A 202,018-nucleotide genomic window follows, 5' to 3' on the forward strand; every position below is an offset into this window, starting at 1 on the left:
TGATACCTTTTTAATATAATTTTATTAAAGAAAAGATGGCAACGCGGTATAAGCCTATGGACTTAAAACAAAATTTAAAATACGGCTACGTTTATATAACATGCTATTAATGAAATCTTGAAACAGATAAAGATCTCTGTCCTGCTGCATTTGCAAAAACGCTGTTTTAACATCTAGTTGATGTATTTTTTAAATTCCTACTGTTAGCTCACACTCTCACTATATCTTGTTCAAATTTTCAATTGTTAATAAAATACTTTTTATTCATCCACTCAAATTCAGATACATATTTTAAACTTGTAGTGGATGACATTTGATGTTAATACAATTTTTTCAGATATTAAAATTTTTTGAAGTTTTAATTGAATTTTTTTTTGTATTTTAGATTATTATTATTATTATTATTATTATTATTATTATTTTAATGTTTCTTTGTTGACCTAAGTGGAATTAATTTATTTAATAGTATTTGTTTCACTGTTATACCCAGATCATGATAAGAAAACTTGAATTGTGTTTTACTCCTACAGAAGACGTTTCATCACAATCATTTCTGCATTTTTGAGCAAGTTTTTGCAACAATCTTGCTTTTGAATTTTATCTTTTTACCAGTTTCATCGTATTTTGTTTTAAATACCCATTTGATTCTTGCTAGATATTTTTTCTGGCGGTAAATCTGTAATTTAATAAATATCGTTCACTTTTGGGGAATTTACTTTTTCATCATCGCCTTGATCCAAGCTTCTTCTTTAGACCAGTTTAAAACGTCTTCAAATTTTTATTGATCTCTATTTCGAAATCATGTAGACGCTTTGTTTCCTTCTTTGGAGGAAGTCTTATTTGGTGGGACAACTTTAGTCGTTCTACATTTTCTTCTTTACATTTAATAAATTCTTCAGAGGCTTTTGAATCTGCTATCAGATCATCACCCAGATGTGTTTCTTCATTTCCTCCTTCACCATCTTGTGAGGTATCGGAATGAATTAATTCTGAATCATTAGTACTATTTAATACATGTTTATCATATGTGTGAGCGTTTTCTGATAATTTAACTCTTTTTATCATTATTATTTTCCTCATATCTATATAAATCCTATATCTTTTGTTTCGTAAATCATATCCTAAGATTATTTCGTCTTCTGGTTCATTATTAAATTCCTGCTATTTTTGTTTGGTTACAAAAATATATGATTTAAGACAAATTGCTGATAATGACTTAATTTTCATGCAGTTCCATAATTTATCATTTCCCCCTCGCAACCCTTTTTTTTATTTGTTTTGAAGATAAGCTGCAATAGCTGATGCTCGGGAAAATTTCGGTAAATCTGGGTTTTTTAGCACAGACTTTGTCATTCAAATTAAAGACCGATTCTTTTATTTCTGCTGCGTCATTTGGAGTTCGAGGATAAGGAACTGAAATCTGATGACAAATGCCCGGTTTCTTTAAGTACTTTCCATTATCATAGTATTCTTTACCATTATCAGATCTTAGAACTTTTATTTTCTTTCAAATTTATTTGTTGTAGATATCAAATGCTCTTTAAATTTACCCAAAAATTAATCTCTGGAACAATAAAATAAATTTGAATATAACGCGAATAGTCGTAAATGAAGTTTACGAAATATTTTTCCTTATATGCAATTAACTTCCGCCCACCAATGGTTTAGTGAGATTGCTGAATACTGGTAGTTCCGTCTACTGTTTTGAGTTCGATGTCAGGTGAGCGTGTTGGAGATAAAAATGTTTTATTTCGAAACGTGTCGCTACTGCTCGCTTTCAAATCGTAGAGTTTGTTAACCAAAAATGTCTAAGTTTTACAAAATCTATATATGTATAAAGAAGAATCTCTGTTTGTACGTTTGTTTGTCCCTTCACGTTATTGATTCCTGATCAATTATGATCAATATTTTGTCACATTTAATAAATTAAAATTAAATAGGTGAAATATTGGATGGAACTTGAGCTCTTACGACCATTTGATTAGAAAGACGAAATCCATAAAAAAACTGCTGGCTATTGTTGCGGATATAATGAGAGAGAATTAGCTTATTTTTCTGTCGAAATTTTTTATGTGGGTTCCATATCGCATCAGACTGAAAAGTGTATGACTATGAATCGTATTTTTTGCATCGTTATTCGAAAAGGATTACAGCGGTATCGTTCTCTCTGTTGTTAGATACATTACTTTCAATCTAACTAAACTGGCAACGGGTACTTCTACTAGTTTGTAGTATAGTTGTAGGGTTTTCCTTATTTTGCATAACAAATTTATTTTAAGTTTGATACCTGTTCTAAACTTCCCAACTTCCCCTCACATTTTCTCGCCAGGATGTAAATTTAAAGTTCTGTGAAGTGCTATTTAAACGTGTGAATATCTCAGTTTATTCAGAGCGTGTTTCGCTAGGCAAGCGCACGTTTCGTTGTTATTTCGCGGTCAGGCTATTAAGCCTCTTGGCCTTATCAAATTAGTATCACGCCGGTTAGATTCCTATGAGTCCACCTCTTAGGCGTAAACTTAAGTGCATTCTTGTATTATTTATTTTAGGTTGACGTAACGTATTATATTCTACGTTTTAGTTTCCACTGCAAGTGGTCGGTGTCTTTGTAACGCACGAAGCCCGCGACTTTCTGTTAATTAATTTGAATTAATAAAGGAATATTTTCCCCCCTTCTTCTGTGCTGGGATTTAATTAACGCCTGTGGGAGAATTCGCCAGGTTCATTGTAGGATCTAATTTAGTTTATTTAGTAGATCTAATTTAGTTTTCTATGTGAAATAACAGAGACAGATCTTACATATTAATAAATATTGGAATTCTACTCAAAAATCCAAGGCAATTTTGAAACTTCGTGTGCAAAAATGACCCTTCACACGGTCTCTTTACAAAAATATTATCTCAGTCGACGATGAGAATGTGCCAGACCATTTACAGATATTCGGTACGATTGAGCTAATGCAAAATTTCAGCGAATTCAGACACTCAGAATACAAATACTTGCCTGCGCAGTTCTCAAAATGCCACAAATTTATAGCATGTATGATTTCTATAACAGCTAGTACGTACCAGTGTGAACAACTTTTCTCAATTATGAAAACGAACAAATCTCCAACGAGATCCAGGTTAACAGACATTAATCTGATTTCTGATCTAAAAACCTCTACTGCAAACTACACATCTAGACGTTCGAAAGTTGGTTGCGGGTAAAGGATGTGACTTTTCGGGAAAGCAATAATACCTACCCATTTACTACAAAGTTTCTTTATGTTCTTTCTATTAAAAAAAATAAAATTACATTATTAGCAAAATATTATACATTTACTCACTTTTGAAATAAATACATATTAAATATGAAAATAGCTGTTTTTTACACTCGCACTATTGCACACTGATGATTACTTGGCTTACTTGAAGTGCTGAGTTTGATATGTTAACTCAAGGAATTTTTCTTCAAAATTAGGATGAAATTGCACAAAGCGTTCTGTCACTTCTAAAGTGCCCAAGGCATATGCCAATGACAGACGCAATCCTGAACTTTTCACCATAGTAATATTCACGACTTGTTTTGATTTTACTATCAGACAAGTCAAAACAAAATGAAAGAAGTACTAGGAAAGAAATCTTCTAACCGACTTTTTTAGAGCAGTGGGAATTGAATCACTTTGCTGAAGTTCTGTTGTAAATATTCTTCTTGAATGCCATTAATAATTCAGTTTCTTCATTTCTAATGTTATTTGTTGTTCATTATTTATAGTGTTCCTTTTATTCAAATATTGGTTTAATATCTGTGATTAAGAAAATTTATTGTTCTGATTTAAAACTGAAAAATATAGGAAAATCGTGTTTTTCACTTAATTATTGGTGATTCCTCTTTCCTGTGTTTTTGTACTGCTTTTGGATTAGCTGGGATTTTGTCTTAACCGCGTATGCCATCTTTAGTATTCCTCAGCTTAATCGGGAATTTCTTTCTTTGCTCAAAGCAAAATGTTAAGATAAAAAATAGTTATACATAATGTACAAAAATCTCAGAAGCATTTCATACAAAAGAGATATAAAAAGTTCTTTTATAGCAACCGAAAATGATCCCCATTTAAATCTTAAACCAGGAACATTTTTGGGCAGACCGAGTACGAGCTTTTGAAAGATATTCCTATTAAAGATTTTTTTAAAGTATTCGAGCTAATGAAATGAGCTTCGATGGATGGAATCGTTATCACTTGTTCCATTTATGCACTTGTTGACAGCAGCATAGATAACGTGGACGTTACGGGATTTTCTCTTTCAAAACTCAATTCATTGAGATTACATTGTCTCAATACCTTCTCTCATCATAACACTGTGGTACTGTAACAATGCATAGCAGTGCTTTCTAACATCAAATTGCCGTTTGAACAGGAGGGCTGTTCTGGTACGAATCCCTAATTAGACCAAGGCTAAGTATGGAATTCTGCCCTAAGTGATTAGTATAAAAAATGTTAAAACTCCTTCAGTTAATAAGCAAAAATTACGTTACAGTGCCATTTAAATCTTAGAAATCTTCTAACGATCCTACGGTACCAGTATCTTTTATTTGTTACATTACTTCTTCCTCTTAAGTTACTTAAAATGCATAAAGAGTATTAATATATCTAATTATGTTCTAAATTTATTTACATTATTCAAAAGGTTTATGATTACGTATCATTGCTACGTAGTAGATAGAACCAGGAAGGTCTGGCGTTTCTTTAATGGAACGATAAAGATAGGAAAATGTGCTTTCTGAAGCCCAAGAATCGTCTAATTTTGAAGAACTACAGAACTCTGGAAGATAGCTTCGGTATCATTCAAAATAATCTTTGCGAAATCCTTCAAAGATACAAAGATATATATATATATATATATATATATGATTGAGCAAATTCTGTATCGTTTATTCTGGAACTGAGAATCGTGGAGAATATTATTGTCGGAGTTGAGAACAGTAAGAACGCAAAGACATTTGCTCAGGTTAAGGTAAAACTTGATTCTAAAAAGTACTTAACTCACTCATTAAAAAAGTAATTTCTTTCACTGAACTATAAACATCAGCAGCATTCAGTTTTCCATTGACGGAGCACTGAGCCATTCTAGGTTAGCTTTCTGGCCGTGATAGCAATAGACGGCGTTATATGTTTGTTTCTGTTACTATTGGCAAAATCGACAAGTGGAATTGGGGGTTTCAAGCTTCGAGAAGTGCCAAATGGAATAAAATATTAATTTGAATGAGCTGTTCTCCAGATGCTGGCTTAATTTCTAAAATTAACTAAGAAAGACTAAGAAATTCGAAGCCTTACGAAAAGCCGCCAGGAAAGAAGAAAATAAATAAAATAACTAATAAATAACAAAATGATTAATAATTAAATAATTAAAATCTTATGGAGTAAGTGATAAATTAAAACTTCGTAAATTATTAAACAAACAGATAAATAATAAAATAAAATACTAGATCTCGACTTACTTGTTTGGCTCCGGCTGGAATTACAGTTTCGCTCAAAAACTAACAAATAGCGTACGCGTGCTCTAGCTGAATTTAAGCCTTGCATATACGAATAAGGGATTATAGAAACAAAGACCATTCTTTCCCAGCTACTAATGAAAAAGTAAAATATTCACTATTGGGAATAGACAGAATGTTACAAGAGTATGTCTATAATTATAAGGAAATTTTAATGGAGATGTGTAGGTGAAAACAAAGACAGAAGAGTTCGATATTTTCTGACCACTACCCCTACCGGTATAATTCTAGCCATGAAGCAGCATGTGACAAAGGAAACATGTTTCATCCGAATCAGAAGATTGATCTCAAATGAGAGCAAACGTAAGAAGGTTCTGCACAAGTGCCAATTGTGATATTATTGAAAGAACGTTTTTTTAGATCAAAAGAACGTTCTGCTGAAATTATAGTTCAGTTACTTAGAGCTGCAGTCATCTTATATAGGGTTCCAGGGCACTCCGACTAGAATTACGATACATCTCAGAAACTGAGAAGTACGGGAGCCGGACTCCGATGGACTTCCAGCCAAGGCCAACTTGATATCTAGTCTCTAATGTCAGCTCTAAACTATTATTAATGATACATTCTACTAGGCAAATTACTTAAAAGAAAGAAAAGTTTCTTCTGTATTATTTTTTGTTCGAGGGGCATGAAAATACCTTCATCCTATACTGACTGTTGAACTAGTAATCACGTAGCAAATCATTCATGAATCTTAAATGCGCTGATTTATATATTTTAGTTTTCTTTGCTAAATTCATAAAATTCGTATTCTCAAAGATAATGTATAGTAACAATTACTTTGATTTTATTATTTGTAATATATATAATTAATATTTTTTTCAGTATCCTTATAAAATATTGAGATCGTGGATTTTCCATAGTTCACGTGACATGCAATAAAATTTCTAGGAATGGTTATTTTTCTCACTAAAATGCGATTATCAGCTGATGATTAGCTTCGCTAATCTTCATGTTTGTCCCATTGACCTACTGTGTATACGCTGACAAAAGGTGCTGCAGCACTTATCTGCTGCTTCTTGGCATTGGCAGTGATCCCAAGGTCGGCAAAGGAGAAAGTGTGGAAACATTTAACGTTAATCTCTATCGCGTGAGGAGAATCAGGCGTTTTAAATTCCTGTTTTTGTGATCATATTTTTCGAAAATGTCTCGATTTTCATGTGTGGAAGCTGCACCGCCAGTAGAAATTTTCGCTTTAAATAAAGCCTATAAAGAAGATAGTTTTCCAGACAAAGTTGATTTAGGAATCGGAGGTAATGTTTTTTAAAGCAATATTAGAAGTATCGAAGTAATGCACATTAATTTCTGTTTACAAATATTCTGTAGTTTAAGGTATATTCTATATTCTATTATTCAGTAAGGAGCATAAATATATATAACTGAAGCTTTCATCAAGCATGCATTTTATTTTCAAGATTTTAGTATATGTAAGATTATGTATTTAGTAAATGTAAGATTTTAATAAATTTCAACTTTTTGTAAAACTCGTAAATATTGTTTTCCAAGTTAATCGAAATAATTAAGTAATTTTCATTTTTTCTTCATTTCCAGTAATTAAAAATTATACACTAGCGGATTGTTTTGAAGAGAATTAAGTTTGATTACTAAGATGGTGAAGCAATATGTAAGATATGTATGTAGTTTGAGATGTTAGCAATTTTATTTCTAGATAAAAACATTAAAATAATATATAGTAATGTTAACATTTAATAGATGTAATAATATTTTTAACCTTTCCTTTCAAATTAGAAAGGTCATTGTAACTTTTTTTTATGTATTTATCAGTTAGGCAACTACTAATGCAGAGCAGGCAAAAAGTGATTAAAATCAGGCTGTTAATGATATGTACTATAGCACATGTTGCTTATATAATACCCTGTTAATTTAATTGTAAGAAAAGTAGCAAATTTTGGGGAGAAAGAATTGAATAAGCTACAGGCATAAAATTTACATTATAATCTGCCAATGGATACTGACCTTTTTTTGGCAGAAGAGCTTTTTACCCCTTAAGCATAACTTAATTTTCCTGCATACCATTGCAAAAGGATCTATTTAAGAAATTTAACAGTAATAATTAACTTTCTAATTAAAATATGTTATTAAAATTTTTAAGTAAATAGTTGCGTGGATTTTTAACAGTGCACGTAATTCAGCCTGTTATTTTTCACTCTTCTCCTCCTTTTCAGGTAAGGAATTCCTTTCAGAGGTAATTATCTGTCATGATTTTATCCGTTCTATTCAGGTTTGGGATAAAATTTGTCATTAATTCCTTGCCCCAACTTAAATCATTCAGTTGTTACAAATGTCATCTCATTTTCATCATACTAATTTTATCATGCCAGAAATCATTGCTATTTCTCTGATTTTATAATTTTTACATTAGTCTTTTTCACATGATGTGCAGTTTTAATAATCTTGGAATCATGGGGGGTATAGAAATACAGTTCTAACTTAATTTCAGAGATTAAAAAAATTCATACATGTAAAAAGTCAATTACAATTTCCTATTGCTGAAAGTAAGCAGTACACCTTGAGCAGTTTATAACATCTTTAGCTTTGTATTATGTACCTTCTGCTAATGATTTCTGTAGTAGCATGTATCACCACAACTTTCCTCACTTATGAAAAGGAAGTCCGTAGCAGACGTTAATCTGACTATTGTTCAGAAAATAGCTAGTGCAAGCAGGTCTTCAGATATCAGAAAGCTGGTTTCAGAAAAAAGATGCTAGGTATTGTGAAAATAACATCAGATACCCATCCATCTGCTACCGGAATTTCCTTATTTTATTTTTTTTTTTTTAAACTGCCATATTAGGTAAGATTTTATGTACTTTGTCATTTTTCATTTTCTAAATACATCATTCAGCATAGAAATGGCTTATTTTTTCATATGGTTTACACTAGTGTGCATTGAAGGCTATTTGTCCTATTTTGAAGTGCTGAATTTGACATGCCAGCTTTAGAATGTTTATTTCTTTTACTTTTTTACCCAGGTGGGTTTATCCTATTTGATCTCGATTGTTATGGGATTTATTTCATTTTATTTCCTCTGGGTTTTAATTTTAAACTGGTTTTTTCCTTTTTTATTTTTAGCTTTTCATGACGTTTCTATTTTTATTGGAACTCCCTCCAAACAGTCAAGCATTTTAAGATTTCTGTCTTCTTTTTCTGTAAGTATCTGTACTGCACTGTTCTTCATTTAATAAAGAAGATCCTGATGTATCCAAAATGTTGAGACATTCTGTGACTAATATTGAATATATTGGAGTATAAATTAGTTTTGTTGTTGGGCATCTGTCTATATTCTTTTTTCAGCTTCAATAATTTGGATTTTGTTTTCTGTATTTCATTATATATATACAGTCAAAAGTCGTTAATCGGGACTTCGGCGATTCCGGATTATAGATCATCAGTTTAAATCTGGTAAAATGGCATGCAGAAATTCTAAAATTAAAAATATGAAACTAATTTACGAAATAAAGAACAATTATGATCTAAAGGGTATCAAAATTTACAAAAAAAAGCTTAATATTTATTTGTTTACTTTATTAAACATTTCTTTCAATGTAAGTTGTTTAAGTTGCTTCGTTTTTTATGTGATAATACATTCTCTTTAATTCTATAAACAGACATAATTACTTGTTCAGTTACAAAGTTCCGCTGTTCAAGTCCTATAATTGCTGTGTCGAGAATACCGACTAAGGTTGATCTTTACATTATGGTAATTTGGCGATTTTTTGGCGAAAATTTGGCAACCAACTCTCCTACAGCAACCCTCTATTTTTTTTTCCCCGCCGCCATTTTGTCTTCACGAAGTAAAGACATGTTTCTTTTCTTTTTATCTACTGAACACTTCTTCCAACAATCTACTAGCCGAATTACACTTATTCTAGAAATTTTATCAAACAAAACTGCTTAATCATGACAAATATTCACTGCAAAATTGGGAAAAAGTGCACAATACCATACTCCTTACGCGTTTTTCAAAATAACACATACTCAGAAACCATGTACACGCCGACTTTTTTTTACTTTAAAAAACATCCCAGAATTGCACAAAAATGGCATTGCACACACTCTTCACTATATCCATGTACACTGCTTTTTTCTCTTAAATTAGAAAAATTTCACGAAAATACATGACAGTTTTCTCAATCTTTAAACCCGGTAAAAAGAACATATATGAAATTACCTGATCGCGAAAAAGTATTTACCCTTTCCAAATATGAACATTTCCACATATAAAATAAATAAAATATCCAAAAACTTTTACCTCTAAATCATCTATTACATTATACACGTCACCAACGAATTCATACCGCAAGCATTACAAATACTTAGTATCAAATATTTAAATTATTTCCATGCACGTTTACTTCAACTTAATCGTATACCAAATTCCTACAAACATAAAATTCACAAAATAACTATAATTTAATTAAAATATCACTAAACCATGTACACGTCGACTTATTTTTACTTAAAAAAACATCCCAGAATTGCACAAAAATGGCATTGCGCACACTCTTCACTATATCCATGTACACTGCTTTTTTCTCATAAATTAGAAAAATTTCACGAAAATACATGACAATTTTCTCAATCTTTAAACCTGGTAAAAAGAACATATATGAAATTACCTGATCGCGAAAAAGTATTTACCTTTCCAAATATGAACATTCCCACATATAAAATAAATAAAATATCCAAAAACTTTTACCTCTAAATCATCTATTATATTATAAACGTCACCAACGAATTCATACCGCAACCATTACAAATACTTAGTGTCAGATATTTAAATTATTTCCATGCACATTTACTTCAACTAAAACGTATACCCAATTCCTACAAACATAAAATTCACAAAATAACTATCATTTCATTAAAATATATTTAAAGTCAAAAACACTACTTAAAATATAAATGAGCACATACATTAAATTAATAAAAATTACCTTACAATCCTAATTACTTTAAACTAAATCATTGCTAATAACAATTTTTCTAATAATACCAAATTCCTTTCCACCTTACATTTAGAACAATGCATAAAAATAATATCCTCAAATAATTAAAAATACTAACTTACCTAATCTTCTTCAGAATCTTGATTACGTGTCCGATAAACTTTTCTTCTTTCTGTTTCAGGATCTTTAAAATCATACTTATATTTCACAGCAAGGTACCAGGTAAAATGAATAACTTAATAAAACATCTTTATTTCTATCTCGCACAACCTTAAACAAACATTTATTACTATCCTTTTCAATACCACTAAATACCCATTTCGAATTCACTTTAGTTATGGCCATGGGATCCAAAAATTAACCAACACTGTTTCACACAACACAGAATAAAGCCAAATACAAAATTTCCAGATTTTTTCCCGATTTCCCCCCTTTTCCGATTAAAGAACCGTAATTCTTCCATTAATATCACATGACATATCCCATGATCTCTCATTTCCCTCACACAAAATAATGTGTAATCGGAACTGAGTACTGCTCACATTATTACCAAAGTCCCAGGTAGTAAGTAACCTTTATCGCCTCCAAAATGTTGCCAAACTACCAGTTACCATATTGTAAAGATCAACCCCGACTAATTTGTCAATCGAAATTTTTTTGTTTTCAATAACCTGTCACTTTCTTCCCTATCGGAAGCGAATTATAATGATGAGGCATTTGATTTAAATCATATCAAAGACGGAGTCAATCGAGATGAAATAATACATTGAGTAAGCAATTATAAGCCAAATAAAATAAAAACATCTGCCCTTAAGATAAGGATAGTGCTGACAGATCAACTTCCAATTCATTGCACACCCCCACGCCACGGTGTTAAAGATAAACAAAGTTTAGATAAACAAACGTTAAAGTTTAGATAAACAAACGTTAAAGTTTAGATAAACAAAGGATATGCCTTTATCCATTTTTTGCAGCAATTCCACTTTTTGTTTAATGGACTCCGAAAGATACTTTCGCTTTGTATATCCTTTACATATTAGTAAATATATATCGGAAATTCTATTTGACATAATCAAAAGTTCAAGCTTACTTTTATAAAATTGCTCTAACAGTCTGCAAAAATTAATAAGCCGGATCCAATTCGAAGATTAAGGAACAACGCAATCTGCAACATTAACTGAAATAGATAATTAGATAATTTTAGCTTAGCTTATCCCGTCCATTATACATTAAACGTGCATTTGTAAACGTATTTTGCGCACATGCACATGCAAATTCGCAGCGGTAAAGGTCTTACGCGCATGCGTCAATGCGACGCATGCGCAGAAAGTTTGTAGCTTTGAGGTCCGGATTATGGGTGTCCGAATTAACGACTTTTGACTGTATATATAATTACGTTTCTGAACTTTCTTAATATTTGTTTTTATTTTTAATGATAAAGTAATTTTTTTTTTTTTTTTTAAATTTGAAATTAGCTTATAGAACAGATGAAGGCAGACCATGGGTCCTACCTGTTGTACGCAAGACCGAAAAAACTTTAGCTGATGATGATGCATTAAATCATGAATATCTTGGTCAACTAGGACTGGAAGAATTCAGTAAAGCGGCATCTAGGATGCTGCTGGGAGATGACAGCCCTGCTATTAAGGAAAATAGGGTAATTATTGCTTTGTTTTTAAATATGAATTGAAAGAGACATTTAATTTTTTATATATATAATTACTACTTTTCGAGTACATTGTTAATCTATCAGCAGTTGAATAAGTGAGGTCATGCAGTTTTGGTTACTGTGAGTTACAATTTGATTTCATGGCATATTCATGTTTTTTGCTTGTATGATGGATATAAATTAAAGGCATTTAGGAAATCCTTCAGGAAGACAGTTCACTTCTGGCAATGTTATTAGATATTTGGATTTTTAGTGCAGAATTGATTTGTACTATGTAGCATGTTTTTAAAGTAAGGGCCATTATAAACTAATTAGTGTTGCGTGGGCAGCAATGTGTGCTTGCGTTGTGTCGCAACATTCCTTGGAAACAACTGTGCTCATTTGCAGCTGTGTAGATAACCGGTCTGTTCTGTGTCTTTTCAGATGTTCAAGATTATTGACATTCAAGGTATGGTCAGTACTATGTTTTTTTTTTATTGGCAAGAAACCTGTCTACTGTAGACGTTCACTGGCAGATTAGTGCAGTTTATGGAGTTGCTGCCATAAGTGAAGGCAAAGTGTGTAAGTGGATCAGAGACATCAAAGCTGGCCCCAACAACATCCATGATGAGTCCTGTTCTGGTCACCTATAGACAGTATGGTGGCTTCAGTTGAAACGAAAATTCTTCAGAACAGATGCTTCACCATAAGCACTCTTTCAAACGAATTTCCTAAAGTGTCTAGTCTAGGATGTGAGAACGGCCATGACCTCTTGGTTGTCGGAGCAGGCAGCAAGTTTCTATGAAGAGGATATTCAAAATCTAGTTATGATAAACGTTTAACCCTCTTACTGCATACTTTTTTACTTCCTTGTACGAAGTAAAAAGGAAGTATTGTAATTGCGAAAATTTTCAGGCAGCATATTTCAACTAAAATATCCATTTTGACCGCTATCGAATGCAATTTAACAATGTTTCTGCGTGATATCTTACGTAAGGGCAGAATAAAATACTCTTTTCCTTCAAAAAAATTATAAAATTGCTTTTAAATTAATTCTGAAGAGAATTTTTCGTGGCGTCTGTACGAACGTGCATACATACGTATCTTGCATAACTAAAAAATGAGTAGCCTCTGAACGTTGAAATTTTGTATATAGGACTGCTATAACATGTAGATGTGCACCTTGTATTTTGGTTGCAATCGGCCGCACCAAACGTATATAAATATATTTATATATATATCCACTCTGTTACCCGGCTCAGTGATCTCAGTTTCATTATTCTTATATGTTTGTAAATTGTACATTTTTTGCTTTAAAAATGATTGTATTATTTTATTTTTATCTGCCAGTTAAGGTTTTTATGCCTTTAGTAAATCTGTATGCAATATTTTTAGAAATATCAACAATTTTAAAGTTGTCTAAGTGCCGCTAAGCCTTTTTTTTATGGCGGCCATTGATGTTTACATTTGAAACAGGAGACTAGTGGATTTGTTGCCAATCTAGAGAAACTTAACTTCGCAACAACAAAGATAACGCATTCATTTATTATTGCCAATTAAATCATGCTTAATTCTTTCTGGAATTTTTTCGAGGAAATAAGTGTTTAAGATTTACTTCATAATTTTTAATATAGATATTTTGAGTTTTTATGTATTTTTGCCTTCTCGCGAAGTGAGAATTGAATTAATTAAATGAGAAATACTCAATCGTCTGTGAAAAACTTTCTTTTTTGTTTTGTTTGCTTAATTTCTATTATACATCATTCTAGCTTTATTATAGTATTTGAATAGAACATGTGGCAACGATTAGATAATGCTATTCTTTAAATGATATAAATTTTGTGCATTATGAGTTATAATTTGAACGAAATATATAAGTTAACTGTTATATAATTATTAATACTGTTAAGTGAATCTAGCGCCAGAGTGTCGCTATGGTAAACAAATACTAGAGTGAATTTTAAAGAATGCATTCATTCTATTGTGATTTATGCACTGTCGGCAAAGAAGATTTAATTCAATCCAATAAATTTAAATGAAATGCAAGAAAAAATGCGTACAATTTAATATTCCGTACAAGGAAGTCATGTGGTGTACACATCAGATTTTTTTAAATCAAAATAGGTTCAAAAATTGCATATTTTTATTACATATTTCAAATCTACATATATTTTAGAGTTAAACTATACAAAAATTTTTTGTAGAGAAAGGTTGTCAGAATACTGAAATTGAAGAATAATGATATAAAAGGAAAATTTTGAAAATTAATATTGCCTAAATTATGATTTATTTTATAAAATACAAAGGTAAAATATATATACTGATGAAAATATGCAACATACTGACAAAACATTATTTAGAAATGAAGTTACATTATGTATTCTTGTATAGTTGACAGAAAGTGGACAACTAATACCATCTGTTAGCCCACATCTAAATAAACAATTAGGCATCACAGAAAAGCCGAAAGGAAACCTTGAACGAGGAAAGAGCGAGTTGCACAGTTAAATAGACGGCAGAAATTCATACCCGCAGAAATCGCGGGTTGCGCAAATTTTGCTACTTCTACATTGCCCATGGAAATCGCGGGAAGCGCAGCAAGAGCCTTAAATAAACTTGTCAACTATGTTGAAAAATAGAGAAATGTATGTGGAATCTAAAAATAAATTTGGTTTTTGAAAATTTGCTTTGGTTTGGTTCTTATTTTCAAATGACCCTTACTTAAAAAACATCCCTCCTGTAAGTTTCTCTGCTCTGATTGTTTGAATTTCATACAAGAATGAGAGAGAAAATTAAAAGTGAGAAGTATTCTTGTAAAATATAAATAAAAAGGGCCTAAACCATATTAGAATACAAATTAGGCCTATAACAAGATGCAGCCAAGGGCTTAAATGTGTATTAAAATACATCCTATGCCTAAATAAAAATATACAAAATGTAATTTTTATTGCCTGCAGCTTAGATGGCTGTAGTTTTAAAAAAATACTTTTCCAAGTTGTAACATGTTTAAAATGTATGCTGCTTACTGCTTTGGTTCTATATAATTTCACTTATCATGTTTGTAAAAATTCCCCTCTTTTTTTTATACACTATGTATGTAAACTAATCATCTTAACTATTGTTTTAATTTATGTATTAAATTTTTAGGTATGTTCATCAAGTTATTATTTTGCATTTAAAAAATTATAATGTCTTATTTCAGGTATTAGGGGTACAGACTTTGAGTGGTACTGGTGCCTTAAGAGTTGGAGCTGATTTCTTAGCTAGATGTGCCCAGTTTAAGCATTTCTATATGTCATCTCCTACTTGGCGTAAGTTTCATCATTCTCAGTTACCTATATATGCATTGTATCCTGCCTGCAGTAGATTTGTGTTCAGATATTTATGTGTCAAATTTAATAGCATGTTTTAGTACTTTAAGAAAATTGGTGCTTTCTGATTATCACATCCCACTGAAAAGTTGCAAACTCATTGGCATCTTTGGATTGGAATATTTGTTGGGTATCTTTATAACTGTTTCAAATGATGTATTTGGTACCACCTATTTTTTTACTTTCTTCTTTTCCTATGTTTTACATTCTTTTTCTTCATGCAGACTTCTCAGTTCTTTTTTTTTTCACGATTATTCTCTACTTGTACACACCAACCTGTTTTCACTAAAAAAAGTCAAAAATTTGCAGACTCATTGTGATGCACAATCTTGGCAGTAACATCCTAAAATGAGAAGAAAAAGTGCCTTTAAGTCCTAGGCATGATGAAAGCTAAGTCCAAGATTTTGCTAGAGATGATGAAAATTGTAGTATGTGATAGTTCCTATGCCAAAATGCTGAAATTCCCATAGGAATGGTCATAATCTGTAATCACATTGGTAAAAATGTCTGCAGAAGTGGAGAGCACTTTTTGGCAATGTAGTGCATATCCTAATCAATATTTTTTTGGGGGGTGGAGGAGCTGCAGATAATCAGAAAGTATAAAAAATTTCGGTACTCTTCGGTTTCGAGGGCCGTAAAAAATCGCCAAACTATTGTTGATGCCAATGCTACCAAAAATAATTTCGGCAACCCTAATAATTACCGCAAGAAAGGAAGTATAATAATAAATAACTATTTAAGATTGATGTTTTAATTTAGATGAAAGGTTAATTTCATATAATACTTTTTTATTATTATAATTTATATGAAAAAGGCTAAACATGACTAAATGGAAGCATAAGAGTAAATAACTATTTCAGATCATTATTATAATTTTTTATAAAAATTGCTAAACGTAACTGAATGGATGCCTGCAGCGCTATTTTGCTACCGACTTATCGCTAAAGCATAATTTCATCTCGTTGGTTGTTCAAACGTAATTTTCTATAATGAATGATTCCTTTTCTTTGAAAATATTCTCGGTAAAGTGCAGAATCGCTCAGTTATTTGTTTGCCGCTTTTTACAAGAGTAAAAACAATGGGAATTTTGTCAATTTTCTTTTACTTTTCAAGTGAAAATAGGTCGATGTGTACATAGATAAAGTGAAGGGTGTGCATAGTGCCATTTTGTGCAATTCTGGGAATTTTTTTTTAAGTGAAAATAGGTCGATGTGCACATGGATACTGAGTATGTGCAATTCTTGAAAACGCGTCAAGCAGTGGGTGATTCTGCACTTTACCCAAAATTCTATTGCCGACTTTTCATCACTGGCAATTCCAAAATTGTTAAATCCATAGGATATCAAAAAAGGATTTAAAATCAAAAAAGGATTTAAAAATTAAACTAGTATTTCAATGGCGTCTTAAGAAATATAGAACTATATAAACTTACGCAATCTGAAATCGGCGCGTACGCTAAATTTAGCATGCTGTTAAGTGGGTGCATTTGCTAGATTTGGAGCTTTTGCGCATACATTTTCACTCCAATTATTTTACGGCCCTCGAAACTGAATAGTATTAAAATTTCATATTTAATTATTAATTGTTCTAGAATTTATTTGGTTCATTTCTGTTATTGTAGTTGAATTAAAAAATGTATGTATGTGTGCATACATGCATGCATGTAAACCTGTGTACACATAACACATCTGAACATATATATGCACATGCACATCTGAACACATACATATGCTTACACACATGCATATACTTACATACATGTCTACTTATACATACATTCTGAATCCGGTCCTGATAACAAAAAGTATCGTTTATTTAGTAAATAAAATTGCTTTAACTTCATGCTTGTTAACAGTGACTATAATTTCTAATTAACTTTTAAAACATGTAAACTATTCTTAGTTTTGAATGTTGTTGTAACCTTAGCATTGCTATGATAGATACCAGTGGCAGAATTGCTGAATTTTCTATTTAAATTTCGTATATAAAGTTTAATAGTAATCATTAATTTGCTGTCTCTTTGAGAAAACACATTGTTAATTTAACGTTTCCAATTGCAGCCTATTTCTCCTTTACCTGTTAGTATTTAATCATGAAAAATATGTGAAAAAATCTAAATACTATGATTTAGAATGTATTTAAAATATTTTTTAATGTTTGAAATATTATCCTGATAAATGGAAAAGTATGACAACAAACAGCAAAATAAGTAATGAATACAATAAGATTTATGAATCTTGTTTAAATGCAGAAGTCAAAAAAAAAAAAAAAAAAAAAAAAAAAAAAAAAACTACATCAGTGAGGGATAAGTGTGCCAGACTCATCCAGTTTTACGGTTTGTTATTATTGCTATTAAGTGCCATCTTAATGCATGGGTCCGAATTAAAACCCATTTAATTATTTTCTATCTTTCAAACTTAAAAATTCTTCTTATTATACCTGCCTTCATCTGATGAACATGTAACATGTAGTATATTAACTCACTTTGGTTCTCTGTAACAAATATCTAGCTTAAAACACTTAATTTTCCCCCCTTAATTCCTGTGTTCACATTAATCTATTTTAACTTAAAAAAAAAAAAAAAAAAAAAAAAAAAAACCACAGAGAATTGCAGAATGGATGGAATCGTAAAGTAATTTGGTGCTGTCTTCCATGTACACAACCTGTTTTAACTTGGATAAACATAAAAAAATTTCACTTATTCGGGAAAAAGCTATTATAATAGTTATCTAAAAACAGATGATAAAGAAACGTACATAATGAAGCACTAAAAAATACACAAGAAACATCAATAATGAAATATTGAAAATTACACAAAGCAGCACTAAATTAAATTAATAACATAAGAAACATCTATAAACACTTACACGTTTTTTCCTACATTCTCTAACTGCTAAGCAAAAGGCCATATTTCTAGAGAGAGGGGGGAAGCAACACTTGCTATCTTTTGCATTAGCAGGCAAACTCAACAGTAGCATTATTATTCATTACAAGAAAAAAAAAAAAAAAAAAAAAAAAAAAGCACGTACTAGCCATGACAATCAGAAACCAGAAAGGTGTGCCTTGAATTTCATAACTGCAGCCATGTGCATCAGTTGTTGGCATGATGCATACACCATCCTGATAATAAGGCACACCATTCAGATAAATACGGTTTTGTAAAGTTCTGTGTTGCCTTCATTGGTGATATAGCACTTTGCATGGTATTCTCAGCAGGATTAGGAAGCTAATCAGAAAAAACAAAATTTTAAGTGGCAGATGCATGTTACACACATACTTATTATTACCTGCTTATATACTGTGGATGACTGTATTAAAAATAAGCAATCTAAAATGTTCATGGTTATGTGATTTGTGTGTGGGGGTGTATTTTAAATATTTCTGTTTTCTAAAAATGTTATTTACTTCCCAATTTTAAATTTAAACATTTAAATAACTTGGAAGTTTTAAGATGGTAGATTTTTAATATGACACAAAAATGCTGCAGATTCTAAAACCTTTTTGTCTTTCCTGTAGTTCGGTACTTCTGCTTGTGCAGAAGCTTGTCCAAAGTCTCTTTCTGGTTGTTCATGTCATACACTTCTTTTGCTGGCTAAAATCCTCAATACATCACTATTTGGAGTGGGGAAGGCAGTATGAGACTTTTTCTTCAAAAGAGATTCTAGGATACTATCTAAAATCATGCATGGTTTTACAATAAACTGGTTTCTGTTTAGTAGTAGGAAGCAAAGTCATTACTGTAGACAACTGTAAATTTTTACCACTATGTTGATAAATGCAAAAATATCCTTAATGAGGTCCTGAACTGGAATCTGCTAAATTCCTCTTTGGGCATTTCAGGAGGGTAGCAGAGATATTATACTATTAAATCTGGCATTCAACTCTCTTTTATTTATCATACTAAATATCAGAAGGAGATTTTCTAAAAATTGTACTGTTTCTCGCGACGTTAAACCAGAGATCTGTAAAATCATGTAATTCTTTTAATGCATTCCTCCCTTTTAGCACTGAAACAACTTCGTCACTTTGAGCGCTGAAACAACTTCCTCACTTTTAGCACTGAAATAACAGCACTTGTAAATAAAAACAACAATGGCGTTCATGCTATCATAATTAAGTTATTTTTCCAAGTTTTTGCCATTATATCAAATGAAATTTTTTTTTAGTTAGAAGACTTTGATATATAAATTGCGTGTCTTTTATTATTATTATTATTATTATCATCATCAGAATCTTTTTGAGTGTATTTTTAACTCATTCACAGCCAATCATCGTTTGGTTTTTAATCACGCTGGTTTCCAAAATTTTCACGCTTATCGCTATTGGAATGCTTCTAAGAGGAGCCTTGATTTTGATGGAATGTTAGAAGATTTAGAGGCAAGTACTGAAATTTTATGCTGGAGTATATTATTAAACATAAGACTATTTTTCATTATTTCATAGTGTTTTCTAATTTGCTTCAAGTTTTGTGCTGCTCAGAAGTTTTACATTTCATCTGATTTTATTTTTGCTGCTTTTATGATATTATTTATGGAAATTAGCATGATAGCATTTTCAAAGATGGCAAGATTGGAAAAATGTTGATCTTCTAATTGATAAGTAATCCAAGAAATCTTGCAAAAAATATGAACTTTCAAATCACAGGTTTTAGTTTTCTTAAAATATATCTACTGCTAACATATATTCCTTGTAAAATGCTTGATTTTTATATCAATAAAATTTACGTTTTTAATTTTAATCAATCAGGGATTATCATTAAAACACATTTTCTGTGTGATACCAAATCCTGCATACAACTTTTAAAAGCATCTAATAAAAGTAGTTTAATATATATATTCAAGAATGCTATGTGATGTTGCGGAACTACTTTTATATACGCCCTTGCTTGGTGACGAACTCCATGCTGCCATATTACTATCTAAATTTTTTGTCTACATTTCGAACTTTAAGCCTAAAATGTCTCCAAAAATGCAGTTTTCGCACATGCAAAAACCACGTTTTGAACACACAATTTAAGCTAAAAGTCCGAAACAAAAACAAGAAATTTAGATAACAAAAATGTAATGTATCTGACCAAAAATATTTGACAAGAATCCATGTACACAGCAATATGTTTTAACTTAAACAAAAATCGCAGAATTGCGCAATCTATGCGACGAAGGAATCTACGAATTACGCACACATTGCTTAAATAAATTAATATAACAAAAATAAATTTCAAACAATACCATGTACACAGTGTTCTGTGTAAACTTTTAAAAAAAATCTACGAATTGCACAATCTAAGCATTGCGCACTAATCAACAAAATAAACTGAAATAAATTACAAACAATTCAAAATACCAACAATAACGACAGAAATTCGTACTAAAAAAAATGAACATTCTACAAAATAAAAACAATAAAATAAAATGCACTTATCCGTAATGAATGCTTCTTCAAACAGCAGAAATGTTAAGAGCATACAAAATCCAGCATACATTCGTGGATAAAATTTCGCCAGTCACACAACATCTGTGAACAAAAGTGCCACGATTTTGCAACATCACACATCTTTCTGCAATTAAAAATTAAAAAGGTAACGATATAAACTTCCTCCAAAGTTAACTTACTGCACGAAAACCATGATCCAAATCTTAAACTCCGCTGACAGCCACATACTTTACCAGCAACAATTTGCCTGCAAACCCACGCAAGTCTGTCAAAAACGCCATTCTTCGTACGACTTCTCATATCAGCTCTGCATTTCGGACACGCCAAACTCTGCTTCAGAATTCCCGACTCCCACAGAAATTCCAAAAATACACTTCGATCTGCATAAACACACCTGTGAACAAAAGACTCGTTAACAACTCCAACATTGTACCTTTGAATATTAAATTTATTTTACACACAATCTAAATTACACAACTGAAATTTTCCCACCAGGTCTTTCATTGCAATATTCCCTTTCAAAATGCGCACAACACAAACCAGCGAGCAAATAAAACAACTGCAGTGAAAAAGTAAGTTTCAGCATCAAAAGGGTTGTCATACAAACTACATCATCCCCAAAACCATCGCAGAAAACACAATTGCACCAAAAACCAGCACGGAACACATATCGCCACATTTAGGGACCTGAGGTCGCTTATAAGAGTAAAACCGATATTGCTGGATTTAGATCTGTGTGCAATGTTTGGAAACCCTCAAATTCATGGCTATCATCATAAAGCGTAGCTAGAGTCCATTATGTACTATTGGCATTGTATCATGAGATTGGCGACCAGAGACATATGGCGGTCCAGTGATATTTTTGCCCCTATCCTGCTGCAAAACTCTGTTGATAAGCATCTCCCTAAATTCTAAAATCTTTCCCATCCCCAAATTTTGCATTGCAGTGTCTTCCCTAAATTCTAAATTGCCATCCTTCAATTTTATTGCTTGGCGCTTCTCTTATGTTCTAAAAATTATGTTGTCAGGCACAGCCGTACCAGCTCTGTATGGAATCGTTCTGGGCTTATCTCAATAATAGATGAATTATTTTGAATTCAGACAGCACTAAGTGTAATCTTTTGGCTGATGAGTTTCATTTACGAAATCTATTTTTTGCACGTGGAAAAATATTTTTGTTAAATTTCTTGTTGTCAACATACTCAGCACTTCACAATGCAAAATCGTTATGTTTTATGTTACCGTATTTCAAAATGCCCTACAATTTAAGCCTTTCTTGTCTGGTAACTTTCGATTGAAATTTTATGAATGATAATAAATGCTATGAAGCACACATTTTGAAAATTTATTTCAGCTAAGGCATCTTATATTTAAGCAGATTTTTAAAATATTGATGTAAATTTAATATTTAAAGCTACTGTAGATGCTAATTTAGAAGTCAAACAAGAAAAATCAGCATTATATTTTCAAATTTTCACAGGACTAGTTTCGATGGTTTTACTGAACCATCATCCTCAGCTGCAAAATCGCAAATAAACAAGATAAGATATAATGATTAATAACATAAGATAAGAAAGCTTGGACTGGAGATAAGCTACTGGCGTCATCTGTTGATGAAAGCAGAACTAAAACATAATTTCTTTAAAGGATGGATTGGGATTAGGGTCGTTAACTAGAACAGAAAGATTTTTTTGAATGTGAAATGCCTCTAGAAAATCCAATTCACCAATGAAAGATGTTTTTTGAATAACTTTATCTGCAGAAAAATTAAAAGTGTGATTTTCTGACCAACAATGTTGGGCAACAGAATACTTCTGTGTTTCCTTTTTTCTAACATATGCCTCATGTTCCTTAATGCGAAATTTTAAGGCTTTCTTAGTTTGACCAATGTAAATTAAACCACATTAGCAAGAAATCCTATAAATACCTCAGGAATTCATATCCGGAATAGGGCCCTTGCGTATGGAACTTGGAATTTTATTAATGATAGAATAAACAAACTGAAAGTTAAATTTCTGTAAAATACGTGCAATTTTATAGCTCATTGGTAGAAAGAAGGAAATGACAAACAGAATTCTTATAATCTCCTGAAGCAAGAGTGTGCCTTTTGGTGTGTTGAGATGAGAATTTTTTAACTGCTTGATTAATAATAGGTATGGTTCTGCTACATAGACGATACTTTTACCCGGGATGAAGATGATAAAGGTGATTTGAATAAAGATAATTCTTTGATAATTCAGATTTTAATAAATTTAGATTTTAATAAATTGATTTTAATAAATAGATTTTAATAAATTGATTTTAATAAATTTGATAATTCTTTCAACAATGAATTGATCCTGCTATTCAGTTCACTTTTGAACTTGAGATGTGCAATTCTCTTCCGTTTCTCAACATTGTAGTAACACATAACACATCCAACTTCAGTACTGTGGTTTACCGTAAACCTTCATCGGTTTGCCTTCCACCACACTTCAAATCCAGTCATCCGACTAAACAAAGTTTGCTTCATTTTATTCTTATGTTTTCCATGCTCTTTAAGCTTGCTTCTCCAAACTATCCCTTGATGAAGAACTAAATTGTTTAAAAGCAATAGCTATTGGTAGGGGCTTTTCACCCAACATTATTAATCAAACATTTAAAAAATTCTCATCTCAACATACCAAAAGGCACACTCTTGTTTTAGGAGATTATAAAAACACTGTTGTCATTCCCTTCTTTCCACCAATTAGCTATAAAATTGCACATATTTTGCAGAAATTTAACTTTCGTTTCGTTTATTCTCCCATTGATAAAATTCTGAGTTCCATACTAAAGGACCCCATTACGGATATGAATTCCTGGGGTATTTACAGGATTCCTTGCCAGTGTGGTTTAATTTACATTCGCCAAACTAAAAGAGCCTTAAAATTTCGCGTTAAAGAACATGAGGCACATGTTAGAAAAAGGGAAACACAGAAGTCTTCTGTTGCCATCCATTGTTGGTCCGAAAATCACACTTTCAATTTTTCTGCTGCCAAAGTTATTCAAGAAACATCCTCCATTGGTGAACTGAATTTTCTAGAGGCATTTCACATTCAAAAAAATCTTTCTGTTCTAGTTAACGACCCTAATTCCAATCCATCTTTCCCTCCAGCCTTTAAAGAAATTATGTTTTAGTTCTGGTTTCAACAGTAGATGGCGCCAGTAGCTTATCTCCTATCCAGACTTTCTTATCTTATTTTATCTAATCATTATATCTTATCTTGTTCATTTACGCTTTTGCAGCTGAGAATGATGGTTTGGTAAAACCGTCAAAACTAGTCCTGGGAAAATTTGAAAATGTAACGCTGATTTTTGTTGTTTGACTTCTAAATTAATATTTTTCGCCTTGTTATTGTATCTTAATTACTGTAGATGCATTAAATAAATATGAATGAAATTTGAGTATTTATTTCCGAAGACACTTATCAAATATTTTTGAATATTTTTGAAATAGAATGCTCCAGAAGATTCTGCTATTATACTTCATGCTTGTGCTCACAATCCTACTGGTGTTGATCCTACACAGGAGCAGTGGAAACAAATTGCTGATTTAATGGAGGTAATCCTATGATTTTGGTAGACTTTTTACTTTCTGTTCCATAAATTGTGATCATTATTAAATTCACATAGCCATAATTCATATTTTAACAATTCAAAATCCAGTTTTAGATTTTTCATACACTCATATGCTCACCAATGGCCAAGCAGTAAAAGCCGCGAAACAAATTTCATTTGTTTGAATTTTCAGTTTTCTGTTGTTACTTATGCTCACTTGTCTGAACAGTTACATCAGCCCAAGCCCATGAAAATTGTTGTGGCATAGAGTGCAAGATATGCTTGTCGTTGGCCATACAGGTGACAGTGCAATTTAGTTCAGTTCCACCCCCAATTTTGATGGAGCGCTCTCCGATGGGACAGCCCGAGTGTCTCTCACCGAACCACACAAGAGGACTTTTGGCTCGCCATATATTTAGAGTGTCGCCATGGCACACCGGCACTATGCATTTACAAACATCGACATACCTTTTCCAGGATTCAAACTCGGGGCCTTTGGCACAGCAGTCAGCGATGCTAACCGCTGTACCAGTTGAGCAGCTTCAGTTTTCTTAAAAGGGCTACAGGAAAAGTTTTATCTGTGAATTTCAGATTTAGTACAGTCAAAAGTTGTTAATCCGGACTCGTCGGGACTTCGGCGATTCTGGATTATAGATCATCAGTTTAAATCTGGTAAGATGGCATGCAGAAATTACAAAATTAAAAATATGAAACCGTAATTTATAAAATAAAGAACAATTATGATCTAAAGGGTATCAAAATTTACAAAAAGAAAAAGCTTAATATTTATTTGTTTACTTTATTAAACATTTCTTTCAATGTAAGTTGCTTCGTTTCATGTGATAATACTTTCTCTTTAATTCTATTAAACAGACATAATTTCTTGTTCAGTTACAAAGTTCCGCTGTTCAAGTCCTATAATTGCTGTGTTGAGAATACCGACTAATTTGTCAATCGAAATGTTTTCGTTTTCAATAACCTGTGGGTCACTTTCTTCACTATCGGAAGCGAATTCAAATGATGAGGAACTTGATTTAAATCATATCAAAGACGGAGTACATCGAGATGAAATACTACACTTAGTAAGGAATTATAAGCCAAATAAAATAAAAACATCTGCCCTGAAGATAAGGATAGTGCTGACAGATCAACTTCCAATCCGCAGCGTGAAATTGATAAACAGATTTCGGATTTCAAAACATACTTTCGCTTTGTAGATACAAATTACATATTAGTAAATATATATCGGAAATTCTATTTGACATAATTGAAAGTTCAAGCTTACTTTTATGAAATTGCTCTAACAGTCCTCAAAAAATAATAAGCCGGATCCAATTCGAAGATTAAGGAACAACGCAATCTGCAACATTAACTGAATTAAATAATTTTTGTTTAGATTATACCGTCCATTACACATTAAACGCGCATGCACAAAAACATATTCGCAGCCGTAAAGGTCTTACGCGCACTCGTAAATGCCTGTGCGCATGCGTGAACGCGATGCATTCGCAGAAAGTTTGTAGCTTTTAGGTCCGGATTATGGGTGTCCAAATTAACGACTTTTGACTGTATTCAAAATTCTTAATTTTCCCCTGAAATCTCGTTTTTGTTTAGCAGGTATGGGTTAGTATGTGTTCTAGCCTGTGTGAATACAATTTATCAGTCTGCAAATAAATTTACATATTTTTCATTTAAATTGCAAGATGTTGCATTTCTGTTGACTGACATTACCATCTTGGCTTCCAACTTTGAGCTGTCTGCTTTTATACAGATCATTCTATCACAGCCTGCACTCCATTTGTTGCATAATACATTTGCTTCTCAAAAGATATGTTTATCGAAAAAACAAAGCATCACATATCTTCCTCACAACTGTCATCTTTTTTTTTATTTGTTTGAGTTAATACGAGTTTCCATAGCATATTTTCACAAATGCTACTCAGCCTTAAATTAGTTCATTATCTCTGTTTCTCACTATATATTCATAAAATACTTTTTTTTACCGTGATACCTTTGTGTGTTCTATGCATGAATTCTCTGATACCTTGTATATTTAGGCATGTGTCATAAAGATAAAGTTTTCTGCTCACCTTTTTGCTCAGTTAATTCTTTTTCTTGATTGTATTTAATCCAGCTTTGTAAACATTTTAGGGAACTGTGTTGAAAATTTCCTAAATTATTCTATTGGCAAGTGTTCTGGGTAGGATAACCTCATAGTTTTTTTCCTTCTAGAGGTTATGGAAGTATAAATGCTGTCAATATTTTGTTTTTGCTAATGTTTTATATAGTTTCATGAATAAATGCATTGCACATTAAAAAGGTGGATTTATTAGCATACAGAATTTAATATGTAAGCAGATTCTACTTTTAAGTAGGTAAATTCATTTTTATGATAACTAAATTGATATATTGAAGTTCTTTGATCAGAAACTGTATTGAAAGCATTACCAGAAGCATGCATATATGACTGCTCATTAGATGTGTATGTGTGAACCTTCTGCCAAACTATTTTGTCCATGTAAATCAAATTTTTATCATCAGTAAATAAAAATTTAAAGCTTTCTAGGGGGCTAATGTATTTTTCTAGCATATATATATTGTAAATGTGGTATGTAAAGTATAATTCATATGTTTTAAAAGTTGTTCATTTGGAAAGTGTTATCTTAAACTTTTATCTTAGCAGTTGACAGCATAACAGTTCCGTATCAACAATGTCCAGTCTTTTTTTCAAGTGTAGTGATAAATATTCCAGTGTCTTATCAAGAATTTCTTCTAGCAACTTTGTTTCTCATGGCACTTTTCTATTCATATGATTAATTTCTCAAATAAAATGTTGTTTTGCTTCCTTTATCTAATAATGATATGCAGATTTTTAAACTAATTTCCATTAAGTGTATTAGAATTTTTAATAAAGGTATCAAATTTGTCATTTATAGAATTGCATAGATTTTTAGTTATTTAAATATAAATTTTGGAAGTACCATAAGAGGTTTTTTCTTTATATTATTTAAGAACAGCAAAAAAGTATGCTAGAAAAATATACATTACTTTGATGCTGATTGTCCTTTGCATTTAATTGCTTTTTATAAGACATTATTATGCCTTGCATTTAATAATAACAAATCTCTGTAATCATGCTGTGGCCTGCATGAATCCTATAGGTGCCATTTGGGTATCGCTGTTATGAGGAATTTTTTCTAGATATGTAATTCTTTTAGATTGCATTTATTTAAGAATTTGATGTATTTGAGGTACTGTTCTGTTATCATGATCTGGTTCAGAAATGTAAGTATATATGCATGTACAGTCAAAAGTCGTTAATCCGGACTCGTCGGGACTTCGGCGATTCCGGATTATAGATCATCAGTTTAAATCTCGTAAGATGGCATGCAGAAATTCTAAAATTAAAAATATGAAACCGTAATTTATGAAATAAAGAACAATTATGATCTAAAGGGTATCAAAATTTACAAAAAACGAAAAAAAGCTTAATATTTATTTGTTTACTTTATTAAACATTTCTTTCAATGTAAGTTGTTTAAGTTGCTTCGTTTTATGTGATAATACTTTCTCTTTAATTCTATAAACAGACATAATTTCTCGTTCAGTTACAAAGTTCCGCTGTTCAAGTCCCGTTAATTGCTGTGCCGAGAATACCGACTAACTTGTCAATCGAAATTTTTTCGTTTTCACTAACCTCTCTGTCACCTTCTTCATGTCTTTATCCATTTTTTGCAGCAATTCCACTTTTTGTTTGATGGACATCGAAACATACTTTCGTTTTGTACGATCCTTTGGGAGCTCCAGAATCGGAAATTCTATTTGACATAATCGAAAGTTCAAGTTTACTGTTATAGTATTGCTCTTACAGTCTGCAAAAAATAATAAGCCGGATCCAATTCGAAGATTAAGGAACAATGCAATCATCAACATTAACTGAAATAGATAATTAGATAATTTTAGCTTATACCGGCCGTTATACATAAAACGCGCACGCGAAAACGTATTCTGCACTTGCGCACACGCATATGCGCAGTCGTAAAAGGTCTTACACGCACACGTAAACGCCTATGCGCATGTGTCGATGCGGCGCATGCGCAGAAAGTTTTTAGCTTTGAGGTCCGGATTATGGGTGTCCGAGTTAACGACTTTTGACTGTATTACGTTCATGTATTGCTTGTATATATGTCAGTACTAATGTATGTACATGTGTTTATACATATACACACATATATGCACATGCATAACAAACACATGCTCATACATTCATACATTTCTGAATCTGGTCCCGATAACAGAACAGTACCATATTTGAATACAAAAATAGTAGTAAAAGAGCTATGAGAAATGTAATAAAAAATTTTATTTTCAGAGAAAGAAATTGTTTCCATTCTTTGATTGTGCTTATCAAGGTTTTGCATCTGGTGATCTGGTAAAAGACAGCTGGGCTGTTCGTTATTTTGTAAGCCGAGGATTTGAACTTCTTTGTGCTCAGTCATTTGCCAAAAATTTTGGCTTATATAGTAAGTTATATAGATATGCATGCATTCTATGATCCTTTGGACGAACTGGGAATGGAATCAGAATTTTAATATGTCAAATTTCTCTTTACATTAAGAATATAGTTTGTTAAATTAGTTATATTTTGATATTTTTGCTTTATTCAGTTATACAATTTTTAAAGGGAGGAGAGAAAATATTTATTGTAATACTTTGGAGAAATTATTTTGATAAATTTTCAGTTTATCTTGAAGCATGCATCTTAAATTATTTAAAGTAATTCAGTTTCGAGAAAATTTCTCATACCATTAATTATGCAAATATAGGTTTGGATTATTTATTGAATTCTTTTATTTCATAGTCTATTCAGCTCATTCAGTCTATACTGTTTTACATCTCTCATGCAGCATTCCATCTTTTCAGAATGAAGATTAAATTTTAAATTTAGTGTAAAAATTACTGTACAACTGTTCTTGAAAATATTTTTGCTGTAAAGATTTTCTTAAACAGAAGAAAATATGAAATTATCTAGTGTTTTGGAATCTAAGTTTGTTTAGGTGTCTTAGAAAGATTTTAAGACTCAACTTTTTATTTTTTGCCATTTAGGAGCCTCGTTGCAACTGTATAAGGAACTGTAGTTTAACTCATTGGGGGGGGAATTCAGAACCTAATGTTTTCACTTTAAAATGTCCGAGCCTAAGTAATGTTTTAAAGTATAATTGATATTATATATCCTGTTCACCCTCCTGCAGAGTGATAGCAATATATCGTATTTATCTCATCTCTTCATTCACATTTTCATCAAATATTCTAGTTTTATTTTGGAAAGAGTTGCAAAATTCACAGAGCAAATCTTGAAAATTTAGTAATATTTACAAAGTCTTTTTGTAGCCAAGGATTTCTTTTTTTCACGTTTTCAAATTTGTTTACATAAATAATAAAATCATTTAAAAATTTATATATTTTTTAATTGATATATTTATTAACCAGTCTAAGCAGTTTCTTAACCAATCTAACCAGATTTGAACTAGTCAGTTTATGAAATCAAGATTTTCATTTAAGTGATGGTTGTTTTTGAAGTGTTATACTTTGTATGGGCTGTTTTTCATATTTGTTCCGGTGTTTGTTGCTTTGTAAAGAGAACAAAGCAATAGATATTTTGTTCATATGATACATTGTTGCTTTCAGCTATGTTCTTTATCCTCAAAATTAACTAGCAATATCTAATAATTTTTTTCTTTTTAGTGCTTTTTTGTGCCAAACCACCAATATAATTTTGACTATAGCAGTAATTTGTGAATTTGGTCCTTTAAAATGGCTAACCACTTGCATGGCCAGCTACCCAAACTAGTTATTATAAAAAAGAAAGAAAATGTGTAATCAATTTTGATGAGTCCAGCTAGGGTATTTTCCTCAATCCCATTCATATCATAGTAGAGATAAAGAATTGCATCTATTGTTTTTATATTGTTTAATTTGTTGATCAATAAAACAGATTAAATTTAGTATAATGTAAGAAAAATAACTTACGCTTTGCTGAGTGACAGCACACTAGGTCATGGAAGATAAAAATATATTATGCAATGAAAACATTTCTGCTAAATTACTGAGCTTGTTGATTAAATGTGAAAGATTTTTCACTTTGGCAAGTGGCAACACAAATCTTTAAATCATTGAGTTTGATGATAAAAAATTCAGAAAATTCACATAAAATATGAAATAAATAAAAACGAAATTCAAAACTTGGGCACTGAGGTGCGCATGTTTGGATGGAAAAATATTAAAATAAGTAGTAAAAAATCCTGAAAAAGATGGAAATTATAAAATAGTGAGGAAAAAGTTTGAATTAATGGATTTATTTCACTTTTGAGGAGAAATGTAATAGTTGTGGAATCTTGAAAAACATCTAAAATTTACAAAAGTGATCACAGAAATTCAAAACTACCGCAAAAGTATTATCCTGTTCTTTTTATTTAAAATTGCTCTTGTAAAAGCTGTGTTTTAGGGCTTTTATTCAGGTAATAAGGCAAAAAAATGAGCATTAGAAATAAGAAATTATTGCAGATTTTAGTTTGTTTAAAATAAGTCAACTATTTCATTGGTAAGTGGTTAAAATGATGCCTTAGAGATGCTTGTTACAGGTGAACTGCTGCTGCATCTAATATTAATGCAGAATAAACAGAATAGAAAATATAAATCTGATTAATTTTTGATACAGTAATGTTAACCACTCATGCTACGACTAAACTTCATGGCTGCGGTGCCGTGCACTACAATATAACAAGCGGTAAAGTGTCTCATTTACGCCGCTCTGCGTCTGCGAGTGTAATCCGGAGCAGTAACTCGAAAAATAAACAATTTCGTTGTTAGGCAACGTGTTCACCACGTTATTTTCATTTTTGCGATAAATGCCTATTGACGTGGTGTTCACGTCGCTCACGGTTTGAGACAAAAGCATCGTGACGTGCGTGGCACATCTTTTTAGCGCAAGTAGTTAAAAAATTCATGAAATATGAGTTTCTTTGAAATAGCATGAGCTGATTAAATGAGATTTCGAGTATTTTAAAATTTAGACTTAATATAAGTAAATGGTCAAAATTGTTTTAGATTTGAGTATGTATAATTCAGATGTAAGGGCATAAATTTTATCTTGCTTAAATTTTAGAATATATATTTTTATGTAAGCTTTAGATATTGGATTATTTACAAGGAAAGTGCAACACATAATGCCATCAGTATTAAAATATAATTATTCAAGCAGTGTTATGTCTTAAAATATTTATTGGTCATCTGCAGTATAACAGCAATTGCTATCACCATGCATTCAATAAAAGAAGTCTTTGCTTATGTATAGTTTTACTGAAATGTGTATTAATGGATAATAACATAGTTCTGAAGATATTGTAAATAGGATTAAATACCCTGTGTATACTTTTTTTTTTTTTTTTTTTGTATAAATGTGTAGTTATATTGGGAGCTACCATATATACGTCTGAAGAGATTAATAATTCTTAATTTTTTAACAGTGTATATGTTAAAGTAGTCTTATATATTTTTTTTTGCAATTAAGTTTTTAAAGCAAAAGATGGATAATTTGAATCATTATGATGAATATTCATAAAAAATTTGTGGTTATTTATTTACAGATGAAAGAATTGGAAATTTGACAATTGTTTTTAAAGATCCTGCTGCAATAGTTAACTCTCGTGCACAAATTACTCTTCTAGTAAGAGGCAATTACTCAAATCCTCCTTGTCATGGTGCTCGTATTGTATCGACTGTGCTGAATAACCCAGCTCTTTTTGCAGAATGGTAAATATGTAGGTTATTTAAGTACATTAACACAACTAAAATAATAGTTGTAGTCTTTTAAATACAGGTATTCCCTGCTTTACAAAATACAGTCAAAAGTCTTTAATCCAGATGTCCATAATCCGGACCTCAAAGCTACAAACTTTCTGAGCATGCATAAACGCATAATGCGTTTACGCATTAACGTTGCGGTGCGCAATGAACTGGAAGTTGATCTGTCAGCACTGTCCTCATCTTCAGGACAGATGTTTTTATTTTATTTGGCTTATAATTCCTTACTAAATGTAGTACAGTCAAAAGTCTTTAATCCGGACTCGTCGGGACTTCGGCGATTCCGGATTATCAATTTTTCTGGATTATAGATCATCAGTTTAAATCTGGTAAGATGGCATGCAGAAATTATAAAATTAAAAATATTAAACCATAATTTATAAAATAATGAGCAATTATGATCTAAAGGGTATCAAAATTTACAAAAAAGAAGCTTAATATTTATTTGTTTACTTTATTAAACGTTTCTTTCAACGCGGGCATGCGTAAAGCATACATTACGCATAGCCGAAATTAGAAAATTGCAACCAGAAAACTATTTGATTTGTATTCGTGATATTTATAATGACGAGGAATTTGATTTAAATCATATCAAAGAAGGAGTACATCGAGATGAAATACAACATTGTAATGAATTTCTGTTTTGTTTAATTTCCAAATGAATTGGAAAAAATGATGTAACAAATGTTTTATGCATTTATAACAGTTTAATGCATTTATAATTTTTCCATTATAAGTAAATTATACTCAAAATGAAATTAAATGAACCTTTTAAAAATTGTTACCAACCATGGTTCTAGATGAGTTTGGTTCTTATATAGAGGTGGTTATCTTATAGAAGTAATGTTTGATGCTGATATTTATTTAAGATTTCAGAAATATTGGCCATTTCTTTAATTGGTGGCTAAAGAACATACAATGCATTTTTAAGAATGATGAGTGATGTAAAATAAGTTTTAAAATCTACATATAAACATTATAGGCAAGATCACATAAAGGAAATGTCTGGAAGAATCATTAAAATGCGAGCAGCCTTGAAGCAAAAACTGGATGAACTGGGTACACCAGGAAATTGGGACCATATTACAAATCAAATTGGAATGTTTTCATATACTGGCCTTAATCGTAAGTGTGCTCTTTTGGATTTCATATTTATCTCCTCAGTTCATATACTTTGAATGAATTATAAATGTTTCTTAAAATTCTTTTAATTTTTTTGGAGGTTCTGAACAAAAATAATTCTATAATTATATTATGATTACAAATAAATTATAATTTTAATGTGTCATAATTATTTAACCAGTGGTTAAGCAGTAAGGAAGTTTTGATTGATATTTTAGGCTTACTAGATCTGTTTTTTGAGATATTTTCCTTATATTCTAACAAATGCAAATTTCCACATTTCTTAAATTTCTCTACAATATGTATTAATGGATAATAACATAGTTCTGAAGATATTGTAAATAGGATTAAATACCCTGTGTATACATTTTTTTTTTTTTTTTTTTTTTTTTTTTATAAATGTGTAGTTATATTGGGAGCTACCATATATACGTCTGAAGAGATTAATAATTCTTAATTTTTTAACAGTGTATATATTAAAGTAGTCTTATATATATTTTTTTGCAATTAAGTTTTTAAAGCAAAAGTTAAATGTTAAAATGTTAAAAAATGTAATTGATAAATACATCTAAAATTCTTCAAAAGTGAAATTCAAATTACAAAAGTAAATTTTAATACACCAGATGCCAGTTACTGTGATCTTAATTGTCCATGAGTATTTTGATAATATTAGGAGATGAGAAAAATATTCTTCAAACTAACAGTGAACTTTATGTAATTAGAAACATATAAGCATGTACTTTCAAAGTATTTTAATCAGGGGAAAAAATCAGTTATTAATTATCTGGAATCATTACACAAAAGTTCATTAAAATAAACTGTTTGTATTCATAATGTTCTCTGGAAATCAGTTTCAGAAGGCAACAGGCAGATTATTTTCTTCTGTCATTTATACTGCTACTTGAATTATTCGACTTGCTTTATTTCATCATTTATTAAAAGACTATCATGTTTAAAAATAGTTCTTTATTATCTTTTCTGAGACAAGATTCCAAGACTAAATGTTTCCTGAAATCAAAACAAAGATTGTCAGTGACTTGATTCTTTACTCGGTGGCATTTGAGAATTTCTGTACTGTATTTTGACCTTGTCCAGTGATTTTATCTTTTATTTGATTTATCTATTATTTCAATTTTAAAAATTCTTTTGATAATATTTTGATTACATTAATTGAATTGTTGATCACAATAAATGATGTATTTTCCATGTTTTCATATACAGACAGGCGGGACTTTGACAGTTCAGTGACAATATCCGAAAAGTACTATTAACTGCAAATCATATTAAACAGCATCTACTGTATTATTCTTTAACAATATGTGCTGTAATAATTTTCTTGCATTAGAAATGGGGTGATTTTATTATTTTTTCACTCATTTAGAAAAATATTTTTAATTTTCATGTTATTTATTTCATTTCTGAAGTATTTCAAATGAATCAAGAAAATACAAAGCATTTATGTGAAACTTTTGAAAGCAAGTAGCATTTTTTGTTTATGGAAACAGTATGTAGAAAAATTCTATTTACCATTTCATTCACTGCGATTCACTCTTTATCAGATATGTTTATTTAAATATGTCAGAAAATTAACTCTTTACATAAATACAAAATTTATTTAAAAAAAAAAAGGAATCATGCAAATAGGTAATTTGAAAAGTATGTACATTATCCTGTATATAGGCGATCAAAAACTGCATTTCTATTAAAACTTCTTTCAATTTTTTGATATATATGCAAAAGCGCAAATTATTCCAGCAATTTGCGCTTTTGCAGCCGAGGATGATGGTTCGGTAAAACCATTAAAATGAGTCCTGTGAAAATTTGAAAATAAAGTGCTGATTTTTGTTGTTTGACTTCTGAATTAGTACAGTGTAAAATATTTCATATTTTTCCATTTGTGATACATGAATAGTTTTTCTTTTTATTATAGCTCAACAAGTACAATTCTTGGTTGGAGAGAAACACATTTATCTTCCGAAAGATGGAAGAATCAGTATTTGTGGACTGAATTCGCATAATGTGGAATATGTTGCTAAGGCTTTTCACAAAGCAGTTACGAAATTTCCTGACAATTGAGCTTCATAATATCATACTAGACACACTTTGTATAGTTGATACTTGTAGATGAAACTGTTGCATTTTTAGATAATATATTTTATTGTGTTATTGAATAAAATTATGGAATTTTTTATATCTGTGTTTCATTTTTGTTTGATAAACCGCGTGTTTTCATAATTATGTGTTTTTGAAATACATACCAAGTTCACATAAGTCTTTCTTATTCTTCACAAGCACAACAATGTCTTACAGGCCTTGGCTGCCTTAACCATGCACACTTTCCAGCCTCTTCTGTCTGCAGCGACTCCTCTCCAATTTTTAAATTTCAAAGTTTTTAAGACTTTTTCAGTGCCATCTAACCATCTAGTTGTGGTCTTTCATTAGCTCGGGATTCCTCAGTTTTTTTTTTTTTTTTTTTTTTATGTCAAGATTTTAGTGGGATTATCTTCCAGACTTTTCCAAACATGGCTCAGTCATCTTAATCTATTACTACAGATGACTTATGTTATTTGTAGTTGCCTATAAAGCCTGTACAGCTCAAAGTTATATCTTGCTCTCAGACGTCCCCTTTCCTGTACTGGACCAAAAAATGCTATGAGGATTTTTCTCTTAAACATGTCCAGTGAGCATTGTATGTCTTTATTTTAAGCCATGTTTCACTTGCATAAAATGAAACTAGTAGTATTAGTGTGTTATAAATTTGTAGTTTTGTTTTGGGACTTATAAGATTAGATCCTAATTGTCTTCTTAGCCCAAAGAAGCATTTATAAGCCATTTTAATTCTATTATCAGCTTCAGCTCTTATTTTTGTCATTAATTATAGTGCCAAGGTATTTAGATTCCTCAACCTTACAAAAGTCCTTACCTGATTCCTTTTACTTTTATTTTTGATTTATTATTCCTTATATTTTATCCTTTTCTTTTCTTTTTGAGACTGTTCATTGTAAACATATGCTTCCAATTACAAAAATGTTCTAATTGATGCATATGTTCTTGTTTTGGATTTGCAAATTAAAAAATGTCAGTTTTTTAAAAGAAGTTTCTTGATTTTTTTTTATACATTCTCTCGGTCCATATAGTTATAGTTAGGAACATTTTGTATTTATTTAAAGAAATAAAATGCAAAAAGTCATCTACAACAAAAATTGAGAAATATTTCATTTTAAACTTGAGAATGATATATTCAGGGCTTATACTCAAATTGAAGAGCCCAGAAGTTTACAGTTGTAAGTAACAAAAAATAAAATATCAGTTTTGAGAAGGTTTTTGTGGTTGAAAGATCAAGTGACAACGATTTCTGTGCAGATTGTTGTGAAAAATATTGATTAATTTGATTGCAGTATTCAAAAAGGTGATCTTATCCAGAGAATTCTATAGAATTCGTACTCTAGAAAACACTGGCAGGTTTCAGAATTGGCATATAGCTAACTTGTAACATTATATCCATAAAATAAAAATATTTCTGGTGTAAAAATTTTGATATGCATATCAGATCTTTTGACCGTGATGTTCAAACTGCAGCAGAATGCATGTGCTTTCTGCTTATTTTTAAGACTCAAAGTTGTGTGGTTATACGTATATATAGAAATTGCGAATTTGCTCGATTTAAGGCATTTAATAATTTTCATTTTTCTTTTAAAACACGTATCTTGATCTTCAAGAATTATTACAGGCTTAATGTGGAAGCATAATTGCAATGTATGAAACTTAGAAACAGTATGACCAAATATGTCCACACTGGGAAACTAGCATTGGAATTTTCTGGATACAAAGTATGGGCATAATTATGAATGTAAATGGTATGTATTTCATAATTCTCATACTCTGGTCTGCTTTCTTTCATCTCTACTCAATTATCAATTTGAGACTAAATTTTTGTAATTGTGAAAGGAAGAGAAGGAAATCAAGATTTTAATGTCACTGTTGTATCATCATTATTAGGTTTAATATATTTTACAATATACAAGTGTGGAAAATCTATTAAATTTTCACTCGCTGTGAGAGTGAATAAAGTTAATCATACTTTGTAACTTTTAATGCATTTTACAATATATGTCTAGGGATAATTTTCTAAAATTTCATTTAGTAAAGTGAATAAAGTTAGCCATGCATCGCAATACTTTAACTAGGTGTGTTTATTAGTATGAAAAGTAATATAGAATGTATGATAGATACTTGGGGAAAAACTGATTCCCTAATCAGAAGTAACTTTACCTTTCTAACTTCAGAAATCATCTTTCTCCTTTCCACACTGTGTAAGTGAATAAAATGTAGGAAGAATGTGGGTAAGTGTGAAAGAAAAAAGATCTTATTTCATTAATTTATCCACTGTTCTGTGAATTTAAAAAATATTTCAGTGATTTCTGTGCATGTTAAACTGAATCATTAATTTGGGCCCAGTTTTTTTCATGTGTGTATTTATGCACATATAAATGTGTATATGTATTAATTCAGAAGTCAAACAACAAAAATCAGCGTTATATTTACAAACGCTGATTTTTGTTGTTTGACTTCTGAATTAGTATTTATTCGTCGTGTTATTGTGTCTTAATGTATATGTATGTTTTATTTGGTTTACAAAATTAAAGATTTTTGGAGTTTTATAACATAAACTTCTACATCTCTGAGTAATACATGAAATATTAAAGATTTGATTAACTTCCAAGTATATCTTGAAATTTTATAAAATAAATTAGTATATCTGTTTGTAAATATAGATTATATTAACTTCCAAGTGTGATATTCAACAAAAATTTGTACAATAATTTAATTGCTTTCACCTGTGCAAAGTAAGAAAGTTAAAAAATCTAAGAGGAATTAGAAAACATTGATAATATTCTTATCACTCTAAAAGGTGTTCAAAGCAAAGAGAAATTAATGGTTTCCATATCAATGTAAGATATGCTAAAGTACTAAAAGAAAACTGGTACAAATGAGTGCTTATGCAGAACACATAATAATTTATTAGTCCACTAGTACATATGTAAAATGACAGACATTTATAGAAAGCAGTTGTTCTGCTTTAAAGATAATAAGTATTTATGAATTAAACAATTTTAATATAGTCTGATACTATATAAAGATCCTGAAGAAGAAAGGTCATAGTATTTTCGAAGTAGAGATGAAATTTGGATTTCCGTATATAATCATTTTGAGAGTACTGTGGTTGCAAGAATTCTGACAAAATTTTGAATTTGGTAAGATAGTGGCTGTAAAAAGACTCAACATGATCAGCATCAGTATGCAAGAATTATATTTCTCTTTCTAAATTTACAACACTATAACAAAGTATATCAGAATTCAGTGCTTAGGATCTCAGTAAACGTCAGCATATGGAATATTCCTCTCATTGTATGGGCTGTAGCAGCAGAAGTTTGATTAGAGCACTTTTGCATCACAGCTTGCTCTGGCTTGATGGTTCAAATGCTCGGTGATGCTTGGGACTATATATACTATAATGGTAGTCTGGTCTGCTTAGTACTTGTTTCGAGAAGGTAGAAGCACCTGTATATGGAGCCAATTAGTATTATAATCGATGGTTTAGACTCTTCTAACTAATTGTAACATCAATGTGCCAGGTTGATCATTTCACAGGAAGTATAGTTTTCAGTGCTTACAGAATACTGCATATTTGTAGAGTCCAGTTTTTTGCAGTTCTGCCTTATCATCAAGGTTTTAAAAAGTCTTACAGAGCATCTTTCAGTCAGAAACTCATGAAGTATATATCAGTTTTTAGGCATTTCAGTTTATGGTATTTGGCTAATGATTATTTAATGAGCCGGGGGGGGGCATTTGTTACTTGAAAATATCTTAATTTATTAAAAATAAGGTGAAAATGAATGGAATGATTTGAATAGTTTTTTCTGTCTTTTATTTGTTTTCATAGTCAAAACTTTTACTTTTGAAACACTAATACAATATCATGAATTATGCTACAAATTGCTACTATAGTTAATTTGATTGAATTAGATATTTAATATTAATATTTGATTTTTAAAACCGCTCTTGATGTGGATATCTTTGCTGCTGCTACATCATTATCAAACAAACTGTAATTGCTCAAGTATTTATTAAAATGATATTAAGTAATATTTACTGAATAAATATTTAGAAAAGACTCAAGGTAAATTAAAATTAAGGTAAAATTAAATTTTTAAATCTCGTATTAGTATACTTTTGTGCTAATTTTCTTTTTTCATCAATTGGTCTTTTGATGCAGTACATTTGCATATATGAAAATCCATTTCATTTCTGCTGTATATATATATATATTTGGGGGGGGGGTAATGGAGCATGTTAGCTATGACTTTTTTTCAATTGCATTTTAAATTTTGCAAACTTGCTGCTGCTATCTAGTTTGTATCATATTTGCCCTCATTTTGTAAAGTGAAATGATATCCGACATTAAATATCATTCCGTGTAGTACATTTTCTTTATTTTAATTTGATATTTAAATATGCAGTCATGTTAAAAAATAAATTCATCTTAAGAAATGCGTAAAATTTTGGTAAAAAATAAATTACACTTTCATATTTCCAATTTTGTATATTAGCATTTTGTAACGAATGTTAATTTACTAATTCAGAAGTCAAACAACAAAAATCAGCGTTATATTTACAAAATTTTCACAGGACTAGTTTCGATGGTTTTACCGAACCATCATCTTCAGCTGTTAATTTGTTTATGTGAGAAAAGAAACAAACTATGATTTCAATGTTAATATAAATAAATAAATAGTAAATCTCTTTCATAATCTGTGTGGTCAGCATGTCTTTTAATAAAGTATTTTTACCTTCAAGTAATGGTTAGTTTGGTTAGTTGAATATGCCAAATCATACAACGACCATCTGCGTAAGGTGAGGGGATTCCTCCAAGAAGGACTTCTTAAGGAAAACTGGCTCATGTTCACATTGCATATTCTCTGTAAATAATTATCTGTAATAAACAAGAATTTCAACAATTCAACCCTAAATATTTAGCATTTTTATTGATTAAAGAAACTGAAATTTTGTTCATGTAAGGTGAACGGATATACATTATAAACTAATACCTATATTTAGAACTTTTTAATGGAACAGTTAAATATGAAAATATATTTAGTAAAGTAACACTGAAATGCAAAATATAATGTATTAATGAGAAATATCCGTAATATGTAAATGCAATAGCTAGTCAACTAATAATATAGTTAAGAATGTTTATAGAAGGATTACAGTATTGAAATCACAAAGTGAGTACCTTTTGTAATTGATAAAAGTATATCTGAGAAACATTAATTCATCACAATGTTCAACAGTAAATTCTATAAACTGAAAAATATATAATAATTATCAGTGTCTATACAGAACTTTGTATAATACTGTTTTGCGTTTCATTAATTATAGTTATTCAAATTCGAATGTTTACCAGCTTCTTAAAGCATAAATGAAAATTGTACCATCTTTTTAAGATCATAATTTTAAATGGTTTTAATCTTGATTCTTTTTTGGGGGGGGAGGCTGATTAAGTTCAAATTACAGATGTTGTGAAGAGAATGGATACTTCAAATGCAATTATTTATACACTTAGTAAGCAAGCATAAAACTATATTTTATTTTGAATTAATGAAAAGGAATAAAACTCTACAAGCTCATGCTGGAACTTAATTTCGGAATGAAATTATTAATCAGAGATATTAACTATTCTACAAATGAAGAAATGTAAAAGTGAATCATGGACTAAGCATTTAAAATGTTAACTTTTATAAACTAAAAATTATTAAATTAAGTTATTCATGATTTGCTAGTCCTTAATAAAAAAAGTCCACAATTAATGGAATATGAAGAAGAACAAAAAATATATGGCCCTATATTTATCCCCAAATTTTTCTTTTATTCAGGAGAGAACACCAGCGTAATTGTTATAACTCTAGATTAGCAGTTTATTTAATTCTGTTTTGTGAAGAATTATGAGTTTTCCAATCATGAATTTAACTCTTAAACATTGTGGTCGTATCTTGAGAATTGTTCAGTTTTTAATAACTTTGAATTTCAGTGAAACTATAATTTGAAATAAATAGGGATGTATGTAAGCAATATAAAAAACTAATTTTAATTGTTTGGTTATTTGATTTTGCATTTATATTTTTGATGTTTTCAGATGCGGGTTTTGTAATCTCCTGATTGGGAGGAAGTGAGTAGGACATATATTATTATTTTAATGTACTCGTTGTGTATAACTAAAAACTATATTAAGAATAAAAATGCGAAATTCAGTAAGTAATTGCAAAATTAAACACTTCTGAATAGCTTCTTTTGCAGGTTTCTAAATTTCATACTCCAAAGACGTCAACGAAAAGTATTTCGCATACCCAATAATTTAAAGAATCACTGATATGGAAGGAAGTTATAATATAATGTAATTTTTGTGGCCAAATTACAAACAAAAACGATTTTCATGTTCTATATTTAAAATCCCTGGTTATGACTTACCTAAACTTACTAAACATTAAATATTGAGAAAATTTTTAAATCAAATGTGTTCTGATTAATAACATGAAAAATCTTTACATAAACTCTTTTTTTTTTTTTTTTTTTTTTCCTTATTGGAACGAAATGTGAGGTTTTGCAGCTATGCAATTAGTCATGTGCTTCAAAAAAGTTTTATTATTTCACCTTTACAAAGTATTTATTAGCCCATAGAGTTATTAATTAATAGCCCAGAAGGGCTATTAATTTCTTTTTGACATTTGGCATTGGTTCACTATTAATGTCCGTTCCCTTTTCAAATTGTTGCCACCAAATATTAGAGCCCTGTGTATAAAGAAATTAAATAATTAAGAATCCGCATAAATGTATGTATGTTTCTCGCATTAGGATTAAAAAAAAAGCTACCTAGAGCCATCAAATTTTGAATAACGTACGTTTCAACCCGAATATAGGCATTTGGAAGCCCGAATTCGGAATTTGTTTTATAAGCTGTTTCATATTTTGTAAAACGTTTAACGAATTTTTGATTAACAAACTCGGATTTCAAAGCGAGCAATGGCAAGACTGTACGGGAAAAAAAATATTTTTTTATCTCCAACGCGCGAGACTGTGTATCCGAAATTCTAAAGATATGGTCATTTTAAAATTATTTTGCGATATTGTTGTTGAACTGAATTTTACGGTTTAAATGCGAAGAACATGATATTTAATAAATAAAGGTAACACACAAAATGTTTAAAAGAAACCGCACCTTTGGAGCGTAATGTAAAATCTTAAATTTCAGATTTTAGTTTGTTTTTTAATCTCATTATATATATAGATTTTTTAAATTTCCTATTAACAATATTTCCTGTCGTAGCTTTAGATATGGAAAAGCCATGACTTTCGCAGCGTTTTTTAATAACTAGATGCGAATAAATTTCTTCGGAAAGAGCATAAATGTCCGAAGACAAGTTGTAAAGTAGCAGACGATAATTTATACTTTCAAAAATTAACCTTCAGTTAAAACGAATTTCCAAGCAGACGATTTGTTTTGGAATTTTTACTTGCTAATTTGAGCAGTTAATTCAGTTGCCGTTTGAATGTTCTTATGTGGTAGTTATCAATCGAGTAGTTTTTATCTGTGTGTTTTTGCCATTTTTCTGCATATATTTCGTTAGATAAACAGTCGCTGTGGATTTATCTGTCATGCTGAGAGAGTTGAGTGAATGTGCACGTACATTTATTACTTTACTGGAAGTACAAGGGAAACGTTGCGTCATTGAATGGTGTATGAAAGTTGTTTTGATTGCTACTTTTTTTTGTTTGATTATTATGTATTATATTTGTATTCTGTATTATATTTAAATAAATAAAATAATGAAAAATCTGCATAAATGTATGAATATTTTCCGCATTGTGATAAAGCAACGGTACCTAGATCCATCCAATTTTGAATAACGTAATCCTCCTGCGAATATGGGCATCTGGAAGCCCAAATTTGAAATTTTGAGTTTGTTTTATTATTAATTTCATATTTTGTAACACTTTTTAATATTTTGTAACGAATTTTTAATTAACAAACTCAAGGATTTCACAGCGAGCAATGGCAATACGGTACGGAAAATAATAATAATAATAATAATAATAAAATTTTTTTATCTCCAACGCGCGAGACTGTGTATCGGAAATTCTAAAGGATATGCTCATTATAAAATTGTTTTGGGATGCTGCTGTTGAATTAAATTTTATGAACACGATATTTAATGAATAAAGAGGAACACAAAACGTTAAAAAAACGCCCCTCTGGGAGTAATGTAAAATCTGAAAGAACTATATTTTATGGTGAAGTATTTAACCCGTTCTATTGGAAATTTAGACCAAAGGCATTAACATTTTTTAGAATTACGCTAATTAACTTTGCCGATATGGCGATAGTAGAACTGTCTGGTTGGCCTGTAGCACTTGTGGCAGAATTTTAGGTTTAATTTACAGTAGTTCCATAAAAACATTACCAGTGCAGTAAAACATGGTAAATTTTTAAGACGTTTTATATACTACTATATAATATTTTCGATACAGATGAAGTCTAAGCATAGCAATGTGAGTACCAGGATCCTCTTATTGCGGTCTATGAGTGTGCATCACATTTTCTAACGATGTGACGCGAATCGCGTTACACGCGCTAGAAACTGATCTTCACCTACTTTTCCGTAGAGTATTTGTTTACGCGCGACGGCGCACGTGGTCGTCATGTCATGAAACATGCTCCGTTGGATTTAAACCTGAGGAAGGCCATTTAAAAGCGGAATGTGGGAAAAACTGGTTCTACTGTACTCGTTTCCGTCTTCTTCACAACGAAATAGTTAATTTAGCGTAGTCGCTTCGAAACAAAGGAGATTTTTTAAAAGACATTTTAAATCGTCCTTGAAATTTGCATGCTGTGATGAAACATGGCGACGCCATGGATGTGATCACCTTACTTATGAGTCTATTAAAGTGTATGGAGTTGAAATTTATTCTTGCAAATTCTAGTTTTCGTTGCTATTGTAACAGGAACTTTTGAATACAGTTGATTGCCTTGCGCAGTTAGCTATTAATTACATTTTTTTCCGATTTCAAATTCATGAAACTGAAATGCATAAATAATAACTCATAAGAACGAATATTTGTGCTACCGCTTGAGAAAATGAGAATTCGCAACTTTTCAACATGTTAATTTCTTAAGTTTTAATTTTAACTGAGCCGAAACAATCTAAATTCACATGCCAGAATTTTTTATGCCTTTGCAAAGAGAATTTCTCCTTTTCAATCAATTTTTGACTTCCTGAAATATCATTAATGTATTAGATGCTAGGGTAGAAAAATTTAAGGTTTAATGTAAGGTTAACGTTCCATATACTAGAGTATAATATTTTGAATACAGATGAATACTAACATAATGATATCAGAAATGCTTTCTACACAGTAAGACTAAATATTTTGTTGTTACCATATGAAAAGGTACAAATGTACTTTATGATAACCTAGCTCTGTTACTTCGCGTTATTAAGAAACAGTTATTTGTAAAAAATAGTCTGCTCCTTATTTATATTGTAAGATTATATTTAACTCACTCATGGTACTTACTTCACTGTGAGTGAAATTTTGTCATCGATTGTTAACCTACTTCTGATAAGCTATCCAGTTCGAATTTTGTCCACACACTGTTTCTCGATGACAGTGTAATGAAGTGATTTTTTGAAAATTCTATTTCAGACTTTTTCATTTAATGTTTAAATTCTCTTTCGCATATATCTCTGTTTAACGAACAAACTAAGCATATCACAATTTTACTATTTCTCCCATCGAATAGAATGAAACTTATATGAAAATTGCTGAATTTTTGGCATATTTTTAAAAATCGCTTGATTTTACAGACTATTTTATTCAATTATTTTTCTTTATTTCGTAAATTTCTTATAATTTATTGTTTGTGTTTTAATAATGACTAAAAATTTTATCATTGCTTACATGTAATTGAGACTTAAAAACAGGAAATAAAATACAGTTAAGAAAATGGTTTGGATAAAGTACGAATTTATTTAAAATGGATTGTAATGAATTTTAGTCTCAGACATTTTTTTTTTAGAAATTTTTCATTGTGACTGGAATTTTGTCATCGAATTTTAACCCGCTTCCTTGTAAGCTATAGAGCTCAAATTTTATGCACACACAGTTAAGAAAAAGATTCGTATAAAATGATGATTTATTTAAAATGGATATGATAATGAATACGCTAAAAGGGGGAGAATAGTTTATCATATAGAGTTTAATGGGAATTCAGGATCTCGAACGTCCTTAAAGAACTACATAGCAGTCCACAAGGTGCCATTTCGGAATAATGAAGACTGCATAGAGTTCAAGAGTAATGCAAGAGTAATGCAAAAGTGGTGTCAAATCATGCTATGCATGTGTCCTTTGGGAAGGACCGAATAAACGCAGCCGAGGAAAGCTGCAACGTTACAGTGTAGGAGCACCTTTTTGAACGTCTTTGATATCGTGGACCTCTGCCACGAGCTGCTGATGGCAACAGATATATCCTGTTGCCTTTGATTACTTCACAAATTGGAAAGTTCTTTTATTCTTTTCTTTTCTTTTTTTTCTTTTTTTTTTTTTTTTTCCTCCAACGGGTAGGCAAAAAGTTACAAAGAACTAAAATCTTATAAACAATAGAACTAAGAACAAAAAGATCCAAATCATTGCCTAAGAGCGTTCTTGCCTCCAAGTATCTCGGCTTTTCTGTAAAAGCACGAAGAGCCTCACATCGAAGCAAATGGTCCCTATCCATTTCTTCTCCAGAATCACAAAGTGATCAAATAGAATCGCTTGAAATGCCTATGCGTTGTAGGTGGGTGGCAAAGCAATCATGTCCTATAGATATACGGAAAGCCGCAACGGCATTGCGTCTTGGACTATCGAGAACAAGAGAAGGACTTAACATTATCCAACTTTTTAAAGCTGTATGATTCAGAAGATCTCGTAAGGTATTAAACCTAAAGAAATTTTTTAAAAACAGTTTAATCCCCCGGTAAGAAACGGCTGCATTAGGATGCTGTAGTAAGCGGACACCTTTTTGTAAGGAAGTCCGCTTGTTCATTGGCCCAAGGGCCACAATGGTCAGCCACCCACTGGAGAACGATTTGTTTCCACTTTAAAGAAAGAGTTCTCAGGAATTCTTGACATAAAATTTCAGGTATTAAAGGGTGTTCAACAGAGCTAATTGACTGAATGGCTGCCTGAGAATCAGAAAAAAATCACTGCCTTTTCAAACTTGTAATGGATAGCTAATAATTACATTAACGCTATACATATGGCTAGTACTTCACCATCAGAGTAGGTACCAATGTATCCTGCGGAAAACACACTAACGCCGACTTTAAAATGACTGTCAAACTGAGAACCGTCAGTAAAATGTGCAATCACTGAGTAGGTATATATCTAGCCGCAATGGTGAGTGAAAGCGAGATATTTCAAAACACTTGGTGCAACATTTCTCTTTCTATGAATCGTTTTTACTAGATCTAGTCTTACTTCACCATTAATCTTTTGGTTGTCAAGAGTGGTTGTATATTACCTGGAATCTCAAGATCTTTCTTATTGTCCAGGAATTTTTGAATAAATCCGTATTGGGTTTTTAATTCCCTAGGCTTGACTTACGTAGTCCCTCTAGTAGGGATCCTCTCCCCGCAGAAGCTTTTCATAGAAAACCAAGGCCCTCGTTTTCATAATATCCTGGAAGAGTTTACTTCCTGTTAACAATAACATCGCAGCGATAGATGTGGACTTCACAGCTCCTGTAATCAAGCGAAGAGCTTGGTTTTGCATCATTTCAAGTTTACTAACCACCGATTGTGGGGCTATGATGACAACTTCACAACAACACGCCAGGATATAACTATTAAATGTAATGCTATGAGTGGACCGACCGTGCCCCTAGATATGTCCTACTAAATCCTTAAGAATAGAAGTCTATTTGAAACACGTTCGCTAAGCTGCTTAACATGAAGCTTCAAACTTAATTTATTATTAAAAGGTCACTCCCAGATAAGTAAAGCTGTCCGGCAAATTGGAAGTTAGGAGTGTGGATTTTTTTTTACATTAGTTTGTAGTCATTAAATTTCCCAGATAAGTACTGTTGTCCGACAAATTGGAAATTAGAGTGTAGAATTATTATTATTATTTTTTTTTTTTTTTTTTTTTTTTTTTGCATTAGTTTGTAGTCATTAAATTTCTTCAGAGAAAGAAATATAAAAAATCAGCAATGATTTCGCCAGGAGTCGAACTTCAGTCCTCCCTATGTTAGCAGCACGTGCTCTCAATTATTTCACGAAGGCACGCGTTAAGGAAGGACAAAACTCCCATTTCGTTATCCCCCACTTAAAGGGTTACTGGGATGTGTATTATTTAATAGGTCGTACAAGGAAATCTTGTGGAGTCCACATCAGATATTTTTTTAATTGAAACCATTCATAGAAAATTAAATGTTAAGAAGGGTGTCAATATTGTGTAAGTGCATTTTATGTGAAGTACATTGTACATAAAATGCACTTACATAATATTGACACCCTTCTTAACATTTAATAGTACAAGTAAGTACATTTTATGTGAAAAAAATGTATAATTATTATTATATTCAGTTACATGTATGTTATTATTCAAATTGCAACTGAAATAAAAAAAAATATTATTTAATTTCTTTAGACATTTAACTTTGAGGTCAACCGAAATTTTAAAAACTCCTTTAAATTTAATTTTTATTTGTGGATCTCCTTATGAATTGCATGAAACTGAATGGTTCTGTGAAACAATAGTTGGAAGACCTCTGGATTAGACCTTTCATCATGAGATTTTGACAACCCACAAACTTTATTATTGTGATTACTACTGCTATGTGTACATAAATGTACATTCTTAGTATTCAACGAAAACTTGCCATTAACTACTTAATTAATTAAATTTAATTTTTAAAATTAATTTTATTATTTTTATGAGATACATTGGTTTTAGAAGTTTTAGTTGTTCATCGCAGTAAAGCCCGCTTCTACCACCCCTTCGTCCTAGTTAGTTGTACGTAAGGCAATACAGCTGAAAGAATTAAAAATGTCACATGGTAACACATTTCAATGTCCCTGAACTTATAGGGCTAGCTGAGGCCTTGTAGCTGACATCCTAACACTTAATCATGTTCTGACATTTATCATTTAGAAAACACAAGCAGACTTTGGGGTTGAGATTATCTGATATGAGTAAGTTGAAAAACAAGTTTACTCCAGATCTGATATTTTTTTTACAAGAAATTATTTTATTTTATACTATTTATATTAAGTGGATAGAAATTTGAAATAATTCCAGGTTAAGAATATTAAAGTACATATTTTATCGAACTCTGAATTTGTTATGACTAGTGCTTACTGTGAAATACTTTTACGCCAAGTAATCATGAAATGTTGGTTGATAAGAAATTACGTAAAGTTAATCTGAATAACATTTCAAATTTTCTAAAAAATTGGAAAATTTCCAAACAGTCTTCTAAATTTTCAAGTTGTTTAACAAAATGCCCCAAAAAGATCAGAAGACGTTGTAGACAGTCTGCAATTTTATGTAGTGGATGTGATATTAATAACTGATACAAGCAAAACATGCCATTTCAAGCAATAATGTATTATGAGAAAGCAACATGTACACGACACTGGTTTTAATAAAACATTCCAAACACAGTAGGATACAACAAAAAGTACTTGCTGGTTCGCTAATAAATAAAAAATGTCAATTATACGAATAATTATACATTGTTGCTGGTGTTTATTATTATAATAAATTTGTTGTTGAGTGTAAAATTAGGACTTTTTTTTAAGACGTTTGTCCAGAAGGGCTATTAGTCTCGAAACGGCATTTTGCGTCGAATCACTATAAACGGCTGTATCGCTTTACACATTGTTGCCACCAAATATTATCGCCCTGTGTTATATTTAAAGAAATTAAATAATGAAGAATCTGCATGAATGTATGTACGTTTCTCGTATTGTGAAAAAACGGCGATACCTAGAGCCATTAAATTTTGAACAATATAGTCCTCCACCCGAATGTGAGCACCTGGAAGCCCTAATCTTAAATTTCGATTTTTTTTTTTTTTTTAAATTTTTTTATTATCTCTCATATTTTTGAAACTTTAACGAATTTTTGATTAAGAAACTCACGATTTCAAAGTGAGGAGTAGCAACACATTGTGCGGAATAAAATATGTTTATCTCCAGCGAGTACGACTGTCTATCAGAAATTCTGAAGGTATGCTATTTTTAAATATTTTTAACCCAAAGAAGCTTTAGCCCAAATGCTCCTGAAACGTGCATAGACACATTAGGCATTTCTGATGCAGGAGACTTGAAAAATGAGCAATGCCCTGCCGGGAATCGAACCATGGGCCTCTCGGATGCACCTCGAGCGTGCAGATCACTGCACCACGAAGGCACGCTAAGAAGGCGGGAGAAATAACTTATACGTGTATATATGTGTAAATGAAATAAACGCGCCTCTGGGCGTAATATAAAATCTTAAAGCTTTCAGAATTTTTTTTTTTTTTTTTTTTTTTCGAAATTAAAATAAATATAGAAAAAGCTTTTAAATCTTAATCCTGAGCTCCCTTTTGTGAAGGTGGCTCATGGATTAAATCTGACTGCTCAATTTATTTATTTAGCTGCGCAATTATAATTCTTATATCATGCCATTCATCTTATGTTTCAAATTATTAAAAGAGCAATATTTCTTTCACATTCTTGAAATAGCATACTGCTTACGCATATTTGAATGTTTGACGTATACTATAATATAATCAATTTTCACACATAACCACATAACTTCCTTGTTCGGCTTATTAAATTATTCACACTTTTTGCTGCACTTCATTTAAACTTATTTTCCTCGAATTATTCTAATTTAATTAACCGATTCTTCAAGGCAAAAGGAAATTCATATAAAAAATTACAAATTTTGAAATTAAATATCCTGCTCAATTTTTGTCATACGCCAGCCAAACTTCTAATTTTATTTTTTCATAATGAGTACAAAACTTTTCCAAATATAAATATAGAAACCGGTGGATCGACTTCTTTTTAAATTTTATATTCCAAAACATGAATAATTTTGTCATTTAAAACACTTCTGTAACTAGAAGTATATGACCATGACCAAAGATTGCGAAAATAAAGGCCGGAGTGCTTTTAAGCCGGTAAGGGGATTTGATATATATATTTAATTTTAGAATTTAATTATTATCTCCTGGGAACTATATTTCAATACTGTAACTTAAATAAAGTAAACTAAATTAATATGCAGCTAAATTAATTTAGATGTGTGAGGAAAAATATCAAATTAGGCTGAAGACTAGACACCATTAATCATATTATAATTAAAGTTTATCTGAACTAAGTATGATACAATATAATATCATACAAACGAAAAAAATGTTGAAAAATCTTTATACTATGGAAACAAAATGAAAAAAATCGAATTATTGTTCACGAGGGAAAGGAGAACTGACTTGCAAGGGGAAATAGTTTTCCTTCAGCAATGCAGAATAATCCGGGGATTATCGCGTTTCGTCACAATCGATCCTTGAACACAAAGGAATAAACTACTTATGCTATACACTATATAAACGAATATATATACACGCGATTGCAGCGGAAAAGAGAGTTGCACAACTAGAAATTATAGCAATCTCATACACAAAATTCTAACGTTCTACATACGTACAGACGTCTCGAAAAACTTCCTTTTGAATTCCTTTCAAATCCGTTTTGAAAAACAGAGTTCTTTCTTTTATCCATACGTACAAACGTCATGCAAAAAAAAAAAAAAAAAAAAAAAAAAAAAGCTTTCAAATGGATTCGGGAACGGTCAATAATTCCATTGAACTTTGATACCGGAATACCGGAAATTTTTCGCAATAACAATACTTCATACAAGGAAGTACGAACTGAATCTGTTTTAGGAAAGTTGTAGAGACATTAGGTATTTTTAAAAGCAGGGAAGATGAAAAATAAAATGAGCAATGCCTTCTCCGGGAATCGAACCATGGACCTCTGGAATGCGCGCTGAGAGTGCAGATCACTACACTACGAAGGCATGCTAAAAAGGCGGGAGAAATAAATACCTTATAAAGTTTGCCCCAAAATATTTTAAAACTTTACTGAATATAATTACTTTCAGAAAAAGAGCTATATAAAATATGTAGAACACACTAAATACTTTTTTCCCCCTAAATTTAATGGAAAATTTCAAGGTTTTGAAATATTCCGGTTTAGGATGGAGCTTTCTAATAACTCTTTCAAATACAACATGGAATGTCATACGAGACCTTCAAAAGGATCCAGTATAGAATGAAATAAAATAGATCTGATTGGTCAAAATTATTTCAAAAATCTGTGCTCAGCTCTGAGAAAATAGATTCTTCAAATATCCTGCATATTTTATAAGAAAATCTTTTCTGCCACGAAAACTATCAAATCGTAATCCAGAGACAAACTGAATGACACAACGTAGTCATTCGACCCATGAAATGATATGTGAAATTACTTCTAAAATTTTTATTATTATGAATTATAAACTTAAATAAATTCATCGGAATGCTGGATAAAGCTACGTGTTCGTAAGAGACTTAGGATAGACTGAAACTGTAATAATTTATTTTAAATTAAAATAAAATGTTGCAATCTTTAACTAACGGAAAGCTTAAAACTTTTTCATACTGTTTTTCATTTCATGCACGCTAATTGGAGAATATAGGATTATTCAGCTGGATATACGTTGACCAACACGGAACAGATTAAAGTCAAGAGCAGTCGGCAGTCGTTTACCCTTAGTCTTCTGTCATCGAAAAAGCTTCAGATTTATTTACAAAATAGAGAGCATTTTTGAAAAAATTGATGAAAATCCTTTTCAGTTACAATAAAATTCATAAACTATCCAGAAGTGACTTTAGGAAGGAATCGACCTACTATTTTGAGGGCACAAAGAGACATATATATATATATATATATAATATTAATCAAATATATATATATATATGTAAGATATAACAAAATACGATAGCTGCTTTAAAAAAATAATTGGCGACTTCAAAATTAACATTTTAAATTTGATGCCCTTCCCCTAAATTCATCTGTTCTCCCAAATTCGATATTTTTCTACTTTATATAACGCTACTGAAAAGGGCAACCAAAACTAATATTAACCAATCATAGCTTGTCTCTTGAATCTCGCCTACTCTGGTATAAATACCTCTGGCAGCTAATTACGTCATTCTTTTCCTAGCTTCCGCAATTGCTAGAATATCCCGCTGCTCTGCTTCTCCGTCTGAAATGCCTGCGTGATAATTTTAAGAACCAATGTGCATAGCACTCTATCATATTTCATTAGGATTGAATCATAGAAATGTCTCAGATTTCATTATGATTGGATAAATATCTACTGAGATGATTTTATATGCGTGGAAATAAAGACTGGAAATTCATCAAGTTCATGTTTTGTTATCTTCATCTGTACATCGTCAACCTTACCCACGAGGACGGCAAGCTGATTCTTTTTCTATGCTTCCGGATTTATTACATATAGATATATGAGCTATTAGAGCGAAGAACTCTTTTGTACACTGCATAGCCGGTTAATAACATTATGCTTGAAGAATTCTTCTTTAGCATGTGTTATCCATAATATTTTAATAATGTGAATCTAACCAAGAAAACCAAGAAAAAAATTGGCTTTAGAAATACAGTATAATTTTATTGCGTAAACATTTTATTTATTTTTGAAAAAAATAATTTGAAAGTAAAGTAACTAACACTTAATTTAAAGCCTTAAATATTAGTTTGATTGAATTTTTAATAGAATAACTGTTAAAAATACAATCCAACCCACTTACATTGAAATCTACATTAAACATTACGCATCTACATTAAACAATTGAATACTATGTCGAAATAAAATACCTGCACTAAAAGTAGCAGTTTAAAAGCATTTTCTTTACATTTCAGAATTACATTTCAGAATGGTGTTGGATATATAACGTAAATCTGCAAATGTTTTTTGAAAATTTGAAGAGCTGAGATGTATTTTCAGACATTAAATTCTTCCTCTATTATTTATTACCTTTTCTCACGTTGTATAGAGATTGTGTATCTCTCACTTCTCTATGTAAAGGAAAAAGAAAATTTCCACTCGTCCCTGGGTGAGAGGAAAAACATATACATAAACAGAAGCATCCTGAACCACGCCTTAAGAAATGTAACATTAAGATCAGGGAACGTAATTGGAGTTGTAACTCCTATTCTTAGATTGAAACCTCGGGCATATGCTAGCTTGACCTTTGATCACGAGATCGGAGATCAACGTAATATTGAATGAGGACTAAGTTTTTCTGAATTTCTGCAATTTGCCTTGGGCTAAAAATGGCAATAAAACAAAGACAGAACCCTCTGTGCTTTGAAACTTATAAATGCACAAAATGAGAAGCAAAAACAAAAATATATATGATGGAAAATATGTAAAATTCCATTCTGTACATCTGGTTCCATTTTAAGGAACGAAGAAGCCTCAGCAAGTTCACTGCACTCCCGCTCAGATAGATTTTGCACTTTTAGGCGCATCTGAAATTCAACCCAACGACACACCGTTCATCGAAGTCACACCGCGTAAGAAAAATTGTCCGTCAACATCAGCATCAAAGAATATCACCACTGCTGTAATTCCGACTGAACAATCCCCTCACGTGCTGCTCATAAGCGCTAAAGACTCTAGCCGCATCCCTGAGAATATTAAATTCAAATTAGTTACAGAACTCCGCCCCTTACAACTAAGGGTCACAATAGTTCAAATTCGGCCAACGGGCTCAAAGGAATTGCTGATCAGCTGCAGAGAGAGCGCACATATCTCTAGACTTCGCAAGGCAATTGCAGAATGCCCACAATTAATTGACTGCCTCATATTACGAGAATCCAAACCACAAGGAGAATCTATCATTGTCTTTGGCATTCTACCAGAAGCGACTGAGGTAAATATAGTCCAAGCGCTTAAAGACCTCTTGCCACCGTCACCAACAAGTAAAATCTCTCCCAAGAGGTCATTACCTGGCCGGGAGGGGCAACATAAACTGGATCTTAGACATAGAATATGGTATCAAGGAACAGCTGCTAGCAAAGGGCAAGGTTTTCATAGATTTCGTGTCTTGTCCTTTTCGCTCTTACGTTTGAGTAGCACGTTGTTATAATTGCCAACAATTTGGCCATATTAGTAAAAGTTGCCGAGCCGCACCTTCTTGCTCCAAGTGTGAAAAAGGTCACTTAGTGCATGGCTGTCAGTCAGAAGAAGTGAACTGTATCAACTGCCATATTTCTAATTCCACAAAAGGCACAGAGTTCTCAAAAGATCACTTAGCAAGTTCTTCAACGTGTCCAATATACAGAGCAGTTCTCGACAGCAAGTCAAAAGCCTTGAACAAACAATAGGCCCCACATCTCCGCTTCTAAAACTGGCTAACAATCTAAATTTTATGCAGGTCAACTTACAACGCTGAAAAGCAGCCACGTTAAATGCATTTCAGGCAATGACACAACTCCAAGCAGATGTAGGCCTTCTACAAGAACCTTATACTTTAAATGGATATATACGAGGAATCCCAACACTCTTCAAACTATTCCTGTCCGCAAATTGCCTAGCAGCTATATAATTTATAAAGGCCCACTAACTCCAGTCCATAAGAAAACTACAGATCACACAGTCACTTTTCTACTCGGAATCAGTTGCAACCTCACTTGAAATAACTTCTGTCTACTTCCCGCCCAGAGCTGATTTGGCAACATCACTAGCAGAATTAAAAACTGGGCTAACAACTTAACCCACACATACAATAATAGGAGGAAACTTTAATGAAACCAGAACACAATGGGGAGCACACTTGGAAACTCCACTAGCAAGAATATTGCAAGAATTTGTAATGTCTTATAACCTGACTATTCTCAATGACCCAGCGTCAAAGCCAACATTCTGGACCACACGGGAACAAGGCTGGCCCGATCTAACAATTGCATCAGCTAATACAGCAGCATTAATACAGAACTGGGAAGTCAGCGACCTGCCTTCTGTCAGTGATCACCGCATTATTACATTTCACCTGGGAACCTCGCATACCTACTTCATAAAATGTCGCTACAAAACCTGCTATGGTGGACACGAAGCATTCAGAATTCAACTCCAACCGCACATAGCAACACTTGAAGTAAACTTAGATAATTGTCAAAGCTCAGAGCAACTTGATTATCATTACAATCAACTTGTGCAACACTTAATAAAAGCTTGCGATAATACCTTTCGCAAAAAGGCCATATTTGCAACCATTTGCCTTTCTTGGTGGACTCCTACATTAAATGCAGACCGTAGCAAAATCCGGGCTTTGCGCAGAAGAGCACAAACAACAATAGAGCAGCCACTTAGAAGCCAACGCATGCCGGAATTTCGCAGGGGCAGGGCGCAATACAAGCGCAACATTACGGCTGCAAAACTCTCTTCTTGGATGCACTACTGTTCTACAGCCCCAAAAACTTATGGTGTAGTGCAGAAAAAAGCCTGCGACAAAATATTTCGACTAACAATGCTGACAGCATCACTCCTACCTTCTGCTAAGTCAGCTTCAGACGTGGCGAGACGAATTATGGACTGCATATTTCACACAGATAACAACGAAGACAGTTCGGCAGCACAAAGGCATGCAAGACAGCTGTTCAACAAACGCAGGTGGCGAACAAAGCAATTAAAAGAGCCACTTCCCACAATATATGAACTTAACCACGTAATAAAATACCTAGCTCATAAGAAAGTCCCTGGCCCAGATTTGTTAGATAATATGATTATCAAAATCATCTACCAGCACTTTCCTTCCCTACTACACTCCCTCTTCAATGCATGTTGGAGGCAACGTCATTTTTCACAAGGGATGAAAGTGGCAGAAGTAACCCTTTTCTGCATAAAAGTGAAGGATCTGGCTATACCAAGATCATACCGGCCCATCTGTTTATTACCAGCCCTTGGAAAAATACTAGAACGTACCATCCTTATGAGGCTCAACCACCACCTTGCAACTACTCATGCTCATCCTAACCAGTATGGGTTTCGAGCCGGAATGTCAACTGAAAATGCATTGGATGATCTAATGACAAGGCTGTCAAATAATAAGAGCGCAGACATGCACTCCCTCATCATTTCCATTGACATCCAGGGAGCATTCGACACCATCTGGTGGCCAGACATTATCAGCAGCTTGTCCTCTCTTTCCTGCCCTGGTGTGATAATAGATCTCATTAGAAGTTACCTGGACAACAGAGAAGTCCAGATCACAATGAATAATGACATCATCACCAAAAATTACTCCTGGCTGTCCTCAGGGTTCGTGCTTAGGTCCCACCCTGTGGAATTTAGTAGCAAACACTGCATTCCAGCGTTTCAGCAACCTTCACCAAGTCAAGATTCTGGTATATGCTGATGATTTCCTCATTATTGTAGCGGGCCGCAGCGACATCCAACAAAGATCGCAGGATTGTCTAGATATCTTTGCTCAATGGGCCAAGGAGCATAAACTTGAAATAAGTATAGAAAAAACACAAGCCATGATAATAGGACATCATTATCCCCTTAGGAGAAGAACCTATCTAAAACTACAGGGACATTCATTAAAAACACCCTCAGAAATGATATACTTAGGTCTCTCCTTTGATAATAAACTTTCATGGACTCTTCATCTTAAAATTCTCAGGCATCGTATTGGCAATCTCACTAACAGTATGAAACGCACTGCAGGTATGAAATGGGGCATACCGGCAAATCTCCTGAAATCTTGGTACAAAACCATTTCAAAACGCATTATTTTGTACGGAGCCTCCATCTGGGGCCAGAACCTCACTTCTACCATGAGGAAAACTTTGCTTTCCATACAAAGAAGTCAACTTCTGCTCATCTGTCGGTCCTATCGGACTTCTCCAACATTTGCTCTAAGGTCATTGCGGGTCTTCCCCCTCTTGATCTTGTAGACGAGAGGGAAGCCGCAGTGATAAAAGCTAGAAGGCTTAGTAAAAACTGTGGGGACAGAGCATAATCCACACAGACTATGAAAAATACAAATCTCGTTATCTTTGTCACTCAGCACAATTTTACCTAATGGACACCTTCTATAGAAACTCAGATTCTCCGGTGCAAAATGATCATGCATTATACACTGATGGATCTAAGACAGAGAGTGGCACAGGATATGGATTCTGCGAATTGGACAAAGGCAGCATCATCTTCTCCTAGAAACGAAGGCTGAATAAAAGTAATTCAGTGTTTAAGGCAGAACTCATAGCCTTACACGCAGCAATCAGCCACAGTCGTAGGAGTGGTCTTAATCAAGTTCATATTTATACTCCGCCTCAAGCCTCCAAGCACTTTCAAGCATGCACAGCAGGAGTCCTCTGGTTAACAAAATACAGAGAACTCTCCTTAGTATCCCAATACCTTTTCGTCCTGTACTCTGTGTGGTGGAATAATATTCAAAATAACAATGTTGCTCTATCGAAACTACATGCTATCACTACCTACTGCGCTGCAAAAGCGCAGTAACCTGGAACAGCTCTCATCGCAGTCATTCCTCAAATAGCTAAATTACTGTTTCAGTTCCTGTAATATAAGTATTTAATTTTGTATACATTTTTTATTTATCTTTATATATATATATATATATAGTTATTTAACTCTTTTGTTATAAAAATCTTTGTTCCATTGAACCAACTTCTTGACATATACAAATATCTGTACTCATCCGGTGTAATACATTGTTACATACAGTTATCTAACTTTCGTACTATAAGTGTTCATTCCAATATAGTAAATATGCCAATCTAACACATGAAATACCAATAACAACGTCGCATAATGTCATTTATATATTTCTGTAGTGTAAAAATCTCTTCCACATTGATTGTCATCACTTAAATGTAGTACATTTGACTTATTTATACACCAAATGTAGTACACATTTAATGCACTGCCAAATGCATACATGTGTATACATACAATATAATTTCACTTACATATAGTATTGATTTATGTTATAAGAGTGTTCATATGTAATACGGTGCTATTCAAAATATCTTGCAGCAAAAGAAAATAATATGTATTGAACAACAGGCCTTGTATGCCAATGTAACTGATTTCCGCAGAGATGACGTTCAATTCCATCCGGCACGAACTAGAACGGATGTCTTCTTCGCGGTGTATAGTATGCAATTGTAAGAATAGTGCAGAAAAAGAGCCACATTAATAAGTTCCGTGCATCCTTCCTCTCGAAACATTCCTATTCCATCTCCATATTACAGCAAAAAGCAAAGCGTTTTGCTTTAGTATTCCATATAAAAGTTCAAGCTTACATTTATCTCTTCTCTTGAAGCAACGGATGCTTTGCAGTATTCTGACCAAATACAAAAATAATTTTAATTTCCTTAATAAAACTTCAGAAACTGAGCATAGAATTCTGAAATAAAGCAAACTTAAAATTACAGATAATTTTTACAGGGATACAAGAGTTAAATGTAAACAGTTTTATTTAATTAACAAGTATGTATTAATTTTCTTAATTTAAGGATATTTTACATTCCGAAGTCATAGAATTTAAAAATCGGAATATAAAATATGTATCCGTAAGTTATATCCCTTTGTATTTGAGAAGGTTTTTATGTTATATTTGATAACAGATAAAATATGTACGTTTGCATGTTGTTATTAGTGTACCACATACCGAAATATTCCAACAATGTAAATCGAACATTTTGTGTCGAACCTCAAATTCAATACTAATGGGTTTGATTGTATATGTGCACTTTGTTTCTTAAAATATGGTGTAATTTTTTGTCAACAGATGTCGCTACCAATGAATGGCTTCAAACATTCACCTTCTGCCTGATCTCATTCAGATCTGTTAACTCATTAAGAATTAAAAAAAGTATTGTACTGACTCATTGCGATTGCATAAAACAGTATCGTTTGAAGCGTACTTGTATAACTGTTTCAAATAATTTCCATTGAAGCTGCGTAGTCTGAAATATTTCTATATACTATTTATTCGCTTGGAGATTCTGAAGTCTTTATTTACTTTTTCCCTCTATTTACATCGATAGAGGAGCAACTCAAAAGGGAGGATTTTGTAATTAATATAATTTTTCAGTTGTTAATATTGACGTATTTTCTCCTATTTGCTGCTAATGCAGACTACAGTCTGGCATTTGCAAGTCTTCTGTTGACACAGCAACACAGTTTTTGCTGAATAAATTTATAATAATTTTCAAATTTGTTTTCTCCAGTATTTTCTTGTTATTTTTGTGGCATCACGAAATAGCACAATTTCTTATTTCTTACCAAATATAACGTTTAAATTTATTATCTACTTGATAAAAGTGTTAAAACACACCACCTCTTCTGAATTTTAATTTTTAGATAGTTATACGATCTTAGTTGCTGAAAAGTAATTTATGCATTGTAATTCAAGTAAAAATGTTAGGTTGTAGGAAATTTTCTTTTTCAGGAAATTTTCATCTTTATTTTCCTCTCCCTACAGCTATTCGCAGTAGTGCAGTTTTGCCTTATTTAATTTCAGATTTTATTAGTCCAAAGGGGCATTTTGTCCAGAAGGACTATTAATTTCGTTTTGGCAATTTGCTTTGATTCACTACAAGCTTTGTTTCACTTTTCAAATTGTTGCCACCAAATAGTATCGCCCTGCATTATATTTAAAGAAATTAAATAATGAAGAATCTGCATAAATGTATGTACGTTTCTCGCATTGCGATAAAACAACGATACCTAGAACAGTCAAATTTTAAATAAACGTAATCCTCCTGCGAATATGGACATCTGGAAACCCAAATTTGAAATTCGTAATTTGTTTTATTATCGATTTCGTAAAACTTTAACGAATTTTTGATTAACAAACTCGAGGATTTCAAAGCGAGCAATGGCAACGTTGCACAGAAAAAGCATTTTTATATCCAGCGCACGAGACTGTGTATCGGAAATTCTAAAGATATACTCATTTAAAAATTAATTTGAGATATTGCTCTTGAACTGAATTTTATGGCTTAAGTGCGAAGAACATGATATTTAATAAATAAAGGTAACACACAAAATGTTAAAAAAACGTAACTGGATGTAATTTATAATCAGAAACCTTTCAGATTTTTTTTTCTTTTTTATATATTAATTTTATTTTATTTCGAATCGTGGAAACACATAAAGCACAATGTCTGTCTGATGTCATAATTATCATTTAAGGTCGTGAACTATGTTATGGAAAAATGCATTTTAAGCTTTAACAGCTTAGAACTGCGTATTAATTCTTTTCTAGATTATGTTTCATTTCTTACTGTGGCAGATTGTTTATTCTGCTTCCACATATATTCTCTAAAAAACAACTAGTTTCTAAATTACGAAGTGCAATTTAGTTGCTTGTGTTCTTGTTGGAGAATTTCAAACAAACAATCAAGCTTAGCAATTCGTTTGAGGTGGCTGAGAAAATTGAGTAGACGGAGTGGTACAAAGTACACTTATTGCATGAATTCGAAGGTACTTTATATAAGACAATGCTTACAGAAACAAATTTACCTTGAGAGGTTGTAGGGTTTATATTTATTTTAACTAACATTTATTTTAAGTTTAAACTATCTTTCCTGTCAAGCCTTACTTTCCCCTGGAACTGCCAATGCCAGAGTATGTAAATTTTAGTAGAACGGGCAAGGATTCAAATTATCAGCGGAAGTATTCTGAGTTAAATAGAAAGGAAACGAGTTCGAAGGTGTGCTTTCTTGCTTCACGAACGCGGAGGTAGTTAGTTAGAAATTGAAGAACCACGCGTTTCGGCCTCTGTGCTTGCCTCGGCAAACTGTTAATCTTTCAACGTAATATTCAGAGTTTGCTGAATTATCAGCGGTACTTTAGAACGCTGTGAGGTCAGTTACGTTTAGAGAGCCTCGTAGTTAGTCTCTTGTTATTATCTCTTTTTAGTTTCTTATTTTTATTTTACCGCCGGGTCGGCGTAGTTTGTGAGCGTCAAGAGCACGCATTTGTAACTTCTAAAGTTGAATAAAAAGAGACTTAAACCCTTCTCAAGACTCCGTCTAATTTCCAGTTTAAGACTCCGTCTAATTTCCAGTTTTCTGCAGTCACCACTTTGTTGCGTGCAGGTTGGAAGCGCGCAACTTTACAAGGTGATAGTAGATTCCGCGGGAAAAAGAATTCAGGATACTCTAAAGGATTTATATTTTACTTGCCAATCAAGAGCTCAGCATGGTGTAAAATTGTCAAATACAGTGGTTGATAGCACTTGAGAGAAATGATACACTTTCAAATGTAACTTGTATTTTAATCTAATCTTTCGCAAGATGTTGAAATTTTCTAAAATATTTCGGTCACAGATGCTCGTAGAGATAACAGTATTTAATCTTCGGTGCCATTTTCTGTCCAATAACGCTGACGGTGTATCGCTAAAAATAAAAAAAAAGTAGAGGAAGAAGGGCAATTCGAAGAGCCTGGGATAAACGAAAACGAGTGGTGAGAGAATAAGAAGATTGCAGTCTCCTAGCACTATCAAAATGTGTTGAAAGTTTTATTTATTCTTATCTCGGCATCTTTGTTCTAGATGCTTAAGAAGCGTGATATCTGGAGTCAGAATTTAGATGACAGGCTGTTCTTTTTGGGCAGTTTTTTATGAAAGCCAAGAATATATGTAAATGTGTTGCAGGACACAGGACGTGATAACGGTATACTATTGAATAATTTCTGAATTGTTAATCTTTCAACGTAATATTCAGAGTTTGCTGAATTATCAGCAGTACTTTAGAACGCGGTGAGGTCAGTTACGTTTAGAGAGCCTCGTAGTTAGTCTCTTGTTATTATCTCTTTTTAGTTTCTTATTTTTATTTTACCGCCGGGTCGGCGTAGTTTGTGAGCGTCAAGAGCACGCATTTGTAACTTCTAAAGTTGAATAAAAAGGGACTTAAACCCTTTTCAAGACTTTGTCTAATTTCCAGTTTTCTGCAGTCACCACTTTGTTGCGTGCAGGTTGGAAGCGCGCAACTTTACATTGGCGCCCGAACACTTGTCGAACTGAAATGGCCGAAAATCGGATGGAAGCCGCGGGACAACAACAAGAAATGGCAAGCCAATTGGAAGGATTTGGATACCTGGTCCAGACGTTGAGAGCGTCAATCAAGCCAAACGTCAATTTCGACGGAAAAAATTCGGTGGCGATATTTCTAGAAAGCCTCGACAATCACTTTCAGCTCTACCCTGTGCTTCAGGCCGCGCTATGGTGGAAGAATATAGGCAAATTTTTATTAGGGGAATTTGGAGGCCAGACATATACATTTGAAAATTTCAAAAAATCGTTATTAAAGGCCTTCCCCATAGTGAAAGATCGAGCAAGGCTAGAAGCCGAACTATATTGCTTCTATCAACGGGATATAGAAGAGTTAACGGACTTTATTCTGCGAAAAATTAAACTGACGAATATGCTGTATGGGAAGAAACCCGACGCGGAGATTATTGAAATAATCTTACCAAGATTGTTACCTGCTGTTCAAGATTGCTTTGAAATTAGAAACCCAAGCACATTGCAGGAGCTCTTCGAATTGGCGGTTAAGTTTCAAAATCGCAGAATAGCGGAAAAAGCTAGAGGGGCATCGTATTCTCAAAGTACCCGAAGGCAATCTTCAAATGAGCAGACCAGAAATGCAAACCGCTCTTATGGGGGAAAGAGCTATCAAACTAACTCATCGAACCTCGAAGGTCAAGGCCCATAAAGGAAATTTAAAAACAAACGTCCGCGTACCCAGAAGGCAGAAGTTGAAAGGAAAGCTTTAAACGAGTAGAGGGGCCTGTGAAAGCAAGGGTCCAGACCCCGGAAGTTTTAAAAAAACCCTCAAAAAGACACTTAAATACGGTCATCGTAAAGAACTCACATCTACCAATTATACAAGTCCTGGTTGGCGATGTACCAGTAGAAGCCCTCATCGATACAGGAGCAGAAGGTAATTTTATGAGCGATACATTCTTCAAAAAGAATTTTTATAGGTTACGATTATTTAAAAACAAAAACACAGAAATTATAGCGGCGCAAGGAAAAACCTGTCACTGCATCGGGAAATTATCATTAAACATACAGGTAAAAGAGGAAAGCCTCAAAGTATTAATTTTTGTAGTAAAACATTTGCAAAATCCTCTTATTTTATATATGGAGTTTTTAAGGGCCGCGAGGGCCAAATTGAATTTTCAGGACAGTTCTATTGTGCTGGAGATGGACCAGAGGGTGGAGGAACCAGTGGAACAACCGCAAGTTGACGTTAGCCATTTGAATGACCATGAAAGTCAAGCCATCCAGCAAGTGGTGAGTACGTTTTCAAACTTGTTTTCAGAAAGGCCTGGTAGCTGTCAAATAGTTACGCATGAGATACAGTTAACTGCCGAAAAACCTTGTAGGACTAAACCGTATCGTTATGATAAACAAAAAGACCTAATCATCGAAGAACATATTCAGGAAATGTTAAAGAACAAAATAATAACGACCATAAATAGTGAGTACGCGAGTCCAGTCGTACTATGTAGGAAAAAGAACGAGTTTCCTCCTTCGGATAAAAGGGCTTGGAGGTTTGCTATCGATTACAGAAAACTGAATAGTATTACTAAATTCCCAGTTTACCCTTTGCCGGTTATAGAGGAAATTATTAGAAAGATTAAATCTACTAGATACGTGTCTACTTTGGACTTAACGTCTGGCTACTATCAAATAGCTATGAGACCCGAAGACATACATAAAACCGCGTTTATAACAAAATCGGGCACTTATGCATTTTTACGCATGCCCTTTGGGTTGTGTGGGGCCCCCATCAACATTCCAGAGAGCTATGGACATTGTTCTAAAGCCTGTCCTAGAAAAATCAACTTTAATCTATCTAGATGATATAATTATAACGAGTAGTACGTTGGAACAACATATTAAAGATCTAGAAGAAGTTTTTAAATTATTAAAAGAGGCCGGTTTACAATTAACGCCTCAAAATGCAAGTTCGCAACTAAAGAACTTAAATATCTGGGTTATAAAATTTCGCAAAAGGGTATAGAAACTCAAGATTCAAAAATAAAAGCAATCAAGAATTTCCCACCTCCCAACACCGCCAAGAACTTTTCTTCTTTCCTTGGGTTATGTTCTTATTATCGATCATTCATAAAAGATTTCGCTAATATTGTTGAACCCCTGTTAGTAATTAAAAGAAAGAAAAGTAAATTCACGTGGACAGCGGAAGCAAATACCGCATTTGAAAGATTAAAAGAAGCGCTCATCAATGCCCCTGTTTTGAAATTTCCGGAGGGGGACGAAAACCTGGAAATTGCAGCAGACGCTTCGGACTATGCGGTGAGTGCGGTTCTTATGCAAAATAGCCATCCTCTGGCATTTTTTAGTAAAACGTTGAATCAAACACAAAGGAATTATACAGCTACAGAGAGAGAAACATTAGCCGTATTAATGGCTGTACACAAATTTCGAGTTTATTTCGGCAAAGCGCCAGTAACAGTCTTTTCGGTTCATACGGCTGTTGGTAGACTTTACTCGGGAAAAAACCTAACGCCCAGGTTAATAAGATGGGCTTTAAAACTCCAAGAATATAATCTAATAATAAAATATAAACCGGGTAAGGAAAACAATGTAGCTGACGCACTTTCTCGTATAAAACTGGACGATGAAGGTAATGAACTTAAATGCGCTGTGTTGAATCAAAAATTTTAGATTCTAGAGATACAATTATCGCTGAACTGAAAGCTTATCCTGAATTTGGAAGTATCTATGCATATTTGAAAGAACCCGAAAGCTTTGAACATACAGATATCGATGCGATAAGAAATAGAGCAGAAAACTGTGAAATAATAGATAATTTATTATTTTATACGAAAACAACAAACGAAAATCTCGAGTACAAACCAGTCATCCTAGCCTCGCTTCGATTAAGCATTTTGAAGGAATTACACGAAGCAAAAACAGCGGGCCATTTAGGGGTCAGAAAGACTTTAAAAAGGGTACGCGAGGCGGTATATTTCCCGCAATTATACAAAATAGTAACTGCGTATGTCAGGTCCTGCAATCAATGTCAGTTAATAAATGATATTAATTACAGCCCGGTCGGGTACTTAAATAGCATTCGCGCTACATTTCCGAATGAAATTTTAGGCATAGATCTTCTTGGTCCTTTTCCCCAGAGTGAGTTAAATAAAAATCGTTTTCTTTTAGTAATTGTAGATCATTTTTCAAAATGGACAGAAATTGTTCCACTTAAACGCGCGTCAGCCAAAACAGTCGCAGATGCATTCTTACACAGATACATTTTAAAATACGGTGCACCGATAAAAGTCATTAGCGATAACGGTAAACTATTCATTAGTCAAATATTTGAAAACATATGCACTGGACTTGGCATACGCCATATCAAAATGGTTCCGTATAGACCACAGGCATACATAGCAGAAAGAGTTAATAAAAACATTGTAAAAATAATTCGCAGTTACGTTAGCACACATCACAAGCGATGGGATGGCTACATAAATGAGCTAGCTTATGCTTTAAGAACGGCAAATCACGATACTACGGTAAAAACCCCAGCAGAATTATTTTTAGGCCGAAAGTTAATTACGCCTTTAGATAAATTATTCTTTGTGCAACAAAGAAAGCAAGAATTTAAACAGAAAGATGTGCAAAAACTTATTGACCAGGCGATTAAAAGCTCGGACACGGCAAGAAATAGGCAAAAAATACATTATGATAGAAAACGCCGTGAAGCAGATTTTAAAGTTGGGGATAAAGTATTGAAGCGGAAATTTTCTTTATCAAGTGCCCCAGACAATTTTACTGCAAAGTTAGCTCCAAAATTTGAAGGCCCCTATGTAATTCAGGAAATCAAAGGAGTCGTATTGTACCTGAAGAAAGAGAGAGGGGAAATCTGTAAAGCAAGTCCCGACCAGGTGAAAAAATACTATAATCAAAATGATTTTGAAATCCTTAAAAGTTTCTTGCAGGACTCAAGCGTAAAAGAAGTAGAAGATCCAGAAATAACGTCACCCGTTCCACCACCCAAGAAGCAGAGAACTGAAGAGAGACCTAGCCCTTCTACAACCCAGGCGACGGTATCGAAAAGAAAAAACGAAAACTTTCAGACTCCATTTAAGAAAAACAAGAATGCAAAGCCACCGCGTAAAGAAACCTTGGTAAAGAGGAAACACCACCTACAACGTATCGCAGTAGAAATTATACATCAAGGAGAACGCTCCCAGGGCCAGAGAGTCAGGTGCAAACAAGGCCGCCGTTCCCGAAAATAAAAAGACAGCATGAGGAACGAAAAGACCACCACCAACAGAAGAAATTCAAGAATGACTCCAGACCGGAGGACGCCAAGACCAGCCGTTCAGGGGAAAAACGAAAAAGACAGCAACCCGACGACTACTACTCCAAGAGGCCAGCATGCAGAGGACGAAAAAGAAAAATTAAAGTGGACGACACTCGGAGGTCATTAAGGAGAAGACTGACGTCCATGAAACCTATAACGTGGGAACAGTTCTGCCAGAAAAGAATGGCGGAGTTCCAATCATCGAAAACTCAAAGATAAGTTAAAATCTTCTATAAATTTTTTTCTTTTGTTCCAAAATGTTATGCGTAAATACGAAGTTCTATGTTTTGACGAAAGTCAATGTGTTTCGGTTGAGACTTAGTTTTGTTTTACCTTATTTAGCTAAGGCAAAAGTATTATTTTCTTTCAGTATAAAATCTAAGAACAAGCAGTTTCTGTTGGTCGAAAGACTAATTCTGTTATGTTAAAGCCAAAATTTGGCGAAGATAAAAATAACTTCGTATTCTTGTATTAATAAGAACTTTAGTTTCAGCGCCGCCAGCTTGGCGAAGAATGAGTAAAGTAAAAATTTATTTTTCTCTTATTCATTTTATGGTAAATTGTAAAAATCATGTGTATTAGAATTTTGTAAATATACGTAAATACTTGAAAGTTATGTAAAAGCAGAATTTAGTCTAGAAGCATAAAATTTTAGATGCTAAAAGTAAATGCTCAAAAACAATGAATTCAAATTTAAGTATTAAACTGTAGATAAAATCATGCTTTAAAGCGAAAGCCTGCATGTCTAAAGATGAATGAGGGGGAAGTTAGAATGAATGTGTTTTGTAGGGTTCTCCACCTACACTTGAATTTTAAGAATGTTAAAGTAGCTCATCGAGTTGTAGAATGTCGAGTAAGGTGTGTCTATTTGGTCGTTGAATTCTAACAAATCATTATGGTTAGGGGACGTGTTGTAATACTAAAACACGAATATTCCCGTTTGACACCACACATGGTGGAGAGCCAGGGTAAAGTTAAATTAATGTTTGAATACTTGAATGAATGTGAATTAAGCAGTAACTAAGGAAAATAAATCGTTTAAAAACAAAAATTTATTCAGTGTCAAGAAAGTGTAAATTATAATGTATTTAGAAAGATACTGATACTTATTCCTTCCAGATGCTGGAAGGAAAAGAACAAGATTGATTGCTGAAGTCCAGGAAAAGTTGCTGTAAGAAGAGAGATTTAATTAAGTATACTCAGAAACTTTATTATCCTTTTGTGAGATAAGATTTTTTTTTATGTAAACGAGGCTCTTAAAAGTTAGTTCAGAATTGTAGAAACCTTTCAACAGGTCGTTTGTAGGACCTGCTTCCCAGTTTTCCAAATTCTGGCAGCGGCAAATGTAAGGTTCATATTTATTTTAACTAACATTTATTTTAAGTTTAAACTATATTTCCTGTTAAGCCTTACTTTCCCCTGGAACTGCCAATGCCAGACTATGTAAATTTTAGTAGAACGCGCAAGGATTCAAATTATCAGAGGAAGTATTCTGAGTTAAATAGAAAGGAAACGAGTTCTAAGGTGTGCTTTCTTGCTTCACGAGCGCGGAGGTAGTTAGTTAGAAATTGAAGAACCACGCGTTTCGGCCTGTGTGCTTGCCTCGGCAAACTGTTAATCTTTCAACGTAATATTCAGAGTTTGCTGAATTATCAGCGGTACTTTAGAACGCTGTGAGGTCTGTTACGTTTAGAGAGCCTCGTAGTTAGTCTCTTGTTATTATCTCTTTTTAGTTTCTTATTTTTATTTTACCGCCGGGTCGGCGTAGTTTGTGAGCGTCAAGAGCACGCATTTGTAACTTCTAAAGTTGAATAAAAAGGGACTTAAACCCTTCTCAAGACTCCGTCTAATTTCCAGTTTAAGACTCCGTCTAATTTCCAGTTTTCTGCAGTCACCACTTTGTTGCGTGCAGGTTGGAAGCGCGCAACTTTACAAGGTGATAGTAGATTCCGCGGGAAAAAGAATTCAGGATACTCTAAAGGATTTATATTTTACTTGCCAATCAAGAGCTCAGCATGGTGTAAAATTGTCAAATACAGTGGTTGATAGCACTTGAGAGAAATGATACACTTTCAAATGTAACTTGTATTTTAATCTAATCTTTCGCAAGATGTTGAAATTTTCTAAAATATTTCGGTCACAGATGCTCGTAGAGATAACAGTATTTAATCTTCGGTGCCATTTTCTGTCCAATAACGCTGACGGTGTATCGCTAAAAATAAAAAAAAAGTAGAGGAAGAAGGGCAATTCGAAGAGCCTGGGATAAACGAAAACGAGTGGTGAGAGAATAAGAAGATTGCAGTCTCCTAGCACTATCAAAATGTGTTGAAAGTTTTATTTATTCTTATCTCGGCATCTTTGTTCTAGATGCTTAAGAAGCGTGATATCTGGAGTCAGAATTTAGATGACAGGCTGTTCTTTCTGGGCAGTTTTTTATGAAAGCCAAGAATATATGTAAATGTGTTGCAGGACACAGGACGTGATAACGGTATACTATTGAATAATTTCTGACTCCTTTGAGTTTCTAAAATGTTATTCAGATCCCTGGGAAGATCTTACTCACTTTTCAAACCTCATATTCTTTTAAACACACTTTTTTTAACTGTCACAAAAATGTAATTATCTTGTGCTTCATTCATAGAATTTAGTTCGTCTGTGCATCTATCTTTCAAAAGCTCTTGGTTTTGAAGATTTGTCTTTATTTTATAAATATTAAATCTCTTTATTTACAGTCATCAACGTAATTTAGGAATTGAAAAGAATGAAAAAGTACATGTTTCAGTGACATAAATTCCTTCTAACGGTTCCAATAATTAAAAAAAATCTTAACTAAAAAATGATTTGAAAGTTTTAATTTTTTTGTGTAAGGATCTTCTTTTGAAAACCCGGTTTACATTTTTTTTTCAAATTCGATAAAGGAAACTTAGAAAGCAATTTGAAAATGGTACATAAAATAATATTTTGTGATTCCTAGAGTGTTTACAATATTGTTACTTACGGACGGGTTCGTAATGGATTGAATTTCATATATAACCGAGGACAGCTTGATGAAATATATTTTCAAACAAATAGATAAATATATAAAAGCCCTTCACACTTCTGGAGCTGTTTACACAAAGGTACTCGTACAGCTCTTCTCAATATAACAAAATACAATCAGCAGTACCAGCAGCCTCTGGAAAATACAAGTTAGTCAAATAGGCATTCATGATACTGGTGAATTTGGATAGTACATTATGTAGCATGTATCTTAAAGCAACATTTGTGATTTCATTCATGGCCCTGTGCTTTTCATATTTTAAGTTTTTGAACAATATTTTGTACTTCATTTGATGTTGCAAGATGCAGCATCCTCCTTGCCGTAGGGGCATTTAGCCAGTACTTGGTATAGTAACACAATTCATATATAAAATTTAAATTCCCAGGCTGGGCATCGAGGGTAAACTGTTTTTCTATAGCATTTTCTCCCTCCTTTTTTTCATGCCTTCGTGGTGTAACGGTAGTACACTCGGCGTGTATTCGAGAGGTCCAGGTTCGCGTCCCGGCGAAGGTATTGCTCATTTTTTCATGTCTGCTGCTTCAAAAATAACCTAATGTCTCAACAGTGGCCCCCGAACTAAAAGGTGGTGAATAATGATTCTTCTCCACCAGGATTTGGCGATTGGGTTCCCTAATCCCCAGTCGCCCTTTAAAAGAGGGAGTATATAAGATATATTCAACCTCCTTTCTGCATGCCTTCGTGGTGTAACGGTAGCACACACGGCGCGTATTCGAGAGGTCGAGGTTCGAGTACCAGCGAGGTCATTGCTCATGTTTCATGTCTCCCGTTTCAAAAATAAACTAATGTCTGTACAGTGGTGCCAGAACTAAAAGGAGGTAGATGATGATTCTTCACCACCAGGATTTGGCGATTGGGTCCGCTAATCCTCAGTCTCCCTTTTCTTCCTCCTTTCTGCATGCCTTCGTGGTGTAACGATAGCACACTCCGCGCATATTCAAGAGGTCTAAATTCGAGTCCCGGCGAAGGCATTCCTAATTTTTTACGTCTCCCGTATAAAATAAAAAACTAATAACCCTACAAGGTGATCAGCAAATACCTTGGCTTCGACTTCGACAGAAAGTGAATAGTATCTTCGGTAAAAAGGACTTGTTGCATGCACATGTTCTTTTACTTTTATTTATATAAGCCCAAAAGGAGCCGTAATTTGAGCCCAAAGAGAGAATTTTATCTTTCAGTCGCTCTATCTTAAATTGGTTAATATTCTTTTTGGTTAGTCTATTCAGCTGATTAATTTCCTTCTTTAGCAGCGGACACTAAGTCAGATGCCATCTCTTGATGTCAGGCTGGACGATCAAAAACGATTATAGCGCTGACTATCTAAGAAAATAGCCATAAACTTGAAAACTAATATATTAGATTTCGGAAAGCCTTTGAAATAATTAAAATATTTAAGTTTTGAAGGTTAACTCTTTCAGAATTCTAATATGTAGTCATTAAACTCTATATTTGAACTCTAAAATTTTTTTGGCTCCTGAAAAAAGAGGAACTTGTGTCATATTACCTTCGAAAGCAATACAGTTTTAGATGAAATCTGCGCCAATCTAAGGTTGCACTTTCACCTTCTTTAAAAGCAAATCGTATTTATTATTGTTGCGAATAAACCTATCCAAATTTACTGTAGTATGTTAAAATGGCCGATTCTAATGTTGTTTCGCATAGCGCTTTATTTTTTAACAGAAATGTCTGAACATTAATTGGTCTGTTCTTGTATTCTATACTTGGTCTAACGTAAATAATTAAAAAGGTAAGAATGTGCTTAAATTGCCGTGCTGTGAGAACAGCAGAGACTCTTTCGAGAAAAACAGAACCGATTTCTAGTCGTAACATAAATATTAACGAGCGGCGAATGAAATATCATTCTCTCTCATAACATAAAGTGCATTGTTTCTGTTAGGATTAAGTAATAAGTACTTGTCGAGTATGGCTTACTTTGGGAGCATAAACTACTTCCAGACTCCTAATAGACGTAAAAAGAATTATTGCTGTGTCTGAAATTAAAGTCAGATTCAAATTTAAAACGTAGACTAGCAGCCAAAGTCTGCACAATGAAGTTTAAATCTAAGCTGGCCAGTATTTCTAACCGGAATATCTAATTTAAATGTCGGCAGAAATAACATAAAGCCGAATAATTACAAACTTATAAAAGCTGGCAAGAACTACGTAACGTGGCCACGAGGGGCGGAAACACACTCTATCTTACAATCCCAACCCCTCAGTTTAAATACTGTCTACCTTAATTTACATTCTGGTGAGGAAAAGGGAAAGGAGAAGTTGTAGTAAAGACTGAAATTACAAGTAACTGATTAATTTAAATTGTAATTCTTGCATGCTTATTAAATAATTCGGTTTCAGACCATTCTGTTTCAATTTAGATAACTAAAAAAAAGTTTTCATAATAACAGACATCTCTATAGAAATATGATGATATTCTATTTCAAATAATGAGTACCTTTCAATCACACTAACAAGCGGGAAAGTATTTTGATATAGTGGTTCAACAAAAGCAGAAATTTTAGCTTGAGGATGCTATTTTAATACTGAAAGTTTGTATAGACATTAGTATTTTTTTGGAAGCAGGCAGGATGAAAAATTAGCAACGTCTTCGCCGAGAATTGAACCGAGGATCTCTGGAATACTCGCCAAGCGTGCAGACCACTACACCACGAACGCATGCCGAGAAGGCGGGAGAAGTACCTTATATACTCTTCTTTTTAAAGGGCGACTAGGGTTTTTAGAGGACCCAATCACCAAATCCTGGGTATGGAGAATCATCATCCACCACCCTTTTAGTTCGGGCTCCAGTGTAGAGACATAAGGATTTTTTTGGAAGCAAGAGAGACTGAAAAATGAGCAAATGCCTTCGTCAGGATTCGAAGCGCGTACCTCTGGAATTTGAAAAAAGAAAGGCTTTTAAATGTTTCAAATGCGGCTTGGAAAATCACCAGCCATGGTAAACAACATATACCAATGTAAATGCGCAGAGAAATTGTTGCCTTCGTTCATCACCGGCGCACGAGTAAATGGTCATCCTACTAAAGTGCTGCGGAACACCGGAGCGAGCCTCGATTTGGTGAGTCGAAACTATATCACTCCGGAAATGTTTACGGGAGAAACTGTATGGGTGAGAAGTCCTTTGGATATGGAAGCGAAATGTCTACCATTAGCATGTAGAGCTTGAGATGAATGAAATTGGGCTCATTTAGACTCAAGCCGCAATCTTTGGAGAGGATTTAGACAGAGGTATGTATATTCTGGGAAATCAAACCGCAGGAAGATTGCAATCACTAGTTCCAAATTCCATAAACGCTGTAGAAACGCGGACTATGGCCCGAAAGAAAAGTCAAAACCCACAGAAGTGGCGGATCGGGTTTCGAGAAAAGCGACTTTTCGGGAAGACGGGGTCAGCGAGTCCATTACTCCAATCCTTGGCCCTACCATGGGAACGGGTAATTTGCTACCGCAAGCAGAGAGCAGCGGGGGAGAAATTGCTCTAATAAAGACTGACCGAAGGACATTTAGTGATTCCCAGAAAAGGTGTGAAACGTCAAAAGCGATTTACGACTCTATTAGCTCAAGAAATGGAAATCAATCATCAAAACATACCTACCGTATTGAGAACAATCTTGTTTCGAGTTCAAAGAGATCGTTATGCAAATGAGAAAAAAATGCTGGTAGTGCCGATAGAATTTCGGAAGAAAATCCAAGCATTATGCCACGAAGGAGCTTCGGCTCATTTGGGGGTTACAAAATCGAAGGATAGGCTTTTATGGTATTATTTTTGGCCTGGTTGTTATAAGGAAATTGAAGATTACGTTCGTTCCTGTGACAAATGTCAACGAGCCGGGAGACCAAATGAAAGGATGAAAGCCCCTCTGAAACTAGTACCCGTCATTCAAGAATTTTTTTCTAAATTAAACATTGATGCAGTAAGCCCTCTGCCGGTCAGTTCAATGGGAAAAAGTAACCTAATAACAGCCATATGCTTGTCGTCTAAACACCCTGACGCTATTCGACTGAGTGATGTGAGTTCAGTTTCTATGACGGATGCCCTGATTACTATTTTTAGTCGTATGGGTTTTCCGAAAGAAATCCAATGTGATCTCGGGAAGTCTTTCGTAAGTGCACTTACTACGGAATTTTTCGATAGGTTTGGGATTAAGGTTAGTCACAGTTCGGTTAGCCACCCCCAACCGAATCCGATCGAACGTTTTCATATTACAATCAAACGGCTCTTACGAGCTCTATGTCTGGAGGCTGAACAGATTGAGAAAAACACCTTCCGTCGGCGTTGTTTGCCTTAAGAACTTGTAACCCATGAAAGCACCGGGTTTTCACCTGCCGAATTAGTGCATGGTAGGAATTTAAGAACACCCGAAAACTTATTATTTGAGCATTGGACGGAGAAGCAGAATGAAGAAAATCAAATAACTGAATGTTTTCGAATTGATCAATAAATTAAAACGGTGTCAGGAGATCGCAGTGAAATAATGGAAGAACTGCAAATTAAACGTAAGCTATGGTATGACAAAAACGCCCTGAAGCGTGAATTAAAAAAAGGGGATTTAGTGTTGGTTTTCGATACATCGAAACCGAATAAGCTGGCAGTCCAGTGGTTGGGGTCGGGAGCTATCGAAAACAAAATATCGGATCCAATTACATTGTAAAAATGTTTGGGAAGAAGTCTCATATTTATTATGTAAATATGTTAGAACCCTATTATAAAAGACCTGAGGAAACCAATGCCTTATCATCTGAAAGTAAGAATGAAGGTGTGGATCAAGAGGTAGATTTTTCCGTATCTAGATCCAAATTCTAACATTTACGATTTCGAAGACATCATCCAATCTAGCAGCTTAGAAGATAGGTTGGAACCTCGCCAACTCGATCGCTGTTACGAGATTTACTAAAGAGATTTTCTAAGAATTTCTCCAAAGAGCCGGGATTAACGGAATTAGTAGTTCATGACATTGAATTAACAAGCGACATACCAGTTACATCTAGACTCTATAAGCATCTCTAAGGCAAACGGAAATTTTGAAAACGGAGATTCAAAGGATGCTAGATTTGCACATAATCGAGGCGGGGGAATCGGACTACACTTCGCCTATGATTCTAGGGAAGGCGCCCGGGAAAGATCCGAGACCGTGTATAGATTACCGGCGCCTAAATTAAGCAACACGCGCTAAGTTCTTCCCCCTGTCAAATATAGAGGAAAGAGTGGAGCTTGTTTCGTCTGCCAGGTAATATAACAATTCTAGATTTGGCAAAGGGATACTGGCAAATTCCTCCAAGTCCAAGAGCACAAAGATTGGCCGCTTTTTGTCACAACATTTGGGACATATAGACCACTGCGTATACCATTTGGGTTGAAAATCGCTCCCTACTTTTTCAGTAAGTTGATGGCTGAATTATTAAAAGGGTGTGAAGGCTTTGCTGTCCCGTATTTGGACGATGTTGCTATTTTTTCCAATACTTGGGAAGATCATATAAAGCATTTAAATTGCGTTTTGGGAAAAATAACTGCGGCAAATTTGACCATTAAGCCATCAAAATGTCGTTTTGCTCAAAACCTTGTAACGTATGTGGGGCACATCGTAGGATAGGGAATCAGACGACCGGCTGAGGCAAAGGTTAAAGCAGTAGCTGATTATCCCACTCCGAAAACAAAAACTCAAATAAGGACATTTTTAGGTTTGGCGGGTTATTACAGCAGGTATATTCCCATGTTTTCGGTTATAGCTTCTCCACTTACGAATGCCTTAAAGGGGAAAGCAAAGAAGGGGGAAATTCTTTGGACAAAGGAATGCGAAGACGCATTTATTCAGTTAAGGGAAAAATTAACGAAGGAACCTGTGCTGCACGCACCAGATTTTAATAGAGAGTTTATGGTGCAAACCGATGCTTCCGATTTAGTGATGGGAGTAGTATTAACACAAATGGATGAGAACAACGCCGAACATCCCATCTTGTACTTAAGTAAGAAGTTTTCAGTGACGGAAGCTCAGTACAACTGAAAAAGAATGTGCCTGCATAGTTTTTGCTGTAAAAAAACTGCATTATTATTTGGACGGTCCAAAATTTACTGTAATTACTGACCACAACCCTTTAGTTTGGTTAAAAACTAATGTAGGCTCTAATCCCAGGCTAATGCGATGGGCTTTAGCCCTGCAGCCGTATAATTTCCAAGTTATTCATCGAGCTGGGAACAGCCATAAAAATGCTGACAGTCTAAGCAGATCTGCAACTTAAATATATCAGCTTTAACTTGTACTTATCTCTGTATTCTTTTGTGAATTTTATGTATTTTAATTGCGTCACTGGCCTTGATGTAATATCATGGTACTTTATGTGATTTTTTCTTATGTATGTGTGTAACTAATTCTCTATCTCAATCAAATATACTTAAACATTTTGTTGAGCAAAATGTTTCTTCGAAGGGAAAAGGAGCTGTAACGTTCCACTTCTCTGAAGAACACTTGGTCATCCACCCTAAAAGAAGGGACAGAGAACCCTCTTCTCGCCTTGGCCGGAAGAGGGGAGTGGATTTTCCCCTTGGTCGCAGGTGGGAGTAAAAAGAGATTGAACATGGAGGTAGGAAAGGGAGGAGGGGCCATTCCGCGCTGGAAGTGAAGCACTGCTTTGAAGCTTGGGTCACCAGACGGGGTGTTTTTTTGTTTACATTCAGAAGCTCGCTTGACAAAATTCTGATAGTATTTCGACACACGACAGTTCCATAGAAATCGAAAAAGGGACACTCTCGCATGAAAGAAACATTCATAGTGTGATGGATAATAGCAATTTGTATAGTTTACTGACATTTACGCAAAAATCACATCTTGGTTATTTTTCGATAACTAACAACAGCGATTTTGATTATGAATTTGTTTTATAAAATTCTAAGCTGTTGCACTACAAAAATATAGATTTTAAGAAAATTGCTAAAAGAGATCTGCCAAAATTTATTTTCTAGAAGATTTGAAAAGTTTGAAACTTGATGGCTAAATGTAAATATAAAATTATGTATGTTAAAATATTTGTAATTAGGCACATAGGTCAGATTAAGTTTTTATTAAATAGAGTAACGCATGCAAGGGCTTTCTGCCTAAAGAGAGAGATGCCATCGTGGGGGAATTTTGAAGAAAAACTGACCTTTGAGTGGGTATTAAAAATAATACTTATAATTTTCATTCAAATTATATTCATATATATTTTTTATGTAAAACTTTCGGGTGTATGCTAAATTAGTGTAAATTACTTTACACGAAAAATATAGTGAATGCACAGAAATTAAAGATTTGCACATGCCGGAAATGATAAGTAGGAAATATGTATGGGTATTTATGCATGTACTTGCAAAAGCATGTATCTGCTTTGACAAAATACTTAAATATTCATTAAATTATTTATAAATGTATTTGAAATGAAGAATTTATTCACTTATAAACAACTGTGATAGTACTGTGAAGAAATCTAATGATTAAATGTATCTAATTTATAATGATTATAAATGTTATCTAAATATATAATAACCTTAATATTGAATTGTAAACATAAATTGAAATCCTGTTGACAAATACGTTATAAAAGTATTTAAGTAAGAATTGTTCGTATTGGAAAGCAATCTGTTAAAAGGTATTGTAAAGCAAATGCTATGAGATGCGCACTTAAGAACGTAATAAAGAGTTTTGGAATATGTATTGTTGAAATGAAGGGTAAAAAAAAATCTGATAAGTATAATTAAAAGAATTATTCCCTTTACATTTTATAATAACTCAGTTACAAATTTTAAATAATACTTAAAAAAAAAACTTATTTTATTCCCTTTTAGGAATGTTCAGGAAAAGTCAAGTACTATTTTCCTAATAATTCTCTAATTTAAAATGAACCGAATAGAGCATTAATTATAAATTGACTTACATTTTTCGATTTAAAAGAAGCCAAAAAATCGTGTCATATTTAAGAAAGTATTTTAGGAAGAAGCTCTATAAATAGAAAAGAAATAATGCATAATTTTAATATTAATAATACAATAAACTTTGATCTTAATTTTTATACCTTAACCGAATAAAATCGAATTACCTTAATTTTTTTTTCTAATGTAATTAACGAAAACTTGTGAAAATATTTCATTCAAATTAAACCATTCTGAGGAAACTGTCCTGTGAAAAGTATAGCATCTAATTCCGTTCAGAATGAAATGTTGTTTAAAAATAATAAATGTTGTTTTCACATACTTAGGACTCTGAAGTGTTGTAGAAAAAGAAAATATATACATTTATATGTATATTTGCGACGTAATTACAAAATATTTACACCCGAACGCGTCAAATCCCATAGAACTCAATGGTAAATGACCCAATGTTTTGGTCACCACGTAGGGATCGCCGGTGCTTCAGAGCAGGGTACGGAAAAACTTGTTTAGGGCGACTCCTTCTTACTTCCTACCTCCATGAGATTGAATGTGGGAGAGAAAAGAGCAGACGCTGGCTTTGCGCGCTCTATGTAATCTGTACATAGTTGTATATATATAAGTAAATATTTAGCCTAGAACAGATCTTGTTTATTTGGCGGAGATACGACTATGGTACAGTATGAATCGAATGCATAAAGACTGTCATTCCTTTTTCTTAATATGCTAGACAGATAATTTCTTGAATACAAATTTGATTATTAATCTTCTTTTAGTATAACTTTACATTTCGTTTCTTAAATTTATCTAATTTACTATTTGGCAACAATACGAAAAATCGTTTTCAGTTTTCATTAGCGAAATTCAGTTGATACACAGTCTGCATACGAATTATCCAGTTTAAGTAATAAGACAATCCGATGAAATGTTTCTTAAAAATAATTTACTGAAAAATTTCTTAACGGTTTTCATAGCACGAGTATTATATTTTAGGTTTGACTGTATATAAGGTGACCAGACGTCCCGCTCCCGATTTTTAACAATTGGTCCCGCGACTTTTTAAAAAAGTCCCGATTTTTAGGAAGAATGCACGACAAGCTACGGAACATAGTAAAGGAAGAACTTAATTGGAATGTGCAAAAATCATTCGATCATATTACTCAAGTTTTCCCATATAGTAATATTTCTGAAAATGATCTTTTTAATTAGGCATCATTATTAAAAATATATTGATAAGGAAAAGGTTAGATATCTTGGACATCAGCGAAAATCACAATAGAGAAAAAATAGAAATATTTCATCATTTTGAAACAAACCATATTCCATACAATAATGCACTCTAAACTGTGGAATACCTCAGGAACTAATAATGTGACAGCGCTTTTTTTCTACGGTAACTAAAGTGCGGACGTCAGAAAAATCACAATTAAGTGTTAAGACTTTGAAAGCCATTTCATGTGTGAAATATAATTTAATAAATTCTTGTGAAAAATGTCATGACCTTTCTAACAACAATAGCAATCTACGAAACAAAATTCACTCAAACGAGAAATATGCCAAAGAATAAAGTAATACTATACATAATTTCTTTTAATCTATTTGTAAATTGTACTTTTGTTGAAATTTAAAAAATATATTACAATACTATTTTTCGTTCTATGAAAATTTGTGTTGCTCTGTATAGAGCAAATGTTTAATCACCATCTCCCCCGGTCAATGGTGTCCCGCTTTACCAATGTTAAAATCTAGTCACCTTACTGTATAGCATTTAGTAATAAATTGCTGTATTTCCATTTTTTAAGAATCAAGACTCTTTAGCTGATTTTGATAATAAAACATCATTTCTTTTGGTCAGGCAGCCGTAGTGGAATATATTCCACGTGCTGCTGCAAGAAATGATATCCTAAATTAGGAAGAGTTGACAACAAGGTCACTATGACGTACAGTAACGATCTGCTTGCTTCCTTTCAGCCACCTACGCAGCTACCCCAATGTATTTCCTCCAGCGTTAATATTCAAAAGTTGAGTGCAAAATTCGCTGCCTCGGTTTTAAACCATTCTTCGCACAATTTATTTTACTTCTCGCCTTTAGTTAACATTAATTTATGCAGTTCAGCATGCCTTTCGCATTGAAATTCAAGAAAGCTCGTTTTAACTTCCAATATCCTCAAGTTTCTGAATGAGTCAAATTCCGCTCTTGCTTGCGTCATTTTTATTTACATAAAATCAGCTGTCTCCAGGCGTAGATACAGTTACGATACGTCCGGGGTTGAAAAATGTTCAGATTTTCAAATGAGACTGATTGTTCGTCTAGTTCAGTGATCTACAAACTTTGTCGACTCACTGAACACTTGGAACTATAAGATATAAAATCATATTTACATAAAAGCATTTTATTTACATAAAATCAGCGCTCTCTCCAAGAATAGATACAGTTGCCATACGTCCGGGGTTGAAAAATGTCTGGATTTTTAAATGAGACTGATTGTTCGTCTAGTTCAGTGATCTTCAAACTTTGTCGACTGACGGAACACTTGATACTATAAGGTTTCTTCCGGGAACCCCATCCGACCGTTAGAAAAATATGACTTAATATTTAATGTAGATCAGTGATTCTCAACCTTATTAAAGCTGCCGCCCCCCTAAGACGCGAAAACGTTTTCAACGCCCCTTAGGTAAAAATCCTATAATTTAGGGTATAGGGAAGGAGGGTTCCTGAATTATTAAAGGCAAAAATTTTAAGTAATTTTTTTTCAGTAGTCACACACCAAATTTGTTTCACACACCAAATTTGTTTGTTTAACTTGATAGTTTTGCCCTCGAAGGTTTTTGGTTAAACATTCTTTTGGTTAAAACCAAAATGACTAAAACAAAAACAAAAAAAAAAATAAATAAATAAATAAATAAATAAATAAAAATAAAAATCTTAAACGCTCTTTTTATGTCTAAAAAAATGTTTTATTCTTAATTAAATAGTTAAAAAAAGAACAGCTGTAGAGTACCTCACTTTGGAATTCTAAGTTAATGTTGGAAGTGAGGAATCTAAGAACTGATAAGCGAATAATCGCTTGCGTTCGGTGACAAGAAACAACAAGATAGAAGGGTAACTAACCCTTTATTATTCTAATAAGATTTAACAAACTCCGCCTGGGAGTGTACAAGCAAAGCCCGCACTTGGACTTGAACTAAAAAGACTAAGAATTAGACTAAAACTAAGATTAACTAAAGAAGTATAGCCGAAACTATCAAGGTTCAATTTGAGTTGGCCCCTTAACTTATTTTACTACGAAGCTTAGCAAGGGCCAGAGTACGGCCGAGCGTAATAACAGCTTTGAGAGAGAGAGCGGCCAAAAAGGCAGACGCGCGCAAATCAGAAACTCTGATTCTCTCTGACTCAGTAAGCAATTTCGTGGTTTAAATACCGCTACTCCTCATTAAATATTTAGCAACTTCCAAAAGTACGTTCTGGCCGGAAGTAGTAAGTTGAAGTTAAGAATTTGACAGGAAAGGAACTTAAATATTAACTGTTAATAAAATGAACATAATCCTTACACAGCAAACGAGTAATATCAATGAAAAAAATCAAGTATGAATAGTGGGATGTTTGTGCTTGGAGCCAGTTTCTGAACATTCGGTTCAATATCTCAGAAATATTGTAGTGTAGAGTGTTCTTCAAGGTAATCCTACCTAAAATATAAATTCGCCTCACCATTCTTAGGAGCAGTCGCCTAAGTTCGTTTTATTCTTCGTACAAAATAGTGTAAACCGGATAATCCATTTAATAAATTTTTGGGAGTTTTAAAATTAAATTCGAATGCCAAACAAAAACGCCCTCCACCACCCAAAACAAGTTCACCGCCCCTCAGCATCTTCTTACTGGCCCCCTGGGGGCAGCACCGCACCCTTTGAGAACCAATGGTGTAGATAAATATATTATAGGTACTTTATGTAAAGAAAATCAAAGGAAAATGGCATTTTTATTAAAAAAATTAACATATATTTAATGTAATTTATCCATTTAACAGCATTAAATTGTGCCTATTATTATAATTGTTACATTTAGTGACAGGAGTGTGCTTGCACCTTTTTACACCAACTGTCGAAGTCTTGTTCTATTGATGTTATCTGCAGTCGCATTTCATATTCTGCCTTTAAAATTCGTTTTTGTTGCCACACACGTAAGAAAGGTTTTTCACTTAAATACATTTTCTGACTTGTTTAAATGTTTATTTCTCCGTGACAAAATTCTACATATCTTGCATGACTTTACATCCAAAAATTTAGGAGCTGCTCTTGTTTAAAGTTGGAGTTTAACGTGAAATCTGTTATTATGTCGATAAGTTGTTCCTTTCCTTCATTGGCAAGTCCTCTGATTTATCGTAGTACTCGAACAGAATTTTTATCCAGTCACACTTAGTTTTCTCATTTGTGAAATATTCTATTATATAGTTTTCTTCAGTTGAAAAAGGCGTTCTGCTGTGTAATTTTAACACTGACGTCTATATTCAACTTAGTTTTCATTAGAAAACTATTTAGTTTTGCAATGTGTTGCATCTCTTCGACATATGATGACCACATGGTAAGTTTTAGAACTAATCTGAAACTAAATGTACTTTTATATTTTTTTAGTTAACAAACACTAATCAACTAGTGAGTGCTTTTTAGTTTTCGTTTCGCGCTTTTATTTTGACTAATGAAAGGAACTCTGGAGGTTTGACTTGTGCAACACTGTTTGAAAAACGCTGGTCTAGATTGTGCGGTTCCAGCCTTTTATCTAACAACTAAATGTGTAAGAACTTCGTGAACAGGTAAGCGAATAATCGCTTTAGTTCAGAAACAGAAACGTAAAACTCAAGAAGGGTTAATTACCGTTTATTTCTCAACATAGGAACTTAACAGATGGCTCCTTCTCAGAGCGTACAGCAAAGCCTCCACTTGGGTTTAAACTCAGAGTAATAAGAAGCAAAACTTAACTAATGCTTAGCTAAAAAGATATAGCCGAAGGTATCAAGATTTCTAAGTAGTTGGCCCCTAAGTAAAAAATAAACTGCTGTCAAGGGTCTGAAATACGGCCGAGAGTAGTAATAGCTTAGAGAGAGTGTAGCCAAAGGGCAAACGCGCGCTAGTCAGAAACTCTGGCTCTCTAACTGCTCTTACTCAATTGCATTAAACGGGATTCTAAAAACACATTTTGGTAGGAAATTATAAGCTGAAATTAGGAGGGACAGGAAAGTAGCTTTAACTAAAGATAACTGTTAAAAACTTAGGATAAACCTTACAAGGTGATCAGTTTTGCTGCTAAATGCATCAGTACTACTAAGGTTACATCAGCTCTACTACTTAGCTAAGGATGAGTACTACTAAGGTTACATCAGCTCTGCTACTTAGATAAGGATGAGTCCTACTAAGGTTACATCAGCTCTGCTACTTAGATAAGGATGAGTCCTACTAAGGTTACATCAGCTCTACTACTTAGCTAAAGATGTTTTCAACTATAAACAATATTTAGACTTCAGAAAAAAGTCGATTAGAAATCTCAACACTAAAAGAATATTTAATCTTAAAAGAGAATTCAAAATATTCATGCAGTGATATTCTTTCGTGGTGTAACGGTAGTACACTCGACGCGCATTCGAGAGGTCCAGGTTCGAGTCCCGGCGAGGGCATTGCTCATTTTTTCATATCTCCTGCTTCAAAATAACCTAATGATTCTACAAAGCAATCAAAAATATCCAACAGAGGAATAAAATCAAGAATATCAGCCATCCACATCTTCTGAACAGAAATGCTACATAAAGAATGCAATCTATTTTTCAGTTTTTTTTTTCCAAATATTTTGTTCAGTAATGCATGATTACCTATCATTTCTTTATAGCAACTTTCATCTGTCATACAAGCTTGTATAGCGTACATGTAATAGGCTTTTTCATCATTGAACTTAATTTTTCATAAAGTGTCCCGGACAGAGGTATGTGCAGAACATTTTTGGGGAAGCACTGGAGATAAATAATTACATCAATAAATTTTTATTTAATTTTTTAATAGGGAGCTCAGTTGGCGGTTATAGAATATAGCATCGCATCGATAAAGCACTTATTTAATGAGTATAAATTTACGTGCATCAACACAAATACACTTTATTTCTCGATTTCAGAGAGTTCTCCCCTGGCTGCAAATGGGAGTAAGAAGAGAAAAGAGCGGAAGCGGATTTACGCTCTCTACTGTAGTGAAAATGTATTTTAAAGTTTTTCTCAAATGTAACCTGTACATAGTTGTATATATAAGTAAATATTTAACCTAGAACAGGTCTTCTTTATTTGACGAGGTGTCGACTATGTTACACCGTTAAAAAAGAGCGCTTTCGCAAAAACGTTCCAGAGTTTGGTCCCTCGTTCAACCCCGAGAAAAATATAAGAAATTAAATTGAAAATTGCTTGCTGTAAATAATTGGCAAACTTCCAGCTTGATTTGTTCGTCAACGTAGCCTCTTAACAAGACGTCCAAGACAGTGAAAAAACAAAGACAGAAAACTGTGATGAGTTCAACTGTTATCTATTTGTTACCTCCATAAACAAGTCCATTGCTTCCTTTCCCTTTATACTAGAGATGAAGTAAGCACACTTCTGGAATGATTGATGTGATCACATGAAAGAAATGGGATGATAGAATAATTAAAAGCTCTAACTAGTTAATTGAGCTTCATGTTATAATTTGAAATAAAACTTTACTTCATTATTCAAATTCACGAACTTATTAATCTGCATTAACTGATCATGGTGCGAAAATTTAAAATGCAATAAATTCAATACTCTAAACACAAGAAGAAAGCACTGAAATTAAGAGTATTATCTTTCACGAAAGCTCTCGTGGTATCACAAGTATAACAACGACAACAAAAAAAGTCATTATCGTTAAGACTTTCGAAAGTATCACGTAACGTCTGGAGAATATCATTCCATCCGGAAGAAGACAGAACTACTTAAATGAGAGATTTTTTATGAACGAAGGAGTTAAATTATATGAAATAAGAGTAGCAGAACATCTGCGGAACATAATTTCGAGATAAAAACAGAACTAATTTGATGAGGGATTCTTTATAAAGAAACTGGGCTGAGCCAAACGTTAAGATTGTTTTCGGCACATCATGGAGGCGGAGGAATATTTCTAGGTGGCATCATTTTGATAAGTGCATAAGCAATCAAACCCCTTAAACGGTAATTTAACACATCGCTTAGCGTATGTTATGGATGGCTTTTACGATGTACGCTTACCCGTAATGCTTAAGTAAGGTTTGCTTTCATCATACGTTAACGTTCTATGTTGTTCTGTGGGATCTACTCTTCTTCGTTATGATGCAATGCAACTAGATCTACTTAAGTGTTATTCTTTGCAATTTCCCACAAAGCCTTGAACACAACAGAGGAAGGACAATACAGGGTGTTTTATAAAGTCCCGGACCCATTTCGATGTTTAATAACTCATAAAATAATGAAGATATAAACAAACTTATGGCATTTATTGATGGAATAATTTATATATTTTCCTTTTCAGATTTGATTATCTTTACTTTTGTAAATATCGTCTGCGCGTGTGGTTAATTTCAGATAATTTCATTTTCCAGTCTAAATATCTGTACTTTTCTAAATATCGTCTGCTAATTAATTGCATTTTCTCTCTTTTAATGTGCCATAATGTGCGCATATGGGGATGTGAAAACCCCCATGAATACCGTGAGGCCAAAGGGGTTCCCCAAAGGTTAACGTGTGGTGTGGACTAATGCACAACCGAGTCATTGGGCCTTTCTTTTTTACAGAAAAGACGGTCTCATAAAGTCTTATACTTAGATATGTTGGAAAACTTCGTATTTCCATAACTAGAAGAGCTTCAGCCACATGTCTTTTTGCAACAAGATGGTACACCACCTTCATTGGGGTACCATCGTTCGTAGTTCTTTGAATGACCATTTTACAGGAAGATGGATTGGGCGAGGAGGTCCAATTCCTTGGCCACTCAGATCACCTGATATAACGCCGCTGGACGTTTTCCTTTGGGGATTTGTAAAGGACAACGTTTACAGGAGGAGAGTGTCGAACATTGATGACCTAAAAGCCAGAATTACAACCGCAATAGCCTCTGTGGATGCCGACATGCTTGCCAGTATCTGGCGTGAAATTGAATATCGACTTGATATTCTCCGTGCGACGAAGGGGGCACACGTAGTTCATTGACAAGGCCATGAAAGTTTTTGAGTCTATCTAACCATTTATGTTATTAATTGAGTTATTAAACATCAAAATGGGTCCGGGGCTTTATAAACACCATGTATTTTACAGACACCACGGATTTACGTGCTTACAATCACCGACCATTTGCGGTAAGAAACTTAAAGGATAATGTAGCACTAAAAGGTCAAGAATAGTTCAAGACTACACACTTCAGTTTAATCCAACAGTCTGACTCAGAACCTACACCGGCAGGATAATAATTCGGCGGCAAGAATGCGAAGCTGATATTCAAAGGTAACAGCGGGTAGAAAGAACAAGTGCGCTCATAGTAGTGAGAACACGCTCTGACTAATTTTTCGCTGCATCGGTTTAAATACACTCGTTCACCCTAACTAATTTACATACTGGCGAAAAAAAGCGAGGCGAATTCTACAAGACAGAAAAGGCTAACAAATTAAAATAACTATTACTAAAAATAAATTAAACCCTACAGCTCTAACTAAATAAAACGCTTTGCGTTTTAATTCCTGTAAGTCCTCCTTTTTTTTAAAAAAATCATCAGTTATAAATTAAAGCTGTGATTAAACCATAAATTAATCCTCCAAATTTTGTTAGCTCAAGGGTTCTTAACCAGGAGGGAATTTCATAGTTTTAGAAGGATGCGGTCAGCCTTTTACATAGTTGTTAATTATTTATTTTTAATTTACGAATATAAAAATCTACTTTTATTCAAATTTGAGTATTTATCACCATTTCCTATACTTTTTGTTATTTAATTTATAAATTAAGCTAAAAAAATATTCTAAGTAAATGAATATATATTTTTCAAATTTTGGAATGAAGGGCAAGAAAGATCTACCAATGATGAAAGGGTGTGTGTGGTCAAAATAGGTTGAGAACCACTGTCTTAAACGTATTCAAGTAACTCCCATTACGTTTTTTTCCCTTTTAGTATCTCGAAGATTTATGAGGTGAGGTCATAGCTATGTCATTTCCCCAACGCGTATTTGACATTTCATATTTATTGCTTTCAAATACCAAGATTATAGGAAATTTTCGGATGTTAAGTGCCTTCACAACTTTACCCCGCATGCCAGTCTTTTATTGCGAAATTAATATCAATAAACCCGTTTGCTTAATTGGAGCGCTTTTCTTCACCCATGCACGCTTTAACATCGTTTGTATAAAGACTATTAACTACGAGTTTCCTGATCTCTAATGCTAATTGTAAACGAATTCCTAATTTCCAACAAGTATAAAAATTCTGCGTTGTAAAGCCTTTAGTTAAAGGTAAACTTTAAATGTCTTTTCGCTTTTGCTAACGCAATTTTTGTGAATTCTCATTGTCTCGATTTCAATGCTATTAAAGCGATCTGAGATCCATTAATGTTTGATTATCATTCGTCCTGTTTCTTTAATCGGGTGTTAATCGAAATACCATGTAGTAATTTACTTGATGCTTGAAACTTAAAGTGGATTAAAACTGAAACTTCGGTACTCAACGAATACATCTATAAACTCAGACATAAAACTACGCAATGCTATGCAAAAATGTCCACTTCTGGCTTAACTGACAGAAAAATTATAGGGTCATTGATAAAGTCATTAATAAAGACTCTCATTCGTATGTTTAGGAACATATCACTCAAAGCACCAAATGCATATCGAAATGTTTTAAATGAAGAAATGGAAATATATTTATTCCCCTAGCTTTCGCCTCTCTTTGAGCAATTTCGATGTTTACTCCATCTGTCACATGGCTGATCTAAGATCTTAATTTTGTTTCGTATAAAGTCCTCTGAATTAGGCAGTTAAAATATGCAGTGACTGTTGCGATATTTTCCTGTAGGTACTGATGGTGGGACATCCCTGTTTTGTGATGTGTGTTGAACAACTATAAAACAGCACTGAGTTCAAAAGCATTTGGCAAACTTATTTTTTTTGGTTGCTTTACTAGAAAGGATTAAGCGTTGTTTATATCATATGCAACGATTAATGGAAGAAGCATATAAGCAACGATTTTAATGGAAGAAGAGCCCCGAGATGTTTTTCTCAGAAACTGACAGAAGAGAAGAGAGATATAAGAAAACACTAGAAAGAGGATTAACATATGGTTAAGATGTTTTAAAAAAAACAATAATGCTTCAACGTTGGAATTGTAAACACGCAGTTATAAATAGCGTCCTTAACAAGAAATGGCGCCTCATCCCTTTAGCTACATACCTGTCTACATACCTGATCGCGAGTCTTTTTTATTGCACAAAAATGCTTTCGGCGTACTTCGCAAAAGGAAACCCGTCAGTTGTAAGGCCGCTTTAATTCTAGAATTTGGGAAGTGTAATAGCAGACTTGTCTACCTTGTTCTCAATTAAATCACTAGGAAATTTCTGACTGCAATTTTCGCCTCACCTTCATTAAAAAATTATGTTGTTTTCCGCATTCCAAACATTTCAGCACACATCGTAAGGAATTCATTATTTTGGTACATTTTTGATGATTTTATGTATGATAAATTTTAAAAGATTTATTACTAATATCGTCCGCCGCTAAATCACATTAAAAAAAGATGTCCAAAAGAGCTTAGACGCTTTTTTTTTAAATTATGAGTGACTATAAGTATAGCAGAATTAGCATGTATTCTTGCATATAAATGTTTTCAATGCTTTTCTCACTATGATTGTTAAACTACAATTATACTACATAAACTCGGCACAACAGCCCTAGGGGGCCACGGCCTGCAGTGCTCTTTTTTTCGCTTTCTTGACCTTTGGGCCCCGGAGTGCATCAGCATATGCCTTGGACAAGTGGTCAGTTTGTTGCAGGATCCCCGGTGTTTAGTCCCCAAGAGAACTTGGTACTCATTTATCGACCCATTTAAGGGATGAAAGGCTGAGTCAACCTTGCTCAGCCCGGGGATCGAACCCCAGAACTGTGGTGCAGCTGCGCGACCGCGCTAGCCACTTCGCCACCGAGCGATTACAATTATTCTACAGCACCTTCTAAAGTTCAGTTAAAATTTATTCCTCGGATAAGGGGGCCACTTGGGCAACCCTTTCTGTGGTTTATTTTGGTGTGCACACCGAGCTTCACGATTAGTTTAATTTTATCTATTACTTTGATTTTCAGCTAATCATAAAATTTTGCTGATTTTTGACCGCCATATAGGAAACCACCGTAAAGAATGCTAGAAGATTTAAAACAAAGATACTTCTTTTGAATACCTCAAATAAAAAGAAAAAAGAATACTTTATTAATTTGAACGAGCAAATTAATATGTTGATGATATAAATTAACTATGAATGAGTGATATGACCAGTAAGTTTAGTCAGACATAATTCCGTGTCTGATTATAAATTAAATTTTCAACACTGTATTCTTTGTAGGAGAATTAAATTGAATTGAGACAATAATTAAGCTTTCAGAAGATCAAATTTATAAACATACGCCTTGCTTCGCATTAGAAAAAGCGGAAGAGTTTCGAAGAGTGAACTTCCTGTTTCGCATCGGTGTAACTTTCTAGAGACCTTTTCTTTTATTATTTCTTTGCAAAATGTTTTGCGTCTTCATACATCTGTTGTGAGTGTGCATTACCTCACTATTTCTAGTGTAAGTCTAAAGCAATAAATGTTTTCCTATTGATTTGCAGAACATCTCCGATTTTGAAAACATATTTAAAAAATTAGTTTTTAGGGGGAGGGGAAATGCTTATTTTTAGAAATTCCAGTCTTGTTGAAGAGTTTTATTCTAAAGACTTTTTATCCCGTGCTAGAGTTTCATCTAGTCGTGTTCAATAATTTAATAAATATTACTACTACATCTATTAGGAAATGCAAATGTACAGTGGAATCTCGAGATATGAGCATCTCTATATACGAGAAATTCGAGATACGAGAAAAGCATGAAGGAAAAATCCGTCTCTAAATACGAGCATTGACTGGAAGCAACGAATCAGGCTGCTGGTACGCGTTGCGCGTTTCCCGATCCGGCGCGACTCGGGGAATCCCATCGTCAGATCACTTAGTGATCTTTGATCTACGTGTTTGTGCGCTTGTGAGTAAATTGTTTTTTACTTTTAACCTGAAAATACTTATTTCACGATGCATACCAAGAAGATTATTGCCTCAGATAGTGCTGTAAGGAAAAAGGACGCCATGGCCGTTGAAATTAAGAAAGAAATCATAGATAAATATAAGCGTGTTGTAAGAGTGACGGAATTTGCGAAGACTGACAAACTGTTTATAGCATTAAATCATTAACTGAACAAATGCATTTTAATGACAGTGACAGTATAGGATTTGAAGTATTAAATTAACCCAACAATAAATTTATTTAAATAAAACTAAATTAAATAAAACGTTTAATAATCAGGGACATTTTATACATAATATAGTATTAAGAAAGAAGTAATAGGTATAGTATTGAGAAAGAAAGTTACACGCATATTTTTATGAGAAGACAATGTCATATGTTTGATGGATGTCATAAGTGGATGTCATATGTTTTGAAAAAGATAAGTTCCTCTTTTATTGTTTCTGTTTTTCTTTAAAATATATCCGGGATTATTTAGTTTTGAAATTTACTAATTATTATTTAATCATTCATTGCATATTAAAATGAATTTAAAATTATTAATTAATTTTTTGTCGCAGTAATTATTTTAATGTAAAATCCTACAATTTTAAATTCACACTTTATAGAAAACTAATAAACTAGATTAATAAATAAACAGCTTTCCAATTTACTGTTTTAGTTCATGGTCTGTTTTAAATATTGCAAAAGTAAAACTGTGTTTTATATATATTGTATTTTATCTGCGTATAACTAAAAACTTCCATGTATCAAAATGATATGCGTTTAAAACGGCATTTCACTTTTGATCTTAATGTGCCTGTATTCACAGAAGAAATAAGGTACCAAAATTATAAATACTGGGAAAATATATGTAGGTTTTACGTAAAATACACCTATAAAAGCAATAAAAAAGTAACTGAAGATTTACGTAAATTTTTACCCCCCCCTAAAAAAATGCAAAATAGTTTGTGCATGGTAAATACTACAGGACACGTACCTAAATTTTGACCGAAATTAAACGTATGAGCGAAGGAAAAAATAGGGAGATTTACTCAATATATATATATATATATACTCATGGGCGAAGTAAAACTTTTGGAAAATTGAGGTATGTCTATTTTTACAAATAATATATATAAATTCTTAAAATGCACGAAAATTATCCGTAAAAACCTAGGAATAAAGTGCGACTAGTCTATATACTACTTGAATTTACTTAAAATTTTACATACACAGAAACGTAAAAATGTACAGGAATATGTAATGTGTTTTCCGAACAATTTCCGGATATTTTTATGTTCAGATTTTACTTATTTTATACGAAGGGCTAGTACATTTCGCTAGCCCGTTGGCTAGTACTTTTCGCGGCTAAGTCCCGGCTAGATCATTTGCGTGTAATTTACGAATCTATACTTCTTGTAGTATCCTTTTGAACAGTTGCCCTGATTTGCACGTGTTTATTGGAGAAATTAGGGTATGTTGACAGATACGGAAATCTGTTTGAGACTTGCTGAGAAGCTCTTGACTCTTCTGTGAAACATTTTAAAGTTACACTAGGTGATAATTTTATTCTACTGATTGATACTATTCATCCATACAGCACCTTAGTGTGTATTATTAAACGCAGGAATCAACTGGATGACATAACCTATATATTGTTTGGATTCAAATCCAGTTGAACGTCCAGTGCAACGAACTAGAACGCTTGCTTGCAACATCTGCAGCTCCTACCTAAATTTTATAGGAGTTCAACCTGAATAGGTTTTGCTGTTACAGATGCTCCTTTATAATTCAATCAAAAGCATGAAAATCTTTGCAGAGTTTGTATTTCGGTTAGGGCTATCCATGTACGTTATTAAAAGCATTCACAAAGTGGGCCAAAAAATAATTAGATATAAAATCCTTGTTTCCTCAGTTTATATTTGCAGTTGCGTGCTTTTACATTTAAAAATAGTTACTTTTCAATAAGATATTTACACTTTAACCAATTAACTATGATTGACAAGTGTACTCGTAATGGAGAAGCGGCGCGATTTTGCGTATTGACGAGTATATTCGTCATGCGTATAAAGCAGTGTAAGCAACGCGCGTATAAAGGAACGCAATAGAAACAGAGTAAAGGAAAATAATAACAAAGAAACCGGACCTAGTGATTGATTATAATAAAAGAATGGGTGGAGTGGATATGAGCGATGGAATTATCATAGCGTACTCCACAGCAAGAAAACGACTCAAAAAGTACTACAGAAATATATTTCTGCATTTATTAGACATTATGTGTCTGAATGCATTTATATTATATATAAAAAATAACGGAACATTATCGCGTATCAACTTTTTGCTCAAATTTATTGAAGACACTTTTGCGACGTATCCAATCGAAAGAAATAAATCGACACAAATTCGGCCATTTAGACCCAATATAAGCCAATTAGGCGTGAATCATGTTCCGGACTATAAAGCCGGAACATCGGGAAAAAAAAAAAAAAAAAAAAAAAAAAAAAACCTACGCGAAGGTGTTTGCATTGCTACACACGTAAGATCAGGAAGGAATCGCGTTACCGGTGTTCGATTTGCAAAGTCCCATTGTGTATATAGTACCGTGTTTCGCTGAATATCATTCCACAGCAGGAATTTAAATTCTTACTTTTATATGTATAATATTTAATTTAATTTATTGCTTTTTTAGTTTAGTTTAATATGTATGTAATATATGTTTATGTTAACCAAATAAGTAAATATTAGTAATAAAATTTTCAATTTTATAAAATAAACCCATTTTTTTCGTCCAATATCTTCAGCGCAACTTACTCTGTGATGAACGAATATACTAGTCATGGCTCGATTCTGGCGATACAAAACGGTGCGCGCTCTTAAACGAAGGCGCCACAGTTAACTGGTTAAAGAACATAACATTAACCATACCAAAATAATAGTGTTATAAAATATTTTTTCTCTTCAAAGGAAACAGTACCTATTTTTGTATTTTTCCTTTAGTTTTTCTCTCCTGTATTTTACTAGCAATAGAGAAAGAAAAAAAATTATACCTCATTCAGCGTAACTGGATTATTGCATGGAATATCGAAAAATAAGGCTTGTATGAAACATATGTTTACTTTTTTATTGCTCTCCTTGAATTTTGTTTTGTTATGAAAAATCATTTTGTTTGTTCCACTGAATTAAAATCCTGTATTATTCTTCCTCAAGTATGTGAATTAAAATGTTAAATTTAGAATAACAGCTATGACGTCAGCATACTACAAATCAATGTTGCAGCAGAAAAGAATTACTAATCTCAGCAAAGAGGAAACTACTAATGTTTCGAATTGAAATTTCTACGACCTCTTGTCCTGAACAGAAGAAAAACTTCATTTATCATCACGCATTTCCTCCTTATGCCGAGAATCGATGGCGAAGCAATTATTTCTTGTCATTTTCAACGTATGCGAAATGCTGTTATGCGAAGGTTTATAAATTTTCTGCAGCACTGCTCATCTGCTGTATAGATACTAAAGAAAGTTACGGCTGTTACTGACTGAAATTTTAAATGCTATAATAACATTTTAAAATATTTTAATTTCTATGTTTAAGCTTAGAATAGTAAATAGATACGTATGTTTATTTTACATATTATTCTAAGTTTTCAGGACATAAAAACTTCTTTGAATATTGAAAATTAAATTGGGAGTAAATTGCTGTTCGATAATTTCGTCGTGTTATTTTAGTTATTTTCATTTTTATATCGGGAATATTGGCAATACTAATTTCAGTACCGTCATATGAATTTTTTTTGAAGAAATGGAAGACATAAGATATCATACTTTATAGCTAAATATTCCTTTTAATAATGTGCTTTTTCTGAAAAGAATATTTAACGATAACGTCATATATCAAGACTATTTTATGAGGACAAAGTAGTTTTCATGCGAATGATCTGCATGTGTCCAACTAGTTGTTTATCAATAACAATAACCTCATACATATTTATAAAAGTCATTAGTTATGTATATTATAAATGAAAAAATATTTTGAACTATAGTAATTAGGTATACTATTAAAAATAAGCAAAGAGTAATTATTCAAAAAAAATTTATTGATTTTAATTCGTTCAATTCGCTAAGATGTTACACACTGATTAAATATGAAAGATATATTAAGGAATTAAAATTTATATTGAGTACTAAGAGGTAGCTATTTGTGAAGCGGCTACAAAGATAAAGATCGTACGATTCGGCAATGGCAACACTTGCCAAGTAGTATGGATGATAAATGCACTGTAGTGTAATTAATGCACTGTAATGATAAATGATGATAAATTCACTGTACTGTAGTGTAATAATTTTAATCTTCGATTGTAAATCTCAGCCTAAGATGTTTTTAACGCAAATTAAAATTACGTAAATACTTCGCTTCTCTGGTTAAATAAAAAATATCTATTAAAACTAACTCATAAAATTAAGAATCTTTAATATTAAACAAACTTGAAACATATTTAAAAAATAATTTTAATTTTAAAGATTCTGACTTTATTTCTGCTCTTTTTTTAATATAAAATTATTAAAACAATGTATTATCGTTCGAATAAAGTGAAAAAAAGATATATATGTAGAATATATATGTAGAAAACTATATGCTGTTGCAAAATTTCATCATATCTATTAGATCAAAATCGTAAAAACTACCTTGTATTTGGCGTAAGTATATTGAAACACTCAATCGATTTCGAGGGCAGCTAAAAGTCCCTCCTCATCAGGAGAAAGAAATACCTAGAAAGAAGAAAAATAAAGGGGAAGGAGTCTCAGAAACACGTGGTCCTTATCAGCACTGCACGTGGTTATAACCGGATTTTTAATCAAAGTTACACTGGCCGCCTCCTTTTACTGAGCCAGGCTATCTGATCAAACATGTAACACAAAGGAACTTCGAATGAAGTTCAGGTTTTGAGCGTGAAGGTGCAATTGCCCATCGCTCCCTATTTTTAAACTTCGCTAATTTTCTTGTCCTTTGTGTTACATGTTTGATCAGGTAGCCTGGCTCAGTAAAAGTAGGCGGCCAGTGTAACTCTGATTAAAAATCCGGTTATAACCACGTGCAGTGCTGATAAAGACCACGTGTTTCTGAGACTCCTTCCCCTTTATTTTTCTTCTTTCTAGGTATTTCTTTCGAAATCGATTGAGTGTTTCAATATACTTACGCTTAAATACAAGGTTGTTTTTACGATTTTGATTGTCACATTAGCGTGTTTCTCTTCTAGTCTATATATATTAGATCTTAGTTTGCAGGCAGATGATAATGTACAGAAAACGCAGAGCAGAAATATTACAGTCGTTCTATAATAAAATGTTAGATAGCGTGTTAATGATATAAAGTAATACTTGATTCAAATTATTATTGAGAAGTTTCTCTAAAAGAGATTTTAAGTGTTTGTGATGGTGAGCAACGCACTTTTATAATATCAAAGACAAATGAAATTGAAATCTTAAGTATCAATAATTAGAACCAATTCTATTTGGAACGAGCAGGACTTGAATGCAAATTGAAATTTTATAGTGTTGAAAAATATGACCCTGGTCATCTAGAAACACATGATGGCAAAACAATTATCAGCTGGGGTAAATAGCAATTAAAAAAAATAAAAACTCTAAAGGTTTCAGACTTCTAAAGTCCAAAGGGACGATTTTTAACATTTTAACATTTTTAACCTTTATTTATTAAATATCATGTTCCTGGCACTTAAACCATAAAATTCAGTTCAATAGCAATACCGCAAAGTAATTTTAAAATGAGCATATCTTTAGAATTTCCGATACAGAGTCTCGCCCGCTTGCCGTTGCTCGCTTCGAAATAGTTTAGTTTGTTAATTAAAAATTCGTTGAAGTGTTACAAAATATGAAATCGATAATAAAACAAATTTCAAATTCAAATTACGGCATCCACATGCCGATATTCTATGGAAGATTACGTTATTCAAATTTTGATGGCTCTAGGTGCCGTTATCACAATACGAGAAGCATACACACATTCATGCAGATTCTTATTTTTTTAATTTCTTTAAATATAATACAGGGTGATAATATTTGGTGACAACAATCTGAGAAGTGAAACAACGCTTATCGTGATTCGGCGCAAAATGCCAAACCGAAATCAATAGTCCTTCTGGGCAAATTGCCCCTTTGGACTAACACTAGAAGAAATAATTATATTTGGTAAAGCAGCGGCTAGCTTTCAAATTTCGAAATGCTGCTAAATGTTGCCAAAAATTCACCTTCATCGACCAAAACTTAGTACCTTAGAATCTCTTATGACGACTATCTTTCATAAACGGCCACCTCTGAAAGTGAATCTCGGAGCACAAAATAAGTGCTACTAATAAAGCATTATCTATCTATGGTGACTTCGTACATGGAGGGTAAAAATTTGTTTCGAAATGCTTGGATTTATTTTAGAAGTATTTATTAATTTTTCTAGATTATCGATAGAGATTCAACAGCTAATTTTAAACGATATCTTTCTTTTTTTAATACGAAGAATCAGTAGTAGGTTTCCAAACAGATTGGTATTAAAAGGCTGGAAGACATTTCTTTTTAAGTAACTGTTTCAGTTTGTCAGATTAAAGAAATGTATCTCACCCGACGATTGTGGTAGTTCACAGAATGATGACAAAATTTTTTATGAAACGGATGAGCGAAAAAACAGAATAGTAAGAATGAACATATGACTATAGGAGTTGCTATTGAAATGTAGAAATGTGGATAAGAGTTACTGGTTATATTTCAGTTCTAAATAAACTGCATTTTTGAAAGTTGGAGCATAAAAGATAGTAAGGCGCGACGTTATTGCTCATGATATATATATAAGACCTTCTGGAAACAGAAATTGTAAAGATTTAAAATATTGTTTCATAAATATTATAAAGTTTCATAAATATACGGAAATCGAAATTGAAGTAAAATTTACTCGTACTTTTCTTCCCTTGCAATTCTGAATTTTTCTGAAACGCTTAATTAGAAATTTGAATACAATGAAGACTCTTGTAACAAGAAGGAGACATGGCCACTTAAATAGGAAAATACAATTATGTAGAGTAAATACAATTATGTAGAGTATGTTTTGTAATTACAAAATAGGAAGATTAAAATGGAAAGACTTTTTTTTTCTCCCATTAATAGCAATTCCTTCGAGCTTTTTCAGTAGCATTAACCTTTATTAAAAAGTAAAATCTTTCCTGTTACTTATCTTTCAGTTGTTATGTTGCTGTTCCATTTGATGCAACTTAGATATATTTACTTAATTACATAAAAGTATTCGCCGTAGATTCAAAATCTTGATTAGGCTACAAGATCATAACTAAGAAGCACATTTCTACAGTTAAAGTCATTAGGTTATCTTTTGAAGCAGAAAAGACGTGAAAAATGTGCAATATCCTCGCCGGGACTCGAACCTGGACCTCTCGAATACGTGCCGAGTGTGCTACCGTTACGCCACCAAGGCATGCAGAAAGGAGGGAGAATATCTTATACACTCCCCCTTTTAAAGGGCGCCTGGTGTTTAGGACACCCAATCGCCAAATCTTGGTGGTGAAGAATCATCATTCACCACCTTTACTTTTAGTTCGGGCGCCAGTGTTGAATGTTTTAGAATTTTTTCGATGTGAGGAAACTGAAGAAATCTGCAGTGCCCTCTGCGGGACTTGAACCTGGGACCTCTCGAATACGCGCCGAGTGTACTACCGTTACATCACGAAGGAGTGCAGAAAGGAGGGAGAAACTACCTTTAAGTTCTATGAATTTCATTGACCACACTGAAATGCATGACCATTTCATTAACTGCATAATAAGTATTCCTCTTGGAATACATTTATTAAAATGCAGTAGAACTCTGAAAATTTAGAAATGCTGAATGAGAAGGTAAGGTATTCTTTGGAGGTAAAATGGAGTCAGAAGAGAATATTTTTTCGTAACGTCTTTACATACGTATGTATCTCGCATAACTCAAAAACTAGCAACCTCTCAGAATGTTGAAATTTTGTATATGGGGCTGCTATAACATGTAGTTGTGCACCTCTCTTTTTGGTTGCAATCGGCCACTCTGTACCCGGCTCGGTGAGCTCATTTTGTTTATTCTTATATGTTGGTAAATTGTTCATTTTTTGCCTTAAAAGTGGTTGAATTATGCTGTTCTTACGTTCCGGTTAAGGTTTTTATATCTTTAGTTAATCTACGTTCAATAGCTTTAGAATTATATACAATTTAAAAGTTGTTAAAGTGCTACTAAGCCTAACGAAGCGACCATTTGTTTGCATTTGAAACTCTTAGTAGACTAGTGAATTAATTCAGTTTCTGCACCAACTTCAGTGTCTTTATGCAGAGTGGAACCAAAAGTAAACTTTTTCAAAATTTTTTTTTACTCGAAATTTTTTCCTTCCTCCTTCAGCTTGTCGAAGTTTGACGGCAATGAAGAATCAACGAATTTCTGAAAAACTAGGGAATGTTTATTATAACATGGAGTATCTTTTATTAGAATACCGTTTCATAAATAAAGCTTGCATCTAAGCGGCCAAATGAAATTAATGCATTACAAATTATGAGTAAAATAAACGAAAGAGATCATAATTTTAGAGCTATTTTCAAATGACAATTTACAAGGATAAATACTAATGATTTGATAGTAAGCGGGTATATATATATATGGTTTCGTAGTTTTTCGGTAATTGAGTGGACATAATTATAAATGTGACTTTTCACACAACCAATTTCGTAAACAGGATTACTTTTGAATACTACATGTTATGCCTTCCAACTCTGTTCTTCTTTCACGGCTGAAACTGCTGTTTCGCAATTCTTGATTATTCTGACTAAAAATTCCAAATCCAAGCAGAACTAATCTAGCCTCACATGTTAGTCATTTTCACTACTCAGTTCTATATAATATTTTAGAAGTAATTTGTTTCTATAATAAACTCAATGTTTATTGGATTGAAATAATTATCATAAAAAATTTAATGTGGACACTATGTAACTTCCTTGCACCATTTGTTTGCACAGGTATTAAGTTATAGACATTTTTTGCTGCACTTGATTTAAACTTGCTTCCTCCAATTTCATTAGAGATAACAAGCAATTCAGCCGAGCGGTACGAAGACAATTTTTTTGGCGCAGAAAACTGGAAGTTAACTTTTGGTCCTACTGAGTATAAAGACACTGAAGTTGGTGCACCAACTGACTGAATTCACTATTCTACTAAGAGAAACAAATGGCGGCCTAGTGCCACTTTTAAATTGTTGAGTATTCTACAACTGTTCCATGCAGATTAACTAAAGGCATGAAAGCCTTAACCCTAACATAAGAACAACATAATTCAATCACTTTTAAAGTAAAAAATGCACAATTTACCAACGTATAATAAATAAGCAGAGTCAGGCAACAGAGTGGGAATATATATATATATGTAATGATTCCAAATGTGTAGATGAAAACAGTGGAACTTTTACAGCTTACGATATTGCGTAGACGACCGAGATGATCGTAGTGGCAGAAGGCGGCAGAGTGGAAAGCATGATAACGCAATTTAGCACAACGTATCTTGAAAAATCACAATCTTTATTTTTTTTTACGCATATCAAATCATCCTTTTTTAGACAATATGTTTCCTAATTATATTTCAATACAGTAAGTTGCATTTTGAAGTACGACGTCGTTTTAAGCAAGTAAGCGGCAGCAGCATACATAAAAAGCATCTTGCCGGCAGGACATCTTATGCGGAAAAGGGAAGAGTATCATAGAACTTCAGAGGAAGAAGGGTGGGAGTCGGAAAAGTTTCAGTCGGAAGAGTTTTGGTTTACAATTAATTTGATTGGACAAGAGGTATCTGAATTAAAACGTTACGTAAGGGAGAAAATCTGGATTCTGTGAGAAGAGATGAATTTAGGGGCAGATCCTCAAATTTACAATGTTAATTTTGAGGTCGCCAATTATTTTTTTGAAACAGCTATCAAATTTTGTTATATCTTACATATACATTTATATAAAATTCGTGCAGTCGATTGCTACAAGCAAGGGAGGTGCACGTTATAGCAGTCCCATATACAAAATTTCAAAGCTCTACGGCTAATGATTTTTGAGTTATGCGAGGTATGTCTGTACGTACGGACCTACTACACACGTCACGAAAAAAAATTCTCTTTTGAATTCCTTAGAAGTCCGTTTTGGAAAAATCAGTCCTTTGTTCTGTCCGTAACTACAAACGTCATGCAAAAAAAGTGGTCTAAATGGATTCGGGAAATGAATATTTTTGTCGAAATATGATACCCGAAATTTTTCTTGATTGGAATACTTCCAATCAAGAATTCGTACGAGGAAGTTAAAAAAAAAAAAGTCTGAAGTGGACACCACATGACTTACTTGTGCAGCCTATTAAGTTATACACATCTTTTGCTGCATTTCCTCGAATTTCATTAGAAATATATTTCTAATTCAATTAATTCAGTTCTTTGCAGCAAGGCAAACATGCACAAAAACTCAAAACATCTTCATTAAAAATTGTAAAATACAGAAAAACATAAAACATCAAATACAGTCAAAAACAATTAAAAAAATATTTTTTACAATTAATATTAGCGTTTTTACCCTAAAACAAGCAATTCGGCCAGCGAGCAAGCAGACAGATTTTTCCGTGCTCAAATTTAAAAGTTTACTTTTGGTTCCACTCGGCATAAAGACATTGGTGCAGAAACTAACTTAATTCACTATTCTACTAAGAGTTTCAAATGCAAACAAATGGTCGCTTCGTTAAGCTTAATAGCACTTTAACAACTTTATAAATTGTATGTAATTCTATAAATATTGCATGCAGATTAACTAAAGGTATAAAAACCTTAACCGGAACATAAGAACAACATAATTCAGTCACTTTTAGAGCAAAAAAGGCACAATACATATAAGAATAAACAAATTGAGTTCAACAAGCCGGGTAACAGAGTGGTCTATTGCAACCAAAAAGAGAGGTGCACAACTACATGTTATAGCAATCCCATATACAAAATTTCAACATTCTGAGGCTGCTAGTTTTTGAGTTATGCGATATATACATACGTACGTACAGACGTTACGAAAACATATTCTCCTCTGAATCCATTTCACCATCAGTTTTGAATAAAAGAGTCCTTTGTTCTGTCCGTACGTGCAGATGTCACACAAAAACGTCGTTCAAATGGATTCGATAGTGGTCAAAATGGATATTTTCGTTGACATTATAATACACGAAGTTTTTCGTGGTTATTATACTCCTTTACTTCGTACAAGAAAGAAAGAAAAAAGAATACGCCAGAGAAATACTTGAAACACGTGCCATCAAGTTAGTAATTCGGTCGAGCTATAAGCAATATCCCTAGTGGCAGATCCATATAATCCCGGTATAATTCCCTAACGGATGGAGGAAGATTTAAATGATGATTAGATGAACAAGCGGAAAAAATTCTGACAGTGATGATGATAACTTAGCCAGGAACAATCATTCAAAGAAGACTGACTAATCATGATATTCACCGGGATGTTTTTCCCCCTCTTAAATGGATCTGAAAATAGATTTGCACCAATCAGCTTGCATGGCGAACATGTAATTCAATGATACATGAAAATGATATTACGGATAGAAAATTCATTGTATTCTACTATTGATTAAGCATGCCACAGTCTTTTGTTGCTGTTTAAAGTAGGTAAAATACTCGTACTATTCATTAGCTTGCGCAACATATTTAAGAGCACAATGTGTGCCTTGTTTTCTCATCTTTTTGGTTTATAACCAAGACGAATTTCTAGGCAAAATTCGCTTTTCAGACCTATTTTCTCATGTATTGAAAATTTTAAAACAAACTTTTGAACATTTTTTTAAATTTTATGGTTTGTTTGGTTTAGTTGATTATGGCAAAACACACTAGGGCTGCTTTCCTAAGGGAAGGGATGCCTTCATGAAGGTCTTTTAAAAGAAAATGGCTCGTATAACACATTACAGATGGGAAAAATCACGAAAGTACCCATGCAACCAGCCCATTTGCCTAGTATCGAACCCATGTCGAACTACCAGCGATCAGCGATTTTTCGTTCAGCCGCTGGTGGGCCTCTAATTTTTGTGCGTGTAATCTATCTATCTCTATATATATAAAGAAGAAAGTCTGTGTGTTTGTTCTCTAATAACTCAGTCATAGCTATCGTCACCAGACGTTCTACAATTCTTTTTTGGGTCCTGGAAAAGGTCGACCTCCACTTGTTTCCAAAAAGTAGCTAGAATCAGGGATATTAATTAAAAACTCAGAAAAACGATCATTTTGCACTCATTTTTCCCGATTGGCAACAGTCTCGCAAGCTGGAGATGAAAATCTGCTTTTTCGAAAGTTGTTGCCACTGCTCGCTTTCAAATCCTAGAGTTTGTTAACAAAAAATTTCTAATTTTTACGATGAAATAAAAATAGCATTGGTAAACATTAAATACATTATTCCCGATTCCAAAAATTCATGGGAAGCCATTTCGGCTATTCCCGTCTTCGTACGACTTTAATCAGCCGAAATATTAGTTAAAAACTGTGAAAGCGCTAATTTTCACACTCATTTTTTCGAGTGGCAACAGTGTCGCGCGTTGGAGATTAAAATGCTTTATTTCGAAAAGTGCTGCTACTGCTCGCTTTCAAATCGTAGAGTTTGTTAATAAAAAATTTGTAAATTTTACAAAATCTATACATATAAAGAAGAGTGTCTGTTTGTGTGTTTGTTTGCTTGTTTGCGTTATTGATTTCTCATCAATTATGACCAATTTGTTGCCACATTTAATCGACTAAAATTGAATATAAGTGAAATATTGGATGGAACTTGAACTTATACGACCATTTGATTAGAAAGACGAAAATCATTAGAAACTGCATGCCATTGTTGCTGATATAATGAGACAGAATTAGCTTATTTTTCTATCGAAATTTCTTACGTGGGTTCCATATCGCATCCGAGTGAAAAAGATGTGACTATGCATCGTATTTTTTGCATCGTGATTAGAGAAGGATTACAGCGATATCGTTCTCTGTTGTTAGATTCATTTACTCTTAATGTAGCTTAACTGGCATCGGGTACTTCCGCTAGTATATATATAAAATTATATAAAATATTATATAAACATTCAATGAAATTGCAAATAATAAGCAGGTTATTCTTCATATTTTGAGTTCATGTTCGAACGATTTGCGGTTTTCTACAATGCTTAAGTTTCAGACTGCTAGATAAACAATGAACGCTTGTATACAGGATGGTCGAAAAATATCTGAAAAAAAATGTAAAGCAGGTAGAAAGAACCGAAATAAAAGGATTTTGGAGACCAAGTACACACGTGTGACACATTAAATTTAGACCAATCTTCCAGTGTTCTGTCTCTGCTTTGATAGATGTAACCGTACTTGATTACAGTACAAGAGCATGTATTTTTATTCGTGAGGATTCTTGAGGATTCACTTCATGAGGATTTGGTTGTTATAGCGGAATCCTTTATTTCAGAAAGAAAGTAAATGTAATTATGAACATACAAATACAATGTACAGTGCATTTTATTAGTACATTATTTGATTCGTAATGGATTATTACACATATTTTATAAGTTGAACATTTAACAAATATGGGGACACTATTATTATACTAATCTGATTTTTTCTACATTAAAGTGACGAGTTTAATTTTTTTAATGAAATACTTATATTGCTGAAATTTTTAAAGATGTGCACTGCCGAACAATTGCGAAGGATGAAAAATACTATCGCGCATTGCAACTGCCAAATGAAAGGAAGAAGACGTGGAAAGTTAGAATAAATATGGAATTCAGTAAAAATGCAAAGGTGTACATATGCTAAGTTTCATTTCCTCGCCTTTTCATCTCGTGAATATGCTGATAAACGATTTAAAGGATTTTGACGCGAGCGGAAAGTTGTGCCAAGTGAGAATTTTATAGGAAAAATTTAACCGACGATCTTGAAAGTTTCGGTGTATTTTTCCTGACATCAATTAAAGGATTTTATGCGTGATCGTACCTTTGAAACGGTTGAAATTATAAACGTCCGTTTATAATGGTATAGCGAGCAAGCAACTGGACTGGAAAGCATTGAGCTTGCGTACTGCTCTCAGATGAGAGTAGGTTGAACCTCTCGTTATCGTCGAGAAAATATCCAGGAAAGAGACCGATATTCGAGATGCCATGTCATGGTATGCGTCGGCATCATGACGAATAGTCCACTCGCCTATATGTGGTTGCAGCTGGAACTATGACCAAACAATGATAAATTTAAGTTCTTCTGCCTCATTTTTGCCTTTTCCGTGATGCTTCCGGTGATAAATTTCTTTTCATGGACGACCACGCATCATTTCATCGAACATTCGCTGTTAAGGATCTTGTAGACACAAGAATATTCAAAGCCTAGGATGACCAGCATAAGTCACATTGGAAAAGAAAAGTTCGGGATGCTCTTAGGAGGCGACTTTCTGGTTAAAAATACCCTCCAACGAACAATATTACGGCGCACTGACAGAGGAGCAAGATCAACAGCTGCTGTATATCACAGCAAAGTACGACACGACATGTGGGAAATCGCAAAGTACTCCATGGTGGACATATTCCGTACTGATACATTTCTCAAAGGTGCCTGTTGTCGGCCATATTCCTTTTCCATTTCTTCGTATACCGTATCAAAAGAACACTTTTTTACTTTTGGGTATTTTAAAATCTTCTGTACTCTTCCGAAAAATAAATGCCCTTTATTCTAACGTCCGAACAATGTGGCAACAATATTTTATCTTGCTTAAACTCCACCTCTGCTTAATGTTAAGTTGCACTGCAATTTGAGATCCGCCCTTAGAACTATCCAGCAGTGTACGTCTGCATTCAGAAAATTTTATTTTACTGGCTTCAAATTCAGCATAAAATATTTTTTTAGTTTATCAAAATAAGGACAAAATGCACGTTTATGTTAAAATACATAGACAAGCCCCAAGCAGCCAACTTGCGTATACTTGTGCATTTTCCTGGTAGAACATTTCATCAGGAGATATGGAATGGGATGAACTACGTCATTTGCCACTCTTATGTTATCTAATCACTATATCTTATCTCGTTCATTTACGCTCTGGAAGCTGGGGATGATGGTTCATAAGACCATCGAAACTAGCCCTGTGAAAATTTGAAAATATAACGCTAATTTTTGTTGTTTGACTTCTAAATTAATACGTCATTTGTTACCTGGTAAACAGTGGTTCAGTCCGAGAGAGGAGGTACATCAATTCTCCGTGTCGCATTCCTCGAAATTCTCTCCTGCAAGCTTAGATCAAGTTGCCTACTAATGTCGACGAGACTCACAACAGATTCTCTTGTTTTCAAAGCATATTACTTTCAAAGATCTTATATACGAGACGTCTCATCAGACTTTAAATATTTTTCTTTTCATAACATTTTGTAAGGTATTTCTCCCATCGTCTTAGCATGCTTTCGTGGTGTAGTAGTCTGCACGCTGGGCGCGTATTGCAGAGGTCTGCGGTTCGATTCTCGACAAAGGCGTTGTTCATTTTTTACATCTACTGCTTCCAAAAGAATGTATATAAAGTCTCTATAGTGGCGCTGGAACTAAAAGGGTGGTGGCGATGATTCTCCACATTCAGGATTTGGCGATTTCCCTAAAACACCAGTCGCCCTTTAAAGGGGGAGTATATAAGGTATTTCTCCCACCTTCTTAGCGTGCCTTCGTGGTGCAGTGGTCTGCACGCTGGGCGCGTATTCCAGATGTCCTCGGTTCGATTCCCGGCGAACGCGTTGCTCATTTTTCAATCTCTCTTGCTTCCAAAACAATCCTAATGTCTCTACAACCTTATGTAATTTAAACTACGTTTTCATATTTTGCATGGAAACAGACACTAAAGCTTTGGTTTAATGCCATGCGTTATCCTTTAAACCAAACAACTACTCCGAATGAATTATATTTTTTATCTCCACAAAGTACTATAAAAACAAGTTTCAGTGTGGTGTTTATACAAGTAGACGTAATTGCTCTTCAATTTTATATAATTATTTATTTACGTACGAAATTCTTGATACCGAGGGTACGAAGGCGAAAGTTTGATGCTAAAATGATGAAAATGGACGTTGATGACGAGTGTATGAAGATCATTTTGGATTATAAAGGGCAAAGATAATCTTAAAGACACAAGTAAAAAGGAAGATGAACCTTTGATAACAAGTGCAGAAAGCTGAAAAACGAATTTAGATGTAATGGTATTCTTGAATTTAATGTAAAAGAGCGCACTAGTATTTCTTTATTACATAGCTGTTATTAAGCATGAAATAATAAATATATTTCTTCCAGTATTTCCACATATAAATTCGATGGAACTCTGAATTCTAACGAATGAGTTCTAGAAGCATATTTTAGCGTATTGTAATCATTTACAACTGTTATCATTTTGCTGCATTTTAACTTTTATACTCTATCATAGTGTATATGTCACAGTAGTAGATACTCAGTCTTTTTCTTAATGGCAAATTATATCGATACTCTCATTATACATGTAATCGTATTTTAAAATTGCTACTTTTCAGTTTTGTGTTATTTCCCGAATTTGAAATTAGGTTAGTGCAGTGCTCTTCTTTGTAGACTCACAGAATCCTTAAAGGGCCGTTCCCACTGGGGTTTTATCAGAGCTAACAAAGACAACTAACGCAGCCCATACATCTCCAAAACCATTTTTTCCCCATACGGCAGCAAGTTGAAAAATCTGAACCGCAGGCACAGCGGAGATGGTTGACACATGGAACTGAACGTAAGAAGGGTGTAAAAGATCCTTTTATTAAACTCAGAAATTTTACAGAAGTTACTTCTTGTGTTTACAAAATCATCCAGCATTTATGGCGTAACGTAATGACTTCCAATTAAAGCTAAGTTAAGTCGCAAGTAGCTAGAGGCTACACAGAATGAATAACGTCCAAGTGGGCTCAGACCTAATACCGGCGTGACAAACCTTGACGGCAAGAATAACACAATGCGACAAACAGATTGCAATCGAAGAAATTTAATTAGTAACGTGGCCTTCAGCAGGCGGAACACACTTTGATTCAACAGTCTAAAATCTTCCATTAAGCACTGTCTCTTTCTTTTTCATTTGAATAAACTCGAACTAAAATTTGCATTCTGGCAGTAAAAAGTGGAAAGCGACATTGACAGTAAAAGTATTGAACATAAAATAACTAGTTAAAAAAGTAATTAAATCCTTACAATGTTATAGGTACTTTATGTAAAGAAAATTAAAGAAAAATATAGTATATTTGGTAATCTTTTGTCGAGACCGGATTAAAAAAAGTATGTATATATGTATGCAAGCGTTGTGTGTGTGTGCATCCACATACATAGGCTGAGGAGAAAAAATGGGTCAGTTCTATATCTCCTCTGTTGGGTCGATTGACGAAATTTAACTTGCGTTTTCTATGTTTAGAAAGCGCTACTTAGGATATATATTAGATTTATATAATGTATTATTCTAGCATAAGTATTTTGACACAAAATCGGACTTTTTCTGAAATAACATACCAATGTTTTTCCATATTTCGATTCTATGATACAAATTATGCCTAGATATTAAATTTTCTAATTTTTGGTGAAAAATATTTGGAGAAATTTAAAAATTTATCTTGGCGCATTTTTGTCCGGTTTGCACCACTAATAATTCAGTTGGTGAATTTCTTAATTTATGGCAACATATTTTTCTTTCTCTGTTTTCTTTGTGCGCGAGTGGAAAAAAGGTATATTTTTCATACTTTCAAATAATTTTTACAAAGTGCGTAAAGCACGTTCGGCTTTATTATCGTATGTAACAAATACGCAAAATTTCAAAACGCGCCAATATATAAATTCGTGTATATCTCTGGACATTTTGAATAAAATAATCTAATTTTTTTCAGGTGTGCCTAGAAATACATCTACTTTCAGAGGATAGTAAAACATTTATAGGTTATCCTATAAACGCTTTTCGAAAAATTTATAAAAAATATTTAAAAATACAAATTTTAAAAACAAGTCACAAAAAATGGGCGAATTTTATTTGGAATGAATCTAAGTTTCGAAATGCGAAAGAAAGAATCAAATAAGTTTAATTAAAAAAGAGGTATTAATAAATATATACCAAATTCAATTAACACTGAACAGCTAAAATTTTGGCAGCTAATTTTTTAAAAACTACTCATGCGATTTTTACAAAACTTGGCAGGTTGGCATAATTTAAGCCGTAGAATCGAAATATGAAACAAAATTGGCATGTCATTTCAGAAAATGTCCGATTTTGTATCAAAATCCCTATATTAGAATAATGCTATATATAAATCTAATTTATATCCTAAGTCGCGCTTTCGAAACATGTAAAACGCAAATTGAATTTCGTCAATCGGCGCAGTAGAACGTCAGATATAGAACTGTCCTCTTTTTTTTTTTTCGCAGTGTACATTTATCGTTGTAAAAAACTGCTTCTTAATATTGTTACGTGAATTTTGAATAGCTATTCTGTGTTAAGATTTCGTTAGAGGTATTTTTCATTAATAATAAGGTACGTGTTTAGCATTCCCTTTTTCTACTCTTCATGAAAGAGATAAAACTTTTCTTTTTGGTAGAAATTCAGATTATAATTTTCAGTCTTCGTTTTCTGTAATATTTCTTGAGAAGAAGAAAACATCAAATAAAACTAATCACCCTGACAATTTCATTGTTAAAAGACAGCTCCTGGAAAATTAGTGATAATCGTCAGTGGTCTAAGAAACTTAACATCCGACTTAAAACTAATTTTTACATTATTATCCTTATTAATATAGCAATTGTATTAAATCACTAAGGGTCTCTTAGGTAATTAAATTATGTTCACCATAATATTAAAAAATGCGCTGCAAAACCTTTTTATCTATACTGGTTTTATCCTAATATGCCATACTGTGGGTAATACGAAAGCTATGATAAGAATTTTGGGGAACACCGGTGAGTTGTACTGAGCTTATTTACTTCACCAATAGGATTTGGCGACTGGGTCTTCTAATCCCCAGTCGCCCTTTAAAAGGAGGAGTAATAAGGTATTTTCTCCCTCTTTTCTGCGTGCCTTCCTGGTGTAATTGGAAGCATACTCGAAGTTTATTCGAGAGGTCCAAGGTTCGAGTCACGGCGAAGGCACTGCATATATTTCAAGTCTTCAGCATTACAAAATCTAATAATTCAACACACTTATATTTAAGATACTTATTTTTAAGATTTTTTTGTCCAGTCTTTTTTTATCTTATCTAATCACTGTATCTTATTAAGATCATTTGCACTTTTGCAGCTGAGGAAGATGGTTCGATAAAACCATCGAAACTAGTCCCGTGAAAATTTGAAAATATAACGCTGATTTTTTTTATTTGATTTCTAAATTAATATACTTATTTTTGCAAACAATTTTGTGATGATAAATTTTTAGTTAAGAATATTCTTATAAGAAGTACTCTTAACTAAAACTTATTTTATATTTAAATAGTATAAAATATGGTCTCTTAGATGACTATATTTTCGTTAATGTTATAAACTACTTTATAAAATTTAGTCTTTTAGAAAGAATGGATTCTATTTATGCTGCTGGAATAATTATTACTGATTTAAATTTCGGTCGAAGTTAATCAATGTTTCTTGCAACATATTCCTTTTAGCTTTTTCTTGCCATCAAATTTACCTTCTAAAACATAAATGATATATATATAAGTCGTAAAAACATCGAATGCCTTTAACACTAATAATAAACCACATAACTTCTAAAGCTTGTGCGCGTGTGTTAACAAAAGTTTAAGGCAGTTATTCGCGACTCACAATACAGTACTTTAAAAAGCTTATCTATTTTTATTCCTGAGATATCTTTTGGTAGTCTACGTCTTTAACCCTCATGTAAGTATATTTTTTTTACCTAATGGAAACATTTTTTTCACTAAACACGGACAACTCACTAAATATTTAATGAGTTGCATGCACCCTCTTAATCCTTCTCGACTCGCTAGTTTAAAACGACATAATGAGGAGGATTTTTTTTAGCTAGAACTTTTCTAGAGGAAAAATAATTTTAATATTTCACCGTAAGAAACTTCAGCGTATTTTCCGTTTCGTTTTATTAATTGACAGATGCAGTACCGCAATCTGAATGTGTTTGTTACTTATATATATAAGATACAGAAAAGGAGTTTCAATGTCTTCGAAGTATTTACAATCACGGTAAAAGTGTTTAGATACAAAAGGCTTTATGAATTCCAGCGCATTCAGTGCTTTTTGCATAAAACATTTTTATACAAAACGTATAGCGAATTAGGGCGAGAGCTTTCATATGCTTAAGTGAATTTTATCAGAAAACTAAAAATACTTCCCTAATTTTGATCTTATGATGGCCTTTTCTTGTCTCATTTAGCATTATGAGGCCCGCTCTCGGCTGAGCCGTAAAATCGCTAAACACTAGTAGTTCGGTCCGGGATTCAAAGCCCGAGGAACGGGCTGGCTGCATGTGCGTTTTCGTGGTTTTTCCCATGTGTAACGTATATACGAGCCAGTTTTCCTTAGAATGTCCTGCACGAAGCCCTTCCTCCTCTTAAACAGATAGCTCTCGAGTGGTTTGCCATAAACAAATAAACCAAACCATTTAGCATTGTGCAATTAAGCGCCAATTTATGAAAAAGGGGTTTTGTGCAAAAACCTATTCAATACTACCAAACAACATCTAAGATTGTATTCAATTGTGAATACAATGACTCTTCTCTAAGATGTTCATCCACAATCAATCCACAGAATATCTCGTGCTGAGATCACCGGCTTAGAGAGGTGATATACATTAATTTTACTTATTTATATTCTCGAAATTACTGGTCAGTTTCAGAGATAATCACCATAGAGAGGTGGTCAAAGCGAAAGGGTTCACCATACCTCTACAGTTCCTATAATTGTATGATCTTTAAATGTTACTTATATCTGCGTGCTCGAAACAATATCGTATATTTTTTATGTTCATATATTTCTATATGATAAGAACTCCTCTTTCACATCTAAAAAAAACTATACCAGTATTTGTGCTTTAATAAACTTTTAAAATATATATAAACCTAATAGGGAATGAACGGACAAGACACCAATGGAAACTGGCAGTTCGACTCGGCTTGAAATCCCGGCGAACGGTCTGGCTTGCATGTGCTTTTTCATAGTTTTTCCTACATGTAACGTGGATACGAGCCAGGTCTTGTTAGGAAACCCTCCACGAAATGCATCTCTTCTGTTAGGCAGATAACCCTCGTGTGCTTTGTCTTAATCAAATAAACCAAACCAAATCTAAAAAATAACAAATGAGCCCAAATGAGGAATGAACAAAAAGCCCAAATGAGGAATGAACGGAAAAGACCGTTAAAAACCTGGTAGTTCGGCCTGGTTTCAAATCCTGACAGATTTTGTTTTTTGCATGGGTGTTTTCGTGGCTTTTTGCCTGTGTAACGTGAATATCAGCCATTTTTGCTCAGAAAGCTTTCCACGAAGGCATCTCTTTTGTTTAGCAGATTGCCCTCTTGTGCTTTGTCTTAATGAATTAAGCTAATCTAATCAAGAGGGCACAAAAAATTATATTATTTGACGGATATTTATTTCCACATAAAAGTTAAATCTTTTTGATTGCTGCCAATTTATTTTAAGATTAAAATATTTATGCTGTTGCTGAGAGAACCAGACCTTTTGGGATCGGACCCCATTCGGATAATCGAAAATTCGAATAATTGGATTTTTTCCGAAGAAAGTGTCTACGTACACTTTAATTAATTTTACTGCATGTACTGTATCTTGAAAATGGCAACACTTTTACGTGCTGACTTTTACGTATATACAAGTGCTGAAAGTGATTGCTTGCTGAACATCTCGGTCAAAGTAAGCTGTTTGACTGTCTTCATCCGTTTTGGGGCAGCCAAGTCGTGCATCCGCTTGACAGTGAAAAGTTGCATGTGGTCATCCTCGGGCTGACGCTCCGTCCACTTCAGCGCAGTTTCAAAGCCGGCAAACGCTTCACTAGTTGATGGTCCCGTGTCTGCTTCAACTTCGACATTAAGGTCATCTTCTTCCTTGACACTTTCTTATCTCACACTTTCAATAAGTTCATCATCATTTAGAATTTGAGACCCAGTCTGATGAATCACACACCGTGCATTCTGCTGTATCCTCAGCACTAACTTCTGAACAACCAGAAATTTTCAAAAGAATGGTTCGTAATTCCTCAAGTGTCATGTCATCCTAATCTTCTCCTGTCTCTCCCCTTTCCTTTTTTTTTTTTTTTTTTTTTTTTTTTAGCTTCTTTTTTCTTTTTTTCACTTTTCCTTCTCCTCTTCAGTTTATTCTGAAAAATTCTGGAATTCTAAAAGCAACTCGGAGAGTCGGAGTTCAGATAATTGGAGTTGTGCTCTACGTATTGTCAGAAAGTTAGCATTTCTCGCACTTTTGCATATCGTTATCACTTAATCATATTTTATCCGCTTTTTAATTTCTTATTTCCTATCTCTACATATAATAAAAGAAAGAGTCTGTGTGTCTTTTGTTCGTGCTGCGCGTAAGCTAATAGACCAATGGCTACGAAATTTGGTATATAGATGCATCTAGGCAACAGCCAGTGCACCTCGAAGCGATTTTTTCAAAATTCGAATAAAATGTTATTTATTTTATCTTTTCGATTTTATCGCATCATTTCGAATAGTTTCATTCTTTTAGAAATGTGATTTTGGCAGCAGTTTTTCATTCAATTGTATACTGGACTGCTGACTATTGAAAATCAGCACTGTTGCCACTTGGAAAAATGAGGGCTATAATTTTGTGCAGTTTTTAAATTGAATGTTTCTCTTGGATACTGGACGTTTGTTGAGAGAAGACAACGAGAAGTTGAATAATTTATTTATTAGGATAATTAATATTTGTATTAAGGGATAGTGCTTATTTCATTGTAATTTTGTTATAAGTAATACATTTTTTATTTAAATTTTTTTTTTTTTAAGTTGTTCTGCAGAGTAAAATTCTGCGGAGTTTTTAAATGTAACGTTTGGTGTTCCCTTCAGGCATGTTTCCGGTATATTTAAAAGCCAGACGAAGGCTAGCAGCTGCTAGTTATTAATAAAATGATAATCAAATCTTTAGTTATCTTCTTTTTTTTGCACTTAATAAAGCTTTTTTTAGTGTACATAATGTTGTTATCGTGTAATAATTCAATCAATATGTGATATAATTAAATAAAATTTCGTTAATAATATCAGTCTGAATTATACCGCATTTCGGAGGAATACATCTGTTACTGTTACTAAAATTTATATTACTATGATAGTTAAAACAAATAATTAAATAAGGTTTTATTAACATTCCAAACGCACAAAGATATTAATGTATTTCTATATATATTAATACATACTCTGCACATATGGATTATTAATAAATATATAATAAATATTTGTATAGGAATTAATATATTACTCCGTATAATACTAGATGGAAGGACCTGTGTAGTCTAACAAGATTAAACAAAAAATGCAGCTCGAAGTTGTTTAAAATTATAAAACGATGATCAGATAAAATACAGTTGCATGAAAGGATGTTGTGATGTACGCAGAATTCTAGTTGTTGTTGTGACTAATCTTCCTTGCTTGATATCAGAACAAGGCCATGAAATTCATTGCGGCAAGGAGTACAAAATTACTCCTGTCGTTGGAAAGAGCCTTGAGCACCGTATAGGTGAAAGTAACATTTTTTCCAGTTCCACCGCAGTTTTGGAGGAGAGCATCCCAAGGGATGGGCCGGAAGGTCTTCCGACTGTCTTCCCCTACCACTAAACCTCACTAGAAGGTTCTCATCTAGCCATACATGTACAGTGCACCCGGGCCTGTACAGTGACACCATACAGTGACACTACAATTTTGCTCAGTTCCGTTCAGAATTTTGCAGTTCTGCTTTACTTTAAAGAACATAAAATAATACAATTTTAATTAAATTATGTTTGTTGTAATACTACATATTTATTATTAATGGCTGAAACTCGTAATAAACATTCTTTTGTTTTTTATCATTTTGATTCCATACAATCAAATGCCAAATATTCAAAAATAGCGTATAAGAAATAATAGATTTATCTGTGTTAATATTCCAAACACAAATTTATTGTTGTAATATCTACTGCTGATAAAAAATCTCTCATGTTTTTTGCATTATTACGCTTGCTAAACTGAATACGCCTTAGACTTCTGATAGCTTTGATTATTTATCAAACAGAATTTTATATTTACGTACCCTGGCATCATTGGCAGATACAAAATGCAATTAAGAACAATTCTGAGCCCTTCAGCAACAAAGCTGTTGCCACAGAGGATGTGCGAAAGAGCAGAAAAAGTGCAAAAATTCACTTTTATTTCAGCGGACATGTTGGCGACGTCTCTCAATCGATTCTGAGGTGAGATGAAGTTCTTTTACCAGTTTTCTTCCCTACGTTTCGATTTTCAAATAAATTCTTCAAAATATTATTTTGATTCCTGAATAACGTTGTTTTAAAAAATATTTTACGTTTTTATGAAGAATTCTGCCAAAACTTTCAGCATCTAAATCTAAGCATGTAATGAGGACATTGTAAATGTAGCATTTAAAGTTTAAAAAATTTTTTCAAATGTAAGTATAGAGTATGTGTACATAAAAGTAAAGAACTACACTGTAAAAAAAAACCTCGAAGTTTTCAGACAAAAGTCTTGTATAGTTACAGAAATGCGAACAATTACGAAGGAAATACCTGTAACGAACACAGAACCAAACGAAACTGTAAACTCTACAGGAATTTTTCAAGAAGTTTTGCTTAGATTTTGTCCGTAGCGTGTGATCACGTGGCTTAAAACGGCTGAGAGAGAAGAACCAATCAGGAAGAAGGTGGAAAAACAGCGTCTTAGCGGGAGAGTTCAACGATAGTCGCCATGTTAGCCATTATTTTTGCAATGGTCGAGGTAAGTTCGAAATAGTGTTTGACGTGTATTTTACTAATTTTATGTAATGTATTTGTTATGTTCTTTACACTATCTATAATTAAATTCTTTTAATGTTTAGCTTATAATTCTAATGCTCCTAAATAAACCTGTGTTGAATTATTGTTAGAGTTCAAATCACAGAGCTTGTGTTCCATTTAGTAAAATAACAACTTTTATTCGTTACATCTGCAGGTGTCTGCAGTTAAACTGCTCATATTTATAAACAGAAACAAATTTGTTAATATGTTAGTTTAAAAACAAATAAGCTTAATATTAATGTTCTATCTATAGTCTAATAATTTCTCATGTTAAATATTTATGTATCTTTTAAAACATATCGCGTTAGAATATTCATATTTTTCATTTTGTTGACAGATGTAACATTATTATTCTGTACATGTTATCATTAATCCCAGCGTGAACTGCTTTAGAATATTTTTCAGAGCATTATTACACTATGTATGTTATTATTAATCTCAACAAAAAAGAAAAAATAAATGTAATATATTTAAAAAATTCGACAAAATAACTTAACATACATTAAAAATGGAATATTATTTCACTAATACATGCGATAAGTTCGCCTTAAAAGATCATATAGTCGGATAGCAATTACATATTTGTATTCAATGTATATTATTTTTTGTGTTAAAGATAGTTTTAATCCAGGACAGTCTTTACCAACTTATAAAGCATCTATTAAGTTACATTATAACCAACATTTACAAAAGGCAATAATCGAAATGCCATGACTTTGACATATTTTTAACTATGATGTAACATACTAGGAACATTAAAGAAAAAAAATTCTATTTTTTCCTTTATGCTTGTTGAAAAGTAAAATATTAATAAAATGGTACAACATTCATTCTAGTACTTACAATGTAAATTTACATATAAATTTACTATAAATTTTGGTGCAAAGTTCATTATAAAATGCATTTGCTAATATTTAATAGTTATAGCATTCAATATCAAATCATGGAAATTTAAGTAATGATACGTCAGTTGCATATATTAATTTCAATACTCAGCTCAATGCCAAATTTCTTCTATATCTGAGATAACATGTATTTTTTTAGAATAATTCTTTTGTGCCATCTTTTCATTTAAAAATCTCTTTGAGATATATTTTAATGTAAATTATTTTCAAAATTATCCTCATTAGAATGAATGTTGTTCTCTTTATTATGTTTGAAACTGCCGTTACGCTAAAAAATATATTCAGAAAACTATTTATTGATGAATGTTTAAAATAAGTTCTACTGCTCCTTTTTGACAAAGAGTATCCATTTGAATTGCAGTTGGTTTTAATTAATCGTTGGTTGTATTTTTAAGAACTACTTGATAAAATTCAACAAATTAGTTCAATCTATGAGTTCATCTGAAAAACCTAAAATTTTTATTCCAATTCTGTCATGTGTATATATTTCAAGAATGAAAAAGAATTACAAATTCACTATCCAACAATACTGAGTAATATAAGTTGTTGATATAGCCAAACTTAAAATGACCCATTTTAAAACCAGATTAAATAAATCATCGCGTATTTTCGGTCATCGAATTTCTTTGGCGTTAAAAGTGTCATAGATTTAGTAAATCCAAGGGTCAAGGTAAGCTCAGATATTTTTTTTCATAGTTCATATTTGCTAAGTTATAAATTTTGCTGATGCAAAAGTTATGTAACTTATGCAAACATATGCTTAGAGTATTTGAACTAGTGTTGAAAAATCACTGGAATTTAAAATGTAATTGACAGTATGCCTTAAAGCTTGTTTTGGTAAAAGCATATTTATGGGTGCCCCTTGGCAAAAATTGGCGATTTTTGGCAGTACATGGATACCGAGTTTGTGCAATTCTTTGACCATGTTATTTTGGCTTGTGTAGCGACGATTTGTGTGCCAAAAACCGCCGCTACACGAAGACAAGAGATTGCACATACTCGGTATTCATGTACACATCGACCTATTTTTACTTAAAAAAAATCTGTGAATTTTACAAACTTGGCATCGCGCACTCCCTTGACTTTATCCATGTACACATCTACCTATTTTCACTTAAGAAAACATCAGAGAATTGAACAAACTTGCGCTCCCTTGATAATACAGGGAGCACCCTTCAATATACTCTAACTGTTGTTTTTCATAAATTAAAACATTTTAGGCATTTAAGATATCTTCCTGTAAGTTACAACTAAATGAATGACTCTTAAGCATAAAAATATCAAATTTTTGTGCTTAAGTGTAGAAGGCGTTATACACTTTTTAAATAACAGTGTCAGAAAAATATACTTTTTAAAATATGTAAACCATTGTTTGAAGTACAGAAAAACCTTCCTTAGCAACTATACCTCTTTAAGTGACTATGTCAAGTATTCTGGTGATACAAACATTGATATTAATTATCACTGAGAATCATGCTTTGTGAAGTAACCACCTCCATTAAATATAAAAATTGTACAAAATTATGGAAGGTTATAGAGAGGTTTTACTGTATACTTAAAGTATATCATATCACTGATAGATATTGATGATGTAAAAGATATTATCTAATCATAAATATTTCAAGCATTAAATAGCTTAGTGTAAGTCAATAAGTTTTCAGATTCTGACTTTGTACCCTGTCTTTCACTATGTAATATTTTTCTAGCAACTGTGTTAAGTACCAGTAAGTAAGTTTCTGTCTTAAATACCACTTAATGTAATCAGGTATCATCTGTTCTGTCTGTAAAACTTAATCGTAATAAGCGAACAAATGAATATCTGTAAAACTAAAGATGACACTCTATGTAAAAAATACAAGTATTAAAATGCCTATGAGAGGAACATTTAAAATATTAAATCCACGATCAATTTTTGCGACATCTAAGATAGAAAATACCCAAACTGACTAGTTAATTCAGAGGATGAATGCATGTAACATCATTGTTCATGTGTTTGTTAACTGTGTAAGTTTTGAAGTTCATGCATTAATTGTTGATAACTATGTTATTGGCCTTATATATATACTTGCATTTCAAAATTTTGTATATTTTGCCAGTGAGCTAAGTATTAAATGCTGTTACGTATAAGTTCATATTATGTGGAAAAGTAGTTTTCGATCTAACACTTTCTGAGAATTTTTTAATGTTGATCATCAAGCTTAAAGCATACGGCTGAAATTACCAGTATTAACCATAATTTAATTATTCTCCTATTTCAGCGTTTCTCAAACTTTTTTCGAATAGAGATTATGTGAATTATCATAATTTGTGAATCACCTTGCTGCTGTTCCCTTCGAAAGCAATTTTTTAGCATATATTACTACTAGTACACTTATATTTTTAATATATAATTAAAATCCGTTATATTTTATAATTAAGTCCATTGAAGAAAAGTTATATTTCTAATATTTCAAGATTATTAATGAGAAGGATGATTTGTAATTCTTGCATGGCTCTTCTATATTTGGATATATGATGGTAAGACCACAGTCTTAGTGGATATATGATAGTATATTTGGATATATGGTGGTAAGTACCACAGTTATAGTGCTTTAAATCCATCTTTTACTGCTAAGACTGAGTGGGAAGTCTGTAAGTAGGGTAACCAATAATAAATTTCATAAAATGTCTATCTTACGAGAAAAGGTGATAGATGATTGTCATATGTAACTTTTTAAACTCTGAGATTTTTCAACTAAATTTTTTTGTCTCCTTTGGAAACTTCGGAGGACCACGAGGGCAAGCTGTATGATCCACAGATTGAGAAGTGCTACCTTAATACATTTCAATTTCTAGAGAAATTAATCTTAAAAAAAATCTGATCATTATTAAAACTACTTTACAAATTTATTTTATATTACAAATAAATATAGTAAATATCTAATAAACCTCAAATTATTTTCTGCAAAATGAATTATTTAAATTTGTACTGCTTTTGCTTCAAAAATGAATGATACATGCAATTTATGATTTCATGAAAGGACCAAAAGGAATCCTGTTTGCAATTTAATTATTTAATTTTAAAAAAGATTTAAATCATTTGGAATATGTGCAAGTGCATGCAATTATTATGAAGAGATTCTGAATTAAAATGTCACATAACAAATTTAGAATATGTTATGTAGTTCTAACGAATGTGATTTTTTCTTTATTTAGGAGCCATGCTTTGAATCCTAAGAAGAAGAGGACTGCACCTTCACAATATGATTAATTAAAAATAACAATAATATAAATTTTACCTATTTTTTTATTTTATTTTCCTTTTCGATAGTTTTCAAATAAAATAAACCTATTTTTGTTTCTATATTCTGTGTATTGGAATAAAGAGTTCCTCCCCCCAGTGTTCACTGATATGTATGTAAAAGAATTGTGTGCAAAATTAAATCAATTTTTGTTTGTCACATTCATTTTTCACAGTATGTACAATTTTCAAGATCTACAATAGAAGATTCATTGTAGCATAAGTCATTTTTTTTCTGTGTATTTTAAATATAAGATCTGTTTTTGTATATATCAACATTTTCCATACCTTTTTCTTATTTAATTTATAAAAACATTAAAGTATAATAAAATCAAAATAAGTGTATATCTATTTTTCAAGTTGGGTAAGGAGGAGAGGCATGATCTAGCAAAGGTAAAATGGTTGAGAACCACTAATATATGGTATTAAAAGTATTTTCATTTCTGCATTAAATTGCTGGAACCAAATAGATCTTTTATATTATCTTTAATAGTTTTTGTCAACTAAATCTAATCTTGCAAGATGTAGTTATGCATAACGAAATTCATTATTATGAATTATATTGACTGTTAATTATAGATCTTCACGCTAGCTGTATATGTTAGGAGTGAAATGCATTGCAATATCCAATATTTTCAAAATATGATATTTTTTTAAATAAAATATATGATTATGGAATATTACATTAAAATGAAATGGTTCCTTATGTTATCAGGTTCAATGTTCCTTCTAACCTTCTTCGGAAACATACAATGACCTGACTAGGAACAGAGAGCTTACTAAAGCTATGTTCACTAATTGTAGTAAGTAGACAGGATACAGACGAAGGCTATACAAAACCCTTTATTTTTCTTTATATACAATGACTTCCGTACTTCGGAATACAATGACCCTCCACTCGGGGTCTAACGTAAAAGATATCAAAATAAAACTAAACTCTAATTTAACTTTAGAACAATATACGTGGAAGATTGGCCTTATAATAACAGGAAGCGTATGTAGCACAGAGATTGTGAACACTACAATACGTTTAATTTATCAAGAGGATTAAAACCTCTGGCCTGGAAGGCAAATAGCAACTGCGTAACTTCTAAGGTAAGCGGCCTGCTTCGAACTCACTGCTTCCTCTCTCTTTCGCTTGGCAAAAAGGCCACACTTAAATACTTGGCGTTCGCCAGACAAACTTTGCATAAAATCCTTCACGCTTATAATTCTGGCCGGAAGTAGAAAATAAGAAGTGATAGTAAAGATTTAAAATAAAATAAACGTTAGTAAAACTTAAGATCCTTACATACTTCCCGCCAGAGTTAATTAGTTTGAAACTGAGGTCTAAAACGACCTTGTTGAAAACTTTTAGCTCTAAAATCTAACGCGAGGCCAACCTTTTACAAAAAAATGCTTCGCTAGAAACTAGAAAATTTAAAAGAAAGAAATTTGTTACAATAGCAGCTCCCAGGATCTACAACAATCTTTTTTTTTTCATCTGTACTGCATCTAACCAGGAGCTTTATTCAATTCTGGTTCCTTCCAGAGATCTGTAAGGAAAACTAGTTTAATGAAATGTTACACAATGACATTGCAAATAACATATAGAATATACTTCTCTTAACATTCTTATTTCATTCATGACTATTTTAATTATCTCTCCCCGTGCTCTCTGACATGTGTTGTAAAAGAACACCAAACACGAATGTGTTTCTGCCTACGTGTGCCACACTTCCTCCTACAATCAAAACACTAACGTGTTAAAATTCAACATAACGAGACCTCTTAACACACCCTACTTTCAACTCTAAACCCTGAGGTACTATTCTAAAAGTGGCTAACTCTAAAGTGTAGCGTCAGAGAGCCTAACTACATCATTCAACCTTTACCACATATTCGCCATGATTTAATCTTTACAGTCACACGAATAACAAATTTTTAACATTACTTTCACTTTTACCATATCACGTATTTTTTAACATTTAAAATAACAGTTCACATGTATATAAGAACATATCAACATGCCGTTAATTTTACACATTTGAAAACATACATTAGTAGTACATTTTTAACTTCTATTCTTTTCAAAGCAAGTGCCAATTCTTTCTACATTGAAATAATACTACATTTCAAAAAGTCTTTCAGACTAAAACTTCTTTCTTGCTAGAATGTTTTAAATAAAATTTATACAATAACTTTTTACAATATTTAAGTCTTTACACAACGCTATTATACATCAACTTTAGTTTTACGCACGAGTAATTTAAAAACATAATACGAAAATCGGTCACAACTCATTTCTCGCCCTTTTGGCGATAAAGGTAGACCTCGCATGAGGTAAAACTTCTTGAAATCTGCCACTTGCAGTAAGAATGAAAGATTAACTTAAGTTTGCAAAGTAACATAAAATTTTACTTATCTTTGTAATATTCAGACATCCTTTTCTGGGCCCAGTCTTTAAAGGTATAGCAGATAGTAGCTTGGTTGATCCTCCTTCTTGTACGGGCTCGCCCTTCAGTGCTTTCCTCTGGAAGCTTCCGTTTTTCACCAGTACGGCCACCCTTGAACACCTTCCTTTTGTCCTCTGCTTGTGGTCTTGGCCGTTTGAAGGCAGCTGGTCTTGGTGGAACCGGGAAACTTCTGTCGTGATCCTGCTTGGACCTCGTTGTTGGCCGTTCAAATTTTTCTTGTACTTTTTCCTCCGCCGCTGATGGCCCTTCCGCAGTTCGGCGACTTTTGCTGCGGAGAGTTCTGTCGGATGAGTCGATCTTCCGTTTTAAAGCCGGGTTATAGTTGCCGTCATTTCTCCTGGTCCTCTTCACATACGTCGTCCTTCTCCCTTCTTCATTCTGGGGGTGTTCGTGAACTCTGTTTTCTGGACGGTGGAACGGCTTCTTTTTCTTTTTACCTTCAATTTTTCCGCGGGGCAATTTTTTTTTCACTTGCTTCTGTCTCTCATTGGCTTGCCCTTGTACTTGTCGTTTTCCCACCTCTGGAACTTGTACCTGCGGTGTCTGCCGTGCCGGATCCTGCAAAAGATCTGAAAAGATTTGCATTTTATTACGATCGAAGTAGGGCTTAATTTGATCAATATTTGCGGAACAAGTTTCACCATTTCTGGCCTTTAACACTACAACAGCGTGAGTTATTTTTTCTATAACATATGGTCCTTCAAATCGTGGAAAAAATTTGGCAGTTTTATCTTCTGGTGCTGAAGAAAGTGAATGCTTAATTTTTAGTACTTCATCCCCTACTTTATAAGTTACTCCCCGTCGTTTCAAGTCATAATACAATTTTTGTTTTCTCTGTGCTACTTCAGTATTCTTCTTTGCCTCCTTAATTAGTTTTTCTATATCACCCATTTTAAATTCTGGGGCTCTTTGTTGCACATAAAATAATTTATCTAACGGTGTTATAATCTTTCTGCCTAGAAATAACTCAGCAGGAGTTTTGCCCGTTGTATCATGTTTTGCGGTCCTAAGGGCGAAAGCAAATTCATTGACATAGTTATCCCAGCTTTTATGAAAATTTTTAACATAACTACGGATAATTTTCACTATATTTCTGTTGACCCGTTCCGCTATATTTGATTGCGGCCGATACGGGACCATTTTTAAATGACGTATGCCCAGTTTTTGGCACATGTCTTCAAATATATTACTTACAAATTGAGGACCATTATCCGATATAACTTTTAGGGGCGCCCCGTATTTTAAAATATATTTATTTAAAATAGAATCGGTAACTAATTTCGCGGAGGCTCGTTTTAAGGGAACAATTTCGGTCCATTTACTAAAATGATCAACCATAACAAGGAGATAGCGACTTTTGTTTAACTGACTTTTTGGGAAAGGGCCCAATAAATCGATGCTGATTATTTCATTTGGAAATTCGGATTTAATACTATTTAGAAACCCGGCCGGGCGGAAATTAATATAATTAACGGCTTGACATGTTGGGCAGGACTGGACATACGCCCTTGTTAACTTTTGCAGTTCAGGAAAGTAGACTGCCTCGCGTACGCGTTGGATAGTTTTTCGAATACCAGCATGAGAAGCTAAAGGGCTGTCATGGAGCTCTTGCAGGATATTTAATCTAAGACTAGCTGGGATAACAGGTCGAAATTCGTTGTTGGAATTCGTAGTTTTTGTATAAAATAATAGACCATCTATTAGTTCGTAATGGGCCGCCCTATTTCTTATCGCCACAATATCTTGGTGGCTAAAATTTTCAGGATCCTTCAAATACTCATAAATACTTCCAAACTCAGGATCCTTACCCAGTTCGGTTATTACAGTTTCTCGGGAATTTATTGTACACGCTGTCAGCATTGCAACTTTTACGGTATTACCCTGTTCGTCTAATTTAATTCGTGATAGGGCATCTGCTACGATATTTTCCTTTCCGGGGGTATGCTTGATTACCAGATTATATTCTTGCAGCTTGAGTGCCCATCTTATTAACCTTGGGGATAAATTTTTCCCTGAGTACAATCTAGTTACCGCCGCATGATCAGAATATACTGTTATCGGCGCCTTTCCAAAATAGACTCGGAACTTTTGCACTGCTAACAGAACTGCAAGTGCCTCTCTCTCGGTCGCGGAATAGTTTCTTTGTGTTTGATTTAAAGTTCGGCTAAAAAATGCCACGGGCTGCTGATTTTGCGAAAGTACCGCTCCTACCGCATAATCCGAAGCATCTGCTGAAATTTCTAAATTTTCATCCTTTTCAGGAAATTTCAACACAGGGGCTTGCGTTAATGCTTGTTTTAATTTTTCGAAAGCACTATTGGCTTCGGCCGTCCACGAGAATCTTGCCTTTTTCCTTTTTAATTTTAACAATGGCTCAGCGATAGCCGCAAAATCTTTTATAAAGGACCTATAATATGAACAAAGTCCTAGAAAAGAAGAGAGCTTCTTTGCCGTGTTTGGAGTCGGATACTTTTGTACAGCGATTATTTTTGATTCATCTGTCTCGATCCCTTTTTGCGATATTTTGTAACCTAAATATTTTAATTCAGGGGCTGCAAATTTGCACTTTTCGACATTAACTTTTAGACCGGCCTCATTTAATAAAGAAAACACCTGTCTTAAATCCTGTATATGTTGGTCGAGATTATCACTAGTAATAATGATATCGTCTAAATAGATAAATGTGGACTTTCCAAGAACAGGTCTTAACACAATGTCCATGCATCGCTGAAATGTTGCTGGGGCGCCTGAAAGGCCAAACGGCATACGCAAAAATGCATAAGTGCCAGACTTGGTTATAAAAGCAGTCTTAGGCACGTCCTCAGGCCTGACCCCTATTTGAAAATAACCATTCGTTAAGTCTAAAGTCGTCATAAATTTGGTTGATTTTATGTTCCTTAAAATTTCTTCTATGATCGGTAACGGATATACCGGATATTTCGTTATGGAATTTAATTTACGGTAATCAATAGCGAATCTCCACCTTTTTGGATGCTCCAAAGGATAATCATTATTTTTCTTACGTAAAACCACCGGGCTAGCATAACTACTTGAGATAGGCGTTACGATCTTTTTACGTAGCATATCGGTAATATGCCATTCTATAATTTTTTCCTTATTCTTATCATACCGGTATGGTTTTTGACGAACCGGCAATGCATCTCCGGTGTCAATACTATGGTTAGTAACCTGAGTAAATCCTGGAATATCACTAAATAAGGAAGCAAATTCACTTACCACTTGTCGGATTCTATCTTGCTCGTCATTAGGCAGGTGGTCAAGATTTAACCTTGGCGGTTCAACCTTTTCTACACGCACTGGTTTCATTGTCAGCCTAAGGGACGCTTCATTAAAATCCAGTGTAGCTTGTGCGTCTGAAAGAAAGTCTATTCCTAGGATTAAATGTGCTTGCAAATTCTTTACTATAAAAAACATCACCTTTACTTGTTCGTCCTTGATACGGATATATAAAGGTACTTTACCTACGCACTTACATTCTTTTTCTTGCGCCGCTAATACTGTCGTATTATCCGCATTATATATGCGGTATTTGCGAAAATACTTTCTAAAAAAGACTTTTGCCACACAGGAACACTGCGCGCCGGTATCCAGGAGTGCGGTGGCCGGGATATTATTTACCAAGACTTCAATCTTCGGAAGAGTTAAATTTTTCACCATTACTGTATTTAACTTGTAGGAAGAGGGGTTTTCGTGGCCTTCGGATTTCCGCACCCTCTCGTCAGCAGAAATCCGTTTTAGTTTAAATTATTTTTCCTTTCCGTGCTTTCCTTCTTTCTCCACTGGCCTTGAGACTTTTTTCCTGGGTTGCTATTGAACTGTCGACGTTCGCCGGCTGTTTTTGAATGCTCGGGTTTCCTTGCCCAGTGATTCGCTTTTTCTCCGTAGCCGTATGCTTGAGTTTGCTGTAGTCTTGGCGTATCAAATTGGTTTCGCTGTTGATATTGGCGTCTTTTTTCGACATCCGCCGTTCTTCTACTTTCAAACTGGATTGCTAGCTCAAATAACTTTTCCAGTGTAGTCGGATTTCTTAATTCAATAAAGTCTTGCACTTGGGGTAGTAACCTCGGCAAAATCACTTGAATTATTTCAGGATCCGGACGGTTTCCATACAAGAGCTTGAAAACGTGAATTTTTCTTAAAATAAAGCTCGAGAGGTTTTCCATTCTTTGTTGATATATACTGAAAAGTTCTGTTTCTAATTTCGCACGATCCCTTACAACAGGGAAGGCTTTTAGTAGGGCAGTCTTGAAATTTTCGTAAGTATAGGTGGGACTTCCTGCTTGACCCAAGAGACTTCTGCCGATACATTTGAACCAGTTAAGCGCTTGGCCCCTCAAAGCGCTGGTAGCTAAGGTAACTTTTTGAAACTCGTGCACGGGGTAGAGCATGAAGTGGTCATCCAATTTTTCCAAAAAACTGGTTACCGGTGAGTTTCCATTAAATGTTGCTTCTGGTTTCATCGAAGCGCGCATGGTCTGGACGATGTACCCAAATCCTTCCAGGGCGGCAGCTGGCATTTCTGGATTCTGAGCCGTTTCTGCAGGCAGCACAGGTTCTTCTTGAAACTCGGCCATGGTTATTCTTCTACGTTGGGCGCCACTATCAGGTTCAATGTTCCTTCTAACCTTCTTCGGAAACATACAATGACCTGACTAGGAACAGAGAGCTTACTAAAGCTATGTTCACTAATTGTAGTAAGTAGACAGGATACAGACGAAGGGTATACAAAACCCTTTATTTTTCTTTATATACAATGACTTCCGTACTTCGGAATACAATGACCCTCCACTCGGGGTCTAACGTAAAAGATATCAAAATAAAACTAAACTCTAATTTAACTTTAGAACAATATACGTGGAAGATTGGCCTTATAATAACAGGAAGCGTATGTAGCACAGAGACTGTGAACACTACAATACGTTTAATTTATCAAGAGGATTAAAACCTCTGGCCTGGAAGGCAAATAGCAACTGCGTAACTTCTAAGGTAAGCGGCCTGCTTCGAACTCACTGCTTCCTCTCTCTTTCGCTTGGCAAAAAGGCCACACTTAAATACTTGGCGTTCGCCAGACAAACTTTGCATAAAATCCTTCACGCTTATAATTCTGGCCGGAAGTAGAAAATAAGAAGTGATAGTAAAGATTTAAAATAAAATAAACGTTAGTAAAACTTAAGATCCTTACAATGTAACCTGTATGTTACACTAAAAGGCTTCATTGAATACTTGTAAAGTAATGAGCAAATACTAAGTTAATATCTTGTGTGAATGAATGTTATCTTACAGAATTTTTTATTCCATAAAAGTCTATCTAAAAATATAATTTTGTTGAATGAAGATTTAAACATTTTTCCCGAAGATTTAAAAAGTCGTTTGAAATAATGATAACAAAAACATTAATCTGAAGCATTTAACAAATGAATAGAAAATTTTGAGAACAATTAAATCATCCACAGGAATTTTGAAATAATCATCGTGTTTTTGACATCAGTTAAAGAAAGAAAATCTGAGTCATTTTGATTATAGTGATAAATTAGTCCCATTAATAGTAGGATAGAAAATTAAAATTTTAAGGAGCCATTATGCATTATCAATTTTTCATTAAAAAATTTTTAGTTTATTACTACTATCATATCAATTATTAATGCTGAATTCTTTATCTTCGGTTTTTACATTCTTAAGTCTACTTTTCTTAATTTTCTAGGCATAGCAGAGAAAAATATAATTATAGGATCAAGGCATTTCCAAATACGTTATATTTTCTTCCTTAAATTTTTAAGATCATTCTATATTCATCATGTATTATAGACACAGTATCAGGGGATTCTGTTCAATTTTTCAGTTAGAATTTGGGACGAAGTTGTGAAGTCATACCTACATTAAATGCTTGAATTGATTATTTGAAATATGACAAAGCAAGAGAGGGCCATCTGTCCAAGGAAAGGAATATTTTAAGGAAAACTTCATGTTACACAAACATTTACACAGGCAGCCCATTCTCTAGGATTTAAATCTAGAGCCAAATGCTAGTGTTCAGCTTACTGTCTGGCTGCCTGTAGGCAATAAATGTTTTAGTAGAAGGAATACTTGAAAAATTAAATTTAGAACTAACTAATTCTTCAATTTTGTATTCAATGAGAAGAATGTCATTTATTAATAAAGTTTTAAATCTGGGAAAATCCCTGTACAACTGTCCGATTAATTAATCTATTATTTCAATTAATGGTTAGTAGCAGAAGAGATTAAAAAGCATTTATGCCTAAAAGAATTATATGTTGTAATTTAAATGAATAATGCAATTAAGCATGAAAATAATTTTGGATAGCTTGTGATAACTGAATTTAAGTTCATTGTTGAGTTACATCAATAATTTTTTTTAGAATTTGAAAAAATATTTAGAATTGTTTATTGAAACAATTTCATTAAAATATTTTTTACTGTAATCATATCCAATTGCAGTCTCTTTAGATTATACTGTTGGGTATAAGGAGAATGATTTGGTTTAGTTTATTTAAGTATGGCAAAGCACACTAAGACTATCTGCCTAAGCGGAGAAATGCCTTTGTGGAGGACTTTCGAAGGGAAACTGACTTATATACATGTTACACATGGAGAAAATCATGAAAATACCCATACAACCAGCCCATTCGCGGGATTTGAACCTCGGACCGAACTACCAGTGTTCAACGGAGGAATTCTAGAACATTACTAATTTATTGCCAAAAAACCATTAAGTCTAATACACAAGTTTTTTTTTCCAGCTAATTCATGATGCATATGTAACTTTGAGATGTCTCAAAATTCAATAAAGGAAAGTAATGCAGATGTAATAAAAACATAAAATTTGGGCGTCTTTTTAACATTGGGAATATTTTGAAAGAAAATGTTGTATATCTTTTAGAAAATCTAAGGTATTTTTCCTTAAAAAAACTTAATAATATTTAAAGTTACATAACTTCCCTTTCCCCACAAATAAATAAATGCAGCATAGTTTGTTACAAGCAGTAGCTGTAGACATTTCACATAAAACATATGTTCTACATGTGTAATTATTTATAGTAATATTACAATTAAAATATTTAATATTTGAGAATACATCATTTTTGTATTTTGTATAAGACAAATATGTTCTATATGCATAATTATTTGGAAGAACTTTTAAGTAAATTATCTGCAACTTTTACATATATGTCCTTTAAAATTTCACATGAAAATACATGTTCTTACATAATCACTTGCAATAACCTTACAAGCAGAACACTAGTAATCTACAAATATTCCCTTTAGTAATTCACATTCAAAAATTACGATCTACTTACACTATTATTTCCTGTAATCTTTACAGATGTTTACATTGGTAAATTACATATGAAAAACATGTTATACTTACACGATAATTTCCTGTAACATTACAGATCTTTGATCTGTAACCTTTACAGACATATGCTTCGGTAATCAACATGCAAAAACTTTGTTATGCCTACGGAATAACTTCCTGTAACATTACATGTCAAACATCTGTAACCATTACAGGTATAATCTCTGTAAAGTTACTAAGAATATTCCTGTTTTGATTACTCAAATAATCCATGGCATCCCAGTTTCCATGACTTTTCTAAGTAACTTTACAGATTTTTTTTTACAGTGTATGAACTATAACCAGAACAAAAAGTTTTTCAGTTTCAGTCGTATGTTCAGTAAAAGGAAAATTGAAAAGTAATACTATTTATTTATGCAGGTCTGTATTTTTTCTTTAAAAAGGAAAAGCAGAAATCTATATAAATAGTATTTCTTTGTGTATATGGCATATAATAATCTGTGAGTATGGATAATAACATGATATAAAAGAACAATAAGAATAGAGATAAAGAGAAGCAACAGCAATGTAAAAGAACCAAAGAAAAGCAATAGCAGTATAAAAGCAGCATTTCATTTAGTACAATTTCTATAAATATCACAAAATGGAATTGCATGAACATAAAATTGTTTCAGAAATGTTATTTAGAAAGACTGTAAGATCTGGTTTTTTTTTGCTATCAAAAAATGGTCACTAGATCCACTTGAATGTTCAAGCTTGCCAGTTCTCGCACAGGCGTAATGATGAGCACAACGGGGAAAGGGTGTAAAAGACCCTTTTATTTATCACAAAATAGTTAACTGAAGACCCAGACTTAAGTACTTACAACCAAAACACCGTCCACTTGCGGTAAGAACTTAAACGATAAATTAAAAAGGTTATAAGGTATTTCTCCCACCTTCTTAGCGTGTCTTCGTGGTGTAGTGTTGCATGCCGAGCCGATATTAAAGAGGTCCGTGGTTCGATTCCCGGCGAAGGCGTTGCTCATTTTTCATCTCTCCGGCTTTTCCAATTAAACTAATGTCTCTACAGTGGCGCCCGAACTAAAAGGGTAGTGGATGATGATTTCTCCCCACCCAGGATTTGGCGATTGGTTCCCCTATAAACCCCAGTCGCCCTTTAAAAGGGGGAGTATATAAGGTATTTCTCCCACTTTCTTAGCGTGCCTTTCTGGTGTAGTGGTTCTGCACGCTCGGCTGGTATTCCAGAGGTTCGTGGTTCGATTCTCGACGAAGGCGTTTGCTCATTTTTCATCTCGACGGCTTTTTCAATTAACCTAATGTCTCTACAAGGTAAAGATGTAGTGCTAAACTACACAATATAATTTTAATCTAATAGGCTGACCGGCAAACCTTCACCGGCACTGTAATACTAACTAGATGCCTTGAATGCGCACCCGCTACCAAGATCAACAGCTGGAGAACAAAATAGAAAGCGTGTACTTTCACTAGCGAAATCACGCTCTGCCTAACCATTTTTTTTCCACCAGTTTAAATACTCTCGTTCACCTACATAATTTGCATCCTGGCGAGGAAATTCGAGGGAAAATAAAAGATTCATTTCATGGTAAATCAGAATTAAAGTTCCAACTCAGAATCTGTATGATTCACCTAATATCCTGCAGGAAGATCAAAGATAGTACGATATTATTAATTGAAGAAACAATGCTTCTGAATAGTTGTGTTGAACAAAGACCCATTTCTAAACTTTATTACATAACTGAAAAGAAATGTTTCACCGAGTTCAAGGAAAACATATGAAAGTATTTTAAGAGAGTAATAATTACAGAACTACAAAGGTGGTTAGATCTAGAATACAAAGAATAATGACTTCGTATAAAAATTTTGCTCAAAGAATCAGTTTAAAACTGGGGTTATACATAACACTTTTCTTACTGTCATATGAGCTTCTGAGATTAAGGAGCCCTAGTGGCCGAGGGATAAGATTTCTGAACTTTCAAATCCTGGCGAATGATCTTGGTAGCATAGAGATTTTCACGCTTTCTCATATTTGCAGCGTAACCATGGTTGAGGCTAGGATTTAATTTTAGAATAAGAGAGGGAAGCTGCGACTTTTACCTAAACCAATATTTCTAGAACTGTATAAACTGAAACTTCATTTGCAGAAGGGGATGGAGCCCCTTCAACTTCCCCCTAAATACGGCCATAAACGTGACTACTAGCAAATTTCCTTCAAAGTCTTCCACGATGACATCTCTCCCCATAAGCAGATAGCCCTCGAGCTTTGCCTTTATACACTGAATCAGTGTTTTTCAGTCTGCATTCCATGGTATCCCAAGGTTCCGTGAGCCAAAGTCCGCCGTTCAAACTCGAAAAGGAAATTATAAAGCACTTACGTTAGTTAATTAGTGTTTTTTAAACATAAAGATACATCATGTTTACTTTTCAATTGAAGAAAACTTTAAGAGAATGTTTCATAGCAGAGAAAAACTAAGTATAACTGGATCAAAAATATCCGTTTCGAGTATTAGAATAAATCAGGAGGTTTGCCAATAAAGGAAAGGGAAAAACTTATTGACATATCAAACAGATTTGACATTAAAATCTAAATTTAAGAAACAGCATCTGCTAAATCTTTGGATGCTGACTCATGAGAATATCCGGTAAATATTTTAATGCCATTCGGAACAATGTATTTAAGTGAAAAAGTTTTTCCAATGAATGTGGCAACAAAAAAAAATTAAATGCAGAATATGAAATATGACTGCAGATAACATCGATACAGCTAGACTTCCACAGTTTGTATAAAAATGTTCAAAACACACCTTAGTCACTAAATACAATGTAAAGGTAGAGTACAAGTAAATTCTATTAATCAGGAAATTATATTAATTTTATGTTAAAAAGTTATAATAAAAAATACCGCACTCTTCTGTTATCGAAATAAGATTCAGAAATGTATGTATGTATATGTTATGGTGAAACACCTAAATCTGAAGAATGTCGACTTTCACCGGTGAATGTCAACATTCACATAGTCGCTTGGTGTATGTTCGAAATATTTTCCAAATACTCTTATTTATAATAATATTTTCCAAATACTCTTATTTCTGACTTACACCGGTAAATGTCGACACTGAGCATATATTATACTTTCTTCTCCGTAATTCAGTCGCGAAAAAACACACTTGAGACTTGAAATGAGATCTTAAGAACATAAGAACTTAAAACACACAGTACATTCAACTCGAATCTAAAAATACAAAGCTTCGAAATAGTATCTCATCTAACTTAAGACTGATTATAATAAAATTATACATATATATATATATATATATATATATATATATACTATATATACAAATTTATACTAATATTTTTTCCTTTCTAATAGCATAAAATGTATCAAAATTTGAACTAGAAAATTTTATCTCTCTTCCTCTACCATCAGCCTATCGAAAGGACTTTCGGCTTGACATTATTTTAAGCACCCCCATGCCGCATAGATGCTTTTGCAGGATTTGAATCTGGGCTCAAAGCTATGGCAGCCGGCTTTACAACTGATGACGCCAACTACTATGGCAGAGCTCGCAACGTCATCGCAGCAAACAGTAGTAGCTCCTCGCCACCGGAAAATTCCACATCTGAAGAGAACACGGCAAAAGGCTAAAAACTAACGAAGAAGTTTGTTAGTCTGTAAGTACTACGTATGTATGTATCTCGCATAACTCAAGAAAGAATAGCCGTAGAAGGTTGAAATTTTGTATATGAGACTGCTATAACATGTATTTATGCACCTTCCATTTTCGTTCCAATCGGCTGCAATCGTATATAAACATATATATATTCTGTGTTACCTAATTCGGTGAGCTTAGTTTTTTATTCCTATATATTGGTAAATTGTGCATTTTTTTGTTTTAAAAGTGATTGAATTATGTAGTTTTTATGTTCCAGTTAATCTGCATGCAGTTGTAGAATTACCAACAATTTAATAATTTAAGTGGCGAATTTAGCCTAACGAACCGCCGTTTGTTTCATTTGAAACTCAGCAGAATAGTGAATTAAGTCAGCTTCTGCACCTTCAATGTCTTTTTACCTAGTGGGATCAAAAGTAAACTTTCAGTTTTGTGTACCGAAAAATCTGCCTTCTTTGCCTGCTGGCCAAATTGCTTATTTTTGCGTAGAAAATTTTAATTTGTATTGTATAAGTTGTTTTCCTGTTTTAACTGTATTTGGTGTTTTATGTTTTTCTGTATTTTACAATTTTTGATGAAGATGTTTTGAGTATGCATATATTTTGGCTTTGCCGTAAAGTGAGAATTGGATTTCTTGGATGAGAAATATATATCTAATGAAATTCGAGGAAATAAGTTTAAATGAAATGCTACAAAAAGTGGGTATAATTTAAGAGCCCACACAAGGAAGTCATGTAGTGTCCACATCAGATTTTTGTAAAATATTGAATAGGAATAGTTCTCTCCGGAAAGGGCTAAAAGACTTCGTCGCACAGCTTGTTTATATATGATATTTTGAAAGCAAAATAAATTTTAAATTAGCAGACGATATTTCTCATTTCAAATCATAAGCTGTTGCCTGAAATGTTTATTCCAAAGATTTTTCATTCATTTATGAAATGAAAATGAAAAATATTTAAGCAAACGTGATACTTCTTCGAAAACATGATTCTATAAAAAAGAAATTCTTATGATTCTACTAAAACAATTCTCATGTAGAAATAGAACATATGGATCATTCTTACAAGATTCTTACAAGAAATCATTAACTGAACACATGCCAAAACGGATGAAATGTGTAATTTTACCTATAGGATATCCAACCAAATATCGAACATCCCTTATTTTGATGTTTTTTTAATATAATGTGTTTATTGAAAGTGTCCGAATACTTATATGAGCTTATTTCCACAACTTCTTGTATTATTGCTATTTATTTATTTATTTACTTTTACCAAAAATGTTTTGACTATGTTTTTCGAAACATGCAACTTTTAAAATAGATGATAAGTAGCATATGTGAAAGAAAAACAAAGTCGTTTGGATAATATTTAGTAATTGATATTTGCAAATAAAAGTAAAAAAACACAAGTGTCCAAGAATAAATGTGAGCCACTATATATTCTTCTTTGCATTATTTGATATTTGTATCATTATTCTTTTTGACAGAAGAATTGTTTTATGTCGTATTAAGTGACGAAGTCACGCAGTTCTCACTAACATCTTACGCCTCTGTTATGAAGTTATGGGGTCACTTTAGAAACAGCAAGAAAATGTTTCCTATTACAATTTAAATGGCTGCTTTATTTCGTGTTGCAGCAATAGTTACGAACCTCTTGGTTGCTATTGGTTTATTTTATCATCAACACATTTAATTAAATCATATTATAAATGCCGATATGCAAATTGTATTAATTACATTCGCATTTTAAGTTAAATAGATTGAAATCTTCAGAATGATTTGAAAAAAAAGGTTAGCACATAAATATTGTAGTGGCGCCAAAAAAGCGATAAACGCGAAGAAAAGGAACACACTAGAATTTCCTTCTATATCTCTCTCTGACATACGCATGCGTTGATTGTGCTCCTCGTTCACATCATTTTATGCCACAGCGCCATCTGGGCGACAAATCATCTACTTGATCTTTAATCTGAGTTATTAAAACATTTTATCTGAAAAGAAATCATCCAAGGACGACTGAACTTTCGCGGACGCCTGACATAGATGTTCTGAAGTCACCGCGATACGATTGTTGCCAAATGCCAGATTCAAAAATGGTTTTTTTCCCCTGCGAGATAGGGAACGATAAATGGATGGCAGAAACACTTCTTTATTAAAAATTATGGCAACCAAAAGAAATTCCGTCAAAGCCAAAAGTTTGAAATGATGGAATTTCTTTACTTCTTACTTTCTTTCAGTTTTCATTGCTTATTATAATTTTTTGGATATTAATATTCAATATTTAACTAGTAGTTCTATGCTTTTAAAATGGTTAATTCCACTGTAATTATTATTGCATTTAAAATATTTGATTCTAGTGTAATTGTTTATTAAGTAGTATTCTAGTGTAATTGTTTAAGATCATTATGGCATTATAGTAGTTATATATTTTTATTTTATGATAATTTGGATATATAAGCAAAATTTCCATGAATGAAATATAAAATCCAAATTGAATGACATTTTCTGCATGAAGACGCCACCCAAAGCACAAGATTTTTAAAACTGTGAAGTAACTGAATCAGAATTTTAGGAAATACTAAGGAATTATAGAATCGAAATCTTTTAGTACGCTCTCATTGCTCATAGTAAATTTCTATGAAGAATTAGGCTACTTTTTGACAACATTCGAAATTTTCAAATGTTCTGCAAGGAGTAGGGCCTTCGGCTCAGGTACTCTTGGTGTACCGAAGCACCGTTCTACTGGAGGAGGAGGATACGTTACAGTATATTGATGCTGCAATACCAAGTGAAATACATCGGTATCTTATCAACTAACGATGCCACAAAACTGCTAATTTTTAAAATTAAATATTACGGCTAAAATTATTTGCCAAATGAAATTTACCATATAAACGTCCTTAGCATTATTAAGGAAATTAAAAAAAAAAAAAAAAAAAGAAACTTTTTTTAGTCGGGGAAGGAAGAGTCAGTCTCTAAATAATTTCTTGATATGTGAATTTATTATTTTTCCAAAATTATTCTGTTTAAATGTATTGTTATCCATATTTATTGCCCTCTAGTTATAGGAATATATTAAAATAATTTTTGGGGTAATATGTTATTAGCCCAAAAGGGCGTATCGCTTAAAATGTCCGAATCATGTTTCAAACTGCTGCCACGAAATATTGTCGCCATGTATTACTTTTAAAGCAATTAAATAATGAAGTAACTGCATTAACTTATAAATGTTTCTCGTATTGTGAAAAAACGGCACTGTCTAGGGCCATCAAATTTTTACAAACATAGTCCTCCTCCCGAACATGTGCATCTGAAAGCCCTAATCTTGAATTTCGAATTTTATATTTCATATTTTGTAAAACTTTAATGACGTTTTTATCAAACTCAACGATTTTAAAGCGAGCAGTGGCAACACTGTACGGATTTAAACGTCCTTATCTCCAGTGCGAAAGACTGTATATCAGTGCGAAAGACTGTATATCGGAGATTCTAAAAATATGTTGTTTTTAAATACTTTATAATTTCATTGTTGAATTAAACTTATGTTGCGTAAGTGTGAAAAGCATGATATTTAATTAATAAACTTAACACACAAAGCGTTAATAATAAACACACACACACACACACACACCAAAAAAAAAAAAAAAAAAAAAAAAAAAAAACTGAAAGCTTTTAGATTTTACATACGCCCAAAGGGCCGATTTTTTCATTTACACACTCACGTTTTGAGGGCATTTGAGCAAACGCGTCTTTCGGCTAAAAATATTTAAAAAACCACATATTCATTATTATTTCGTAGATGTGTGACTGAATATTTTTAAGTAAAGAGATTAGACGTTTTATTGACCGTCTACTCTTCCCCGGTCTACGTAAGCTAATAAGGACTAGGATATTTTCCATTATACTTTATATGTAGCATTTCATGACTTTTCATATGATGTCCTTCAGACTCAAATTCAAATAAATTATGCTTGCTGATATTCGGTGAACATACACGTGCTAGTACTTGAGTCAAAACGCACGTGCTGGTGTTCGGTCAACATGTTACATTCAAGTTCATGAATGTTCTTCTGTGGGATGTTACACCATGTTTAATGGTCATCATCCAAGACATCATCGTGCATTTTCTTCCATTTTGTTCATGGTTGTGATATTCTCCGAAACTACAGTACCCTTATATATTTATGCTGCAGTAAGTATTTCACAATTAAGATAAAGCTAGCACTTTTAAACGAGTTTTTCTTATTATGATCTATTGTAGATGTAGCATTCATGCCGAAAGTATAAATATGCAAAATAAATTCGCCACAAATAACTTTTAATTAGGTAGACGTTGATTAAACTTAATGAATCTGAATTAAACCTAATGGATATAAATTGGTATCTAATGAGTTATAGGTAACTGTAATAAATTAGTATTAGTTTTTAAATACTTTATGCTTATATATATGCAATTGAATGTGAATTATGTTCAATGATTTTTGCATAAGAAACTGATAACGTATGAGACAAAAACAGTCAGTCAGTCTGCATGTTTTCCCTCCCTGACGAATTAGATAGTCACCAATTGTAACTTTCCATTAATGTATATTTTTTGACAAGAATATTTATTGGCATACTCTAGATAAAAACTGGCTTAGGAAGGGGTATGAATAAACGCATGCTTTCCTGTTTTGTTTAAATTTATAGTTTAAATGTTTTCTTAGATTTTATAAAAGCAAAAATAGCGTTAAAATTACAATTATTTAATTACAAAAAGTATACAGCAAATATATACTATCCACTTCATTTAATTCTTATAAACATATTCTCCTTAAGATGGACGTTTGTGAGCGAATCCCAGTTAGGTTATACTAAACGAAGAGTTAACCAACAAACTCAGGAAACAATTTTCTTTTTACGCAATAAAATAAAGAGACATTTTTTTCAATGATTTATAATACGGAAGCTTCTTAATCGAATTTTGTTCCAACATTCATAAGAAGTTAGTAAGAGGATACTTAGCTGTGGCAACACGAATGATTTCATTATCCTTGAAAAAGTTGCTGCAGTTATTTAATTAAGTAACTTGTTAAGGAGGCTATGTTTTCTCAATGTCGATTTATTTTTCTTTTCGCGTATATCAAATTGACATAATAAACATTTAATGGCGAACATAAGATGAAATCTGACGGAAGCTGAATGGAATAGTTGTTGACGTTCTTATAAAATAAGACAGCTAAAGGAAGCATCAACTGGTCACATGAAAATTTTTCTTATTTTCATAGCGATGGGACTGACGTTTTGTGTTTGAAATCACACTGATTGATTATCCGGCGATGAAGGTCTGTATTTTGTTATGGCTCAGTAAAATATCATCAGCTATACATTAATATTTTTAATTTACCATAAATTAAGGAGTATTACTGTTTAAATAATTCTAAATTCAAGAGGTGAAAATCAATAGAATATATGTAAAAATTTATAAAATAATTTTATTACTTCAGGTAAATTTATAGAATCCAATCATGTTACTATATTTCGATAAAGTGGCAAGAAAATTTAACATTTATTCTTCTAAACAATCTATTAATTTTGTTACTTCAATTAAAATATATCTATATATATATATATAACTTTCGAATCAATAACCATAGAGCTCAAATCAAAAAATTCAACGCACAAAAAACTAGCATTAAAATAAATACACCATCACAACTTAATACAGCAGAATTAGAACACTTTAAACACCATGACTTCAACTCTATTCAACTTCAGATACTAGATATAATACCCAAACACAAAACACGAATTTTTCAGGAATCTCTCTATATACTAAAACAACGTTCACTTTATCCATATGGACTTAACACTTATATACATAGTCATACTAGAGGCTTAGAAATGACTTAGAAATAGACTTAGAGATACTTCTAAGAAGTCTATTTTCAGCCAATTTAAGCTCTACAGCATCAAAACGCAGAGAGGAAAAAGAGGAAGCAAAATAAAAAATAATGCGAGATTTTTATCGACTTTGGATAGACTTGCATTGAAAAAACAATTAAAATGTTTTTTTGACTCAGACTGCTTTCCCAAAAAATTCTCAACTGGTTACACTCCTGTACTAATAAATTCCTTATCAAACTAAAAAAATTCATTCAAGAAAGCTACGACGACATACAAATCATTAAAGACATGATTCTTGATTTTAGTCTTTTCAGACTCTCTAATAGTCTCACTCAACGCAAAATTTATTTTAAAGTCAATTTTTTGCATCCGCAGTTTGACAATATTCATTTCTCAAGAATCATCAGAGATTGTAAAGATTACTTCCCCGCAGTTGACAGAATACCAATGATTGCATTTAAATATCAAAGGACCTTAAGCAACTTGCTTACTAACCACCATGAAATAGATGAAACTGCAGAATGACATTGTAAGACACCAATTTACAGCAATTACGTAGATTCTCATCACCAGCACATAATTACTGGCAACCTGAATATCATACAAAACCATCAACTAAAAACACTAATGAGTTATGGTACAAAATTTAGACCAGTCAGAAACATGACTACAAATTACTGTTACAAGACTTTCGAAAACAATATCAACGAATTTAAAAATAGTTAAATTAATAGTTAAAGCAAGATATTAATTATATTATTAATTATATTAATTATATAACAATTAATAGTTAAAGCAAGATTAAATAGTTAAAGCAAGCTATCAACTGAATTTACCCATAGATACCTTCTTAAAATGGAAAGCTAAAATTCTTCAACGCATATCCACCGAAATCAGTCACCTCAAATTTAAAAGTACACTGAATTGGTCGCAACTTACATCAGATATTAACAAATTAAGACAGCTTTTTACTATTACAAAAATAGATAAAGCAACTAATAACTTTAGCATTATATGAAAACAATTCTACGCTGAAATTATTCATAAAGAACTTCTCAACGCAACTACTTATCAATTAGCCAACCTTACAGAAACATCTATAATAAACAGGATTAAAACTTTTCATAAGAAACTCAATATTACTTTCAATGCAAACTACAACAGATTTACTAATCTTTATGCGATTCCCAAATTCCATAAAACACCATTAAAATTTAGATTTATAGCTAATGGAACTAATAATTACAAGAAAAATGTAGACTATTATTTTTCAATTCAACTTAATAAAATCTGTAAATTTATTTTCAATGATTGTAACACTAATCATAACTATTGCTGGATCATTCATAATAACACTCCTGTCATTAATACCATTCATACCATTAACATCCAAAACATTAACTGCTATGATTTTGAAAACTTACCTCACTTCCTCTAGAAGAAATCTATACCAGTCTACTTGATCTACCAAAACTTTTCCCTAATATACTCAATATCATGATTCTTAACAAATGGAAAACCTACCTAAAATGCACACTTTTTCATAACTACATCAAGTTTCAAAATCAACTTTTTAAACAAGTCAGAGGATTGCCAATGGGCTTACATTCCAGCACCTCGATCTGTAATATCTTTTTATTTGTCAAAGAATTTAACTTCCAAAAAAATCTACAACCACAAGACTTAAATTACTACAAACACACCTACAGATATATTGATGACCTTATTACAATTAATAATTTTGGTAAAATTGAACACTCCGAGATTTATCCGAATTGTCTTACACTTAATAAAACTAATAATTCATAAAATAGCATAGACTTTCTAGATCTTCAAATCATTAACTACAAAAAAATTTTACTTTTTGACAAAACAAGAAACTTCAATTTCAATACTAACAAATTAATAAATTGGAACTCCAACATATCCAAAAAAGTAATTAACAATACTATAATTAATCAAATACAACGAATTAAAACTATATGCACAGATACAATAGATTTACAACGCGAAATCTTGATCCTTATCAAAATTCTCAAAAATAATCTAATTCCCTTTCAATTTATCAACCATTGCCTTAAAAGAGCAGGCGTTAAATACTCACTCTAAATCATTTAACTGATAGGGATATGATAATTTATTCCTAAACCTGAGAAGGCGGTATAAGTTGGATGACTGTCAGTTGGAGGATTTGTATATAGTGTAATTACTCAATTGTATATATTGTAAAAAGCTAATTGTCTTCAGACATATACTGTTACTATACTGTTACTAAAAAAATGGGCCTATTTCATGCCTTTAGACTGTCTATTAGCTCTTGGACAGTGAAAATGACTTTTTCCTTTCTTAAATTCTTAATCATTGCGACACGACAGTGATTAGCCAGAAATTAATTAATTTCCATTCACTAGTATTTTCAAAAAAATCTTAACAGACGGTCTCTCTCAGATAAGAACTCCACAAAATACATCCCTCAAGAATTCCAAGTCCCACCCACTACCATAAATTACTTCACCCAAGTCTTACCGACTGATATTATTCAGTCCCTACTGCCGCTAAGAATTTTCGGACACTCTACACTTCTGAGTCAGACACGAAGAGAACACTTTGCCAACTCCCCCACTGGAAAGAATGTAAGTTACTTAATACCTTTTCTGGCCTTTATATCTTCATGTACATTCACTAATCTTATTTATATTATTTTCTATATTATTTTTATATTTTTTTTTAATATTTTCTCTGATTTATTTTTACAAAGTTTGCATTATTTATCTTTTTTATAATCTTCTATGTTTATTTCAACTTTACTTTGAATTTGATTTCATAATGACAATTTCCAATGTTTAATTTCTACAAATAATATAGTACTCAAATGCATAAACATGAAAGTGTCGGGGACGGTTACTCGAGTTTTATAGGATTTCTCTACAGTAATTGATTTTTACTCCAAATTGAATTGACTAAAATGCTTCATAAGAATAAGTTCTTTGAGTATCAGCATTGGTTCATAATTCCTACTATTCGCGGAACTATTTGGCCTGACTAGAATTGCCGGTTTGGCTTTAACTTATAACTCGAGTAAAGACGAAACAATATCGTATTTACGTATTTTTATCAACTATTGTTCATTGAACGGGAGTTGGTTTGATCCCCTTGAAAAGTCAACTAATTTCCGATCAATGGCAATGATTACATGTTTTAATTTTTCCTTTTACAATTGAAATCTTATTCTTCGTGATGATTTAACTCCAGTCCCCGTTAAAACATTATTAACATTTTGCTTTCAAATTACTTCAAAACATCTTTCAAAATATAACTTACCAGTATGGATGCACACTTTTAAAATAATTCTACTTTAATTAAACTTAGGAGATAATATAATCAATTAATCAATACTGTTTAGGAAATAAATTATATATATATATATATATATATATATATATATAATCAATACTGTTTAGGAAATAAATTATTATTAACTAACTTTGCAGCAATTGCGCAAGTAGTAATAAATTGTTTTCGCACTAAATGGATTTAAGATCATACAAATTATATATATATATATATATATATATTATATATTCTGTATTCAGTGACCTACAAAATGGAAGCTGAAGCTTAGGACTTTGCACATAATGTATTCTGGTACTCATTTCATCTACCGTTGAGTGTTACAGGAACAGCTTAATAAAGTTTAGTTCTTAAATGGGTGAGGATCAGCTTGCTGCAAAAGTAGTCAGTCAGCAGATTATCATAAAAAAAGAACTTCATAAAAAAGGCTTTTTAGCATATTATATAGAAGAAAACATTTGTTAACATTTAAATTAATAATGAAGTTCAAAATAATAGTACAAATATAATCATGCTGTGATTGCCAATTTATTCATATCATCTCTATAATTAAATGATGAAAAATATGTAAGTAACGGGTGGCCATAATTAAACTGACAGTGCTCACAGTGTTCTGTAGCGCGATCTATTTGCGAGAATAACGCCACATTTTGTAGGAAGATTAAACAAGACGGGGGACGAAGGATTCCGCGAAAAAAAAAATAGTTCCAAAAGTCACCACTAGGGGAATATTTGGCGCTGCGTAATAGAAAATAGAGTGTTAACAAATACAAGATATTAGGAGATAGTATTTTATACTTATTTATTTCCTAACATAAACATGAAGTATAGAACAAGCAAAGGAACATTTATAAATACAAAAAACGTAAGTGATGCCATTCACAAAAAGGGTAATGTTATTTTTAATAGTTCACTGGCTTTGCCGCAACATCTTCCCCACCCTGGTCAACCTCTAGGGGAATGACCAGCTGCACAGGTCGGGTAATAGTATGTCCATTGGTGCGCAGAACACAAGTACGGACTCTTTTGTCGCGGCCAAGGATTAGCTCCTCAACACGAGCCTTCTTCCAGGTGTGGCGAGGTCTAACATCTTCTTGTAGTAGGACAATGTCCCCTTTCCGTATTTTATTTGTTTCAGATGGATTCCGCACTTGATGAAATGTACGCAAGTCCATCAAATATTCCTTTTGCCATCTTTTCCAAAAGGAGTCCATCAAATGTTGACGATTTTTCCACATATGATTTAAATTTGTTTCAGGATTTGTGGGGCTGGAAGGAATAGTGGTTAATTTCTTTCCTATGAGGAAGTGCGAGGGTGTTAAAGCTTCCTCAGAGTCATCTTTTATTCCATATTCGTGGACAATCGGTCTACTGTTAAGAGCGGCTTCAGTATCACATAATACAGTGATCAAACCAGCGTCATCCAAAAGAGCCTTACCTAATGTTTTCCGAAGGCATCGCTTAATTGAGCCAATCATTCTTTCCCACCATCCTCCCCAGCAAGCCGCTCGGGGGGCGATGAATTTCCATTTGATGTTGTGGTGGGCATAAAACTGTTGTGCCTTGGCAGAGGATATAGTATCCCACAATAACTTCAGCTCTTTGTCCGCAGCTCAGAAAGTTGTGGCATTATCAGTGTACACTGTATGAGGAAGTGAACGTCTAGAGACAAAACGTTGTAATGCAAGTAGGAAGACGTCAGTACGCAGATCGGAAACTAATTCTAAGTGGATAGTTCGAGTTGTAGCACATGTGAAGATGACAATGTAGGCTTTTGTAACGGAGTTATTATTTTTTACGTAGAGTGGTCCAGCAAAATCAATTCCGGTAGTTTCGAAAGGAGATGACTTTTGAATTCGCTCAGCTGGTAGTGGAGCTTCTATCTGTTCACTTCTCTTTTGTTTCAGTACTTTACATGGAAGGCAAGTGTTTATCACTTTTTTAATGGCTTGTCTTGCTCTTAATATCCAATATTCTGAACGAAGCTGAGAAAGTACAATCCGAACACCGAGATGATGCATTCGTAAATGTGTTTGGCGTATCAGTAGGCTTGTAAAAGGATGAGAACCTTCCAATAATATGGGATGTTTTTCAGCATGAGATAAATCAGAAAATTGTAGTCGACCACCAAGAAGTATAATATTCTTCTTGAAGAAAGGGTTAAATTGTTTTATCCTTGATTTCTTAGGGAGTGATTTTCCTGTCGACAGAGCTTCATATTCTGAAGGAAAGGATTCTTTCTGAACGGTCTGTATCCAATAAATAAGAGCTTGATTCAGTTCTGTGGCATGTAACTCACCCACTAACTTTTTTTGTTTCCTACAGTTGTGAATAAAGCGAAGAATCCAAGATGTTACACGTAACAATCGAACGTAAGAACTGTAGTTTCCAGCCTTTATGATTGGTTGAGTAGATACGATGTGAAGGGTCTGAACTTTTTCTTTCTTTGCCTCGAAGTTATGACTGTAATCTTGAGAAATAGTATCAGAATGAGGCCAATATTCTAGAGATTTGACTAACCATGGAGGGCCGTTCCACCAAATTTCCAGGTTTTTTAGTGTTGATGGTGAAACACCTCGAGAAAGTTTGTCAGCTGGATTGTCTTTGCCAGGGCAGTGTCTCCATTGTGAAGGATTGGTATAGAGTTCAAATGAGGTTCAATGTGGCTGCCGTTGTTGTGAACCACATACTGCATTCTGTGCACAGTATGCACAACAGCAGAAAGTAACATGTCTGCAGGAATCTCCCGTACAGTCCATGATATGTTATCCTTCAACGTAGCCAGGTCCTGGACCACTCCTTGATAGACATTGGACTTAAGGTAACCCCATAACCAGAAGTCACATGGGGTAAGATCAGGCGACCGAGGTGGCCATGCAGTTGGAAAGTAGCGGCTAATGACTCTCTCTGTTGTGAATTTCTGTCGTAGCATCTGTTGCACCCGTACTGCAACGTGTGGAGGGCTCCATCTTGCATGAAAATGATTTTCCCCAGACATTGTCTTTGCTGAAGTGCCGGAATGACAAAGCTGTTCAACATGTGGCGATATTTCTCTCCGGTAACAGAACAGGTTTCCGGTACCGTTGGGGTAATGTTCTCATAGAAGAATGGACCTACGATAAATTCCGCTGTGAACCCACACCAAACAGTTACCTTTGGTGAATGTAAGGGAATTGTTGTGACTGCATGTGGTGATTTGTCATCCCAAATTCGGCAGTTCTGGGTATTCACAGTTCCATTCAGATAAAAGTGGGCCTCGTCTCCCCATAAGATTTTCCACCGCCAAGCATCATCCACCTCCATTCTGGCAAGAAAGGTGAGAGCAAAAGTCAGTCGCTTATCATGGTTGGGGTACAGTAATTCCTGTACACGGCTGATCTTGTAGGGATAGAAGTTGATAATCTTTCGTAAGATTTTCCATACCGTACTGTAAGGCATATCCATATTCCATAAGGCATATGCATAATAAAAGGTAATTTTATTTCGTATTAATTTGCATTTTTTAACACTCTATTTTCTATTACACAGCGCCAAATATTCCCCTAGTGGTGACTTTTGGAACTAATTTTTTTTTCGCGAAATCCTTCGTCCCCCGTCTTGTTTAATCTTCCTACAAAATGTCGCGTCATTCTCGCAAATAGATCGCGCTACAGAACACTGCGAGCACAGTCAGTTTAATTATGGCCACCCGGTACATATAATGACTGCATTGTAGAAACATGGCGGCACCCAGAGCCACCAAATTTAGTCCTTCACCCAAATATGTGCACTTCGAAGCCCGAATTTTCAAATTTCGAATTTTTTTCATTACTTCCTTTAAGTACTGTAATCGCGAAGAATTTCGAGTATCATGTTTCAACGGATTTGTATTTTTAAACATTAAAACAATCACTAACTACAGAATTCATGATCTAGAAGAAAATTTTGCTCCTAAATTTATTTACATTTGCCTTGTAGACGTTTCGAGCATTGCTATTCTAATCAGAGACAAATAAATAAATAGAAATTTGTTTCAAGTATTAAATTTTATTCAATTAACTTATCTTTTTTTAAAAAAATTTAATATCTATAAACTATAATTTGCAAGAATGTACTGCAATGATAAACTAAGTGCGTCAAAAATTTACGTATAAAGTCTAATTTAAAGGCCTGGGATCCTTAGGAAAGTGTCAACCACGAATTTTATAAACAGAAAGGGCAGAAACTGGAAGCTGAAAGTATACAGAATATTGGCAATATCATCAATAATATCTTGTTATTCAGAGAAGTTGGAGCATGAGGAAAAACATAAATGACAACAAAATATTAGAGAAAAGAATACTGGAAGTCTAAAATAACATGCTGAATTTAACAGTTTGTCCCCCCTTTAGCACTTGGTATTCGCATAGGGGTTGGTAGTAACCGATACATATGGTGTTCTCTAGCGCAGGGCTTCTTAAACTATGGGTCGCGATCCCCAAGGGGGTCGCGGGACCTGCAGCAGGGGTTCGCCAAAAATTTTAGCAGTTTTGATATTTCTTTAACTTATTATAATGATTTTACAATTACCAAATATTTTTACACAGTGTATCTGACAATAGATAAAGGTAAGACAATGCAGGCAAAGAAAAAAATGAAAATGTTTCGACTCATTCTTTTTATAATATAAACGTTCATTTTCCTTGCTTTGCACGTGAGGCTGTCATTTCGTCCGTTACTTATTTAAAATTTTCACATTTTTCTATGTCTTAAAATTAGAAATTAAGTTAATCTCCTGTTAATGACCTAAACTTATCCTGTTAATGACCTAAAACTGAAGTAGCATATTACAGTAGAAGTGAAAAAAATTGACAGTTTCACTTACGCTTGTCTGGGATTTGTGCAATACTTACGGGGTCTCACAAAATTTTTGTAAACATTATGAGGTCCTGGGGGGGGGCGCGAAAAAATCTCAGTGATAAAAAGGGGTCGAGACTAATCAGAATTGAATTTTTTAACAAAGAAGTGAAATAATCAAAGTATTGTTTTGAAAAATTCACAGTTTGATTAGTGAAAGTCCGAAGTTATGTTTTCACTCTAGAAAATTATCTATAGAAGAAAGCTAGAAATGAATGTATTAGCTCAGAATTATAAATATCGTTTTTACCAAAAAAATTATTATGAATTTAACGTAAAATTAACTTGCAACGTATTAGAAAGAAACTATGATTAGATGAAAACTGAATAATTAGTCTTTATCCGTTAACATATTTCAGGTAAAAAATAAATTAGTTTGCTCCTGTTATTGACGTATTTCAAACTGTTCTTGCATGCTACATATTATTAGCTCAGCTATTATTTGGGAAAAATCTTTAATATGCTTTGATATTCGTCATAACGAATTTACAGTAAGACATTTCAATTTAAAGAAATTTAAAGACATTTTGAATTTATACTAAAACTCCAATGATGCAAATTAATTAGAACATGTTTGTTCAGATAATCGAGAAATCCGGATAACTGTATTTTTTATCCCAAAGGGTCGTTAGCCCAGAGGAGCTATTATTCTCGAAAAACATTTCGCGTTGAATCGCTATAAATGGCTGTATATCATTTTTTCAAATTGTTACCACCAAATATTATCGCCCTGTGTTATATTTAAAGAAATAACGTATAATCTGCATGAATGTATGTACGTTTCTCGCATTGTGAAAAGAAAGCATTACCTAGAGGCATATAATTTTGAATAACGTAATCCTCCATCCGAACGTGGACGCCTGGAAGCCAGAATTGTGAATTTCGAATTTGTTTTATTATATATTTCATATTTTTTTTAACTTTAACGAATTTTTGATTAAGAAACTCAACGAGTTCAAAGAGAGGAGAGGCAACACACTATGAGGAACAAAATATTTTTATCTTCAGCGCGCGAGACTGTTTATCGGAAATTCTAAAGATATGCTGTTTTTAAATATTTTAGCTGAATTGCCGAATATGTATTAGCTGTAAGGCAAATGACTGAATCTTATATTTTTGTTTGTCAATTTTATTTCAAAAGAGAATATTAGAATTAAAAAAAAATATTTCCGTAAAACAAAACATAAACCACACTTTTTCAACAGAATTTATGAATTGCTTATATTTGCCTAAACGCACAACTATACAGATCAGAAGCTGGAAAACATTTAATTAAAAATACTATTAATTTTGAATAAAACGCTGAGAAATTAATTAATTGAGAAAGAAATAAAATTAATATAAAAATAAAATGGTGAACGCTCAAACAGAACGCCCAAATCATAACAATAGAATCAAAAACCTGTAAAACAAAACTGAGACTAGAGTAAATCAATACAAAAATTAAATAATTTTGTAGAGACATTAGGTACTCAAAATTAATAGTATTTTTGGAAGCAGGCAAGATGAAAAATGAGCAACGGTTTCGCCTGGAATCGAACTGCGGACTTCTGGAATACGCGCCCAGCGTGCAGACCGCCACACCACAAAGCCACGCTAAGAAGGCGAGAGAAATACCTTATAAACAAACTAAATGATTTCAAAGCGAGCAATGGCAACACTGTTCGGAGAAAAGGAATATTTTTTACCTCCAGCGCGCGAGAATGTATCGGAAATCCTAAACCTATGCTCATTTAAAAATTATTTTGCCATATTGTTGTTGAACTGAATTTTATGGTTTGAGTATGTAGAACGTGATATTTAGTAAATAAAGGTAACACACAAACCGTTAAAAAACGCCCCTGTGGACGTAATTTAAAATCTGATAAAAAAATATATTTAGTTTTTTATTTTTGTAATGATTTGCTTTTGTTTCCGTTTTGTTTTCCAGTTTTTTGAGTCCATTGTTTTGATTTATGCTTTACCATTAGAGAGTTCACCATTATTTCTATTTATTTTATTTCTTTCTTATACAATATTTCCCCACGTATTTTCCTCCGTGTGTTTTATTAATTTTGTTGCTTTTATTGAATGGATTTACCAAATTATATCTAACAAGTTAAAATTTTACACTTTCTGTTTACATATTTTTGCTTATATTTAACTTTTATCCTGCTTTTAAACCTATTCTTGTTGCATTTCTAATTCCCTTTTTTTTTTTTTTTTTTTTTTTTTCTCAAATAGACTTATACATGCTCCTTTATTGTAAGATCTACTGACTTTGAATCAAATGTTATAATTCAAGAATTATAGCTTTTCTTGATATAAAGTCAACTTAAACCAATGCATGTGCATTTCACACAAAATTTAGTTGAAATACATATAAAAAATTTTCTATTTCTTATTATTTTACGCTACAGACATTTACGCGAAAATATTCAGAACACTCTTTTATTCAGCAGAGGGGTTGATTTACATTACTAACTCAGATTCTGTTAACTCTTTGAAACACTTCACAAAAATATATTGAATTTTCTTGCTTTAAACCATTAAATATACTATATAAAACTTGACTGTCATCATGTGAAAACATCACACAGATTCTTAGCATGATCCACCATCTACTGCACAGCCTGATAACAACTACTTTATTCGAACTAAACACATCTTTGACTTTCTTAGCAACGTACATGGAGGTCAAATAACTTTTAATTATAGAGAAGAATATCCACACTAATGTATTATTCAAATTCGAATTATAACCAGATTTGTGAGAGAGAACTCAAAACGAAGTTTAAAATACACATAGAATTAATGTTCAGCCATGAAAATGAAACCTTTTCGCCTTTTTTTAGTTGGAATATGAAAGTTTCTCATATTGGTAAATTTTTTTCAACCAGAATCATCATTATTTTTTATTAGTCTCAAAGCTTCTGAACGTATTCATTCTAACTTAAGCTAAAAGATATGCATTTTAAACTGAAATTATTTTATCACTGAACGCTTACAACTTTTTGGGAACTTTTGACATTTAATTGATCATACTTAGCAAATAAAATCCTGCATAAGCATCACAAATAACAAGAAATATTGACATGAATTCTAAATAATGATACAACATAAAGTAACTCACACGTTTTAACGCATTCATTCTAACTTAAAAGACGCATTTCAAATTGACATTATTTTATTTAGCACTGAACACTTACAGCTCTTTGAAAACATTTGATTTTTCATTTGTCATGGATATTATACCTCACAAATAAAATTATGTATAAACATTATACAAAACAAAGTAATATTGAGATGAACTCCATATAATGCTCCAACATAATGGGCAACTTAAATTTAACACAATTTAGTATGACTTTGTAGAGACATTAGGTTATTTCGAAGCAGGAGATATGAAAAACGAGCAATGCCTCGCCGGGACTCGAACCATGGACCTCTCGAATACGCGTCGAGCGTGCTGATCACTACACCACACCACACAGGCATGCTAAGAAGGCAGGGGAAATACCTTATATACTCCCTCTTTCAAAGGTGACTGGGGTTTTAGGGAACCCAATCGCCACATCCTGGTGGTGGAGAAACATCTACCACCACCACCCCTTTTTTTTTTTAGTTCGGGCGCCACTGTAGACACATTAGTTTATTTCGAAAGCAGGAGATATGAAAAATTAGCAATGCCCTCACCGGGACTCGAACCACCGCCCTCTTGAATACGTGTCGAGCTTGCTGACCACTACACCACGAAGGCATGCTAAGAAGGCGGGAGATAAACCTTATAACTTAATCTAAGAAAGATAATATTTTTAAAGAAGCGTTATTTTAATTAAGCAATTGAGTTATACAATTCTTCGAACATCTATACCATTTAATTTCTTATGACTATCATACATAATAAATAAGAGAGATACAATCCATAAAGTATTAAACACATTTCCTCTTTTACCCGTCTGTATTCTTAAGACAAAAGGATGAAAAAGATATACAGCTTGAATGCTTGCTACCATTCGGTATTAGTGATTCTTATTTCCTACACATTGATCAAAATGCACATGTAAATCAACAAAATAAAATTCAAATATAACAAAATAAATTCAACCAAGAATAGTTCATAAACTCGCGGAAAGGTACGAAAGCTATAAACATAATTGATAATAATGGAAAAACATGTAACGGACTAAGAGAAGACTCATTGGTAAAGGAATTTCTAAGCACACTTGCTAGATTCTTTTTACACACGTGGCTACATCATTCATTTCAGTTTAAAATAATTTTTGCACAGCTAAAGATTTTACCCGTATAAATTTGTAATACAGATTAATAGAAGAGGCTCCAAACGTATAAGAGAACTTTACAATATCCATGGAAGCACTTCTTCCGAAACTTTACAAAATATTACTTTTATAAAATACAAAAGTGATTTAACTTGAAGATTACTTGCATTGGATTAAAAACTACAGCAGTAATTTTAAAACGGAGAAAATTTCCGAAATTATTTTTACGAAATTTTAGGGAATTTTCTGTGATTTCGTGTATTTCAAATAAATTCAGACTTTTTTCCTTCTTCCTATTATACTAGTTATAAGACTCTTCATGGTTTAATAATTTCAATATTGACTTTAATATAATTTATATGAAAGCAGCACTGCAAAGTAATTCTGTTCTAAAATCTGAAAAATAAATTTTTTTCTGATGAATGATCAGGTTGGAAATTTCAAATTATAATTTTAATTGTCACATTCTGTGGAAAATTTTAGGTTCTAACAAAAACTGTCTTTTTTTTAAGGTTAATTAAAAGATTTGTATTTTTAACTTATTCCGAAACTTAAAAAATTATTTTACTACATGCAGATTTATATCAATTCTCTAGAAGAAAGGCTACAGAACATAATTTAAATTTATTCAAAAAGGAACAACTGCAATCAGTAATGTCGCATTTATAGCATATTATTGTTCATGCATAGTGGCATCAAAATTTAATTTATTAACGCAGTCTAATAATTTCCGTTAATGGAGAATCTGCTTTAACGGACAGTACCCGTTGACGCTTCCTGAAACGTCTAATCTAGATCAATGGATGATCTAATCTAGATCAATGGATCAATGGATTTCAGATGGGGATCAATGGATACCCATCTGAAAAATTACTGAAAAAAACGGACGAATGCCTTGATTCCGTGAGTGTCGGTTACAGAAAAGTTCGACTCTATAACAAAATTCTTCCACTAGCTTAATTATGCATTCTTCTATTTTTCACAGTCCTCATCAATATGGATGTCCCTATTAAAATAATTTTTCAAATCATTTCTTAAAGAAAAGGAGCAAAAATGGTTTTTGTTTCCGAAGACGAGGGATCTGTGTCTGATTGCCTTCGAAACACATAAATTTTTATTCAACATCTTCGACAAACTAAGGTTATTTTTGTAGCCTAATATTAAAAACTTTCTTAGCAGATAAATCTAAATAAACTGAGAAAAATCTGAAAATAGATATGAAAAATTCTAACTTTCTTATAATTATCATAGCATTTCGAAACGTTATTAAATATTGCAGCTCAGTTTTTCTAAATACTGGTAAAAATATTGTTTTTACGCAAGATCTTAATTAAGAGTAACAATATTGTTACGGACTTTGTATTTAGCAGGTTATTTTTTTTAGTAGAATTGTAATTAATATTATTTTATTTCCACGTGCAATTCAGCGCGTGTCGAATTTTAAGAGAAAGCTATGTAAAAATACAAGAGCACGTGCATTTAACATTTAATAAAAGTTTATCTCCATAATTGATATTTAATTTGAATAAATGCAATTGACTACAATGCTAACTGTAACCGTAATTCTGCGCTTTTTGCTTTCCAGAAATTGCTAGAACTCTCTCGTGCGGCTGATTTAAAAAGCTATAAAAGCCAGAGAGAGAGAACATTTCAGGTCAGTTGTTTTAGATAACTGTTGTTTGTTGATTGTAGCGAATTCGCGATGAGATGGGATTAGCTTTCTCTGCGCTTTGGATTGCGTTCTATACAATGTTTAGCAGTTTAAAATATAGCTATTGATTATATTGCGATACTGTACGAATATCTTTGTGAGGCATTTATCCAGCATTTTGTTACATTTCTTGCGATAAGAATAAATTTTATTAACTTTTTTATCGGACTTTTGCATTCAGTCTATTACGAACCCGTATGCACGCAACAATATTTAATTAATGATGGCAGGAAATCGTTCGAAAAGTGTTGTTTAAAATTTCAAAGTACCAATTTTATTTCAAAACACCGTTTCAAAGCATAACCTGTTCCAGGGCCTAAACAAAGTGTTCTCTATCATTATAAAAAGTGTTAAAGCTAGTACACCAAAGAAACAATTGCCAAATAAATTTCTTTTCTAATCTTTCTACTACGAAACAACAAACTGTAATCCACAAATTATATGGTTAGAAAATCGTAAATCTAATTCGATTCGATTTCGCTGAGGATAAAAAATACAATTATCCTCGCCCGGGCTTCGATTGTGCACTGTCGACAAATCTTGTTGACAAATTTATTTTGGCGCGTGCTATTGCTCAGTTCTATTTCACCTCACCACAGCCACACCCGTCCGTCGAATTGCCAATTCCGCATTGTTTGCGACTCGTTGCTGCCAAGTGGAAAGCGCTCGGAAAGAAAGGCAGCGTCCTTGGGAACTCGGTGCGTGCGCACTCGTTCGAGGCGACACTGTGCCAGCAGGCCATAACTCTGCCGGTCCAACGAAGTCCTGAATTGACTCTCATGGCCGAGCTTCCTCCTCTGCATCGTTAGTAATGCTGGTCGCAGCGTTTTCTGCCGCTAACCATCGCAACGAGTTCAGTTCATTTCTGCGCGCTTCAAACGTGAAAGGAATATCAATGGGATGCTTAAGGTTGTGCGACTAGAACAGAAAATAAACTGAAAACCGAAAGCTTTGTTCCCTTTCTTCTGGTTTCATTCGCAAATGCTGCTGAACGAGTTCTGAATCAGTTGATCTTCTTTATTTTATTTATTTATTTATTTTTTTTTTTTTTTCAGAGAAGTTATTGTTGACCAGGCGAAACGATGGTTTGGCAAGAAAGCATTTACACTCCTGGAATTCATCTAAACAGCTATGGAAACTACAAAGAAATCCAAAACAAAATAAGAAAACTCTTGCCAAAAACTGAAAGCATCTTTTTTCCAGCTCTCTTTGAATAAGCATTTGTCTTTTGTCATGGGAAATCCAAAGTTTTCTCAGTTTGTACGGTTATTAGTAGCCCAAGGGCGTTAGCCCAAATGGGCTATTAGTCTGGAAACGGGATTTGCGTCCTGCACCAGAAACGGGGAATCACTTTTGAAATTGCAGCCACCAAATACTATCGCCCTGTATTAACTTTAAAGAAATTAAGTAATGGAGAATCTGCATACATACCGAAGAGCCAATCTGCTATGATTACCCTCCAGTCCAACGTGCGAGACTGTCTATTGGGAATTTTAAAGATATGCTGTTTTTAAATATTTTGTGATTTTCCTGTTGAACTGAATTTTATGTATTCTAAATGCGAAGAACATGATACTTAATAAAATTAACACACAAAATGTTAATACTAAAAGGGAAAAAAAAAGTTTTGAAAACCATCTTACTAAGAAAACTGAACATTGAAATTGTAGAATCCAATAGTTGAACTTCTGTCTGAAACTGGAGTAGCAGGAAATTAACTGCACAAGAGAAGGGTTAAAGTCCCCTTTATTAAATCTTTGAAACTTTACAATGCGTCAATTCGACGCTAACAAACTTCGCCTTTGCTTAAGCGGTAACTGAAAATCAATTAACGCAACTAAAAATTTGAAGATATTAACAGAACTAGACTACAGGGCTCAGAGAGATCCCAAACTCCCTTCGAAGCTAGTGTCCGCAAATAAATGCAATTAAGCCACTTGAACCAGCAATAAGCAAACGTTAGGCTAGAGCCCAACTCTCCCTTTCTCCTACCGAAACTCGGCTTTTAAATACTTTCTACAATGTAGAAATTTGCATTCCTTCACGCGCGCTAGAACATTTAACTATTTTGGCACTGACAATTAGGAGAATGAAGGCTTATAGGAAAGTTTGAACCTAAACTTGAAATTGTTAGTTAAAATAAATATCAATTCCTACAGAATGATGAACTGAGAAAAGACTGAAACAAATAGAAAAGTGTGTTATAACACTTACTTAACACCGTATTGTGAATTCTAAATATATGCTGCTAAGTTGCTTAAAAATTTTTTATCATTTCGCTATTGAACTATATATGACGTAAGCGCGAAGAAAGCGGTTTTTAATATACAGCTAGCAGAAGTGAGCGGAGCAGCTGACTGGTAGACTGCAAACTCAGCCAGAGTGTAAAAAACCTTAAAAAATCCTTTTGGGCGATCGTTCAAATCTGAACTCTTTCAGATTTATTAAAAAATAATTATTTAAATTTACCAGGTTAATAAGGATTTCAATCTTTACTATAGCTTCGCCTTTCCGTTTCCTCATCAGATTGCAAATCGGTTAGATAGTATTTAATCTGAGGTTTTGGGATTGTAAGACAGCGTGTTTCTGCCTTTCGTCAGCACGTTCCGTTAGTTCCAGCCAGCTCCGATAAGTCTGTAATTATTCTGCTTTCTGTTATATGGCTATTGACTTTGATTTTTGACGTGCCTGTAGAATTGCTGAGCCAGCTTCGAGTAACATTTAAATTGGAATTTGACTGTGACTTTAGGCTACGTTCAGACGGCGAAGTAAATGTTACAGAGGCATAGTCACAAGGAATAAAATGCGGAAATTCCGTTCACACCTGCGAGACAGGGTCTAAGCTGCACTCACTTACAGAAGCTAAATTTGCTCATGCGTGTATGTGTTTACAGCTTTCTCGCTCTGTTTTCCCATTCAAGTTTCGCGCGTTCGCTCTGATTGGTCGACACTTATCATAAGTCGGCATAAAGTTGAAAACTTCGAACTTTATGCCAAGAGTCCTAAACCAGATCTTGTGACGTAGCACAGACTGGATGCCTGGTGACGCAGGTACTCCTAAACCACTTATGCCCTTTAGAGCGTCGTCTGAACGCAGCTTTAGTTACATCGCCACGAGTTGCAGTTGACTTTGTTAGCACAAGAGCGTACATTTATGTTCAAAGTTCATGTTTAAATAAAAAGGTTTATTTTAAACTTTTCCAAATTTCTGAAGTTACTTTCAGACACAGCGATAACTCACATCTGTTAGGATTTTGGACTATTTAACTTTTAACAAGTCAAGCAAAACCCTACAAGTTCATCTAATGTGGAATAAACCAGGCTGGCAAGAAACACCATATTCTTTACCAGTTCAATATCTTTAAAGACTAGTTATGATTTTTTATTAATAGACGAGGAATTAATTTGAATTTTAAACATATGGTGGCTCAACGAATTTATTAAGTTTATCCTAAATAATTCTGAACTCTGGCATTTCAAGAATATAGAAAGGAAACGTTCTGAAGAATGTCGTACCGCTATTCATTTCTTGTTTTTCACGGGATCTCTTCATTTTTTGTCTGCTATAGTTGTTCAGAAGACGTCTTCAGCTTAAATGAAATTTCTTGAAGCTTGATATTCATCAGTTTTTAATTAATGATTCTAACTCTAATCCTCACTAATGAAGAGAGTTTAGAATTATTACATGAAATAGTCCGTATTATCTTTTAGATTTTAAAGGTTCTTTTCCAAGAAGCTTATTTAGTTTCGTATATTTTCATGAATTTCAGAATAGCGCTAAATAACAGAAATTACAACGCTGGTACAGATGATTTATCACAGTCTGGCAACACCGAAACTGATATGCGTAGAAAAATTATTTTCAGAAACTAGGTTCATTTAACGTTTTTAGCGCTGCAAAGCAAATATTAATTGCAATTCACTTCGAGTCTTAACAGGACAGATCAGGTCAACTGCACTCTTGGCATGAATAAAATGAAAGAAGCAGTTTTAGCTCTGACTTTCGTCACACTTGGATTAGAAACAGCTTTATAACTATTTTAGTCTTTCTCTAAAGGTTTTATTTCACATTCAAAATTACAAATTTCCATTGAAGCACATCTAGCACTCAAAAATTCTAAGAAACTATCAAACGTAGGAAAGTCATTATTAATTACCTTCTGAGACCATAAGTAGCGAGTCTCAGGATCAAACTTTTACTAGTAACATAAATATTAACTACGGATCTCTTCTTGAAGCATTTGTAGTCAGCGAATCCAGACCGCGAATTACCCTGTCAGAAACATCTGCCAACCGCCTTGCCTAAATGGTTAGCATGAAGAATGGATGGTTGATCTAAGAACGTCTTCAGTAACGATATGACGATTTGCTTACATCATATCGCTTACAGAATTCAGTCCAAACGTCCTCACAGGTATCATCTGAATGAGAAATGTATTTAATTGATTTCGCTGAATCTTCAAGCAACAAACCTCTAAGGTAACGGCATTCCTGAATTTTATATAGTGATTTATTGTTTTGCACTGTTGCTAGAAATGCATCCTTAAAGGAAGGCCAGTCTTGGTTAATTTCCTTGAAACAGATTAATATTTAACCACGGAAGCTTTACATCAGTTTTTTTTGGTTAAAACAAAAACTTTCTGCTAATTTATCTAACGCGTTTGGGTAAAGTACTTTAACTGCAAAATATTTTTCTTCAAACTCCTCTATCTTCGAACTATCTTCATCTAACAAACAGTCATATTTTTCAAACTCAGTTAAAGCACTATCAGTTCTTTGAATCCTAGGTCACTTTTAGACAGGTTTTCATTATATGCAATCTAGTTAATAATACCGCAGCACAGCTACGAAACCTTTTAAAACTTGCTTCATCCATTTTATACAGAAAGTAAAATGCAATAAATAATCAAAAATCACGAAAAAATGTTCTAATTTATCTGTAATTCTGTTTCACATCGCTGCTTCGAGCGCCTTCTGGTCGTATGCGTGAACCTAGAAACAGTAGAATAATCCAGGGAACAAGACTCTGAACAAACAGAGCAGTTGTTAATTTAACAATAAAGTAACGTAACAAAAGAAACAAAAGGGATGGTGGACTGGAGGTCTGTGCGACCTACAGTAAAGCCTGAACTGGGCTTTCCGGATCAGCAGCACAACAGCCTGCCTACTTGTAGTAACACCAAGCAGGGCAGCCTAGAATTAGCTGCAACAAGAAATCCAAACACTGCTTCCAAGCGTCACTCCACTCTCAGAAGCAACCCGCGCCACCAATATTACTGGTTCATAAACTGAACAAAAAAACGGTGATAAGTCTTTCGGATTTTAAGTGAAAACGTATCTAGAGCAGTAAAATCTTCTTTCACAAATTACCCACACACACATAGATTTAATTCTTCGCTGGAGCACGACATGAATAGGAAATAAAACGCTTTTCATACTGAAAAATGTATCATAGACTAACTAGAAATGTTAGGAAGGGGGGAAAGGTTAGTAAACTCTTCAAATGACACAATGCCTTTTATGGATAAATCCCGCTGGACCATCCACGTGCTGCGTTTTGTGGCCTTGTACAGAGTTTCCGTGTTGGGGAAATTATGTTTACCTTGCAGTGAAGGTCAGTAAACTGCACGTGGTCTTTGAAATAGTCACGTGATGCAATGAAAGTTGCCTAGGCGAGTATTCCCGCGTCTTGCGGTGCGGTCGATGATAGTTTCGAATTGTTTGCTTTCCGACAACTTCGCTTTCTGATGACAAAGGAACAGAAATATCGGCGAATCTAAGCAATTTCGATTACGTAATATTGGTGCCAAAACTTCGTGGGGCTCATTCACGCGGAAAGATCTAGAGCATTTTTCCCATGCAGAAAGCTCCTACGTTGAATTAAAATTTGAACGTGCTCTTTTTACACACGTTTTTCTTTAGCAGTTCCAACTTCTTTACATCTGAATGCATATACTGTATGTACAGTCTTCGTAAAGTCATACAATAAAACTCTCTTCCAAATTGGATTAAAAATTTTAAGTGTCCTTAAGTGGTTAGTCTGCTTTCCGAATAAAAATTTACACATTTAGCGTAAGAAGCCGTTGTAAAAGTGACAGCCAAAACAAATAATTGGAAACTTTCTGAAAGCATGGTCTTAAGAAACTGACATCTTTGCATTTTAAAAATTCGAATAATTAACTAGCTGTACTCGGTGAGAACTCCGAAGACTTAGAAGCTAGACATACTAAATCCGTATGTTGATGGGGAATCCGTTTGACTTCTAGAGGAAATGTCTGCTCTGCTGAAATGATATTTGGTTTTTGTAATAACATGAATGGCCTCTCGGTGGCCGGGTGAAATCTTTATAAGACCGGAGGGAGCATCAGCTCTCAGTTTTCTTGTGGGTTGGTAGTTCAGCGTGAGTCGGAGTGCTGAGATATCTCCGAGTTAGCTTCCCTCTTTAGATACGATTTGCACTGGGTTGTGTTTAACGTTCACAGTAGTTTAAATTGTAACTCTTGATTGTACTCTTTGCTACTGGGAACACCTGTAAAAGTACTTCTCTGAGAAGTTCCATAATTCTGAAGTGTTCTTTTGATGAAATAAATGTTATCAACCTATCAACGAACCTGTGTGCATTCAGCCAGTTACGAACCCATTCGCACGTAAAAATATGTTACAAAAAAAGCAAAAGTACTCACTTCCTATGTACTTGGCTACGTCAGCGTCGGATGATTGCTACACATACGTAACACAAATCATGCAGTCACAGAACTGATCCTTCTTCTCCTGATCCCTGGTATTTTTGACCCCACATAAGCTCCTTAGAGTAGGAATACAAATTGCCATCCGACGTTTCTGAAGACCCTGTTCGCGAAAACTCGCGCCGAATGTGGTTCCACATGTCCCCAGCGGTGTTCGTATGAGCGGCGCCTTTGTCGCGACAAACCTACTCATAGCCATCCGACTGATCCTCAGCTTGACCAGACGCATATTTTTCGTACAGACTTGACATTCACAGCGAGAACAAATTTCTTCCATACACCAATCGGTTATGGCTTTCTTACAATTTCCTTAGCTTTCGAAATCCTGAAAAGAACGAGTATTTATTTGAATTGTACTTATTTGTATTTATTTGAACGAGTATTTATTTGTATTTATTTGAACGAGTATTCAAATACTATATTATAACTCATAATGCGCAAAATTTATATCATTTAAAGAATAGAATTATCTAATCGTTGCCACATGTTCTATTCAAATACTATAATAAAGCTAGAATGAATAAAAGAAATTAAGCAAACAAAACAAAAAAGAAGCAGTTTTTCACAGACAATTGAGTATTTCTCATTTAATTAATTCAGTTGTCACTTCGCGAGAAGGCAAAAATACGTAAAAACTCAAAATATCTATAAAAATTACGAAGTAAATCTCAAACACTTATTTCCTCGAAAAAATTCCAGAAAGAATTAAGCATGATTTAATTGGCAATAATAAATAAATGCGCTATCTTTGTTGGTTGGTTGGTTGGTAACGGAGGACGGGGACGCCTGATGTCTAACAGAGGTAAACAGGCATGTGTCCCGCGCCCTCCACTAACCAGGAACAACTCCCTGGGGCCTCAAGAGGCCGCCTCGGGAGCTTTTTAGGATGTTAACAAGATCATTTACGTGGCCATACAAGGGCAGATTGCATTCGTTTTACCGTTTTGACATTTGTTGTTGCAATTTGCTATGGTAATTTTGCACATTCACAATAAAATTCTAATAAAAATTCAAATTAAATATACAGATACAAAAATACAGTTACAAAATAATAGGATCAAAATACAGGCTCATAGGGAAAAAAAATAAATAAATAAAAAAATAAAAATAATAATAATAAAATAAAATAAAAATAAAAATAAAATAAATAAAAATAAAAATAAAATAAATAAAAATAAAAATAAAAATAAAAAAAATTAAGTATTATGCATATACAGAAGAGGAAATGTTAAATACATTTGATTGTACATTATTTGAAAGGTGTCTGTAATAGGGACTTATGTAAATTTTAGGAGTAGACTTATGTGTCTGAGAATGTGGAACTGCATGCTGACTTAGTTAGTGTATCATGCCTTGAGAGTTTTGGTTAATGAGGAGAGCACAAATCTTGGCCCATTCTCTTGAGCTTGTTAACAACTTTGCAAATTGTATTTACTGCCGGTTTGTGCTTTATAAGGAAGCGGTGATAAGCTTCACTATTGTTGATAGGAAGAGGGAGGTGATTTCCTGTTGTCAGATGGCATTCAAAAACATAGTGGTCTGGGGAGCCTTCCGCTCCGCAGGCGCATATGTCCGTGGTTGTTATGCCATGTCTATTGAAGTAGGTCGGGAATGGGCCGTGTCCCGTAATATAAGCCGTAAGAGGACCTATTGCAATGTTGCGTTCAGTGCTGACTTTCGGGAGGTAGCTTTATGTACGTCTTCCAGTTGTGCAGTGCGTCCAGTCTTCCTGCCAAAGATTTAGGCCTTGACCCCGTAATAGCCCTTTGAGGTAGGAAGGAGGGGCTGGGGTTGTGATTTTTTCAGCTTCTGGATCAGTGGCTGCTTGCTTGGCCAGGCTATCAGCTGCTTCATTCCCCTCATTTTCTGCATGTGCCTTGATCCATGTTAAGGAGAGATGTTTCTGCGGGTTGCGCTGTAAAAGTTGTTGTAATTTGATGATAAAGGGCGAAGTGTGGTTGTGATTATCTAGTGCTAGAAGCTTTGACATACTGTCAGTGAAAATTTTCTCCCGTTCTATATTATTATTGAAAATGTAATCTACCGCGGTTATAATTGCTTGCACCTCCGCCTGGAACACACTGTTGTTTAAGTCAAGGCGTCCTTTCCATACATGGATGATTCTTCCTTTGTCATAGTGTGCAAAGGCGCTGCCTACTCCATCTTCCTGCTTAGAGCCGTCGGTGTATATTTGCGTATCCCTTGAAACTCGCGTCATTGACAGTGGCTGTATCCGTGAGATGTTAATTCTTATTCCTGTGCCTTTACGTGCAGGATGAGTGTGAAGAGTGTTACCTGGGCTTTGAAATTGCAGAGGGCTGTATGTTATGTTGCCAAATGTTGCATCTTTGCGGAGGTATATGAGGGTGGTGTACACTGCCTCTTGTTCTGCCCGTATGTGGAATGGAATGAGCCCTGCAAGGACTGTCGCTGAGCTGGTGGCTGTGGTGCGGTACGCTTTACAGAGATTCAGGGCGAATGGTCGTTGAAGAGATGTAAGATGTTTGATCTTTCGCCCTCCCATCGGTTGGGCCCATACGGCAGCAGCATACAAGACTATTTTTTCAGCTACCGCATGGTAGAGGATCTTCTGAATATGATGATTTTGACCCCAGTTTTTACCTTGGAAGGTGCGGGCCTTTCTGGCTATAGCTGATGTTTTGTTTTTTAGTTCTTGGATGTGAGGGATCCAGGTTAGTTTTTTTATCCCAGATTACACCTAGGTATTTTAGCGTTTGGACAATCTTTATGTTGGCTCCTTGTAGTTTGATGCAGGGGTGGCGCGTTGGATTCGTGCCTGCTTTGGGTATTATTATTGCTGATGACTTTGCGGTAGAGATTGTAAGCTTTAAGTTGCTGCAGATATTGGCGAGGAGGGAGCAGACTTCGGTGCCGTTTTTCTCGAGCTCCGCACGAGTGCGACCTTTGACAAGAAGAGCTGCATCGTCTGCGTAGGCGATGACACTTGTATGTCGTGGCCAGTTTTCATCCAGTACAGAGTTGAATGTTAAATTCCAGAGAATCGGTCCAGCACAAGAGCCTTGGGGACATCCTCTTTCTTGCACTTTGAAGGTAGTGTCGTTGTTGATGGCTATGAGAAGACTACGATTCTCTAGATAACTACTAAAAACGCTGAAGAGGTTGGATGGACACTGTGCATCTCGGAGGGCCTGTCTTATCGCTGGCCACCAGAGTGTGTCAAACGCACTCTGGAGGTCAATGGATATGAAAGCTGTATGGAAACCTGTGGTGCTATTGCGTTGAATTGTTTCAAGAATTTTGCAGAGGGCATGCGTAGTGGACAGACCAGTGCGAAAGCCATACTGCCTAGGGCTGAGATGATTGTTGCTATGGAGATGATATTTTAGTCTGTTAACAATTAATTTCTCGTAAATTTTGCCTAGGGTTGGCAAAAGGCATATCGGGCGAAAAGAGCGCGGGTCTTGCGGGCTTTTATTCTTTTTCAGGAATAGGACAACTTGTCCTTTCTTGAATGCCTGCGGGAATATTTGGTTGTCAAACAGTTGGTTAAAGAATTTGTAGAAGAAGGAGGGACGTGCTTTGTAGGCAACTTTGATGATGCTATAGTCCAAGCCGTCTGGACCGGGGGCCTTTTCAGGGGTAGGTGTTGGAAACTTTGCTTGACTTCCTTGTCACTAAATGGTATATCATGTGGAGTCGGTGGGATGGTGGTATTCATGCGAACAATTTTCTGTGCTGGCGTATCTTCCTCCGCGTTGTCTGTGGGGAAGACTTCGTTGAGGATTGTGGTGGCTGTACTTTGTACTGGATTGTCGTTGCTTGTATTTGGTGGTTCCATGAAGATTTGAGCTGGCTGATATATTTTACTTGAGGCTAGCTTGTGGAGGATTCCATACGGATTGCTGTTTTCGGTGCAAAATTTCCTCCAACTGGTAATTTTGGCCGCTAGTATGTTGTTTTTGTAAAGAGCTCGCTCCTTGCGGAATGTCGCCAATAGTTGGATTTTTCTGTCTTCATTGGTGGTGGAACGTATGCGGCGTCTGATAGCTCTGCATTTTTGCCGTTGTTGTCTGAGCTCTTTCGTCCACCACTTAACTCCTTGTATTTTCTTCGCTGCTCATGTGGGGTGTAGTTCACTACAGGCTGCTTTAAGGTTTTCAAGTAGTCGGTCTGTGAAAATCTCCATGCCTTCTGGGCTGTTGTGAAGCGCAAGGTTGTTTTCCTCATTACTTAAGATGCGTGTGAAGGAGCGACTGAGGGGCGGATCTTGTTGCCTGGAAGCCTGTACCTACGTAGGACTGTGATTTTCGTGTCACAGTTTATGAGAAAGTGAAGGTATTTGTGATCGGAGCAGCTCTCATCATCGACCACAGTCCAGTCTTGCACTAGGTTTGCGATGCTGCTTGAACAGAGGGTGAGATCTGGCCAGCCCACATGATAGGTATTATCAAATGTAGGTGGGGAATCGGATGTATTTAATAGATGAATGTTATTGGCTGCCAGAAAGTCCTCAAGCTCCTGTACCTTCGTCGTAGTATCTGCATATCCCCATATGGTGTTATGCGCATTAAAATCACCACTAAGAAGCAGAGGGGTTGAAGCGCATCGTTGTATGGTGTCAAGAATGTATGAGGTGGTGCCAGTGATACTGTCCGTTGGGGAAGAGTAAATTGAAGCTATTATGTACTGTGCGTTATTGAATGCTAGTAAGATGGCAACGAAGTCTCGTTCTTGCTTGATGACTATTGGAGACCAGGATGGGTTGCTGCATGCTATTGCGGCTCTGGGGGATTTTTCGTTAGTTTCTGCTTTACGCTGATAGACTTTCCACGATATGGGAAGGCTTGCTATTTGACCCTCTCTACAATAAGGTTCCTGTATCAGGAGTAGATCTGCATCGTAGGATGTTGCATGAGTGACTGCTTGAGATGTCGCTGCCTGCGCTCTTTGTAGATTAATCTGGACGCATTTTATGGGGCTAAATGTTACTTGGTTGTTGTGGTCTGTAGGCATAGATTGATGGATGTCTGCAGTGCTATTACTCATAGGTTGTGCTGCGTTTGATTCTTTCAACGTACCTGCTGTAAGTGGGACAGGAGATGTCATAGGCGGGATGGGCGCAGGATATTTTGTTATTACTTCTGTAGTTGTAGTCTGCACAGTTGATTCAGGTGGCCATCCCGGATTTGCAGTTCTTGACGTTGTGGCTTCCGGAGCAGTACGCACAGTAGACTTTGTTCTTGCAGTCTTGCTGCGTGTGCCCGAATTCCTGGCACTGGAAGCATCGTCTGGTGTTGAAGAATTCAGCAATTCGGTGCACTCTCCAGCCAAGAAACAATCTGGGGTATTGCATGATGCGGTGGAAGGCTGATGGCTGACGTTCCAGCACCCATTTGACGCCATTTGCTTTATCTTTTAGCCGGTATAAGACTTTTGTAGTGCTGCTGGTAAGATTGTGTTCAGAGCTTAGTGCCCGTTCAATGTCCTCCTTGGTGACGTCTAGTTTTACGTCGTGGATTGCGACTCTAGGTAGTTTGACTGCTGGCAGTTTTGTTTTGGCAAATTGTTTGCCTTGCGTGCTTTCTAGTGTCTTTGTGAGGTGGGTGAGATCCTCTTTGGTTGCGCAGTCAACAGCAATCCCCTCCTTCTGGATATTTCTAACTGAGTGTATTTTTACACCTAGTGATGGGAGAGGGGGCGCTATCTTTGTTGTTGCGAAGCTAAGTTTCTCTAGTCAACAAAGTTTCTCTAGGCAACAAATCCACTAGTCTCCTGTTTCAAATGTAAACATCAATGGCCGCCATAAAAAAAGGCTTAGCGGCACTTAGATAACTTTAAAATTGTTGATAAGTCTAAAAATATTGCACACAGATTTACTAAAGGCATAAAAACCTTAACCGGAAGATAAAAACAACATAATACAATCATTTTTAAAGCAAAAAATGTACAATTTACAAACATATAAGACTAAAGAAACTGAGATCAATGAGCCGGGTAACAGAGTGGATATATATATAAATATATTTATATAAGTTTGGTGCGGCCGATTGCAACCCAAATACGAGGTGCACATCTACATGTTATAGCAGTCCGATATACAAAATTTCAACGTTCTGAGGCTACTCGTTTTTGAGTTATGCGATATACGTACGCTTTACGCCACGAAAGATTTATACGCCACGAAAAATTCTCTTTAGAATTAATTTTAAAGCAGTTTTATAATTTTTTTGAAGGAAAAGAGTATTTTATTCTGTCCTTACGTACAGATATCACACAAAAACATCGTTAAATTGCATTCGATAGCGGTCAAAATGGATATTTTCTTTGAAATATGCTGCCTGAAACTTTTCGCGATTACAATACTTTCTTTTTACTTCGTACAAGGAAGTAAAAAGAGATGTCATAGCATTGGGGAAATATAGCGTCGGTATTTAGGTCCAAATCGAAGGATAGCTCTTTTTTTTTACAGTAGAACGAAAACTCAATAAGACGTTTTTGTGCTTTCAACTATTCAAAAGTTATTTAGTTGTGAAATCTTTTGAAATACTGTGAATTTTAAACTGAAAGTTAATATTAAACTCACGCTGCATTAATATTTTGCTTACCGGATGAAGCATGGTTTAAGGCCCACAGTCGGATGAGATGGGGATGAAGATAGGATTTAATTCTACTGCTCCGAAGAAAAATTCGATTTCATTCTATGCTTAAACTATCCGAAAGAAGCTAATTCCTTCATTTAAATACTACTTTTAAAATTATTTTCTACGTCTTTGAGGGCACATTTAAAAGTACGAAACGTCGTAAATTTAGACATCTATAAACTTATTCATTTATTTGATTTAAAAATTACGCGGTGAGCTTCTTCAGTTAAGAATTAATAAACAGTCGTTATGCAGTTCTGAAACATCTACAATATATCTCTCTACAACTCGATAATACACCAAGAATAATGAAAAATGATGAAAATAATCAAAAATAATTAAAAAATAATGAAAATATTTTCAGTAGATCTCCCTATTCCAGAAATTCACTACGCACGAAAGGAAATAGCAGTCAGTTTTGAACAAATGAAGCAATTAAATTAAATTTCATTTAGCTCGCCTAATTTCGCAGGTCTGAGTGAAACGTTTTAGAACAGTAGTTCTCAGACTTTCTTGATATCGTCATCCCCATGCATGTAGTTGCAATTCATCGCGACCTACATACTGTTGCTTTGAAAAAATAATGTGGGAGAAAAAAAAAAAAAAAAAAAAAAAAAAACCACTATCTTAGAAGTAAGTAACATAATACAAGTTTCTCCCATGTTACGAAAATAGAGCTTCCCTGTGAAATCCTTCGCTAAACAAAACTGCTTTCAGAAAAAGAGAAATTATTATTATTTTACATGCGAAGAAGTTTTGAACAATCTTAGAAATTCAAAGAGAAACATTCTAAATTATATTAAATAACTTAAGAAATTTAAAATAACACTAAAAGCAAGAATAATATGATAAATATATACCTACAATAAAATGATATACATTCATTCTAAATGTCCGTTTAGTAAAGAAACGACAGCACGTACTTAAGAGTTTTCCACTGTTATTACTTGCATTAGAGTTGGTGGCTTCAAAATACTTCAGTCTAGGTTCTGGCTATTGTCAAAAACTTGAAATTCTCAGTGAGCCAGACTGTTGCTACCAAAGAAAAAACAATTTGGTCATAAGTTCTTTGTAGCCAATCAAAACAACCTACAAAGTTATTATGAATCCGTGCACTGTTTTTGAGTAACTAAAATCATATTTTTCTGTAATCATTGCAAAAAACAAATACTGAACAAAATACTCGCTTTCGCTCTCTTCTTAAGAGCGAAATGTTCTGATTTCATTTGGTAACCGAAAAGACACTAATGGTACTATAATTAGTACTATAATAAATTGTACTATAGGATTACAATAAAATTGTAATCCTATAGTACAACTGTAGTTTTACAATAAAACCAACACTCGGACTTGAACTTAGAAAACTAAGAATTAAAACTTAACTAATCTTAACTAAACACATATAGCCGAAGCTATCAATATTCTAATAGAGTTGGCCCTTTAACGCTAATTGACTGCGAAGCTGTCAAGGGCCTAAAGTATGGCCGAGTGTAATAATAACAAGAGAATAGTCTAAAAAGGCGGACGCGAGCTAGCTAGAATATCTGTTATCTCTCTCACTAAGACCGAACAATTTCGCGGTTAAATACCGCCCTTCCTCATTACGTATTCAGACGTGATTCTAAAACTACGTTCTGGCCGGAAGTGGTAAGTTGAAATTAAGAGTCGATAGGAAGGGAAGTTTAACTCAAAATTTAACTGTTAATAAAATTAACATAATTCTTACAAACCTTTGAAATATTTATATGTACCAGAAAAACCTCAAAATCCACGTAATTCCTTTATCGGATCACAACGTCTTCAGAACTGGTGTTGTTAACATAAAATAGTAAACTTCAGAATCAGAGAAATTCTTCTGATTCTTCTTCTTCTGTTTTATCATATTCCTCAGAAAATATAGCAGTAGTGGAATACTGGTGATTCATAGACTTCAAAAAACTTCAAAAGCATTATGTTGTTGTTGTTTTTAGGTTTTGTTTTGCTTTTGTTTAACAGCAACACATTTTCTTCAGAATAGCAACCATTGTATCAATGATCATCTTCGCAATCCCGATGATTCAAGCTTACAGCAAATTCAAAATTTCGGAGTTGGGATGATTCAAAAGTATTTTGAAATATAATGATTCTGTCAACATATTAGTCTTCAGAATCATGACGATTCATGTTTATTGCAAAATTTATATACGGTATACTTCTAAAACTTCATTTTTTTTTTTTTTTTCTTTTTCGTTTGTGCTAAAGAACCATTGGAATCCCCAGAGGTTGCCACAACTATATTTATTAGCTGTGGCGAAAGGGCACAAAGTGGGATTTATGGATTAGGCTAAGTTTTTTATTTATATAACTTTGCGTGGCCTTTTTTAGAGCAACACTTTGAACAGTCTGCTAAGAGAAGGCCCTATCTCAATACTTTATTTCTTCTCTTTGCCCTTCTCCGACCCACTGCTTTGTAGCACTCTGGGGGATACCTCACCCCCCCCCCCCCCATTTTTTCCTGCGTTACTATTAGGAAAGGTTTTCGACCTTTCCCCTTCAAAAGGTTACCTCAAATCTGCAAAGAAACGTGCATGTTTAAGTATAACTTTTGAATCTTTTCAACAGCAGGATAACAAAGTTTTCACCGTTCGTCTGATCTTTAGTCCAAAGGGGCTTTGTTCTTAAAGGACTATTTTTTTTTCGTTTTGCGATTTTGCGTTGAATCACTATAAACGGCGAATCACTTTTCAAACTGCTGCCACCAAATGGTAGAGTCCTGTATTATATTTGAAGAAATTAAATAATGAAAAATCTGCGTAAATGTATGTATATTTCTCGCATTGTGATAAAACAACGGTGCATAGAGCCATCGAATTTTGAATGACGTAATCCTCCTACGAATATGGGCATGTGGAAAGCCATATTTGGAATTTGGAATTTTTTTTATTATCGATTTCATATTTCGTAAAACTTTAACGAATTTTTGATTAACAAACTCAACAATTTCAAAGGGAGCAATAGCAACACTCTACAGGAAAAAAAAAAAAAAAAAACCCTTTTTATCTCCAGCGCGCGGAACTGTGTATCGGAAATTCTAAAGATAGGCTCATTTTAAAATTATTTTGCGACATTGCTATTGAACTGAATTTTATGGTTTAAGTGAAAAGAACATGACATTTAATAAGAAAATCTAATGTAAATCTTTCAGATGTTTTAAAAATTTTTATTTAATTTTTTTTCTTATTAACGCACCCTCAGAGAAAATGAAGGTTGCTGCAACATGCACTTTTCTCTTACCGAAAAACACACTAGTTCACTTCCGACGCAGAAAAGACATTTCAATTCCTTTTAAATAACTTCTTAAATAATATCTAATTGCAATATTCGACATATTACTATGAATATTGCAACTTACATTTCCAAAATTTCTTGTATCTGGAACGATTTTTTTTACGTTCTTGAAACTGAATTTCTTTTCAGAGGATATAAAAGCCTATTTTAAATCTTGTAAAGAATTGTGAAATGCATTTCAAGTTTCTGAATGAAAATACGTATTTTTAAACTTGGTTGAGTTTTCTTACACGATGTTGCCTTTAAGAACTACTCGCTGTGGTTTGTATGTCAGAATTTTTAACGTGTTTTAAATCATAATACTTTATCGAACAGGGAGACTCTTATTCATTGTGTATATATGCATTATAACGTAAGAGATTCGCGGCAGAATTTCTATTTTCAAATTTCTTCCATTTAGATGCTATTTCTCAGTCCGAAAAAACTCTGAATAGAATGCTGTATCTGAGATATGCATTGAAAGGAAAGCCAAAACATATGCTCGTTATTTCACATTGTATTCGTCTTTCACGTCAGTTGAATTCCGTCTAGACATAATTTGCAGATTCTAAAAGAAATAAAAAGCACAGTGGTTTTCCAAGCAGATACTTTTCTATACAATCGAATCCACCAAAACGAAGCTGAAAAGAAGCAGAAAAATATTTTCGTTAATCGGAAATTCGGATATAGTAAAAGTTTTTGAAAGTTTACTAAACATACTAGATTTTTAATGTATGTAAAATACGTACGATGAAAGTAATTTTGATACATAAAAAATATTGAAACATAATTAAGAGAAGGAAATTTAATTTTTATCGTATATTTACTCTAGAGAAGTGTTAAATAATAGTCTGGGGAAATGACTTTACCTGGTACTATGCCAAAATCATGAATCTTCGTTTGTTGTTTCTGCCTCATTTTCTAGGTTTGTTTTTTGAAAGTTTTATACATTTGTTATTTTCAGTGTTTTCTTTGTGTTGAAAGAGAAAGATTAATTTAAGAAAATTATCACGTAGAACTCATTAGTCAGTTTTTCTCGAAGTATGCGTTATGCAGCTTCAAATTTACTGTTTCAGAAAAAAAATTATGTTGCGATTGTTTTAGTGGAGGCGACTCAGCAGAATTAGATGGCTTATGTGACCCTAAGAATAGTAAAGATTAGCCAAATTTGTCTATGCATATGTAACCTCTAGATTTCTCAATTTATGGATGATAGCGTTTGGGTTTCCAAAACTTCCCATGAGGATAATTCGTAAATATAATATTTATATTAGTAATTCGAGGACTAATGACTTCCGCACATACAAACAAGCTGGCATGGTACTGGCAACTAGTTCGAGCATCATTTTCACTCTAGCTGTTAGTGTAAAGCAGTGGTGCCCAACCTTTGGCCTATCGCGAGCACATTCTGGCTTATCGCGAGCACATTTCCAAAACATCAACATGTTTGTTAAACATATTTCCAATCTTATGTGATACATCTGAAATATTAATTTCGGCAAATGGGTTTGAGATGAATAATAATATTAGTCGAACTTTATGGAAAGCAGAGAAGTGGAGTTCATAATTATTTTTCAGTGCATTTAGCTTTTCCGACTATTTCTCTGTTTCAAGTGCCTTGTGGTTATTAATATAGCTTAATAAATTTTGAAAATGAGTGAAATTTTTTCTTTCATCTGGTTTATCCACAAATTTAACTTTATCTGAAAAGCAGTTACAGTCCCAGTCAATTGAAAGTTTTCTTTTTCCTGGAGATCTTCGTTCAATTTGTTCAGTTTAGCTGTTATATCCGCGAGAAAATACAGATCGGATAACCAATTATCATCGTTCCAATTCTTTATAACTTTAGTTTCCGGATTCCCAAAACTGCTTTATTGGGCAAAGAAGTTCTACAAATCGTTGAATACTTTTCCCCTGCTGAACCATCTAACATCGGAATGAAGCAATAAGATTCCATGTTCGCTGTCAAGTTCATCAGTCAGCAATCAGTTATTTTATAACGTCTTGCAAGATATCTCTTATGACTATAAATACTTACCATAATTTAACAATTAAGAAATATGAATGAATTGTTATTTTTAAAATATTTTTTGTTCATAGTACCTAATCGGGCTGGCGAGCACATACAAAACGATCGGCGAGCACACTTGCGCTCGTGAGCACAAGGTTGAGCACCGCTGGTATAAAGCGTCCACATGTCCCAGATTGTACAGGATAGTCCCGCATTTCAAAGCAGTGTCCCATTTCGGGATATGTATTGAAAAATGCCCAATATTCTTTAAATACTTTCGGATTTTGTAAATGTAGTTGACATGAATTTTCTTAGATGTCCCTCCGTATGAAAATGAAGATACTTTAGTAAAATCAAAAACATAGTCAATAATTAAATAATCGTGTTTTCTATATATAAGTTTTATGCAACTAGCAAAGTCTGTTACAAAGACAACGCTTTATGAAAGAATTTCTGGATTTTTATTCCGACTTCATTTTACGTTTGCAAAATAGACATTAATATTAAATCACCTGAACAATTTTAAATTCATCCCTTTTGAAAATATTATAGGATGTAAAGGTGTGAAGGAAAGTTTAACTCCTGAAAGAAAATATTTTCGTGAAGGATAATTACCTGACCAAATTATACAATGAAATATTGTACTTGGATAGAATTTAAATAACAGAAATGTAAATAACTGTCCGAATATGAAACTAAAGTTGAGTGAAATGGAAAAAAATTTTCTTGCAGTCAAATAAAACATGTTTCATTCACTGTTATTAGGAATAATTGGTAGAATTTACCGCATATTTCGATAATAAATGTGAAGAACGTTTCTGAGAAAATAAATAAACATAAATGTTGAACATCACCAATAGTCATAACCTATGAGGCGACCGCCTACGCATCTGTTCGAGTGGTATGTACCATGGGCCGTTTTTTATGCTACTCTTCCAGATAGTTACAGTTAGAGATCAGGAGATCAGGATAACTAAGTGTTCTCATTTTTGCATGAAATTTAATTGCAAGATGGTAATAAAATGATCTTATTTAGACAATGCCAAATTCTTCATGAATTATTAAAAACGTACCAAGGTACTTTGGAGATCTGCCTGAGAACACAGTTCTGTGTAGTTTGAAATTTTTTTCCGTCAGATTTACAAGAATATGCCCAGACTGAACAGACGTAATATAACATGGGCCGCAACATGGACTTATAAATGAGTAACTTGTTGTAGATAGATAGACCGAGCAATTAAGATGATGGAGATCGGAAGAAAAGAGATACTGCTTTGACATTCCGTCTTCCCGCCTCCATTCTCATTTACAACATTTTGACACTCAGTATCTTTTATTACCCAGCTAGTTCTAGAAAAACAATTCGTCATATCATCGATATATTTCTGAATTTGTATGATATTTACCTGGTATTTTTATATAAATATTATTTATTCATTTATATATTACCTTTACATATTACTTTTCTTGCCATGTATTGCCTACTGAACTGTGAAAGAAATTAATAGATAAGTTTTGAAATGAGCAATTAAAATTATTTTCTTTAAATGCACATATCTAATATTCACTGTTTATGTTTAAAATTTCAGTTTAATATTTCCCTTAAATATTGTCACTTTTATTTAAAATTCGTGAAATTTAGGTGAAAAATCTCCTGTTATAAGCAATAAACATGGAAAAATGGAAGTTTTAAAAGGAACTTTTATATGTCCATTAATATGCATGTTTTCTTTTACGAGTATTGCATGCACCATGAAAAATATTGCGAAAGTTAGAAGTTATTTGCTGTTTTATATTTTATAGGGTGACAAACAGTACTTTTAATCATTTAATTGCTAATTTAATTGGTACTTTAATTGCTGGTCTCTTTAGTTTTTAATCATTTAATTGCTGGTACCTTAAATGCATTAGTGACTGAATTTTTATTGAATAGTGTGTGCTCAAGCATGTTATCCATGTGATCTCATACACAGAACTATTCCGCACTCTTTGCCTAGAAATTCAAAAAACATATCTAAAATCCTCAGTTTGCGCGACTTTCGGTTGCAAAATATAAACGCTATCTTGTCATTGAATTTAACTTAATTCGGCAGCAGGCTTTTCTCGCATATGTTACCTCAAGTAATATTTTATGGTGCTTCCGAACAGTGTTCCAGAAATCATTAATATTCAGATTTTTTTAACCCTTTGTTGCATCATGTCCACTCTAGTAGAGAAAAAGTTTAAATTTGTTTATTCTTCTCCAAATGCCTTAACAGATACCATTCCTCTGTTTATTCATTCTATATTATTAGGACTTTCAACTTTCGATCATAGATGGCTATATAGCATCACTAAGTAAAGCATTGCTATTTGGTTAGGTTAGGATAGGTTACTTAATTACGGCAAAGCCTCGAGGGCTATCTGCCTAAGGGGAGGGATGCCTTCGTGGAAACCTTTCTATGGGAAACTGGCTCGTATACACGTTACACATGGGGAAAACCTCGAAAACACCATGCAACCAGCCGTTCGCCGGATTCGAACCTCGGACCGAACTACCAGTGTTCAGCGACTTTACCGCTCGGCCGCTGGTGGCACCATTACTATTTGGAAATGGCTGCTACTTCTTTTTCCAAGTTAGTACAATTTCTCATAGTAAACATTATATAATATTGCTTACATTTTCTTATACTGCCATTTTTTTATTTATAATTAGTAATTTTAGACATTTTATTTTAAATGTCAGTTTGAGAAAATTTTGGATTGGGTAGATAAAGATCTACCGAAAAGAGTGAATTGAAACCCAAATGAACTGCTTATCAAGCCAAAACACCACTGGAAATGTTTATGTTTGGCAAGGAATTTCTAGAACATTTGACATTTGAATCCAATAAGTACAGGTTACAAAATCGAAGCAAAACGAATTCAATCTCAATCGACGAAATGAAGGTATTTTGGGGGATCTGTATGTACACGTCAGTTGTAGATTTACCACTTAGAAGATGGTAATGATCACTGCAAACAAGGTAGGAAATGATTTCAAATGCAATGACCCTAAATTGTTGGGAAGAGATTTGTTTGCATGTACGTATATGCATGCTGTCCACTGTAGTGAACAAACTGTAGCAGTTAATTAAAACGAAATTTGAATAAAATTAATTTTTTTTATTATTACTAAGGTTATTTTAAGTAGAAAAAATACAAACATTTTCGTTTAACTTCTCTAGATTATTTGTGTGCAACAAAGGCTTAACTATGTTTATTTATGCCTATAATTATTAATCGTTTTATAATCAAGTTCTACGATACAAAGATTAAAATAAAGCACTTGCTGCCTAAGACATCGCAATGAACGTTTAAAATACACGCTCCAGTATTTGATATAGCAATAAATTTACAGTTTCTGTGCACCAATTTCAATACGATTGCAAGAGAAATACACCCATCTTTAACAAGATATTTAACACTTCTGTTTTGCTTTGGGACGAAAAATGCTTTTATAAGATAGAGCGATTTCATGCCAAATTTGAAATTACTTCTCCATTTCGGGTGAAGTTATCATACTTTCAGATGCATAGACCACACAGATGAATGGCAGGTCGGAAATCGATTTTCTGTATGTCTGGGATTTGAAAAGGCATTTATCCTTCCATCGAAGGAAAAAGTTGAGCGAATAAGCCAAGAAGGAAAACTAGGAAGAAAACGTATAGCTATGGTATTTGCTTGTATGTATGTACTGAGGGGGGGCAATGACTACCATTCAAAACTTGAAGCAGAAGTCCTTTGTCATCTCGTTTTTATATGCCGATGGTATTTAGAGAGAAGAAAGCAAATCTGATTTCCTTCAGAACTGCATATTCTGCTCTGCGTATATATAACAGAAGGGAAGAACTTTTAACATGCACTAACTCCAGTTATTCACACTTCCTTATCCAAAACTCCAATCATACTACTCTAGCAAACATTTCTCTATAAAACTGATAAGTACTTTGTATAATTTAGATTTCCTTTTTACTGAAATTTGCTTTAAAAGTTTTATATCACCCATCGTTTTTTGAAAAGATCTCATAATTTCTTTTAATGGAAAATGAAATTTTCAGCAGAAATGCCTCTGCCATTAGTCGCACCGACTTATTACAAAATTATCATTAAAGTTTTTTATATGTGATAATTTGCGTATATGAATGTCTGACAAAGGTTTTTTTTTTTTTTTTTTCTATACAACGCATCGACATTTAACATTGACAATAAATACTGCATTTCTCTGCTTTTCGTGAAAAATGAAATGTGCAATACGAACAATAGAAAAAGTATTTGAATAATAACATCATTTGGAGAACATATATAAATCATTTGAATTATTCCATATTTTAGTTACCTTTTTTAATTTTGAAGACTGAAAATATTTTTAAAAATCTGTCTAGCGATTTAAAAAATAAAGCCAAAAAATTTTTAAAACCAAAAAGGACATTTAAGTCATCGACAAATGGCAGTAGTAAAAATTACAAAGAATTCTAAGTATATTTTAATTATTTACTTGCAACTGTACTATGGATAACGCTGCCATGTTCATGCGTTGAGATATTCTTAGATATTCACAGCTTTGAGAAAGGAAAATTCCTGATTCAATGAATTCCTTTCTTTTATTTATATTAATTATTATCTAAACACATAATCCACTGTTATTCAATTGAAATGAAGTAATAAACTTAATTTCTGTTTACGTAACGCGCAAACTCACTTTGCGCGTTACGTCACAAAGTGAGTGAGACGTAGGAAGCATGTAGAAGACGAAGTAGCGAATACTCGCTATGCCTTTAAAGAATAGATACTTCAGAAAATTTTAAATAACCTTTTTATTTGAACTAAAATAAACAGATTCACACACTTGGTGCTGATAATTCACGACCATTTGTGGCTAATTTAAGTTTAAGAGAAAATAAAAATGTAATGAATCACAATAAATTTAAATAGCTGACGACTGGCTCCTCAGATTATCTAAACCGCTAAATCAGCTGCACACAGCAAAGCTGAGCCTGGAATATCATTATAAACTGTTGGGTGTCTAACACCGACTAGAGAGCTGATTTCAAACGCGCAGCATAAACTCGGAACTAACTCCGCTACCACTCTTTTCAAACTCTTGAAACGCAGCTTAAATACTGCTTCTGAAACACGTTTAGATTAGGATATTACATCATTAAAATTTTATATTTCGGCAGGAAACTGAAATCAGGAGGGAAAGGAGGATCATGCCTTAGTGGTGTGGTGATCTGCATGCTGGGCGCGTATTCCAGAGGCCCGCGATTCGATTCTCGGCAAAGGCGTTGCATATTTTTCATCGTGCCAGCTTCCAAATTACCTAAATGTCTCTTAACTTGTTATATATTTCTCCACCATTGTATTCCAAACATTACCTGTCATAGACATCAAAATAACTCTGAATGAATTCGTACTGTCTGCGGGACCAGATTCAGAAATGTATGTATGCATGCACGCGTGTTTGTATGTATGTTCGTATATGTGTATCTGTATACGCAAATTCGTACGTACGAAATTATAGACCATAGATCTGTACGCACATATATAATGCATATATGAACACATATATCCATACATATATGCATTCATACATACATTTCTGAATCCGATCCTGATAACAGAATTGTACCAAGTAATATTAATAGCATTTTTGAAAATATGTATTATTCTTTTGCGGTACTTCCCTGAAAATATTAAGCACTCGTAAATAAATTAGCAAACAAGTTTACTTTTATTTGGTATAGAAATAAGAGCAAGTTGAACTTCCGGATACCTAGAGACCGAAATTGTCCAGAACTTCTATTGTACGTATAAGCACTAATTCAAAATGTGTGCTCGTGTTGCAGAAAACATGTGAACTTTATTTAACCAACATTAAACGAATTATCTTGGAAGAGTAAACGTGTTATTTTAAGATTATATATTTATTCTTTGCAAACGATTTCTTAAAAAGAATGAAAGCAACATCAAATGCCGAAAATTGAAAAAGCATTTCTTAATGCAATTTTTAACAAAATAATTAAATATTTTATAACGTTTCGTATGCTTTGCTATCATAAACTAAGCTCCACGTCAGAGCACTGTTTAGACAATAATCCTTAAGTCTTGAAGTACGAGAAAGTTAGGGATAGGGTGTAAAGAACCCTTTATTAACTCAAATAAAGTTCACAGATGTTAGCAACTCTGCGTACAAAAGCCAACACTTTTGGCTTAACTTAGAAGGTAGTGAATAACTTAAAACTAAATGAAGTCTAAGCTAGTCTAACAGCTTCACAGGTTAAACATCATGCAAGCTGGCTCTGATTCGTAAAGTCGCCGTAAACAACACTAATGGCATTTGTGTTGTTTTCACTAATGGTATTAACGGCACAGATATCTAATCGCTAGGAAACACAGGATAACAACGTGGCTTTAAGCCAGGCAGAACACGCTCTGATTTCGCCTTGCAAATCCTTCCCTTAAATACTAACTGCTTTCTATCTTATTTGAATACACGGGAGTTAGACAATTTGCATTCTGGTAAGGACATGGGAGTTGAAAGCAAGAGCGATAGGAAAGTCGCTAAAAGATAAAATAACTGTTTTTGCTGTTCTGTTCCCATGAATTTCATGGAAGAATGGTTGATAGAGCTTCAAGGTGGTTGGACTTCTATTTCCACACCAATTTTAAGGAAGAGCACCCCGGGGATGGTCCGAGGGTTTCCCACGGCTCTTCCCTACCACGAATTTACACGAGAGGATTTTCGGCTCGCCATATATTTAGAGTGCCCCATGCCGCAAAGATACCATACACTTACAAACATCCACGCCTTCTCCGGTATTCTAACCTGGGCTCTTCGGTACCGCAATAGGCTCCTCTACCTACTATTATTAGCGGATAGGAGTTCCTGGGCGGAAAAATAACGTCTAAAAATTACGTCTGACCGGCAAAACTACTGTTAATTAAATAAATCCCCACAACTTAAAATGTAAAATAAGTTAACGAGAATGCCGTAAGCGTTAACATGAAGAAACAAGTTGACCCGTATTCAGCTGTATGCTATCAGAAATAATATGTACTGCCCATCTGGGCATTGCTTATCCACAAAATATGCTTTATTAGAAAAATTGAATGAAAATATACATACTTCAGGAAGTACACGTGCAATATTTCATAGCCGACAGTAAAATCCTAAAAAACGCTCAAAATGAGGTTGATGTCCAAAAGTCGGTCACTACTGATTTATGGAATTTATCATACCTTTCATATCAAGAGTTTACTTTGAAGTTATTTATATGTCGGGTCTACTTCAAAACATATTTTATAGTGCATTACTAGAGATGTTAGAAAATTAGTTTTCCCTACTTTCATGATATCGCCAGTGAATCCGTATTAGTTAAAATCCTCAGGAGTTTCGTGCATTGCTTTCCGGATATCGAAAATAATTATGTCTTAGGAGCTTCAGTGAGTGAACTTTCCCATCAGAAAACCGATTAATGAATTCGAACAGTAATTCGCTTAATTATCCCTTTGGTGAGTCGACTCTTGCATCTTATATTACAGGATATTTTGCGTATAAATTTATTTATGTGTTTATTGAGGTAGTTCCCGCGACGAGTTGAGCTGGAAAAGTACATATAAGTGCATACTAGAGATGGACGGAACGACTCTTCTGTGTGATTGGATCAGAACTGTTCGCTCACTGAAATGAATCTTTCCTTTTTTATGAATCACCGCTTACTAAAAAAAGCCTTGATAAAAAAGAATAGGAAAGAGGAGAGAATCAAGAGCGGTTAACGAGGATGGTGGAAAGAGCGAAAAGAATCGAACGGACAGTGGAACTGTGACCGGTAAGCGACGCTGGTGCGAAGAGCGGTAGGATTGGAAGACTCGACCCAATCAAACGCTACCTCGTGAGCTGATTTCTTTCAACTATAGTTCTGAGATTTCCTGAACTTCTTTTCCACAAAAAACTAACAATAAAATTCTACAGCAAAACTTTTTCAGAAAGTTGGGAAATGATAAGTATTAAACCCGCTTTTAACATGAGAAGATTAAAAAAATTTTCTCCTCTAAAATGGGAGTAGAATTTTTCTGGCACGCTTTCAACAAGAGTTCTGCTCATTTTTAATGAGTCAGGTGTTAACTCGCTCAGTAAGGTTAATCAGTTTCGTGTACGAATAGCTGATCTCCATTCCTGCCATGTCTCAAATGAGAGTTCTGTAAAACAGCTACCACTCCGTCTTCTGAAATTGGAGTAAATTCGCTCAGTAAAGTGAATCGGCTCTTTGAATAAATTCCGGGGCGAAACATCCAACTCTGTTGTATAGTTCCAAAAATATGATATGACATAAGAAGTAGTTCAGTTCCTAAAAAATTTAAAGAATACAAATTAAGGATCATAATCTAAACGATATTAAGGATGTGAGATTCCAATATTTTCTCTTACAGCTAAGTGTGTGAAACCTCGAGAACTGGTAAGCGACTAATCGCTTTAGCTCAGGAAACAGAAACGTAAACTCAAGAAGAACCCTTTATTTCTTAAAATAAGAATTTACAGTCGGCTCCTGTCTTAGAGCTACAGAAAAGCCTCCACTTGGGTTTAGACTCAAGAGTACTAAGAAATCAAACTTAACTAATACTTAACTAAAAAGATATAGCCGAAGCTATTAAAATTCTACAAGAGTTGGCCCCTAAATGGCGAACTGGTGAAGCTATCAAGGGCCAGAAATACGGCCGAGCGTATTAATAGCTTAGAGAGAGTGTAGCTAAATGGCAAACGCAGGCTAGTCAGAATCTAACACAGTGGAACTTCAACTTAAATACCGCTCTTCCTCATTTGCATTAACCGCAATTCTAAAAACACACTCTGGCAGGAAATTGCAAGCTGAAATTAGGAGAGACAGGCTTTAACTAAAGATAACTTTTAAAAACTTTAGAATAAATCTTACAAGGATTTAAAGAATATAAATTAAGGCCATTAATTTGACATACCATGAAAGATGCATCCGACCGATATGAAATCTGCATGTAAGAGAGGTCGTGGTGGGAAATGAAAATAGTTCCAGAATGATGATCGTATGCAAATAATAGGTTTCTATAACGTCTCCTAGAACTAATGTAAAAGAGAAAAATGGAATGCGAGTTTTACATATCGGAATCGTGTTTCCTCGGTATTTGTTTGAACTGGATTATAGAATATGCCCTGAGTAGAAAAGGTGGAACGCTAAGCAGTATGTGTCCGAATTTGAATGCGGGAGTATATTAGCGTACCGTGATTGTGAGTTACCACGCCATATTGCTGCGCATATTGTTTGAATCCGATCACCAGTATAAGAATCTAGAACTGACGGATTCAGAATAGACGTATAAAGCAACATGTGAGCACACAACAATCTTGACACACTAATGTCAAAGCGAAGAGCCATCTTGTGCGAATAAGCCGTGCGGCATGATAGAAAGCGTCTGAACATACACTTAGACATCGGTTTAGAGTAGATTTAAGGGTGCTCCTTGGATTATTACCAAGTAGTTGTTTCATTTATCACCAAGTTGTTGTTTCATTTATGGTAACTTGAGTAGTTGAACGCTATGGAAATCCTATCATGACGTAATTGGGTGCGTGATTGCGGTGAATTTGAATGATGGGAAAAGATTTAGAAAGCAGAAGCTTGTTTGTATGTCGGATTTTGGACAAGAAGTACGTTGTTATTTTGTGGTTTACAAGGTAAAATGGATGAATGTGGTTAGATTAATTTGAAGTTTCTGCACGATTTGGAACGATCTGGATTGCTGATAGAATTGATTTGTTCCGTTAACACCCATCAGCTGAAAATAAACTTATTCTTTGCAATATTATTTTTATGATTTTTGCTTCCAGTGCATATTCTAGAACTTTGAAATACAGGCGAAGACTTGTATATTATATTTTTGTAATAGTACGTTATCTGAGGTTTTCGCTTACATTTTAACAAACACACTATTAATGCAGACGTAAGTGAAAATTAATTCCTAATTACATCTACGCAAAAAATTCCTTCTGCTATGCTATAACTGAATATAATCGTACATTAAATATTACTCAATTACGGTCGAACTTATTTATAACGAGGGCGAAGGGACAGTATGATTTGCTCGTTATAATCGAGTACTCATAAAAAAACGGGTTCGTGAACAAATCATGCATACTGTATTATATATACTTTATTTAATTTCTATTTCAGTACAATACAAAAGAATTTGGCTAATTTGCTTTGAATCGTCTTTTTGTCTCTTTCTTGTTTTATTGTTCTTCTTAGAATGCTCATGGCCCGAAAAAAATCGTCATTTACACCACTGGCTTCGAAAAAACGTTTGAAGCTTTTCTGGGCACTCAAAACACATTGAGTATATTTGGAGGCGGTTCAGCTTGAAATTCTTTACATTCGTTCAAATTTATTGAATTTTTCAATAGAGATATTTTTGTAAGTCCAATGATTTTGGAATGCTCTTTACAGCTATCAATTAAAAGGAAAATTTTACGCTTTTCTTTCCTCATTTGGGTTTTCCATTTTGAAATTAATTCCGTGAAAAGGTCCGAAGTCATCCAAGCTTTCTTGCTGTGGTCATAATCAGCAGAAAGCTTTTTTTACCTGCTTAAAATACCCGAGATTTTTTGACCTTAATAACCAACAGTTTCTTCTTGTTTGTGCCAGATATATTAGAAACAGACCAAAGCTGTCAATAAATTTTTGAAGAGTTGGCCTCCGACTCTCGTAAAAATATTGGTCACTATAACCGGGTTTTTTTCGTTAAAAGCGAGTTATGCTTCCGTAGATTTAACATTGTACCAACCAAGTGGTTATGATTTCCTCGTTAAATCCAGGTTACTGTTAAATCGGGGCACGTTATAAGCGATTTGTACTGTATTTCCTTACACATATCTTCTTGCCAACGAATAGGTTCAAATTCAAACCAAATTTTTATATTTTGAAGGTTGATTTCTTCTGCTTTCCTAGATAATTTTAACTGCAATATTATAAAATAATACATATCTTATTGCTCGAAATATCTGTCTGTACGTTTAGAGTAGCTAACAGATTTGATAACGTTTCATTTTTCTACGCTGTGAAGACAGGCATGCATACATATACACTGAAATGATAAAAGTCATGGGATAGCAATATGCAAATATACAGATGGCAGTAATATCGCGTAGAAAATGTATAAATGCGAAGTGCTTTGGCAGGGATTTTATTTATGTTGAATTTTATTCATGTGAAGAGGCTTTGACGTGATTATGGCCGCACGACGAGAATTAACAGACTTTGAACGCGGAATGTTAGTTGGAGCTAGACGCATGGGTCATTCCATTTCGGATATCGTTAGGGAATTCAACATTCCGAGATCCACAGTGTCAAGAGTGTGCCGAGAGTATCTAATTTCAGGCATAACATCCCACCATGGACATCGCAGTGGCTGACCACCTGCACTTAACGATCGAGACCAGCGACGTCTGCGTAGAGTTGTCAATGTTCACAGACAAGCAACACTGCGTCAAATAACCGCAGAAATCAATGTGGGACGTACGAGGGACGTGTCCGATAGGACAGTGCGGCGAAATTTGTCTTCCTTGGGCTATGCCAGCAGAAGACCGACTCGAGTGCCTTTACTGACAGCACGACATCGCCTGCAGCGACACTCGTGGGCTCGTGAGCATATCGGTTGGTCCCTAAACGAATGGAAAACTGTGGCTTGGTCAGATGAGTCACGATTTCAGTTGGTAAGATTTGATGCTTGGGTTCGAGTGTGGCGCAGACCCCACGAAGCCATGAACCCAAGTTGTCAACAAGGCATTGTTAAAGCTGGTGGTGGTTCCATAATGGTCTGGGCTGTTTTTCCATGGCATGGACTCGGTCTTCTGGTGCAACTGAACCGATCATCGACTGGAAATGGTTACCTTCAGCTACTTGGAGATCACTTACAGCCGTTCATGGACTTCACGTACTCAAACAACGATGGGATTTTTATGGATAACAATGCGCCATATCACCGGGCCACAATTGTTCGCGATTGGTTAGAATATTCTGGACAATTCCAGCGAATGATCTGGCCACCTAGATCCCCCGACATGAATCCCATCGAACATTTATGGGACATCATCGAGAGGTCAGTTCGTGCCCAAAACCCTGCACCGTCAACACTTTCACAATTATGGACGTCTATAGAGGTAGCATGGCTCAATATTCCTGCAGGGGACTTCAACGACTTGTTGAGTCCATGCCACGTCGAGTTGCTGCATTTCACCGGGCAAAAGCAGGACCGACAAAATATTAGGAGGTATCCCATGACTTTTGTCACTTCAGTGTATATTCTTAATATAATCACTTCCGTTCCAAACGTATTTCAGTTTATTAAGCTGTAGAGACATTAGGTTATTTCGAAGCAGGAGACATGAAAAATGAGCAATACCCTCGTCTGGACACGAATCACGGACCTCTCGAATACGCGTCGAGCGTGCTGACCACTACACTACGAAGGCATGCTAAGAATGTGGGAAAAATACCTTATGTACTCCTCCTTTTAAAGGGCGACTGGGGATTAGGAGACCCAATCGCCAAATCCTGGTGGTGAAGAATCATCATTCACCACCTTTTTTAGTTCGGGCGCCACTAGGTATTTACATTAGGTATTTTTAGCTTTTTTAGGAAAGCAAGAGAGATTAAAAATGAGCAGTGTTGCAGCCGGGACTCGAACTTTGGACCTTTCGAATACACGCCGAGTGTGCTGACCATTACACCACGAAGGCATGCTAAGAAGGCGGAAGAAATACTTTGTAAAGCTTCTAAATTTTATAGACAGCGATTTGTGCATCGCGAATCGGAATATCAGTTTTAAATTTTCAAGGAAAATAATAACTAACAATTGATTCAATAATGAATCCTAAAAAAATAATTAAAACTTCATGCTAAAATTAAACTATTTACGCAATTTTGAAATCCATGTTTAACATTTTATAAAAAATATTGTTATAATTACGGTTTTAACGAAATGTTTGTCTTACGAACAACTATTCTACTTGTGTTTGTTTCATATCGCTTAACAACAGTTTCTCAGTAGTATTCTTAATTTCGTAAAACTTCTACTAGCTTTTTTGATCAATGCCTTTCAAATTCAAGAGTTTTTCTTAGAATTCGCAGTGCTTTTCTAGATTTGATTGATGATGGCATGTCATCACTTTTTTCTGTATCACTTTCACTGTCAGTTTCTGCAGTTATTTTATAGCTTTCATAGTAAGTTTTTATACAAGTCATCTCAATTTTGCTGTGAACTGACACATATTCTAAAAATGAATCTTCATAACGTTCTTCATTTATGTCTGAAACATTAATTACACTTCGAAGCTCCTCTGAGGCGTCTACTAGAGAAATGCCACATTTTCAAAAACAGTTTTTAACCGGTTTTAATCTACTAACTTCCACATATGTTTGCATTTTCACAAAATTCAATTCTGTTCATCATTTTCTCAATATCTGTTTTCTGTAATGAAATTTAAAATCATTTTTTTTTTAACTTTCTTTTATAATAGTCTAAAACGAAAGGAATGTTAGAAGCTATATTGCATTAAGAGACACCTTCAAGCATTGAATCATATCTTGAATCAATTATCAAACAATGAATCATAATATTGATATTTACCTTCGAACAATGAATCATATGGAAATTTGCCATTAAATATGATGAAATTTTATTACAAAATGTAGTGTATTTCTATATTCTTCAGTAACCTGATGTAATAAATTATAAATGTCATTAAAGATACGTACATAACCATTAAGATATGCTGAAAACGTGTAATGAAGAACAAACTTGCAGTCGAGGCAGATTTAAATATTTCTTTTATTTTTAGTTGATTAAACATTTCTATAATTCAGCATGAGTAACTGTCTGCCATAGCGCCTGTTTTGGGAGAATTAAATTGGTACTGTTGCATTTTCAAAACCTAATTTTGAAAAGTACAGCGTCAAGCAGTCTAGTTAGCAAGCGAAGCAGAAAGCAGATGCGATTTGTTCAGTACGAGATCTAAATCAGAGTGATTAGTTTCGATTTCGATGCATCGTGATTAGCTAAAATGCTTATGTAAGTATTCGCATCAGCAGCATTTTGTAAAGATTACATGTCATGGTTTAATTGGGAAATGACGGAGTTTAAATATGCTTATTTTAAGTAATTGCTATTTTTAGGACAGAGAGGGGAAACAACCAAATTAAAATGGAGAGTTAAGAGGCTATTGCAAATAATAATTAGAAGTTTCTTTTATATATTTTTTATCTTCATATAAATATAATTTTAGTTAATTTTTAAAGAGTCTTAATTCTTCTTATTTAGAAGAAATTTTTTTCGCTTCCATAATGTCCACAGTGTATAACACAAAATAAAAAACTAATTCTCATTTCAATTTGAAATACTTATATACGTTTATAAGGTATTTCTCCAACTTTCCTAGCTTGCCTTCGTGGTGTAATGATTCTGCACGCTGGACCGGTATTCCAGAGGTCCGAGGTTCAATTTCCGGGGAAGGAGGTTGCTAATTTTTCCTCTCTCCTGCTTCCAAAAATCATAATGACTCTACAAGTGGAGCGCGAACTAAAAGGGTTGTGGATGATCATTCTCCGCACCCAGGATTTGGCGACTAGGTCCCCTAAAACCCTAGTCGCCCTTTAAAAAGAGGTGTTTATAAGGTATTTCTCCCACTTTCCTAGCGTGCCTTCGGGGTGTAGTGGTTCTGCACGCTGGACCGGTATTCCAGAGGTCCGTGGTTCGATTCCCGGCGAAGGCGGTTGCTAATTTTTCCTCTCTCCTGCTTCCAAAAATCCTAATGACTCTACACGTTAAACGTATTGTAAGTAGTATTAAAGAAAATTTTTAAAAGACTTTTTTTTTTACATTTGAAATATATATTTTTCAAATAAACTGCGTTCTTCTATTTCTAGATATTATCTTTTTCAGAATGTTAAGATTCACACTTTAGAAAGGTCTTCAGAAAAACTTACCTTTTCTTTATTAGAAAATTACTTTAAAGTTATAGCACGTTCCAACAAATTTTGTTCATTTATACATATGCTTATTGTTTTCTGAATTATTTTATGAACGTGAAAATATTCAGGTTCATCACCAGCATTTTCGGTGCACTAAGCAATCAGTTCACACATGCCTTAAACCGTCTCTGAAAAACTTTTATCACTTCCGCATGTGCAATTAAGATTATCCCATGTCCTTCTGAAAAATTTCGATCTAATTAACAACAAAATAACAAACGCACACAAAAGACCAGACTAGCAAAATGAAAATAATATGGTTAGGAAAACACCGTAACACATTATATTTATGATCTCTAATTACTTCGACACAGTTCATTAACTTTAATTATCTCTTCGGTTGGAGAATATATTTAATTAATATTCCATAGAGGTATCTATCGTCAGATTACTGAATTGGTTAAAGGAAGTAATAAAAATTTTATCATTAAAGGGATTGTATAACCAAATTATGTACTAGAAAAGATGCAGCTGGCAGAAACTAATCAAGAAATTATATGTATTTTCATAATCACTGTCAAAATTCCTTCAGTATCACAATGACATTAAAGTAACAGGAAACTAGCAAACTCAAGGATTAGAACAAATTAATTAAAATTAATTCAAATTCGTTAAATTAAAAGAGATTTAAAATTACGGTTTTACGATTTGTGTTATTTAACATTTGTAGTATGCTGACATATAACATATTTTTTCCTTATCACACAACATATAGAACTTATTTGTAATAAATAATGAATTTTTGAAAATGTTTATTGTGTATCTATGCACAGGCAAGTAACCACAAAAGCGTATTTATTTTCTGTGTATAAAATAATAACTTTAAAATCGTCACTAAATTCGCTTCCTTTCAAAGGAAATGAGAAAACCTCTGATGTGAAGCATCACATGACTTCCTTGTACTGCCTATTAAATTATGCACATTTTTTTCTGCATTTCATTTAAAATTATTTCATCGAATTTCATTAGAGACGTATTTCTAAGCCGGTCATGGTGGTCATGGTCCTAGATAGCTAAAGTATGGAAATAAATTCTGAGGAGGAGAAAAACATCTTTATAAATTCTGTTTGCTAGTTCAAATATCCACTAATAAGAAATTTTTAACTTATTAGAATTTTCATCTAATGAACTCTGTTTATTTTTTTAGCCCAAAGAGCGTTAGCCCAGAAGTTATTTATTTATTTAATTATATTAATTTCGTTTTGGCATTTTGCGTTGGTTCAATATAAATGCCGGTTCACTTTTCAAATTGTTGCCACCAAATATTAGAGCCCTGTATTATATTTAAAGAAATTAAATAATGAAAAATCTGCATAAATGTATGCATGTTTCTCGCATTGTGATAAAACAACGGTACCTAGAACCATCGAATTTTGAATAACGTAATCCTGCCCCCGAATATGGACATCTGTAAGCCCAAATTTGGAATTTGTTTTATTATCTATTTCATATTTTGTAAAACTTGTATAAAAACATCAAACGAATTTTTGATTAACAAACGTAACGATTTCAAAGCCAGCAATGGCAACACTGTAGAGAAAAAAAAAAAAAAAAAAAAAAACATTTTTATCTCCAGGCGCGAGATTTACGTATCAGAAATTCTAAAGCCCATAATTTTAAAATGAGCATTCTATTCTATGCTCATTTTTATTTTGTGATATTGCTGGTGAACTGAATTTTATGAATTTTATGGTGAACTGAATTTTTTTTTAAGTGAGAGTAATATGATATATAATAAATAGTTAAACACGAAACGTTAAAAAAAAAAGGCCCCTTTGGGCGTAATGCAGAATTTGAAAGCTTTTAGATCTTTTTTTTTTTAATTCTTTAACTTAATCAGCCACTTCTTTGATAAAACAATCTGAATTTCGTAAAATAGTAAATCGGTTACTTATGATCTATTTTGTTAGTCCAAAGGGGCTTTGTCCCTGAAGGACTATTGTTTTCGTTTTGCGATTTTGCGTCGGACTCATAAACGTCGGTTCACTTTTCAAACTGTTGCCACAAAATGTTAGAGTCCTGCATTATATTTGAAGAAATTAAATAATGAAAAATCTGCATAAATGATTGTCTATTTCTCGCATTGTGATAAAACAGTGGTACATAGAGCCATCGAATTTTGAATGACGAAATCCTACTGCGAATATGGGCATCTGAAATCCCAAATTTGGAATTTGTTTTATTATAGATTTTATATTTTGTAAAACTTGAACGAATTTTTGATTTACAAACTCAATGCTTTAAAAGCGAGAAATGGCAACGTTATATATATAAAAAAAATACTTTTATCTCCAGCTCGCGAGACTGTGTATATCGGAAATTCTAAAGATATGCTTAATTTAACATTATTTTGCGATATTGCTCTTGAACTGAATTTTATGGTTTAAGTGCGAAGAACATGATATTTAAAAAATAAAGGTAACACTCAAAACGTTAAAAAAACGCCCCTTTGGACGTAATTTAAAATCTGAAACATTTCAGATTTTTTTTTTTTTTTATTATTTTAAAGCTGTTTTTTGCAGAATCTTCAAATATTTTTAAGTATGTTTCTAAGTTTAGTGTTTCACTTTTTTTCCTGCATGCATCTTCATCTGCTATTAAAAAAATTTATGACAATAAAGTATTTTAAAATCATACATTTATGACATAAAATTTATAAAAAACATCTGTACATGTTCATTGCATACATCGAATGAGTTGACATTTCCGAAATAAACTCGACCGATTCCGGTAACCCTAAAAGCAGAAATGAACAGTTTTGTCACCATTTGAACGCTAATTTACTCGCTGCATAAACAGGAAATAGAAGGATTAGTATAGACCAGGGATTCTCAAGTGCTATGTGCCCAAGGGCACCATAGCACTCGCCGATCGTTTAACGTGTGCCCGCCGCTGTGCGATCACAATAAAAATATTTTAGTTTTCAATAAAATTCTATGCGAAAGTTTTTTCATTTTTAATGAAATAGAAATTGTGTCCATCACAGATACCTGCACAAAGCGAAATGCGATCGATGTCTTTTTTTTATGTGCGGGTATTATTAACTCTGTAAGGATCCTAAGTTTTACTAACGTTTATTTTATTTTAAATCTTTACTATCACTTCTTATTTTCTACTTCCGGCCAGAATTAAAAGCTTTAACTTATTTATGCAAATTTGTCTTGCTAACGCCAAGTGCTTAAGTTGTGGCTTTTTGCCAAGCAAGAGAGAGGAAGGAGTTATTAGAAGCAGGCCGCTTGCCATAGTAGTTTTTACTCGGTTGCTGGTTGCCTTCAAGGCCAGAGGTTTAGTCCTCTTGATAATCTCAAACGTATCGTAGTTTTAGCAGCTGTCTGTACTACATAAGGATTTTTGTTAAATAACGGCCAATTTTAAAGTTAGGCACTTGTATATTAATTCAAACTTAGTTTTAGTTAGAGTTTTTATATTCTTACGTTCAGACCACAAGTGGTTGGTCTCTGTATTCCGAAGTTCCGGAAATCGCTGTAAAGATAGAAAAATAAAGGGTTTTGTATACCCTTCCTGTGTGTATTGTCTACTTCACAAATTATTGAACATAGCTTGAGTAAGCTCCCTGTTCCGAGTCAGGACAGTTTATGTTTCCAAAGCAAGTAAAGAGAAATACAAGTCCTGATAACTCTATCCAACTATAAATTCACCTTGAAAAAGTAAATGGTGCTCGCCTTCTAACAGATATTCTAGAATGTGGTTTCAGGGACAAAACGTTTCGGAACCCCCTGGTATAGACTATTAAAAATACAATGAATCATTGAAAGAGCTCTGCGCGACAGCTGAGTTTATGTAACAAAATTGCATAATGCAATCGTAATAGTGCTTATATCAAAGCAACATTAATGAAGCATTCAAGTCGCCTCATTATGTGTATGCAAATTAATGTATATGTTACGGTGAAACACCGAAATCTGGAGAATGTCGACCTTCACTGGTGAAGATCAACATTCACATAGTTCCTTGGTGTATGTCCGAAATATTTTCTAAATACTCTTATTTCTGACTTACACCGGTCAATGTCGACATTCACCGTGTACTAATGGTGAATGTTGAACATTTTACAATATTATATTTTCTTCTCCGTAATTCAGTCGCGAATAAACGCACTTGAGACTTGAAATGAGAACTTAAGAACATGAGAACCTAAAACACACAATACATTCAAAATGAGAAAGGAAAATAATAGAAATTAAAAACTTACTTAATTATACAGTAAGTTCTAAATGAGAAAATAAAATAACAGTCTTAAAAATTTTACTAAATTATGTGATTCAAATCTTATTTATTGCAACAACTTAAACTATTATGGCACTTTATGACCTCTCTTTTCGACTTTCACCAGAGCATATCTGTGATTGTCGACATACACCGGTGAGGGTCCGAATATACAAGAATGTAGTGCAATATTCGATCTTTCACTGACGTATTTGGTGAATGTTGATATTCTCCGGTGAAAGTCGACATTCTCCAATTTCGGTCTCTCACGGTAACATATATATATACACACACAATTTTGACTATGTTAATTTCTCAGTTTACAGCTTTACAGGACCTTAATTAAACACAATATGATTGTCTCATATAAAAAATTTCGCTATGTAATTAATTGTCTAGAACAGGGTTTCTTAACCTTTTTTCAGTCGCGATCCTTTTTATCACTGAGATTTTTTCGTGACCCCCCAGGACCACCCCATAATAATTACAAAAATTTTGTGGGATCCCCATAAGTATTGCTCAAATCCGACACACGCGTGAGTAAAACTGTCAATTTTTTCACTTGTACTGTAATATACTATTGTAGTTTTAGGTCATTAACTTTAATTTCTAATTTTAGGACATAGAACAATGTGAAAATTTTAAATAAGTAACAGACGATATGGCAGCGTCACGTGTTTTATACGTGCGTCACGTATAAAAATATTTAGTAATTGTAAAATTATGTAAAATATGTAAAATTATGATATTATGATGATTTAAGTCAAAGAAATATCAAAACTGTTAAAATTTTTGGCGACCCCTTGCTGCAGGTCCCGCGATCCCCTTGGGGTTAGCGACCCACAGTTTAAGAAACCCTGGTCTAGAAATTAGATGTTCTACTGAATATTATCCCGCTGTTAAGAAGATAATGGAATTATTTGCCATCATTAATGATGAAATAATAATGTAATGATGTATGCCAACTGTAATGATGAAATGCTTTTTCGTCTTAAAAAGCATTTCATCATTACAGTTCCGTAAGTGTCTCATTATTTAATCTCTGGAAATTTCTTTAATTTATTTACTATTATGCATTTTATCTTAGCATTTGTGGCTTCTATTAATATTATGTTTCTCTTGTATTTTGTGCAAACGTTCGGAAATGCATTTTCACACCTTAAGACTGTCTGCAGCTTTTTTTTTTCCTTTTTTTTTTTTTTTTCTTTTTTTTTTTTTTTTAATATCTAGAATCCCCTACAAAGGTACTGCCGTTCACGTTGCTACCTGCAGGTTTTTTATTCCGATCTACCAGCTGCGGAATAACACCTGTCAAACAGATGAAGGGAATCGGAACAGCGCCGCAGTACCGGATTGCGTCAGGCTAGAAACAAACGATGACTTGCCAAAACAAACGAACGTTATAGCTTATCTTTCTTCTTCTTTTCTCTTCTCACCCCCCCTTTCGAAAACACTCAGAAAATATTGTTAGCATTTTCAATTTACGAAGAAAATGTTGTCAGGCTAAACAGGAACATGTTGTCGCTGTATTTATTAGATCTCTCATTTATTTGTCAACTTATTTCCTAACTTATTTCCGCGAAATACATTACAGATATATTTCTCATTCAATCAATTTAGTTCTCTTTTTGCGGGAAGGCAAAAATACATAAAACTCAAAACACCTTCATTAAAAACTGGAAAATACAAAAAAAAAAAAAAAAAAAAAAAAAAAAAACACTAAACACTAAAACACCTTCATTAAAAACTGGAAAACACCTTCATTAAAAACTGGAAACATCAAAACACCTTCATTAAAAACTGGAAAATACAAAAAAAAAAAAAAAAACACTAAAACACTAAAACACCAAATACAGTTAAAAAATATTTTAACAATTAGAGTTTGTAAGCAAAAACAAGTAATTCGACCAACGGACAGAAAGACAAAATTTTCGATGCCCAAATTAAAAGTTAACTTTTGGAGCCACTGGACAAAAAGATACTGTAGTTGCTGCACAAAGTGACTTAATTCACTATTTCACTAAAGTTTCAAATGTAAAACAAATGGCGGCCTTGTTAAACATAGCACCACTTTAAATTGTAAATTATTGATTATTCGACAATTATTGCATGCAGATTAACTAAAAAGTTAAAAATAATAATAATAAACTAAATACACTTAATAAATAAAATCATAAAGTTAACATTTAAGTTAAACGTGTAAAAAACATAAGTAATAAGAACAGTGTGAAATAAAATTCTCTTTCCTCACTCGAGAAATGTCCATTTAATTGCAGAAAATTAAATCAGAATCATTCGATAAGACAGTAAGTTCAAGATGTGTAACTAAATTCTGTGAACGTGGTAGTTGCAAGGTATCACAACTACTCTTAATAGATATACCGTCGTTATAAATTGCATTAGGAATCTATCACACTTCGGATTTTTCCTTCTTTTACATTAAGCAAGGATTTCTCAAACATTTTAAATCTTGTATCACATAAATAAGAATAAACGATGTATGTGTATCAAAAGGGATTGCTATTTTACATTCATTCTGAAAGTTCATTTAAATCTTTCATGCAAAATTCGTGCCACCATATGTAATGAAATATACCATTAATATGTACTATAGTTTGAAATATCGTACATGAAGATAATTTACATATTCTGTAAATAGTAGGTATATAATTAAGACACAATAACACGCCGAATAAATACTGATTCAGAAGTCAAACAACAAAAATCAGCGTTAAGTCACAAAATTTTCACAGGACTAGTTTCGATGGTTTTACCGAACCATCATCTTCAGCTGCAAAACCGCAAATGAACAAGATAGGAAATAATGTTTAGATAAGATAAGAAAGCCTGGACAAGAATAAGCAAGTGGCGCCATCTGTTGGCGAAACCAGAACTAAAACATAATTTCTCTAAAAGCCGAAGGCAAATTTGGATTGGAATTAGGATCGTTAACTAGAACAGAAAGATTTTTATGAATGTGAAATGCCTCTAGAAAATCCAGTTCTCCAATGGAAGATGTTTTTTGAATAATTTTGGCAGCAGAAAAATTGAAAGTGTGATTTTCGGACCAACAATGTTGAGCAACAGAAGACTTCTGTGTTTCCTTTTTTCTAACATATGCATCATGTTCTTTGACGCGAAATTTTAAGGCTCTCTTAGTTTGGCCAATGTAAATTAAACCGCACTGGCAAGGAATCCTATAAATACCCCAGGAATTCATATCCGGAATGGGGTCCTTGAGTATAGAATTTGGAATTTTATTGATGGGAGAGTAAACAACCCGAAAGTTAAATTTCTGCAAAATATGTGCAACTTTATAGCTAATTGATGGAAAGAAGGGAATGACAACAGAATTTTTATAATCTCCTAAAATAAGAGTGTGGCTTTTAGTGTGTTGAGATGAGAATTTTTTAACTGCTTGATTAATAATGTTGGGTGAAAAGCCTGCTATTCAGTTCCTTTTGAACTTGAGACTTGCAATTCTCTTCCGTTTCTCGACATTCTGGTCACACGTAACACATCCAACTTCCGTACTACAGTTTACCGTAAACCTTCATCGGTTTGCCTGCCACCACACTTTAAATCATGTCATCCGACTAAACAAAAGTTAGCTTCATTTTATTCCTATGTTTTCCGTGCTCTTCAAGTTTGCTCCTCCAAACTAGCCCTTGATGAAGAACTAAATTATTTAAAAGCAATAGCTATTGACAGGGGCTTTTCACCCAACATTATTAATCAAGCAGTTAAAAAATTCTCATCTCAACACACTAAAAGCCACACTCTTATTTTAGGAGATTATAAAAATTCTGTTGTCATTCCCTTAAAGTTGCACATATTTTGCAGAAATTTAACTTTCGGGTTGTTTACTCTCCCATCAATAAAATTCCAAATTCTATACTCAAGGACCCCATTCCGGATATGAATTCCTGGGGTATTTATAGGATTCCTTGCCAGTGCGGTTTAATTTACATTGGCCAAACTAAGAGAGCCTTAAAATTTCGCGTCAAAGAACATGAGGCATATGTTAGAAAAAAGGAAACACAGAAGTCTTCTGTTGCTCAACATTGTTGGTCCGAAAATCACACTTTCAATTTTTCTGCTGCCAAAATTATTCAAAAAACATCTTCCATTGGAGAACTGGATTTTCTAGAGGTATTTCACATTCATAAAAATCTTTCTGTTCTAGTTAACGATCCTAATTCCAATCCAAATTTGCCTTCGGCTTTTAGAGAAATTATGTTTTAGTTCTGGTTTCGCCAACAGATGGCGCCACTTGCTTATTCTTGTCCAGGCTTTCTTATCTTATCTAAACATTATTTCCTATCTTGTTCATTTGCGGTTTTGCAGCTGAAGATGATGGTTCGGTAAAACCATCGAAACTAGTCCTGTGAAAATTTTGTGAATTAACGCTGATTTTTGTTGTTTGTCTTCTGAATCAGTATTTATTCGGCGTGTTATTGTGTCTTAATTATAGAAGCCCCAAACAGGCTTACATTTTGCTTTCTTTTTTGCACGTGGTGTGGCCGCCATTTTGTGATTGTAGGAGTTTCGGTGAGTACATTTTTGCAATTTTCAAGTTATATTTATGTTTTGTACATTTGGATATTGTGCTTTGCTTGTCTGATTTCATGCATTTTGCTTACAAACATTTTGTTTTCTATTCATTTCAGTGAGGGATTTTTCTGCTATTTTGTGTGTACTTTATTATTGCTCAGTTAATTTAGTTTGATTTTCTGCATTGTTTATCATGCCTTCATCCGTTAATCGTTTCACTAAATTACGCCTGAAACGACAAAAATTCCTGAATCATCTTGACTTTTTACTTAAATGTAAATGTAAAAAATTGATCCCCAATTTTATTCAAATCAAATCTAATCAAAAACCTTCGAGTCGCGTTTCAAGAATTCTGTTAAATTGCAAACTTGCCTTACTTCGGTCCGTGATAAGGAATACACGTCAACAATTGTCCAAAATTGAACATGAACTCTATAAGCTTCATCTGGAACTCGCTAAAACATATCCAAAATTCACTGCCCTTGAACAAAAGTCTTGGTCTAGAACGGAGAATGCAGTTAACCGTCATAAAAACACCCTTGCAGTTAAATTCGAAAAACTTCTTTTACAGTCTTCCAGTTCAAGTAGTTCAAAAAATCTTCCCAATGTAAACATCAAGCCAATAGTTAATATTTCTAATGTTAGTCTTTCAGAAGAACAAGAGAGAATTCTAAAATATAATTTTAACTTCTCACAAACCTGTAAACCCTCGATTCCAAAGATTTTGGCTCCTATCGAAAAAGCTTTCAAGTTCAGTAAAGTTTCAGATTCACAGAAAGAAATGATTAGGCATCTTATCGCTCATAATGTGAAATTCAATAATAAACCTTTGAAACCAAATCTAACTGCGAGAGAAAGAGCTACAATGCGCGAGATTCATTCTAACCCGGATATTGTCATTTCAAAGGCCGACAAAGGTGGCCAGATAGTCGTCATGGATAAGAACACTTACATCGATGGTGTCACTAAACTCTTAAACGAAGGACCATATAATCCGATCCCTAAAGATCCTTCACCTTCGGACTTATCCAAAATAAAAACTGCGATCAAATCTTCGCAAATCATTTCAAGCAACTTAAAACATTCGCTTATCCCATCTGTTGCGAATTGTGCCAGATTATATGCTCTTCCGAAAATTCATAAAAGTGGTATTCCTTTCCGCCCTATTGTATCAAATTTAGGTACTGCCTCGTATCCATTAGCTAAATATTTAGTTTCTAGATTTTCCACTCTATTAGACAATAACATTTACACCATAAAAAATTCAATAGAGTTTGTAAAAAAGGTTAAAAACATTTCTCCTCGTAATTTACTCATGGTTTCTTTTGATGTAAAATCATTATTCACCAATGTCCCAGTGGAGGGTGCATTAAGATGTCTAGAAACCAGACTTCGCGAATTTCATTTCTCTTGCATCGAAATTGATGAGCTAATTTCTCTCACTCAACTCTGTTTGAAACAAACACATTTTGTTTTCCAAAATAAATATTACAAGCAAACTGAGGGATTAGCCATGGGAAGCCCCCTCAGTCCCATCCTGGCTGATATCTACATGCATTATTATGAATCAAAATTGTTTGAAACTTTAAACTTCCCGGCATGGTTCCGCTACGTAGACGATACTTTTACCCTGTTTGAAGGTAATAAAGATGATTTAAATAGAGTTCTTTCAACAATGAATTCTATTGATCCTGCTATTCAGTTCACTTTTGAACTTGAGACTTGCAATTCTCTTCCGTTTCTCGACATTCTGGTCACACCTAACACATCCAACTTCAGTACTACAGTTTACCGTAAACCTTCATCGGTTTGCCTTCCACCACACTTTAAATCATGTCATCCGACTAAACAAAAGTTAGCTTCATTTTATTCCTATGTTTTCCGTGCTCTTCAAGTTTGCTCCTCCAAACTAGCCCTTGATGAAGAACTAAATTATTTAAAAGCAATAGCTATTGACAGGGGCTTTTCACCCAACATTATTAATCAAGCAGTTAAAAAATTCTCATCTCAACACACTAAAAGTTACACTCTTATTTTAGGAGATTATAAAAATTCTGTTGTCATTCCCTTCTTTCCATCAATTAGCTATAAAGTTGCACATATTTTGCAGAAATTTAACTTTCGGGTTGTTTACTCTCCCATCAATAAAATTCCAAATTCTATACTCAAGGACCCCATTCCGGATATGAATTCCTGGGGTATTTATAGGATTCCTTGCCAGTGCGGTTTAATTTACATTGGCCAAACTAAGAGAGCCTTAAAATTTCGCGTCAAAGAACATGATGCATATGTTAGAAAAAAGGAAACACAGAAGTCTTCTGTTGCTCAACATTGTTGGTCCGAAAATCACACTTTCAATTTTTCTGCTGCCAAAATTATTCAAAAAACATCTTCCATTGGAGAACTGGATTTTCTAGAGGCATTTCACATTCATAAAAATCTTTCTGTTCTAGTTAACGATCCTAATTCCAATCCAAATTTGCCTTCGGCTTTTAGAGAAATTATGTTTTAGTTCTGGTTTCGCCAACAGATGGCGCCACTTGCTTATTCTTGTCCAGGCTTTCTTATCTTATCTAAACATTATTTCCTATCTTGTTCATTTGCGGTTTTGCAGCTGAAGATGATGGTTCGGTAAAACCATCGAAACTAGTCCTGTGAAAATTTTGTGAATTAACGCTGATTTTTGTTGTTTGACTTCTGAATTAGTAGGTATATGTCAAAAATAAGTGGACTGGTGGGAGATTCCAAAGTTTTACTTCCAATTTAGAAATTAAAAGGAAAATTTACAAGAATATAATTTTTCGAGAAATGAGGCTGTAATTGAATCCACCTAGCCAGAACAAAATTCCCTGCAAGATCAAGACTCAAAGCAGTCCATCATCTGTTTTGAGCCAGCAACAAAGGAAAGAATTCAGGAACCTGGCTAGTCTCCCCCCCCCAAAAAAAAACCATATCTGTAAATCCGTTCATCCTACTCAAATTAGTGTTACAGGACTTGCAATCCTTCTCAAATTTGCAACTTTTGACAGATTTGCGCTATTAAAATGCATTCGATTTTGCGAATTTTCTGCTACTCCATCATTTTCTAGTGCTACATTTTTCTACTCCATTTTTTAATACATATTTTCTTGTGATTTATTGATTACTTTGTTTAATATTTTGGTGATTTGTGAATAGGATTCCAAGTTTAAGTCAGGTTATATGCTGTGTTAACTAAAATTTGAATTATAAATAATGTAAAAGAATTCAATGCCACCTTTCAGTATGCCTGGTTTAGTTTAGTTTAGTGACAGAGGACGTGGGCACCACCCCTTTACCATTACGGTTAATTGGTTTAGCGCCACGTCCACCCTTATCTAAAGCTGACCCATGTTAGGGCCACACAAGGTCCACTCATAGGGCACATTGATTAGTGTTACAAGACATAGATATTAAAAATGGTTACGTCTGTGTGAACACAGTACTTATGAGTTATGAACATAACTTTAGCAAGTGACACATAAGATTACAATTCAATACCCTAGCAAGTAATTTTAGCAAGTTATATATAAAGTTTACAATTCAATACATAAAGAAGATATATCACACATAATGATTATATTATACTGTATAAGTGACGATTTTGTCAGCATCAATTTACTAATGCAAAATTCAACATTTAAATTCAGTATACAAAAACCGAAGAACATACAAATGCTTATACAATATGCCTGGTTAAAAATCCATCTTTCAAAATATTCTAGAAAGAATGACAAAAAAACAGAAGAAAAGATTATTGCAATTATGTAAACAGGCACTGAAGGCCTATAAAATTAATCTAATAAAGTACAGTATTTCTTTAAAGAATTAAATTTTATGTTTGAAAACGGATGATTGTCTTAGTGTGTTCTTGTACTTATCTGAAATGAAAATTTTTTATAATAATTGATATACAATCTTAACAGAGTCAAAATTTTAAAAGCTAAGACATGTATGTCTGTTCATAATGGAAAATTACTATCCTGATTGTGTCTACAAAATTCCGAAACATAATTTTTACTTCCTTGTACGGAGTAAAGGAAGTATTGTAATTGCGAAAAATTCCGGGTATCATATTTCAATGAAAATATCTATTTTGACAGCTATCCACTGCAATTTAACGATGGTTTTGAGTGACATCTGTACCTAAGGACAGAATAACGGGACTCTTTTTCCCCAAACGGATTGTAAAGTGCATTCAGAAAATATTTTTTCGTGACGTCTGAACGTACGTATGTATGTATCTTGCATTACTCAAAACGAGTAGCCTCAGAACATTGAAATTCTATATATGGGACTGTAAGATATAGTTCTGCATCTCCCTTTTGGTTATAATCGGCTTCACCGAAAATATACGTATATACCCGCTCTGTTACTCGGCTCAGTGAGCTCAGTTTTTTTTTATTTTTATTTTTATATGTTGGTAAAATGTGTATTTTTTGCTTTAAACATGATTGAATTATGTTGTTCTTGTTGATTGTTAAGGGTTTTATGCCATTAGTTAATCTGCATGCACGTGTTGTAGAAATATCAACAATTTAGAAGTTGTTTAACTGCAGCTAAGCCTAACAGGACAGCCATTTTTGTTTATATTTAAAACTAGCAGAATAGTGAATTAAGTCAGTTTTTGCACCTTCAGTGTCTTTTTGCAAGTGGGACCAAAAGTGCTTATTTGCTTTTTTATGTTATTCCATATTTTTCAGTTTTTAATGAAGGTATTTTAATTTAGAAGTCAAAGAACAAAATCAAATTTTCACAGGACTAGTTTCGATGGTTTTACGAACCATCATCCTAAGTTGCGAAAGCGCAAACGATTTGTTGTTTGATTTTTAAATTACTATTTGTTCGGCGTGTTATTGTATCTTAATTAAGGTATTTTATGTATTTTTGCTTTGCCGCGAACTGAGAACGTAATTAATTAAATGAGAAATATATCTGTAATTAAATTCCAGGAAATAAATTTAAATGAAATGCATCAAAAATTGTGCATAATTTAATAGGCCGTACAAGGAAGTCGTATGGTGCCCACATCAGATTTTTTATACTTATAAAAATTCCGTACAATATAAAGTTCTAATTAACACTTATTTATTCAAGATACATGCCATCAAATTTTCTCTCTTCCATATAAATAATGCAAGGCTAAATAATTTACACAGCATTAAAAATAATAAAAAATATGATGTGTACACCACATGACTTCCTTGTACGGAATATTAAATTATATGCATTTTTTCTTGCATTTCATTTAAACTTATTAGATTGAATTAAACCTACTTCGCCGACAGCGCATAAACCACAATAGAATAAATGCATTCTTTAAAATTCACTTTGTTTACCATAGCGACACTCTGGCGCTAGGTTTACTAAACAGTATTATATTTCGTTCATATTATAACTCAGAATGCACAAAATTTATATCATTTAAAGAATTATCTAATCGTTGCCACGTGTTCTATTCAAATACTATAATAAAGCTAGAACTACGTATAAAAGAAATTAAGCAAACAAAACAAAAAAGAAACAGTTTTTCACGGACGATTGAGTATTTCTCATTCAATTAATTCAGTTCTCACTTCGCGACAAGGCAAAAATACATAAAAAACTCAAAATATCTGTATTAAAACTTACGAAGTAAATCTTAAACGCTTAATTCCTCGAAAAAATCCCAAAAGGATTAAGCATGATTTAAATAATAAATGAAGGCGTTATCTTTGTTGCTGCGAAGCTAAGTTTCTCTAGATTGGCAACAAATCCGCTATCCTGCTGTTTCAAATGTAAACAAGAGCAATGGCAGCCATCAAAAACATTATTAGGCTTAGCGGCACTTAAACAATTTTAAAATTGTTGATAATTCTAAAAATATTGCATACAGATTTACTAAAGGCATAAAAACCTTAACCGGAAGATAAGAAAAATATAATTCAATCATTTTTAAAGCAAAAAATGTACAATTTACAAACATATAAGAGTAAAGAAACTGAGATCACTGAGCCGGGTAACACAGTGGATATATATATAAATATATTTATATAAGTTTGGTGCGGCCGATTGCAGAAACATTAATACTGAAACTATTGTAGAATTTGTACTTATGCTACCTTAGTTTTGTATAAAGAGCTATTTAAAAATTACTCTTTAAACTAATGGACCTCAGATTGCATTGTATATTGATAGATGGGCTAAATCCATAAAAATAAAAGTAACTAAAGGGAAAACACTAGTGTAAAATAAAAGCTCTGCACCTTAGTACTAAATATT

The 202,018-nt window shown here is 33.5% G+C and overlaps 1 protein-coding gene and 1 long non-coding RNA gene across 3 annotated transcripts; one reads left to right on the top strand and one right to left on the bottom strand.

Annotated features, from left to right (window-relative positions):
- Positions 1-6,552: 6,552 nt before the first annotated feature.
- On the top strand, positions 6,553-35,709 carry Got1 (Glutamate oxaloacetate transaminase 1). The gene is made up of 9 exons (XM_085814517.1): positions 6,553-6,785; positions 11,978-12,159; positions 15,353-15,461; positions 19,786-19,898; positions 24,433-24,537; positions 28,906-29,056; positions 32,180-32,345; positions 33,379-33,521; positions 35,449-35,709. The coding sequence occupies exons 1-9, from the start codon at positions 6,677-6,679 to the stop codon at positions 35,592-35,594; spliced, it is 1,224 nt and encodes a 407-aa protein (XP_085670643.1). The 5' UTR covers positions 6,553-6,676; the 3' UTR covers positions 35,595-35,709.
- LOC146997472 (uncharacterized) lies at positions 34,288-167,599 on the bottom strand. 2 transcript variants are annotated; one of them, XR_015040572.1, is made up of 3 exons: positions 167,488-167,599; positions 40,370-40,512; positions 34,288-34,526 (listed from the first exon to the last, which is right to left on the bottom strand). It is a non-coding gene; the product is annotated as an uncharacterized LOC146997472 (long non-coding RNA). The 2 variants fall into 2 exon arrangements; XR_015040571.1 differs by lacking the exon at positions 167,488-167,599 and adding an exon at positions 159,879-160,260.
- Between the last annotated feature and the right edge of the window lie 34,419 nt (positions 167,600-202,018).

The sequence above is a fragment of the Stegodyphus dumicola genome, chromosome 4 (genome assembly GCF_044657685.1).
Source record: "Stegodyphus dumicola isolate Sdum_Otavi_A_Nest chromosome 4, ASM4465768v1".
Taxonomy (NCBI): Eukaryota; Metazoa; Arthropoda; class Arachnida; order Araneae; family Eresidae; genus Stegodyphus; species Stegodyphus dumicola.

Bases quoted from the DNA above. Each gene is read 5' to 3' on its own strand.
- Got1 (XM_085814517.1), top strand. From the start codon at position 6,677: ATGTCTCGATTTTCATGTGTGGAAGCTGCACCGCCAGTAGAAATTTTC. The intron at 19,899-24,432 runs GCAAGTACTGAA...TTTTTGAAATAG, and splicing joins GAATGTTAGAAGATTTAGAG to AATGCTCCAGAAGATTCTGC. The intron at 24,538-28,905 runs GTAATCCTATGA...TTTTATTTTCAG, and splicing joins AAATTGCTGATTTAATGGAG to AGAAAGAAATTGTTTCCATT.